Source organism: Ranitomeya imitator, chromosome 4 (genome assembly GCF_032444005.1).
Source record: "Ranitomeya imitator isolate aRanImi1 chromosome 4, aRanImi1.pri, whole genome shotgun sequence".
In the NCBI taxonomy this organism is placed as follows: Eukaryota; Metazoa; Chordata; class Amphibia; order Anura; family Dendrobatidae; genus Ranitomeya; species Ranitomeya imitator.
In genome coordinates this window covers 247270087-247558444 of record NC_091285.1, presented here as the reverse complement: position 1 = coordinate 247558444, position 288358 = coordinate 247270087, and the positions used below count along the sequence as shown (strand labels likewise).

General features: G+C 45.0%; 1 protein-coding gene across 4 annotated transcripts; it reads right to left on the bottom strand.

Annotated features, from left to right (window-relative positions):
* Positions 1-68466: 68466 nt before the first annotated feature.
* Positions 68467-232133, bottom strand: ARID2 (AT-rich interaction domain 2). 4 transcript variants are annotated; one of them, XM_069764477.1, is made up of 21 exons: positions 231427-232133; positions 228440-228536; positions 219148-219245; positions 154369-154502; positions 150453-150671; positions 145319-145386; positions 128577-128643; positions 125368-125618; positions 120188-120284; positions 119899-120108; positions 119539-119706; positions 118561-118639; positions 100670-100804; positions 98551-98717; positions 95449-98303; positions 79762-79919; positions 79362-79500; positions 77030-77115; positions 72953-73070; positions 71136-71227; positions 68467-70071 (listed from the first exon to the last, which is right to left on the bottom strand). In XM_069764477.1, exons 1-21 carry the CDS (start codon positions 231516-231518, stop codon positions 69927-69929), a joined length of 5475 nt encoding a protein of 1824 aa, XP_069620578.1. In that variant the 5' UTR covers positions 231519-232133; the 3' UTR covers positions 68467-69926. The 4 variants fall into 4 exon arrangements, with proteins under 4 accessions (XP_069620578.1, XP_069620580.1, XP_069620579.1 ...); XM_069764479.1 differs by having other exon boundaries at positions 95449-98300; XM_069764478.1 differs by having other exon boundaries at positions 228440-228533.
* Positions 232134-288358: the final 56225 nt, after the last annotated feature.

Here is a 288358-nt window from a genome sequence, read left to right as displayed (position 1 = left end):
ACGGTATGGAGCACCTATTTTTATTTTTGAAATTCACCGGTAGCTGCTGCATTTCCTACCCTAGGCTTATACTCGAGTCAATAAGTTTTCCCAGTTTTTTGTGGCAAAATTAGGGGGGTCGGCTTATACTCGGGTCGGCTTATACTCGAGTATATACGGTAATTTGGAAATCAAGGTAGAGAGAGGCACACAATCCAAGCAGTTTGAGGTCTAGTGTGAAGTTTCCACAATCAGTTAGGGTATGAGGAGCCAGGTCATCTGGTGGGGTAGGTCCACTGTGTTTTATCAAGACCAAAGTGAGCGCAGCTGTCTACCAAGAAATTTTAGAGCACTACATGCTTCCCTCTTCTAACAAGCTTTTTGGAGATTGAAATTTCATTCTCCAGAGGACTTGACACCTGTCCACACTGCCAAAAGTACCAATATCTGGTTTAAAATGGTCAAGAGGAAGATAAAAGACACCAGACCCAACAATGCAGATGAGCTAAAGGCTGCTATCAAGGCAACCTGGGCTTCCATAACACCTCAGCAGTGCCACAGCCTGATCACCTTAATGCGACTCCGCATTGATGCAGCAATTGACGCAAAGGGAGCCCCGACCAAGTATTGAGTGCATTTACTGAACATACATTTCCGTAGGCCAACACCTCGGACTTTAAAATCATTTTTTCAAGTTGGTGTTAAAAAGTATTCGAATTTATAATATCTTTTGTGTTTTCATTGGCTGTAAGCCATAATCATCATAATAAACAGAAATAAACACTTGAAATAGATAACTCTGTTTGTAATGACTCTATAACATTTGAGTTTCACTTAACGTATTGAAGAACTGAAATAAATTAACTTTTTGATGATATTCTAATTTAGTGAGAAGCACATATATACAGTTGTGCTTAAAAGTTTACATAACCCTAGCAGAATTTTTGCTTTCTTGGCCTTTTTTCAGAGAATATGATTGATAACACCAAAACTTTTTCTCCACTCATGGTTAGCGGTTGGGTGAAGCCATTTATTGTCAAACTACTGTTCTAGTTTCCTCTTTTTAAATCATAATGACAACCCAAAACATCTAAATGACCCTGATCAAAAGTTCACATACCCCATTTCTTAATACCGTGAATTGCCCCCTCTAACATCAATGACATCTTGAAGTCTTTTGTGGTAGTTGTGGATGAGGTTCTTTATTTTCTCAGATGGTAAAGCTGCCCACTCTTCATGGCAAAAGCCTCCAGCTCCTGTAAATTCCTGGGTTGTCTAGCATGAACTGCGCTCTTGAGATCTCCCCAGAGTGGCTCAATGATATTTAGGTCAGGAGACTGAGATGGCCACTCCAGATCCTTCACTTTGTTCTGCTGTAGCTAATGACTTGGCCTTGTGTTTTGTATCATTGTCATGTTGGAACATCCACGTACGTCCCATGTGAAGCTTCTGGGCTGATGAGTGCAAATTTGCCTCCAGTATTTGCTGATAACGTGCTGCATTCATATTTATTTCAACTTTGACCAAATTTCCTGTGCCTTTGTAGCTCACACATCCCCAAAACATCAACAATCCACCTCCGTGCTTTACAGTAAAATGGTGTTCCTTTCATAATAGGCCCTGTTGACCTCTTTCCAAATGTAACCTTTATAATTGTGGGCAAAAAGTTAAATTTTGGTCTCATCACTCCAAATTATCTTGTACCAGAAATTTTGAGGCTTGTCTCTGTGCTGTTTTGCGTATTGAAGGCAAGATACTTTGTGGCATTTGCGCAGTAATGCTTTCTTCTGGCGACTCGACCAAGCAGCCCATGTTTCTTCAAGTAGCTCCTTATTGTGCATCTTGAAACAGCCACACCGCTAGTTTTCATAGAGTCATGTATTTTAGCTGATGTTATTTGTGGGTTTTTCTTTGCATCCCGAACTATTTTCCTGGCAGTTGCGGATATTTTTGTTGGTCTACCTGACCATGGATTTGTTTTTACAGAGCCCCTGATATTCCATTTGTTAATCACAGTATGAATGCTGATGACCGGCATTAACAAACCTTGGATATCTTTTTGTATCCCTTTCCTGTTTTATACAGTTCAACTACCTTTTCCCATAGATCCGTTGACAATTCTTTTGCTTTCCACATGACTCACAATACAGAAATGTCAGTGGCCGGATGATAGATGCAAGAGTCTGTCTGGATCCCAGAAACTCACTCAGCTTTTATGTTCACACACTTATTACAAGCAAACTGGTCACAGGTGAGGATGTTATCTTTAGTAGCCATTCAAACCCATTTGTGTCAACTTCTGTGCATGTTATCAGGTGTTATGACCTGGTGGTCAGGACAATAATGGACCTGGTGGTTAAGAGCACACGGAATGACCTGATAGTTACTGATAATAAGGACGAGCTCTGGACCGTGGGAACTCTGCTGACCGCAATCCCTAAACCTATCAAACACACTAGAAATAGCCGTGGATTGCGCCTAACACTCCCTATGCAGAGAATCAAAAGACGTGGGCACAGCTACTTAGGTGCACGGGTGGGTTCCCAAGCCGTATACATATAGATAAATAGAACCCGGCACTCAACTTGAGTCAAACTGGTGGTATTTTATTTCGTAGTATGAAAAACGTTTCGGCCTGGTCTGGCCTTCGTCAGTTACGTACTAAGAAGACTTTAGGAGAACCGCTGAGGAAATGCTACTGTAAGCGAGGTAAATCGCAGGGAATTCCCTTAGGAGATGTCTGTCTCCGATCAATGCCGCGGCTGCGGGCTGTAGTAGAGGCGGGTCAGGACGCGGTGTCCACCGCTGTCAAGGAGGATGCCCGAGTCATCGGGCATCCTCCTTGACAGCGGTGGACACCGCGTCCTGACCCGCCTCTACTACAGCCCGCAGCCGCGGCATTGATCGGAGACAGACATCTCCTAAGGGAATTCCCTGCGATTTACCTCGCTTACAGTAGCATTTCCTCAGCGGTTCTCCTAAACTCTTCTTAGTACGTAACTGACGAAGGCCAGACCAGGCCGAAACGTTTTTCATACTACGAAATAAAATACCACCAGTTTGACTCAAGTTGAGTGCCGGGTTCTATTTATCTAACACTCCCTATGCAACTCGGCACAGCCTAAGAAACTAGCTAGCCCTGAAGATAGAAAAATAAAGCCTACCTTGCCTCAGAGAAATTCCCCAAAGGAAAAGGCAGCCCCCCACATATAATGACTGTGAGTAAAGATGAAAATACAAACACAGAGATGAAATAGATTTAGCAAAGTGAGGCCCGACTTACTGAACAGACCGAGGATAGGAAAGGTTACTTTGCGGTCAGCACAAAAACCTACAAAAAGACCACACAGAGGGCGCAAAAAGACCCTCCGCACCGACTCACGGTGCGGAGGCGCTCCCTCTGCGTCCCAGAGCTTCCAGCAAGCAAGACAACAAATTAAATAGCAAGCTGGACAGAAATATAGCAAACCAAAGAAATACAAGCTGGAACTTAGCTTCTGATGGGAAGACAGGTCACAAGAACGATCCAGGAGTGAACAGACCAATACTGGAACATTGACAGGTGGCATGGAGCAAAGATCTAAGTGGAGTTAAATAGAGCAGCAGCTAACGAATTAACCTCGTCACCTGTGAAACTCAGAAACACCCACCAGAGGAAGTCCATGGACAGAACCAGCCGAAGTACCATTCATGACCACAAGAGGGAGCCCGACAACAGAATTCACAACAGTACCCCCCCCTTGAGGAGGGGTCACCGAACCCTCACCAGAGCCCCCAGGCCGACCAGGATGAGCCAAATGAAAGGCACGAACCAGATCGGCAGCATGAACATCAGAGGCAAAAACCCAGGAATTATATTCCTGACCATAACCCTTCCACTTGACCAGGTACTGGCGTTTCCGTCTCGAAACACGAGAATCCAAAATCTTCTCCACCACATACTCCAACTCCCCCTCAACTAACACCGGGGCAGGAGGATCAACGGATGTAACCACAGGCGCCACATATCTCCGCAATAACGACCTATGGAACACATTATGGATGGCAAAAGAAGCAGGAAGGGCCAAACGAAATGACACAGGATTGATAACCTCAGAAATCTTATACGGACCAATGAAACGAGGCTTAAACTTAGGAGAGGAAACCTTCATAGGAACATAACGAGACGACAACCAAACCAAATCCCCAACACGAAGTCGGGGACCCACACAGCGCCGGCGGTTAGCGAAACGTTGAGCCTTCTCCTGGGACAATGTCAAATTGTCCACCACATGAGTCCAAATCAGCTGCAACCTATCCACCACAGTATCTAAACCAGGACAGTCTGAAGACTCAACCTGCCCTGAAGAGAAACGAAGATGGAAACCAGAATTGCAGAAAAACGGCGAAACCAAAGTAGCCGAGCTGGCCCGATTATTAAGGGCGAACTCAGCCAACGGCAAAAAGGACACCCAATCATCCTGATCAGCAGAAACAAAGCATCTCAGATATGTTTCCAAAGTTTGATTAGTTCGTTCGGTTTGGCCATTTGTCTGAGGATGGAAAGCCGAGGAAAAAGACAAATCAATGCCCATCCTAGCACAAAAGGATCGCCAAAACCTTGAAACAAACTGGGAACCTCTGTCAGAAATGATGTTCTCCGGGATACCATGTAAACGAACCACATGCTGGAAAAATAATGGCACCAAATCAGAGGAGGAAGGCAATTTAGACAAAGGTACCAAATGGACCATCTTAGAAAAGCGATCACAAACCACCCAAATGACCGACATCTTTTGAGAGACGGGGAGATCCGAAATAAAATCCATAGAAATATGCGTCCAGGGCCTCTTCGGGACCGGCAAGGGCAAAAGCAACCCACTGGCACGAGAACAGCAGTGCTTAGCCCGAGCACAAGTCCCACAGGACTGCACAAAAGAACGCACATCCCGCAACAAAGACGGCAACCAGAAGGATCTAGCCACCAAATCTCTGGTACCAAAGATTCCAGGATGCCCAGCCAACACTGAACAATGAATCTCAGAGATAACTCTACTAGTCCATCTATCAGGGACAAACAGTTTCTCCGCTGGGCAACGGTCAGGTCTATCAGCCTGAAATTTTTGCAGCACCCGCCGCAAATCAGGGGAGATGGCAGACAAAATTACCCCCTCTTTGAGAATACCCGCCGGCTCAGGAACACCCGGAGAGTCAGGCACAAAACTCCTTGACAGGGCATCAGCCTTCACATTCTTAGAGCCCGGAAGGTACGAAACCACAAAATCAAAACGGGAGAAAAATAATGACCATCGAGCCTGTCTCGGATTCAACCGTTTGGCAGACTCAAGATAAGTCAAATTCTTGTGATCTGTCAAGACCACCACGCGATGCTTGGCTCCTTCCAGCCAATGACGCCACTCCTCGAATGCCCACTTCATGGCCAACAATTCACGATTACCAACATCATAGTTACGCTCAGCAGGCGAAAACTTTCTAGAAAAGAAAGCACATGGCTTCATCACCGAGCCCTCAGAACTTCTTTGCGACAAAACAGCCCCTGCTCCAATCTCAGAAGCATCAACCTCAACCTGAAACGGAAGCGAAACATCTGGCTGGCACAACACAGGGGCAGAAGAAAAACGACGCTTCAACTCCTGAAAAGCCTCTACAGCCGCAGAAGACCAATTGACCACATCAGCACCCTTCTTGGTCAAATCAGTCAACGGTTTAGCAACAGTAGAAAAATTAGCGATGAAGCGCCGATAAAAATTAGCAAAGCCCAGGAACTTTTGCAGGCTCTTCACAGATGTCGGCTGAGTCCAATCGTAAATGGCCTTGACTTTAACAGGGTCCATCTCGATAGTAGAAGGGGAAAAAATGAACCCCAAAAATGAAACCTTCTGAACTCCAAAGAGACACTTTGACCCCTTCACAAACAAGGAATTCGCACAAAGGACCTGGAACACCATTCTGACCTGCTTCACATGAGACTCCCAATAATCCGAAAAGACCAAAATATCATCCAAATACACAATCAGGAATTTATCCAGGTACTCTCGGAAGATGTCATGCATAAAGGACTGAAATACTGATGGAGCATTGGAAAGCCCGAATGGCATAACCAGGTACTCAAAATGGCCCTCGGGCGTATTAAATGCTGTTTTCCATTCATCGCCTTGTTTAATACGCACAAGATTATACGCCCCTCGAAGATCTATCTTGGTGAACCAACTAGCCCCTTTAATACGAGCAAACAAATCAGACAGCAACGGCAAAGGATACTGAAATTTGACTGTAATTTTATTAAGAAGGCGGTAATCAATACAAGGTCTCAAAGAACCATCCTTCTTGGCCACAAAAAAGAACCCTGCTCCTAACGGTGATGACGACGGGCGAATATGGCCTTTCTCCAAGGATTCCTTTATATAACTCCGCATAGCGGCATGTTCTGGCACAGATAAATTGAACAATCGGCCCTTAGGAAACTTACTACCAGGAATCAAATTAATTGCACAATCGCAATCCCTATGAGGAGGTAGGGCACTGGCTTTGGGCTCATCAAATACATCCCGATAATCCGACAAAAACTCTGGAACTTCAGAAGGAGTGGAAGACGAAATAGACAAAAATGGAACATCACCATGTACCCCCTGGCAACCCCAGCTGGACACAGACATAGATTTCCAGTCCAATACTGGATTATGAACCTGTAGCCATGGCAACCCCAAAACGACCACATCATGCAGATTATGCAACACCAGAAAGCGGATATCCTCCTGATGTGCAGGAGCCATGCACATGGTCAATTGGGTCCAATACTGAGGCTTATTCTTGGCCAAAGGCGTAGCATCAATTCCTCTCAATTGAATAGGATACTGCAAGGGCTCCAAGAAAAATCCACAGCACCTAGCATACTCCAAGTCCATCAAATTCAGGGCAGCGCCTGAATCCACAAATGCCATAACAGAATAGGATGACAAAGAGCAAATCAGACAATAGAAATTTAGACTGTACCGTACCAATGGTGGCAGACCTAGCGAACAGCTTAGTGCGCTTAGGACAATCGGAGACAGCATGAGTGGAATCACCACAGTAAAAACATAGCCCATTCCGACGTCTGCGTTCTTGCCGTTCAGCTCTGGTCAAAGTCCTATCACATTGCATAGGCTCAGGCCCATGCTCAGATAGTACCGCCAAATGGTGCACAGCTTTACCCTCACGCAAGCGTCGATCGATCTGAATGGCCAAGGACATAGACTCATTCAGACCAGCAGGCATGGGAAACCCCACCATGACATCCTTAAGGGCTTCAGATAGACCCTTTCTGAAGATTGTTGCCAGGGCACATTCATTCCACTGAGTGAGCACAGACCACTTTCTAAACTTCTGACAATATATCTCCGCTTCATCCTGACCCTGACACAGAGCCAGCAAGATTTTATCTGCCTGATCCACTGAATTAGGTTAGTCATAAAGCAATCCAAGCGCCAGGAAAAACGCATCAACATCACGCAATGCCGGATCTCCTGGCGCAAGGGAAAATGCCCAGTCTTGAGGGTCACCACGTAACAAAGAAATAATGATCTTTACTTGTTGAACAGGGTCACCTGAGGAGCGAGGTTTCAAGGCAAGAAACAATTTACAATTATTTTGGAAATTAAAGAACTTAGATCTATCACCAAAAAACAAGAATGTTTTGTATCCTTGTAGTGAGATTATCCATCCAAGAGGACAGACCTTGAATGTCCATGTTTACACCAGTATCCTGAACCACCCAGAGGTAAAGGGGAAAAGAGAGACAAAACACACTGCAAAGAAAAAAAAATAGACAGCGACAGCACACCTGGAGGATGTTACCCCTTTCCTAATAGGGACAGGAAATGACAAGAGGTTAAATAACCCCTCCCTCATCCTCCCCTCAGTGTTATTATAAAGGACCACAGGAGAATGAATGCTTCAAATTATATTTATTCTTTTCAGAACGTATATTAAGCAAAGGGAGGGATTACTCCTGCCGTCGTGGTGGGTTACTAGAAACCGAATTAACGGTAAGAATAATTCTATTTTCTCTAGTAACCCCCCACGACAGCACACCTGGAGCAGTACCCAAGAGTAATTTTTAGGGAGGGACTACAGCACAAAGGACTTTTTCTCCGAAGGCTAAGTCTTCTTTTGACATCAGGTCAAGCCTGTAATGTTTGGAGAACGTATGGACTGAGGACCACGTAGCCAGCCTGCATATTTGCACGATGGAAGCACTGGCTTTCTCAGCCCAGGAGACAGCTGTTGCTCTAGTAGAATGGGCTGTGAGCTTTTCTGGTGGTGGAAGGCCTTGAATTTGATAAGCCTCCAGGATTGCTCTTTTGATCCAATTTGCAATTGTGGATCTGGAAGTCTTCTTCCCTTTATTCTGGCCGAGAAGATGAATAAACAGATTTTGATCCTTTCTAATCTTCTCTGATGCATGAAGACAATAGAGTACCATTCTTCGAACATCCAAAGTATGGAAATGTTCCTCTTCCTCATTCTTTGGTTCTTGATAGAATGATGGAAGAATTATCTCCTGCGATTTGTGGAAATCGGAGACGACCTTTGGGAGAAAGGATGGGTCTAATCGTAGGATAAGCCTGTCCTGAAGAATCTTCATGTAGGGCTCATTGATTGACAGGGCTTGTAGTTCACCCACTCTTCTGGCTGTTGTTATAGCTACCAGGAAGGTGGTTTTCCAAGCGAGTTTATCCATGGTTATGGAAGATAAGGGTTCAAATGGTGACAGTGTAAGTCCTTTCAGGACTATATTCAGGTCCCAGGATGGAACTATATTTATGGGTCTTGGAGATATGCGGGATGCCGCCGTCATGAATCTTCTTACCCATCTATGGTTGGCTAAAGACTGGTCAAAATAAGAGCTCAAGGCTGCCACTTGTACCTTGAGGGTGCTGGGTCTGAGACCCTTCTCCAGCCCATCTTGTAGAAAATCCAGGATCTTGGCTAGGTTTGGTTTATCTGGGTTAGGTTGCTCAGGAGCACACCACGTGATGAACGTCTTCCAGATCTTTTGGTAAATAGAATTAGTAACCGTTTTGCGACTTTTTTGTAATGTTTCAATTACCCTCTTTGATAGTCCTCTAGTTCTCAGAATTGAGAATTCAGAAGCCAGGCATTTAGGTGTAGCCTCTCGGGATCTTGATGCAGTATTGGCCCCTGGTAGAGAAGGTCTTTGACCGGTGGAAGTGCTATTGGCCCATCTATCTTTAGACTGATGAGGGCCCCAAACCAACCTCTTTTGGGCCAAAGTGGAGCCACTAGGATCACCTTGAGTTTTTCTGCCCTTATTTTCTGCAGGACTTTTGGTAGGACCGGCAATGGCGGGAAAGCGTATGCTAGCGAGAATGTCCATGGCTGGACCAATGCGTCCACAGCTAACCCCGGATTCATCGGATCTAGCGAGAAGAACTGGTCTACCTTTGCGTTCTGACTGTTCGCGAACAAGTCCACTTCTGGCTGTCCCCATCTTTTGGCTAGTATCTGAAAGACTTCTGGGTTTAGGCTCCATTCTCCTGGATGGACCTCTGTTCTGCTCAGGAAGTCGGCTTGTACGTTTATCTCCCCTTTTATGTGTAGGGCGGATATGGAGAGAACATGTTTTTCGGCCCACGAAAATATTCTTGCGGATATTCTTTTTAGATCTTCGTGTCTTGTACTTCCCTGGTGGCGAAGGTGGGCAACTGTTGTCATGTTGTCTGAGTATATTTTTAAATGGGAATTTTGTACAAGAGTTACCGCCGCTTTGAGAACTTCTTCTACTGCTTTTAGCTCTTTGAAATTCGAGGATTGTTGTGCTATTTCGGCTGACCAGAATCCCTGGAATATGTGCTGGTCTACCGTAGCTCCCCAACCTTTTCCACTGGCATCTACTGTTATGGTCATTGCTGGGACCTGCAACCAGGGAACTCCTCTCATTAAGTTCTCTTTTTGTAGCCACCATGTTAATGAGGACTTTACATGCGGTGGTATCCGGATCTTTTTGTCTAGAGAACCTGGGGATCCGTCCCAGCTTGACAGAATATGTGTCTGAAGTATCCTGGTGTGGGCTTGAGCCCATGCCACCATCTGGATGCAAGATGTCATGGTACCTAGAACCGACATGGCCCATCTTAGAGATACTCTCTTCTTGTCCCGCAATGTTCTTATCCTTGATGTAAGCAGGGACCGTTTTTGTTCGGGCAAGAAAGATGTTTGTCTGTGGGAGTCTAATAAGACCCCTAAAAGATCTTCGTTGTGGACGGAACCATATCCGATTATTTGGGGTTTATCACCCAACCCAGGGATGACAGGATCTGGACTGTTGTTTGAAGATGTTCCTGTAGAATTGGAACCGTGGGAGCCACTACCAAGAGGTCGTCGAGGTATGGGATTATGCATATCCGTCGACTTCTGATGTACGCCATCACCTCGGACATGACCTTTGTAAAGATCCTTGGAGCTGATGATAGTCCGAATGGGAGGACATTGAACTGGAAGTGGTCTATAACTTCTCCTCTGGTGACTGCAAACCTTAGAAATTTCCGATAGGTTGGATGGACTGGGACGTGATAATATGCGTCCTGTAAGTCGATGGTTGCCATGACGAAGTCTTGCCCTATTAAGGGTACTGTCGATCTGACGGACTCCATTCTGAATCTTCTGTAGGTTACATATTGATTCAGCGGTTTCAGATTGATTATCATCCGATGGGTTCCGTTTGGTTTCCTTATCAGAAATAGGCTGGAATAATGGCCCTTGTTTCTTTCGTCTTTTGGGACTGTGGAGATCACATTGTTGATTAAGAGATCTTCTATCCCAGTTATCAGGGTGGACTGTAGCTTCGGTGTTGATAACGTTGTAGTTTTCATTCTTTTTTGGGGATATGATGTAAACTCTATTTTCATCCCCTCTTTGACCAATCTTAAGGTCCACTGATCCACACCGATCTCTTGCCAGACTGGGAGGAAGTTCGAAATCCGACCCCCCACTATGACGGCGTCATTGCTTTCTCTGGTTTTGGGGTTGTGAAAGAAAAAGATTCCTGTCTTTCCCTCCTTTCGGATAGCTCCAGCGACCTGTTTTACCCTTTCCTCTATATTGAGGAGTATGCTCCTGCTGAGCGCGGAAGGGTCTTTTCCTAGGGTTTCTAGGTTCTGGTAAGGTCTTTTTCTTGTCTGAAGCCTTCTCCAAAAGGTCATCCAAGGCTGGTCCAAACATATACTTCCCTTTAAAAGGAATAGAACACAGCCTCATCTTGGAAGTCATATCCCCAGACCAGGATCTTAGCCAGAGTGCACGCCTTACCGAGTTTGACAGTGCGGATGATCTCGCCGTCACTCTCATGGATTCTGCGGAAGCATCTGCTAAAAAGCCTGTTGCTTTCTGGAAGATAGGCAAGGAGGCTAGAATATCTTCTCTCGGGGTACCTGAGGACAAGTGCTCCTCTAGCTGCCCCAGCCAGCGATGCATCGATCTAGCCACGCAGGTGGATACTGAATTGATGTTCAGTAAAGACGCTGACGTTTCCCACAACTTCCTTAGTAGTCCGTCCATTTTACGTTCCAGAGGGTCTCTCAGTTGGGAGGCATCCTCGAATGGTAGCGTGGTCTTTTTGGCTACTCTGGCAATCTGGACGTCCACTTTTGGAACTTCAGACCAGCATGACGCTGTCTCAGCATCCACAGGAAATCTGTCTTTGATTTCTGCTGGAGTAGTCAGCTTCTTTTCTGGGGATTCCCACTCGTCCAGAACTAAATCCCGGATGTTTTGGTGAATAGGAAACACCTGACGCTTCCTAGAACGAAGTCCTCCAAACATCTCTTCTTGCACTGACTGGGCCGTCTTCTCTTCCTCAACCTCCATAGTTTTCCTTACAGCCGTAAGGAGTTCTTCTATATCAGATGAAGAGAAGTAGTATCTCTCTTGCTGGACAGTTTCAGAGTCCAGGGATAATTCACCCTCCTCTGGGGGTTCGTCCGACGTCTCTCCTTGAGAGTCCTCCTGCTCTTCCTCCTGTGGATTAAGTTTCCTTTTCTTAGCCTCAGGAGGGGCACTAGGAGATGGTGTAGGCTGGGAAAGAGTGGCTAGAGATGTTTTAATCTCCTGCTGGATTAAGGTTTTAATCTCTTCTATCAGGGATGGCTGTTCCTCTCTGATTATTTTGTCTGTGCATTCTTTGCACAATGATTTCTTGTATGAAGAGGACAGCTTCTTCATACAAACTGCGCATTTGCGGGTAGTTTTTGTTTTACTTCCTGATGTGGGTTCCTTGTCCCCCTAAAAAGGAAGGGGAGAAGGAATGATAAGACTACAACCCACATCAGGGAATGGACACCCTGGGCCAGATTACTTACTGGGGCCGGGATGGTGCTGGGATCTGCAAGAGCAGAGCGCGAGGCAGACGTCTCCATGATTTCACCACACTGTGGTCTTACCTGAGACGTCTTCTTGTCCGGGGCTCTTAAATAGGCGACCGGACACAGCACCTGTCCTCCTGTGAGAGGACCTCCTCCTCCAATTTCCGGATGTGGGGGGAGAAACCGCCGATATCCACGCTAACTGTCATGCGTTCCAGCGTGGAACGCAAAAGGAGCCTCCTGAGTACTGAAGCCGGCCGGCGTCTGACGTCACTTCCTGCCGCCGGCTTCAGACCGGAAGCCCTCATCGCGCGCACAGCGCTGGAGGAGGAGAGGGGCTTGAGAGCTCAGGGAGGCCTCCAGCCGAAGAATGCCGCCCAGACCTTGCCTTATCGGTGCGGACTGGTGGTCCATGGACAGAACCAGCCGAAGTACCATTCATGACCACAGGAGGGAGCCCGACAACAGAATTCACAACAATCAGGCCAAAATCACAACAGTATGTGAACTTTTGATCAGGCTCATTTGGATGTTTTGGGTTGTCATAATGATTTAAAAAGAGGAAACAGCAGTTTGACAATAAATAGCTTCACCCAACCACTAACAATAAGTGGAGAAAAAGTTTTGGTGTTATCGATCATCTTCTCTGAATAGGCCAAGAAAGCAAAAATTTTTGTCGGGGCATGTAAACTTTAGAGCACAACTGTATGTATTTGTGTATATATATACGCCCCCGGAAGAAGCTCAGGGCGAAACGCGCGTCGGGGCGCACGAGGATGGCACTGACATCTCGCACCCTGCACCTCTGTTCGGTTTATCTGAAAACAGCTGCCCCAAGGTACTGGATTGTGCTTATAGATATATGATACACTAACCAAGGTTGGCACTGTCTTTTCTTGGGGACATACGATAGGGATTACAACATACTGGGATAAATCTAAGACCCAGTCATTCCACAATGGTGTTAATATCTGATACAATATGATCCCTATTGATGCTATAATTCCATAATACAGTATAAAATATCTTCTGTCGGGCTAAGCTGTTATGGCTATATAGCCTTCATTGGTGCAGGTACCAAAATTAAGGTTTGACATTATAAAATTTAAAAGTGATGGTATATTGATACCTGTACTTACCGTATTGACATTTTTGAGTGCAGTGTCCTTCAGTAACACTGTTTTTGTGATATCCTGTCTGTTTTGTAAGAATGTCTTAATTGTTAAATTGTGAAAATAAAGAACAACTTTTTATTTATTGTAAGCTCTCACGAGCAGGGTCGTCTTATTTTGCTTTAATTATTGTATTGTTAACGTTGTTACTTATGACTTTTGTGTTTGAAACTGTTAAACTGTAAAGCGCTGCGGAATATGTTGGCGCTATATAAATAAAGATTATTATTATTATTTATGGTTCTCTTCTTGCGGCCAAAACAATTTAAGTCCGCAGTGGTTGTAGAATATATATATATATATATATATATATATATACACACACAGTGGGGGAAATAGGTATTTGATGCCTTACTGATTTTGTAAGTTTGCCCACTGATAAAGACACAAAATTTCTACATTTGCTTTTTTTCAGTCAAGATGGGGTGCAGAGTGTACATTAATGATAAAAAAAATGAACCTTTTTGATTTTACCAAATGGCTGTAATGAAACAAAGAGTGAAAAATGTAAAGGGGTCTGAATACTTTCCGTACCACTGTATTATTCAGAAATGTAAAATCCATGGGACTGTAGCCAGCCTCCCTGGATGTGGCCGCAGGAGGAAAACTGATGACAAATCAAAGAGACGGTTAATATGAATGGTAACAAAAGAGCCCAGAAAAACTTCTAAACAGATTAAAAGTGAACTTCAAGCTCAAGGAACATCAGTGTCATATCGCACCATCCGTTGTTGTATGAGCCAAAGTGGACTTCATGGGAGACGACCAAGGAGGACACGATTGTTGATTGTTGAAAAAAAATCCTAACAAAAGCCTATTTGCTAAACTGCATGTTGACAAGCTACAAAGCTTTGGAGAGAATGTCCTATGGACAGATGAGACAAAAAATGGACTTTTTTGGCAAGGTACATCAGCTCTATGTTCACAGACCGAAAAATTGAGCATATCAAGAAAAGAACACTGTCCCTACTGTGAAACATGGTGGAGGCTCTGTTATCTTCTGGAACTGCTTTGCAGCATCTGGCACAGGGTGTCTAGAATCTGTGCAGGCTACAATGAAAGCTCAAGACTATCAAGGGATTCCAGAGAGAAATGTGCTGCCCAGTGCCAGACTGCTTGGTCTCAGTCGCAGGTCATGGGTCTTGCAACAGGATAATGATCCAGGACACACAGCTAAGGCTGGTTTCACATTAGCGTTTAAAAACGCAGCGTTTTAAATGCAAACGCATGTGGTGAAAAAAACGCGTTTAAACGCTGTGTTTTTTAGACGCATGCGTTTTTGCATGTGTTAAAACAAACACGGCGTTTTGACGCGTTTACATGCGTTTTTTTCCTGCGTTTTCGTTTTTGAAACGCATGATGAGAAGTGTGTGACAGCTGCCAATCATCAAAATCAACTAGAAAACCCACTATAAACAGAAATAGCTAGGGTTAGGATCCCTAGTAACCCTAGGGATCCTAACCCTAACCCTAGGGATCCTAACCCTAACCCTTAGGGTTAGAATCCTTTAGGGTTAGGGTTGGGGGGTTGCTTATCAGTGTTTATTCTTGTGTTTTTCTATTAAAACGCATGCAAACGCATGTGCTTAAAAACGCATGCGTTTACATAGACAGCAATACTTTTTTTGCCAGAAAAAACGCATGCGTTTTTTTGCCGCAAAAAAAGCCGCTAGAAATTACTACATGTTGCATTTCTGCAACAAAACGCATGCATAGAAACGACGCATGCGTCGTCAAAATGCGGCAAAACACATGAAAAAAAAGGCATGCGTTTTTAATGTTAAGTATAGGGAAAAAAACGCATGCGTTTTTTGCGCTAAAACGCAGCGGCAAAAAGCGCAAATGTGAAACCAGCCTTAAATACACAAGAATGGCTAAGAGGTAAACATTGGACCACTCTGAAGTGGTCTTCTATGAAACCTGACCTAAATCCTATTGAGCATCTTTGGAAAGAGCTGAAACCTGCCGTCTGGAAAAAGCAGCCTTCAAACACGAGACAACTGGAGCAGTTTGCTCTTGAGGAGTGGGCCAAAATACCTGTCAAATGGTTCTGATGCAGAAGTCTCATTGACAGTTACAGGAATTGTTTGATTGTAGTAATTGCCTCAAAAGGCTGTGCAACAAAATATTAACCCCTTAATCCCATATAATGTACTATCCCGTCTAGTTGACCTGGTACTTAATCAATCACGGCCGAGTGTCAGCTGACTATCGGAGCTGACACCCGGCACTATGCGCCAGGAGCAGTCACGGACCGCTCCTGGCACATTAACCCCCGGAACACTAAGATCAAAGATGATCACAGTGTTCCGGCGGTATAGGGAAGCATTGCGCAGGGACGGGGCTCCCTGCGTGCTTCCCTGAGACCCTCCTCCTACCTCCTCCTCCCTGCAGGCCCCGGATCCAATATGGCCATGGGACTGCTTCCGGGTCCTGCAGGGAGGTGGCTTGCAAGCGCCTGCTCAGAGCAAGCTCTTGCAAGCGTCCCTGCAGTGCCTGTCAGATCGCTGATCTGACACAGTGCTCTGCAAAGTGTCAGATCAGTAATCTGACCCTATAACATGATGCCCCCTTCGCGGGGCAATGTTATAAAGTAAAAAAAAAAATATTCACATATGTAAAATAAAAATAAAAATCCTAAATAAAGAAAAAAATATATATTGTTCCCATAAATAGATTTCTTTATCTAACCCCCCCAAAAACAATAAAAGTACACATATTTAGTATCGCCGCGTCCGTAATGACCCGATCTATAAAACTGTCCCACTAGCTAACCCCTACAGTGATCACCATAAAAAAAAAAAACGAGGCAAAAAATGCTTTATTATCATACCGACCGATCAAAAAGTGGAATAACACGCGATCAAAAAGATGGATATAAATAACCATGGTACCGCAAAAAACGTCATCTTGTCCCGCAAAAAAGACCTGCCATACAGTATCATCAGCGAAAAAATAAAAAAGTCCTCAGAATAAAGCGATGCAAAAATAATTATTTTTTCTATAAAAAAAGTTTTTATCATACAAAAGCGTCAAAACATAAAAAAAGATATAAATGAGGCGTCGCTGTAATCGTACTGACCCGAAGAATAAAACTGCTTTATCAATTTAACCAAACGTGGAACGGTAGAAGCGCGCACCCCCCCAAAAGAAATTCATGAATAGCTGGTTTATGGTCATTCTGCCTCACAAAAATCGCAATAAAAAGCGATCAAAAAATGTCACGTGCTTGAAAATGGTACCCATAAAAACGTCAACTCGTCCCGCAAAAAACCTCACATGACTCTGTGGACCAAAATATGGAAAAATTATAGCTCTCAAAATGTGGAGACGCAAAAACTATTTTTTGCAATAAAAAGCGTCTTTTAGTGTGTGACGGCTGCCAATCACAAAAATCCACTAAAAAAAAAAATGCTATAAAAGTAAATCAAACCCCCCTTCATCACCCCCTTAGTTAGGGAAAAATAATAAAATTTAAAAAATTTATTTATTTCCATTTTCCCATTAGGGTTAGGGTTGGGGCTAGGGCTACAGTTAGGATTGGGGCTAAAGTTAGGGTTAGGATTACATTTATGGTTAGGATTAGGGGTGTGTCAGGGTTAGGGGTGTGGTTAGGGTTATGGTTGGGATTAGGGTTAGGAATGTGTTAGAGCTAGGGGTGTGGTTTAGGGTTGGGATTAGGGTTAAGGGTTTGTTGGGGTTAGGGGTGTGTTGGGGTTAGGGGTGTGTTTGAGGTTAGGGGCATGTTCGGGTTAGGGGTGTGGTTAGGGTTATGGGTAGAGTTGGGACTAGGGTTAGGGGTGTGTTTGGGTTAGGGTTTCAGTTAGAATTGGGGGCTTTTAGGCACATCAAGGGCTCTCCAAACGCGACATGGCATCCGATCTCAATTCCAGCCAATTCTGCGTTGAAAAAGTAAAACAGTGCTCCTTCCCTTCCGAGCTCTGTCATGCGCCCAAAGTGGTTTACCCCCACATATGGGGTATCAGCGTACTCAGGACAAATTGCACAACAACTTTTTTGGTCCAATTTCTTCTCTTACCTTTGGGAAAATAAAAAATTTGGGGTGAAAAGATCATTTTTGTGAATTTTTTTTAATTATTTTTACGGCTCTGCATTATAAACTTCTGTGAAGCACTTAGTGGGTCAAAGTTCTCACCACACATCTAGATAAGTTCCTTAGGGGGTCTACTTCCCAAAATCGTGTCACTTGTGGGGGGGTTTCAATGTTTAGGCACATCAGGGACTCTCCAAATGCAACATGGCATCCCATCTCAATTCCAGTCAATTTTGCATTGAAGTCAAACGGCGCTCCTTCCCTTCCGAGCTCTGCCATGCGCCCAAACAGTGGTTTACCCCCACATATGGGGTATCGGCTTACTCAGGACAACTTTTACAACAACTTTTGGGGTCCATTTTCTCCTGTTACCCTTGGTAAAATAAAACAAATTGGAGCTGAAGTAAATTTTTTGTGAAAAAAAAGTTAAATGTTAGTTTTTTTTAAACATTCCAAAAATTCCTGTGAAACACCTGAAGAAGAAGTTAATAAACTTCTTGAATGTGGTTTTGAGCACCTTGAGGGGTGCAGTATTTAGAATGGTGTCACACTTGTTTATTTTCATATAGACCCCTCAAAATGACTTCCAATGTGATGTGGTCCCTAAGAAAAAATGGTGTTGTAAAAACGAGAAATTGCTGGTCAACTATTAACCCTTATAACTCCCTAACAAAAAAAAGATTTTAGTTCCAAAATTGTGCTGATGTAAAGTAGACATGTGGGAAATGTTACTTATTAAGTATTTTGTGTGACATATCTCTGTGATTTAAGGGCATAAAAATTCAAAGTTGGAAAATTGCGAAATTTTCAAAATTTTCACCAAATTTCCATTTTTTCACAAATAAACACAAGTAATATCACAGAAATTTTACCACTATCATGAAGTACAATATGTCATGAGAAAACAGTGTCAGAATCATCAGGATCCGTTGAAGCATTCCAGAGTTATAACCTCATAAAGGGACAGTGGTCAGAATTGTAAAAATTGGCCCAGTCATTAACGTGCAAACCACCCTTGGGGTTAAGTTAAGGGTACCATAATTTCTGTCCAGGCCTATTTCATGAGTTTTATTTTTTTTTTATTTCTGTGGAAGCATGGTTGAAAAGGTATATCTCACTTTCATTTGTTTATTTTCATAGATCTTTTATTCATTATTATTTTTGTCAGATTCATTGTGGGTTTTCCTGTCATTAAACGAGAGTTACCAACAATTTTGACCACGTGTATATTTAGGTGTTCTTCTTGATTCCTCCTATCAATTTTCTTTTTCTCTCCACAAACAAAACAGTGAGAGATCAGACAGAAAACTTTTTCGATAATGGAACAGATGTTCCTTAAGAAAGCAAATGTGTATCTTAGGTATGGTACAAGATCATTATCTTTTGGGAACCTGGGTCTTTATTATTTCCAAAAGATGTCCTCAAACTACAGAAAATAGAAATTGAGAACAATTTCAGGGAATGTAAAGAATCTTTAAGTGTCACATCACTTCTCCCACACTCACATTCATGATCCTTGGCTTCAGAAGTATTCTGCTGGGAAGAAAACTCTGTTTTATCCATTTCAGATGTTCACCAAAGGGGATCAGAAAATGAAGTGGTAAATTATGAGAGCTGTCAGGAATTATATCAAGGATAAAAGATTTCTCAACATCAAGATAATCTACCTCCCTTGCAAAAAAGGTAGTTCACCTCAAGTGGATTAATTACCTTCCGAGAAAAATACAGTTATGTGCAAAATAATTACACCTTTAAAAATTGGCTGCACTGCTGGAAAGAAGTCTCTTTCTGCAATATTATTAGAAGGTTTTTATTGTTCACTACGCGTTTCAATGCTGTACTGGCATCTTTATCAAGTGTAAAAAAAAAAGTATGGCATTGAATACACAGTTGACAATAAAGAACCTTCTAAGAATATCGCAGCAAGAGACTTCTTTCCAGCAGGACAGCCAATTTTTAAACCTGTTTTTATGCAGTTTTAGTCATTTCCATCTGGGGGATCATTCCCCTGCCACAGGGCATCAGGAGCTGGCTATCTAAACCTTTAGAGCAGTTGTATCTTCACACAACCACAAAAGGTGAGAAAACCTATTGTTTTATTATCTCCCATCTTAGGGTTTTACGGTACCGTCACACTTAGCGACGCTGCAGCGATACCGACAACGATCCGGATCGCTGCAGCGTCGCTGTTTGGTCGCTGGAGAGCTGTCACACAGACCGCTCTCCAGTGACCAACGATGCTGGTAACCAGGGTAAACATCGGGTAACTAAGCGCAGGGCCGCGCTTAGTAACCCGATGTTTACCCTGGTTACCATCCTAAAAGTAAAAAAAACAAACACTACATACTTACCTAACGCTGTCTGTCCTCCAGCGCTGTGCTCTGCACTCCTCCTGTACTGTCTGTGTGAGCACAGTGGCCGGAAAGCAGAGCGGTGACGTCACCGCTCTGCTTTCCGGCTGACCGACGCTCACAGCCAGTGCAGGAGGAGAGCAGAGCACAGCGCTGGAGGACAGACAGCTGTAGGTAAGTATGTAGTGTTTGTTTTTTTTACTTTTAGGATGGTAACCAGGGTAAACATCGGGTTACTAAGCGCGGCCCTGCGCTTAGTTACCCGATGTTTACCCTGGTTACCAGTGAAGACATCGCTGAATCGGTGTCACACACGCCGATCCAGCGATGTCAGCGGGAGAGCCAGCGACCAAAGAAAGGTCTGGCCCTCTAGCCCCGACCAACGACATCACAGCAGGATTCTGATCGCTGCTGTGTGTCAAACTAAACGATATCGCTAGCGAGGACGCTGCAACGTCATGGATTGCTAGCGATATCGTTTAGTGTGAAGGTACCTTTACTTCACACTCACAGTTTACTCATGATTAAGATAATGACAGTAAACATAAAAACATGTTTTAAACATAAAACATCTGAGAAAAAGCTCTATCCTCATAATAGCATTTATTTCCATATACACAAAGCCACTGGGAGCAATGCTCATTCAATTCCAAATGAAAATACTCAAATATTTTCAGTATAAACTTAAAGTTGTTTACAGATTAAGCTTTTCTGTTAATCACTGAATATTTAGTTGTGTAACTTTTATTTCTTTTAACTGCTTTACATCTGTGTGGCATGGAGTCAACTAACATCTGACCAAGCTAACTGGACTACATTCTACAGCTCTTTTGCATTTTTAGTTTTTGTATCAAAAACAGCATTTTTCATGTCACTCCCCAAATTCTCAATCGGATTGAGGTCTGAGGACTGGGCTGGCCACATCATGACATCAATCTTTTTGGTCTGAAACCAGGATATTGCCCGTTAGCTGGTGTGGTTGATGTTCTTGTCCATTTCAAGGGCATTTCTTCATCAGCATAAGGCAACACGGCTTCTTCCAGTATTTTGATGTATTGAAAAATGGTCCATGATATCCGGTATGCGATAAATGGGTCAAACTCCATAGTATGTGAAACATGCCTGCACCTCCATGTTTTACAGTCTTCACAGTGGCTTGAATGGGTCCTCACAAACTGTCTGCGGCCTTTAGTCCCAATAAGAACTATCTTGCTCTGATCTGTCCTAGAATGTTGTGCCACTTTTCTTCAGACCAGTCAGTATGTTCTTTGGCAAATTGTAACCTTTTCAACATGTATTTTCTTCTTCCCTCATGACAGCACCACATAGAAAGGGTATTTGCCCTTCAGGGACAGGAAACCTACAGATAAAAAGGGTGGTACCTCTCCCTTGCATCAGTTGGTTTCCTTCCCTGACGGGGAACCTTCGGTATGGCGTACCTGAAGTTTGAAGAAATGAAGATGATGTCCAGGCTTGGCCAATACAGGCAGCGGGGATCCTCTGCAACAGCTGGTGCAGGGTCCTGCTGCTACCGCCGCTGGGACCGACGTGTCTTGGAGGGTGAGCGGATGGGAGCGCAGCCGTCATACCATACTCCAGTGTCGGCTCTGGGAGTCCTGTCTGAGCATGAGCAGGAACGTGCCGGAGCACCCCTGATGACTCGGCAGTTACATGATCGGAGGAACTTCCAGTGAGCAGACAGGAAGGAGCACAAGGGAACGCTGGGTGGTCAACTTCAAAGGGGAGCAGTGTAAGATGCTCCCTGAGGCATAGGAATTCCCTTGTAGAAATGGAAGCACAGGACAGCAAACCACCGCACCAGCAGCAACAGCCAAGGAGACAGAGGAAGGAGATGCGGCATGATGCCTCATCTCGGAGGAGTGGACATTCCAGCAGCCATTCTACTACGTCACCGCTAGTCACTGAAGCTCCGCTCCCAGCATCTCCTCATTCACCAGTGGTTTTCAGCTGGGAATGTCGCATCTTGGCACCGTCCTGGTTGAAAACTGTATATTCCCCAGGTATGGATTACTGCGTGGGACACAACGACGGACAAGTATGGTATATTGTTGGTTTGTTATTTTTATTACTGGAGATCGAGGGCGTCACATGGATTAGGAGTAATAATAAAATAGGAAAACTGTGTTGTGTTTTATTTAATTAAAAATACTATTCTGTGTGTCTTTATTAAACACTAGATGGTGGCCCGATTGTAACGCATCGGGTATTCTAGAATATGTATAGTAGTATATATATCACAGCCCACGTAGTATATAACACAGCCCACGTAGTATATTGCACAGCCATGCACTACATAGCACAGCCCACGTAGTATATAGCAGACACGTAGTATATAACACAGCCCACACAGTATATAGCACCGTCCACGTACTATATAGCAATGTGGGCACCATATCCCTGTTTAAAAAAAAAAAAAAAAGACTTAAAATAAAATAGTTATATACTCACCTTCCGGTGGCCCCCAGATCCAGGCCAGGCGTTTAGTGATGCTCCTCGCGACGCTCCGGTCCCAAGAATGCATTGCGGCAATAACACTTAATGATGTAGCGGGAAAGGCGCCGGAAGGTGAGAATGTAATGATTTTTTTTTTACATTAACCCCTTCACAACCGGAGCTTTTTCATTTTCGTTTTTTGCTCCCCTCCTTCCCAGAGCCATAACTTTTTTATTTTTCTGTCAATATGGCCATGTGAGGGCTTATTTTTTGCGGGACGAGATGTACTTTTGAACGGTACCATTGGTTTTACCATGCCATGTAACAGAAAATGGGAAAAAAATTCAGAGTGTGATGAAATTGCAAAAAAAGTGCAATCTCACACTTGTTTTTTGTTTGGCTTTTTTGCTAGGTTCACCAAATGCTAAAACCTGCCATTATGATTCTCCAGGTCATTACGAGTTCATAGACACCTAACATGTCTAGGTTATTTTTTTTCTAAGTGGTGAAAAAAAATTCCAAAGTTTGCTTAAAAAAAAAAAAAAAAAATTTGAGCGATTTTCCGATACCTGTAGCGTCTCCAATTTTCGTGATCTGGGGTCAGGTGAGGGCTTATTTTTTGCGTGCCGAGCTGGCGTTTTTAATGATACCGTTTTGGTGTAGATACGTTCTTTTGATCGCCCTTTATTGCATTTTAATGCAATATCGCGGCGACCAAAAAAACGTAATTTTGGCGTTTTGATTTTTTTTCTCGCTACGCCATTTAGCGGTCAGGTTAATCCTTTGTTTTTATTGATAGATCGGGTGATTCTGAACACGGCGATACCAAATATGTGTATGTTTGATTTTTTTTTTTATTGTTTTATTTTGATTTGGGCGAAAGGGGGGTGATTTGAACTTTTATATATTTTTTTTAGATTTTTAATCACTTTTTTTTTTTTTTAATTTTGGCATGCTTCAATAGCCTCCATAGGAGGCTAGAAGCATGCACAACTCGATCGCCTCTGCTACATAGAGGTGATGCACAGATCACCTCTATGTAGCAGAAATGCAGGGTTGCTTTGAACGCCGACCACAGGGTGGCGCTCAAAGCAATCGGCCATCAACAACCATAGAGGTCTCAAGGAGTCCTCTGGTTGTTATGGCAATGCACTGCTGACCCCCGATCATGTGACGGGGGTCAGCAGTGTGAGCACTCCCGGCCGCGAGCGCTAGTTAAATGCCGCTGTCAGCACTTGACGGCGGCATTTAACTAGTTAATGGGCGCGTCGGATCGCGAATCCGCTCGCACTCATTGCGTGCACATGTCAGCTGTACAAAACAGCTGACATGTTGCGGCTTTGAGGTGGGCTCACCGCCGGAGCCCACCTCAAAGCAGGGGATCGGCCAGCTGACGTACTATTCCGTCAGCTGGCAGAAAGGGGTTAAAAAGTTTTTACTATTGATGCTGCATAGGCAGCATCAACCGTAAAAAGTTGGTCACACAGGGTTAATAGCATTAGCAGACTGCGTTACACCGCGTTATGCCACGGTGTTTAGCAGTCCGTTTAACGGACTGCTAAAACCCTATGTGGCCGCTGATTGGAGGGGAGTATGGACGGGGCACTGACTGGAAGGGAGTAGGGAGGGGCCAATTTCACGGCCTGACTGTGCCTGTCGCTGATTCAGCGACCTGGGATTTCTGCGACAGACAGACGGAAGTACCCCTTAGACAATTATATATATATAGATCAGTGGCGTAGGAAGGGGGGTGCGGGGGGGGCGGTCCGCCCCGGGCGGCACAATGCTGGGGGCGGCCGGCGCTGCAGGAGAAGAAGATAAAAAAAAAAAAAAAGACGCCCCTTTAAATCTTCGGGCGGCGCCGTCCGCCGCCACGACCAGGGCCAGCTCCCCCCACCCCCGGGTCCCGCCCCCGCCCCCCGCTCTAATACTCACCTCTCCTGGTTCCTGCGGCTTCAGCGTCCTCTGACTCTGCGACGTCTCAGAGCAGAGGGCGCGATGACGTCACTACTGTGCGCGCCGCTCTGCCTCTCTGTCCTGAGCGTCGCAGAGCCGGAGAGACGCTGACTGCACCGGACCTGCGCTGGGAACGGGAGAGGTGAGGATTTTACTTTTTTTTTTTTTTTCTTTATGTCTGACTGTCTGGGGCTGGGGCAATGCTGGAGACCATGGGGCAGATTGCTGGACACACTGGGGCAGTACTGGAGACCATGGGGCAGAATGCTGGACACACTGGGGCAATACAGGAGACCATGGGGCAGATTGCTGGACACACTGGGGCAATACAGGAGACTATGGGGCAGATTGCTGGACACACTGGGGCAATACAGGAGACCATGGGGCAGATTGCTGGACACACTGGGGCAATACAGGAGACCATGGGGCAGATTGCTGGACACACTGGGGCAATACTGGAGACCATGGGGCAGAATGCTGGACACACTGGGGCAATACTGGAGACCATGGGGCAGAATGCTGGACACACTGGGGCAATACTGGAGACCATGGGGCAGAATGCTGGACACACTGGGGCAATACTGGAGACCATGGGGCAGAATGCTGGACATACTGGGGCAATACTGGAGACCATGGGGCAGATTGCTGGACACACCGGGGCAATACTGGAGACCATGGGGCAGAATGCTGGACACACTGGGGCAATACAGGAGACCATGGGGCAGATTGCTGGACACACTGGGGCAATACTGGAGACCATGGGGCAGAATGCTGGACACACTGGGGCAGTACAGGAGACTATGGGGCAGAATGCTGGACACACTGAATACTGGAGACCATGGGGCAGATTTCAGGACACATTGAGGCAATGCTGGAGACCCTGGGGCAGACTTCTGGACATACTGGGGCAATACTGGAGACCATGGGGCAGAATGCTGGACACACTGGGGCAATACAGGAGACCATGGGGCAGATTGCTGGACACACTGGGGCAATACTGGAGACCCTGGGGCAGATTGCTGGACACACTGGGGCAATACTGGAGACCCTGGGGCAGATTTCTGGACACATTGAGGCAATGCTGGAGACCCTGGGGCAGACTTCTGGACACACTGGGGCAATGCTGGACACTGGGGCAGATTGCTGGACACACTGGGGGTAATATACTGGACACACTGGGGCAATGCTGGACACTGGGGGTAATATGCTGGACACACTGGGGCAGACTGCTGGACACACTGGGGAAAGGCTGGACACTGGGGCAGATTGCTGGACACACTGAGGGCAGATTGCTGGACATACTGGGGCAGATTGCTGGACACACTGGGGGTAATATGCTGGACACACTGGGGCAGATTGCTGGACAACATGGGGGTAATATGCTGGACACACTGGGGCAGATTGCTGGACAACATGGGGGTAATATGCTGGACACACTGGGGGCAGGACTTGAGGCATGGGCAGAATGTAGATACGGGGCATGATTGGAGACACGGGGCAGGATTGGATCATGGGGCAGGACGGATACGATGGAGGCTGGTGGGGCAGGATGGGGAGATCATATGGGGTAGAATGGATACTCATGAGGGCAGGATACGACAACATATGGCTGGAGCCAGGAATGAGATAAACGGGGCCAGGGTGGGGAATATTATTACCATAGGGGATAATTAAGGGATATTGTTACTGCAGTGATGTATTTATTTTATTTTTTGAGTATACTGTTTTAAATGGGGGGGCGGTCCTGTTACTGTGCAGAGTGACACTATATCACCTTTTTTTCTTCATGTGGTGTAATGTAGAAGTTGTGAAAAATTAAGTAATGTGTTCTGCAAGCGGAGCTCGAGATAACTGTGTTATTTCCTGCAGAAACGAGTCCTGGCTGGAAGGAATGATGGCGGTCTGTGCTGGATGAAAGATGAAGGACTTCACCTAGAGACGTCACTGGTGAGTCAGTGTTACCTATACACTGACACTATACACTGTATACTATATAGAGGTCCTGTGTATAATGTCACCAGTAGTGTTGAGCGATACCTTCCGATATCGGAAAGTATCGGTATCGGTTTGGATCGGCCGATATTCAAAAAATATCGGATATCGCCGATACCGATACCCGATCCCAATGCAAGTCAATGGGACCAAAATATCGGAATTAAAATAAACCCTTTCTTTCCTTGTAGGTTCATTCTACCTGAAGGAAAACAACTAAGAATAATGTAGGATGTATGGGGGAGGTGGCGGAGACATTAAAGGCAATGAGGATTAGTCCAATCAAATAGAATAGCATGTTTTTTTTTTTTTTTTAAAGAAGTTCGGATTGAAAAAGATATTGAGTATGTAAATTTTTTTTATTTTGTCAGATATTGATGTTTCACTATTCCACGCCCTTCCCCTTCTTTTTTTTCTTTTTTTTTTTTTTTTCTTTTCCCACACTTTCATCTTCATCATCATCAGCATCCTTGACATCAACTTCTTCACCTTATTCATCTTCTTCTTCATCTTCTACCTATTTTTTTTTTTATTACATTCTTCATATTCATTTTCTTCAACTATTATTATTCTTCCTATTCTACATATTCTTTTTATTCCACTGTTATTATTCTTCCTATTCTACTTCTTCATCATATTCTCATTTGTGACAGGCATTCCCGTAGTTGTTATCTATAAAAGTTGGAAGATTACACCTTCCGTTCTGCCAGTCACAAAAGTTACATTTGTCCGCGTTCAGTTTGGCCTGCAGCATCAGGCTTTATCCAGGGGCACCACGAGGAGGAACGGACTCACCCCCATACACTGCTTAGTCTTCTTCTGCATATAATTTAGATAATATCTTTTGCTCTGATATTAAGTCTTATGCTTAATGTTCTTCTGCTCTTTGTTCTGCAGCCTCTTGTTCTTCTGCTTCTCGGTCTTCCATGTTGTCGTCTCCAGGGTCTTCGTCTCCAGTGTCGTCATCTCCGCCGTCGTCGTCTCAGCCGTCGTCGTCTCCGCCGTCGTCGTCGTCGTCGTCATCGGGGTGGTCTTCCGGGTCGTCGTCATCGGGGTGGTCTTCCGGGTTGTCGACGTTAGGGTCTTCAACTTGGAAATGTAGCAGAAGGTACAAGAAGGCTGAGAAAATGCCAAGAACCAGCTGATGGAACTGGAACTCGGATGGCTACCCGAAGGTTCAAGAGCCTATGGAACTACCGAGGACCAGCTGACGTTACTGGAACCCGGTTACTAAGCAGGAGGTACCCGTGCTAAAAAGCACTACCAAGGACCGCCTGACGTTGGCGGAACTCGGATACCCAGAAGGAGGCACCTAAGCCAAAGGCTCTGCCCGGAACCAGATGACGTTACTGGAACCAGGATGGGGAGCAGAAGGTACAAGAGCAAAAGACACTGCCGAGAACCAGCTGACGGTACTGGAACCCGGATGGGTAGCCGAATGTCCAAGAGCCAATGGAACTACCAAGGACCAGCTGACGTTACTGGAACCCGGTTACTAAGCAGGAGGTACCCGTGCCTGAAAGCACTACCAAGGACCACCTGACATTGGTGGAACTTGGATACCCAGAAGGAGGCACCTAAGCCAAAGGCTCTGCCCGGAACCAGCTGACGGTACTGGAACCAGGATGGGGAGCAGAAGGTACAAGAGCAAAAGACACTGCCGAGAACCAGCTGACGGTGCTGGAACCAGGTGGTGGACCCCAAGGCCCACAGGAGAGGAGAGAACAGCTAGGCCGCGAGGCAGCCGCAGTTACCGAACCCCAACAGTCCTACAGGGGGAGCTGGGCCTACTGGCACTACAGAACCAGCCTTGACTACCAGTTCACGCAGCCCACATAGGAAGCTCCTAAACTGGAGGCACCCTGGAGTTGGCTAACTCGACCGCCCCACGACGGGGCAAGCATAGGCGTCTCAGTGAAGTTGACACAACCCGGAAACAGCTGACGGTGCTGAAACCAGGCTTGGCACGAGGGAGTACCTGTGACAAGAACACTGCCGAGAACCAGCTGGCGGTGCTGGAACCCGGATGCGTTGCCCCAGTGTGCAAGAGCCAATGGCACGACCGAGGACCAGCTGACGGTGCTGGAACCCGGTTACTAAGCTGTAGGTGCCCGCGCTTAAAAGCACTACCAAGGACCGCCTGGCGTTGGCGGAACTCGGCTACCCAGGAGGAGGCACCTAAGCCAAAGGCTCGGCCCGGAACCAGCTGACGGTGCTGGAACCAGGTGGTGGACCCCAAGGCCCACAGGAGAGGAGAGAACAGCTAGGCCGCGAGGCAGCCGCAGTTACCGAACCCCAACAGTCCTACAGGGGGAGCTGGGCCTACTGGCACTACAGAACCAGCCTTGACTACCAGTTCACGCAGCCCACATAGGAAGCTCCTAAACTGGAGGCACCCTGGAGTTGGCTAACTCGACCGCCCCACGACGGGGCAAGCATAGGCGTCTCAGTGAAGTTGACACAACCCGGAAACAGCTGACGGTGCTGAAACCAGGCTTGGCACGAGGGAGTACCTGTGACAAGAACACTGCCGAGAACCAGCTGGCGGTGCTGGAACCCGGATGCGTTGCCCCAGTGTGCAAGAGCCAATGGCACGACCGAGGACCAGCTGACGGTGCTGGAACCCGGTTACTAAGCTGTAGGTGCCCGCGCTTAAAAGCACTACCAAGGACCGCCTGGCGTTGGCGGAACTCGGCTACCCAGGAGGAGGCACCTAAGCCAAAGGCTCGGCCCGGAACCAGCTGACGGTGCTGGAACCAGGTGGTGGACCCCAAGGCCCACAGGAGAGGAGAGAACAGCTAGGCCGCGAGGCAGCCGCAGTTACCGAACCCCAACAGTCCTACAGGGGGAGCTGGGCCTACTGGCACTACAGAACCAGCCTTGACTACCAGTTCACGCAGCCCACATAGGAAGCTCCTAAACTGGAGGCACCCTGGAGTTGGCTAACTCGACCGCCCCACGACGGGGCAAGCATAGGCGTCTCAGTGAAGTTGACACAACCCGGAAACAGCTGACGGTGCTGAAACCAGGCTTGGCACGAGGGAGTACCTGTGACAAGAACACTGCCGAGAACCAGCTGGCGGTGCTGGAACCCGGATGCGTTGCCCCAGTGTGCAAGAGCCAATGGCACGACCGAGGACCAGCTGACGGTGCTGGAACCCGGTTACTAAGCTGTAGGTGCCCGCGCTTAAAAGCACTACCAAGGACCGCCTGGCGTTGGCGGAACTCGGCTACCCAGGAGGAGGCACCTAAGCCAAAGGCTCGGCCCGGAACCAGCTGACGGTGCTGGAACCAGGTGGTGGACCCCAAGGCCCACAGGAGAGGAGAGAACAGCTAGGCCGCGAGGCAGCCGCAGTTACCGAACCCCAACAGTCCTACAGGGGGAGCTGGGCCTACTGGCACTACAGAACCAGCCTTGACTACCAGTTCACGCAGCCCACATAGGAAGCTCCTAAACTGGAGGCACCCTGGAGTTGGCTAACTCGACCGCCCCACGACGGGGCAAGCATAGGCGTCTCAGTGAAGTTGACACAACCCGGAAACAGCTGACGGTGCTGAAACCAGGCTTGGCACGAGGGAGTACCTGTGACAAGAACACTGCCGAGAACCAGCTGGCGGTGCTGGAACCCGGATGCGTTGCCCCAGTGTGCAAGAGCCAATGGCACGACCGAGGACCAGCTGACGGTGCTGGAACCCGGTTACTAAGCTGTAGGTGCCCGCGCTTAAAAGCACTACCAAGGACCGCCTGGCGTTGGCGGAACTCGGCTACCCAGGAGGAGGCACCTAAGCCAAAGGCTCGGCCCGGAACCAGCTGACGGTGCTGGAACCAGGTGGTGGACCCCAAGGCCCACAGGAGAGGAGAGAACAGCTAGGCCGCGAGGCAGCCGCAGTTACCGAACCCCAACAGTCCTACAGGGGGAGCTGGGCCTACTGGCACTACAGAACCAGCCTTGACTACCAGTTCACGCAGCCCACATAGGAAGCTCCTAAACTGGAGGCACCCTGGAGTTGGCTAACTCGACCGCCCCACGACGGGGCAAGCATAGGCGTCTCAGTGAAGTTGACACAACCCGGAAACAGCTGACGGTGCTGAAACCAGGCTTGGCACGAGGGAGTACCTGTGACAAGAACACTGCCGAGAACCAGCTGGCGGTGCTGGAACCCGGATGCGTTGCCCCAGTGTGCAAGAGCCAATGGCACGACCGAGGACCAGCTGACGGTGCTGGAACCCGGTTACTAAGCTGTAGGTGCCCGCGCTTAAAAGCACTACCAAGGACCGCCTGGCGTTGGCGGAACTCGGCTACCCAGGAGGAGGCACCTAAGCCAAAGGCTCGGCCCGGAACCAGCTGACGGTGCTGGAACCAGGTGGTGGACCCCAAGGCCCACAGGAGAGGAGAGAACAGCTAGGCCGCGAGGCAGCCGCAGTTACCGAACCCCAACAGTCCTACAGGGGGAGCTGGGCCTACTGGCACTACAGAACCAGCCTTGACTACCAGTTCACGCAGCCCACATAGGAAGCTCCTAAACTGGAGGCACCCTGGAGTTGGCTAACTCGACCGCCCCACGACGGGGCAAGCATAGGCGTCTCAGTGAAGTTGACACAACCCGGAAACAGCTGACGGTGCTGAAACCAGGCTTGGCACGAGGGAGTACCTGTGACAAGAACACTGCCGAGAACCAGCTGGCGGTGCTGGAACCCGGATGCGTTGCCTTGCCTATTAAAGATTGTCTTCCTAGAGCCCCAACTAGCGGTGTTGGAGCAAAGGGTAAGCAGGGGGAGATGAGTGTAGGCCGAAGCCTGCACTGGAGGCAGCTTTGTGTCTGCGTTGCGTTTGCAGGACACTTTGCCGGCTACACACTGGGGGAACAGCTGGCGTTGCTGAACCCCACTAACACAATGGCGTGTGTTTTTATCTGTGCAGCTAGCACTTGCGGGCAAAAACTTGCGATGTTAGAGCCCGTGTTGAAGCAGGAGGAGGAGGAGAGGAGCAGAGTGTAGGCCGAAGCCTAGTTGAACCAATTTCAAAGGAAACCTTTAACCCCCCCCTCAGGTGTTACAAAGTACAAGAGACACACCTTGTGCAGTATTAATGCTGCACAAGTGAAAGGTTGCTCTATTAATTTGTCTACTTGCACACGCTGAATGAAAGACATACACAATTTACCCCATTCTACAGTCAAACTGTAGTGGATGCGTGACTTGGTTTTTTGATGAGACGCAGCACAGGTGTCCAAAATAACGCCTTGGTGCTTGGCGCAGCTTCCTGAGCGTTGTTATTTGCTGTACAGGAGTCTGCGCTCTTGTGTTATCCCTTGGCAATGCCCTGTTAGCGCTGCCCGTCTTATGACCTCATTTCATGTTGGCCGGTGCGGTTAACGATGGCCATTAATCCCAGACCCACAGTGCCTTTTCATAAAGCCACACTGCGGTGCTGGGATTCGTGGCCTTGAGCAGTAAATATTTTGGCCGCTCACACACGTCCTTACACCTGCTTCAGACTGGGCGGCCTCTGCTGATCCCTTCTCGCATGCCGCGGCCATGAGGCTGCACAGTCTGAAGAAGGCGGAAGGAGATGAGTTAAGACAGGCGAAGATATGCACTGCTCGTGCCCATCAATCACACCCTCGCAGTCAAAATAATTAAGACAACGAGGAGCATTTTATTCAGGCAGGGCGGACGAACAGGCGCAAGTAGCCAACCAATGATGTCAGAAGACGGGAAGCGCTACCAAGGGGGGTGCTGCGTATCATTAGAAAGGAAAGTCACACCTCAGGGACAGTGGAATGGTCTCAAAGAGACACATTTTGTACGTGTTGAGTTCCACGTGGGCAAGGAGAAAACGTCAGCCACCTTGTACAAATGCAGCAGTACTGCTGTACAAGGTGGCTGTTATACATAGAAACACCTGGGGGTGGTGGCCAGGCTCCCTTCAATTTCAGTTCATGTGCCTGCGTGGCGTTTGCAGGTCACATTGCAAGCTGCACAGCAGGGGAACAGCTGGCGGTGCTGAACCCCACTAACACATTGGCTGGTGTTTTTCTCTGTGCAGCTAGCATGTCCGGGCATAAACTGGCGTTGTTTGAGCCCAGGGTCAGCAGGAGGAGGAGAGGAGCAAAGTGTAGGCCGAAGCCTGCACTGGTGGCAGCTTTTGTTCTGTTGTGCCAGCGTGGCTTGTGCTGGACACGTTGCCGACTACACAGCAGGGGAACAGCTGGCGGTGCTGAACCCCACTAACACATTGGCTGGTGTTTTTCTCTGTGCAGCTAGCATTTCCGGGCAAAAACTAGCGGTGTTTGAGCCCAGGGTCAGCAGGAGGAGTAGAGGAGCAGAGTGTTGGCCAAAGCCTAGTTGAACCAATTTCAAAGGTTACCTTTAACCCCCCCCTCAGGTGTTGCAAGGTACAAGAGCCACACCTTGAACAGCATTATTGATGCACAAGTCAAAGGTTGCTCTATTTAATTTTGCTCCTTGCACACGCTGAATTAAACACGTACACTATTTAGCCCATTATACTGTCAAACAGTAGTGGAGGCGTGACTACTAGTCTTTTTAAGGAGACGCAGCACAGGTGTACAAATTTACACCTAGGTGCTGTGCGCAGATTCCTTACCGTTGTTATTTGCAGTACAGGAAACTGCGCTCTTGTGTTATCCCTTGGCAATACCCTGTTAGTGCAGGCCGTCTCATGACCTCATTTCATGTTGGCCGGTGCGGTTAACGATGGCCATAAATCCCAGACCCACAGTGGCTTTTCCTAAAGTCACACTGCGGTGCTGGGATTCGTGGCCTTGTGCAGTAAATATGTTCGCCGCTCACACATGTCCTTACACCTGCTTCAGACTGGGCGGCCTCAGCTGATCCCTTATCGCATGCCGCGGCCATGAGGCCGCACAGTCAGAAGAAGGCGGAAGGAGGGGAGTGAAAACAGGGGAACATATGCACTGCTCGTGCCCATCAATCACACCCTCGCAGTCAAAATATATGAGACAACGGGGGGCGTTGTGTCGGGCAGGGGGGACGCACAGGCACAGCCAGCCAACCAATGATGTCAGGAGACGGGCAGCGCTAACAATGGGGGTGCTGCGTGTCATTAAAAAGGAAAGTCACACCTCAGGGACATTGTAATGGTCTGTAATGAGACACATTTTGTACTTGTTGAGTTCCACGTGTGCAAGGAGAAAAAGTCAGCCACCTTGTACAAATGCAGCAGTACTGCTGTACAAGGTGGCTGTTATACATAGAAACACCTGGGGGGGTGGGGGGCAGGCTCCCTTCAATTTCAGTTCATGTGCCTGCGTGGCGTTTGCAGGTCACGTTGCAAGCTACACAGCAGGGGAACAGCTGGCGTTGCTGAACCCCACTGACACATTGACTGGTGTTTTTCTCTGTGCAGATTGCATGTCCGGGCAAAAACTAGCGGTGTTAGAGCCCAGGGTCAGCAGGAGGAGGAGGAGAGGAGCAAAGTGTAGGCCGAAGCCTGCACTGGTGGCAGCTTTTGGTCGGTTGTGCCAGCGTGGCTTGTGCTGGACACGATGCCGGCTACACAGCGGGGGAACAGCTGGCGGTGCTGAACCCCACTAACACATTGGCTGGTGTTTTTCTCTGTGCAGCTAGCATGTCCGGGCAGAAACTGGTGTTGTTTGAGCCCAGGGTCAGCAGGAGGAGGAGAGGAGCAAAGTGTAGGCCGAAGCCTGCACTGGTGGCAGCTTTTGTTCTGTTGTGCCAGCGTGGCTTGTGCTGGACACGTTGCCGACTACACAGCAGGGGAACAGCTGGCGGTGCTGAACCCCACTAACACATTGGCTGGTGTTTTTCTCTGTGCAGCTAGCATTTCCGGGCAAAAACTAGCGGTGTTTGAGCCCAGGGTCAGCAGGAGGAGTAGAGGAGCAGAGTGTAGGCCGAAGCCTAGTTGAACCAATTTCAAAGGTTACCTTTAACCCCCCCCTCAGGTGTTGCAAGGTACAAGAGCCACACCTTGAACAGCATTAATGATGCACAAGTCAAAGGTTGCTCTATTTAATTTTGCTCCTTGCACACGCTGAATTAAACACGTACACTATTTAGCCCATTATACTGTCAAACAGTTGTGGAGGCGTGACTTGTCTTTTTAACGAGACGCAGCACAGGTGTCAAAATTTGCACCTAGGTACTGGGCGCAGATTCCTGAGCGTTGTTATTTGCTGTACAGGAGTCTGCGCTCTTGTGTTATCCCTTGGCAATACCCTGTTAGTGCAGGCCGTCTCATGACCTCATTTCATGTTGGCCGGTGCGGTTAACGATGGCCATAAATCCCAGACCCACAGTGGCTTTTCCTAAAGTCACACTGCGGTGCTGGGATTCGTGGCCTTGTGCAGTAAATATGTTCGCCGCTCACACATGTCCTTACACCTGCTTCAGACTGGGCGGCCTCAGCTGATCCCTTATCGCATGCCGCGGCCATGAGGCCGCACAGTCAGAAGAAGGCGGAAGGAGGGGAGTGAAAACAGGGGAACATATGCACTGCTCGTGCCCATCAATCACACCCTCGCAGTCAAAATATATGAGACAACGGGGGGCGTTGTGTCGGGCAGGGGGGACGCACAGGCACAGCCAGCCAACCAATGATGTCAGGAGACAGGCAGCGCTAACAATGGGGGTGCTGCGTGTCATTAAAAAGGAAAGTCACACCTCAGGGACATTGTAATGGTCTGTAATGAGACACATTTTGTACGTGTTGAGTTCCACGTGGGCAAGGAGAAAAAGTCAGCCACCTCGTACAAATGCAGCAGTACTGCTGTACAAGGTGGCTGATATACATAGAAACACCTGTGGGTGGGGGGCAGGCTCCCTTCAATTTCAGTTCATGTGCCTGCGTGGCGTTTGCAGGTCACGTTGCAAGCTACACAGCAGGGGAACAGCTGGCGTTGCTGAACCCCACTGACACATTGACTGGTGTTTTTCTCTGTGCAGATTGCATGTCCGGGCAAAAACTAGCGGTGTTAGAGCCCAGGGTCAGCAGGAGGAGGAGGAGAGGAGCAAAGTGTAGGCCGAAGCCTGCACTGGTGGCAGCTTTTGGTCGGTTGTGCCAGCGTGGCTTGTGCTGGACACGATGCCGGCTACACAGCGGGGGAACAGCTGGCGGTGCTGAACCCCACTAACACATTGGCTGGTGTTTTTCTCTGTGCAGCTAGCATGTCCGGGCAGAAACTGGCGTTGTTTGAGCCCAGGGTCAGCAGGAGGAGGAGAGGAGCAAAGTGTAGGCCGAAGCCTGCACTGGTGGCAGCTTTTGTTCTGTTGTGCCAGCGTGGCTTGTGCTGGACACGTTGCCGACTACACAGCAGGGGAACAGCTGGCGGTGCTGAACCCCACTAACACATTGGCTGGTGTTTTTCTCTGTGCAGCTAGCATTTCCGGGCAAAAACTAGCGGTGTTTGAGCCCAGGGTCAGCAGGAGGAGTAGAGGAGCAGAGTGTAGGCCGAAGCCTAGTTGAACCAATTTCAAAGGTTACCTTTAACCCCCCCCTCAGGTGTTGCAAGGTACAAGAGCCACACCTTGAACAGCATTAATGATGCACAAGTCAAAGGTTGCTCTATTTAATTTTGCTCCTTGCACACGCTGAATTAAACACGTACACTATTTAGCCCATTATACTGTCAAACAGTTGTGGAGGCGTGACTTGTCTTTTTAACGAGACGCAGCACAGGTGTCAAAATTTGCACCTAGGTACTGGGCGCAGATTCCTGAGCGTTGTTATTTGCTGTACAGGAGTCTGCGCTATTGTGATCCCTTGGCCATGCGCTGTGAGCGCTTCCTGTCTTCTGACCTCATTTCATGTCGGCCGTTGCGGTTAGCGATGGACATGAATCCCAGACCCACAGTGTGTTTTCAAAAAATCACACTGCGTGGCTGGGATTCGTGGCCTTGTGCAGTAAATAGGTTTGCCGCTTACACATGTCCTTACACCTGCTCCAGACTGGGCGGCCTCAGCTGATCCCTTATCGCCTACCACGGCCAGGAGGCCGCACAGTCTGAAGAAGGCGGAAGGAGATGAGTTAAGACAGGCGAACATATGCACTGCTCGTGCCCATAAACCACACCCTCGCTGACAAAATAAATATGACAACGAGGGGCGTTGTTTCTAGCAGGGCGGATGCACAGGCGCAGCCAGCTAACCATGATGACAAAAGACGGGAAACGCTACCAAGGGGGGTGCTGCGTATCATTACAAAGGAAAGTCACACCTCAGGGACAGTGGAATGGTCTCAATGAGACACATTTTGTACGTGTTGAGTTCCACGTGGGCAAGGAGAAAAAGTCAGCCACCTTGTACAAATGCAGCAGTACTGCTGTACTAGGTGGCTGTTATACATAAAAACACCTGGGGGGGTGGGGCCAGGTTCCCTTTAATTTCAGTTCATGTGCCTGCGTGGCGTTTGCAGGTCACGTTGCCGGCTACACAGCAGGGGAACAGCTGGCGTTGCTGAACCCCACTAACACATTGGCTGGTGTTTTTCTCTGTGCAGCTAGCACTTCCGGGCAAAAACTAGCGGTGTTTGAGCCCAGGGTCAGCAGGAGGAGGAGAGGAGCAGAGTGTAGGCCGAAGCCTGCACTGGTGGCAGCTTTTGTTCTGTTGTGCCAGCGTGGCTTGTGCTGGACACGTTGCCGACTACACAGCAGGGGAACAGCTGGCGGTGCTGAACCCCACTGACACATCACCTAGTGTTTTTTTCTGTGTAGACAACACTTCCAGGTGGCAACTGACAGTGTTGAAACCCAGGGAATCAAAGAGGAGCAGAGTGTAGGCCGAAGCCTGCAGTGGAGCAAGTTGAAAGGGAACCTTTAACCCCCCCCCCCAGGCATTTGTTGCTGAAAGAGCCATCTTGTACAGCAGTAATACTGCACATGGAAAATGGTGGCTCCGAAAATTATGCTCCTTGCAAACGCTGAAGTACACACTCATATAATGTGTCCCCTCACACCGTCAAACCATCCCGGAAGTGGGACTTTCCTTTGTAATGTGACACAGCACAGCCGTCATTCCAACCCCCTTGGTGCCGGGCACCACCTCCTCAACGTTGTTTGGTTCTGTCACGGAGCCCGCACTGTAATGTTATCCCTTGGCCATGCACAGTTAGCGGTGCCCGTCTTCTGACATCATGTAGGTGTCAGGCTGGCAGTGCCTGTGCGTCCAAGCTGCCCGAGATCCAACCTTGCAGTGTCATCTAATGTAGTCCCACTGCGGGCCAGGGATCCATGGGCATGCGCAGTGCATATCATCGCCTCTCACTCACCTCCTTCCTGCTTCTTCAGACTGTGCGGCGTCACGGCCGTGGCATGCTATTAGGGATCAGCTGACGCCGCCTAGTCTGAAGAAGCGTGAAGAAGGGGAGTGAGAGGCTAGTATATGCACTGCGCATGGCCATGGATACCAGGCCCACTGTGGGATCACATTAGACGACACTGCGAGGTGTGATTTCGGGCAGCGTGGACGCACAGGCGCAGCCAGGACGACAACAAATGATGTCAGAGGACGGGCAGCGCAAACTATGCATGGCCAAGGGATAACATAACAGCGCAGGGTCCATGACGGAATCAAACAACGCTAAGGAGGCAGCGCACGGTGCCAAGGGGGTAGCAATGACGGCTGTGCTGCGTCACATTACAAAGGAAAGTCCCACCTCCGGGACGGTTGGACGGTGTGAGGGGACACATTACATGAGTGTGTAGTTCAGCGTTTGCAAGGAGCATAATTTCAAGAGCGACCTTTCCCTTGTGCAGTATTAGTGCTGCACATGGTGGCTCTTTCAGTAACAAACGCCTAGGGGGGGGGGGGACAGGTCCCCTTACATTTTAGTTGTGCCAGCGTGGCGGTCGCATGACACGTTGCCGGATACACAGCTGGGGATCAGCTGACGTTACTGAACCCCAATAACAGAGGAGCGACTGTTGACTGTGCACACAGCACTTCCAGGCACCAACTGGCGGTGTTAGAGCCCAGGGACAGCAGGAGGAGCAGATTGGAGGTATTGCCGCACACACAGCTGGGGATCAGCTGACGTTACTGAACCCCAATAACAGAGGAGCGACTGTTGACTGTGCACACAGCACTTCCAGGCACCAACTGGCGGTGTTAGAGCCCAGGGACAGCAGGAGGAGCAGATTGGAGGTATTGCCGCACACACAGCTGGGGATCAGCTGACGTTACTGAACCCCAATAACAGAGGAGCGACTGTTGACTGTGCACACAGCACTTCCAGGCACCAACTGGCGGTGTTAGAGCCCAGGGACAGCAGGAGGAGCAGATTGGAGGTATTGCCGCACACACAGCTGGGGATCAGCTGACGTTACTGAACCCCAATAACAGAGGAGCGACTGTTGACTGTGCACACAGCACTTCCAGGCACCAACTGGCGGTGTTAGAGCCCAGGGACAGCAGGAGGAGCAGAGGAACAGAGTGTAGGCCGAAGCCTGATTGGAGCAAGTTGAAAGGAAACCTTTAACCCCCCCCCCCAAGACGTTTGTAGCTGAAAGAGCCATGTTGTGCAGCACTAAGGATGCAAAAGGAAAAGGTTGCTCTTTTAATTATGCTCCTTGCAAACACCGAAGTAAACACTAAAAATGTGTCCCTTTATACCGTTAAACCGTTCCGGAGGTGCGAATTTCCTTCGTAATGGGACACAGCACAGCTGTCATTCCTATCCCCTTGATGCCGTGCGCTGCCTCCTCAGCGTTGTTTTAAGCTGCCACGGAGCCTGCGCTGTTCTGTTAGCCCTTGGCCATGCCCAATTAGCGCTGCCTGTCTTCTGACATAATTTGGTGTCAGGCTGTCAGTGCCTGTGCGTCCACGCTGCTCCAGATCCCACCTCGCAGTCTCATCTAACGTAATCCCACTGCGGGCCTTGGAACCATGGGCATGCACAGTGCATAACCTCGACTCTCACTCCCCTCCTTCCCTCTTCTTCAGACTGTGCGGTGTCACGGCCGTGGCATGCTAGGGATCAGCTGACGGCAGACAGTCTAAAGAAGGCGGAGGGAAATGAGCGAGAGCCCGAGGGGAAGATATGCACTGCGCATGCCCATGGATCCCAGGCCCGCAGTGTGACTCAATCAGAAGACACTGCGAGGCGGGATCTCGGGCACCGCGGCCGCACAGGCGCAGCCAGCCTGGCACCAAATTATGTCAGAAGACAGGCAGCGCAAATAGGGCATGCCCAAGGGATAACAGAACAGCGCAGGCTCCGTGACAGCTTAAAACAACGCTGAGGAGGCAGCGCATGGCACCAAGGGGGTAGGAATGACGGCTGTGCTGCGTCACATTACGAAGGAAAGTCCCAGCTCCGGGACGGTATAACGGTATCAGTGAACACATTTTATAAGTGTTAAGTTCTGCGTGTGCAAAGAGCTAAAAAAAAAAGAGCTACCTTTTCCTTGTGCAGCATTACTGCTGCACAAGATGGCTCTTTCAGTAACAAACGACGGGGGGGGGGGGGGGGGACAGGTTCCCTTACATTTAGGTTGTTGTGCCAGCGTGGCGGTCGCAGGACACATTGCCGGCTACACAGCTGGGGATCAGCTGACGTTACTGAAACCCAATAACACTGGGTCGTATGTTTTTACTGTGCAGCCTGCACTTCTGAGCCGCAACTGGCGGTGTTGGAGCCCAGGAATAGCAGTTCAGGTGGTAGAAAGATGAACACAGCAGGAGACCTGGATGACACCCAATTACTTAATCAGGCAGAGGAGTGGCAAATTCCTGCGAGATCCAGGCCTGGTTCATTTTCAGGAAAGTAAGCCGGTCAACGTTATCGGAGGATAGTCGCATGCGACGGTCTGTTAGTACACCACCTGCGGCACTAAAGACACGTTCCGATAAGACACTAGCCGCAGGGCAAGCCAGCACCTCCAATGCATACTGGCTTAGCTCTGGCCATGTATCCAGCTTAGAGACCCAAAACTTGAACGGGGAAGAGCCGTCTGGGAGTACAGTAAGAGGGCAAGCCATGTAGTCTGTCACCATCTGACGGAACCGTTGCCTCCTGCTGACTGGAGCCGCCGGTGATGGTGTAGACATTTGGGGCGGGCACACAAAAGTGTGCCAGAGTTGTGCCATACTGGGCTTGCCTTGGGCAGAGGCACTGCTTCTGCTCCCTCTTTGGGCAGAGCCTCCCCCACTGCCTCGACGCACTGAGCTGCTTTGTAAAGCACTAGCAGCACTCCTCTCAGTTGGACAGGAGAAGATGATGGAATTCACCAGTGTGTCGTGGTACTCCCGCAATTTACGCTCCCGGGTCAACGCAGGGATGAGGTTTTGGACGTTGTCCCGGTAGCGAGGATCGAGGAGGGTGAACACCCAATAATCAGGCATGTTGAGAATGTGGTCGATGCGGCGGTCGTTTCTCAGGCACTGCAGCATGAAATCCACCATGTGCTGCAGAGTGCCAACCGGCCCAGAAACGCTGTCCCCTGCTTGAGACATGATCTCTGCCCGCTCGTCATCACCCCACCCTCGCTGTACACACTGACCACTGGACAATTGTGTCGCTCCCTCCTCTGGACGGAGCTCTTCCTCCTCCATTGACTCCTCCTCATCCTCCTCACAAATTGGCCCCTGCGTACCCCTTTGTGAGGAACCACGTGGCGCTGACTCTCCAGAAGCTGATGGAAAAGGTGACTCCTCATCCTCCACCTCTTCCACCACATCATCCCTTAACCCTTGCAAAGTTTGCTGAAGCAGGCAGATAAGGGGGACAGTCATGCTGACTAGTGCATCATCTGCACTTGCCATCCGCGTGGAATAATCAAAAGGACGCAAAACCTGGCAGACGTCCTTCATAGTGGCCCACTCTGTGGTTGTGAAGTCTGATCGGCGCTGACTGCGACTTCTTTGCGCCTGATGCAGCTGGTACTCCATAACTGCTTGCTGCTGCTCACACAACCGCTCCAACATATGTAACGTGGAATTCCACCGGGTAGGTAGGTCACATATGATGCGGTGTTCCGGAAGGCGGAATCGGCGCTGCAGAGCAGCAATGCGGGATCTGGCCAAGCTGGAACGCCGCAAGTGAGCACACTCTAGGCGGACCTTGTGCAGCAGGGCATCAAGATCCGGATAGTCCCTCAGAAAACTCTGCACAACCAAATTGAGCACATGTGCCAGACATGGGATGTGAGTGAGGTTGCCAAGGGCCAAAGCTGCCACCAGATTTCGGCCATTGTCACACACTACCATGCCTGGCTGGAGATTCGCTGGCAGTAACCACACATCGCTCTCCTGCTTTATGGCATTCCAGAGCTCCTGCGCTGTGTGGCTTCGATGCCCCAATGAAACTAGTTTCAAGACGGCCTGCTGACGTTTGGCCACGGCTGTGCTCATGTCGGTCATAGGTAAACGTTCACGGGTCCATGTGGGGGTGGACTGTGACGGATCCTGCAGAGAGGAATCAGAGGAACTGGTGTAAGAGGAGGAGTCGATGCGTACAGACTGGATTCCTGCAATCCTTGGAGTGGGCAGGACACGTCCTGCGCCACTCGCACGATCTGTACCTGGCTCAACAACATTAACCCAATGGGCAGTGAGGGAAACATATCGCCCCTGTCCATGCTGACTGGTCCACGCATCGGTGGTGAGGTGGACCTTGCTACTGACGGCGTTCAGTAGCGCATGTTTTATGTTTGCCTCAACATGCCTGTGCAGGGCAGGGACAGCCTGCCTGCTGAAGTAAAAGCGGCTGGGCACCTTGTACTGTGGGACTGCCAATGCCATCAAGTCACGGAAGCTGTCAGTCTCCACCAGCCTGAACGAGAGCATTTCCAGGGACAACAGTTTGGCAATGCCTGCATTCAGAGCCTGTGCTCGGGGGTGGTTGGCCGAGAATGCCCGCCTTTTCTCCCATGCCTGTACTACCGATGGCTGTAGAGTAGACTGGGAGTGTGAGGATGACTGGGAAGGTGGTGCTGTGGGTGGAATTACACAAGGTCTCTGGGAGGAAGCCAAACCAGCTGTGCGTGAGCTGGAGGAAGAGGCAACACGAGCTGAAGAGGTGGTAGCTGCCGCTGTTGGTTGGCCTACATCTTCAGTGTGTTTCTGTAACTCCACCGCGTGCCTGGTCCGCACATGTTTCCACATATTTGTGGTATTGAGGTTGCTGACATTTTTCCCTCTTTTTACTTTATGATGACACAGCTTGCATTTGACAAAACAAATGTCATCTGCAACTGTGTCAAAAAAGGACCAGGCACTGCAAGTCTTGGGAGCGCCCTTTTTGGCTTTGGAAAGAGACAGGCTCCTAACGGGTGCCAAAGTGGAGGCTACAGGCTCCGCAGTCTTCCCCCTCCCTCTCCCTCTTTGGCCCGTAAGAGGAAGCTCTTCCTCTGAGCTGCTCCCACCACCTTCCTGTTCCTCACGCCACGATGGGTCAAGGACCTCATCATCTCCACTACCCTCTGCCACCAACTGCTCCTCCTGGGTAGTCTCAGCAGCACAGTACGCACGAGAAAGCGGCACCTGAGTTTCATCATCAGATGCGTACTGCGCTGTGGTCACCGGAGGCACTGGCCCACCTGCCTCTTCAGAGTCAGAGAGAAAAAGGTGTTGGGCATCACTGCACACTGCCTCTTCTTCCATTTCTCCAATGCTGCTTGGCTGGCCCCCTGTTTCCAAGCCAAGAGATTCAGAGAACAGAAGTAGAGACGGCTCCTGTCCTGGGCTCTCTGACTGCCTGGCCAATTTGGCAGGTGGTGAAGAGACAGATGGCTGCTCTCCAGTGCTCTGTGCCTGAGAGGATGTGGCACTAACTGAAGTCGATGCCGAGGCGTTAGCTGCCATCCACCCGACAACGGCTTCAATTTGGTCTTCACGCAGCAGCGGTGCACGGCGCTCTCCGACAAAGCTGCGCATGAAGGACTGTTCCCTGCTGAAACTGAGTGACGACGAGTCACCGGCGCCCGCAGCAGGCACAGAATCACCACGTCCTCTCCCTGCTCCTCTCCCTGCTCCGCGCCCACGCCCACGTGCCTTACTCCCTGCCCTCTTCATCTTGGTTGACAGATAAAGATAAGCAGAAAAGTACTAAGGCCTTAGTGTGCTTATTCCTGTAATGCTCCTCCTAACAGGTGTAAGAAACACTAATGTTGTAAATTGTGGACTAAACTTTATTATTTTTCAAATGTGGCCTACACAAGTGTAAGTTGTGTTTGGTGAACTTAAACTTTTTTTTGGTGCAGATCGGGCTACAGAGCTAGTTTAAATCACACGGAGACCGTGCAGACAGCCGTAAACGGCGCTGCAAGGCCAAGAAACCCTCCTCTAGGTTATCCTATATAGTGTTTTTCCACTATTTAGCTGGATACAAGTGGAAAGACACTAATAGGAATTTTTTTTTTCAAATTTTAAACTGGCTGCACTATTTGAAAAAAAGGAAATTGTTTTTCAAGGTATGAGGCAGTAACGCACCCTGAGCTGAATCCAACCGGCTATGGCTGCACACAGACTACAGGGCGAGCTGCGCTCACACAGAGACCGTGCAGACAGCCGTAAACGGCGCTGCAAGGCCCCCAAAAAAACCTCTAGGTTATCCTATGTAGTGTTTTTCCACAATTGAGCTGGAGACTGGTGGAAAGACACTAATAGGAATTTTTTTTTTTTCAAATTTTAAACAGGCTGCACTATTTGAAAAAAAGGAAAATTTTTCTCAAGGTATGAGCCAGTAACGAACCCTGAGCTGAATCCAACCGGCTATGGCTGCACACAGACTACAGGGCGAGCTGGGCTCACACGGAGACCGTGCAGACAGCCGTAAACGGCGCTGCAAGGCCAAAAAACCCTCCTCTAGGTTATCCTATATAGTGTTTTTCCACTATTTAGCTGGATACGAGTGGAAAGACACTAATAGGAATTTTTTTTTTCAAATTTTAAACAGGCTGCACTATTTGAAAAAAAGGAAAATTTTTCTCAAGGTATGAGCCAGTAACGAACCCTGAGCTGAATCCAACCGGCTATGGCTGCACACAGACTACAGGGCGAGCTGGGCTCACACGGAGACCGTGCAGACAGCCGTAAACGGCGCTGCAAGGCCCAAAAACCCCCCTCTAGGTTATCCTATGTAGTGTTTTTCCACAATAGAGCTGGAGACTGGTGGAAAAACACTAATAGGAAATTTGAGAAAAAATGTGCAGCAGGCTGCACTAAGAGCAAAAAAGAACAACTGTGTGAGGCAGTGTGAACCCCCCCTGAGCTGAATACAACCGGGTATATGGCTGCACACAGACTACAGAGTGAGCTGCACACACACACACACACAGAGACCTTGCAGAACGCTGTTAAAACAGCGCTGCAAGGCAAGAGCAAGGTGAACAGTGAAGAACACACAGCGTTTTGCTAAATTAGCCTTTGGAAAGGAAAATAAAGCAATTAGCAAGCTCAACTGGCCCTCAGTTAGAACACAGCGTCCTGTCCCTAACTGAAATCACAGCAGAGTGAGCGCAAAATGGCGGCAGCGCTTTTTTATAGTGCAGAGTGACATCATTTCAGCAGCCAATCCCAGCCTTGCCAGTACTTACATGCCCACCATGCTAAACAGGATGTGCCCACACTTTCATTCATTCCTCATTGGCTGCTGCGTTCAATTTGAATTCTGGGAACTTCCGATTCCGGTATCCGATACGCGGGAAGTATCGGAATTCAGTATCGGAATTCCGATACCGCAAATATCGGCCGATACCCGATACTTGCGGTATCGGAATGCTCAACACTAGTCACCAGTGATCTCTGTATTACCTCTACACAGACACTGCATACTAAGTACAGATCTCCTGTGAATACTGGCACTTATGGTGATAGTATTGTGGTTTTTTTTTTTATTACTGATCAGTATTGTAGTATTCAGTCACTATGTGGTGGTAATATGTGGTCTGGAAATGGTGCGGTGGTATTTGTCCCTTGTATGTAGTATTATTCGGTCACTATGTGGCCTGGTCATGGTGTGGTGGTATTAAGTCACAGGTGTGGCATGTGGGGGTGACACCATTAGGCCCAGTTTAAGTTCTACAAAACAGGAAAACCATTTTTGGTAACCTTTGTGTGTATTGAGCTGGGGGGGAGGGGATGGGGGGGGGGGGGGGGGCGCCAAACTCGGGATCAGCTCCGGGCGGCAAAAGCTCTAGCTACGCCTCTGATATAGATGTAACAACTATAGGATTAGTAATGGAGAGGTCTTATTGACTAATGCTAAGCCGTGGCCTTGATGTCACCTTACAATACAAAGGTGACATCAATCCTCACAACTAGTGAGGCTAAGTGCCCGAGTTGGCGCATCTTAGAGATGCACCTTTTCTGGGGCGGCTGGGAGCTGATGTTTTTAGCCAGTGGGGGCCAATAACCATGGTCCCTTCCTAGGTTATTAAAGGGACTCTGTCACCTGAATTTGGCGGGACTGGTTTTGGGTCATATGGGCGGAGTTTTCAGGTGTTTGATTCACCCTTTCCTTACCCGCTGGCTGCATGCTGGCTGCAATATTGGATTGAAGTTCATTCTCTATCCTCCATAGTACACGCCTGCGCAAAGCAATCTTGCCTTGTGCAGTCGTGTACTATGGAGGACAGAGAATGAACTTCAATCCAATATTGCAGCCTGCATGCAGCCAGCAGGTAAGGAAAGGGTGAATCAAACACCTGAAAACTCCGCCCATATCACCCAAAACCAGTCCCGCCAAATTCAGGTGACAGGTTCCCTTTAATATCAGCCCCCAGGCGCTGGCTTTCCCTCGGCTGTTTCTGAAATTTGGGCGGGAGCCCACTCCATTTTTTTCCCCAAAAAAGAAACTTTTAATTACATGCATGTCCCATAATTTGCACACACACTACTAATTGGATTGGTCACGGACATCTTTATATCCATTTATTCTGCATCTATTTACTGTATGTAAACCATCTCTTCTATCCTGTCGGCTCCTGCAGTGATTTTACAGAAGCCGGCAGATGAATTACTGGCTTTTCTTTTATCTTTCAGTGCAATATAAATACATATATATGTGTGTGTGTGTTACCGACATTATATATATATATATATATATATATATATACATACACATTTCTATTCTAACCTGTCACTGTGAATATACTGTACGCGACAGATCATTTGCTGGCTTTTAATCCATCTGTCTAATATGTGTGTGTGTGTGTGTGTGTGTGTGTGTGTGTGTGTGTGTGTGTGTGTTTTGAAAAATATTTTGTTTTAAAAAAATGTGTAAATGACTGAGAACTGTTGTATGTAAAAACTCATGTTAAAGTCGCATTGCATACTGATTGCATACGGATACATAGATGCGACGAAATCACATTGCAAACGGATTACACACGGATGACCATACGGAGAACATTCGTGCAACTCTCGGCCGAGAGAATCGGACCGATTTTTATTACATTAACCCCATTCTGACATTACACAGCGATCTGTCACTTTACTGTGATGTCCCCCCTGGGGCAAAGTAAAAAAAAACAAATATTTCCATGTGTAAAAAAAAAAAAAAAATCCTAAATAAATTAAAAAAAAAAAATCTACTATATAATTGTCTAAGGGTCACTTCCGTCTTTCTGTCCTTCTGTCTGTCACGGATATTCATTGGTCGCGGCCTCTGTCTGTCATGGAAATCCAAGTCGCTGATTGGTCGTGGCTGTTTTGCCGCCACCAATCAGCGACGGGCACAGTCCGGAAGAAAATGGCCGCTCCTTACTCCCCGCAGTCAGTGTCGAGCGCCCGCATACTCCCCACCACACAGGGTTAATGCCAGTGGTAACGGACCGCGTTATGCCTCGGGTAACACACTCCGTAACCGCTGCTATTAACCCTGTGTGACCAACTTTTTACTATTGATGCTGCGTATGCGGCATCAATAGTAAAAAGATCTAATGTTAAAAATAATAAAAAAAATAAAAAATCGTTATATACTCACTGTCCGTCGACCCCTCCTCGCGACGCTCCGGTGACCGTTCCATGCATTGCAATCTCACAAGAGGATGACGTAGCGATCTCACGAGACCGCTACGTCATCATCTCGCGAGACTGCAATGCACTCTTGAGACCGGAGCGCACAAGGAGCGTTGGTAACCGCTTCCTGGATCCAGGGGCCCACGGAGGGTGAGTATATAACTATTTTTTATTTTAATTATTTTTTTTAACAGGGATATGATGCCCACATTGCTATATACTACGTGGGCTGTGCAATATACTACATGGGCTGTGCAATGTACTCTGTGGGCCGCGCAATATACTACATGGCTGTGCTATATACTACGTGGGCTGTGCTATACACTACGTAGGCTGTTACACACTACGCATACATATTCTAGAATACCCGATGCGTTAGAATCGGGCTACCATCTAGTTGTTCCAATACATTCCTTTATCTAAATAAAAAACCCAAAACAATAAAAGTACACATATTTAGTATCGCCGCGACCTTAACGACCCCACCTATAAAACTAGTTAACCCCTTCAGTGAACACCGCAAAATAAAATTGGGATTTTTGTGTACTCACTGTAAAATCCTTTTCTCCTAGCCATTCATTGGGGGACACAGACCGTGGGTGTATGCTGCTGCCAATAGGAGGCTGACACTAAGTGATACAAAAAAAGTTAGCTCCTCCCCTGCAGTATACACCCTCCTGCTGGCTCTCAGCTAACCAGTTCGGTGCAAAAGCAGTAGGACATCAATAACAATATATGAGCGTATAGCATGTCATATTCTAAAAAACAAGCATAAGCTAATAACAGGGTGGGAGCTGTGTCCCCCAATGAATGGCTCGGAGAAAAGGATTTTACAGTGAGTACACAAAAATCCCTATTTCTCCTTCGCCTCATTGGGGGGACACAGACCGTGGGACGTCCCAAAGCAGTCCCTGGGTGGGGACAACAATAGATCAGGCCCTGTGTAACCGCTACTTACAAGTGCGCCACCGCGGCCTGCAGAGTCCGCCTGCCCAGACTCACATCTGTGGAAGTGTGGGAATTATAGTGCTTCAAGAATGCATGCGGACTGGACGAAGCCGCAAGCTTGCAGGCGTGCCTTGCTGACGCCTGGTGCCTAGAACCCTTGATAGACAGGGAGATCGGCTGACATCTAGCACGGAAGGACTCCTGGATGGTGAAAAGAATTCACCATGTTATCATGGTCGATGAAACGGCTAAACCCTTCCTGAAAATGTCAGGAAGCCTTCCTCTACCATCAGGAAGCCCAAATAAAACGTCCAACCTTCAGAAGGACGCCGTCCTCAAGACGTACCTACTCAGAGCACTCACTTTGCCCAGAATATGGGGGATCTTATTCCATTTTGTGGACTGGAGCCAAAAGAGATGAGGGAAGAACTATGCCCTCATAACAGTGGTAATACAGTACCACCTTGGTAACAAGGGATGGAGATGGCCTGAGGACAACCTTGCCTCGAAGGCAATAAGGGAAAAAAGTCTGAAAGAGCAGAGAAGCTAGCTCCGAAGACTCGTCAGAGTGAGAATATCGCAGAGGAGAACGGGACGACTTTCCCTGATAGTAAAGTCTGCCCGGATGAAAAAGGAGCCTACTGTAAGGCTCCTAGGAATAATAAGGTCCCAATGATCTAACGGTATGCGATAGGGAAGAACTACGTGTGAAAAGCTCCCTGTGAGAAAGTCCCTACTTGCAGTTGTGCTGCGATAAGGCGAGAAGATACTAGCTCCGCAAACAAAAACCGGACGTGGTCAGTGCGGATCTCTGAGGATCACTGGGGCCCCTTTCTGCTTCCGAAAGGCTTTCGGAAGCAGTGGAAGGGGAGTTATGGAAACTGGTACCACGGCAGAACCAGAGCATGGAGAGCGATGGCTCTTGGATCTAGAGGCTGAACCACAAACTCGAGTACATTGGCCTTCAGTCTGGATGTCATCCCACCTACAACTGGAGAGCTCCAGTAAGGACAGATCTGATGGAAGACTTCGGGGAGAAGTTCCCACTGACTTGAGGCGGAACCCTGACGGCTGAATTTGTTTGCCGTTCAGAGTTCTACTTCTGGGATATATACTGCCGAGATCACCGAATAATAGACTTCGGCCCATCAGAGAAAGTGAGGAACCTCGGTCATGGCGCCTGACCGTGGGTACCTGCTAGATGACTGACGTAAGGCACCGCCGTGGCATTATCCAATTGAATTTGGATAGGGTGATCCGCCAGAAGGCAGTGGACCTGCTGTAAGACTACCGTTCGGATCTCCAGAACAATGATGGGGAGAAGAAGACTGGCATTGGTAGTTACTAATAACCATTGAACCGGCAGAAAGGCCCTGGATGAAGAAGGAGCTCAGAGACTATTGTCTGAAAGTCTGTTTGACTTGCTGAAAACGAGCGGAGCGAAGGAAACCGTTTCCATTGTCGTCACCATTTTTCCTCAGAACTCTCTTAGCAAATCGAATGAAATGAGGGGGTGAGTAATCAAGTCCTCAGAACTCTCCTTGCGCGAGCTCCCTGTTGAAGGGCCATGACCTTGTCTCGAGGAAGAATTACCATCCTTCTAGAAGTGTGCAGGATCATCCTCAAAAAGGATATCTGCTGGGCTGGAAATGCGGAGAACTTGTCTAAGTGTAGCTGCCAGCCCAGGAGAGAAGGTATCTCAAGAGATATAGACGACTCAGCGTAGTCCTGGAAGGGTGGCTAGACAGACCAAACAGGGCAGGACGAGCACGCCTCTAGAGTGCAAGAGAAACAGGACATTCGCCATGACCCGAGCGAACACTCTGGGTGCGGAAGCAAGGCCGAAGGACAAGGTTGTGACTTGAAAATGCTGTTGACGAATGGAAAGGCGAAGGAATTTTTGCAGAGGGCAAGCAACCCGAATGTCGATGGATGCCGGAAACTGCACCTTTTTCTGTTGAAGTAATGGCTGAGCGGAGGAACTCCATCCAAAGAAGGAGGACCATGTCAAAGGTTGTTAGAAGTTTGAGGTCCAGGGTCGATCTTACTTTTCATTCCCGTTTGGAACCAAGATCCCTTAGATCTAGACTGTGCTGGACAATCCTTATACAATCCTTTGTCAGTCTCCCGCTCAAAGGATTTGATTGGCCAGTTGTTGCTGGTGTGAATCAAGGTAGTTAAGGTCTCCAGCCAGGAGACCATTGCTCTAGCAATCCATGCGGCCGCTAGGGAGGATAGAGCGCTGGACCCGAAGCCGCAACGAACCAGATTTGCTATCTGACAGTCCGTGGTATTTTTAATTGATGACCCATCAGGTAGGGATACTGGTAGGTATACCACAGGAGATTCTACCCGGTTAATCTGCCCCATGGCAGAATGTGCGGCTGCATCCAGCAGGTCATAGTCTCTTGCCATCTCCTCTTTTCACGGTGCAAAGATAAAAATTAGGAACACTCGATCCATCAACCTCTTAACAGGGAAGTGGAGAGGAATTGTCCGCCTTCTTGCATCATCCACTAAATAGTGGTGATGCAGAGGGGGGAGCTCATACACCAAAAAGGGTGCCTCTATATGTCCACAGAGTTCAGGTCTCCAGGTGGACAGGACAGGTTGTCTGGCGTTAGGCCTGGATGCAGAAGAGGAAACATGGAAACGACACTCCGTGTGCTCGTCTGTTGATGGTGTGGGGAGATCGGTGCCCTTTAAAGTACCAGTCGCCCTTAAAAAACAGGCCAGGCATGGCATCCCACGTAGAGGCTTCTGTCCAGTGAATCGCTTATCCGAATTGAAAGGCAAATGCTCTCAAGGGAGTTTAGTCTCTGAAGCTCTGGCAAGCTCAGGCAATATCCAATCCATATTCAGAGCCTTGTTGTCATCAAATCATTGGTGAGGGAGCAGGAAACGAAAAACTTCCGTTTTCTAGATGCCTGTATGTTTCTAGACGCCTGCACGTTTCTAGAATACTTGCGGCCCCTGCTAGCCGACGGCTCCCATGTAGGATAAGGACCATGTATATTGGTCCTGCGAGCACTCCAAACACAGAGGGTACACAGAGGGATTCAATCTCTTGGTCAGAGAACCATGGATTGGTCAGTGAAGAAGTCCACTGAGGGGAACTAGAGGATAAAGCTGGGGTCGGCGGCGGAGGGCTCCTCAGACTGATCAAGCGCCTTTAAGACCAGGGAATACTGGTCATGCGCCTTTAAGAACAGAGAATACTGGTCATGCGCCTTTAAGACCAGGGAATACTGGCCATGCGCCTTTAAGACCGGGGAATACTGGTCATGCGCCTTTAAGAATGGAGAATACTGGTCATGCGCCTTTAAGACCAGAGAATACTGGTCATGCGCCTTTAAGACCAGAGAATACTGGTCATGCGCCTTTAAGACCAGGGAATACTGGTCATGCGCCTTTAAGACCAGGGAATACTGGTCATGCACCTTTAAGACCAGGGAATACTGGTCATGCACCTTTAAGACCAGGGAATACTGGTCATGCACCTTTAAGACCAGAGAATACTGGTCATGCACCTTTAAGACCAGGGAATACTGGTCATGCACCTTTAAGACCAGGGAATACTGGTCATGCACCTTTAAGACCAGGGAATACTGGTCATGCACCTTTAAGACCAGGGAATACTGGTCATGCACCTTTAAGACCAGAGAATACTGGTCATGCACCTTTAAGACCAGGGAATACTGGTCATTCACCCTTAAGACCAGAGAATACTGGTCATGCACCTTTAAGACCAGAGAATACTGGTCGCACACCTTTAAGACCAGAGAATACTGGTCATGCACCTTTAAGACCAGGAAATACTGGTCATGCGCCTTTAAGACCAGAGAATACTGGTCGTGCACCTTTAAGACCAGGGAATACTGGTCATGCGCCTTTAAGACCAGGGAATACTGGCCATACACCTTTAAGACCAGGGAATACTGGTCATGCGCCTTTAAGACCAGGGAATACTGGTCATGCGCCTTTAAGACCAGGGAATACTGGTCGTGCACCTTTAAGACCACGAAATACTGGTCATGCGCCTTTAAGACTGGGAATACTGGCCATATGCCTTTAAGACCAGGGAATACTGGTCATGTGCTTTTAAGACCAGGAAATACTGGTCATGTGCCTTTAAGACCAGGTATATCCTTACCCGGGTACTGATGTAGAGTCGATGTGCCCCTTTAGTGCAAAAATACTGTCACCCCAGTGTGAGCTGGCCGGGTGGACCAAGATGGCCACCGGGAGCTGCAGAGTTGATAAAATCTCGCAGGGAGCGAGAAGCGCCAATTTGGGGGGCGGAGCCACAGACACGATGTTGAATAGGCCTAAGCTTCCAGCCAAATCGGCCGAAGCGGGGGACTAAATTTTTGCAGCCGGCCAGAGCACAGGGAAGTGGCTGAGGCTGCCTGTCAGCATGTGAATATCCCACTGAAGATGGATCCACTCACCATTGATGCGCGTCCCGGCATGGAGCCGCTGCGGACGTGGGTTTCAGCACTGTTCTGTGCAGCGTGGACGGTGCAGGGATAAGCCTCAATCCATCATCCGTTTGTTAGGGAGGTGGAGAGGAACCGTCCGCCTCCTTGTGCCATCCGCTTTCACAGTGGTGGGACAGTGGGGGCTGCTCGGACGCCATAGAGAGGGGCCTCTGTACAGCCACGGAGTTCAGTCCGGGCGGACAGGGCCAGTTGTCCGGCATTAGGCCTGGCTCCAGGAGAGGATACATGGGGGCGACACTCCATGTGCTCGCCTGCTGCTGGTGTGGGGAGATCGGTACCATGAAAGGAACCGTCGCCCCTGAAGTGAGCTCAGGCATGGCTTCCCACGTCGCAGGAAAGGGTACGGGGAGGTATACTCACCGTGCTCGCCTGTTGATGGTTCGGGGGAGATTGGAACCTTGAAAGGAACCGTCGCCCCCTTCACTCCGTTAATTAAAAAATAAAAATTTACAGAAAAGTAAACAATAAAATAAAAACGTTGGGGTCTGAACCAGACCCATGTGCCTCCTATAGACACTAAGCAAGAACTGGTTAGCTGAGAGCCAGCAGGAGGGTGTATACTGCAGGGGAGGAGCTAACTTTTTTTGTATCACTTAGTGTCAGCCTCCTATTGGCAGCAGCATACACCCATGGTCTGTGTGCCCCAATGAGGCGAAGGAGAAAAAAAACGAGGCAAAAAACAACGCTTTATTATCATACCACCGAACAAAAAGTGGAATAACACGCGATCAAAAAGGCAGATATAAATAACCATGGTACCGCTGAAAACGTCATTTTGTCCCGCAAAATGCCATACAGCATCATCAGTGAAAAAAAAAAAAAAGTTATAGTCCTCGGAATAAAGCGATGCAAAAATAATTATTTTTTCTATAAAATAGTTTTATCGTATAAAAGCGGCAAAACATTAAAAAAATGAAATAAATGAGGTATCGCTATAATCGTACTGACCCGAAGAATAAAAATGCTTTATTCATTTTCCCAAACGCGGAACGGTATAAACGCCCCTCCCTCCCCCCCCCCAAAAAAAGAAATTCAGGAATAGCTGGTTTTTGGTCATACTACCTCACAAAAATCGGAATAAAAAGCGATCAAAAATGTCACGTGCCCGAAAATGTTACCAATGAAAAAGGTCAAATCGTCCTGCAAAAAAGAAGACCTCACATGACTCTGTGGACCAAAATATGGAAAAATTATAGGTCTCGAAATGTGGCAACACGAAAATATATTTTTTGCAATAAAAAGCGTTTTTTAGGGTGTGACAGCTGCCAATCATAAAAATCCGCTAAGAAACCCGCTATAAAAGTAAATCAAACCCCCTTCATCACCCCCTTAGTTAGGGAAAAATAATAAAATTAAAAAAAATGTATTTATTTCCATTTTCCCATTAGGGTTAGGGCTAGGGTTAGGATTGCATTTTCGGTTGGGATTAGGGGTGTGTCAGGGCTGGGGTGTGGTTAGGGTTATGGTTGGAATTAGGGTTAGGGGTGTGGTTGGGATTAGGGGTGTGTTTGGGTTAGGGTTTCATTCAAAAAAGATTACCGCACACTCAAGACTGGTAAGATGCAAAAGGTGTATGCCAATTTTATTGAAGAAAACAAAACAAAAAAGAAGTGGTTGAAACATTCATATTCATTTGAAATAGACAAAAACCCGACGTTTCGACCCTCCCGGGTCTTACTCATGGGATTACTCAAGTCCTTTGACATAGATGCATAATAGTGGCAGTGGTAGGGGGTGTACGACCGATCCCTTGTTAAGGCACAACCTTATAAAGCCAGTCCGGGCAGAAGTGTCCGGGTCTCCCCCCAGGACATCGCAGCAAGGCGCGGGATGCGCCGCTAATCCTCCCAGGGACCCTTTCCAGACCCACTAGGTGTCTAACGGCCCTCACCACCCAGATTCTGTGATCCCGGGACACTTCTGCCCGGACTGGCTTTATTATAAGGTTGTGCCTTAACAAGGGATCGGTCGTACACCCCCTACCACTATTATGTGGCAACCACTTCTTTTTTGTTTTGTTTTCTTCAATAAAATTGGCATACACCTTTTGCATCTTACCAGTCTTGAGTGTGCGGTAATCTTTTTTGAATGATTGACTTGACCTCACGGTCAGTTTACCAGCACCTCCTTGTCCCTGACCTGAGTGCACACCATTTTCCTTGTCTACTGGGTTAGGGTTTCAGTTAGAATTTGGGGTTTCCACCGTTTAGGCACATCAGGGCTCTACAAATGCGACATGGCGTCCGATCTCAATTCCAGCCAATTCTGCGTTGAAAAAGTAAAACAGTGCTCCTTCCCTTCCGAGCTCTCCCGTGCGCCCAAACAGGGGTTTACACCAACATATGGGGTATCAGCATACTCAGGACAAATTGGATAACTTCTGGGGTCCAATTTTTCTTGTTACCCTTGGGAAAATAAAAATCTGGGGGGGGGGGGGGCAAAAAAAAAATTTCTGGGACAAAAATTATTTTTTATTTTCACGGCTCTGCGTTATAAACTGTAGTGAAATACTTGGGGGTTCAACGTTCTCACAACACATCTAGATAAGTTCCTTGGGGGGTCTAGTTTCCAATATGGGGGGTCACTTGGGGGTTTCTACTGTTTAGGTACATCAGGGGCTCTGCAAACGCAACGTGACGCCTGCAGACCAATCCATCTAAGTCTGCATTCCAAATGGCGCTCCTTCCCTTCCGAGCTCTGCCATGCGCTCAAACGGTGGTTACCCCCCACATAAGGGGTATCAGCGTACTCAGGACAAATTGCACAACAACTTTTGGGGTCCAATTTCTCCTGTTACCCTTGGGAAAATACAAAACTGGGGGCTAAAAAATAATTTTTGCGAAAATTTTTTTTTTTCATTTTCACGGCTCTGCGTTTTAAACTGTAGTGAAACACTTGGGGGTTCAAAGCTCTCACAACACATCTAGATAAGATCCTTAAGGGGTCTACTTTCCAAAATGGTGTCACTTGTGGGGGTTTCAACGTTTAGGCACATCAGGGGCTCTCCAAACGCAACATGGCGTCCCATCTCAATTCCAGCCAATTTTGCATTGAACAGTCAAACGGCGCTCCTTCCCTGCCGAGCTCTGCCATGCGCCCAAACAGTGGTTTACCCCCACACATGGGGTATCAGCATACTCAGGACAAAACGCACAACAACTTTTGGGGTACAATTTCTTCTGGTACCCTTGGGAAAATAAAAAATTGGGGGCGAAAATTTCATTTTTGTGAAAAAATATTTATTTTTACGGCTCTACATTATAAACTTCTGTGAAGCACTTGGTGGGTCAAAGTGCTCACCACACATCTAGATAAAATCCTTAGGGGTCTATTTTCCAAAATGGTGTCACTTGTGGGGGGTTTCAATGTTTAGGCACATTAGTGGCTCTCCAAGCGCAACATGGCACCCCATCTCAATTCCAGCCAATTTTGCATTGAAAAGTCAAATGGCGCTCCTTCCCTTCCGAGCTCTGCAATGCGCCCAAACAGTGGTTTACCCCCCAAATATGGGGGATCCGGGTACTCAGGACAAATTGTACAAAAACTTTTGGGGGCCATTTTCTCCTGTTATCCTTGGTAAAATAAAACATTGGAGCTGAATTACATTTTTGTGAAAAAAAAAATTAAATGTTCATTGCTTTTTAAACATTCCAGTGAAACACCTGAAGGGTTAATAAACTTCTTGAATGTGGTTTTGAGCACCTTGAGGGGTGCAGTTTTTAGAATGGTGTCACACTTGGGTATTTTCTATCATATAGATCCCTCAAAATGACTTCAAATGTGACGTGGTCCCTAAAAATATAGTGTTGTAAAAATGAGAAATTGCTGGTCAACTTTTAACCCTTATAACTCCCTAACCAAAAAAAAATTGTTTACAAAATTGTGCTGATGTAAAGTAAACATGTGGGAAATGTTACTTATTAAGTATTTTGTGTGACATATCTCTGTGACTTAAGGGCATAAAAATTAAAAGTTGGAAAATTGCGAAATTTCGCCAAATTTGTTTTTTTTCACAAATAAATGCAGGTAATATCAAAGAAATTTTACCATTATCATGAAGTACAATATGTCACGAGAAAACAAGGTCAGAATCACCGGGATCCGTTGAAGCGTTCCAGAGTTATAACCTCATAAAGGGACAGTGGTCAGAAATGTAAAAATTGGCCCGCTTATTAACGTGCAAACCACCCTTGGGGGTAAAGGGGTTAGGTGTGACGCCAGCCTCAGGCAATTTATACTTAACAGCGTGGAATTTGAAAGGTCACTTTTGAGGGACAGAGGATTTTCCCCAAACTTGGTTACCACCCTACTTAAAAGAAGGAAAGTTGTCACCACCAAAGCCTATGGTAAAACTTGAAGAAAATTACGATCTACCTCGGGGGGTCAGAGTCCAAGATGGGGTTCCAATTACAGCCATCCTGGAGTTTTTACAGAATGGATTAGAGGAGGGCCTTGCTACTAGCACCTCAAAAGGTTCAGGTGGCCGCAGTGGGAGCCCTGTATAATCATGAAGTAGCGGGCAATCCTTGGGTAGCAAGATTCATTAGCGCCTCTACGAGATCTAGGCCCATTACCAGCCAGAAATTACCACCATGGGATTTAAATTTGGTCCTATCAGCTCTAACGGGTCCCCCTTTGAGCCCTTAAATTCTGCTTCGCTCAAGATTCTATCCCTAAAAACGGTCCTTCTAGTGGCATTAACATGAGGCTGCAGGGTGAGCGACATTCAGGCTCTGCCTGCAGGCCTTCCTATCACTCAAATCTTAGAGGACAGTTATTTTTTTACTGTTTATTTGCCCAAGGAAGCATCTCGGTTCCATAGGTCCCAAGAGGTAGTCCTTCATTCCTTTTGCTCTAACCCCAAAAATGCAAGACAATTTACATTCATTGTACATTAAAAGGTATTTAGTTCAGTACCTAGCGTCCACCCAGGGGTGTAGGAAGGTCTCTGTTTGTGTGCTTTCAGGGGCCTAGGAAGGGGCTCAAGGCCTCAAAAAGTACCTTGGCAAGTTGGATAAGAGATGCAATCTTGTTGGCCTACTCACTTACTAGTCGCCTCAGAGGGTTTTAGAGCTCATTCCATGAGAGTAGTGGCACCCTCCTGGGTGGAAAGGCCAGAGGTATCAGAGCAGATCTGTAACGCTGTGGTCCCTCCCTAAGATACAATTCTCTGTAATTCTCTCCGTGGTGCACTCATGGTGGAAGAAGACATAGTTACTTACCATTAATGGGTTTTCTCAGAGTCCATGACAGCACCTTTATATTCCCTCCCGTCACATGTGTGTGAGCATGCTCGTTTGCGATTTATTTATAGGCACGGAGTGTTGCTTATAAGTATTATAGTTGAAATGTCTATTTTATTGCAATAACCTGAAGGTCCTCCTATGTTCTGCAAACCAACTGATATGAGGGAGAGGTACTGCCCTTTTTATCCGTAGGTGTCCTGCCCCTGAAGGAAGGATCCCCTCTCTGTGGGGCTGTCATGGGCTCTGATAAATCCCGTTACTGATAAGTAACTGTCTTTTTCAGCAATGGTACTTTACGAGGGTTTCTTGCAAATAGTTTAGCTTCACTTAGGAGTCTTATGATGGTGGCAGGACTCACAGATAACTGAAGATCTTCTTTGAGCCCCGTGGAGCTGATCACTGGATGTTTTATTGCCATTCTTGTGATTCTTTGATTGATGTGGACTGTATCATATCTTTCACTGCCACATGTTTCAAGTTTTGTTTGCTATTTTAAAGCATTGTAAATCTTTTTAGCTAAGCAGCCAATTTCTTTTCTGAACTTCTTTATATGTTTTCCCCTCTCCAATCAATCAACTTCTTGTTCCAAGTTCTTTCTCCTTCAGTACAATGTGTGGAGTGAGGCATTTTACTCACTAAGCAAGTGCTAAAACCAGCAGGTACATTTGCTGCCTTCCTTTATTTAAGGGCCATAATTGATACCAGTTTCATCACGAATTGAATTCCACACTATTAATTAGAACTCCTCACTTTCACTAAATGAGTCGGTTACACACCTACTTAGCTGGGTTCATGTATTGATGGTTGATGGTGTTGGTTGCTCATTACTCGCCTACACCTAGTCATGAATTTTTTTCCCCCATGTTGAACAATTTTCTGACAAAAACAGTAGTTAAACACATCAGTGACGGTAGCCTGCTATTATTTTGCACATAACTGTTCAAGTGAGAACTCCTATCTCAATCTTGGACTGGCAGTTAGCTTACACCTTGCATCCATTCCTCTTGATACATTGTGAGGGTGATCTCTTAAAGTGAGATCAATATGATTGCTTGTACCTGACCAGATATAAACTGAGTGCGCGCTTAGAGGCTAAGAATGTATCAGGTACACAGAGACTGTTACACACTCCTCTCTCAGTCAAGGTTTATGCCCAACTGAACTTTATTCTGAACAAAAGAAATACTAAAAACAGGAAATGGGAAGGTCGCACAACTTCTGAATAGTTAGTGTCACTCTGATTGGTTCATTCCAACTTCATTTTCAAATATGGTGTATTCCAGTATCTTCACTCCTGCATTCCAAAGATTCCTTCCAAAACAGTTTCAAGGATCTCCAATATACAGATCCTTCTCAAAAAATTAGCATATAGTGTTAAATTTCATTATTTACCATAATGTAATGATTACAATTAAACTTTCATATATTATAGATTCATTATCCACCAACTGAAATTTGTCAGGTCTTTTATTGTTTTAATACTGATGATTTTGGCATACAACTCCTGATAACCCAAAAAACCTGTCTCAATAAATTAGCATATTTCACCCATCCAATCAAATAAAAGTGTTTTTTAATAACAAACAAAAAAACCAACAAATAATAATGTTCAGTCATGCACTCAATACTTGGTCGGGAATCCTTTGGCAGAAATGACTGCTTCAATGCGGCGTGGCATGGAGGCAATCAGCCTGTGACACTGCTGAGATGTTATGGAGGCCCAGGATGCTTCAATAGCGGCCTTAAGCTCATCCAGAGTGTTGGGTCTTGCGTCTCTCAACTTTCTCTTCACAATATCCCACAGATTCTCTATGGGGTTCAGGTCAGGAGAGTTGGCAGGCCAATTGAGCACAGTAATACCATGGTCAGTAAACCATTTACCAGTGGTTTTGGCACTGTGAGCAGGTGCCAGGTTGTGCTGAAAAATGAAATCTTCATCTCCATAAAGCATTTCAGCCGATGGAAGCATGAAGTGCTCCAAAATCTCCTGATAGCTAGCTGCATTGACCCTGCCCTTGATGAAACACAGTGGACCAACACCAGCAGCTGACATGGCACCCCACACCATCACTGACTGTGGGTACTTGACACTGGACTTCAGGCATTTTGGCATTTCCTTCTCCCCAGTCTTCCTCCAGACTCTGGCACCTTGATTTCCGAACGACATGCAAAATTTGCTTTCATCAGAAAAAAGTACTTGGGACCACTTAGCAACAGTCCAGTGCTGCTTCTCTGTAGCCCAGGTCAGGCGCCTCTGCCGCTGTTTATGGTTCAAAAGTGGCTTTACCTGGGGAATGCGGCACCTGTAGCCCATTTCCTGCACACGCCTGTGCACGGTGGCTCTGGATGTTTCCACACCAGACTCAGTCCACTGCTTCCTCAGGTTCCCCAAGGTCTGGAATCGGTCCTTCTCCACAATCTTCCTCAGGGTCCGGTCTCCTCTTCTCGTTGTACAGCGTTTTCTGCCACATTGTTTCCTTCCAACAGACTTACCATTGAGGTGCCTTGATACAGCACTCTGGGAACATCCTATTTGTTGAGAAATTTCTTTCTGGGTCTTACCCTCTTGCTTGAGGGTGTCAATGATGGCCTTCTTGACATCTGTCAGGTCGCTAGTCTTACCCATGATGGGGGTTTTGAGTAATGAACCAGGCAGGGAGTTTATAAAAGCCTCAGGTATCTTTTTCATGTGTTTAGAGTTAATTAGTTGATTCAGAAGATTAGGGTAATAGGTCGTTTAGAGAACCTTTTCTTGATATGCTAATTTATTGAGACAGGTTTTTTGGGTTATCAGGAGTTGTATGCCAAAATCATCAGTATTAAAACAATAAAAGACCTGACAAATTTCAGTTGGTGGATAATGAATCTATAATATATGAAAGTTTAATTGTAATCATTACATTATGGTAAATAATGAAATTTAACACTATATGCTAATTTTTTGAGAAGGACCTGTATCTTCAGACACAATCGCCATCTTGCTACACCATATCTGAACTGACTTATATAAGGTTTAATAATTGATTTCATTAGCCATTTTCTCCTTCACAACATTAGCTGTGTTAAAGCACTACTCCAGCGTTTTATTTTTTCTCCAGTGCTGGAGTAGAACTTTAAATGTAAGTCCCGTGCCCCCAGTCATATACTGATGCACAGCACCATCTTGTGAGCGTAGCTTCTGACTGGCCGTTAGTCAGAAGCTATGTCACAAGCTCTCACTGCAAATCTAGCCAGAACGAGGCTTTCAGACTTGTATTGAAAAGTGACCTCAGAGCTGCTCCATGAAACACTGGAGCTCTGCAATTCAAGCCACCTAAAAGGGACGAATTCACTTTTTACTGTATTAAAAAAAATAAAGGTACCGTCACATTTAGCGACGCTGAAGCGATCCAGACAACGATCCCGATCGCTGCAGCGTCGCTGTTTGGTCGCTGGAGAGCTGTCACACAGACAGCTCTCCAGCGACCAACTATGCGAAGTCCCCTGGTAACCAGGGTAAACATCGGGTTACTAAGCGCAGGGCCGCGCTTAGTAACCCGATGTTTACCCTGGTTACCAGCGTAAACGTAAAAAAAAAAAACACTACATACTTACATTCCGGTGTCTGTCCCCAGGCGCTCTGTTTCTCTGCACTGTGAGCGCCGGCCGTCCGGAAAGCAGAGCACAGCGGTGACGTCACCGCTGTGCTTTCCGGCTGGCGCTCACAGTCAGTGCAGAGAAGCAGAACGCCGGGGGACAGAGACCGGAATGTAAGTATGTAGTGTTTGTTATTTTTTACGTTTACGCTGGTAACCAGGGTAAACATCGGGTTACTAAGCGCGGCCCTGCGCTTAGTAACCCGATGTTTACCCTGGTTACCAGTGAAGACATCGCTGAATCGGTGTCACACACGCCGATTCAGCGATGTCCAGCGACGAAAAAAAGTTCTGGACTTTCTGCGCCGACCAACGATGTCACAGCAGGATCCAGATCGCTGCTGCGTGTCAAACTGAACGATATCGCTAGCCAGGACGCTGCAACGTCACGGATCGCTAGCGATATCGTTCAGTGTGAAGGTACCTTTAGGTTCAAATCACGCACCTTTCCCCATTAAAAATTAAAAAAAATACACATTTAGTATTGCCATGTCCTTTAAAGTCAAACTTATCCAAAATATAAAATTGACCTCATCAGTACATGATGTAATGAGAGAAAAAAAAATCAAAACACCAGAATTATGGAATTATGACCACAGCAATAAAAGGCAATCAAAACATTGTATCTACCCCAAAATTGTATCAATAAAGATGTCAGCTCAGGCTGCAAAAATTGAGCTCACACATAGCCCCTATTTGTAAAAATAAATTTTTTTGCTCAATTTCTGATTTTTTCGTCCACCACTTAAAAAAAACAAAAAAATCCCAGAAACTATGAACATCGGTATTGACCTGGAGAATCAGATTGCCAGATCAGCTTTACCGTATTGTAAACATGGTAAATTAAAAAAAACAAAAAACAATTGTGTAATTGCACTTTTTTTCGTAACTTTGCCACAACTGGAATTTTTTCTCACTTTCCAATACATCACATGATAAAATTAATGGTGTAATTGAAAAGTAAAAACTGTCCAGCAAAAAACAAGCGCTCATAAGTCTATGTAGATGGAAAAAAAAAAAATTATGGTTCTTTGAAGAAAGGGAGGAAAAAACTGAAATTGGCCAGGGCGGGAAGGGGCTAAAGAGGTATTGTGTTTAAAAGATATTGCCAATGGGTCCAGGGTTGAGTATGAAAAAGAAAATCCTACACTTTCCCCCCCCTCACACAGACATCTATCCAGTGGCATTAACTACTGTGTTCTTCAACAGTCTCTAAGTAACAACAGCAAAAGGGATGTCATGTAATCGATACAACCAGCGGCCACTGACTTGATTTTTCACAGTACATCCGGAAGGAGAGCATGTTTTTTTTCTTTCCTTACCTCATCTTGGGTCACTGACAACTTTTGAAGTTTTAACCTTCAACAATAAAAATAACATGCTTCTCTGGTACTAATTTTTAATGTAAAATAATGTCACATTTAGAAATCTGCCGAATTCCTGGTAATACCAAGGGAAGGAAAAAACTCAAAAATTAACTTTTAATTATGGTCATTAAAATAACAACATACAATATCTTGTTATGGCGAGTGGAGCAGTCCAAGTCAGATGATTTTAAATAGTCAGTAACAATTGTGATGATTAAATCATTTAGAAAAAAAAAATTATAAAGGGAGACAGAAGCTATAATCAGAGCACCACATACACCAGCCCCACCATAGGGCACGAGAATCTCAGTAACACAAAACAGAAAATAAAAATTAAGAAACAACCACAAGACGGATTTCATCAACCAAGGTATCATTTTAATCAGTATAACGGCGCCAACCTGACACACTCTGTAGGTTACTGTGCACAGTCCTGCTGACAGGTTGACTTTAAGTGCATTACAACATCCAGATCTGACAAAGCCACTATAGGCACTCACTGCATAAAAAAGGAAATGCTCATAACAGTAGAAATAGCAGATGCACTCAGAAGTGTTCAATAAGAGAATCAATTCAGATAGGCTTCTGTATTCTATGTTGCTATCTGAACTGATTCTCCTATTGAACACATCTGAGTGCATCTGCTATTTCTACTCTATTAGGAGCATTTCCATTTTGATGCAGTGAGGACATTTCTTTCTCTAAAGGTACCGTCACACTTAGCGACGCTGCAGCGATACCGACAACGATCCGGATCGCTGCAGCGTCGCTGTTTGGTCGCTGGAGAGCTGTCACACAGACCGCTCTCCAGCGACCAACGATCCCGAGGTCCCCGGTAACCAGGGTAAACATCGGGTAACTAAGCGCAGGGCCGCGCTTAGTAACCCGATGTTTACCCTGGTTACCATCCTAAAAGTAAAAAAACAAACGCTACATACTTACCTACCGCTGTCTGTCCTCGGTGCTCTGCTTCTCTGGTCTGGCTGTGAGCACAGCGGCCGGAAAGCAGAGCGGTGACGTCACCGCTCTGCTTTCCGGCTGCCCGGCGCTCACAGCCAGACCAGAGAAGCAGAGCGCCGAGGACAGACAGCGGTAGGTAAGTATGTAGCGTTTGGTTTTTTTACTTTTAGGATGGTAACCAGGGTAAACATCGGGTTACTAAGCGCGGCCCTGCGCTTAGTTACCCGATGTTTACCCTGGTTACCAGTGAAGACATCGCTGAATCGGTGTCACACACGCCGATTCAGCGATGTCTGCGGGGAGTCCAGCGACGAAACAAAGTTCTGGACTTTCTTCCCCGACCAGCGACAGCACAGCAGGGGCCTGATCGCTGCTGCCTGTCACACTGGACGATATCGCTAGCGAGGACGCTGCAACGTCACGGATCGCTAGCGATATCGTCTAGTGTGACGGTACCTTTAGTTTTGTATAATCTTTTCACCCACTAAGAGATAGCCATACAATTTACGTGAGCGCCTATAGAGGCTTTGTTAGATCTGGACGTTGTAATGCACTTAAGTACTTTACTTGGGTGGAGGTGTTGGCTTTGGCGAGGGAGGTCATTCTAGGGTCAGGTAGGGACAGCCTACATAAAGCCGGGGCGCCACAACGAATCCCCTAGGGTGCCAACCTCCATTGTTAGATAGAGGGATGGAGGGATAGCTTCTGTCTCCCTTAGAATTTTTTTTCTAAATGATTTAATCATCTTTACAATTGTTACTATTTAAAATCAGGTGACCTGGACTGCTCCACTCGCCATAACAAGATATTAATAATATAATAATCTTTATTTTTATATAGCTAACATATTCCGCAGCGCTTTACAGGTTGCACACATCATCACTGTCCCCGTTAGGGAATCTAGATTGTGAGCCCCATCAGTATGTCTTTGAAATGTGGGAGGAAACCGGAGTGCCCAGAGGAAACCCACGCAAACACGGGGAGAACATACAAACTCCTTGCAGATGTTGTCCTTGGTGGGATTAAAACCCAGGACTCCAGCGCTGCAAGGCTACAGTGCTAACCACTGAGCCACCGTGCTGCCCTCTTGCATGTTGATTTTTTAATGACCAGGATTAAAAGTTAATTTTCATGTTTTTTTTTCCTTCTCTTGGTATTCCTTAAATTTAGACCCTTGCTTATCTTTTCGTTTTTTTTTCTGAATTCCTGGTACCACAGAGTATTGCATTAATGGAGCTCTGATGGCTATATCAAGTGACTTTCCGTATTCTACTGGTCATAATACTCACAGCATGATACAATCTACAGATTCAGAGACAGATCAACTGCTAAGACTATTCTACTGAGTAATAATAATACAATCAAAATAAAATTTCTGACAGGTACAGTGGCTTGCGAAAGAATTCACTCCCACCCCACCTTTTTGGGATTTTTCATGTTTTGCTACCTCATAGCCTGGAATGTAACTATTTTTGAGGGTTTGAGTCAGTTCATGTAAAGAACATGCCTACAACTTTGAGAATTTGGTTTTCTTTTTATTGTGAAGCAAACGACATAGGACAAAATAACTGAAAATTTCAGTGTGCATAACTATTCACCATTGTAAAGTCAATACTTTGTATATCCTCCTCTTGCAGCAATTACAGCTGCAAGTCGCTTTGCATAAGTCTCTGAGCTTTCCACAAGTCTTTATGAGCGTTCCACACCTTGCCACTGGGATTTTTGCCCATTCCTCAATGCAAAACTGATCCAGCTCCTTCCAAGTTAGATTGTTTCCTCTGGTGGACAACAATCAAAGTCGGACCACAAATTCTCAATTGGATTTAAGGTCTGGGCATGGACTAGGTCACTCAAAAAAATATTTACATGTTTCCCCTTAAACCAATCGTGTGATGCTTTAGCAGTCTGCTTTGGGTCATTTCTTATTAGAAGTTGAACCTCCGTTCCAGTCTCAAATCACTGAAACTAAGGCTATGTGCACACGTTGCAGATTCTCTGCGGATCCGCAGCGTTTTTTGCGGTGCAGAAATGCTGCAGATCCGCAATTGATTTACAGTACAATGTAAATGAATGAGAAAAAAAAAAAGCTGTGCACACTTTGCGGAAAATCCGCTGCGGTTTAAAAGAAGTAGCATGTCACTTATTTTTTGCGAATCTACAGCGTTATTGTACCCATTCCATTCTAGAAATCCGCAGGGGTAAAAAACGCAGCAAACCTGCAAAGAAAAAGCAGCAAAAATGCAAAAAAAACCCGCTGCGGATCCGCACAAAAACTGCGACAAATCCGCAGCTGCGTTTTCTGCCAGGAGAGGCAGAATCCGCACCAGAAATTCCTAAGGCTAATCCGCAACGTGTGCTCATAGCCTAAAACAGGTTTTGCACCATCCATCTTCCCCTCAATTCGGAACATTTTCCCTGTCTCTGCTGCCAAAAACCCTCCCCATTGAATGAGGCTGCCACCAAGTTTCTCTGTGGGGATGGTGTTCTTAGGGTAAAAAGCTGTGTTAGTTTGGTGCAGATATAGCGTTTACCTTGGTGGCCAGAGAGTTACATTTTTGTCTCATCTGACCACAGCACCTTGCCCCATACATTTGGGGAGTCTCCCACATGTATTTTGGCAACCTCAAAACAAGCCTTACAATTTTTGTGTGTAAGGCTTTCTCTCCTCATTCTTTCATAAATGCCACCTTTATGGAATGTACGGCTTAGGCTGGTTTCACACTTGCGTAGGGCAGAGCTGCGAAGGGCTGCATAGTTCCTCCATTAATCCCCGCCCACTGCAGCACCTCTTCCATTCAGCTCTTCAAACATCGGCATGAGTCCTGCGTACCTATCTTTAACATTGGGTACGCAGGCCATGCGAATGTATGCGGAGGCCTCCGCATGCGTCGTTTTGACACTGAGCTGACCGCAACAAAAGGCAACATGTTGCGTTTGGTGCTGCGTCAAAACTACGCATGCGGAGGCATCTGCATACAATTGCATAGCCTGCATACCCAATGTTAAAGATAGGTACGCAGGACTCATGCCAATGTTGGCAGAGCTAAATGGAAGAGGTGCTGCAGTGGGTGGGGTTTAATGGAGGAACTACGCAGGCCTACGCAGCTCTGCCCTATGCAAGTGTGAAACCAGCCTTATGTGGTCGTGTGGACAGGTACTTCAGTCTCTGCTAGGAACTCTGCAGCTCCTTCAGGGTGGGTTACAGTTGGCCTCTGTGCTGCCTCTCAGAATAATGCACTCCTTTCCCAGGCTGAGAGTTTTGGTGGGCAGCCCTCTCTTTGCAGGTTTGTTGTGGTACCCTGTTCTTTCCATATGATAATGGATTTGATGATGCTCCGGGGGATTATCAGAGATTGGGATTTTTTTTTTTAAATAACCCAACCCTGAACTGTACTTCAACTACTTTGTTCCTGACTTGTTTGGAGATCTCCTTGGTCTTCATGGTGTTTGGTTAGTGATGCCTCTAGCTTAATGGTGTTGCAGTCTTTGTGGTCTTTTAAAAAAAGGTGTGTATATACTGACAGACCATGTGACACTTAGATTGCACACAGGGGGACTTCCTTCCACTAAGCATGTGACTTATGAAGGGAACTGCTTGCACCAGAAATTGTTAATGGCTTAATCGCAAAAGGGGTGAATACACATGCACATTCCAATTTTTTGTTATTTGGTCCCATAAATTTAATTTATTCCTATATTTTTCTCACTTCACCAACTTATACTATTTAGTGCTGGTGCATCACACACAAGTCGGATTACAAAAATATTTAAAACACAGGTTGTAATGTAATAAAATAGGTAAAAACAAAGAAGGGTGAATACTTTTGCAAACCACTGTATGCTTTATTGCTACACAAAATATTTCTTCATGTTTAAACTATGAACGGATGAACAAATAAAACACAGTCAGAGCCTTTGGGCTACGTTCCCATGATGAGTATTTAGTGACTTTTTTCCACTGTATATTTTTGTATGCAAGAAACACAATGTATTACAATTCCAGCAATACAGATGGGATTTAGATAATATCTCATGACTACTGTGCTTTTTTTTTAAATTTCACTCTGCATAAACTTACTTGCAGAGCGAATTAGAAATCCCCAACTTTTTATTTTCTCTTGCGGTAAATATACGAGTTTTAATTACGGATTTCCCCATAGATTTGACTGAGATAAGGAAAATCTGCAGATAAAAATAAGCATGTAATCCACCCCCAACATCATCAACAAAGAGTTATGAAAATAACAGGAAGTTCAAAACAAAGCAGTTTTATTTAAAACATGACATACTAAAAGGAGACAAAATGCAGCTGAAAAAAAGACCAAGATAAACATTAAAATAAAAAATGCAATGAGAAAATGCTAGTAAGCTAATTTAGCAAATTGGTTCAGAAATTCTGCAGCTTCAAAAACGCACCAAATACTCATCATGTAAACTTTGGTATAAAAGGTACAGTATACAACTGTTCAGAGGTTTCTCTGGTTGCCACCAACATGATACATATCCTTAAAATAAGAGGCCAGGAAATGTTCAGTCTTTTATTTAAAAACTATAAACAGTCACCAAAGTAAATAAAGCCATTCTATAACATAAACTGTTAGGTCTATATCTTTACTGCACATCCTACGGACACAGCAGAAATGGTGGTTGGGAATTTTTCCACATTTTTGGATGCTAATACAACAGGCAATAGGCAGTTATAAATGGATACACTTCACGCCAATGTGAGAAGGTGGGAAAGGAAAGACAAATTTAAAGACGTGAGCAGAATCTGAGCAGGAATGTGGTACAGTATTAAGAATGGAAGAATAATACAATAAAATTCCACACTATATTAAGATAGAAAAAGTAGTGAAGAAAATATCATACCTGCACATAATGCAAATATAACACAGGAGAAAACCTGTATAAAAATCCATGTATTTAAACCAATTTACAAATACAAAAAATTCTGTACAAGCTCTGAGCCTGCACCATGACAAACGTTTACAGTGGATATATGGTAGAGGGGAAACCAAAATACCTTCAAATAGTTTTTCTTCTACAAAAAATGACATGTGATATATTATTCCATACTCTTTCAGCCAGCAAATGAGTTCTACAAGGTGTATAATACAAATAATAAAATAAAAAAACGTGTATGGGTGGGGGAGGAAGGAGGGAGATCACAGTTCCACAAAACTGTTTCGACTTTACAGCATCAGTACCTTTTCTGAAGTATTTACATAGATTTAATGAACATTCATCCACTGCGTAGAATATATCACAATTAGTTACAATTGACAGGAAAGTTTAGAAAACTTTAGAACCTAGTTATAATGCTTCTAGGACACCACAGAATGCGTCTCTTCCAGTGGCATGGTGCTCTATTCACAGATATTTACAGGATCTATTCAGACTGGTAATTTTTCTTTTTATGATAATAAATACGTGAAAATATATTGGCTCAAGTAAGAAAACCAAGCTACTGATTTCTAAACAAAAACACACAATCCATAGCAAGAAATTGGTGGCACCCACCAATATCAAGGGGTTACAGGTGTGCTGACATTTTTTTTTCTTTTTTTTTTTATTCAAACCAGCTCAAACAGTTTTGTAAATATAAAAATGTGCTCCTTTTTGGATAAAGATAAAAATATTTAATGCTTCTATTTCATCTGCTCATGTAGGTTTTACAACGCTTCCAAGTATACTCCAATGTGGATGGTACTGACTTTTGAATGCACCAGTTTCCTTCAGGACTGATCAGGTGTGAAACACGCCCCGCAGACCGCTGGTTGGAAATCCCAATGGCCGCTACTTTCCGTCTTCTTACACAGAACAAAGGGATTCCGCTAGTGATCTGAGTGCGAGGCGTCCTCCCTGCCAACGTGGGAGGCGGTAACGCCATCTAGGATCTCCATTAAGACTTAGTGCCTCCTTCAGTAACAGTACGTGAAATGTTATGTGATTCCAACAGTCCTAGCTGCACACCGGGCTCCTCGCTCACTGTAGCATTTCACAGTCTGTTTCTTGTTCTGTACTATGAGCTGTGTTATTGAGTTCATAAAGGCATTTGGCAAGTGTAGAGGAAGCTTCCATACTACTAAGGGCTAGAACCGATAAGTGATTTTCATGTCTCTTTAATGATCTATGCAGAAACAAAAAGCCAAGGTAAAGATCATATAGTAATGCACACCCAATAGGAAAATTGCTACTCGGGACATTCTCACGTTTGTCAGAGCACCGGTGATGTACAATTAATACCAAACCACTGTAAGGCTATGTTCACAAATTGTGGGTTTTTAAGGCAAATTTTAAACTGCATTTTACAGTAACAGCAAAAGCTATGAGATTTCAGAAATCTCATGTAAACACATTGGGTTTTTTCCTGACTGAGGCTTCTTTCACACTAGCGTCGGGCTCGGCCCGTCACAGTGCGTTAGGCCAAGGTTACCGACGCTAGCGTTGTAAGCGCCGCACAACGGGTGCAGCGGATGCAGATTTTCATCGCATCCGCTGCCCCATTGTGAGGTGCGGGGAGGTGGGGGAGGAGTTCCGGCCGCGCATGCGCAGTCGGAAAAAGCGGTCCGTCGGCAGCAAAAAACATTACATGTAGCGTTTTTTTGTGCCGATGGTCCGCCACCAAAGCACGACGCATCCGTCGCACGACGGATGCGACGTGTGGCAATCCGTCGCAATGCGTCGTCAATACAAGTCTATGGGGAAAAAACGCATCCTGCAAGCACTTTTGCAGGATGCGTTTTTTCTGCAAAACGACGCATTGTGATGGATTGCAGTTAACGCTAGTGTGAAAGTAGCCTGACTTGGAAAACTACTGCCTTTTTGCAAACTGCAGAATGTCACTTTTTTCACCTGTTGATAGCAATGAGTAAGTGCAAAAACACATAAAAAATGCAAGTATCAGGTTTGGATGCATTTTTTGGTGCAAAAACCTTAAAGAAGTTACATCATTATTGGCCACTAAACTTTATCAGCATGCATAAGAGACAACAAAAACACAGCAAAGCCTACTTTCCATAAGCAGCTTCTTTATTGCCAAGAGAGCAGGTTTTGCCTTGAGAAAAAAAAAAACACAGCAAACACGCAACGTGTGAACATAGCCCACGCAGACTGCACATTGTAGTCACAGGATTACAAATCCAAAAATGTTTGGTGAACATTAGATTAAGAAATCATTGGTTTTGCACTTACCTACGACCACATTCTGAGTGTTTTGCAACATTTTTTAATATTAAGGCAGCTGTTAAACGGATGTGTTTTGTGATTGGTCCCTCTTTTTCATCCTTTACAGAAGAAAAAACAAGAACATTTCACCACATGATTTACAATAGACACCAGCATATTTAGCTAATTTACGATTATACTGGCCAACAAAAAATGTTCTTCAGCAATATTTTATGTGTTATGACTGCCAGTATAGCTCCCTGCACACAAAGCCAGATCTCCTGCCGAAAGTTAATGGTCACCAGGAGATTCTGTATCTGATACATAGGAACTTTGCCATGTAGCTGAGTGCTAAAACTTTAGGGTTTTTTTTTTTATTATTAATCTCTTACCGCTGCAGCCAGTTTTCATTTTGTCACCCAGCCTTTCAAGAGACATAACTTGTTTTTTTCCCCCATTGACATATACCAGAGAGAGTAAGACTTTACTATGGCACCTATTCACACTTTCATGACCAGAGCTTTTTTCAGTTTTGCGTTTTTCACTCCCCTTCACAGAGCCAGAACTTTTTTATTTTTCTGTCAATATGGCCATGTGAAGGCTTATTTTTTTGTGGGACGAGTTGTACGTTTGAACGACATCATTGGTTTTACCATGTCTTGTACTAGAAAACAAGAAAAAAAATTCCAAGTGCGGTGAAATTGCAAAAAAATGCAATCCCACAATTGTTTTTTGTTTGCTTTTTTTTTTTTTTTGCTAGGTTCACTAAATGCTAAAACTGACCTGCCATTATGATTCTCCAAGTCATTACAAGTTCATGGACGCTAAACATGTATAGGTTTTTGTTTTAAATCTGAGTGGTGAAAAAAAATTCCAACGTTTGCTTTAAAAAAAATGGTGCCTTTTTCCGATACCCGTAGCGTCTCCATTTTTCATGATCTCGGGTTGGGTGAGAACTTTTTTAATGATACCATTTTGGTGCAGATCCGTTCTTTTGATCACCCGTTATTGCATTTTAATGCATTGTCGTGGCGGTCAAAAAAACCTAATTCTGGCGTTTTGACTTTATCGCTACGCCGTTTAGCGATCAGGTAAATCCTTTTTTTAAATTATTTTTTTAATTGATAGATTGGGCAATTCTGAATGCAGCGATACCAAATATGTGTAGGTTTGATTTTTTTATTGTTTTATTTTGAATGGGGTGAAAGGGGGGTGATTTAAACTTTTATATTTTTTTCATATTTTAAAAAATTTTTTTTTAAATTTTGTCATGCTTCAATAGCCTCCATGGGAGACTAGGAGCTGTCACAACTCTATCGGCTCAGCTACATAGAGGCAATGCTCAGATCGCCCCTATGTAGTAGAATTACAGCATTGCTATGAGCGCCAACCACAGGGTGGCGCTCATAGCAAGCAGGTGTCAACATCATAAAGGTCTCAAACTTATGACAACCTTTGACACACTTCGTGCAGGAATGAATATGTCGCATGGATTTATGTCTTTTTACATCAATTAAGGAATTTGCACTTCAGACCATGTGGAGTCATCATAACAGAACATGGCCACAACTGTTTATCACTTATCACTCTCCCATAATGACAGTTCTGTGCTGTGTTGTGTATAAATATGTGATTCTTTAGAATTAGCTTTAGTCTGTGCCTGATGAAGAAACCTGTGTAGTTTGGACAGCTGCTATTTGTTACCATCTTTTCAGTTAGCCATTAAAAGGTATCAACCACTGAGGACTCACAATTCTAAATATTTTAGTATCTAAATGCACATTTAGCAAGTATACGAATGATCCCATCTGGCAAACATCCTTTAAGATAACAATTAAACATACTGTAAAGTCTCTAAAAACCAGGTTCCTTGATCCCCGCCTCAGTGCCATGAGGGCAGCACTTGGATGGTTCACAATCGCTTTTTGAGTTCGAGGGTTGGATGTCCCTGATGGGGTTTGTCTAGAGGGGAGAAAATAAATACTCCTTAAAATGTCAGCTCCTTATCTAAGACATTAAAGGGCCACTGTCACCCCCCTCCAGCCGTTATAAACTAAAAGAGCCACCTTGTGCAGCAGTAATGCTGCATTCTAACAAGGTGGCTCTTTTAGTTTTGTGTTCATGTATTACTAAAATAAAGCGCTTTTAAACTTTTCAAAAATACCTGTCTTTGTCCACGGAGGCGGGTCTGAAGCCTCCTCTGTGAAGAGCCCAAGATGCCGTCACTCATCTCTTCTGGGGTGCTGGTCGCCGCCCCCTGCGCGCTGTTCTTCTTAAATCCGGCGCCTGCGCATAATGCATAACACAGTGCGGGGCTGGGATTCAGTAACAGGGTGGCTGCACTGCCCGCACAGGTGCAGTCAGGAACCCGGCATCTGAGCCATGACTGCCAATTCTCAATGCGCCTGCCCCAGGCAGGCACGCATAGCGCAGGCGCCGGATTTAAGAAGAACAGCGTGCAGGGGGCGGCGACCATCGCCGCAGAAGAAATGAGTGACGGCAGTTGGGCGCTTCACAGAGGAGGCTTCAGACCCGCCTCCGTGGACAAAGATAAGTATTTTTGAAAAGTTTCAAAGCGCTTTATTTTAGCAATACATCAACAGAAAACTAAAAGAGCCACCTTGTTAGAATGCAGCATTACTGCTGCACAAGGTGGCTCTTTTAGTTTATAACGGCTGGAGGGGGTGACAGTGGCCCTTTAAATATCTACATGTGGCTACACAATTCATCCTACACTCAGATTGTGTGCCATAGACCATCTACTAGAAAACAAAACAGCAGTATTGGCAAGTCTTAATGTAGCTTGTATGAAGGCAAGAGAATATCTAACTTATTTACTATTACAAGGATCATCAGGAAATTACATCTTTGGTCCATAGGTTTGGAGCTATAGAAAATAAACACCTCAATACTGGTTGCTATATCATTACTGAACAGGCATGAATGGACCTTAAAGGGGTTGCTCATTACCATACAACACCTGCGTGAACAAATCAGGGCCCCAGAGAAAATAAAAACAACATATAGTAACCAGCCACAACAGTGTTGTTCAGTGATTCTGAAATGGCTATTCCTGGGGAGTCACATGACTGCTAAAGAAAATCAGCAGCTACTGATCAGCAGCAGCTCATTCATTATTATCAGGGCTGATGACAAAACGGTAAAAGCTGCAACTGATCAGCAGTAGCCGAATGGCTGCAGCATCCACTTGACACAACAATATTACACGATAACCCAGAAATAGCAGCTCCAGCATCACTGGAATAGCACGTCACGCCAGTCCTAGGAGGGCCAGGGCTGACACCACTGGAACGTCACTGGGACCTAAGGTGCGTATAGGCGTTGTAATTTTACTAGGGGAAAACATCGGGATTCAGGAGAAATTGGATGAGTACTGGACAACCCCTTTAAGCAGGGATTGCCCAGTGGTCGTCCTTTTCCTGGAGAACTCCTGAAAGGCTTGTCTAAACAAGCATTTAGTATTGTGAACAGTCAAAAAAATGACATATGACGTATAAGTGACATATAAGCTCCGCACCTCATAGAGCCCTTATGTCACTGACTTGGTTTCCGATGAGCTAAGAGTGCTGGAGACATGGCAGAAACACTCACTTTAATAATAAAGGAAGGTAGGGAAATGTGTTACGTGAGAAAGTAGCAGAAACTTATGCTTCCTCCTCTTACCAGGAGCTGTCGTATGTGACAAACATGACACATACATACATATTACACCGCTCAAAAAAAGGGAACACTTAAACAACAGAATATAACTCCAAGTAAATCAAATTTCTGAGAAATCAAACTGTCCACTCAGGAAGCAACACAGTTTGACAATCAATTTCACATGCTGTTGTGCAAATGGAATAGAAAACAGATGGAAATTATTGGCAATTATCAAGACACCACAGACCACATCTCAGTACCAATGCTTTCTGGCTGATGATTTGGTCACTTTTGAATGTTGGTTATGCTTTCATACTCGTGGTAACATGAGACGGACTCTACATCCCACACAAGTGGCTCAGGTAGTGCAGCTCATCCAGGATGGGATATCTATGTGAGCTGTGGCAAGGTTTGCTGTGTCTGTCAGCGTAGTGTCCAGAGGCTGGAGGCACTACCAGGAGACAGGCCAGTACACCAGGAGACATGGAGGGAGCCGTAGGAGGGCAACAATCCAGCAGCAGGACCGCTACCTCAGCCTTTGTACAAGGAGGAACAGGAGGAGCACTGCCAGAGCCCTGCAAAATGACCTCCAGCAGGCCACAAATGTGCATGTGTCTGCACAAACGGTTAGAAACTGACTCCATGAGGATGGTCTGAGTGCCCGACGTCCACAGATGGGGGTTGTGCTCACAGCCCAACACCGTGCAGGACGCTTGGCATTTGCCACAGAACACCAGGATTGCCAAATTCGCCACTGGTGCCCTGTGCTCTTCACAGATGAAAGCAGGTTCACACTGAGCACATGTGACAGACGTGACAGTCTGGAGACGCCGTTGAGAGCGATCTGCTGCCTGCAACACCCTTCAGCATGACCGGTTTGGCAGTGGGTCAGTAATGGTGTGGGGTGGCAAATCTTTGGAGAGCCGCACAGCCCTCCATGTGCTCGCCAGAGGTAGCTTGACTGCCATTAGGTACCGAGATGAGATCCTCAGACCCCTTGTGAGACCATATGCTGGTGTGGTTGGCCCTGGGTTCCTCCTAATGCAGTACAATGCCAGACCTCATGTGGCTGGAGTGTGTCAGCAGTTCCTGCAAGATGAAGGCATTGAAGCTATGGACCATTTCTCAGACCTGAATCCGATTGAACACATCTGGGACATCATGTCTCGCACCATCCACCAATGTCACGTTGCACCACCACCGCCTCATCAGGAACATGCCCATTAATTGTAGGGAGGTCATACAGGCACGTGGAGGCCACACACACTTCTGAGCATCATTTCCTTGTCTTGAGGCAATTTCACTGAAGTTGGATCAGCCTGTAACTTCATTTTCCGCTTTGATTTTGAGCATCATTCCAACTCCAGACCTCAATGGGATGTAGTTGTGATTAACATTGAAAATTTTTAGGCTTTATTGTTCAACACATTCCACTATAATGAATAAAGATTTGCAACTGGAATATTATATCTAGGATGTGGGGTCTTAGTGTTCCTTTTATTTTCTTGAGCAGTGTGTGTGTGTGTGTGTGTGTGTGTGTGTGTGTGTGTGTGTGTGTGTGTGTGTGTGTATATATATATATATATATATATATATATATATATTCTTTATTTTTATATAGTGCTAACATTCCACAGCGCTTTACACACACACACACACACACAATTGCAAAACGTATTATTATTGTAGAAATTGTTATTAGACCAAGATCTATTGTTTAAAACATTACTTTGTGGGAAAACCCCTTTAGGCTATGTGCACACGTTGCGGATTAGGCTTAGGAATTTCTGGTGTGGATTCTGCCTCTCCTGGCAGAAAACGCACCTGCGGATTTGTTGCGTTTTTTGTGCGGTTCCGCAGCGTTTTTGGTGCGTTTTTCTTGCGGATTTGCTGCGTTTTTTACCCCTGCGGTTTTCTATAATGGAATGGGTACAAAAACGCTGCAGATTCTCAAAAAAGAAGTGACATGCTACTTCTTTTAAACTGCAGCGTCTCCACAGCGGATTTTCCGCAAAGTGTGACCAGCATTTTTTTTTCCTCATTGATTTACATTGTACTGTAAATAAATTGCGGATCTGCAGCGTTTCTGCACCTCAAAAAACGCTGCGGATCCGCAGAGAAACCGCAATGTGTGCACATACCCTTAAGCAATAAAACAGAGGTTCAGAACATAGGAGACCTATAAAGTGTGCTTTGGAATTGTATGGCCAATTTACAATATTTGTGCTTTGGGCATGCAAGATATTTATTGTTCTTACTTAGTGGAAGTTTTTTGATTTCCAGCATGGGTCTGCTCTTCTTGTTTCAATCCAGCAAGGAGAGCTTCTCTTGAGCAATGTTTGTCCTGTAAGCACATCAGAATTATACAACTAATTCAAACACATAAAACAAAGCTTTCTGTGCATAAATCATCATTTTATGTTAAAAAACAGCTCTTTGCCTGCAACCCTAACAAACTAAAATTAAAACACTACTTAAACAGGGTAAAAACAGACAATTTATTGTTTCATTATGCAGATTACACAGGTCTGTGACCGTTTGATTATTTTCATCTAATTTCCATGTATTTTGGTGTGCTGAAAACGAAAAAAATATTGAAAAAAATACTAGACGTCAGATTTGCCACAAAATGCAAAATTCGCTCCAAATTTAGTATATTTTTCTCAATTTTTGGTATTTTTTTTTTATCTTAGGGTTTTGAAAGTCAAAATTACTATTAATTAATTCACATCAATGCAATGAAGATATACAAGATCCTGACTACAAACAAATCGTCGGACGAATGCTGAAAGCATTTCAAGGTTGCCTGATTAGTTTGAAAGTGCATTTCCTCCATTCCCACCTTGACAACTTTCCTGAAAATTTGAGAGTTGTGAGTGAAGAGCAAGGTGAACGATTCCACCAGGACAGTAAAGAGATGGAAAGAAGATACCAGGGAAGAATGAGCATTACACTGATGGTAGACTACTGTTGGACGCTTCAGAGAGACATTCCAGATGCTACTCACAAGCGTAAATATACCAAGAGAAGCCTCACAGGGAAGAAGAATCGATTTTAGTGTGTGTTAGTGAGCTCATTGCAGTTAAAAAATGATTTTCATGAAACATTTGTAATAAAAAATTAATTTTATGAGTCTATTTTCATTTATTTTGAGGTATTGTCTTATTTAACATAGTTACTTAAATTGTCAGAAAACGTGATGTCCTATGACAAAACAGAGGTCATTTTCGGATTCAGCGCACTTAAAAACAAAGATTACGTGAAATAACCAAAACCGCTCTTGAAAAAAGTTTTTTTGCAGACCTGTGTAATCAGCATGAATGAAAAGTGACTTAAAGTGATCAAGCTGCCAAGTCTAATGAACTGCAGTATAGCTCATTGATTCAAGATTCAAGATTCAAAGAAGCTTTATTGGCAGGACCAAATACACATCAGTTTTGCCAAAGCAAGTGTATAGAGGCAATAGGGATAGGGACTGTGGGGATGTTGGGTAGGAGCTGTAGGGGAGGTGGATGGGGCAGATCTAGGGTGGGGGCTATAATCCATGGCATAGGGGAGATGGATGGGGCAGGTCCATTGTGGGGGCTACAGTCCATGGCATAGGGGAGGTGGATGGGGGCAGATCAAGGGTTGGGGCTATAGTCCATGGCATAGGGGAGGTGGATGGGGCAGATCTAAGGTGGGGGCTATAATCCATGGCATAGGGGAGGTGGATGGGGCAGGTCCATTGTGGGGGCTATAGTCCATGGCATAGGGGAGGTGGATGGGGCAGATCCAGGGTGGGGGCTATAGTCCATGGCATAGGGGAGGTGGATGGGGCAGGTCCAGTTTGGGGGCTATAGTCCATGGCATAGGGGAGGTGGATGGACTATAGCCCCCAAACTGGACCTGCTCATTGCTTGATTCTTTAAAGGCTACCCGTCACAAGGTGTGACCAATATGAGATACGGCCATCACCTTTCAGGCCTGATATACAGCATTCTATAATGCTATAATCTGTAAGAGAAGAAAAAGAGCTTTTATTATACTCACCTGCAGGACAGTCAGGTCAGATGGATGTTGCTGGTCTTGGTCCGATTCCTCCCTTTTTAGGATCACTGCCCTCTTTCTTGCTTTGTGTGGATGACACGCTCCTATGTCATCCATAGTCTCCCCCGTCCTCGTGCTCCTGCACAGGTGTACTTTTATGCCCTGTTGAGGGCAGAGTAAAGTATTGCAGTGCGCAGGTGTCGGGAAAGATGAAAGAGCTCCGGCGCTTGTGCACTGAAGTACTTTACTCTGCCCTAGGGAAGAGTCATCCACACGAAGCAAGGATGGTGGTGATCATAAGATGGGACGCGCCGGACCAACAAGAGCGACACCCCTCCGACCAGACCGCTTCTCAGATGAGTATAATAAAATTTATTTTACTTCACTTGCAGGTCGGATTGGGGGCAGATATACAGCATTATAGAATGCTGTATATCAGGCATGAAAGGTGGTGACTTACCTAATGCTAAGTAACCTGGTGACCGGTTCACTTTAAGCCAGGTGAGCTCAGGTGACAGCTGTCTATGGTGTATGGCCACCTTTAGCCATACAGTAACTTACCTGTAAGTGAGTAATAAAAGAAAACCTCTGTCTCTGAAAGGGTTCACAACCTTCCCACAGGCACTGCCCAGGATATGCATCTTTACTACCATGCTCTGTTGCAGCATGGTAGAACACTTGGGACGGAGTTTCAAACCACCTTATAAAAAGCAGGGGAAAAAATATTACTCAAAAATTACAAAAATGTTCAAAATATACTTGTAATCTGCTAGCTGTAAACAGTTGGTACATTATAGGCTGACTGAAGACTCTTTCTCAATATCTGACTTCTGGAAACCCCCGTATAAAATTACAATGTCCATAAGATGTGGAAGCATTTAATAGGTATATACGTGATAAATAAAAAAAAAGATTAAGAAGCACATTGCTGAATGTGAACCTCATTTCATAACCCTCATACCTTTTGCACGATTGCCACAGGCACATGAAGTTTTGTCCTGGTTTTTTCGTTTGTTCTGCAGGGTGACTTAATGTTGTGGTAGTAGGGTAAGGTGAGGGCTGAGAACCAACTATATGGCCGTGAACTTGTAATGCTGGTAGTGCCGTTACTGGAGTCGTCTGAAGATTTGAAAAATATTTATTGTTATGTATAATCAACATCATCAAATCTTTGCATGGCACAAAACATATCCAATTTATTCTACAAGCAAACCTAGTCAAACGCAATCCATTTTATTACACATGCGTAGAGAGTTAGGAATACTGACAGTATATCAGAAAAGAAAGTATGGCACTCACCCCTGGAGATGCTGTGATGAAGTCCTTTATTTGCTACGAACAGCAATCAGGTACTACGGCCGTTTCGCGCAGGGCGCTTCAACGGGTCCTGGACCCGTTGAAGCGCCCTGCGCGAAACGGCCGTAGTCCTTACCGGTTCCCCGCACCCTCTCCTGTTCACGTCCTGCCGCCTCTCCATATGTACCTGATTGCTGTTCGTAGCAAATAAAGGACTTCATCACAGCATCTCCAGGGGTGAGTGCCATACTTTCTTTTCTGATATACTGTCAGTGAAGCCTTGGGTCCTCTGTGGATTTTTCTGTGAGCACCACCCCGAGCTGTTTTTTCTGGACAGTGTTGCAGCCGCCGCTGCCGCCGCTTTTCCACACACCTGTGAAGAGTTGTGATTCTAGTGCCGCATGGCTACCATTCTTTGGTTTGGTTAGAGTTAGGAATACATTTCTACAGTTCAAAGAAGACGATCCATAATGTACAGTACATTGTCTCAGTTAAACGGCAATCCTACAATTGAAAGTTAGCCCTTATCCACAGTTCGAGAATAATTCTATGATCGCTGGGGTCTGACTGCATGGACACACACCGACAAATCCCAAAATCACACACTATCTGCAATTTTCTCTTACATATTTATCAAATTTCTAGCTTTAGGCTATATGCACACGTTCAGGTTTTTTCACGCTAAAAACGCTATAAAAACTCATTAAAAACGCATACATTATGCATCCTATCATTTAGAATGCATTCTGCATGTTTTGCGCACATGATGCGTTTTTTTTCCACGAAAAAAAATGCATCGCGATAAAAAAAAAAGCAGCATGTTCATTAATTTTGCAGATTTTCTGCGTTTTTCCCGCTATTCTATGCATTTGGGAAAAACGCACAAAAAATGCACCAAAAATGCATGAAATAAAGTGAAAAAACCGCATGCGGATTTCTGGCAGAAATGTCCGTTTTTTGTCAGGAAAATTTCTGCAAGAAATCCTGACGTGTGCACATACCCTTAAACTATGGACTGGTATACCCTTAAACCAGACAGACATATTAGACTAACGTTATTATACATTTCCCACATGTGTACTTTATGTCAGCATCATTTTTGAAATGTTATTTTATTTTGTAGGATGTTAGAAGAATTAACATTTTAGCAGCAATTTATTTTCTCAAGGAAATTGACAAAAAACAGACCTATTCAGTTTACAAAGAACTTTGAGGGACCTATATATTGGAAAATCCTCCAAAGGGTTAGCATTTTAAAAATTGAACCACTCAAGTCATTCAAAACTTCTGTCAGGAAGATTATTAGCCCTTCAAATATTTCACAAGAATTTAACAAAAAATTTTTTTTTTTTTTTTAAACTAAAATATTTACTTAGTCTTGGGTTGACATAGGATCCATAGGCAATCCATCAACAATCACAGGGTGTGGTAAGGAGGTTGAAGAGAGTGCCCGTTCGCTCTGTTAACCACTTAGATGACGCTATTGACAGAGGCATACAGTGATTTAAATGGCCATGATCCAAGCTATTACAGATAGCAGCCAATGCAACCGCGTGACAGCTATAATATAAAGTTGTTATCCGCTGTATTTTCACCTGTCAAGGGGTATGCTGTTTACTTATTTCTAAGCACCTTAAAAACAGGATTTTTGGTTACCATAAAATCTGTTTCTCTGAGCCTTCATTGGGGGACACAGGAAACCATGGGTGTGTGCTGCTGCCACTAGGAGGCTGACACTATGCACAAAAAAAGTTAGCTCCTCCTCTGCAGTGTACACTCCACTCCACTAGGTTAATCACATAGTGAGAAAGCAGTAGGAGAAGCAACATGTAAAAAAGAAAGAAAACAGACAAACTGTAACAATATAATACAGTAAGGTTACTTTCACACATCAGTTTTTTGCAGTCAGGCACAATCCGGCGAATTTTAGAAAAACGGATGCGGCGCAAATTGTGAAAAACTGATGCGACAGATCCCTTTTTTTTCACCCCAGGATAGAGTTTGGACTTCCTGTTCCGGGGAGAGGGGGAGAACTAGAACGGAAAATTCAGGATTTGTGTAAAAACAGAACAGATTCGGTCGCCGGATACGATCATTTCACCTCATGTTTTGTACCTTTTTTCGCTGGATCCATTGCTGGCCGTTTTTTCGCTGGCCAGAAAAACGTTCCTATGTTTGTTTTCTCCAGCCACCGGAAAACAAATTTTAGATGGATCCGGCAAAAAACAGATGAAACATGAGGTCATCTGTCTCAATCCGGTGCGAATACAAGTCTATGAGAAAAAAACGTATCCGGCGGCAACTTTTGCCGGATCCGTTTTTTTCAAAATTTGCCGGATTGTGCCTGACGGCAAAAAAACGATGTGTGAAAGTAGCCTAAGGGTATGTGTCCATGTTCAGGATTGCATCAGGATTTGGTCAGGATTTTATGCAGGTAAAATCCTGACCAAATCTGCACCTGAGGTCACTGGCAGGTCACCTGCGCTGTCCTTGCGTTTTTCTGCAATGTAAGGACATGCTGCGCTCCTAAAAGACGCGCCGCATGTGCGTTTTCGCGGGTCTGCCGCATGCGTCTTTTAAAGCATAGTGGAGACGGGATTTCATGAAATCCCCTCCACTATGCTGTAACATCTGGACGCTGAGGCTCAACGCAGCGTCAAAAACGCAGCGTTTCCTGAACGTGGAAACATACCCTAAGGGTGTTGTGTCCCTCAATGAAGGCTACGAGAAACAGATTTTACGGTGAGTAACCAAAAATTCTGTTTTCCCTATCGCTTCATTGAGGGACACGGGAAACCATGTGAAGTACTAAAGCAGTCCAAGGCGAGGGAACAGCAGAAAACTCCATTCAAGCAGGAGAACGCACCACTACCATCTGCAAGATCCTTCTACCTAGGTTGGCGTACTTCGAAGCGTAGGTATGGACCCTGAAAAAATTGTTTAACATGTGGATGGAGGACTGGTTGGTGCTCTGCAAAGATGTAGGGTGGAGGTCCTATGTGTACTGCCAGTAGGAACCCACTGCCAGGGTAGAGTGTGCCTTAAACCCAGGAGAAGGCGCTCTGCTCTGACCTCACACGCATCCCAATTGCCGTCTGGATCCAGTGAGCAATCGTTGACATGGAGGTCGGAAGGCCTCTATGCGCACCCTCAGGAAAGACAAAGAAAGAGTCTGTCTTCCAAAAGGGGGGCGGCCTGAGCCAGGTAGACGCACATCGCCCTGACCATGTCTATCCTGATGAGAGAATGCTACGGAGGACGAGTCAGAGCCAAATGAAAGGGAAGGGAGGATAATATCCTCATTTAGTTGAAAGTGGAACACCAGTGGGTAAGGAAAGAAGGCATTAGGTTGCAAGCCACCTTACCCTGGTAAAAAAAAAAGCTAGCAAAAAGGGAGGCGACAGAAAAGAGCCACCAACTCCGAGACACCTAATGGAGGTGATGGCCACAAGAAACATTACCATCCAAGACAGAGACTTCTCGAAGTAGCTCAAAATGCGAATTCCTAAGGGCCTCCAGGACTAGATGAGGTCAACGGAGTCCAGAGGAGTCTGATACAGGGGCATGGCATGCGTCACCAAGAATTCTGGTGACAGATCGGTCCTTGGGAAAAAAAGATTTGGTCTGACTGGGAGCCTACAGGGGGTGTCCGCAAAAAGACTGACGACTTTTGTGAAACAAGACCTCCTGGGCCAATCCGATGCTAAATGAGAAGCCGGCACCCCTTGAAAAACGAAATTCGAGAATGAAGGACGGAGCCATGATGAGAATGTTGGCGAGGTAAAGGGAAGGTGACAAACTGAAAATGGTCCTGCCAACCGCAAAACGCAGGAGTCTCTGATGCCCTGAAGAAATAAGGACATGGACAAAAGCTTCCATGGAGAACAATAAGTCCTGCGGTTCCAAGGAAGCAATTGCTGAAGGAAGAAACTTCATCCTGAAATGATAAAGATGGACTCCTTTGTTAAGTAATCTAAGATCTAGGATGAGTCATGCAGAGGAAACTCTAACAGGACTGGTCCGGGGGTGGGGGGTGGTTGATGTGGGGTCTACCCTGCGCGTCACGGAATCGCACGGAGGAGGGGAAACGCCCTGAGGATTTAAAGGAAACCTTTTCCCTAACCTGGAGAGCATGTGGCATGTACCAAAACTCACACATCAAAAGGAGACCGGCAAGGTTTGGCCTGAGAAAGGAGAGAGCTCGCCTCTCCAGTGGCCTCAATATTTTGGTCCAACTTGGAGCCCTGGAAAGGCAAGCTGGTCAGAGACTTCTTTGAAGATAAGTCCGCCTGCCACTCAAGCCAAATGGTCCTTCAGATGGCCACTATATTGCTGTACGCCTGAGCAGCACATGAAGCAGCATCCAGGGAGGTTGATACCATGTACTTTCCTGCATGAGCAATTCGGTCTGAGAGGTTGGCCAATTCCTCTGGTTAGGCTCCAGAAAGAATGCCCTGACCGAGCTGCTTAACCCATGCCGCTATAGACTTTGCCACCCAGGGGGAGGCAAAGGCAGAACATGATGTAGAGGCGGCCGCTTCAAAGGCTGACCTGGAAAAGGACTCTATGAGCCTGTCATTGGAGTCCTTGAGAGATGCTACATCCGGAAAAGGACCATATTGGTGGACAATCTATAAACCGGAAGGTCCACAGTCGGCGAAGTGGTCCAGTTCGCAGTGAGCTCAGGGGAGAAAGGATATAGGATGCAAAGGCGTTTCTCTCTTTAGCGCCCTGTTCCTTGGAAAGTACCTTCTCAAATTCTCTATGACGGGCAAAGACCTTAGGAGCTGGTCTCAACAAAACCGAATGTTCTGCAGGTTCAGTAGCAGTATCCTTAAAGGGAACCTGTCACCAGGTATGGCCGATACAAGTTACGGCCACCCCCTTTCAGGGCTTATTTACAGATTTCTATAATGCTGTATGTAAGCCCCCAATCCGACTTGTAAGAGAAGAAAAATAGGCTCCCTGGAATCGCGCTCCTGCGCAGGTGTACTTATCTGCCCTGTTGAGGGCAGAGCAAAGTACTGCAGAGCGCAGGGAAAGGTCAGAGAGGCCCAGCGCCTGTGCACTGCAGGACTTTGCTCTGCCCTCAACAGGGCAGATAAGGATGCCTGTGCAGGAGCGCGATTCCGGGGAGCCTGTGTGGAAGATGCAGGGATGCTTCATCCACATGAAGCAAGCAGGAGGACAGCATCGCAAGAAGGTGGGAGACGCTGGACCAAGACCAGCGACACCCATCAGACCAGACCGCCCCCAGGTGAGTATAATAAAAGCTATTTTTCTTCTCTTACAGGTCGGATCGGGTGCTTGTATACTGTTGCTTCAGTATTTCCACATAATCTTTCTTTTCTCATGAAGCCATGTATTTTATGAAGTGCACCACTCTCTCCTGCAGCAAAACTACCCCACAACATGATGCTGCCACCGTGTTTCACAGTTGGGATGGTGGTCTAAGGGTATGTTCCCGCGGTCAGTAAACGCAGCGAGTTGGACACTGGGTACATCCACAGCGTCCAACCAACAGCGGCCAGATGTTACAGTATAGTGGCTGGGATTTCAAGAAATCCCATGCTCACTATGCGTGCACTTTCACCAGCGGAGATGGACATGCGGCATGTCTTTCCAGACCACAGCATGTCTATTTATCATGCAGAGATGCTCAGTCTCAGATGTTGAAAAAAGCTTCCAAACACATGACATCATCATATGGGAAGTCTAGAAATGTTCTTAAAGCATAGTAATCTTAGTGTTTGTAAACTTTTGACTTTGCAGTAAGTAATAAAAATGCTTTAAAACATTCTCTCTCATTATTCTGGCATTTGTCAAATAACCTACAGACCGTGTCAGGCCGGAGCTGTTATACTGAATACAATGATACCCAGGTTGATGAAATCCGTCTTGTGGTTGTTGTTTAATCTTTTTAATTTAACTTAATGGGATTCTGGTGCTCTGGAGGCAGCCTGTGGGGGGTCTTTATGTGGTGCTCTGCTTACATATTCATCTGTATGGCTTATGACAGACAGGTCACTGATTCATCACTGACCTGCCCCCTATTTTACATACTGTATAGAATATGTTTAAAAAAAAATGCCCGAGTTGCAGCATGATCACATCCATTTAATTATATTAAATGGATGTCCATTTAATTATATTATTTGGTGATATACATTTCATTTAATTATATTAAATGGATGTCCATTTAATTATATTATTTGGTGATATACATTTCTTTCGAAAAAAAATATACATATCTCTCTCAAAATGGTGATACGATAGATGCTACCGGGGAGGCGTTACCAGCGCCATTTTGCTAGAAGAAAAAAATACATATATTTGTCTCCATCAAGATAGCACCGGCGACACCTGTGCAGTGACATCTATCGGATCTCACCAATAGATGCTACTGCGCAGGCGCGGCTGGGTCATTTTGAGAAAGATTTTTTTTTTCTGAATAAATGTATATGATTAAAGGGCCACTGTCACCCCCTCCAGCCGTTATAAACTAAAAGAGCCACCTTGTGCAGCAGTAAAGCTGCATTCTACCAAGGTGGCTCTTTTAGTTTTTGTTGCTGTTATTCCCGAAATAAAGGTATTTATAATTTTGCCCAAATACCTTTCTTTAGACCTGGAGGCAGGTCTGAACCCCCCCTCTTTAAAGCGCCCAACTGCAGTCACTCATATCTTCTGGGGCGCTGGTTGCTGCCCCCTCAGCGCTGTTTTTCTCTGAAATCCGGCGCCTGCGCTGTTCTCTTCTGCCTGGGGCAGGTGCAGTGAGCTCTGGCCGTCTGACCTCACCTGCTGGGTTGCAGACTGCGCCTGTGCGGGCAGTGAGGCCACCCAGCTACTGAATCCCAGCCCCGCAGTGTGTTATGCATTATGCACAGTGCGGGGCTGGGATTCATTACCAGCGCCCCTGAAGATATGACTGGAGGGGGTGACAGTGTCCCTTTAAATAAAACAAGTTAAAGCATATTATACATGTGATCATGCTGCAGTGCAGGCGCAGCCACCTGTCTGTTGAATGTGATATTTTTTTTCAATTCATATAATATTCAGTATGTAAAATAGGGGGAGGTCACTAAGGGATCAGAGACCTGTCCTAAGCCATCAGTATGAATATCCCAGCAGAGCACCACATGAAGACCCCCACTGCCCCCCCCCCCCCCCCCACCGTTGTCCACCCTGTAGCATGAGAATTTCATTAACTGAAAATAAAGATTACACAACAGGACGGATTTAATCACCCAGGTATCATTTTAATCAGTATAATGGCGCCGACCTGACACTCTCTGTAGGTTTCTCAGCACATTCGTGCTGACAGGTTCCCTTTGAATTCTGCAGTCCAATTAGAAAAGGGGAAAAAAAAATGCTGATACCAGCAATCCTGGCACTCGTGTGACACCGTTATGTCATGTGAATGCTGCTAGCAAAGTCACGCGAGCGCAGAGAGACTGGCACTGTGCGTATGAAAAGAGTAGAAGCATTCTTTATTTTACTAATTTGACTACAGCTATTTTTTCTTTTTAACAAGGGAATGTCCGGGTAGCCGACAACCCCTTTATTGAAAAACACATTTACGAGATGTAGTTCAACCATAAATATTGTGTGTAACCCTGCATATATTACAATGAGCTTCTCCAAGAATAGTGAAGATTAATTAAAGGAAAGATCATTATAAACTCTTAATACATCCAAGTATTTACTTGTAACATAAAGGTATTATGTATACCCCTTTTCACATGTACAGCGCCATGGAATAAATGGTGCTATAATAATAATAATAATAATAATAATAATAATAATAATAATAATGTAATACTGGAGCTACTGGGGTGCTGAGGTAAGAATAGGCTGCCCACACATTTGCCGACGGTCCTTCTGAACTAATACTGGAGTTGGCAAGTGTTGAAGAAGCTGCTCACACTCCTGTCCACCATGTCTTTGTGATCTAATACTGGAGTAACAAGGGGTACTGTGGTAAGAAGAAGCTGCTCACACTGTTGTCCACCATGTGTTTGTGATCTAATACTGGAGTAACAAGGGGTACTGTGGTAAGAAGAAGCTGCTCACACAGCTGTCCACCATGTCTTTGTGATCTAATACTGGAGTAACAAGGGGTACTGTGGTAAGAAGAGGCTGCTCACACTGCTGTCCAACATGTCTTTGTGATCTAATACTGCAGTAACAAGGGGTACTGTGGTAAGAAGCTGCTCACACTGCTGTCCACCATGTCTTTGTGATCTAACACTGGAGTAACAAGGGGTACTGTGGTAAGAAGAAGCTGCTCACACAGCTGTCCACCATGTCTTTGTGATCTAATACTGGAGTAACAAGGGGTACTGTGGTAAGAAGAGGCTGCTCACACTGCTGTCCAACATGTCTTTGTGATCTAATACTGCAGTAACAAGGGGTACTGTGGTAAGAAGCTGCTCACACTGCTGTCCACCATGTCTTTGTGATCTAACACTGGAGTAACAAGGGGTACTGTGGTAAGAAGAAGCTGCTCACACTGCTGTCCACCATGTCTTTGTGATCTAACACTGGAGTAACAAGGGGTACTGTGGTAAGAAGAAGCTGCTCACACTGCTGTCCACCATGTCTTTGTGATCTAATACTGGAGTAACAAGGGGTACTGTGGTAAAAAGAAGCTGCTCACACTGCTGTCCACCATGTCTTTGTGATCTAACACTGGAGTAACAAGGGGTACTGTGGTAAGAAGAAGCTGCTCACACTGCTGTCCACCCAGTCTTTCTGATCTAGTACTAACAATACCAGAAGTGCTGAAGGAAGAAAGTGCTCATTCTGCCTTAATGAATGAAGAGTGGTTGCTGTGACCTAGAGATAACTTGACAGTACGAAGTTTAGGTTAAAGGGATATTCCCATCTCCAAATCATACCCCAATAAGTAGATGTAATTATATTCGAAAATACCTTCAACTAAAAATGTAGCATAGCTCTTCTGATAAGCTATGTCACTTACCCCATGTACAGGACATTTCAGTAGAGTAACTATGGATATCTAATCTAATGCCCTGTACGTAGGTAAATTACATAGTGATTCAGAGGAACTAAACTAAATTTCTAATTGGAGTTACTTGTTAATATTTTTATTACTACACCTACTACATATTTTGGACTGGATCTTGGATTATCCCTTCAAGAGTCCAATCTACAGCAGCAGAATTTCCGACTGCACATGCTCACTGGTACCTGCCCTATTAACATTCTTAGACAGATTTCTGTTACTGTAACGCTACTTTCACACTTGTGTTTTTCAGCTTCCGTCACAATCCGTTGTTTTTTGAGAATGCAGGATCCTGCAAAAAAATTTGCAGGATTCTGCATTTTCCCATAGACTTGTATTAGCGACGGATTGCCATCCGTCATGCACTGGATGCGTCGTGTTTTGGCGGACCGTCGGCATGAAAAAACATTCAATGTAACATTTTTTTCGTACGTCGGAACTCCACCCCCTCCTCCCCGGGACTTTACAATGGGCAGCGGATGCATTGAAAAACTGCATCCACTGCCCACTTTGTGCCAAATTTGCACAACGTCCGTCGGTACGTTGTGCCGACGCTTTGCGACGGCCGCGTACCCACGCCAGTGTGAAAGTAGCCTTAGGCTATGTTCAAACGTTGCATTTTTGTATATTTCTAAAAAGTTTTTATGCAAATTTTGAGCTGTGTTTTATCACAGCAAAGTCTATGAGATTTCAAAAATCTCATGCACACACATTGTTTTTTTTTCCTGATTTGTCAAAGAGCTGCGATGTTGCAAAATGCAGCATGTCACTTCCAGCATTTTTTCAACATTTTTCATTAAAATGGGTAGAGCAAAAAATGCTGAACAAACGCTGTAAAAAAGCACAGGTATCCGGTTGAATCAGATTAATTTTTTATGCACTAAACTTGGATCAGCATGCACAAAAGATAAATGTACCCAGACAAAAATGCAGAATTAAAAAAAAAAAAAAAAACCCGCAGCAAACGCTCAGCTAAACCTGTTTTTTTTTTTTAACATTGCATCTTTACTCCCAAAACAGTAGGTTTTGCCTGTGGAAAAATGCATCAAAAACACATTGTGTGAACATAGTCTAACAAGAAGGCTGCCATTTTAAAGGGAACCGGTCACCCCCAAAATCAAAGGTGAGCTAAGCCCACCGGCATCAGGGGCTTATCTACAGCATTCTGTAATCCTGTAGATAAGCCCCCGATGTATCCTGAAATATGAGAAAAAGAGTTTAGATTATACTCACCCAGGGGCATTCCCGCTGCGGTGGGCGTCGCGGTCCGGGGCCTCCTATCTTCATAGGATGACGAACTTTGTCTGCCCTATTGAGGGGAGAGCAAAGTATTGCAGTGCGCAGGTGCCAGGAAAGGTCAGAGAGGCCTGGCACCTGCGCACTGCATTACTTTGCAGTACTTTGCTCTGCCCTCAACAGGTCAGACAAAGTACGCCTGCACCGCGGCAGGAAAACAAGAGGACGTCATCCTATGAAGATAGAAGGCCCCGGACCGGACCGCGACGCCCATCAGACCGGACTGCCCACGTGAGTATACCATAACCTCTTTTTCTTACCTTTCAGGATACATCGGGGGCTTATCTACAGCATTTTGTAGGGGCTTATCTACAGCATTACAAAATGCTGTAGATAAGCCCCTGATGCCGGTGGGCTTAGCTCACCTTTGATTTTGGGGGTGACAGGTTCCCTTTAACTCTAAAGCAAGTAATAACTAGTTAAATGCCGCTGTCAAACTCTGACTGCGGCATTTAACAAGCGCTTCCGGAAATCCAGCCGGAAATGCACTCATCGCTGACCCCCGTCTAGTGATCGGGGGTCAGCGGTGCATCAGCATTGACAACCAGAGATCTCTTTGAGACCTCTATGGTTATTGATGCCAGATTGCTCTGAGCGCCACCCTGTGGTCGGCGCTCATTGCAATGCTATAATTCAGCTACATAGGGGCGATCTGATTATCGCCCCTATGTAGCAGAGCCTATCAGGCTATGCCAGCTTCTAGCCTCCCATGGAGGCTATTGAAGCCTGGCAAAAGCAAAAAAAAAAAAAAAAAAAATGAATCCCTTCACGACATGCGTCGTACTAGTACTGCGCATGTTGTGTCTCCCCCTTTGATGCGGGCTCCGGCGCTGAGCCCACATCAAAGTCACGACATGTCAGCTGTTTTGTACAGCTCACATGTGTGCGCAATAGCGGCAGGTGGAATCGACATCCACCCACCGCTATTAACTAGTTCAATGCCGCAGTCAAACGCTGACAGCGGCATTTAACTACCGCTTCCGGCCATCGGGCCGGAAATGAGAGCATCGCCGACCCCCGTCACACGATCGGGGGTCCGCAATGCATTGGCAAAACAACTAGAGGTCTCCTTGAGACCTCTATGGTTGGTCATACCGGCTTGCTGTGAGCACCACCCTGTGGTCGGCGCTCATAGCAAGCCTGTAATTCTACTACATAGGGGCGATCTGATGATCGCTCCTATGTAGCAGAGCCGATCTGATGATCGCTCCTATGTAGCACAGCCGATCAGGCTATGCCAGCTTCTAGCCTCCCGTGGAGGTTATTGAAGCATGGCAAAAGTAAAAAAAAAAATGTTTTAAAAATTATGAAAAATATATATATATACACACACACATATATAAAAGTTTAAATCACCCCCCCCCTTCGCCCCATTCAAAATAAAACAATTTAGAAAAAAAAAAAATCAAACCTACACATATTTGGTATCGCCGCGTTCAGAATCGCCCGATCAATAAAAAAAAAGGATTAACCTGATCGCTAAACGGCGTAGTGAGAAAAAAAATCAAAACGGCAGAATTATGTTTTTTTTGGTCGCCGCTACATTGCATTAAATTGCAATAACAGGCGATCAAAAGATCGTATCAGCACCAAAGTGGTATCATTAAAAACGTCAGCTCGGCACGCAAAAAATAAGCCCTCACCCGATCCGAGATCACGAAAAATACGCTACAGGTAACAGAAAATTGCGCAATTTATTTTTTTTTAGCAAAGTTTGGAATTTTATTTCACCACTTTGATAAAAAATAATTTAGACATGTTTGGTGTCTATGAACTCATAATGACCTGGAGAATAAAAACGGCATGTCAGTTTTAGCATTTAGTGAACCTAGCAAAAAAGCCAAACAAAAAACAAATGTGGGATTGCACTTTTTTTGCAATTTCACCATAATTGGAATTTTTTCCCTGTTTTCTAGTACAAGACATGGTAAAACCAATGATGTCGTTCAAAAGTACAACTCGTCCCGCAAAAAATAAGCCCTCACATGGCCATATTGACGAAAAAATAAAAAAGTTAAGGCTCTGAGAAGGAGGGGAGCAAAAAACGAAAACGCCAAAACGATAAAGGGGTGCGTCTTGAAGGGGTTAAAAAAATATATATATATAAAAGTTCAAATCACCCCCCTTTCGCCCCATTCAAAATAAAATAATAATAATAAAAATCAAACCTACACATTTGGTATCGCCGCATTCAGAATCGCCCGATCTATCAATAAAAAGGATAATAATAATTTTCTTAGTTTTTTTTTATATTTCTGAAGAAACCCTTATAAAAAACCTTTCCACTCCAGGAACGCTATTTATCTGTAGATACAGTGGCAACCTACATGTAAATATCCTGCCTTGCCAGATTATTTCAGCAGCGACTACAGGGAAAAAATTAAATTATATTCTCCCTGCAGCCCCTCACTTCCAGTTATAGAGGAAGGGCAGGGATCAGTTACAGTCACACACACTGACAAGCGGGCAGTGAAGGTGCCAGGCAGCGTTTACAGCACACTCACCATAAACTGTGGGAGAAAGTGGCTAATCCAGTAAACTGGCCAGACAGGATTTAAACACCAGTTACCTGCAGATGACCTCCATCTGTAGGTAAATAGTATTGATGGAGGTGAAAGATTCTCTTCAAGTGTTTTCCTTCTCTCTCTGCGTAATTTTTTATAAGGTAGAAGCCATGCTTTCAGGAGAATCCCACTGATGTCAAAAGGCATAGCTGCATGGTCTTACAAGCACTGCCATTGTATATCTAGCATAGCTCAAAATTGTATCATATGCAGGAGCATCATTTTTGAGGCCCTCATCAATTACATCCTTCATTTGTATCCAGGCATAGCAATATGTATACACACGTTTTACTGCATCAGAGATTAGCCAACAATGAAAATTTTGGAAACCTCGGCAGGTGCATGAACTATATTACTGTAAATCGCATTGCACTCTAGCATTCTGATGATAAACACATTTAACACATCCCCTTGAGAAAGCCGTATAATGGCAGCGAAACGTGCGTCGGGGGTAGCGCCCAATCCAGGGGGCATCTTCATGTGGTAAGATCCTTGGTTTATGTGGGGTCCCAGGAGAGATTTCTACAGTGATTTTTGGTGTTAAGGTACCTTCACACATAACGATATCGTTAACGATATCGTTGCTTTTGGTGACGTTGCAACGATATCGTTAAGGAAATCGTTATGTGTGACAGCGACCAACGATCAGGCCCCTGCTGTGCCATCGTTGGTCGCTGAACAAAGTCCAGAACTTTATTTCGTCGCTGGATCTCCCGTGGACATCGCTGGATCGGCGTGTGTGACACCGATCCAGCGAGGTCTTCACTGGTAACCAGGGTAAACATCGGGTTACTAAGCGCAGGGCCGCGCTTAGTAACCCGATGTTTACCCTGGTTACCATCCTAAAAGTAAAAAAAACAAACAGTACATACTTACCTACCGCTGTCTGTCCCCGGCGCTGTGCTCTGCACTCCTCCTGTACTGGCTGTGAGCGTCGGTCAGCCGGAAAGCAGAGCGGTGACGTCACCGCTCTGCTTTCCGGCCGCTGTGCTCACAGCCAGTACAGGAGGAGTGCAGAGCACAGCGCTGGAGGACAGACAGCGTTAGGTAAGTATGTACTGTTTGTTTTTTTTACTTTTAGGATGGTAACCAGGGTAAACATCGGGTTACTAAGCGCAGCCCTGCGCTTAGTTACCCGATGTTTACCCTGGTTACCGGCATCGTTGGTCGCTGGAGAGCGGTCTGTGTGACAGCTCTCCAGCGACCAAACAGCGACGCTGCAGCGATCCGGATCGTTGTCGGTATCGCTGCAGCGTCGCTTAATGTGAAGGGGCCTTTAGACACATATGGTTCCCTGGGACACACTTTATCTCCACCCTTGTTTGCGGTAGGATGTGTCTCCCTTTATTGCATTCATTACCTTCCCACATGCACACAGCCACAGTGGCTATACTTGCAGGACGTGGGGTGTGTAGGTTGTTTTGCCATTAGGAGGTATTTTTCTCCGCTCCTGGGGGTCGCTTAGGAGATTTAGGATCTTATTTGTGTCATATTTTGAGTATGGTTACATTTGGTCCACACTTTATATATATCTACATGTATGTCCCTCTGGTATGTTTCATTGGTGTTTTTTAATTGTGTGTTAATTTTTTTTTTTTTTTTACTAGTTTTCTAATAAATATGTATCTTTTTCTAAAAACTCCCGTTGTCCTCCTATATGTATATCGTTATATGGGGAGTAGCTTGTGAAGTGAGCCGAGATATGTTCTCTGGCCACTGTTCTATTATGAGTCTGGGTTTATTTGGTGTGCTAAACACATTTAATGTAGAAGTACTCGGGGGTTTACAAGGCATTGCTTTAGTGTGTTAACAGGTTTCATGAGGGTGGAAAAAACATGAATGGTTATTAACAGCATGAAAAACAAAACCTCCACAAGCCTAACAAAGCAGTAATTAATGGCTCCAGTTTATAAAGGAAACCATAGCACTATGACAGGTACAATTTTAAACGGACCAAAACTCGCACTCCCTAATCCAACGGACTATAATGGGGAGAATCAGGCATACAGCAGGTTTGGCAGAAATAAAGTGTTGAACGCAGCAATAATCTTTCCATAAAGAGTAGCGGAAGGATTGATGGAATGCCCCCAATTATAATGGTGGAAAAAAGATGGAAATCAGAGTACACTTTCCCACAATACCAAAATGTCTTACCAGTGCTGCCAACATGTGTGTGATGTTCGGAAAACACTAGAAACACTACAAGATTTAATGCCGTTGGGCATTCCTAAAATTAAAATGGCAATTTACATGGAAATTAATTATTCCATTATTTTTTTTTTTTAATCAGAAGCAAAAATTCCAACGCAACTATGGACGCCAAGGATTACCATGACACAATGCAATCAAAATGGGATACAACAAGTCCAATGTTACTCAGCTATATATGCAGATGTATGCTTTAGAATGAACATCAATGATAAAACGACAAACACTTGCATTGACTGGGCTTTCTAGTGAGACTTACCTGTGCAACAACTGTCTGTACAAAGGTATGTGGATGCTGCTGCTTTTGCTGAACAGCACTTTCTATTGCTACTTTAGCTACAGTGCTTGGATCTACGCCTGCTGGCACAGCGACCATAGTAGCACTGCAGCCAGCATTATTAGGGTCACTGATTGTAACAATCCTTACTCCCACTTTATTGGGAATAATTGGGACAGATTCCCGGTCATTGTCCTCCACTGGTCGTTTAACAGCTTTGCATTCTGCTGTGCCATTGGTAGAACGGGTATCTGTCGGCAGAGCAGGTTGAGTAATCCTAGTTCCTATATGGGGCACTGCAATAACTTGATGACCTGGTAAAACAGAAGCCGCAGACTGGGTTGAGACAACTACAGTCGGACGTTGCTGAGGCACATCTGAATTCAAACTGGAAACTAAAGGTCCATTGGGCAAGTCTGTTACATTACCACACTGTATCTGGATTGCAAGGTTAGAAATGTCATTCGTACTACTCGCAAAATGCGACAAACTGTTGGGAAATATAGGTCCATTGGAAAGCTTCTCCACTTGATCACCTTTGGCAGTAACTTGAGCTGAATCCAGAAGGTCGTTTTGCTCTACTGGAGAGATTTCACCATTTCCTACATGTTTGGAAGCTTTGTGATTAGGAATGTTTTTGCTCAAATGAGAAGAGTCTCCCTTTTCAAAATCACAAACCCCATTAAGCTGTGGCTTTTTTAAGTCTGTTTTAGCATCCTGTGGATTGCTCTGTTCAGGGTTTTGTTTTAATGAAGCTCCATTTTCCCCCAGTTGCACAGATGTCCCATTAGTGACCACTTGACTGGTCTCATTCGGAGTTTTCCCTGAGTGTGAAGGAGGTAGACTGGAGTCAAACTTTTTACCATTCAACAGGTTTCCCACTTGAACTTCATTTTCATTAGCTTCCCCATTGCTGGTGCTAACAGAACCTTTCGGACAAGAAGGATTTTCCATTACTTCAATTTTACGTTCATGCACGTGTAAGCCGGTAGCTTCTTTTGCCTCTTCCTCCTTTTGGCAAATTATTTTATCACCCTTAAAAGGGGGAGAAGCAGCAGATGCGGGTAGTTGCCCACCTGGTTGTGTAAGAGCAGCTGGAAGGGTTTGTACCTGTAATCCAACTCCAGGTTGTGTCCCACTCATTGGTGAAAGAATCTGAGGTGTAGTTCCCTGGCTTACAGTTGCAGTAGCAAAACTGGTGTTTGGCACAACTGTTATTGTGACTTGGTTGCCAGAAGTTCCTTGAAATATTGTAGCTGGAGAGTTCGAGATCAATTGACCTGGCAAAATCTGTAAATTTGAGATTGGAACAGTCTGTACAGCAGTTTGATTCTGCACTGTACTCTGGACTAACTGCACATTTTGTTGCCCCACCAATATTTGTGAAGTCGCAGTTTGCCCTTGCACACCAAATGAAGGAGTCTGATTATTGGCCACTTGATATACCACCTGAGGGCTTGGTGCTCTTGTGTTGTTGGGAGGTGGTATCTGCGGAGCAGGAAGGATGAGTTTTCCTCCAGGCGTTGAAGGTCCTCGTTTGGGAAGCAACAACTGCTTAATGAGGCTGGACTCAGCAGGACTGGAGAGTCCAATACCTCCACTTTGGGTCTGCTGCTGCTGAACCTGTACTTGTACCTGTTGGGACGGCTGTGATTGCTGAGCCTGCACTTGTGCCTGCGGTTGTTGCTGCACTTGTGCCTGCTGTTGGTGAGGTGCTGGTGACAACTGTTGCCTTTTTACTGAAAGCATTTGGCTAACAGTAGGAGGGGGTCCTTGTGACAGTGCAGTGGTCTGAGGAGAAGTTATTACTGGGGGGAGCTGATTATTTTGAGTTGGGATCGGGGAAGATGAAGGTGTTATACTTGTCTGTCCAGTTAACTGAACAGTTTGACCAGCCTGAATTGCAGTGGGATTAGTAAGAACTATTTGGTGAATGGCTGGTGCGTACGCTTGTCCAGGCTGAGCTGGCTGACTGACAATGACTACACTCTGCTGGGGTTGCTGCTGCGATGGTTGTTGAACTACGGCTGTTGATGGGACTTGATGAGAAGAAAGAGGTTTCGGAGCAATGTTTTGAAACCCAATTCTAGAGGTCTGAGGGCTCTGAACACCAGCTATTGTCACCACTTGCCCTGTTGCGACGTGAAAACTTTGTACAGTTGTAGCAGACACAATGTTAGAAGATGAAGTAGTAACATATTGTTGTGGAGTTAGGATAACAGTGTCTTTCTGCTGGTTGGAAGCTGGGGATTGTTGGGATGGGACATGAACAGTTTGTGATGATGTGGTGATTAATTGTTGACCATGTGGAAGTCCAGATGTACCTGCTGGCATACTTTGCACCCTGCCAAATATATGTCCTTGAGGGACAGTTTGTTGTATAACAGCTACTGGAGTGCCCGATGCTAACTGGCCAGGTACCACAGTGTGTAAAGGTGATTGCTGCTGAATAACAGACGGATGGTGAAACAAGGCCTGAGAACCCACAACTGTAACAGATGCCTGATGCCCTGGATTGCTGCGATTCTGAACCAGAGAAGCTTGTGTCGATCCTCCCAAAGCAATACTGACAGGAACTGCTGAATGTTGTACAGAACCCTGTATTACTGCTGCCTTCACTACTTCACATGAAATTGGAGTTTTATTCTGTATAACAGTCACTGTGGTATTTTGCTGTTGCGGGGCCTGGCCGTGAAGATTATGTGGCATACGGCAAACTGTCTGAGCCACACTGTGGACACCTTGAATAGGGAAAGACATCTGCGTGGCAGTTAGATTAGGAGCCTGGTTAGCTGCTACAGTTCTCTGGAAGGGACTTCCTGCTCCTTGTGGCACTGCTGGGGACAAAAAATATAAATAAAAATCAACAAATCATTGATTACATGAAATAGACAAATATTTGTGCAAGTATCTGTATAATGTATCTATCTACATAAACACATTCTATCAATTCTGTTGTATTTATCAGATACTATTTAAATATATACAAGTATGTACAGGATATTTTTGTCTCTTAAACTATGTAGATTGCATATAACTGCTCACAAATAAAAAAAGTAGAAAAAAAAAGCCTTGTACACTTACCACCTGCATTTGTGTCCGAAGGTACATTAGAAGTTGGTTGCTGCTGATAGTACATCTGGATTGGAAGTGGTAAGGTCCTTCGTTTCACACCAGACACATGAATATGAGCTTGTCCATTATTGCTTGCATCTTCTACTTTCTTGATGTTGTGGTTTGGAAATACAGACCTGTAAAAAAAAAGTGTATACTATCAAGCACAATTCCTGCAATCTGTGTTTCCATGCCACATTCTGGGTAAGTCCTGGTCACTTCAGTATAACAATTCCAAACATTTAAAAAGGTGGGCAATCTGCTTACATAGTAGCAATAATCTGGGAAGGACAAGAGTACAAATAAGAAGTAATATTATATTCATGGAAAAGAAAATAAACAAAAACGGTTCCCTGAAAATTGCCCACAGGAAAATTCCCCACATGGAAAATTGCCAATTGCAGCATCACAAAGTTTCAGATCTATGATATTTCAGGTGCAAGGTGAGGATGTTCACATCATGTGTGATCAACTTGTGATTTACAGTTGACCTAGTGCAAAACTGCAAAAATGATGATCTGTGGTTTGCAGCAGTCTGTCATTATCAGCAATAGATAGATCTAGTCTGCTCTCATCTCTCACTGATTCTGCCTTACTCCTCCCACCAGCCCAAAACAGCAGCACATGCAGAACCAGCAGCAGTGTGATCCAGAGGAGCCATCACTGCTATCAGTGCTCACAAAAGTATCACTGCTGCTGGCAGAGATAGTTGGTCCTGGAAGCCCAGAAGGCACAGCAGAAAGGTGAGATTCTGTCACTTGTACCACTTTGTGTTCTTCCTGAGAATGTATGATATGCTTTTGCAGTGGAGTCCGATGGGCCCCAGTGCGAAATTTGGACCTTCCCCCCCCACACACACGTTGGTCAGATGTATGGGCCCCTGTAGTGTTCTAAATTCTATAAAGGCGTATGAATTGCCTCCCTCCCCCTTCATTATGTAGTAATGTCCCGCATACTTGGTATATATGCCCATCATCCTGGTGAATATGTCTGCATCCTGGTATATATGTCCTAATGCTGGTATATATGGTCCCCATCCTAGTATGTATGGTCCACATGATCTCCATCCTGGTATTTATGCCCCCTTTCTGGTATATATGTCCCTATCCTGATTTACATGGTCCCCAATCCTAGTGTATGTGTCCCCGTTCTGACCCTAATGCATAATTAAAAACATTAACATTCTACTCACCTTTCCTCTGCCCCCACGTCGCCCAGTGTCTTTTGTAGCCACCGCACAGCCCGGCAGCTGAAATCGGAGTGTGCGCCATTTCATGCACAGCTCCCTGTGGCTGCACCTCTGATGTCAGCTCACAGCCAACGCGCCGGCAGCATGTATCGCAGTGTACAATAATTGCTTAATACATTGAAGTTATTGTTATTAGACCTCCGTAATAAACTGTTTTTAATAAACTTGTCGGTAATTTTCTGTGTGGGCAATTTTTGCCGACATTCTTCTGTGCTGCAGAGCATCTCACCTATAATTCTATATTATTCTCCTGCCCTGCAGAGCATCACCTATAATTCTATATTCTCCTGCCCTGCAGAGCATCTCACCTATAATTCTATATTATTCTTCTGCCCTGCAGAGCATCTCACATATACTTGCATACTATCCCTCTGTTCTGCAGAACATATAGCCTATAGCTCTATGCTATTCTCTGTTCTGCAGAGCATCTCACCTATAAATCTCTACTGTTTTCCTGTGGGTATTCATGTCTGTGGGCACTTAACACATATCATGTTAACACCTTGCACCTGAAATATCATAGATCTGAAACTTTGATGCTGCAATTGGCAATTTTCCATGTGGGTAATTTTCCATGTGGGGAAATTTCTGTGTGGGCAATTTTCCTGTGGGCAATTTTCTGGTCACCCACAAAAACATACCCACTTCACTAAAAGGCTATTCCATCTATAGTTGGCATATTGATAGGCATTCACCTTTCGATGCAGGTGTTATTTATTTTAAACTCTGCTGCACATACACATTTTTATTTTATTTTGGACTCTGTGTTATTATTGTTTTGAGGAACAGTATCTGTGTCTTATAATATGACGCACAAAAATCAACAGCAAGTTGTAGTACCGTAGACATTTGTAGAATCCAGAAGAAGTTAGAATTCCACCTCTAGCCAATTTACTACAAGTAGATAGATATTCAGAATACATATCTGATCTTGCCATTGAAGAATCTGGATTCACTTCAAAATGCGCATTCAACCTGCAGGAAAGACAAAATACAACACATTTAAATCAAGATTAAATGGGAATGTATCAGACTGCTCACCACCCATTCCTGTAGTGTAGACTGCAATGGTCTACTGACACGTTTCGGAATAATAATGCTCATCCATTACTGTGGCCACAAAGCAAACACACTCTGCAGTGTTCTTAACATCCTAAAAACACCAATTCTTATTTTATTGATTTTTCTTTAGTTTATATGGTGCTTTACCAGTTTTCTTTTTTAAAATCCATCTTTCTAAATTTTGTAATATCTTTCCTTTACATGGAGTCAAAGTTTCAATTTTATTTACGGCAAAATATGTATAACTTTTGCTTAGATACATTCTGAAGTTCGAAAATGTGTTGTGGGTTGTTAGCGGCCACTATTATCTAATCCAGTAAGATCTCATTTAGACATCTGCTTTTCACTTGCGTGTTCTATCCATGAAAAACACAGAAAGAACACATTCATTATTATAAGGCTGTTTGTGTATTTAACAAAATATTTTTTTTTTTTTTTTTTTTACAGCAACCTGATACATTTTCTTCCCAAGTCACGGATCAAAATCAACCATTCAAGTCGATGAATGTGTGAAAGTCACTTACAGCACATAGTGCCATCTGTCTGATGTCCACTTTTAACATTGCGATGGGTAAGAGAAGCTTTGCAATTATTTATTTTTATTCTCTTTATACTGATGAAACATTCATTGTGAAAACTGAAACACTGACCAAACACTGCTGAAAATCAGACCCAAAACTGATGAAAAAAGTCACTTCTTTATTGCATACCAAAGAGATCATCAATGTCTGAATGAGGCTCCATGTGTTTTAGGAACTGCATTTTTCTTTTCCATAATAGCAGCAAAACAATTTAATGTCTTATTAGTTACACGATATCCTTAATAATCTCCATAACTTGGACAGAAAGTAACAGCACAGCATGCTGCAATATTTGTTGTAGCATACTTTATGCCATCTGCCACAGAGACCTGTAGCTGAGCAGCCAACGCAGATGTGAAAAAAAAGGGCTAGTATCCCAACAAGAGGGTCTAGCGGGTTCCTATGAAAATTGAACTCTTCTTTGTGTTTACCTTTGTGTTTTTACAAAAAAAAAAAAAAAAGGGGGGCTGATGAACTAACCCCATTGTTCAAAGCTTTCCTGCTGCTTAGTCCTCCCTATGAAAACTGTCCCCCAAATGTGAGCAGTGTCCTAGGCATTACCCTGAAATTCTGTGGCCCAGAAATCCCTACATATGGTAGACTATTTATTTAACGTTTCTACATAACTCTACTTGCTGTTCCTGAGAGATTAAGTAATTAAACAGGGTCGATAGGATAAGTCTCTGATCACCACTAGTGGTCCAACCAGTAGAGCTCACACCTTAGGACGGTGGGGGTGGTGTGCCCTATTTAAATGCAGCAATGATGTATGCGCACTGCTTCTCCATACATTGTCTGTGGAAGTGACAAAAATAAGTGAAGCACTGTACTAAATGCAGCAATGATGTATGCGCACTGCTTCTCCATACATTGTCTGTGGAAGTGACAAAAATAAGTGAAGCCCTGTACTAAATGCAGCAATGATGTATGCGCACTGCTTCTCCATACATTGTCTGTGGAAGTGACAAAAATAAGTGAAGCACTGTACTAAATGCAGCAATGATGTATGCGCACTGCTTCTCCATACATTGTCTGTGGAAGTGACAAAAATAAGTGAAGCACTGTACTAAATGCAGCAATGATGTATGCGCACTGCTTCTCCATACATTGTCTGTGGAAGTGACAAAAATAAGTGAAGCACTGTACTAAATGCAGCAATGATGTATGCACACTGCTTCTCCATACATTGTCTGTGGAAGTGACAAAAATAAGTGAAGCCCTGTACTAAATGCAGCAATGATGTATGCGCACTGCTTCTCCATACATTGTCTGTGGAAGTGACATAAATAAGTGAAGCCCTGTACTAAATGCAGCAATGATGTATGCGCACTGCTTCTCCATACATTGTCTGTGGAAGTGACATAAATAAGTGAGGCCATGTACTAAATGCAGCAATGATGTATGCGCACTGCTTCTCCATACATTGTCTGTGGAAGTGACATAAATAAGTGAGGCCATGTACTAAATGCAGCAATGGTGTATGCGCACTGCTTCTCCATACATTGTCTGTGGAAGTGACATAAATAAGTGAGGCCATGTACTAAATGCAGCAATGATGTATGCGCACTGCTTCTCCATACATTGTCTGTGGAAGTGACAAAAATAAGCGAAGCAGTGTACTAAATGCAGCAATGATGTATGCGCACTGCTTCTCCATACATTGTCTCTGGAAGTGACAAAAATAAGCGAAGCACTGTACTAAATGCAGCAATGATGTATGCGCACTGCTTCTCCATACATTGTCTGTGGAAGTGACAAAAATAAGTGAAGCACTGTACTAAATGCAGCAATGATGTATGCGCACTGCTTCTCCATACATTGTCTCTGGAAGTGACAAAAATAAGTGAAGCCCTGTACTAAATGCAGCAATGATGTATGCGCACTGCTTCTCCATACATTGTCTGTGGAAGTGACAAAAATAAGTGAAGCACTGTACTAAATGCAGCAATGATGTATGCGCACTGCTTCTCCATACATTGTCTGTGGAAGTGACAAAAATAAGTGAAGCACTGTACTAAATGCAGCAATGATGTATGCACACTGCTTCTCCATACATTGTCTGTGGAAGTGACAAAAATAAGTGAGGCCATGTACTAAATGCAGCAATGATGTATGCGCACTGCTTCTCCATACATTGTCTGTGGAAGTGACATAAATAAGTGAAGCCCTGTACTAAATGCAGCAATGATGTATGCGCACTGCTTCTCCATACATTGTCTGTGGAAGTGACAAAAATAAGTGAGGCCCTGTACTAAATGCAGCAATGATGTATGCGCACTGCTTCTCCATACATTGTCTGTGGAAGTGACAAAAATAAGTGAGGCCCTGTACTAAATGCAGCAATGATGTATGCACACTGCTTCTCCATACATTGTCTGTGGAAGTGACAAAAATAAGCGAAGCACTGTACTAAATGCAGCAATGATGTATGCACACTGCTTCTCCATACATTGTCTGTGGAAGTGACAAAAATAAGTGAAGCACTGTACTAAATGCAGCAATGGTGTATGCGCACTGCTTCTCCATACATTGTCTGTGGAAGTGACAAAAATAAGTGAGGCCATGTACTAAATGCAGCAATGATGTATGCGCACTGCTTCTCCATACATTGTCTGTGGAAGTGACATAAATAAGTGAAGCACTGTACTAAATGCAGCAATGATGTATGCGCACTGCTTCTCCACACATTGTCTGTGGAAGTGACAAAAATAAGTGAGGCCCTGTACTAAATGCAGCAATGATGTATGCGCACTGCTTCTCCATACATTGTCTGTGGAAGTGACATAAATAAGTGAAGCCCTGTACTAAATGCAGCAATGATGTATGCGCACTGCTTCTCCATACATTGTCTGTGGAAGTGACAAAAATAAGCGAAGCACTGTACTAAATGCAGCAATGATGTATGCACACTGCTTCTCCATACATTGTCTGTGGAAGTGACAAAAATAAGCGAAGCACTGTACTAAATGCAGCAATGATGTATGCGCACTGCTTCTCCATACATTGTCTGTGGAAGTGACAAAAATAAGCGAAGCACTGTACTAAATGCAGCAATGATGTATGCACACTGCTTCTCCATACATTGTCTGTGGAAGTGACAAAAATAAGTGAAGCACTGTACTAAATGCAGCAATGGTGTATGCGCACTGCTTCTCCATACATTGTCTGTGGAAGTGACAAAAATAAGTGAGGCCATGTACTAAATGCAGCAATGATGTATGCGCACTGCTTCTCCATACATTGTCTGTGGAAGTGACATAAATAAGTGAAGCCCTGTACTAAATGCAGCAATGATGTATGCGCACTGCTTCTCCATACATTGTCTGTGGAAGTGACAAAAATAAGTGAGGCCATGTACTAAATGCAGCAATGGTGTATGCGCACTGCTTCTCCATACATTGTCTGTGGAAGTGACATAAATAAGTGAGGCCATGTACTAAATGCAGCAATGATGTATGCGCACTGCTTCTCCACACATTGTCTGTGGAAGTGACAAAAATAAGTGAAGCACTGTACTAAATGCAGCAATGATGTATGCACACTGCTTCTCCATACATTGTCTGTGGAAGTGACAAAAATAAGTGAGGCCCTGTACTAAATGCAGCAATGATGTATGCGCACTGCTTCTCCATACATTGTCTGTGGAAGTGACAAAAATAAGTGAAGCACTGTACTAAATGCAGCAATGATGTATGCACACTGCTTCTCCATACATTGTCTGTGGAAGTGACAAAAATAAGCGAAGCACTGTACTAAATGCAGCAATGATGTATGCGCACTGCTTCTCCATACATTGTCTGTGGAAGTGACAAAAATAAGCGAAGCACTGTACTAAATGCAGCAATGATGTATGCGCACTGCTTCTCCATACATTGTCTGTGGAAGTGACAAAAATAAGCGAAGCACTGTACTAAATGCAGCAATGATGTATGCGCACTGCTTCTCCATACATTGTCTGTGGAAGTGACATAAATAAGCGAAGCACTGTACTAAATGCAGCAATGATGTATGCACACTGCTTCTCCATACATTGTCTGTGGAAGTGACAAAAATAAGTGAGGCCCTGTACTAAATGCAGCAATGATGTATGCACACTGCTTCTCCATACATTGTCTGTGGAAGTGACAAAAATAAGCGAAGCACTGTACTAAATGCAGCAATGATGTATGCACACTGCTTCTCCATACATTGTCTGTGGAAGTGACAAAAATAAGCGAAGCACTGTACTAAATGCAGCAATGATGTATGCGCACTGCTTCTCCATACATTGTCTGTGGAAGTGACAAAAATAAGTGAAGCACTGTACTAAATGCAGCAATGATGTATGCGCACTGCTTCTCCATACATTGTCTGTGGAAGTGACAAAAATAAGTGAAGCACTGTACTAAATGCAGCAATGATGTATGCACACTGCTTCTCCATACATTGTCTGTGGAAGTGACAAAAATAAGTGAAGCACTGTACTAAATGCAGCAATGATGTATGCGCACTGCTTCTCCATACATTGTCTGTGGAAGTGACAAAAATAAGTGAGGCCATGTACTAAATGCAGCAATGATGTATGCGCACTGCTTCTCCATACATTGTCTGTGGAAGTGACATAAATAAGTGAAGCCCTGTACTAAATGCAGCAATGATGTATGCGCACTGCTTCTCCATACATTGTCTGTGGAAGTGACAAAAATAAGTGAAGCACTGTACTAAATGCAGCAATGATGTATGCGCACTGCTTCTCCATACATTGTCTGTGGAAGTGACAAAAATAAGTGAAGCACTGTACTAAATGCAGCAATGATGTATGCACACTGCTTCTCCACACATTGTCTGTGGAAGTGACAAAAATAAGTGAAGCCCTGTACTAAATGCAGCAATGATGTATGCGCACTGCTTCTCTATACATTGTCTGTGGAAGTGACATAAATAAGTGAGGCCATGTACTAAATGCAGCAATGATGTATGCGCACTGCTTCTCCATACATTGTCTGTGGAAGTGACAAAAATAAGTGAAGCCCTGTACTAAATGCAGCAATGATGTATGCGCACTGCTTCTCTATACATTGTCTGTGGAAGTGACATAAATAAGTGAGGCCATGTACTAAATGCAGCAATGATGCATGCGCACTGCTTCTCCATACATTGTCTGTGGAAGTGACAAAAATAAGTGAAGCACTGTACTAAATGCAGCAATGATGTATGCGCACTGCTTCTCTATACATTGTCTGTGGAAGTGACATAAATAAGTGAGGCCATGTACTAAATGCAGCAATGATGCATGCGCACTGCTTCTCCATACATTGTCTGTGGAAGTGACAAAAATAAGCGAAGCAGTGTACTAAATGCAGCAATGATGTATGCGCACTGCTTCTCCATACATTGTCTGTGGAAGTGACAAAAATAAGTGAAGCACTGTACTAAATGCAGCAATGATGTATGCGCACTGCTTCTCTATACATTGTCTGTGGAAGTGACAAAAATAAGTGAAGCAGTGTACTAAATGCAGCAATGATGTATGCGCACTGCTTCTCCATACATTGTCTGTGGAACTGACAAAAATAAGCGAAGCACTGTACTAAATGCAGCAATGATGTATGCGCACTGCTTCTCCATACATTGTCTGTGGAAGTGACAAAAATAAGTGAAGCACTGTACTAAATGCAGCAATGATGTATGCGCACTGCTTCTCCATACATTGTCTGTGGAAGTGACAAAAATAAGTGAAGCACTGTACTAAATGCAGCAATGATGTATGCGCACTGCTTCTCCATACATTGTCTGTGGAAGTGACATAAATAAGTGAAGCACTGTACTAAATGCAGCAATGATGTATGCGCACTGCTTCTCCATACATTGTCTGTGGAAGTGACATAAATAAGTGAAGCACTGTACTAAATGCAGCAATGATGTATGCGCACTGCTTCTCCATACATTGTCTGTGGAAGTGACAAAAATAAGTGAGGCCATGTACTAAATGCAGCAATGATGTATGCGCACTGCTTCTCCACACATTGTCTGTGGAAGTGACATAAATAAGTGAAGCACTGTACTAAATGCAGCAATGATGTATGCGCACTGCTTCTCCATACATTGTCTGTGGAAGTGACAAAAATAAGTGAGGCCCTGTACTAAATGCAGCAATGATGTATGCGCACTGCTTCTCCATACATTGTCTGTGGAAGTGACAAAAATAAGTGAAGCACTGTACTAAATGCAGCAATGATGTATGCGCACTGCTTCTCCATACATTGTCTGTGGAAGTGACATAAATAAGTGAAGCACTGTACTAAATGCAGCAATGACGTATGCACACTGCTTCTCCATACATTGTCTGTGGAAGTGACAAAAATAAGTGAGGCCCTGTACTAAATGCAGCAATGATGTATGCGCACTGCTTCTCCATACATTGTCTGTGGAAGTGACAAAAATAAGTGAGGCCATGTACTAAATGCAGCAATGATGTATGCGCACTGCTTCTCCATACATTGTCTGTGGAAGTGACATAAATAAGTGAAGCACTGTACTAAATGCAGCAATGATGTATGCGCACTGCTTCTCCACACATTGTCTGTGGAAGTGACATAAATAAGTGAGGCCCTGTACTAAATGCAGCAATGATGTATGCGCACTGCTTCTCCATACATTGTCTGTGGAAGTGACAAAAATAAGTGAAGCACTGTACTAAATGCAGCAATGATGTATGCGCACTGCTTCTCCATACATTGTCTGTGGAAGTGACAAAAATAAGTGAAGCCCTGTACTAAATGCAGCAATGATGTATGCGCACTGCTTCTCCATACATTGTCTGTGGAAGTGACAAAAATAAGTGAGGCCATGTACTAAATGCAGCAATGATGCATGCGCACTGCTTCTCCATACATTGTCTGTGGAAGTGACAAAAATAAGTGAAGCCCTGTACTAAATGCAGCAATGGTGTATGCGCACTGCTTCTCCATACATTGTCTGTGGAAGTGACAAAAATAAGCGAAGCACTGTACTAAATGCAGCAATGATGTATGCGCACTGCTTCTCCACACATTGTCTGTGGAAGTGACAAAAATAAGCAAAGTACTGTACTAAATGCAGCAATGATGTATGCACACTGCTTCTCCATACATTGTCTGTGGAAGTGACAAAAATAAGCGAAGCACTGTACTAAATGCAGCAATGATGTATGCGCACTGCTTCTCCACACATTGTCTGTGGAAGTGACAAAAATAAGTGAAGCACTGTACTAAATGCAGCAATGATGTATGCGCACTGCTTCTCCATACATTGTCTGAGGAAGTGACAAAAATAAGCGAAGCACTGTACTAAATGCAGCAATGATGTATGCGCACTGCTTCTCCACACATTGTCTGTGGAAGTGACAAAAATAAGCGAAGCACTGTACTAAATGCAGCAATGATGTATGCGCACTGCTTCTCCACACATTGTCTGTGGAAGTGACAAAAATAAGCGAAGCACTGTACTAAATGCAGCAATGATGTATGCGCACTGCTTCTCCACACATTGTCTGTGGAAGTGACAAAAATAAGCGAAGCACTGTACTAAATGCAGCAATGATGTATGCGCACTGCTTCTCCATACATTGTCTGTGGAAGTGACATAAATAAGTGAAGCACTGTACTAAATGCAGCAATGATGTATGCGCACTGCTTCTCCATACATTGTCTGTGGAAGTGACAAAAATAAGTGAGGCCCTGTACTAAATGCAGCAATGATGCATGCGCACTGCTTCTCCATACATTGTCTGTGGAAGTGACAAAAATAAGTGAAGCACTGTACTAAATGCAGCAATGATGCATGCGCACTGCTTCTCCATACATTGTCTGTGGAACTGACAAAAATAAGTGAAGCACTGTACTAAATGCAGCAATGATGTATGCGCACTGCTTCTCCATACATTGTCTGTGGAAGTGACATAAATAAGTGAAGCACTGTACTAAATGCAGCAATGATGCATGCGCACTGCTTCTCCATACATTGTCTGTGGAACTGACAAAAATAAGTGAAGCACTGTACTAAATGCAGCAATGATGTATGCGCACTGCTTCTCCATACATTGTCTGTGGAAGTGACAAAAATAAGCAAAGTACTGTACTAAATGCAGCAATGATGTATGCGCACTGCTTCTCCATACATTGTCTGAGGAAGTGACAAAAATAAGCGAAGCACTGTACTAAATGCAGCAATGATGTATGCGCACTGCTTCTCCACACATTGTCTGTGGAAGTGACAAAAATAAGCGAAGCACTGTACTAAATGCAGCAATGATGTATGCGCACTGCTTCTCCACACATTGTCTGTGGAAGTGACAAAAATAAGTGAAGCACTGTACTAAATGCAGCAATGGTGTATGCGCACTGCTTCTCCATACATTGTCTGTGGAAGTGACAAAAATAAGTGAAGCACTGTACTAAATGCAGCAATGGTGTATGCGCACTGCTTCTCCATACATTGTCTGTGGAAGTGACAAAAATAAGTGAGGCCATGTACTAAATGCAGCAATGATGTATGCACACTGCTTCTCCATACATTGTCTGTGGAAGTGACATAAATAAGTGAAGCACTGTACTAAATGCAGCAATGATGTATGCGCACTGCTTCTCCATACATTGTCTGTGGAAGTGACAAAAATAAGTGAAGCACTGTACTAAATGCAGCAATGATGTATGCGCACTGCTTCTCCATACATTGTCTGTGGAAGTGACAAAAATAAGTGAAGCACTGTACTAAATGCAGCAATGATGTATGCGCACTGCTTCTCCATACATTGTCTGTGGAAGTGACAAAAATAAGCGAAGCACTGTACTAAATGCAGCAATGATGTATGCGCACTGCTTCTCCATACATTGTCTGTGGAAGTGACAAAAATAAGCGAAGCACTGTACTAAATGCAGCAATGATGTATGCGCACTGCTTCTCCACACATTGACTGTGGAAGTGACAAAAATAAGCGAAGCACTGTACTAAATGCAGCAATGATGTATGCGCACTGCTTCTCCATACATTGTCTGTGGAAGTGACATAAATAAGTGAAGCACTGTACTAAATGCAGCAATGATGTATGCGCACTGCTTCTCCATACATTGTCTGTGGAAGTGACAAAAATAAGTGAGGCCCTGTACTAAATGCAGCAATGATGCATGCGCACTGCTTCTCCATACATTGTCTGTGGAAGTGACAAAAATGAGTGAAGCACTGTACTAAATGCAGCAATGATGCATGCGCACTGCTTCTCCATACATTGTCTGTGGAACTGACAAAAATAAGTGAAGCACTGTACTAAATGCAGCAATGATGTATGCGCACTGCTTCTCCATACATTGTCTGTGGAAGTGACAAAAATAAGCAAAGCACTGTACTAAATGCAGCAATGATGTATGCGCACTGCTTCTCCATACATTGTCTGAGGAAGTGACAAAAATAAGCGAAGCACTGTACTAAATGCAGCAATGATGTATGCGCACTGCTTCTCCATACATTGTCTGTGGAAGTGACAAAAATAAGCGAAGCACTGTACTAAATGCAGCAATGATGTATGCGCACTGCTTCTCCACACATTGTCTGTGGAAGTGACAAAAATAAGTGAAGCACTGTACTAAATGCAGCAATGGTGTATGCGCACTGCTTCTCCATACATTGTCTGTGGAAGTGACAAAAATAAGCGAAGCACTGTACTAAATGCAGCAATGATGTATGCGCACTGCTTCTCCACACATTGTCTGTGGAAGTGACAAAAATAAGTGAAGCACTGTACTAAATGCAGCAATGATGTATGCGCACTGCTTCTCCACACATTGTCTGTGGAAGTGACAAAAATAAGTGAAGCACTGTACTAAATGCAGCAATGATGTATGCGCACTGCTTCTCCACACATTGTCTGTGGAAGTGACAAAAATAAGCGAAGCACTGTACTAAATGCAGCAATGATGTATGCGCACTGCTTCTCCACACATTGTCTGTGGAAGTGACAAAAATAAGTGAAGCACTGTACTAAATGCAGCAATGGTGTATGCGCACTGCTTCTCCATACATTGTCTGTGGAAGTGACAAAAATAAGCGAAGCACTGTACTAAATGCAGCAATGATGTATGCGCACTGCTTCTCCACACATTGTCTGTGGAAGTGACAAAAATAAGTGAAGCACTGTACTAAATGCAGCAATGATGTATGCGCACTGCTTCTCCACACATTGTCTGTGGAAGTGACAAAAATAAGTGAAGCACTGTACTAAATGCAGCAATGATGTATGCGCACTGCTTCTCCACACATTGTCTGTGGAAGTGACAAAAATAAGCGAAGCACTGTACTAAATGCAGCAATGATGTATGCGCACTGCTTCTCCATACATTGTCTGTGGAAGTGACAAAAATAAGCGAAGCACTGTACTAAATGCAGCAATGATGTATGCGCACTGCTTCTCCACACATTGTCTGTGGAAGTGACAAAAATAAGTGAAGCACTGTACTAAATGCAGCAATGATGTATGCGCACTGCTTCTCCACACATTGTCTGTGGAAGTGACAAAAATAAGTGAAGCACTGTACTAAATGCAGCAATGATGTATGCGCACTGCTTCTCCACACATTGTCTGTGGAAGTGACAAAAATAAGCGAAGCACTGTACTAAATGCAGCAATGATGTATGCGCACTGCTTCTCCATACATTGTCTGTGGAAGTGACAAAAATAAGCGAAGCACTGTACTAAATGCAGCAATGATGTATGCGCACTGCTTCTCCACACATTGTCTGTGGAAGTGACAAAAATAAGTGAAGCACTGTACTAAATGCAGCAATGATGTATGCGCACTGCTTCTCCACACATTGTCTGTGGAAGTGACAAAAATAAGTGAAGCACTGTACTAAATGCAGCAATGATGTATGCGCACTGCTTCTCCACACATTGTCTGTGGAAGTGACAAAAATAAGCGAAGCACTGTACTAAATGCAGCAATGATGTATGCGCACTGCTTCTCCACACATTGTCTGTGGAAGTGACAAAAATAAGTGAAGCACTGTACTAAATGCAGCAATGATGTATGCGCACTGCTTCTCCACACATTGTCTGTGGAAGTGACAAAAATAAGCGAAGCACTGTACTAAATGCAGCAATGATGTATGCGCACTGCTTCTCCATACATTGTCTGTGGAAGTGACAAAAATAAGCGAAGCACTGTACTAAATGCAGCAATGATGTATGCGCACTGCTTCTCCACACATTGTCTGTGGAAGTGACAAAAATAAGTGAAGCACTGTACTAAATGCAGCAATGATGTATGCGCACTGCTTCTCCACACATTGTCTGTGGAAGTGACAAAAATAAGTGAAGCACTGTACTAAATGCAGCAATGGTGTATGCGCACTGCTTCTCCATACATTGTCTGTGGAAGTGACAAAAATAAGTGAAGCACTGTACTAAATGCAGCAATGGTGTATGCGCACTGCTTCTCCATACATTGTCTGTGGAAGTGACATAAATAAGTGAAGCACTGTACTAAATGCAGCAATGATGTATGCGCACTGCTTCTCCATACATTGTCTGTGGAAGTGACAAAAATAAGTGAAGCACTGTACTAAATGCAGCAATGATGTATGCGCACTGCTTCTCCATACATTGTCTGTGGAAGTGACAAAAATAAGTGAAGCACTGTACTAAATGCAGCAATGATGTATGCGCACTGCTTCTCCATACATTGTCTGTGGAAGTGACAAAAATAAGTGAAGCACTGTACTAAATGCAGCAATGATGTATGCGCACTGCTTCTCCATACATTGTCTGTGGAAGTGACAAAAATAAGCGAAGCACTGTACTAAATGCAGCAATGATGTATGCGCACTGCTTCTCCATACATTGTCTGTGGAACTGACAAAAATAAGTGAAGCACTGTACTAAATGCAGCAATGATGCATGCGCACTGCTTCTCCATACATTGTCTGTGGAACTGACAAAAATAAGCAAAGCACTGTACTAAATGCAGCAATGATGTATGCGCACTGCTTCTCCATACATTGTCTGAGGAAGTGACAAAAATAAGCGAAGCACTGTACTAAATGCAGCAATGATGTATGCGCACTGCTTCTCCACACATTGTCTGTGGAAGTGACAAAAATAAGCGAAGCACTGTACTAAATGCAGCAATGATGTATGCGCACTGCTTCTCCATACATTGTCTGTGGAAGTGACATAAATAAGTGAAGCAGTGTACTAAATGCAGCAATGATGTATGCGCACTGCTTCTCCATACATTGTCTGTGGAAGTGACATAAATAAGTGAAGCACTGTACTAAATGCAGCAATGATGTATGCGCACTGCTTCTCCATACATTGTCTGTGGAAGTGACAAAAATAAGTGAAGCACTGTACTAAATGCAGCAATGATGTATGCGCACTGCTTCTCCATACATTGTCTGTGGAAGTGACAAAAATAAGTGAAGCACTGTTACTTTGCTGTCTCTGCCAGTCCACAGCAAGAGGAGTGATTTATGTGCACTTATTGATTTAGTTATATGAATGGGGCTTGTAGAAATCTATCGGCCTGCAGCCAAAATAATCCCACTCAGATGTGTGACATAGATTTTTAGCTGCATAGACTTCTGAAACAAAACTGCCAAAAGTAAAATTCACTCATAAGTCTGGGTTACCCTGCAATGTTTTTTGTGCTTTTGATTGGTTTTTAACTATTTAGTGGCAGCTACATTCCACCCAACTGCATACTACTCAATAGATTGCTTTGGACTGCAGCTGTAGGTAAATAGTTAAAATCATATCAGTAGTGCTCCAAAAGGTCTGTGTAGCAAAGGCCTAAGCTTACCATATTTATCCAAAACCCAACACTTTTGCAGCCATATAGACTGAGAACATTGGGAATGGTAGAAATAAAATGCCTGACTGATACATAAAAGGAATTGACCATCTTTGGGGGCAAATATTTTTTTAACTTTAAATGCCTGCATTTGGGGCTAAAATCATTTTTGAAAAATCATATTCCTTTAAAAATGTTGCAGCATTTTGCTTTTACAGGCTGGGTTTCCCTTTGATGTGGTCTGTGATTAGAGCTGAGAGGGGATCAGAAAAAAATAGAAAAAGTAATCTTCTTGTCCATAATAGCAGGCATTGATTCTCTGTTAACCCACTCTGCTGCCAGCAACAGACTGTACAACACAAAGGCTATAGAAGGCAAACTGCAACATTTTTAATTACTCCATTGCAAAAATGATTTTTAGCCCAAAATACATGGATTTAAGTAATTTAACCCCTTCACGACCTTGCCCTTTTCCGTTTTTGCGTTCTCGTTTTTTGCTCCCCTCCTTCCCAGAGCCATAACTTTTTTATTTTTCCGTCAATTTGGCCATGTGAGGGCTTGTTTTTTGCGGGACGAGTTGTACTTTTCAACAACATTATTGGTTTTAGCATGTTATGTACTAGAAATCGGGAAAGAAAATTCCAAGTGCGGTGAAATTGCAAAAAAAGTGCAATCCCACACTTGTTTTTTGTTTGTCTTTTTTGCTAGGTTCACTAAATGCTAAAACTGACCTGACATTATGATTCTCCAGGTCATTACGAGTTCATAGACACCAAACATGTCTAGGTTACGTTTTATCTAAGTGGTAAAAAAAAATTCCAAACTTTGCTAAAAAAAAAAAAAAAAAGAAGAAAAAAATGCACAATTTCCCAATACCCGTAGTGTCTCCATTTTTCGTGATCTGGGGTCAGGTGAGGGCTTACTTTTTGCGTTCCGAGCTGGCATTTTTAATGATACCGTTTTGGTGCAGATGCGTTCTTTTGATCACCTGTTATTACATTTTAATGCAATATCGCGGCGACCAAAAAACCGTAATTATGGAGTTTCAAATTTTTTTCTTGCTACGCCGTTTAGCGACCAGGTTAATCCTTTTTTTTATTGATATATCGGGCGATTCTGAACGCGGCAATACTAAACATGTAGGTTTGATTTTTTTTTTTTTTTTTTTAATTTTGAATGGGGCGAAAGGGGGTGATTTAAACTTTTATATTTTTTTTATTTTTTAAAACTTTTTTTTACTTTTGCCATGCTTTAATAGCCTCATGGGAGGCTAGAAGTTGGCACAACTGGATCGGCTCTGCTACATAGAAGCGATCATCAGATCGCTGCTATGTAGCTGAAATGCAGGCTTGCTATGAGGGCCGACCACAGGGTGGCACTCACAGCAGGCCGGCATCAGTAACCATAGAGGTCTCAAGGACCTCTATGGTTACCATTTTGACGCATCGCCGACCCCCGATCATGTGATGGGGGTCGGCGATGCGATCATTTCCGGCCGCACGCGCCGGTTAAACGCCGCTGTCAGCATTTGACAGAAGCATTTAACTGGTTAATAGCGGCTGGTTAATAGCGGCAGGTGAATCGCGATTTCACCCGCCACTATTGTGGACACATGTCAGCTGTTCAAAACAGCTGACATGTCCCAGCTTTGAGGTGGGCTCAGCGCCGGAGCCCACATCAAAGCAGGTGACCCGTTCTCCGCTGTAATAGTACGGCGGAGGTCGTGAAGGGGTTAAAACAAATTGAAAGATTTTTCAGCCCCACATTGCACTTAGGGTATGTGCACACGTATTCTTGGCCACTGCGGATTTTCCCGCAGCAGATTTGATAAATCTGCAGGGCAAAACGCTGCGTTTTTGCTGCAGATTTATCGCGGATTTACTGCGTTTTTATGCGGTTTTCACTGCGGTTTTCCATAGGGGCAGCTGTAAAACCGCTGCGGAATCCGCAGAAAGAAGAAGTGACATAGTAACATAGTTAGTAAGGCCGAAAAAAGACATTTGTCCATCCAGTTCAGCCTATATTCCATCATAATAAATCCCCAGATCTACGTCCTTCTACAGAACCTAATTGTATGATACAATATTGTTCTGCTCCAGGAAGACATCCAGGCCTCTCTTGAACCCCTCGACTGAGTTCGCCATCACCACCTCCTCAGGCAAGCAATTCCAGATTCTCACTGCCCTAACAGTAAAGAATCCTCTTCTATGTTGGTGGAAAAACCTTCTCTCCTCCAGACGCAGAGAATGCCCCCTTGTGCCCGTCACCTTCCTTGGTATAAACAGATCCTCAGCGAGATATTTGTATTGTCCCCTTATATACTTATACATGGCTATTAGATCGCCCCTCAGTCGTCTTTTTTCTAGACTAAATAATCCTAATTTCGCTAATCTATCTGGGTATTGTAGTTCTCCCATCCCCTTTATTAATTTTGTTGCCCTCCTTTGTACTCTCTCTAGTTCCATTATATCCTTCCTGAGCACCGGTGCCCAAAACTGGACACAGTACTCCATGTGCGGTCTAACTAGGGATTTGTACAGAGGCAGTATAATGCTCTCATCATGTGTATCCAGACCTCTTTTAATGCACCCCATGATCCTGTTTGCCTTGGCAGCTGCTGCCTGGCACTGGCTGCTCCAGGTAAGTTTATCATTAACTAGGATCCCCAAGTCCTTCTCCCTGTCAGATTTACCCAGTGGTTTCCCATTCAGTGTGTAATGGTGACATTGATTCCTTCTTCCCATGTGTATAACCTTACATTTATCATTGTTAAACCTCATCTGCCACCTTTCAGCCCAAGTTTCCAACTTATCCAGATCCATCTATAGCAGAATACTATCTTCTCTTGTATTAACTGCTTTACATAGTTTTGTATCATCTGCAAATATCGATATTTTACTGTGTAAACCTTCTACCAGATCATTAATGAATATGTTGAAGAGAACAGGTCCCAATACTGACCCCTGTGGTACCCCACTGGTCACAGCGACCCAGTTAGAGACTATACCATTTATAACCACCCTCTGCTTTCTATCACTAAGCCAGTTACTAACCCATTTACACACAATTTTCCCCAGACCAAGCATTCTCATTTTGTGTACCAACCTCTTGTGCGGCACGGTATCAAACGCTTTGGAAAAATCGAGATATACCACGTCCAATGACTCACCGTGGTCCAGCCTATAGCTTACCTCTTCATAAAAACTGATTAGATTGGTTTGACAGGAGCGATTTCTCATAAACCCATGCTGATATGGAGTTAAACAGTTATTCTCATTGAGATAATCCAGAATAACATCCCTCAGAAACCCTTCAAATATTTTACCAACAATAGAGGTTAGACTTACTGGCCTATAATTTCCAGGTTCACTTTTAGAGCCCTTTTTGAATATTGGCACCACATTTGCTATGCGCCAATCCTGCGAAACAGACCCTGTCGCTATAGAGTCCCTAAAAATAAGAAATAATGGTTTATCTATTACATTACTTAGTTCTCTTAGTACTCGTGGGTGTATGCCATCCGGACCCGGAGATTTATCTATTTTAATCTTATTTAGCCGGTTTTGCACCTCTTCTTGGGTTAGATTGGTGACTCTTAATATAGGGTTTTCATTGTTTCTTGGGATTTCACCTAGCATTTCATTTTCCACCGTGAATACCGTGGAGAAGAAGGTGTTTAATATGTTAGCTTTTTCCTCGTCATCTACAACCATTCTTTCCTCACTATTTTTTAAGGGGCCTACATTTTCAGTTTTTATTCTTTTACTATTGATATAGTTGAAGAACAGTTTGGGATTAGTTTTACTCTCCTTAGCAATGTGCTTCTCTGTTTCCTTTTTGGCAGCTTTAATTAGTTTTTTAGATAAAGTATTTTTCTCCCTATAGTTTTTTAGAGCTTCAATGGTGCCATCCTGCTTTAGTAGTGCAAATGCTTTCTTTTTACTGTTAATTGCCTGTCTTACTTCTTTGTTTAGCCACATTGGGTTTTTCCTATTTCTAGTCCTTTTATTCCCACAAGGTATAAACCGCTTACACTGCCTATTTAGGATGTTCTTAAACATGCGGAATGTAAACCGCTGCGTTTCCGCGTTTTTTTCCGCAGCATGTGCACAGCGTTTTTGGTTTCCCATAGGTTTACATTACACTGTAAACTCATGGGAAACTGCTGCGGACCCGCAGCTGTGGAAACGCTGCGGATCCGCAGCAAAATCCGCATCGTGTGCACATACGCTTAATGGTCTTCTCCAGTAACATCCCATTTTTACACAGGGCTTGAGCTACTTACCACTGACATCCAAACTTTTCACTGTCTATTTCCACAATTCCAGGAGGTGGCACAGCATGTGCATTAACTGGTCTGGAAGCTGAAGATATAACAAAATGATGCATTATCTGTATAAAGTGTCTACATACAGCATAGTAGTCTTACAAGTCCTGTACCCCAAAGTGTGATACCTTGGTAATAAGCAGATGTGATATGCTAGACAGGATGAGCTTATAGAACTCAATGGATGTCATATATCAGAACATATATGAGGACTTAACATAATTATGTGCTCAAGTTAGAAGTAAGAACTAAGACTTTTATTTAAAAAAAAAAAATCAAACAAATAACTATTTTGTGGATTAGAATAGGTTTATAATACATTTTGGAGTGCAAAATAATGAATTTTTTTAATATAATAGTTTTGGGTCTTATATTCCCTTTTAATGGTAGCCAACATGGGGGAGCGGCTGCAGTAGAGTGGGGTCACAGGAGGCAGGGTTGCTGCTAAAGGAGGCCAGCAGCGGCAGGGCGATGATGTGATACCTGGGAACTCAGAAGGTGTTGGCGCTGGTGAGCGGAGTCCATTTTCCCAATGATATCCCTGGGGTGGGCTTAAGGAAAATGGACGACGGAGGGGCGCATATGCAGATTGAGATCTTGAAAGATCTCAATCTGCCCATGTGCTGCCAGAGGAGGCCTTTTTCCCAATGCCAACTGCAGGGAGATCATTGGAAAAATGGACTCCGCTCTCCGGTGCCAACACTTTCTAAGATCCCAAGCACCGCAGCATTGCCCAGCTTCTGCCACCGGTCTCCTGAAGCAGCGACCCCACTTGCTGTGACCCAGCTCCACAGCCGCCGCCCCCCGTAAGCTCACTTCAGATTAAAAGACGTGCGCACCCGCATGTCCTCCCAAATATGAAGGGAAAAAGTGTGTCTTATAATTCAAAAAATACGATAATATCTTACATAAAAAGAGGAAATATTCAATTCTAACCTGGAGCAGGGTTAGCATTAGCAGAAGGGTTAACATGCTCTACTGCTTGAGGACGAATCTCAGAAACCACTTGATGACTGGAGCTCTGATGTTCAATAAGCTTCACTGCCGTTAGAGCATCAGGGCCAAACATTTGGATGTCCATAGAAATAAGACAAACCAAGGTATCTACAAAAAGTACAATATTGACATTTATGACCATACAAGCAGAATTTAACATCAAAACACAGTATTAGCTGCATAAAAACAAGCCACCACGGTACCAATTTGGATCTAGTGGAACACATTTCCTTTCTCAACATTGTTTTATATAAAGTAAGGCACACTAGCATAAACATATGAAATGTAGTCATATTTTACCTATGCTTCGCTCTACATTTGCTATCTTCACACAAGCTACTTCTCCCAGTTCTGTAAGCATGTAGAGCACCTCAAGAGTGGAGATTACAAGTAGTACATCCGGGAGAGTAAGGTGACATATGATTTCCTTGTAGCTGTCCTGATCCACATACTCACATATAAGAACTCCATTATCTTCTGCCTTACATAAATTACTTAAGATTTCCATGCCTTGCAAAGCAAGAAAAAATTGTCTTAGACACATCAGATAACATAAGTTATAACAAATAAGTATGCTTAAAAGATTTACCTCTCATTTTTAAAAATCTATCCTGTGACATTAGGCATTTTGTTATGGTGTGGAACATTAGGTGAGTGGTTTTGAAATCAACAGGATCTAATTGAAGCTGCAGAAGAAACACATAAAAGGGGTTATTCTGCTGCAAAAATCAAATAATAATGAATATCACAGCAGCTATTATCAATTACCGTATATACTCAAGTATAAGCCGAGAATTTCAGCCCATTTTTTTTAGGATGAATTTGCCCCTCCCGGCTTATACTCGAGTCATACCTAGGGGTCGGAAGGGGAGGTGAAGCAGCAGCTGTGTAATCATACTCACCTACTCCTGGCGTGGTCCCTGGTTCCCCGGCAGCTTCTTGTAGTGAGCGGTCACGTGGTACCGCTCATTACAGTAATGAATATGGACCCCACTCCACTCCCATAGGGGTGGAGCCGCATATTCATTACTGTAATGAGCGGTACCATGTGACTGCTCAATACAGGAATAAGCTGCCGACGACGGGGAACCAAGGACCGCGCCAGGAGCAGGCGAGTATAACGCAGTGCACGATATTCACCTGCTCCCTGTTCCACCACCGCTGCGCTTTCCCCGTCCTCTGCAGAGACGCTCAGGTCAGAGGGCGCGATGACACGATTAATGTGTGCACCGCCCTCTGTCTGAACAGTCAGTGCAGAGGACGGGGAAGACGCAGCGGCGGACGTGGAACTGGGAGCAGGTGAATATAGCAAGTGCCGGGGGCCTGAGCGACGAGAGGTGAGTATGTGTTTTTTTTTTTTTTTATCACAGCAACAGCATATGGGGCAAATGTCTACATGGAGCATCTTATGGGGCATAATCAATGTTTGTGCAGCTTTATATGGGGCAAATATCTTTATGGAGCATTTTATGGGGCCATAATCAATGTTTGTGCAGCTTTATATGGGGCAAATATCTTTATGGAGCATCTTATGGGGCCATTATCAACGTTTATGCAGCATTATATGGGGCAAATGTCTGTATGGAGCATCTTATGGGGCCATAATCCACATTTGTGCAGCATTATATGGGGCAAATGTCTGTATGGAGCATCTTATAGGGCCATAATCCATATTTGTGCAGCATTATATGGGGCAAATGTCTGTATGGAGCATCTTATGGGGCCATAATCCACATTTGTGCAGCATAATATGGGGCAAATGTCTGTATGGAGCATCTTATGGGGCCATAATCCGCATTTGTGCAGCATTATATGGGGCATATTTTAATATGGAGCATCTTATGGGGCCCATCATAAACGGTATGGAGCATTATATGGGGCGTATTTTGTATGGAGCATTATATGGGGCCCATTATAAACTTTATGGAACATTTTATGGGGCTCCTGATTCAATATGGATATTCAAAAACACTTATCCTACTGATGTCTCAATTAATTTTACTTTTATTGGTATGTATTTTTATTTTTGACATTTACCGGTAGCTGCTGCATTTTCCACCCTAGGCTTTTACTCGAGTCATTAAGTTTTCCCAGTTTTTTGTAGCGAAATTAGGGGTCTTAGCTTATACTCGGGTCGGCTTATACTCGAGTATATACGGTATAATGATTATAGACACACAAAAAGGTACACCATGCATCTTACAGGTGGGGCTGTTATTTCAGAATTCACCCTTATTTTCTGACGATTTTTACACTCAAATCATACACGTTTCTAGGATTAAATTACTGCCATTGAACTAAGAGTGGCCATACACTTCAGACAGCTGATGGTAGTTATTCCTCCTGACCCCATACACCTGGGCTATACTTGGCATCATATGTTCTCAATGGGGAGAGGGCAAAAATCCACTGCCAGACAACTTGGCCTGTGGCTTATATCCTGTGAGAACAACATATCAGGCATACAGATTAAATTGTCAGCTTTCTTTATGGCCACATATTTATATCAGCACTTCTCTCCTGTATGCACTTTGATCAAGCAAAACTATCTACTATATAATTGTCTAAGGGTCACTTCCATCTGTCTGTCTGTCTCTTTCTGTCTGTCATATTCATTGGTCGCGCCCTCTGTCTGTCATGGAAATCCAAGTCGCTGATTGGTCACGGCAAAACAGCCACGACCAATCAGCGACGGGCAGAGTCCGGAAGAAAATGGCCACTCCTTCCTCTCCGCAGTCAGTGCCTGGCGCCCGCATACTCCCCTCCGGTCAGCGTTCACACAGGGTTAATGGCAGCGTTGACCGCGGTGTAACGCACTCGGTTAACGCTGCTATTAACCTTGTGTGACCAACTTTTTACTATTCATGCTGCCTATGCAGCATGAATAGTAAAAAGATCTAATGTTAAAAATAATTAAAAAAATAAAAAATAGTTATACACTCACCCTCTGGTGGCCCCCCGGATCAGGAACCGGCCTTTCCCGCTCCTCGCGACGCCCCGGTGACCACTCCATGCATTGCGGTCTCGCAAGATGATGACGTGCGGTCTCGCGAAACCGCTACGTCATCATCTCGCGAGACCGCAATGCACTCTTCAGACCGGAGCGCGCGAGAAGCGTCGGTAAGCGCTTCGAACCAGGGGCCAACGGAGGGTGAGTATATAACTATTTTTTATTTTAATAGGGATATGGTGCCCTACGTGGGCTGTGCAATATACAACGTGGGCTGGGTAATATACTACGTGGGCTGGGCAAAATACTACGTGGGCTGGGCAATATACTACGTGGGCTGGGCAATACACTACGTGGGCTGGGCAATACACTACGTGGGCTGGGCAATACACTGCGTGGGCTGGGCAATACACTGCGTGGGCTGGGCAATATACTGCGTGGGCTGGGCAATATACTACGTGGGCTGGGCAATATACTACGTGGGCTGGGCAATATACTACGTGGGCTGGGCAATATACTACGTGGGCTGGGCAATATACTACGTGGGCTGGGCAATATACTGCGTGGGCTGGGCAATATACTACGTGGGCTGGGCAATATACTACGTGGGCTGGGCAATATACTACGTGGGCTGGGCAATATACTACGTGGGCTGGGCAATATACTACGTGGGCTGGGCAATATACTACGTGGGCTGGGCAATATACTACGTGGGCTGGGCAATATACTACGTGGGCTGGGCAATATACTACGTGGGCTGGGCAATATACTACGTGGGCTGCGCAATATACTACGTGGGCTGCGCAATATACTACGTGGGCTGCGCAATATACTACGTGGGATGCGCAATATAATACGTGGGCTGCGCAATATACTACGTGGGCTGCGCAATATACTACGTGGGCTGCGCAATATACTACGTGGGCTGCGCAATATACTACGTGGGCTGCCCAATATACTACGTGGGCTGCCCAATATACTACGTGGGCTGCCCAATATACTACGTGGGCTGCCCAATATACTACGTGGGCTGCCCAATATACTACGTGGGCTGCCCAATATACTACGTGGGCTGGGCAATATACTACGTGGGCTTCGCAATACAATATACTACGTGGGCTGGGCAATGTACTACGTGGGCTGGGCAATTTACTACGTGGGCTGCGCAATGTACTACGTGGGCTGCGCAATTTACTACGTGGGCTGCACAATTTACTACGTGGGCTGCGCAATGTACTACGTGGGCTGCGCAATGTACTGCATGGGCTGTGCAATATACTACGTGGGCTGTGCTATACACTACGCATACATATTCTAGAATACCCGATGCGTTAGAATTGGGCTACCATCTAGTACATCTATACCAGGCTTATAATGTTATTCTTGGGGGGGGGCGGGCAGCTTCATGTGGTGCTCTAATGAGGTATTCATAGTAATGGCTTATGACAGGTCACTAATCCCTCACTGACCTTCTCCCCCATTTTGCATACTGAATATTATAGGGCTTGAAAAAAAAATATCACATTTAACAGGCAGGAGGTGGCGCCTGCGCTGCAGCATTATCACATGTATAATATGTATTAAATTGTTTTATTTGCGGATATAAATTTAATCATAAAAAAAAATCTGTCTCAAAATGGCCCAGCCACGCGCCTGCGTAATAGCATTTTTTCTGAATAAATTTATATCAGGAAATAAAATTATTAAAATGCATATTATACATGTGATTATGCTGCAGCGCAGGCGCCACCTCCTGCCTGCCGAATGTGATTTTTTTTCAATCTGTAAATAATCTTCAGTATGCAAAATAGGGGGCAAGTCACTGAGGGATCAGTGACCTGTCATAAGCCATCAGTATGAGCACCTAACCAGAGCACCACATGAAGACCCCCCCACAGCACAAGAATCTCATTAACTCAAAACTGAAAATAAAGCTTAAACAACAACAATCACAAGACAGATTTCATCAACAACGATATCATTTTAATCAATATAACGGCACAGACCTGACACTGTAGGTTACTCAGCACAGTCCTGCTGACAGGTTCCATTTAAGGTTACACTTACGCAGAGTACTTTGCAATATGAATAAATAAAAAGCATGAAAATCCATCACGTTACACACAAGACAACCTAAAGTCGTGCAACCTCTTGGCTTTTGTTATTGCACAGAGCAATTCTAAAGGATAAGAAATGAACCACAGCCCTCACCAAAACCCTGAAGCACCGAGAATGCCAATATTCTAGGTAGAATAAGTAAAATCATTCTTTCACATTGAACCGGTAACAATTTTAGGTTATGTGCACACGTTCAGGATTTATTGCAGAAATTTCCTGAGAAAAACCTGAAATTTTCTGCAAGAAATCTGCATGCGTTTTTTTTGCGCCTTTTTGGTGCGTTTTTACCGCGTTTTTTTTTCTGGACATTTCCCAATGCATTTTGTAGTGGGAAATACGCCAAAAAACCCGCAAAAATTAATGAACATGCTGCATTTTTTACTGCGATGCATTTTTTTCGCGGAAAAAAAAACGCATCATGTGCACAAAAATTGCAGAATTCATTCTAAATGATGGGATGCATAATGTATGCTGTTTTTAGCGGTTTTATAGTGAAAAAAAAAACCACGAAAAATCAGCAACGTGTGCACACAGCCTAAAATGCCGATAGTCAAATCTAAATTACATTTAGAACTTGGACATAAACTTTTATGCGGAATCCATTAGGAACTCAATATTGGGTACAGATAAAGAAGAAACCGTATCAAAAGTATTATACTTATTACACATCATTACATATCTGCCACATGTACACATCTTACCTCTGCTGCTATATTCCCCAAAGTATCAAGTCCAAGTTGTCGGAGAGAAATAAAGTGACTATGAGCAGACAGTAACAAGAAGCGGAGACATGTCCGATTAGCTGCCAGAAGTTTAACGTTGCTTTCTTCAAAGGAAAGATTCCGCAAAATTACTGCTATCTGGAGAACACGTTGTCCTTCAATATCATTAATGCCCAGCTTTCTAGGAGGGTGAAATAAGGAGTCCCATAAGGACTCTGGAGATGTACCTTCTGCAAAACAAAATAGATAAACTAGTGTAGAATAAAAATACATGTACAAATGCAAAAGATGATAGGGCTGTCCTACAATTCCAAGTAGTAAAGAACCAGCTATGCTGCGTCAAAACATTTACATTAGAAAATATAACATATCTGTGAAACAGAATGCTAAGTAGTGGTTTTACTATTGCAATCGGCTTAAATTGTACAAAGCTTATCAATTTTGTGACAATTTTCAAGGAAATTTTTTTTTGGGGAAAAGAAAAACAGCAGAACATACGGTACCTCCCCAGTTTGATAATATCAACTCAAAGCTCTGTTTTATCTTTGCTGGTTACCAAAGATGAGGGGATTTCCACATCATTGTTTCATTTATTAGGTCAATTCATGTACAGCGAGGCACTGCAAGTGTAGCTTAAAACTGAAATCTGCCTTATTTGTATCTTTTTTTTGTTTGTTTATTAAACGACTTAAAAATTTATTTTAAATAGAAAAAAGGCACTAAACATATATCACATGGGTATCTATCCATTTACCCCACATCGATCTATATCTTTGCACATCTTCAACACCTAAAATCTTTAATTTCTATTTTGCATTCTATTTAGGCATGTGTCACACAGATGGCTCAGACTCCACCTGAGGTTGTAAAACAGTTAAAAGCCGCTATCAATCACACGCCAGACAGAAGTGCATCATTCATACCGCCCTTGTCACGTGATCACAAGGAGCAGAGAGGTTGACATGACAGCTGGGGTCTGCTGAAGATCCATGTGCTTTTCATTACAATACTCATAGTAGGTGTTCATAGAAGATTTTTATTTCAGCTATACATACAGGGTATAGAAGAAGCAATCGGATGATTGCAGCTTAGTTCTAAAAAAAAAAAGAAAAAATGGAAAAAGAAAAAAAAAATGGAAAAAAAAACAAACAAAACAAAAACAAAAGTTCAAATCACCTCCCTTTTGCTGCATTAAAAAATGAAACAAAAAAGCACACATTTGGTATTGCTGTTTTCAGAAATGTCCGATGTATCAAAATAGCAAATACATTATTCCAATCTGTAAATGGCGCAACAAGACAAAAATAAAAGCACCAGAATTATGTGGGGTTTTGGCAGCTGCAACATTCTAATAAAATGCAAAAAGAGGTGATCACAACATTGTATCTACCCCAAAATGGTATCGATAAAAACATCAGCTCAGTGAGCAAAAAATAAGCCTTCACCCAGCCCCAGATCCCAAAATATAAAAATATTAGGGGTCTCAGAAAATGGTGACAAGCAAAATAATATTTTCTTACAAATTTCTCATTTTTTCCCCCCAACATAAAACCTTTACATATTGGGGTGGAAAAAACGAAAGTGCAAAAACAGAAAATTGCCAGGTCATAAAGGGGTTAAAAAACTTCCCTAGCATCTTATTGTGTACATGCTTATTCACATCAAGTTTTTACATCCAGTTGGAAGGTACTGTTTTTCTTTTCCTATAAAAAAATTTACCTTGAAAATTGTCAAAAAAAATCAAAAGGTTTTTTGGATGGTAAGCGGAGTCAGGTGGTTATATAACCATTGATGCACAGGCGCTAATTAAGGCCATAGTTTTAGTTGACACAGGACAAAACCTTCCCTTTAAGCAATAGTATAACCACTCCTTAGCATGTTTCACAGGTATGTTTTTTTTTCTAATGTAAATATTTTCACACAATGCTTAATAGCTGGTATATATATATATATATATATATATATATATATATATATATATATATATATATATATATATATATATCGGGTTGGCTAGCTGTAAAGATGTTTGGTCCCGAGTTGGCTAGCTGTAAAGATGTTTGGTCCCGAGTTGGCTAGCTGTAAAGATGTTTGGTCCCGGGTTGGCTAGCTGTAAAGATGTTTGGTCCCGGGTTGGCTAGCTGTAAAGATGTTTGGTCCCGGGTTGGCTAGCTGTAAAGATGTTTGGTCCCGGGTTGGCTAGCTGTAAAGATGTTTGGTCCCGGGTTGGCTAGCTGTATGTCTCCGGTGTAGGAGACGGCAGTTTCCATTAAAATGGCCTTTGTGCGGTTTTGTGCAGTGAAAGTTTAAATCAAACAGGTTTGGCGCAATGCAGTAAGGCACTGCATCCCTCGACCTGCATGTATGTGACTTTGCATTTAGGGATTGTTCAACTTTGGTACCAATATTAGTTTACTTACATAATATATTTTGGACTAATTTGGGGTCATTTTGCTTTTACACGCTCTTTATTTCTCTGCATATTCAACTTTAATGTCTTCTGTGGCCATAAATCAGCTGAGATGAGCTCAGAAAAAGACAGATTTAAAAAAAAAAAAAGTGTTACAACCTACAATCTGTCAGAATGATAAAGAGGTCGGCTACTTTCTCTGGTTAGTGCAGATTTCCTCACACACGGACCAGCACTTCAGTCCATGTAATAACTACTGGACGAGGACATGTGACCACAACAGTGCATCAGCCTCCTCCAATAGAAAAACACTTCACAAGGGAAACTGTTTTTCTATTGGAAGACTGGTATGATCACATGCTCCTCCACCAACAGCCAATATATGGACACCTGAGAATCCATCAGTGCACTTGTTCTGACAGTCTAACAAGAAAATATAACGGTCTTTTTCTGAGCTCCTCACCCGATTAAGGGCACATAAACTAAACTAAAGTTGAATGTGCACAGGAAAAACCTGTAAAAGCAAAACGTGTAATGAAAACCAAATGCAAAAATGCTTTTAGCATAAAATACATGCATTTAAGTAAAAAATAAATAATAATGTATCCATAAAATGTGGAAAACCTTTTAATTTTATATTGCATTTAAAAGGCAAATGAGGAAGGATAAAAATCCAGTGTGACAGTATGCACATCTGGTCATTACAAAGAAAAACTATGCTGTAAATATGAATACATTTTGTTTATGTAGTTTTCTACAGATGAATAGAGAATCCCACCTTGAGATCTGCATTTGTCATATATGAGGTCACGTACTTCATTATCATCAACAATATCCTTCCAGAACTAAAAGGGGAATAAAAAAAAAGAAAAACATTAACTACGGTATATAGAAAGAACTAAAGTCAGAATTATCAGCACAAAAAACAACAACTTTGTTTTCAAATAATTGAGCATGTGGCTAATATGTTTCAGCACAAGCTTCCACCCCCTCTCATCTCATCACATTTTGATAGCCACAACTTTTACAGGAACTACTGAATGACAAGCCTGGGTGCCTAGATTAGGCATTTGGGTGCCCCGCCTCTCAAAAGGGAACCTGTCAGCATGATTGTGCACAGTAATCAGTGGTTGTCTAATCTTTATTTTCAGTTTTGAGTTAATGATATGCTCGTGCTCCGGGGCAGGCCTGGAGTCGAGGATGTGGGGGGCTACATGTGGTGCTCTGCTTAGGTATTCATCTGTATGGCTTCTGACAGGTTGCGGATCCCTCAGTAACTTGTCCCCTAGTAGTTTACATAATGATTATAATTATATATATATATATATATATATATATATATATATATATATATATATATATATATATATATATATATATATATATATATATATATATATATATACACATACACACACATATATATGTATACACATATATATGCACCATATATGCTCGAGTATAAGCCAGCCCGAGTATAAGCCGAGACCCCTAATTTTGCCACCAAAAAATTGGGAAAACTTAATGACTAGAGTATAAGCCTAGGGTGGGAAATGCAGCAACTACCAGTAAAAGTCAAAAATAAAAATAGATACCAATAAAAGTAAAATTAATTGAGACATCAGTAGGTTAAGTGTTTTTGAATATCCATATTGAATCAGGAGCCCCATATAATGCTCCATACAGTTCACGATGGGCCCCATAAGATGCTCCATACAAAATACGCCCCATATAATACTGCATAAATGCTGATTATGGCCCCATAAGATGCTCCATACAGACATTTGCCCCATATAATGCTCCACAAATGCGGATTATGACCCCATAAGATGCTCCATACAGACATTTGCCCTACACAATGCTCAATGAATGCTGATTATGGCCCCATAAGATGCTCCATACAGACATTTGCCCCATGTAATGCTCCATAAATGCTGATTATGGCCCCATAAGATGCTCCTTACAGTCATTTGCCCCATGTAATGCTTCATAAATGCTGATTATGCCCCATAAGTTACTCCATACAGACATTTGCCGCATGTAATGCTGATTATGCCCCATAATATGCTCCTTACAGTCATTTGCCCCATATGCTGTTGCTGCGATAAAAAAAAAAAATTCACATACTGACCTCTCGTCGGTCAGGCTCCCAGCACTTGCTATATTCACCTGCTCCGCGTTTCATCGCCGCCGCCGCTACGCTACCCTTCCCCTGCACTGACTGCTCAGGCACAGGGCGGCGCACACTAATCGTGTCACTGTGCCCTCTGACCTGAGCATCAGTACAGAGGATGCAGAAGACGCAGCGGCGGCCATGGAACAGGGAGCAGGTGAATATAGTGCACTGCTTATACTCACCACCTCCTGGCGCTGTCCCAGCTTCCCCGGCAGCTTCTTCCTGTAGTGAGCGGTCACATGGTACAGCTCATTACAGTAATCAATATGCGGCTCCACCCCTATGGGAGTGGGGTCCATATTCATTACTGTAATGAGCGGTACCATGTGACCGCTCACTACAGGCAGAAGCTGCCGGCGCCGAGGAACCAGGGACTACGCCAAGAGCAGGTGAGTATGCTTAGACAGCTGCCAGTCCACCTCCCCTGCCGACCCCTGGGTATGACTTGAGTATAAGCCGAGAGGGGTAATTTCATCCTAAAAAAATGGGTTGAAATTCTCGGCTTATACTCAAGTATATACGGTGTGTAAAATATATATATATATATTACACACCGTATATACTTGAGTATAAGCCGAGCATTTCAGCCCATTTATATATATTACACACCGTATATACTTGAGTATAAGCCGAGAATTTCAGCCCATTTTTTTAGGATGAAATTACCCCTCTCGGCTTATACTCAAGTATATACGGTGTGTAATATATATTGTAAGGATTTCACTCACTCAGCTGCGACGGCTGACACTCAGGAGACGTGTTCCTTTAAAGTTCACTGGGTTTATTGCTTCATAAACCACGTGGCAAATAACAGAAAGCAAAATGGGCCTTTGGTTCAGGCAAAGAAAAGCAAGTGTCCAGTTCATCCGGCTCAGTCCTGAAGCCGTAACACACTCAGGAGGGTTTCACCTCCACACATATCTGCTGTGTAAAGGATTAGCCAGTCTTATAAAGAGCTAACCCCACCCAGTAACCCATCACATGATTAGCCATGTGGTCTGACATTACCACAGGTCCTGAAACACATATACAAGATTATGTGCAAGAAAGGAATACTCCGGGCTACATTACAGCAACCAGGCACTTATGTGGCACATACCTCCCATCGACCACAAACCCTTTATACACACACACACACACACACACATACATACACTACGGTTCCGAAGTTTAGGGTCACCCAGACAATCTTGTGTTTTTGTTTGGGTCCGCTGCACCCTGCTTGTGCATTTGTATTGAGGCCTGTTTAGACAGGTAAGCATCTTTGCCTGTTTTTGGTGTTTTTTCTTGAATGTGTCCTTTTTTGGTGTTTTTCATGTTAGAGTAGGACTGGCAATACGTAAGGACCCTTGGCGTGGGTTGCCAGCTTCCATATTATGGCCCTAATATCAACTAAGACCTTACATATATTTATATGTTTTTTTGCACGTATATTTTTTGCAGGGTGCAGCTGGGCCCGAATTGTTCTGTACACTGTGGCCTCTGTTCGCACGGGATGCATTTTTAGCACTGGGCAGCCCGCCATATGGCGTCATTAATAGGCTGTAGCCAGACGCTTTGTATTCTTTGTGTGAACACGCCACATACAGAGTATTTTATCTTAGTGCATTGGTGTACCACACGGCCAAACCCTTATTGAAGGCTGGCTGTTTCATTAGGTATTGCACCTGTGCACTTGCTATTTTGTTTGGGTCCGCTGCACCCTGCTTGTGCATTTGTATTGAGGCCTGTTTAGACAGGTAAGCATCTTTGCCTGTTTTTGGTGTTTTTTCTTGAATGTGTCCTTTTTTGGTGTTTTTCATGTTAGAGTAGGACTGGCAATACGTAAGGACCCTTGGCGTGGGTTGCCAGCTTCCATATTATGGCCCTAATATCAACTAAGACCTTACATATATTTATATGTTTTTTTGCACGTATATTTTTTGCAGGGTGCAGCTGGGCCCGAATTGTTCTGTACACTGTGGCCTCTGTTCGCACGGGATGCATTTTTAGCACTGGGCAGCCCGCCATATGGCGTCATTAATAGGCTGTAGCCAGACGCTTTGTATTCTTTGTGTGAACACGCCACATACAGAGTATTTTATCTTAGTGCATTGGTGTACCACACGGCCAAACCCTTATTGAAGGCTGGCTGTTTCATTAGGTATTGCACCTGTGCACTTGCTATTTTGTTTGGGTCCGCTGCACCCTGCTTGTGCATTTGTATTGAGGCCTGTTTAGACAGGTAAGCATCTTTGCCTGTTTTTGGTGTTTTTTCTTGAATGTGTCCTTTTTTGGTGTTTTTCATGTTAGAGTAGGACTGGCAATACGTAAGGACCCTTGGCGTGGGTTGCCAGCTTCCATATTATGGCCCTAATATCAACTAAGACCTTACATATATTTATATGTTTTTTTGCACGTATATTTTTTGCAGGGTGCAGCTGGGCCCGAATTGTTCTGTACACTGTGGCCTCTGTTCGCACGGGATGCATTTTTAGCACTGGGCAGCCCGCCATATGGCGTCATTAATAGGCTGTAGCCAGACGCTTTGTATTCTTTGTGTGAACACGCCACATACAGAGTATTTTATCTTAGTGCATTGGTGTACCACACGGCCAAACCCTTATTGAAGGCTGGCTGTTTCATTAGGTATTGCACCTGTGCACTTGCTATTTTGTTTGGGTCCGCTGCACCCTGCTTGTGCATTTGTATTGAGGCCTGTTTAGACAGGTAAGCATCTTTGCCTGTTTTTGGTGTTTTTTCTTGAATGTGTCCTTTTTTGGTGTTTTTCATGTTAGAGTAGGACTGGCAATACGTAAGGACCCTTGGCGTGGGTTGCCAGCTTCCATATTATGGCCCTAATATCAACTAAGACCTTACATATATTTATATGTTTTTTTGCACGTATATTTTTTGCAGGGTGCAGCTGGGCCCGAATTGTTCTGTACACTGTGGCCTCTGTTCGCACGGGATGCATTTTTAGCACTGGGCAGCCCGCCATATGGCGTCATTAATAGGCTGTAGCCAGACGCTTTGTATTCTTTGTGTGAACACGCCACATACAGAGTATTTTATCTTAGTGCATTGGTGTACCACACGGCCAAACCCTTATTGAAGGCTGGCTGTTTCATTAGGTATTGCACCTGTGCACTTGCTATTTTGTTTGGGTCCGCTGCACCCTGCTTGTGCATTTGTATTGAGGCCTGTTTAGACAGGTAAGCATCTTTGCCTGTTTTTGGTGTTTTTTCTTGAATGTGTCCTTTTTTGGTGTTTTTCATGTTAGAGTAGGACTGGCAATACGTAAGGACCCTTGGCGTGGGTTGCCAGCTTCCATATTATGGCCCTAATATCAACTAAGACCTTACATATATTTATATGTTTTTTTGCACGTATATTTTTTGCAGGGTGCAGCTGGGCCCGAATTGTTCTGTACACTGTGGCCTCTGTTCGCACGGGATGCATTTTTAGCACTGGGCAGCCCGCCATATGGCGTCATTAATAGGCTGTAGCCAGACGCTTTGTATTCTTTGTGTGAACACGCCACATACAGAGTATTTTATCTTAGTGCATTGGTGTACCACACGGCCAAACCCTTATTGAAGGCTGGCTGTTTCATTAGGTATTGCACCTGTGCACTTGCTATTTTGTTTGGGTCCGCTGCACCCTGCTTGTGCATTTGTATTGAGGCCTGTTTAGACAGGTAAGCATCTTTGCCTGTTTTTGGTGTTTTTTCTTGAATGTGTCCTTTTTTGGTGTTTTTCATGTTAGAGTAGGACTGGCAATACGTAAGGACCCTTGGCGTGGGTTGCCAGCTTCCATATTATGGCCCTAATATCAACTAAGACCTTACATATATTTATATGTTTTTTTGCACGTATATTTTTTGCAGGGTGCAGCTGGGCCCGAATTGTTCTGTACACTGTGGCCTCTGTTCGCACGGGATGCATTTTTAGCACTGGGCAGCCCGCCATATGGCGTCATTAATAGGCTGTAGCCAGACGCTTTGTATTCTTTGTGTGAACACGCCACATACAGAGTATTTTATCTTAGTGCATTGGTGTACCACACGGCCAAACCCTTATTGAAGGCTGGCTGTTTCATTAGGTATTGCACCTGTGCACTTGCTATTTTGTTTGGGTCCGCTGCACCCTGCTTGTGCATTTGTATTGAGGCCTGTTTAGACAGGTAAGCATCTTTGCCTGTTTTTGGTGTTTTTTCTTGAATGTGTCCTTTTTTGGTGTTTTTCATGTTAGAGTAGGACTGGCAATACGTAAGGACCCTTGGCGTGGGTTGCCAGCTTCCATATTATGGCCCTAATATCAACTAAGACCTTACATATATTTATATGTTTTTTTGCACGTATATTTTTTGCAGGGTGCAGCTGGGCCCGAATTGTTCTGTACACTGTGGCCTCTGTTCGCACGGGATGCATTTTTAGCACTGGGCAGCCCGCCATATGGCGTCATTAATAGGCTGTAGCCAGACGCTTTGTATTCTTTGTGTGAACACGCCACATACAGAGTATTTTATCTTAGTGCATTGGTGTACCACACGGCCAAACCCTTATTGAAGGCTGGCTGTTTCATTAGGTATTGCACCTGTGCACTTGCTATTTTGTTTGGGTCCGCTGCACCCTGCTTGTGCATTTGTATTGAGGCCTGTTTAGACAGGTAAGCATCTTTGCCTGTTTTTGGTGTTTTTTCTTGAATGTGTCCTTTTTTGGTGTTTTTCATGTTAGAGTAGGACTGGCAATACGTAAGGACCCTTGGCGTGGGTTGCCAGCTTCCATATTATGGCCCTAATATCAACTAAGACCTTACATATATTTATATGTTTTTTTGCACGTATATTTTTTGCAGGGTGCAGCTGGGCCCGAATTGTTCTGTACACTGTGGCCTCTGTTCGCACGGGATGCATTTTTAGCACTGGGCAGCCCGCCATATGGCGTCATTAATAGGCTGTAGCCAGACGCTTTGTATTCTTTGTGTGAACACGCCACATACAGAGTATTTTATCTTAGTGCATTGGTGTACCACACGGCCAAACCCTTATTGAAGGCTGGCTGTTTCATTAGGTATTGCACCTGTGCACTTGCTATTTTGTTTGGGTCCGCTGCACCCTGCTTGTGCATTTGTATTGAGGCCTGTTTAGACAGGTAAGCATCTTTGCCTGTTTTTGGTGTTTTTTCTTGAATGTGTCCTTTTTTGGTGTTTTTCATGTTAGAGTAGGACTGGCAATACGTAAGGACCCTTGGCGTGGGTTGCCAGCTTCCATATTATGGCCCTAATATCAACTAAGACCTTACATATATTTATATGTTTTTTTGCACGTATATTTTTTGCAGGGTGCAGCTGGGCCCGAATTGTTCTGTACACTGTGGCCTCTGTTCGCACGGGATGCATTTTTAGCACTGGGCAGCCCGCCATATGGCGTCATTAATAGGCTGTAGCCAGACGCTTTGTATTCTTTGTGTGAACACGCCACATACAGAGTATTTTATCTTAGTGCATTGGTGTACCACACGGCCAAACCCTTATTGAAGGCTGGCTGTTTCATTAGGTATTGCACCTGTGCACTTGCTATTTTGTTTGGGTCCGCTGCACCCTGCTTGTGCATTTGTATTGAGGCCTGTTTAGACAGGTAAGCATCTTTGCCTGTTTTTGGTGTTTTTTCTTGAATGTGTCCTTTTTTGGTGTTTTTCATGTTAGAGTAGGACTGGCAATACGTAAGGACCCTTGGCGTGGGTTGCCAGCTTCCATATTATGGCCCTAATATCAACTAAGACCTTACATATATTTATATGTTTTTTTGCACGTATATTTTTTGCAGGGTGCAGCTGGGCCCGAATTGTTCTGTACACTGTGGCCTCTGTTCGCACGGGATGCATTTTTAGCACTGGGCAGCCCGCCATATGGCGTCATTAATAGGCTGTAGCCAGACGCTTTGTATTCTTTGTGTGAACACGCCACATACAGAGTATTTTATCTTAGTGCATTGGTGTACCACACGGCCAAACCCTTATTGAAGGCTGGCTGTTTCATTAGGTATTGCACCTGTGCACTTGCTATTGTGTTTGGGTCCGCTGCACCCTGCTTGTGCATTTGTATTGAGGCCTGTTTAGACAGGTAAGCATCTTTGCCTGTTTTTGGTGTTTTTTCTTGAATGTGTCCTTTTTTGGTGTTTTTCATGTTAGAGTAGGACTGGCAATACGTAAGGACCCTTGGCGTGGGTTGCCAGCTTCCATATTATGGCCCTAATATCAACTAAGACCTTACATATATTTATATGTTTTTTTGCACGTATATTTTTTGCAGGGTGCAGCTGGGCCCGAATTGTTCTGTACACTGTGGCCTCTGTTCGCACGGGATGCATTTTTAGCACTGGGCAGCCCGCCATATGGCGTCATTAATAGGCTGTAGCCAGACGCTTTGTATTCTTTGTGTGAACACGCCACATACAGAGTATTTTATCTTAGTGCATTGGTGTACCACACGGCCAAACCCTTATTGAAGGCTGGCTGTTTCATTAGGTATTGCACCTGTGCACTTGCTATTTTGTTTGGGTCCGCTGCACCCTGCTTGTGCATTTGTATTGAGGCCTGTTTAGACAGGTAAGCATCTTTGCCTGTTTTTGGTGTTTTTTCTTGAATGTGTCCTTTTTTGGTGTTTTTCATGTTAGAGTAGGACTGGCAATACGTAAGGACCCTTGGCGTGGGTTGCCAGCTTCCATATTATGGCCCTAATATCAACTAAGACCTTACATATATTTATATGTTTTTTTGCACGTATATTTTTTGCAGGGTGCAGCTGGGCCCGAATTGTTCTGTACACTGTGGCCTCTGTTCGCACGGGATGCATTTTTAGCACTGGGCAGCCCGCCATATGGCGTCATTAATAGGCTGTAGCCAGACGCTTTGTATTCTTTGTGTGAACACGCCACATACAGAGTATTTTATCTTAGTGCATTGGTGTACCACACGGCCAAACCCTTATTGAAGGCTGGCTGTTTCATTAGGTATTGCACCTGTGCACTTGCTATTTTGTTTGGGTCCGCTGCACCCTGCTTGTGCATTTGTATTGAGGCCTGTTTAGACAGGTAAGCATCTTTGCCTGTTTTTGGTGTTTTTTCTTGAATGTGTCCTTTTTTGGTGTTTTTCATGTTAGAGTAGGACTGGCAATACGTAAGGACCCTTGGCGTGGGTTGCCAGCTTCCATATTATGGCCCTAATATCAACTAAGACCTTACATATATTTATATGTTTTTTTGCACGTATATTTTTTGCAGGGTGCAGCTGGGCCCGAATTGTTCTGTACACTGTGGCCTCTGTTCGCACGGGATGCATTTTTAGCACTGGGCAGCCCGCCATATGGCGTCATTAATAGGCTGTAGCCAGACGCTTTGTATTCTTTGTGTGAACACGCCACATACAGAGTATTTTATCTTAGTGCATTGGTGTACCACACGGCCAAACCCTTATTGAAGGCTGGCTGTTTCATTAGGTATTGCACCTGTGCACTTGCTATTTTGTTTGGGTCCGCTGCACCCTGCTTGTGCATTTGTATTGAGGCCTGTTTAGACAGGTAAGCATCTTTGCCTGTTTTTGGTGTTTTTACTTATGTGGCACATACCTCCCATCGACTACAAACCCTTTAGCCATGCTACATACCTCCCCCCTCTGCCTAAAGCCGTGGGGCTTGGCACTTTCCCCCACTAAACAAGGGATTCTCGATAGGGCATCCGCATTACCGTGCAGCTTTCCGGCCCTATGTTCCACATGGAAACTGAAGTCCTGCAGGGCTAAGAACCAACGGGTGACTCTAGCATTTCTTCCTTTCGTTTCTCTCATCCACCTAAGCGGGGCATGGTCAGATACCAGTCTAAATTTACGTCCCAGCAGATAGTACCGCAATGTGTCCACTGCCCATTTTATGGCCAAGCACTCCTTCTCAACGACTGAGTAGTTCTTTTCAGATGAGGACAGCTTCCTACTCAGATAGAGAACAGGATGCTCCTCCCCATGTAGTTCTTGGGAAAGGACTGCTCCCACCCCAACATCTGAGGCATCTGTCTGAAGAATAAACTCTTTCTTGAAGTTTGGGGCCATCAGAACGGGTTGCTTACACAAAGCGTTTTTCATTTCTTGGAAGGCTGACTCTGTTTCTTCGGACCACTTAACCATTACTGATTTTGTCCCTTTTAGCAGGTCAGTCAGAGGCGCAGCCATCGTGGCGAAGTTTGGGATGAACCTCCTGTAATATCCCACGATTCCCAGGAAGGCTTTAACTTGTTTCTTGGAAACTGGTTTTGGCCATGTTTGGATTGCCTCCACTTTATTGATTTGGGGTTTTATTTCTCCATGACCCACTATGTATCCAAGGTACTTAGCTTCTTCTTTACCCAAGGCGCACTTCTTCGGGTTTATAGTAAATCCGGCCTCTCTTATAGCATCCAACACCGCTTGGACTTTCTCCAGATGACTCTCCCAGTCCGGGCTAAAGATGACGATATCATCTAGGTACGCAGCAGCGTAGGCCTTATGGGGTGCAAGGACTCTATCCATAGCCCTCTGGAAGGTCGCCGGAGCTCCCTGTAGGCCAAACGGCATCCGGGCATATTGGAAGCATCCATCAGGTGTCGAAAAGGCCGTCTTCTCCTTGGCTTCCTGTGCCATGGGGATCTGCCAATACCCCTTTGTCAAATCCAAGGTGGATATATATCTGGCGTGCCCAAGCCTTTCGATGAGCTCATCAATACGGGGCATGGGATAAGCGTCGAACTTGGAGACTTCATTCAACTTCCGATAGTCGTTGCAAAACCTCCACTCTCCATCAGGTTTTGGGACCAGGACAATTGGGCTCGACCAACCGCTCTTGGATTCCTCAATGACCCCAAGCCTCAACATACGCTCCACTTCCTTGGAGATAACTTCTCGACGAGCCTCAGGAATACGATAAGGTTTCACATTCACCCGCACATGTGGCTCTGTTAGGACCTCGTGCTCTATGACCTTCGTGTATCCTGGCAATTCTGAAAACAGGTCCCTGTTTTTCTGGAGTAACTCCCGGCACTGCTGTTTCTGGGTCTTTGACAGCGTCTCTGCTATAGTAACCGCTCCAACCTCACCTTCTGGGTTGCTTAACAATGATGGAGTTGCTGTCGGCTCTCTATCTTGCCATGGCTTGATGAGGTTGACATGGTAAACTTGGAATGGTTTCCGTCTTCCTGGTTGGTGAATTTTATAATTTACCTCACCAAGTTTCTCGACAACCTCATATGGCCCTTGCCATTTGGCCAAGAACTTGCTTTCCACCGTTGGAACTAACACAAGAACTCGGTCTCCCGGATTGAACTGCCTCACTCTTGCAGACCGGTTGTAGACCCTGGCTTGAGCTTCTTGTGCTTGGAGAAGGTGTTTTTTCACGATAGGCATCACCTTTGCAATCCTCTGCTGCATCAGGGCCACATGCTCAATGACGCTTCTGTGGGGTGTGACTTCGGCCTCCCAGGTTTCCTTGGCTATATCCAGGAGTCCTCGTGGATGTCGGCCATATAGAAGCTCAAACGGTGAGAACCTTGTGGAGGCCTGTGGAACTTCACGAATGGAAAACATCAGATAGGGTAAGAGACAATCCCAGTCTCTACCGTCTTTCTCTATAGCTTTTCTCAGCATGCTCTTTAGGGTCTTGTTAAACCTCTCAACAAGGCCATCTGACTGGGGATGGTACACCGAGGTCCTCAACTGGGAGATCTTCAGGGCTTTGCATAACTCCCTCATCACCTTGCTCATGAAAGGTGTACCCTGGTCAGTCAGGATCTCCTTTGGCAGACCTGTCCGGGAAAAGACATGGACCAACTCGCGGGCTATGCTTTTTGAGGAAGAATTTCTCAAGGGAATTGCCTCAGGATAGCTTGTGGCATAGTCCAGGATGACTAATATATACTGATGGCCCCGAGCTGATTTAACTAAGGGACCGACCAAGTCCATGGCAATTCTCTCGAACGGTACCTCAATAATGGGCAGTGGCACAAGGGGGTTCCGGAAATGAGGAGTAGGAGCAGTTAGCTGACATGTAGGGCAGGACCTGCAATAGTTCACTATTTCCCGGTGACACCCAGGCCAATAGAACCTCTGCACAACCCGTTCCTGCGTTTTTTCCACCCCCAGGTGTCCACCCAAGATGTGTGAATGGGCCATGTCCAACACTTTCCGTCTATACGGACCCGGCACTATCAACTGCTCTACCAACTCCTCCCGTATTTTCGTGACACGGTACAACAACTCCCCCCTCAACAGAAAATGGGGAAATCTTGTGTCTGCCCCCGGCTCCTGTACCACCCCGTCAATAACTGTGACATTATTAAAGGCTTCCCTCAGAGTGGGGTCCCTATGTTGGGCAGTCCCAAAATTTTCACCGGTAACCTCTAACTCCAGAATGTTAGATGTAGGGGATACTTCCTCCTCATCCCCAACCAGAACACAAAAAGGAAAACTGTCTGCCTCTGGGTGTGGCGATACCCTTCCAGGGTTCACTGGTTCCCTGCCAGGGAGCTCAGAACCATTTCCCCACAAACCCCAAAACAAACAGAAATCCCGGCCAATAATTATAGGGTGCAACAAGTCCTGAACCACGCCGACTATGTGGGACTCAGTTCCACATGCCGTTTCAATGTCCACCCTGGCCATAGGGTAGTCCTTTGCATCACCATGTATGCACCGCACTCCGACCTTCTTTCCTGGGAGCAGGTGGAGAGGAAAAGTGGCCCTCACCAGGGTCACTAGGCTCCCCGAGTCTAACAGTGCCGTTACTGCTCGACCGTTCACCTTTACGGGACACGCTTGAGGTCCCTCGTTGGATGGAGAGTTCACACTACAGGCTGGATACGCATAGTATGAACAACGGCGTCCCATGCTGCAGTCCATCTGCTCAGTGGTTTGGGAACAACGGGCAGCTATATGTCCTGGCTTGTGGCACCTCCAACAAATAATATCACCCGTGGGGAACTTGGGCACCACCTCCCCCGCCCTTTGTGACCTTGGACGCACCACCCCTTTTTGGGACTCAGCTGCCTTCTGGGACCCCCAGTACGGCATGGGCTGCCTCCCGAAGGAGCCTTCCAATCCTTGGTATCTCTCAACCAGTCCGATCAGCTCGTCGGCATTCTGGGGATCACCCTGGGCAACCCAAAACTGTATAGGCCTCGGGAGGGAATGGACAAACCGATCCATCATCACCCGTTCTACCATCTGTGCAGGCGCAGAGGATTCTGGCTGCAGCCATTTCTGGACCAGGTGCAACAGATCAAACATTTGGGAACGAGGTGGTTTGTCCCGGTTATAGCCCCAGGAGTGAACTCGCTGTGCCCTGACAGTCAGTGTCACCCCCAAACGTGCGAGAATCTCGGCTTTCAATTTGTGATACTCTTTGGCATCCTGCAAGGTCAAATCATAGTACGCCTTCTGGGGTTCTCCAGTCAGGTATGGCGCAAGTACCTCTGCCCACTGCTCTGGCGGAAGTTTTTCCCTCTCAGCGACCCTCTCAAACACCGTCAGGATGGCCTCAACATCATCCCCGGGAGTCATTTTCTGCAATGCGCGTCTTACCGTCTTCCGGACGTGGGTGTCATCAGCCAAACCTGGGGTTGGGGCGCTCGCCTTGCCCTGGATGGCGGTTGCCAGAAGCTGCATCTGCTGCTGATGCTCCTGCTGGCTCTGCTGCATCTGCTGCCGTTGCTCCTGCTGACTCTGCCGTTGCTCCTGCTGACTCTGCCGTGGCTCCTGCTGGCTCTGTTGTATCTGCTGCATCAACAGCCTGTTGGTCTCTTGCTGCCTTTGCTCCTGCTGGCTCTGCCTTTTCTCCTGCTGTGACTGCATCTGGACCAAGTGTTTCAGCAGGTCCTCAATTTTCTCCGGCAATGCTTGCTGGCTTGCAACAGCCTTGACCCAGGACATTCAAAAATAAACTCACGTCTCCGCTGGGAACGCTGCTCGCACGTCTACCACCAATTGTAAGGATTTCACTCACTCAGCTGCGACGGCTGACACTCAGGAGACGTGTTCCTTTAAAGTTCACTGGGTTTATTGCTTCATAAACCATGTGGCAAATAACAGAAAGCAAAATGGGCCTTTGGTTCAGGCAAAGAAAAGCAAGTGTCCAGTTCATCCGGCTCAGTCCTGAAGCCGTAACACACTCAGGAGGGTTTCACCTCCACACATATCTGCTGTGTAAAGGATTAGCCAGTCTTATAAAGAGCTAACCCCACCCAGTAACCCATCACATGATTAGCCATGTGGTCTGACATTACCACAGGTCCTGAAACACATATACAAGATTATGTGCAAGAAAGGAATACTCCGGGCTACATTACAGCAATCAGGCACTTATGTGGCACATACCTCCCATCGACCACAAACCCTTTATACACACACACACACACACATACATACACTACGGTTCCGAAGTTTAGGGTCACCCAGACAATCTTGTGTTTTCCATGAAAACTCATACTTTTTAATCAAATGAGTTGCTAAATGAATTGAAAACCTTGTCCAGATATTGACATGGCTCGAAAAAAAGATTTTTATTTGAAATACTAGTTTTCTCCTACAAACTTTGCTTTTGTCAAAGAATGCTCCTTTTGTGGCAAATACAGCATTGCAGACCTTCTAGCATTCTAGCAGTTAATTTGCTGAGGTAATCTGGAGAAATTTCACCCCATGCTTCCAGAAGCCCCTCCCACAAGTTGGTTTGGCTTGATGGGCACTTTTTGCAAATCTTACGGTCAAGCTGCTCCCACAACAGCTCAATGGGGTTGAATTCTGGTGACTGCGCTAGCCACTCCATTACAGATAGGATACCAGCTGTCTGCTTCTTAAGGAACTAAATAGTTCTTGCATAATTTTGGAGGTGTGCTTTGGGTCATTGTCCTGTTGTAGGATGAAATTGGCTCCAAATCAAGCACTGTCCACAGGGTATGGCGTTGCAAAATGGAGTGATAGCCTTCCTTATTCAAAATCCCTTTTACCTTGTACAAATCTCCCACTTTACCAGCACCAAAGCAACCCCAGACCATCACATAACCTCCACCATGCTTGACAGATGGCGTCACACAATTATTCTTCTGTGTGATCCAAACACCTCACACTTGGATTTGCCTGTCCATAACACTTTTTTTCCAATCTTCCTCTGTCCAATGTCTGTGTTCTTTTGCCCATATTAATCTTTTCCTTTTATTAGCCAGTCTCAGATATTGCTTTTTCTTTGCCACTCTGCCCTGAAGGCCAGCATCCCTGAGTCGCCTCATCACTGTAGACGTTGACACTGCGATTTTGCGTGTACTATTTAATGAAGCTGCCAGTTGAGGACCTGTGAGGAGTGAATTTCTCAAACTACAGACTCTAATGCACTTGTCTTGTTGCTCAGTCGTGCAATCTTCAGTTTCTTGGCAATTTCACGCAGGAAATAGCCTTCATTTCTAAAAACAAAAATAGACTGTCGAGTTTCATATGAAAGGTCTTTTTTTCTGGCCATTTTGAGTGTTTAATGGAACAAACAAATATAATGCTCCAGATTCTCAACTACCTCAAAGGAAGGTCAGGTTTATAGGTTCTCTAATCAGCCAAACTGTTTTCAGCTGTGCTAACATACTTGCACAAGGGCTTTCAAGGGTATTCTAACCATTCATTAGCATTCTTACACAGTTCGGAAACACAACAGGAATGTCAAACTGCATTCCTCGAGGGCTACAAACAGGTCATGTTTTCAGGATTTCCTTGTACTGCACAGGTGATAATTTAATCACCAACTCATTATTTGTGTAGGTGATTAAATTATCACCTGTGCAGTACAAGGAAATCCTGAAAACATGACCTGTTTGCAGCCCTCGAGGAATGCAGTTTGACACCCCTGAAACACAAAGTACATAACACTGGAGTGATGGTTGTTGGAAATGGGCCTCTACACACCTATGAAGACATTGCATTACAAACCAGACGTTTGTAACTAGAATAGTCATTTACCACATTAACAATGTATAGAGTGTATTTCTGAATCATTTAATGTTAGCTTAATTGGAAAAAACTGCTTTTCTTTCAAAAATAAGGAAATTTCTAAGTGACCCTAAACTTTGTAACGGTAGTGTAGCTTGGAGGGGAAAAAAACCCCTTCTGTTTGAAAATGGTGCTGGCCACGCCTGTGCAGTAGGAGCTATCAGCGACTGCCGATAGCTGCTACCGCACAGGTGCAGCCATCTTGGGGCAGGACATTTTTTTCTCTAGCAAGATCGCATCACCGATGCCTGCGCAGTAGCAGCTATTGGTGATCCGATAGCTGCTACTACGCAGGCACAACTGGCACCATTTTCAAACGGATTTTTTAAAATGATTATCAGGATTACATCAAATAAATGAATTATATGCACATATGTGATCATGCTGCAGCGCAAGCGCCACCACCGCCTGCCGAAGGTTTTTTTTTAAATGTTCATTATGACCTATCAGAAGCCATACACATGAATACCTAATCAGAGCACCATATGAAGGACCCTCATACCCCCCAAGCCCGCTCCGGAGCACGAGCATATCATTAACAGAAAACTGAAGAAAAAGGTTAAACAACCACAAGATGGATTTCATCAACCAAGGTATCATTTTAATCAGTATATCGGTGCCGACCTGACACTGTCTGTAGGTTACGGTGCACAATCCTGCTGACAAGTTCCCTTTAAATTCTGCAGCCTTTGTAATTGCTGGGGCTATCAGGGTAATTAAAATGGACCTTTCTATTCTGGATGAAGCGACCAGTTTTTAATTTTGGCATCTATCACCCATACAATCCACAAGTATTTCACAAAACATAATCCAAACATCTAGCCAAAATGTATAGGTTACTGAAGCAGTTACCTACCTCTATTACAGAGACACTACTAAATTCTATAGTAACGGCAAAAAAAATCTTTACACTTATGTGCAGAAAAAAAAAAGAACTTAACATATAATATTGGAGCCATGATTTCACTTCTTAAAAGTTAACACAATCTGGAAGATAATCAAAAACTGTCTAATAGCAAAACTGGCTCAGTAAAACATAAATAACTAAATATTAATTGTAACTCAATATTGACAATAAAACACTTGAATGATTTTGTTGAACTTGTAAAGATTTTTTTACCGGCATTGTATTATGTATAGAGAAATATTATATAGCAAAGAGGAACTTAAGAGCCAAGCAGCTAGTAATATTACACCACATTTGTTATTTCCGAAAACTCAATTTATCCAGTACTCTATTCTAATTGTGTTGTCCAACAACACTCTTGTTGCAAATCATAGAAACATTTTAGGATAGTAACTTAAAACTTGAGGTTACCTGTACAAAATCACGGTCCGTTTTTTCCTTCCATTCATCACCAAACACCGCAGAAAATGTTCCCAGGGCTATTGAATAATAAACAGAATTAGGCCACAATAAATAAGGACAAGAAATGTTTTTGTTTTTTTTTTATAATGGGTTAAAAAAAATGTTTTTCCAAAATTAACATTCTTTGATAGAGAATTTTGCTGTCGGAACTTAGAGAATTCAAATTAATTTGATTTAGTCCTTATCTTCACGCTCATCACTAGATATGAAATAGGTGACATCCAGGATGCCGCTATACTAAAAATGGTCGTAATTTAGCAGCTTTTGTGTGGCTATAAACCAAAGCTCCAAAGGGGTTATGCAGGACTTTAAAATTGATGGCCTATTGTTAAGGTACCGTCACACTTAGCGACGCTGCAGCGATACCGACAACGATCCGGATCGCTGCAGCGTCGCTGTTTGGTCGCTGGAGAGCTGTCACACAGACCGCTCTCCAGCGACCAACGATGCCGGTAACCAGGGTAAACATCGGGTAACTAAGCGCAGGGCCGCGCTTAGTAACCCGATGTTTACCCTGGTTACCATCCTAAAAGTAAAAAAAACAAACACTACATACTTACCTACCGCTGTCTGTCCTCCAGCGCTGTGCTCTGCACTCCTCCTGTACTGTCTGTGTGAGCACAGCGGCCGGAAAGCAGAGCGGTGACGTCACAGCTCTGCTTTCCGGCTGACCGACGCTCACAGCCAGTACAGGAGGAATGCAGAGCACAGCGCTGGAGGACAGACGGCTGTAGGTAAGTATGTAGTGTTTGTTTTTTTTTACTTTTAGGATGGTAACCATGGTAAACATCGGGTTACTAAGCGCGGCCCTGCGCTTAGTTACCCGATGTTTACCCTGGTTACCAGTGAAGACATCGCTGAATCGGTGTCACACACGCCGATTCAGCGATGTCTACGGGGAGTCCAGCGACCAAATAAAGTTCTGGACTTTCTTCCCCGACCAGCGACAGCACAGCAGGGGCCTGATCGCTGCTGCCTGTCACACTGGACGATATCGCTAGCGAGGACGCTGCAACGTCACGGATCGCTAGCGATATCGTCTAGTGTGACGGTACCTTTAGGCTAGTTCATCACTGTCTGACGGGGGTGCTTCACCCGGCACCCCTGCCAATCAGCTTTTCCGGTCTTGGTTGATAGGGGGAGTAATGCACATTCACCCTGCAACCACTATACAGTTAACAGAGCTGATCTGTGCAGCTCCTAAACTGTTCCCCTGACATCGGGAATAGCTGATCGACGAGGGTGCGAGGTAGAGAGGAGCGTATTTGCTTGGGCTCCCTCTTATTCGAATAAGCTGCAGAGGGAACCCGGCTTCCTGGATCACGCCAGCCGATAGGCGCCGCAGCTGCATGTGTTGCGGATGTGTCGCAGTCGCCACATGCATGGAGAGCTCAACAAACAGGTTCTCCATGCATGTGTTGTGATTTTGACACAACCACAACACATGCATCTGCGGCACCAATCGGCTGATCAGCCGGCGCGATGCAGGAACCAGAGAAAGTTCGCTCATCCCTATTCTAATAGACCATCAATGTTAAGTTCTGGAAAACCCCTTTAGAAATCTGTCAGCGTAAAATGACTGTTCAAACTAAATAATTAGACTCCTGCTGCACCACTGGCTTCGCCAAACAGTTCAGTGCACTCTCAACCTATAGTCTTGATTCATCAAAACCACCAATTTTCACACCGGTCATCAGGTTTGGAGTAAGATGTTCCAGATTCAATGAGAGGTGTATGCCTCTTAAAGAATCCTGAGTATCTGATAAATAGTTTGAACCTCCGTATTTCTTGCGTTAAGTACTCCAAAGCTCGTCATTTTGACGGAGCTGGATAAAATTGGCATGAAATTAACTTGTGCAAAAACTTACATTGCTTTGATGTAAAGGAGCCTATGTGTTTTGAATTTATATTCATCACATCTCTTCCTTGACTGACAGACTTGTCATCACAGGAGCCAAATAAGGCCAGAGATAGATGAAAAATAAGTAGGTGGACCTAACAAAGAGGCAATCCCTGCATGTGCTGCAGCTGTCGAACAGCCACGAGACATGTAACTGCGTGGACTTGAACATGTTTTTCAAGCACACCGAAGACACACTGATACTACACAAGCATGCTCGGATAACACCTTATCCAGGCACGTTTGCACTAATTAATAATCAGCCTACCGATCATCTCGGCTGCTCGATCCCCTTGTACAGTCCTCGGCACCACTTACCTCCACCGAGTGCTGAAACACCTGTTATTTTCATAAGCTAGGACTTTCAGCCACGATTAGGTCTGGGATGTCCCTCGCATTTGAGCTTTGACATTAGCAGGGACACTCTAGGCCAAGATATGTCTGTACATGCATGTTGTAGGGTTGTGACGTCACTGCAACCATACAGTGTGCCTGCATAGTGATGTCCCAGGCCTAGCCCTGAGGTGCGTACTCTAGGCCGGGAATTCTGGATGCAACTAGTCCCGGGGTGACACTAAAGTTGTGGCCAGAAATCTCGACCTAGTATGAAGAAGTCAAGAGTTTTCAGCATGTGGCAGCGGTAGCAATAGATGCAAAGGACCGTATGAGGGACAAAGTAGATGAGCGGTGAGGAATTACAGTTTTCAGCTTTTTTTTAATATATGTTGTGTTTAATATATCCTGGGATTTCTTCAAATCTCAGAACATATTAAGGAACATTCAATTTGTGGAGAATAATTTTGCCGCAAATCATATTTCTCTGTAAAATCAGTGTGATTTAAGTAATATATACCGTAGATGTGTGTTAGATGCCAAATAAAATGTCTTTTTTATTTCAGGATAACTCAATATCGCAGCCAGATATTTTTCCCTAAAAAGACACCCGTGATCTTCCTGCAGCTAGTTAACTAATAAACTAATACAGGATAAAGCCAGAATACTTGTAAAATTATCTACAAAACCTGCAACTATCCATTGAAGAATGTTGTCAGATCACAATTACAAAACATTTGCTCTTCAGTAGTGCACAGATTACATTATTCAAACATATGGAGTGTACGAAACTTTACATTTGCTGGGTAAGCGACATATAAAAATAAAACACGCACATAAAAAGACTACATTTTGTATTATCTACTATATAATTGTCTAAGGGGTACTTCCGTCTGTCTGTAACGGAAATCTCGCGTCGCTGATTGGTCTCACCAGCTGCCTGTCCTGGCTGCAGCGACCAATCAGCAACGGGCACAGTCAGGCCAACAATTAGTTCCCCCTACTTCCGTCCAGTCAGTGCCCGGCGCCCGCTCCATAATCCGCTCCGGTCACCGCTCACACAGGGTTAATGCCAGCGTTAACGGACCTCATTGTGCCGCATGTAACGCACTCCATTAACACTGCTATTAAACCTGTGTGTCCCCAAATTTTTACTATTGATGCTGCCTATGTAGCATCAATAGTAAAAAGATCTAATGTTAAAAATAATAATAAAAAAAAAAAAAACCTGCTATTCTCACCTTCCGTCGTCCGACGATGCGCTCGCGCCTGCCGCCAGCTTCCGTTCCCAGAGATGCATTGTGAAATTACCCAGAAGATTTAGCTGTCTCACGAGACCGCTAAGTCATCTGGGTAATTTCGCAATGCATCCTGGGAAGGAAAGATAGCGACAGCCGCGTGCGCATCGGCACAGCTTCGCTGGACCCTGGCGGGTGAGTATATCACTTTTTTATTTTAATTACACGGTGAGTGGCCGGGCCTGGGCGTAGTGATCTATGTGTACGGTGGACCCAGCTGTGCGGAGTAGTCGTGTATCATATGAAGCTGTGTGGGACTATTTACTTCTATGGCCAGTGTTAGATACTATGTGGGCTGTGCTATATACTGCGTGGCCTGTGTTATATACTGCGTGGCCTGTGTTATATACTGCGTGGCCTGTGTTATATACTGCGTGGCCGCTATATACTGCGTGGCCGCTATATACTGCGTGGCTGCTATATACTGCGTGGCTGCTATATACTGCGTGGCTGCTATATACTGCGTGGGCTGTGTTATATACAACATGGACTGTGTTATTTACTGCGTGGCCTGTATTAATGCATCGGGTATTCTACAATATGTATGTATGTATGTATATAGCAGCCACATAGTATATAGCACAGGCCACGTAGTACTCCTATATACTACGTGGCCTGTGCTATATATTATGTGGCTGCTATATACTTACATACATACATATTCTAGAATACCCCATGCGTTAGAATCGGGCCAACATCTAGTGTCAAATAAATGGCTTTACTGTTTAAATCTTCAAAAGGTAGTGACTGGAATACAAGCCTCCTGGAACAGGACACCAGATTTCCTAAATGCCTCAATTTCATAAAGAGATTTATCAACAGACTAAAGCCATAGTAAATAGGAGGGGGACACGTCTGCACTTCTATTAGCGACATAAAAAAGTTCCTTAGGCTTCTTTTACACTTACCGGGTTCTTTTGTGGCCCGTTATTGCGGGCCTTATCGCCGCTATTTTCACGGTCTGCCGCAATAACGGACGGCAAAAAAACTTGTGGATCGCTGTTTTACGGGTTCCCAATACTATAGCAAAAGTATTGGGGGAAAAAAAAACGACGGTCTGCAAAACCGGAAGTCACGGAGCACAGCAAAAACAACTTTCTGTTATTTTTGCGGCCCCATTGATTTTCAATGGGGCCCGTGTCTGTAAGCTGTGAAATATATAGAGCAAGCTCGGTGTTTTGTTTTTTTTTTTTCACGGCCGTAAATACGGCCCTCACGGCCTTACGGCGCTCCTATGAATTTTTGCGGCCTATTTTTGCAGCCCCATAGAAATCCATTGGGGCCGAAAAAACAAGGCAAATGTAAAACCAGCCTTACGGTTAAAAGCAATCTAACACTGGACATTTAACTATCCAACACAGTGATGAAGCACTCTTCCCACTGCACACAGCAGTGACTGACAGGTGGCTGCATATATCAGCACAAAAGCAGCTGATCTGTTATGGTCCTGAGGGTTGGTTTATGTACAAAGCAAAATCATACAGCTGTTCAGCACAAATGTATACAGATATTTGTGTGGAGTCAGATAAACAAAATTTCAACATATACTCACTATCATCAAATACACCAGCATTTGCAAGCAACAAAGTGACAATTTTGGGGTCCTTTTCAAGCTGCATAACATGCTTGCTTTCATTAGACAGTAGGGTGCAAACATTAATTGCAAAGTCCACTTCATTCGGGAGCCCGGATAATAGTGAAAGCACCAGTTTGTTGTAATCATTTGGTGTATTGAAGTCCATTGTAAGCCCATAACTTTGACGCAAATAATCTGTTGGAGAAAATAAATAAATAAATAAATAAAGCATAGCATAAAAAAAATGTACTTTATTAAATGCACAGAACTAATTGTAATGATTCACATAACATTACAAGACCACTATTATTTCTTTTATGGCACCAATGATTCCAGGGTGCTGTAGAAAGGAAGGGGTAACAAACAAAAGAATATAGATTACAATCCACAAACTAACAATGACAGACAGGTACAGAGGGGAAAGGGCCCTGCCCTTGTGGGCTTACAGTCTACAGAATAATGGGGAAGGAAACAGTAGGTTTCGGGTTGCGGCAGCGGGTCATTGCTGGTGGTAAGCTTTCTTGAAGACATGGGTTTTCAAGTTTTGTCCGAAACTTCCAAATATGGTGGAATCATACAAGATGGGGCACAGAATTTCAGAGGATGGGGGGTACTCGAGAGAAGTCCTTCAGGCAATTGGGTGAGGAGCGCACAAGTGTAGAGGAGAGAAGGAGGTCTGGGGAGGACTGGAGATTACGTGTGGGAAGATATCGGGAGGACCTAATAAGTTCCGAAAGCTTGATGTGTAACATCAGTTATTTTATTTTTTTAGCCATTAAAAGGTATCATAACGACAAGATTATCTTGTTTTTCACAGTGAGAGCATTATTCAGTCAATAAGGAGCACGGACGTCGGCGGCTCTGGCTTGCTGGACACGATTTTCTCTGGTGCCTGAGGGCCGCACTATGGAGCCTGAGGGGCTGCATGCAGCCTTGTGTGTTTTGAGGCCCCTGGCTTAGAGGAAAAAGGAAGATATGTCCGATAGACACTCTGGGATTCTGGACAGCAGAGAGGTGACGTCTGGGCAAGAAATATAGATCCGAGTGTTACCAGCAATATAGAGGAGGTGACGTCTGGGCAAGAAATATAGATCCGAGTGTTACCAGAAATATAGTGGAGGTGACGTCTGGGCAAGAAATATGGATCTGAGTGTTACCAGCAATATAGTGGAGGTGACGTCTGGGCAAGAAATATAGATCCGAGTGTTACCAGCAATATAGAGGAGGTGACGTCTGGGCAAGAAATATAGATCTGCGTGTTACCATCAATATAGTGGAGGGGACGTCTGGGCAAGAAATATAGATCTGCGTGTTACCAGCAATATAGAGGAGGTGACGTCTGGGCAAGAAATATAGATCCGAGTGTTACCAGAAATATAGTGGAGGTGACGTCTGGGCAAGAAATATAGATCTGCGTGTTACCATCAATATAGTGGAGGGGACGTCTGGGCAAGAAATATAGATCTGAGTGTTACCAGCAATATAGAGGAGGTGACGTCTGGGCAAGAAATATAGATCCGAGTGTTACCAGCAATATAGAGGAGGTGACGTCTGGGCAAGAAATATAGATCTGCGTGTTACCATCAATATAGTGGAGGGGACGTCTGGGCAAGAAATATAGATCTGCGTGTTACCAGCAATATAGAGGAGGTGACGTCTGGGCAAGAAATATAGATCCGAGTGTTACCAGAAATATAGTGGAGGTGACGTCTGGGCAAGAAATATAGATCCGAGTGTTACCATCAATATAGTGGAGGGGACGTCTGGGCAAGAAATACAGATCCAAGCGTTACCAGCAATATAGTGGAGGTGACGTCTGGGCAAGAAATATAGATCCGAGTGTTACCAGCAATATAGTGAATCTCCCTTCGAGAGTTCTGTCTGAGTTATGTACTTCAGAGACTTAGACGTTAGACGAAAACCTCGATGTAATTGTGCATTGTAGAGCCCAGGATAAATGTGAACTGAGCCTTGTTGCAATCTTTAGGAGGCAGAACGAATCACCAGCAGTTGAAGATTTTTTTTAAGACAATTATTTCTCAGGTCAGTATGAACACAGAGACTCAAATATCCAAGAGTTTAAAGAAAAAATATGTTTTTTGATGCATAACCATATTTTGCATTTTTTTTAAATCTTTTTGTCTGTCAACAGTATTGTGAGGGCTTGATTGGTACTATTTGAGGTTAATAATATTTTTCGGATTGCTTTGTATTCCAATTTGTTTAATTTTTTTTTTCTTAATTATGCCTTTCACCGTGCAGTAGAAAGGATGATATCGCTTTATACAATTATAACGATTCCACATTTAAATAGTTTTTATGTTTATAAAAATTAATAGAAAAAAAAAGTGCCACTTTTTTTTTTATAGTGGTCAGTGTAAGGGGTTAAAAAGGTGTGACATTTTCTGCATCAGGTTGTTCAGTACATGGTGATACAAAATACGTATACTTGTTCTGGTTTGTTTGTGAAATGTGCATTTATTGGCGTAATATTTTTCACTCATATTATGGGGTTCATTTTAATAGTTTCCGTTTTTTTTTTTTTTTTTTGCTTTTCTTTTTTTGAAACTTAGTTCCTCTATGGGGAATCTAACTGACTGATTGTTCTAATGCACTGCAATACACATGAATGCAATGCATTAGAGCTGTGAGTGACGCTAACAGAACGCCTTTCACACAATGCTTATGGCATGGTCTAATAGGCCACTGTAGCTGGCAGACCCGGAGGTCGTTATTTGATCTCTGGCTGCCATAATTAACCTCCCTGTGACCGTGTTGATGAGGTAAGAAAGGGAGCAACCACCCTCCCTCAACCTTCTAAATGCTGTGATCACTATTGAGAAAAAAAAAAAAAAAAACTATGCATGATTGTAATCCCCGTAAACATACTGACCTGAATTAATCATATTGACAGGTCATGTTTACTGTGTATTCAACATTATAGAAAAAAGTGCAATTCCACAGTGGATTGTCATTTTTTTACCATTTCGCCACACTTGGAATTTTTTCCTGCTTCCCAGTTTATCACTGAATAAAATGAATAGCGTAATTCAAAAGTACAACTTGCCCCACAAAAAAGTAGCAGTCATATGTCGACAAAAAAATAATAATTCATATCTCTTGGAAGAAGAGGAAAAAACGAAAACTCAAAAATGGAAAATAGCCATGTCAGGAAGGAGACAATACTCTGTGGAACATTATTATGATTTACGTATGGATTGTGCTCCGATTTTCCTGCTTTCTCCGTCCTGCAATGTCAATCCCGAGGAGGAATATTATTCTTTTTCCCAGGTCAAAACACTGGGTATGGTCATTGTGACTCACTCTCAGTGGGGCTGGCACTTAGCAGAACGTCCAACAGTGACTGAACGGAGGCGGGAGAGACAGGGTCAGTGTAAGGGTGCATACACACACCTGCGTTTCAAGGTACATGTACAAATTGCCTTTTCAGTAACAGCCAAGGGTCTCTTGACGTGAACTCTTCAGCCTCAAAAGCTGTGGAGTATGGATCAAAAGACCCACAGCCAATGCAGAAATCATAGTCCACACTCAAATGTGTGAAATCAGCAAGTAACTGCACTTTCAGAAAACGTAAGATATTTAAGATATGTCAGAAGGGTGTTAAGAAGCAAAACCGGTGAAATGAAGAGCTAGTAGGGGTCACCTCAGTGCTGCACTCTTCTTTTGAGACTTAAGATGGACTCTGTGACAGTCTTCTAAATCCGTGGAATACTGTACATTCTCAGTTTTGATAGACGATAGCAATCTCACACTGAGCGCTTCTGCCTCTTAATGTTAGCAATCAGTAAAAGTCTCATCATTCACACCCCACAGATAAAAAAACCAAAAACCCTTATGTGACTCTGCTACTCTATAGGACAACTTTGCGTACCTGGAACAACATGCTGCTGGTAGTTGTATGTGCATGGTATTGCACCAATGGGGAGCTGAGGTTTGGGATTGCCAGGCTGGACTTCCTCATCATCTTCACCAAAATGATGTACTTTTTCATATTTTTCCAAGTAGCTGAAAGCAAAATATGATATAACATGTTAATAAAAAGAAAATATGTGCACGCACTAGGATATCAGCACTTAAAATGCCCCAGCAAGTGAAGTGTGAAGTACAAATAATTATGACAGACACTGACGGAACTCCCTCTAAAGGCGTATACACAATGACAATTGGGACAAACTCGTAGAAATGTGGACCAACCACTTCCAGAAGCAAGCTCTTCAGACCATGTTACATACAGTATCCAGACAAACTAGAACATCTTACAGAACAGAGTATGCTAGAAATTGGAATATCTGCAGGTCGCCCTCAAATCTTGATTTTGTTTTACTCTACATAAGGCCACGTTCACACGTTCAGTATTTTACATCAGTATTTGTAAGCCAAAACCAGGAGTGGGTGATAAATACAGAAGTGGTAACGTGTTTTATTATAGTTTTCTTCTGACTGTTCAACTCCAGATTATGGATTACAAATATTGATGTAAAATACTGACCAAATACTGAACATGACCATCGATGTGAATACTTTTCTACCCAATGATGACAGAAGTATTCTAGGAGTGATACCTTTATTGGCTAACCAGAAAATAATATGTTTGCAAGCTTTCAGAGCACAGTGGCTCCTTCTTCAGGCTAAATTCATTTTTTTGTAATCCTGCCTGAAGAAGGAGCCACTGTGCTCTGAAAGCTTGCAAACATTTTCTGGTTAGCCAATAAAGGTATCACTCCTAGAATGGGCAGAAAAGTATTCACATCGATTTTTCTGGCTAACACGGTACCACAATACAATTTGTTATTGTACATCATGAACATGACCATAAAATTGGATTTTGTATCGTGTTATTTTATTGTAAAAGAATGTTCAAAAGCTAGTTTTCACCTTCTACATATTTGTATGGTATTTTTCACTACATACAACCTTTGGGAGGATGGTAGGTGTCTTTAACCTCATTTTACATATAGTATAAATAATGCAATTTTATTCCGGTAGCTCAGCGGTTAACACTGTTGCTTTGCAGTGCTGGGGTCCTGGGTTCAAATCCCACCAAGTACAACATCTGCAAGTAATTTGTATGTTCTCCCCGTGTTTGCGTGGGTTTCCTCTGGTTTTAGCCCACACTCCAAAGACATACTAGTAGAGAACTTAGATTGTTCGCACCAGTGGGGACAGTGATGACAATATCTGTAAAGCGCTACGGAATATGACGGCACTATATAAGTAGCCATAATAAATAACATTCCATAGGCTGTTAAAGGGGTTTTCATGATTTTACATTTCTTGACCCAAAAGACTTGCTCTAGATAAATTCAGCGTTCCTCACCTTCCTCTGGAGGAACAGCAGCGCTCTGCTGCTGCTCTCTACTGCAGTGATATCACGACTATAGCAGACGTTACCGCAGCAACCAATCATTGGGCTTAGCGGTACTGTAAATGTCTCTGCTGTAGCCTGTAAACAATCACGGGGAGCAATAGCGGAGTGCCATTGTGTAAACTTACGCTAGTTATTATTTTAGCTAGTGGAAGCTTATGTTTTTAAGAAACTTGAAAGTGGATTAAACCCTAAAGATTGTGAATAAAAAGGTAGGATATCAAAACCCCAAAGAGATGCATTTTTAAGTAAAAAATTTTTATCACCGGGGTGTGGCACGAAGATCACAGGGGGCACATAGCTGAGGGGCACAGATCACCACCAGAAAGGCACAGAGCTGTGGGCACAGAAACCACAGGCACAGAGCTCCCGGCACAGAGATCGCTCAGGACTCTCTGGGAGCAGCTACTTTTCCAGGACAGGAGGACGGGAACGCGTGCCCAGTGGCACGAGCGCTATAGGTTTGCCATCACCAGCCGAGGCCATCTTTATGTAGAGCAACAATTTTTTTTTTTTTTTTTTAAGATCCTCAGCATTCTTTGCATGATGAACTTCCAGTGACCAGTATGAGAGTGTGAGAGCAATAACACCAGGATTACCACACCTGCTCCCCATTCATACATGAGACCTTCTAACACTAATGAGTCACATGTTTTTTGCAGAGTTGAAGAGTGTGTGTGAATATATTTTGCAGAGGGTCAGTGTGTACTTGGTGGCGGGGAGAGTATTATGCAGTGAAGCAGTGTGTATGGGTATATGTATTTTGTAGAGAGGCAGTGTGTGTGCGAATGCGCAGAGGGCCTGTGTGTGTATTTGTACACTGCTCAGAAAAAAATAAAGGGAACACTTAAACAACAGAATATAACTCCAAGTAAATCAAACTTCTGTGAAATCAAACTGTCCACTTAGGAAGCAACACTGTTTGACAATTTCACATGCTGTTGGGCAAATGGAATAGAAAACAGATGGAAATTATTGGCAATTATCAAGACACACTCAATAAAGGAGTGGTTCTGCAGGTGGGGACCACAGACCACATCTCAGTACCAATGCTTTCTGGCTGATGATTTGGTCACTTTTGAAGGTTGGTTGTGCTTTCATACTCGTGGTACCATGAGACGGACTTTACAACCCACACAAAGGTCTCGGGTAGTGCAGCTCATCCAGGATGGCACATCAATGTGAGCTGTGGCAAGAAGGCTTGCTGTGCCTGTCAGCGTAGTGTCCAGAGGCTGGAGGCGCTAACAAGAGACAAGCCAGTACACAAGGAGACGTGGAGGGGGCTGTAGGAGGGCAACAACCCAGTAGCAGGACCACTACTTCAGCCTTTGTGCAAGGACAAACAGGAGAAGCACTGACAGAGCCCTGCAAAATGACCTCCAGCAGGCCACAAATGTGCATGTGTCTGCACAAACGGTTAGAAACCGACTCCACGAGGATGATCTGAGTGCCCGACGTCCACAGATGGGAGTTGTGCTCACAGCCCAACACCCTGCTGGACGATAGGCATTTGCCACAGAACACCAGGATTAGCAAATTCGCCACTGGCGCCCTGTGCTCTTCACAGATGAAAGCAGGTTCACACTGAGCACGTGACAGACGTGAGAGTCTGGAGACACCATGGAGAGCGATCTGCTGCCTGCAACATCCTTCAGCATGACCGGTTTGGCAGTGGGTCAGTAATGGTGTGGGCTGGCACTTGTTTGGAGGGCTGCACAGCCCTCCATGTGCTCGACAGAGGCAGCCTGACTGCCATTAGGTACCGAGATGAGATCCTCAGACCCCTTGTGAGACCATATGCTGGTGTGGTTAGCCCTGGGTTCCTCCTAATGCAGGACAATGCCAGACCTCATGTGGCTGGAGTGTTTCAGCAGTTGTTGACTGAACATCATTTACTTGTCTTGAGTCATTTCCATTGAAGTTGGATCAGCCTGTAATTTGATTTTCCACTTTTATTTTGAATATCATTCCAAATCCAGACTTCCATGGGATATTAATTTTGATTTACATTGACCATTTTTATGTTTTATTGTTCTCAACACATTCCACTGTGTAATGAATAAAGATTTGCAACTGAAATATTTCATTCAGTGATATCTAGGATGTGGTATTTTAGTGTTCCCTTTATTTTTTGAGCACTGTGTATTTTGCCGAGAGGTAGTGTGTGTGTGTGTGTGTATTTTGCCGAGAGGTAGTGTGTGTGTGTGTGTATTTTGCCGAGAGGTAGTGTGTGTGTATGTGTGTGTATTTTGCCGAGAGGTAGTGTGTGTGTGTGTGTGTATTTTGCCGAGAGGTAGTGTGTGTGTGTGTGTGTATTTTGCCGAGAGGTAGTGTGTGTGTGTGTGTGTGTGTGTGTGTATTTTGCCGAGAGGTAGTGTGTGTGTGTGTGTGTATTTTGCCGAGAGGTAGTGTGTGTGTGTGTGTATTTTGCCGAGAGGTAGTGTGTGTGTGTGTGTGTGTGTGTGTATTTTGCCGAGAGGTAGTGTGTGTGTGTGTGTGTGTGTGTGTGTGTGTGTGTATTTTGCCGAGAGGTAGTGTGTGTGTGTGTGTGTGTATTTTGCCGAGAGGTAGTGTGTGTGTGTGTGTGTGTGTGTGTGTATTTTGCCGAGAGGTAGTGTGTGTGTGTGTGTGTGTGTGTGTGTGTGTGTGTATTTTGCCGAGAGGTAGTGTGTGTGTGTGTGTGTGTATTTTGCCGAGAGGTAGTGTGTGTGTGTGTGTGTGTGTGTGTGTGTGTGTATTTTGCCGAGAGGTAGTGTGTGTGTGTGTGTGTGTGTGTGTGTGTGTGTGTGTGTGTGTGTGTATTTTGCCGAGAGGTAGTGTGTGTGTGTGTATTTTGCCGAGAGGTAGTGTGTGTGTGTGTGTGTGTGTATTTTTTGCCGAGAGGTAGTGTGTGTGTGTGTGTATTTTGCCGAGAGGTAGTGTGTGTGTGTATTTTGCCGAGAGGTAGTGTGTGTGTGTGTATTTTGCCGAGAGGTAGTGTAGGTGTGTATTTTGCCGAGAGGTAGTGTAGGTGTGTATTTTGCCGAGAGGTAGTGTAGGTGTGTATTTTGCAGAGGGGCTGTAGGTGTGTATTTTGCAGAGGGGCTGTAGGTGTGCATATTTTGCAGAGGGGCTGTAGGTGTGCATATTTTGCAGAAGGGCTGTGTGTGCATATTTTGCAGGGGGGCTGAGCGTGTGCATATATTTGTCAGAAGGGCTGTGTATTTATTTTGCAAAGGGGTAGTATGGGTGTGTAAATTTTGAAGAGGGTGTGTATATATTTTGAAGAGAGTGTATATTTTGAAGAGAGTGTGTATATTTTGAAGAGGGTGTGTGTGTGTGTGTGTGTGTGTGTGTGTATTTTGAAGAGGGTGTGTGTGTGTGTGTATTTTGAAGAGGGTGTGTGTGTGTGTGTATTTTGAAGAGGGTGTGTGTGTGTGTGTGTATTTTGAAGAGGGTGTGTGTGTGTATTTTGAAGAGGGTGTGTGTGTATTTTGAAGAGGGTGTGTGTGTATTTTGAAGAGGGTGTGTGTGTGTGTATTTTGAAGAGGGTGTGTGTGTGTGTATTTTGAAGAGGGTTGTGTGTGTATTTTGAAGAGGGTGTGTGTGTGTGTGTGTGTGTGTGTGTGTGTGTGTGTGTATTTTGAACAGGGTGTGTGTGTGTGTATTTTGAACAGGGTGTGTGTGTGTGTATTTTGAAGAGGGTGTGTGTGTGTGTGTTTTGAAGAGGGTGTGTGTGTATATTTTGAAGACGGTGTGTGTGTATTTTGAAGACGGTGTGTGTGTATTTTGAAGGGTGTGTGTGTATATTTTGAAGACGGTGTGTGTGTATTTTGAAGACTGTGTGTGTGTATTTTGAAGAGGGTGTGTGTGTGTATTTTGAAGAGGGTGTGTGTGTATTTTGAAGAGGGTGTGTGTGTGTGTATTTTGAAGAGGGTGTGTGTGTGTGTGTGTTTTGAAGAGGGTGTGTGTGTATATTTTGAAGACGGTGTGTGTGTATTTTAAAGACGGTGTGTGTGTATTTTGAAGACGGTGTGTGTGTATTTTGAAGAGGGTGTGTGTGTGTGTGTGTGTATATATATTTTGAAGAGGGTGTGTGTTTGTATATTTTGAAGAGGGTGTGTGCGTGTGTGTGTGTGTATTTTGAAGACGGTGTGTGTGTATTTTGAAGAGGGTGTGTGTTTGTATATTTTGAAGAGGGTGTGTGCGTGTGTGTGTGTGTGTATTTTGAAGAGGGTGTGTGTGTATTTTGAAGAGGGTGTGTGTGTGTATTTTGAAGAGGGTGTGTGTGTGTGTGTATTTTGAAGAGGGGATGTGTGTGTGTGTATTTTGAAGAGGGTGTGTGTGTGTATTTTGAAGAGGGTGTGTGTGTGTATTTTGAAGAGGGGATGTGTGTGTATTTTGAAGAGGGTGTGTGTGTATATATTTTGAAGAGGGTGTGTGTGTATATATTTTGAAGAGGGTGTGTGTGTGTATATTTTGAAGAGGGTGTGTGTGTATATTTTGAAGAGGGTGTGTGTGTATATTTTGAAGAGGGTGTGTGTGTATATTTTGAAGAGGGTGTGTGTATATTTTGAAGAGGGTGTGTGTATATTTTGAAGAGGGTGTCTGTATATTTTGAAGAGGGTGTGTGTATATTTTGAAGAGGGTGTGTGTATATTTTGAAGAGGGTGTGTGTGTATATTTTGAAGAGGCTGTGTGTATATTTTGAAGAGGCTGTGTGTGTATATTTTGAAGAGGGTGTGTGTGTATATTTTGAAGAGGCTGTGTGTGTATTTTGAAGAGGCTGTGTGTGTATATTTTGAAGAGGGTGTGTGTATATATTCTGAAGAGGGTGTGTGTGTGTGTGTGTACATATATTTTGAAGAGGGTGTGTGTATATATTTTAAAGAGGGTGTGTGTGTGTGTATATATATATATATATATATATATATATATATATATATATATATATATATATATATATATTTTAAAGAGGGTGTGTGTGTATATATATATATATATATATATATATATATATATATATTTTTTTTTTTTTTTTTTTGAAGAGGGTGTGTGTTTATATATTTTGTGTGTGTGTTGCATGCCTCCTGTAATGTTCGCACCAGCCCCAGGTTAAATTGCTGTGTGGGCACTAAGATAAATAAGTGGGTTTTGGGTTGCTGTTTGGGCACTCTTTCTCTAAAAGGTTCACCATCATTGCCCTATGATATCACAACTGCAACAAGTATGTAGATTGAATTATGATGCATTTGTTAGGTCAAGCTCAACTATGCCGTTTCCTGCGAAGTACCACCTACTTTTCAGAAATATGCCAGTTAAAGGGAACCTGTCACCCCCAAAATGGAAGTTGAGCTAAGCCCACCGGCATCAGGGGCTTATCTACAGCATTCTGTAATGCTCTAGATAAGCCCCCGATGTAACCTGAAAGATGAGATAAATAAAGAGGTTATATTATACTCACCCATGGGCGGTCCCCGCTGCGGTGGGGGTCGCGGTCCGATCCGTGGCCTCCCACTTTCTTACGATCACGTCCTCTTGTCTTCACGCCGCTGCTCCGGCGCAGGCGTACTTTGTCTGCCCTGTTGAAGGCAGAGCAAAGTACTGCAATGTGCAGGTGCCGGGAAAGGTCAGAGAGGCCCAGCGCCTGCGCACTGCAGTACTCTGCTCTGCCCTCAACAGAGCAAAGTACGCCTGCGACGGAGCCGTAGTGTGAAGACAAGAAGAGGATGCCATCCTATGAAGATGGGAGGTACCGGACCGGACCGCAAAGCCCATCGGACTGGACCGCAGCGGGAACGCCCCTGGGTGAGTATAATATAACCTCTTTTTCTCATCTTTCAGGATACATCGGGGGCTTATCTACAGCATTACAGAATGCTGTAGATAAGCCCCTGATGCCGGTGGGCTTACCTCAACTTCCATTTTGGGGGTGACAGGTTCCATTTAAGTAAAAACGACAAAAGATTAAAGCTGCAGTTACACTGCAATGTTAAACAACCGTTGATAGTCAATGGTGTGTGGTGGTTCATTGGACTGTTTAGATACACCAATTCGGTTTCAGATACGCACAGCTCGATCTATAATAGATGGTTCAGTGTTCATAGGCTGCCATTGTTCTCTGCAGCATATGTACTGTTTGCACAGGACTATGCACTCATGAAATGATGATCTTTTGTGCAGTCCAAAAGATAATTTCACCGCTCCTTAACAGGAAAGGAGTGCTCGTATTAATACCCATAAGGTTCTTTTACCCTGCACCTTTAAGGGGCCAATTCATCAAATAGTTTGCAACAGAATTCTGTCCTAAAACTGAAAGGTAGTACAATTTTTGCAGAACTTGTAATTGCACAGACATTTTGCAACATCAAGTGTACACCTGATAAAAGCTTTCTATGCACTCAGTATATGCCAAATAGTGTTCTCTTTGCACACTGTGTTCCAATGTTTATTTGCATAATTGTTATTCATTTTTAAATAAATAATCTTTATTTTTATATAGCGCTAACATATTCCGCAGCACTTTACAGTTTGCAGACATTATCATCGCTGTCCCCAATGGGGCTCACAATCTAAAGTCCATATCACTGTCTTTGGACATGCATACATATTTTTTCATATTAAAGAGGCTAATGTCTTAGGGTACCGTTACACTATACGATTTACCTACGATCACGACCAGCGATATGACCTGGCCGTGATCGTAGGTAAATCGTAGTGTGGTCGCTGGGGAGCTGTCACACAGACAGCTCTCCAGCGACCAACGATGCCGAGGTCCCTGGTTAACCAGGGTAAACATCGGGTAACTAAGCACAGGACCGCGCTTAGTTACCCGATGTTTACCCTGGTTACAAGCGTTAAACTAAAAAAAAAAAAAACAGCACATACTTACATCTGGTGTCCGTCAGGTCCCTTGCAGTCTGCTTCCCGCACTCAGTGACTGCCGGCCGTAAAGTGAAAGTGAAAGCACAGCCGCTGTGCTCTGCTTTCACTTTACGGCCGGCAGTCACTGAGTGCGGGAAGCAGACGGCAAGGGACCTGACGGACACTAGATGTAAGTATGTGCTGTTTGGTTTTTTTTAGTTTAACGCTTGTAACCAGGGTAAACATCGGGTAACTAAGCGCGGTCCTGCGCTTAGTTACCCGATGTTTACCCTGGTTACAAGCGAACGCATCGCTGGATCGCATCGCTAGATCGCTAGATCGGTGTCACACACACCGATCTAGCGATGACAGCGGGAGATCCAGCGATGAAAGAAAGTTCTAAACGATCTGCTACGACGTACGATTCTCAGCAGGATCCCTGATCGCTGCTGCGTGTCAGACACAGCGATATCGTAACGATATCGCTGGAACGTCACGAATCGTACCGTCGTAGCGATCGAAATGTTATAGTGTGACGGTACCCTTAAGTGTCGAGCTCCCGCCGCTGCACAGGGGGAATCTCGAACCACCTGCGGTCTCCCATTCTTCTCCAGCCGCAGTGGAGTCTGCTCAGCGGAGACGTCAGTCCCAGCGTCTGGCTCAGGCAGATACTCTGCGCTTGGTTGCTGCTGCTCTTCCAGGTTCAGCTATTGTAGCCAGTACTGGTCAGCAGCGAGCAGACGCCTCTGGGACTAAGTCCTGCTTTTCCCCTTCTGAGCATGCCCAAAGGAAGACTTCTCATTGGAGGTCGGGGGTCACACACTCAGGTCCTGTAGCAACTCCCACTGGTCCTCTAGGAAGGTCCTTGTCTGCTGCAGCTATAAAAGGGTGCGGCCATGCGCTAGTATCAACTTATGTTATGAGCTTTGCTATCTTGTGGTCATCTCTGCATGTGGTCAGGGTTGGCTGAAATAAGCCCCTAGAATTCCGGCTCCACCGGAGAGGAGGTGTTTGTGTGCTATGCTGACTGCATGACCACTCTTTGCTTTTGCTCTGTTAGGTAGCTGTGTTCCTCTGTGAGGTTAACAAGGCACAGCGTTTTCATATATTTGCGATTCTGTGAAGTAACAGAGTTCGCTTATACCACCATATAGCGCCGCCATTTGCTAGCAGCAAGTTCTCTCCTGCACGGTGGACCCCAGGTTGCGAACGCACCTATTTAACATATATCCGCCACTTATTTCCTTTTTACATGTCTTCATACACACTATAACAGTTATTTTCACAACATGCTAATTATAGTTGACATGATCAGCAAGCAGCTTGGATGGTAAACATATCATTCATTCTCTGAGCTGAAATATCCTGCATGTCTATTGCTCCAGTCCCTGACAGCAAGCAGCTTGGATGGTAAACATATCATTCATTCTCTGAGCTGAAATATCCTGCATGTCTATTGCTCCAGTCCCTGACAGCAAGCAGCTTGGATGGTATCTGAGTCATTCTATCTTCGGCATTGAATCCTGCATGTATCTATATATGTAAACATATCATTCATTCTCTGAGCTGAAATATCCTGCATGTCTATTGCTCCAGTCCCTGACAGCAAGCAGCTTGGATGGTAAACATATCATTCATTCTCTGAGCTGAAATATCCTGCATGTCTATTGCTCCAGTCCCTGACAGCAAGCAGCTTGGATGGTAAACATATCATTCATTCTCTGAGCTGAAATATCCTGCATGTCTATTGCTCCAGTCCCTGACAGCAAGCAGCTTGGATGGTAAACATATCATTCATTCTCTGAGCTGAAATATCCTGCATGTCTATTGCTCCAATCCCTGACAGCAAGCAGCTTGGATGGTAAACATATCATTCATTCTCTGAGCTGAAATACCCTGCATGTCTATTGCTCCAGTCCCTGACAGCAAGCAGCTTGGATGGTAAACATATCATTCATTCTCTGAGCTGAAATATCCTGCATGTCTATTGCTCCAGTCCCTGACAGCAAGCAGCTTGGATGGTAAACATATCATTCATTCTCTGAGCTGAAATATCCTGCATGTCTATTGCTCCAGTCCCTGACAGCAAGCAGCTTGGATGGTAAACATATCATTCATTCTCTGAGCTGAAATATCCTGCATGTCTATTGCTCCAGTCCCTGACAGCAAGCAGCTTGGATGGTAAACATATCATTCATTCTCTGAGCTGAAATATCCTGCATGTCTATTGCTCCAGTCCCTGACAGCAAGCAGCTTGGATGGTATCTGAGTCATTCTATTTTCGGCATTGAATCCTGCATGTATCTATATATGTTAGTCATACTATTATGCCTTTGTGTTTATAGATATTTAACTCACTTTTGCATGTCCTTACTCAGAGAGATCACATAACTGTTTCAAAGTGCTTTATGATCCATGTAGACCTGGACATTTGTTTATCTGATCACTACATTTATTGTGTCCTGTTGTCTCAACTGAGTTAGATTGATTGCTAACGAGCTTTAACACAAAAAAAAAAAAAAAAAAAAAAAAAAAAAGATCTAAGGGCTAGCCTTCTATAAATGTAGATGTAGCTTGGGGATGCATTCGTGCAGGGGTGCATTCGTGTATTTTTTATTCAAAGTACTTTTTTTTCTAAGTACTCGGCAGTTATAACATGGCAGTTTTTTTCTAAGTACTCGGCAGTTATAACATGGCAGTTTTTTTTCTAAGTACTCGGCAGTTATAACATGGCAGTTTTTTTTCTAAGTACTCGGCAGTTATAACATGGCAGTTTTTTTTCTAAGTACTCGGCAGTTATAACATGGCAGTTTTTTTTCTAAGTACTCGGCGGTTATAACATGGCAGTTAGACAGGGCAGGAGACAGGTAAGAAAAACTAAATCTAATCCATATTCACTTGAAACAGCACAAATACTCACCATATTTATTTGTATAATCTATATTCTGGCTGCTGCATTCACTCACATTCACCGCCCTTGCATTAACTCTCTACACTCCATCCATATCGGCCCCTCTGTCCTTGCCTCTCCTATGTATAGCACTCATGCTCTATTCACATTGCTTAACAGCACAGATCCATTCAGTCCCAACATCCAACACAAGAGACGCTCTCACAAATCACTTAACCATCTGCTCACTCTTTCGATCCTCCTTCTCCTAGTCGCTGGAGACATATCTCCAAACCCCGGCCCCCCATGTTATAGCCAGTCAAACCTCCCAATTGCTACACCCAGAAACCCCTCTAACCTTATTAATATTCCCTGCATGCCTGCTGTCTCTTTCAATTGTGCCCTTTGGAATTCTCGCTCTGTGTGTAATAAACTCTCCTTCATTCATGACTTCTTCCTTTCTAATTCTCTTAATCTCCTGGCTCTTACTGAAACCTGGATCCAGCAGTCAGACACCACCGCTGCTGCTGCTCTTTCATATGGTGGACTGCACTTTTCTCATACCCCAAGATCAGACAACAGAGCAGGTGGAGGCGTTGGTCTGCTCCTTTCACCCAAATGTACTTTCCAAGTTATCCCCCAAGTACCCTCACTTGTCTTCCCTTCCTTTGAGGTCCATGTGGTCAGACTCTACGTCCCCTTCTCCATGCGAGTGGCGGTGGTGTATCGTCCTCCCGGCCCCTCTCATCAGTTCCTGGATCACTTTGCCACCTGGCTTCCACACTTTCTCTCCTGTGACACCCCTACCCTTATCATGGGTGATTTCAACATCCCCATTGCCTCTCCCCTCTCCCCATCTGCTTCTCACCTTTTATCTCTATCCTCCTCTTTTGGCCTCTCGCAGCATACTAACTCTCCAACACATGAAGATGGAAACTCCCTTGACTTGGTCTTCTCCCGACTTTGCTCAGTGGATGACTTCACAAACTCCCCTCTCCCGCTCTCTGACCACAACCTTCTTTCATTCTCTATCAAGAACTGCCATCCCGCTCAGGTCACCCCCACTTTCCACACCTATAGAAACATACAGGCCATTAACACCCAGAAACTTATGATGAACTTGCAGTCCTCATTGGCCCCTATTTCCTCCATCTTATGTCCTGATTCTGCATTGAAGCATTACAATGAAACCCTGCAAAGTGCTCTGGATGAAGCTGCTCCTCCTATACATAAAACAACTCGGCACAGACGGCAACAACCGTGGCACACGCTGCAAACACGTTTCCTGCAGCGGTGCTCCAGGTGCGCAGAACGTCTGTGGAGAAAATCTAATCTACCCGAAGATTTCATCCATTATAAGTTCATGCTAAAGACATACAATTCTGCCCTTCACCTCTCCAAACAAACCTACTTCAACACCCTCATCACCTCCCTGTCCAATAACCCTAAACGTCTCTTTGACACGTTCCAGTCCCTACTCAACCCAAGAGAGCAGGCCCCAACCACGGATCTCCGTGCTGACGATCTGGCCAATTACTTCAAAGAAAAAATTGACCACATTCGACAGGAAATCATCTCCCAATCTCTTCATACCATGCACTGTCCTCCCTCCCCCACTGCATCTAGTTCACTCTCTGACTTTGAAGCAGTTACAGAAGAAGAAGTAAGCAGGCTCCTTGCATCTTCGCGCCCGACCACTTGCACCAGTGACCCCATTCCGTCACATCTCCTCCAGTCCCTTTCCCCGGCTATCACCTCTCACCTAACAAAAATATTCAACCTTTCCCTCACTTCCGGTATTTTTCCCTCCTCATTTAAGCATGCCATCATACATCCATTACTTAAAAAACCATCCCTCGATCAAAACTGTGCCGCTAATTATAGACCTGTCTCTAATCTTCCCTTCATCTCTAAACTCCTCGAACGCCTGGTCCACTCCCGTCTTACCCGCTATCTCTCAGATAACTCTCTTCTCGACCCTCTTCAATCTGGCTTCCGCTCTTTACACTCTACTGAAACTGCCCTCATTAAAGTCTCTAATGACCTACTAACAGCTAAATCTAATGGTCACTACTCCATGCTAATTCTCTTGGATCTCTCTGCAGCATTTGACACTGTGGATCATCAGCTCCTCCTCACTATGCTCCGCTCCATCGGCCTCAAGGACACCGTTCTCTCCTGGTTCTCCTCCTATCTCTCTGACCGATCCTTCACTGTATGTTTTGCTGGTTCCTCCTCCTCTCACCTTCCCCTTACTGTTGGGGTTCCTCAAGGATCAGTCCTAGGCCCCCTACTCTTCTCGTTGTATACTGCCCCTATTGGACAAACAATCAGTAGATTTGGTTTCCAGTACCATCTCTATGCTGACGACACCCAATTATACACTTCTGCTCCCGATATCACACCGACCTTTTTAGAAAACACCAGTGATTGTCTTACCGCTGTCTCTAACATCATGTCCTCCCTCTATCTGAAACTAAACCTGTCAAAAACTGAACTCCTCGTGTTCTCTCCCTCTACTAACCTACCTTTGCCTGACATTGCCATCTCCGTGTGCGGTTCCACCATTACTCCAAAGCAACATGCCCGCTGCCTTGGGGTCATCCTTGATTCTGACCTTTCATTCACCCCCTACATCCGATCACTGGCTCGCTCTTCTTACCTGCATCTCAAAAACATTTCTAGAATTCGCCCTTTTCTTACTTTCGACTCTGCAAAAACTCTGACTGTTTCACTTATTCATTCTCGTCTGGACTATTGTAACTCTCTACTAATCGGTCTCCCTCTTGCAAAACTCTCCCCGCTCCAATCTGTCCTGAATGCTGCAGCCAGGATCATATTCCTCACCAACCGTTACACCGATGCCTCTACCCTGTGCCAGTCATTACACTGGCTACCCATCCACTCCAGAATCCAGTACAAAACTACTACCCTCATCCACAAAGCACTCCATGGCTCAGCACCACCCTACATCTCCTCCCTGGTATCAGTCTACCACCCTACCCGTGCCCTCCGCTCCGCTAATGACCTCAGGTTAGCATCCTCAATAATCAGAACCTCCCACTCCCGTCTCCAAGACTTTACACGTGCTGCGCCGATTCTTTGGAATGCACTACCTAGGTTAATACGATTAATCCCCAATCCCCACAGTTTCAAGCGTGCCCTAAAAACTCATTTGTTCAGACTGGCCTACCGCCTCAATGCATTAACCTAACGATCCCTGTGTGGCCTATTTATAATAAAAAAAAAAAAAAAAAGGTTCCTCGCATCATGTTCTCATACACTTTGTGCAGTATTAGCCCTCTGTGTCTGTACTGCTACATACTTAGGCAGATAACTGGTTCATGCAGCTTTACATGAACACCTGAGCTTACACTATAGCTGGTCCGAATAACTAAAGCAATTGTTACCATCCACCTCTCGTGTCTCCCCTTTTCCTCATAGTTTGTAAGCTTGCGAGCAGGGCCCTCACTCCTCCTGGTATCTGTTTTGAACTGTATTTCTGTTATGCTGTAATGTTTATTGTCTGTACAAGTCCCCTCTATAATTTGTAAAGCGCTGCGGAATATGTTGGCGCTATATAAATAAAATTATTATTATTATTATTATTATTATGATCGCATTATTAACCCTTTTCTCAAATTTGCGGTTACATGCGGGGTGTGGGTGTATGGAGCCCATACCATACTCAGCAGAAGCTGGCTGTGTTTTACAGCTAAGCTCCGATTGCTGCTGTTAACACCTTTAAGTGCCACTGATAAGTCCCCTGACTGCGGGGCGATTACAGGGCTCCAACTGACAATCAGGTTGCTACCCGAGATACCTAGCCACAGGCTAAGCTTTATAAGAGATTGCGATTTTACCTACCTACTATAATACTATGGTACTGCAGCATATAGATCAAGCAGTCACACTATGCAAATTAAAGTCCACTACGGCTTCTTTCACACTTGCAGATATAAAGAACCCGGCACTCAACTTAAGTCAAACTGAAGGTTTTTTATTCCGTAGTACGAAAAACGTTTCGGCCTGATCTGGCCTTCGTCAGTTACTACAATATTGCAAAAACGATAAATAAATAATAAATACATCTGTAAATACATCTGTAAATACATACGGTGTGGAACAAATCAATAACAGAAAAAGAAAAACAGAAAAACAAAGGTATATACAGTGTGTCATATGGTCATGATATATCGGTAGTAGAAAAACAATATGAGGAGCCGCCTAGTCTGCCCCAGCCCCCCTGGTGGTGAATAGAGTACAGGAAACCTACCTGTGCACCTAAGTAGCTGTGCTCACGTCTTTTGATTCACATTCTTTCACACTTGCGTCAAAAATAGTCTTGTCCGTTTTTACCATCAGAGATGGTAGGAGTTCTTGTGAAGATTGCGACCAAATGTTCTGATGTTATTTTTGAGACCAATAGGCTGGCAATAATAGTTCGGGAAAAGGAGGCAGCAGCCTGGCACATTTGGGGGTGACGCCCCAGGCCAGGTTTATATAGATTTGGGGCTGTCTGGTGAATTGGCTACAAAATCCTGATTCTGAGCATGCTCAGTGTAAAAAGACGTATTCCAGTGCTGGATTCCATCATACGACGTGTCATGACGGATCCTGCGTCCATAGGCTTCCATTCTAGCCAACAACGTCTGCCGCAGGATCCGTCGCGACACGTTTTTCCGGCACAGACAAAAAAGTTACATTGAACGTTTTTTCCAGACGGTCCGCCAAATTCCGACGGATCCAGTGCACGACGGACGAAACGTGTGGCCATAAGTCGTGATCCGTCGCTACTACAAGTCTATGGGAAAAAAACTGCATCCTGCGGGAACATTTGCAGGATGCATTTTTCTCCCAAAACGACACATTGCGACAGAGGCCAAACGACGCAACTGTGAAAGTAGCCTTAGAGGACTAAAGAAACTATCAAAAAGGTTTACAAAATATTAGAAAAAAAAAAAATCACTCCCCTTTTTCCACCTCTACAAAATAACATTCAGTATTGCAGTGTTCAAAAGTCAGATAAAAACTTACTTAACCGTACGATAAATACCGTGAAGAAAACAATTTTAAACAGAACTCCCTCACAAGACATAATGCAATAAAATGAAAACAAAATATGTCCCAAAAATGGTACTAATAAAAACATCAACTTGCCATGCAAAAACAAACCACCAGATAGATCTGTTAACATAGTGATTAAGGTTGAAGGAAGACTTTAACCCCTCTGTGACCTTAGACGTACTATCCCGTCGAGGTGCCCTGGGCTTATCTGACCCTGGACGGGATAGTACATCATAGCCGATCGGCCGCGCTCACGGGGGGAGCGCGGCCGATCGCTGCCGGGTGTCAGCTGCTTATCGCAGCTGACATCCGGCACTATGTGCCAGGAGCGGTCACGGACCGCCCCCGGCACATTAACCCCTGGCACACCGCGATCAAAGATGATCGCGATGTGCCGGCGGTGCAGGGAAGCACCGCGCAGGGAGGGGGCTCCCTGCGGGCTTCCCTGAGACCCCCGGAGCAACGCGATGTGATCGCGTTGCTGCGAGGGTCTCACCTCCCTCCCTGCTCAGTCCAGCCCCGGATCCAAGATGGCCGCGGATCCGGGTCCTGCAGGGAGGGAGGTGGCTTCACAGAGCCTGCTCAGAGCAGGCACTGTGAAGGCTGCAGCGCTGCATGTCAGATCAGTGATCTGACAGAGTGCTGTGCAAACTGTCAGATCACTGATCTGTGATGTCCCCCCCTGGGACAAAGTAAAAAAGTAAAAAAAAAATTTTCCAAATGTGTAAAAAAAATAAAAATATTCCAAAATAATGAAAAAAAAAAAAAATATTATTCCCATAAATACATTTCTTCATCTAAATAAAAAAAAAAAAAAACAATAAAAGTACACATATTTAGTATCGCCGCGTCCGTAACGACCCGACCTATAAAACTGTCCCACTAGTTAACCCCTTCAGTAAACACCGTAAGGAAAAAAAAAAAAAAAACGAGGCAAAAAACAAGGCTTTATTATCATACCGCCGAACAAAAAGTGGAATAACACGCGATCAAAAGGACAGATATAAATAACCATGGTACCGCTGAAAGCGTCGTATTGTCCCGCAAAAAACGAGCCGCCATACAGCATCATCAGCAAAAAAATAAAAAAGTTATAGTCCTGAGAATAAAGCGATGCAAAAATAATTATTTTTTCTGTAAAATAGTTTTTATCGTATAAAAGCGCCAAACCATAAAAAAATGATATAAATGAGGTGTCGCTGTAATCGTACTGACCCGAAGAATAAAACTGATTTATCAATTTTACCAAACGCGGAACGGTATAAACGCCTCCCCCAATAGAAATTCATGAATAGCTGGTTTTTGGTCATTCTTCCTCACAAAAATCGGAATAAAAAGCGATCAAAAAACGTCACGTGCCCGAAAATGTTTTCAATAAAAACGTCAACTCGTCCCGCAAAAAACAAGACCTCACATGACTCTGTGGACCAAAATATGGAAAAATTATAGCTCTCAAAATGTGGTATTGCAAAAAATATTTTTTGCAATAAAAAGCGTCTTTCAGTGTGTGACGGCTGCCAATCATAAAAATCCGCTAAAAAACTCGCTATAAAAGTAAATCAAACCCCCCTTCATCACCCCCTTAGTTAGGGAAAAATAAGAAAAATGTATTTATTTCCATTTTCCCATTAGGGCTAGGGTTAGGGCTAGGGTTAGGGCTAGGGTTAGGGTTAGGGCTAGGGTTAGGGCTAGGGTTAGGGTTAGGGCTAGGGTTAGGGTTGGGGCTACAGTTAGGGTTGGGGCTAAAGTTAGGGTTAGGGTTTAGATTACATTTACAGTTGGGAATAGGGTTGGGATTAGGGTTAGGGGTGTGTCAGGGTTAGAGGTGTGGTTAGGGTTACCGTTGGAATTAGGGTTAGGGGTGTGTTTAGATTAGGGTTTCAGTTATAATTGGGGGGTTTCCACTGTTTCGGCACATCAGGGGCTCTCCAAACACGACATGGCGTCCGATCTCAATTCCAGCCAATTCTGCGTTGAAAAAGTAAAACAGTGCTCCTTCCCTTCCGAGCTCTCCTGTGTGCCCAAACAGGGGTTTACCCCAACATATGGGGTATCAGCGTACTCAGGACAAATTGGACAACAACTTTTGTGGACCAATTTCTCCTGTTACCCTTGGGAAAATACAAAACTGGGGGCTAAAAAATAATTTTTGTGGGAAAACAAAAAGATTTTTTATTTTCACGGCTCTGCGTTATAAACTGTAGTGAAACACTTGGGGGTTCAAAGTTCTCACAACACATCTAGATAAGTTCATTGAGGGGTCTAGTTTCCAATATGGGGTCACTTGTGGGGGGTTTCTACTGTTTAGGTACATTAGGGGCTCTGCAAACGCAATGTGACGCCTGCAGACCATTCCATCTAAGTCTGCATTCCAAATGGCGCTCCTTCCCTTCCGAGCCCTCCCATGCGCCCAAACGGTGGTTCCCCCCCACATATGGGGTATCAGCGTACTCAGGACAAATTGGACAACAACTTTTGGGGTCCAATTTCTCCTGTTACCCTACGGAAAATACAAAACTGGGGGCTAAAAAATAATTTTTGTGGGAAAAAAAATTTGTTTTATTTTTACGGTTCTGCATTATAAACTTCTGTGAAGCACTTGGTGGGTCAAAGTGCTCACCACACCTCTAGATAAGTTCCTTAGGGGGTCTACTTTCCAAAATGGTGTCACTTGTGGGGGGTTTCAATGTTTAGGCACATCAGTGGCTCTCCAAACGCAACAAGGCGTCCCATCTCAATTTCTGTCAATTTTGCATTGAAAAGTCAAACGGCGCTCCTTCCCTTCCGAGCTCTCCCATGCGCCCAAACAGTGGTTTACTGCCACATATGGGGTATCAGCGTACTCAGGACAAATTGGACAACAACTTTTGAGGTCCAATTTCTTCTCTTACCCTTGGAAAAATAAAAAATTGGGGGCAAAAATATAATTTTTGTGAAAAAATATGATTTTTTATTTTTACGGTTCTGCATTATAAACTTCTGTGAAGCACTTGGTGGGTCAAAGTGCTCACCACACATCCAGATAAGTTCCTTAGGGGGTCTACTTTCCAAAATGGTGTCACTTGTGGGGGGTTTCAATGTTTAGGCACATCAGGGGCTCTCCAAATGCAACATGGCGTCCCATCTCAATTCCTGTCAATTTTGCATTGAAAAGTCAAACGGCGCTCCTTCCCTTCCGAGCTCTCCCATGCACCCAAACAGTGGTTTACTGCCACATATGGGGTATCAGCGTACTCAGGACAAATTGGACAACAACTTTTGGGGTCCATTTTCTCCTGTTACCCTTGGTAAAATAAAACAAATTGGAGCTGAAGTAAATTTTTTGTGTAAAAAAGTTAAATGTTCATTTTTATTTAAACATTCCAAAAATTCCTATTAAACACCTGAAGGGTTAATAAACTTCTTGAATGTGGTTTTGAGCACCTTGAGGGGTGCAGTTTTTAGAATGGTGTCACACTTGGGCATTTTCTATCATATAGACCCCTCAAAATGACTTCAAATGAGACGTGGTCCCTAAAAAAAAATGGTGTTGTAAAAATGAGAAATTGCTGGTCAACTTTTAACCCTTATAACTCCCTAACAAAAAAAAAAATTGGTTCCAAAATTATGCTGATGTAAAGGAGACATGTGGGAAATGTTACTTATTAAGTATTTTGTGTGACATATCTCTGTGATTTAATTGCATAAAAATTCAAAGTTTGAAAATTGCAAAATTTTCAAAATTTTCGCCAAATTTCCGTTTTTTTCACAAATAAACGCAGGTACTATCAAAGAAATTTTACCACTATCTTGAAGTACAATATGTCACGAGAAAACAATGTCAGAATCACCAGGATCCGTTGAAGCGTTTCGGAGTTATAACCTCATAAAGGGACAGTGGTCAGAATTGTAAAAATTGGCCTGGTCATTGACGTGCAAACCACCCTTGGGGGTAAAGGGGTTAAGGCTATGTGCAGACGTACAGGTTTTTTCACTTTTTTTCATGCTAAAAACGCTATAAGAACTCATTAAAAACGCATACATTTTGCATTCTATCATTTAGAATGCATTCTGCATGTTTTGTGCACATGGATGCATTTTTTTCCGCGAAAAAAACGCATTGCGGTAAAAAAAAATCAGCAAGTTCATTATTTTTGCGGATTTTCTGCGTTTTTCCCGCAATTCTATGCATTTGGGAAAAAACGCACCAAAAACACGTCAAAATCACGGTAAAAACGCATGCGGATTTCTGGCAGAAATGTCCGGTTTTTGTCAGGAAAATTTCTGCAAAAAATCCTGACGTGTGCACATACCCTAAGTCCATCTAGTTCAACCCATAGCCTAACCTAACAAGCCCTAACATGTTGATCGAGAGGAAAGCAAAAAAAAAAAACCCGTGTGGCAAAGAGTAAGCTCCACTTGACTGAAGATAACAAACAAAACTATAATTATATTATATATATATATATATATATATATATATATATATACATACATACATACATACACACAGAGTAGGTGAGGGTAGAGCTGGTCGTGCAGTGGTTTGGTCAATCGGTGGTTACTGCAGGTTGTAGGCTTGTCGGAAGAGGTGGGTCTTCAGGTTCTTTTTGAAGGTTTCGATGGTAGGCGAGAGTCTGATATGTTGTGGTAGAGAGTTCCAGAGTAGGGGGGATGCACGAGAGAAATCTTGTATACGATTGTGGGAAGAGGAGATAAGAGGGGAGTAGAGAAGGAGATCTTGTGAGGATCGGAGGTTGCGTGCAGGAAAGTACCGGGAGACGAGGTCGCAGATGTATGGAGGAGACAGGTTGTGGATGGCTTTGTATGTCATGGTTATGGTTATGTCATGGAGTCTCTGGGCAATGGGGAGCCAGTGAAGGGATTGAAAGAGGGGAGAGGCCGGGGAATAGCGGGGGGACAGGTGGATTAGTCGGGCAGCAGAGTTTAGAATAGATTGGAGGGGTGCAAGAGTGTTAGAGGGGAGGCCACAGAGCAGGAGATTACAGTAGTCGAGGCGGGAGATGATGAGGGCATGGACTAGGGTTTTTGCAGATTCTTGGTTTAGGAATGTACGGATCCGTGAAATATTATTGAGTTGGAGGCGGCAGGAAGTGGAAAGGGTTTGGATATGTGGTTTGAAGGGTTAGATCAGTGTCAAGGATTACCCCAAGACAGCGGGCTTGTGGGACTGGGGAGAGTGGGCAGCCGTTTACTGTAATGGATAGGTTTGTTGGGGAGGTTGTGTGAGATGGGGGAAAGATGATGAATTCTGTTTTGTCCATGTTAAGTTTTAGAAATCTAGCGGAGAAAAAGGATGAAATAGCGGGTAGACATTGAGGGATTCTGGTTAGTAGGGTGGTGATATCTGGTCCAGAGATGTAGATCTGTGTGTCGTAAGCATAGAGATGATACTGAAAGCCGTGAGATTCTATGAGCTGTCCCAGGCCAAAAGTGTAAATGGAGAAGAGCAGGGGCCCTAGGACTGAACCTTGCGGGACTCCGACAGATAGGGGGCGAGGTGAGGAGGTGGTGTGTGAGATGCTGAATGTCCGGTCAGTTAGGTATGACGAGATCCAGGATAGGGCCAAGTCTGTGATGCCAAGGGATGAGAGGGTCTGCAGCAGCAGGGAATGGTCCACTGTGTCAAAAGCAGAGGACAGGTCCAGGAGGAGGAGGAAAGAGTAGTGTCGCTTGCTCTTGGCGGTTAATAGGTCATTGGTGACCTTAGTTAGGGCAGTTTCAGTGGAGTGGTGTGACCGGAAGCCTGATTGAAAGCGGTCGAAGAAGGAGCAGGAAGATAGATGGGAGGACAGTTCAAGATGGACATGTTGTTCCAGTAGTTTTGAGTCAAAGGGGAGAAGTGATATACGGTGATAGCTAGATACAGAGGATGGGTCAAGAGAGGGCTTTTTGAGGATAGGTGTTATTGAGGCATGTTTAAAGCTTGAGGGGAAATCACCAGTTGTTAGTGATAGGTTGAAGAGATGGGTTAGGGTTGGGATGAAGACTGTGGTGAGGTTTGGGATGAAGTGGATATGTATACACACACACACGCGCACATAACCTCACACGCACTCTCTCTAATCTGTTGGGGAATCATTTACTTATGCTGGCCGCTGTATATAAAATACACACACTCGTGTATGTATGCGTGTAGCGTATGGAGGTATAGCTATATAATATATACATACGAGTGTGTAATGCCTCTGGGTATATACTCACACATATACCTGTGTATAATTTGTATATTTATATATAGATATATCTATATGATACATATATATGTGATAAATACACACAAGTGTATACCTGTATGTGCAGCTAGGTCTAGAATTAATTGGTCAGCTACACATGTTTTTGACATTTTAGCGGTTTGCCAAAATTATCAAGATACAGTTATGTAATCAATATGGGCTTAAAGTACAGATTGTTCGCTTTAATTTGAGGGCAGTCACATCCTAATTGGAGCAGGAGTTTAGGAATTACAGCTTTTTATCATATGTAGCTGCCTCTTTTTCACGTGACAAAAAGTACTATGATAGGTATCTCAAAAGCTCTTTAATGGGTTGCATGGGCTATTCCGTCATTAATCCATCATTTCCATCAATTAAGCAGGTAAAAGGTCAGCAGCTGATTTCAGGTGTGGCATTTGCGTGGCATTGGATGGTGTTGCTGTGAACCCACAACATGCGGTCAGGGAAACACTCAATGGAAGATAAAAAGACCCCGATGAGGCTGAAAAGAGAAGAAATTTATCTACCGTATATACTCGTGTATAAGACAAGTTTTTCAGCACATTTTTTGTGCTGAAAAGCCCCCTCGGCTTATACACTAGTGAATTGTCCCAGAGGGCCGGCGGCGGAGCAACAGGTCACAGGAGGCAGGAGCAGGCGGCTGCTGTGCCCGCTGCTAAAGAGAAATGAATATTCATTTATCTTATAGCGTGCACAGTAACATCCACAGCCGCCGGCTTCCAGAAGACATCCTACTCGCCTTCCTGTGCGCCCTCGCTGCATCTCGCTGGTTCCAGCGTCAGCAGAATTCCTGGCCAAGCGATCACATGGCCCCACTCATTAAGGTAATGAATTTGCACACCTCTCCACTCCCATAGGTGTGGAATGAATATTCATTACCTTAATGAGGGGAGCCATGGATACAAGGATAGGGGGATAAGGAGCCATGCATCCAAGGACAAGGGACGGGGGAGCCATGCATCCAAAGACAAGGGACCGGGGATCCATGCATCCAAGGACAAGGGACCGGGGAGCCATGCATACAAGGTACCGGGGAGCCATGCATACAAAGACAAGGTACCGGGGAGCCATGCATACAAAGACAAGGTACCGGGGAGCCATGCATACAAAGACAAGGTACCGGGGAGCCATGCATACAAAGACAAGGTACCGGGGAGCCATGCATACAAAGACAAGGTACCGGGGAGCCATGCATACAAAGACAAGGTACCGGGGAGCCATGCATACAAAGACAAGGTACCGGGGAGCCATGCATACAAAGACAAGGTACCGGGGAGCCATGCATACAAAGACAAGGTACCGGGGAGCCATGCATACAAAGACAAGGTACCGGGGAGCCATGCATACAAAGACAAGGTACCGGGGAGCCATGCATACAAAGACAAGGTACCGGGGAGCCATGCATACAAAGACAAGGTACCGGGGAGCCATGCATACAAAGACAAGGTACCGGGGAGCCATGCATACAAAGACAAGGTACCGGGGAGCCATGCATACAAAGACAAGGTACCGGGGAGCCATGCATACAAAGTGAAAGGACCGGGGGAGCCATGCATACAAGGATAGGCGTTAAGGAGCCATGCATACCAGAACAGGGATGGGGAGCCATGCATACAAGGACAGCGATGGGGGAGCCATGCATCCAAGGACAAGGGACGGGGGAGCCATGCATCCAAGGACAAGGGACCGGGGAGCCATGCATACAAGGACAAGGGACTGGGGAGCCATGCATACATGGATAGGCGATAAGGAGCCATGAATATGAGGACAGGGATGGGGAGCCATGCATACAAGGATAGGGATGGGAAGCCATGTATACTGGGATAGGGATGAGGGGACAATGCACACCCGGCTTACACCAGAGTCAATAAGCTTACCCAGTTTTTCATGCCAAAATTAGGTGACTCAGCTTATACTCTAGTATACACGGATAGTCTACCATAAAGAGAAATCTTCATTGGATCAAATACAGAGGGGGCTCAGTGCAAGGTGAAAATCAGTCTTAAAAAATAGAAAGGCAGAAAGGCCAGATTAGACTTTTCCAAAAAAACATCTAAATAGAGCCCAATTCTGGAAAGTATTCTTTGGACAGATGAAACAAAGAATGGTGGGAAAAGTATAGAAGTATAGAGAAGGCTTGAAACAGCTTATACTCCAAAGCACACCACATCCTCTGGAAAAAGTGGTGGCGACAGTGTGATGACATGGGCATCATTGGCTTCCAATGGCACTGGGTCACTAGTGTTTATTCATGATGTGACAGAAGACAGAAGCAGCCAGATGAATTCTGCAGTGTACGTTCTGCTCAGATTCAACCAAAGCTAATAAGGTTGATTGGACGGTGCTTCACAGTACAGATGAACAATAACTCAGAACATACTGCAAAAGCACCCAGGAGATTTTCAAGGCAAAATAAGAGCAATATTCTGCAATGGCCAAGTCAATCATATCTCAACCACAGCGAGCATGTATTTCACATGCATAAGGCAGAAAGAACCACAATCAACAAGTGAAGTCAGCGGCAGTAAAGGCCTGACAGAGAAACACCAAGGAGCGTTTGGTGACATACGTGGCTTCCACTCAGTCATTCCTCTCAGTCACTCAGCAAAGGATTCTCTAAAAAATATTAAAAATGAACATTTTATTTATGGTAAAGTTAATGTTTCCAATTACTTTTGAGCCCTTGAAATGAGGCTTTATAGAAAAACAGTTGCAATTCCTAAACGTTTTACAGGATATTTTTGTTCAACTCCATTAAATTAAACCTGAAAGTGTACACTTCAATTACATCTCGGTTGTTTAATTTGAAATAAAAAAAATAGTGCCATGCAGAGGCCAAATCATGAAGACTCAGTCAGTCACTGTCCAAACATTTCTCGACCTAACTGCATACGCTGCATAACTTATTCCCAGTCTAGTGTTACCAACTGAAGAGTGCAGGGCTAGGTGGACAGCCTAATGTGTGTAGAGGCCTCCCGACTCTACCCAAATAAATGACGTTGAGGGAAATAAGGATTAAGAAAGTCGGATTTCGCACTGCCAATTCTTTTGTTTGCAGCGAGATAAGTCACCGCCAGGTGTCGTTCTCTCAAAGAAAACACATTACACTTTAGTGCAGTGAGTGCTCTTTTGACAGGAGGAGTTGGGAAAGATGGGTGACCTCAGAATAAGAGGAGCAATCATCTTTCGACTGCTAGCTATTGTATTTGGGGTCCAAAACTTTTCAGAAGAGACTTCTAGTCATCTGATCTCCACTCTTAAGGCCCCTTCACATTAAGCGACGCTGCAGCGTCCGGAAAGCAGAGCGGTGACGTCACCGCTCTGCTTTCCGGCTGACCGACGCTCACAGCCAGTACAGGAGGAGTGCAGAGCACAGCGCCAGGGACAGACAGCGGTAGGCAAGTATGTAGTGTTTGTTTTTTTTACTTTTAGGATGGTAACCAGGGTAAACATCGGGTTACTAAGCGCGGCCCTGCGCTTAGTTACCCGATGTTTACCCTGGTTACCAGTGAAGACATCGCTGGATCGGTGTCACACACGCCGATCCAGCGATGTCCACGGGAGATCCAGCAACGAAATAAAGTTCTGGACTTTGTTCAGCGACCAACGATGGCACAGCAGGGGCCTGATCGTTGGTCGCTGTCACACATAGCGATTTCTTTAACGATATCGTTGCAACGTCACCAAAAGCAACGATATCGTTAACGATATCGTTATGTGTGAAGGTACCTTTAGGCTGCTTTCACACATCAGTTTTTTGCTGTCAGGCACAATCTGGCGAATTTTCAAAAAAACGGATCCGTCGCAAATTGTGGAAAACTGATGCGACGGATCCATTTTTTGGCCGGATCCTAGTAGCTGATCTGGGGAGAAAATCCGACTAGCTGATCCGGGGAGAGGAGAGGAGAGGAGAAGAAAGACCAGAATGGAAAATGCAAAAGTTGGTGCATGCTCAGTTTAAAAAAAACGGAATCCGTCGCTGGATTCCATCATATGACGGATCCGGCACCATAAGGTTCCATTCTAGCAAAAACCGGAAGCCCAGGATCTGTCGCTGTCTGTTATTTTGATGGACACAAAAAACTTTACTATGTCTGTTTTCACCGGCCGCCGAAAAATAAATTTTTCATGGATCCGGCGAAAAAAGGATGAAACGTGAGGCCATCAGGCACAATCAGTCGTTGATACAAGTCTATGAGAAAAAAAAACGATCCGGCTGCAACTTTTGTTAGATCTGTTTTTTGGTGTGTTTTTTTTCAAAATTCGCCGGATTGTGCCTGACGGCAAAAAACTGATGTGTGAGAGCAGCCTTATGAACGAGTTCTTACACATGAAGATTGTGACGGAGATTCGACAGGTTGTCTATGAACCAAAGTCTTCTCAAGCTGACATCTTAACCAAAAAGTATATTACAGAAAGATTTTATACTCCATTAGCAAATAATGGGCCTCATAGTGCTTGGGGACAAAGACTGTTCAAGGGTTAGCTCAGATTGCAACTACTGCACGATTCCTCTCCGTACAGCCTCATACTCGTAGCAAAACTAAAACAAAAAGATTGCTGCTTCCATCTTTCTAGTTATCCAATTTTTTGCTATGAACCAACGCTGGTTATTCCACTAGTCAGTGTAAAGTGTTTTGCATACTTTTCAATATCACAAAAAACTGACCAGCACCTCTAACAGAACAAACCAAGTGTGACCAGGTAAAAGCAGCTATGACTGCAGCACTCTGTAAGGCTATGTTCACACGTTACGTTTTTGATGCTCTTTCTTCATAAGGCAAAACTTGTTCTCTTGCCAATAAGAAACTTGCTGCAAAAAAAAGTATGTTTTGCTTAGCTTTTGTCAGGGTAAATTTGCCTCTTGTGCATGCTGATAATGTTTAGTGCATAAAAAAAAAATCAGATTCTACTTCAGGTTTTGGCACGAAAAACACAGCCATAAGCTGATACCTGAGTTTTTGTAGCATTTTTTGCACCACACATTGCTTTCAATTGGTGAAAAATGCTGAAAAAAATGCTAAGAGAATTGAAAGGCTGCATTTGGCAGAAACCAAGTATTGCACAGTCCTGAGAACAAAAACACCAAGCTGTGTGCATGAGATTTCTGAAATCTCAAATTTTGCTGGTACTGTAAAACACTGAAAATTTGCATAAAAATAAACACGTTGGAAAAAACGTGAACATAGCTTAAGCACTCTATTCCCACACAACTAGACGAATATTATAAATGACTTGGATAAAACGTCACTTTATTAATACTAATCAGGGGATTGAAAACCTGCAGCGTTCATACCCCTATGAACTTCAGTCACATTGCAATTCTCTGTTAACATGCAGTGACAGAAGGCGGCTGTACTGCCCTCAGTTGTGCATCACCTCCCAGTTTATCAGGGCATAACACCAGGGAAATCCACAGCAGCAAATTTGAAAAAGGTTTCAATTTTGTTGTGGTTTTGCCAGAGGATTTTAAAGGTCGTTAGTTTACAACAGAGCAGGGCAAACTCCAGCGTTGTTCTGTGCGGCTGTTCCAAACGCCGGCAAGGATACCTGTATATTCCGGCAACGCTGAAAGGCGGGGGACCTGGGGAGCGTCTGAGAAGCGCAGTGCGCATGCCCAGGAATCCCAGCCCCGCACTGTGCATAATGCATAACACAGTGCGGGGCGGGGATTCAGTAACAGGGTGGCCGCACTGCCCACACAGGCGCAGAACGGAACCCGGCACCAGCGCTAGGACGGCAAATGCTCTATTCGCCTGCGCAAGGCAGAAGAGCAGAGCGCAGGCGCCGGAATTCACACAATAACAGCGCTGAGGGGGCGGCGAAAATCTACACAAGAGATGACTGACGGCAGTTGGGCGCTTCTAAGAGGAGGCTTCAGTCCCGCCTCCATGGACAAAGATAGGTATTTCAGCAGAATTATAAATACATTTATTGTGGGAATAACAGAAACAAAAACTAAAAGAGCCACCTTGTTAGAATGCAGCATTACTGCTGCACAAGGTGGCTCTTTTAGTTTATAACGGCTGGAGGGGGGTGACAGTGGCCCTTTAACATGCAACCAAAACAGCAGACAACAATCTCTGTAAATAAACCTCCAAGCTCCTAATACCACGCTCCTTCCCACTTCAAGCTAGGCAGCAGAACTGATCACTGACAACAGTTGTAGTCAAAGCTGAGTCTATAGAGGAGCGGAGATTACCAAAACCAAATCATCTGAGAGACCAAGCTCTCAGTAACTTCAGTAACAAGATTTAACTCCTGCCCTGCTGGCACAAGACAGCCAGGTCAGAATTCAGGAGAAGAGCTTCTGTTCATCGTGTGTGAACGAGGCCCAGAGCGCTGCCGTTCTCTGGGACCGCTCTGTCGCAGTAGCCCCGTGACACATACCTTGCCTTAGCTCCTGAATCTGCCCTCAGTCTGTAACCTTCCCTCACCGAGGCAAGAGGGGAATAGAAGTCTAGTGGGTGCATTACTATACACCAAGGTAATACGAACAGGGATAATGGAAAATACTAATCATACAAATATGCACACAAACAACAGGGGAGTGGGGGATGGGGTTAAACCAATGTAGGAGAAGAAAAGGAATTATCCCACAACAAGCAAAAGTCACAGATCCACCAAACACTTTCTCCAATAACAACCACCAGCCATGCAGCATAATCTAGCTCTGACAATGAGTGCTAGTCAGAACCTAGTTTATATAGGATATGGGAGATGCTATTAACCCCTGCACTGCTAAAAGAAACCTGCTCAGTGCAATATGAAGGTGAAGTGGATTCTAATCAGTGCAGCAAGAGAAATCACACACTGCATTCTTCTGGCTCCTCTCTGTCGCAGTAAAGCCATGACAATACCCCCCCTTTCCACGAGGGACCTCCGGAACCTCAGAACCGGGTTTATCAGGATGTATCACGTGAAAAGACTGGATCTGTCTGGCTGCATGGATGTAAGGTGCTGGTACTTACTTCCTCTCTTCAGGTCCGTATCCCTTCTAGTGTACCAGATACTGAAGCAACAAACTAAGAGAATCAATGATCTTAGCTATTTGAAATTCCAAAATTCCATCTGCAATGACTGGAGATGGCAGTAGCAGTGATGGTACAGAGGACACAACATATTTTTTGAGTAGAGATCAATGAAACACATTATGGATCCTAAAAGTGGACCGCAAAACAAGGAGGAATGCTACAGGATTGAAGACTGTCACAGAATCTTATAAACCTGGGCCCAGTTTCCAAGAGGGAATCTTCAACTTAATGTTCCTTGAGGACAACCACACCAAGTAACCAACAGTCAGGTCCGGACCAACCAAACTTTTATATTTGGACCCCATCTTCATCAAATTATCAAAAACACCTTGCCACATAGATGTAATTAATAATGAAAATTGTTCTTAGGTATTCCAGAAGAACGCTTCCTATTAAATGCGTTGAACTGAGGATGAAACCCGTATGCACCCAAAAACAGGTACTTACCAGTACACTCATGACAACGCTTATACACCGCATATTCAGCTTGAGGTAAGTAGGTAACCCAATCTCCTGATTCTCAGACACAAAACACCTAAGATAAGTCTCAAGATACTGGTCAACCCGTTCAACTTGCCCATTAGAATGCAGGTGAAATGATCAAAAGAACGACAGATGGATCCCTAAAAGAGTGAAAAACGACCTCTAAACGGTAGGCATCCATGTAATTTTACAATCTCTCTGATGAAAATTTACCCCAAGATCTTGGAGTTAGATAAAGCGGGTAGCATAATAAAATGTGACATTTTACTGAATAGGTCCACCACCAAAATTACAGTATTACTTGCGGACACGGGTAGATCAGTGATAAATTCAACTGATATGAGGAGTCCAATGTCTACTAGGAATCATCAATGGTTGGAGAATCCCCAAAGGATGAGTATGAGAGGTTTTAGAACATGTAAAGACACTGGAGGCGGCTACATACTGATGTATTCCTGACCACCAAAACCGCCAAGTAAGAAGATCTGTGGTGGCTTTATTACCCGATGTCCAGCCAAGGCCGAATCATGATGTTCACTAAGAACTCTCAGATGGAGATTCACAGGTACAAACCGTTTCCCTAATGGACAGGCAGCAAGACCGTCCCCCCTGAGCCTCAACAATCTCCTTCTCAAGATCGGAGCATGTAGATGCAATAACCATCCCTTTTTGCAGTATAGGAAGCAGTCCACAATTATCTCCACCCACAAGAAAACAAAGGGATAAGGCATCTGCCTTAAAGCGACTGTCATCCCCATCCAAATAAAGAAAAAAAGAAGAGCAGCATCCATACCAGGTGAATCGTGCCCAAAAAACGGTCTTTATTCAGCCATATAAAAGATGCAACGTTTCGGCCACAATGGCCTTTGTCGATGCTTGACAAAGGCCATTGTGGCCGAAACGTTGCATCTTTTATATGGCTGAATAAAGACCGTTTTTTGGACACGATTCACCTGGTATGGATGCTGCTCTTTTTTTCTTTATTTGTGACTTTGGGCCCGATTGGATCCTGGGACTCTTGAGCGTGCATCCTGCATCCGAGTGCTGGTGGTTGATTTTTTCTATGTGGCTGTCATCCCCATCCAGCCGTTAGAAACTAAAAGAGCCACCTTGTGCAGCAGTAATGCTGCATTCTGACAAGGTGGCTCTTTTAGTTATTTGTGCAGTCAAAGCAGAAATAAAGAGTTTTATAATTTCGCAAAAATACCTGTCTTTAGTAGTCCCGGAGGCAGGTCTTAACCCCCCTGCTGCACAAGCCACACTGCCGTCACTCAAGGCTTCTTCGGCGCCGGGCACCGCCCCCCTCCGCGCTGTTTTCAAGTCAAATCTCCGGCGCCTGCGCGGTTTTGTTCTGCCTGGGGCAGGCGCAGTGAGCGCTGCCCGTCAGACCTCAGATGCAGTCTCGCCGAAGAAGCCTTGAGTGACGTCAGTGTGGCGTGTGCAGCAGGGGGGTTAAGACCTGCCTCCGGGACTAAAGACAGGTATTTTTGCGAAATTATAAAACGCTTTATTTCTGCTTTGACTGCACCAATAACTAAAAGAGCCACCTTGTCAGAATCCAGCATTACTGCTGCACAAGGTGGCTATTTTAGTTTCTAACGGCTGGAGGGGGCGACAGTCGCTTTAATGTTCTTGTTCCCCTGCCTATATGTAACAAAAAAGTTAAATGTGGTGAAAAATAATGTCCATCTTGCCTGTCGAGGCGTTAATACATTTCACAGACTCTAGATATACAAAATTCTTATGATCCGTGATTACCATAACCTGATGAACTGCCCCTACAAAAAAATGACGCCATTCTTCAAAGACCCACTTGATTGCCAAGAGTTTCCTGTTACCAATCTCATAATTTCTCTCCACAAATCGCCGTTTTTTTTTCCAGAAAAGTATGCACATGGATGCCATTTACCAGGAGACGCATCCTGCGACAATACAGCCCCCACCCCCACTTCAGACGAGTCAACTTTTACAATAAAAGGCTGAGTGACGTCAGGCTGTATGATAATCGGCACAGATGCAAAATACTCCTTCAAGGTACAGAATGCTTCCCTGGTCAGACTGGACCACTTGGATAAGTCTGTCCCTTTCCTGGTCATAACTGTCAAAGGTTTGGCCACTAACGAAAAGTTTTTGATGAACTTACAGTAGTAGTTGGCGAAATCCAAAAACCGTTGTAACTTCTTCAAATCCTCAGAACGATCCCAATCCATTACCACCCGGACTTTCGTCAGATCCATGCTAAAACCAGTGGATGATATAACATATCCTAGAAAAGCGATCTCCTCAACCGAGAAAACACATTTTTCTAGTTTGACAAAATTTATAGTCTTGGAGTATCTGTAAGACTTGACTGACATGCACCTGATGTGACTCAAGGTCAGGTGAATAAATTAATGTGAATAAATTAATACAAATTTACCTACCAGATGACTAAAAATGTAATTTAGAAAGTGCTAAAAGATGACGTGAGCATTAGTCAACCCAAATGGCATCACAAGGTTCTCATAGTGTCCCTCAAGAGCATAGAAAGCAGTTTTCCACTCACCCCCCCCTCTTTAATACGAATGTGATGATATGCCCATTAGTGATGAGTGAGCATACTCGTTGCTCGGGTGAACTCCGAGTATTTATGACTGCTCAGAGATTTACTTTTCCTTGCAAATGACTTGCGGCTACTAGACAGCTTGATTACATGTGAGGATTCCCTAGCAACCAGGCAACCCCCACATGTACTCAGGCTGGCTAACAGCCATAAATCACACAGCTGAGGCAAGGAAAACTAAATCTCAGAGCAGTCATAAATACTCGGCGATCACCCCAGTATATTCGCTCATCACTAATCCCCACTGAGATCCAGTTTAGAAAACCATTTTGTTCCTACAATCTGATTAAAGAGGTCCAGGAGGAGAGGGAAAAGATACTTATCCCGGACCGTAATCACATTGAGTTTGCAGAAATCTAGGCAGGGGCGTTACACACCCCCCCCCCCCCCCTTCCCCCCAGCCATCTTTCTTCTTTACAAAGAAATTCTCTGCTGCAATGGGGGATGAGAATGGTCTGATATGACCCTTTGGGCTCATACTCACATGCGAGAAACTCAGATGAGTCACGCACGTCAATACCCAGCACTCAGGAGTGGAGCGTGCTGCTGAATGTATTGCTACGCGGCCGCACGCTCTGCTCCTGAGTGCTGGGTATTGACGTGTGAGACTCATCCGAGTTTCTCGCATGTGAATATTAGCCCTTTGTCAAGCTTTACGCAATATAGTCCTTCATGGCCTGCCTCTCTGGACCAAAGATATTAGGCTATGTGCCCACGTTCAGGAAAGTGTGCAGAATTTTCCTGAGCAAATCCGGACTATTTTCGCAGGAAATCCGCACATGTATTTTTCGCATTTTTCTCGTGTTTTTTGCCGATTTTTGGCGTTTTTTCTCGAAGATTCCCAATGCAATAATCTACTATATAATTGTCTAAGGGTCACTTCCGTCTTTCTGTCCTTCTGTCTGTCTGTCACGGTTATTCATTCGCTGATTGGTCTCGGCAGCTGCCTGTCATGGCTGCCGCGACCAATCAGCGACGGCCACAGTCCGGAAAAAAATGGTCGCTCCTTACTCCCCGCAGTCTGTGCCTGTCGCCCGCATACTCCTCTCCGGTCACCGCTAACACAGGGTTAATGCCGGCGGTAACGGACCGCGTTATGCCGCGGTTAACACACTCCATTACCGCTGCTATTAACCCTGTATGTCCCCAACTTTTTACTATTGACGCTGCCTATGCGGCATCAATAGTAAAAAATGTAATGTTAAAAATAATAATAAAAAAAACCTGCTATACTCACCTTCCGTTGCCGCTCGCGCCGGCCGCCATCCTCCATTGCAGGTTCCGGTGGCAGAATTTCCTGCCATGACGTCACGGTCATGTGACCGCGACGTCATCACAGGCCCTGCGCGCCAAGGACCTGCCATGACGTCACCGTCATGTGACCGCGACATCATCACAGGTCCTGCGCTGATACCAACCCTGGGACCGGAATCTGCCGTGGACTACAAGGGCTCCCTCGGAAAGGCGAGTATGTTTATTTTTTATTTTTTCACCTGTGACAAACCTGGCTGGGCAATATACTACGTGGCTCTGTGCTGTATACTACTTCGCTGTGCAATATACTACGTCACTGGGCAATATACTACATGGCTGCGCAATATACTACGTAACTGGGCAATATACTACGTGGCTCTGTGCTGTATACTACGTCACTGGGCAATATACTACATCACTGGGCAATATACTACGTGGCTGCGCAATATACTACGTACCTTATATACTCGAGTATAAGCCGAGATTTTCAGCCCATTTTTTGGGGCTGAAAGTCCCCCTCTCGGCTTATACTCGAGTCATACCCGGGGGTCGGCAAGTGAGGGGGGGGCGGGGGCTGTCTAGTTATACTTGCCTACTCCCGGCGCGGTCCCTGAGGTCCCTGCTTCTTCCAGTACTGCAGATTCTTCCTGTACTGAGCGGTCACATGGTGCCGCTCATTACAGTCATGAATATGCGGCTCCACCTCCCACAGAGATGGAGCCGCATATTCATTACTGTAATGATCGGTAACTGTGACCGCTCAATGCAGGAAGAAGATGCAGCGGTGGAAGAAGCAGGGACTGCAGGGACCGCGCCGGGAGCAAGCAAGTATACGGGGAGGGGAGCGCTGCGTGATATTTACCTGCTCCTCGTTCCGGTGCGGCTCCGTCATCAGCATCCTCTGGCTGTGACGCTAGGGTCAGAGGGCGCGGTGACGTGGTCAGTGCGCGCCCTCTGCTGAGCGTCAGTGCTGGAGATGGAGCCGCACGAGGAGCAGGTAAATATTGAAAGCGCTGGCGTCCTGAGCGAAGAGAGGCGAGTATGTGATTTATATGGAGCATCTATGGGGCCATAATCAACGGTGCAGAGCATTATATGTGGGGCACAGCTTTATATGGAGCATCTATGGGGCCATAATGAACGGGGCAGAGCATTATATGTGGGGCACAGCTTTATATGGAGCATCTATGGGGCCATAATGAACGGTGCAGAGCATTATATGTAGGGCACAGCTTTATATGGAGCATCTATAGGGCAATAATGAACAGTATGGAGCATTATATGTGGCACAGCTTTATATGGGGCCATAATGAACGGTGCAGAGTTTTATATGTGGCACAGCTTTATATGGAGCATCTATGGGGCAATAACGAACAGTATGCAGCATTATATGTGGCACAGCTTTATATGGAGCATCTTATGGGGCAATAATGAACGGTATGGAGCATCTATTTTTATTTTTGAAATTCACCGGTAGCTGCTGCATTTCCTACCTTAGGCTTATACTCGAGTCAATAAGTTTTCCCAGTTTTTTTGTGGCAAAATTAGGGGGGTCGGCTTATACTCGGGTCGGCTTATACTCGAGTATATACGGTAACTGGGCAATATACTATGTGGCTTGGCAATATACTACGTGGCTGCGCAATATACTACATGGCTCTGTGCTGTACCCTACGTGACTGGGCAATATACTACGTGGCTGCGCAATATACTACATGGCTGGGCAATATACTACGTGGACATGCATATTCTAGAATACCCGATGCGTTAGAATCGGGCCACCATCTAGTGTGTGTGTGTGTGTGTGTGCGTGTGTGTGCGTGTGCATATATATATGCAGGTAGTATATAGCACAGGCTACATACTATATTGCACAGGCACGTAGCATATTGCACAGGCACGTAGCATATTGCACAGGCACGTAGCATATTGCACAGGCACGTAGCATATTGCACAGGCACGTAGCATATTGCACAGGCACGTAGCATATTGCACAGGCACGTAGCATATTGCACAGGCACGTAGCATATTGCACAGGCACGTAGCATATTGCACAGGCACGTAGCATATTGCACAGGCACGTAGCATATTGCACAGGCACGTAGCATATTGCACAGGCACGTAGCATATTGCACAGGCACGTAGCATATTGCACAGGCACGTAGTACATTGCACAGGCACGTAGTATATTGCACAGCATAACAGAGCCCACGTAGTATATAGCAATGTAGGCACTATATGCGTGGTTAAAAAAGACTTAAAATAAAAAATAAACATATACTCACCTTCCGAAGGCTCCTTGAAGTCCTGGCGCCTGTGTGCGGTGCACGCGGCAGCTTCCGGTCCCAGGGTTAGTATGAGCGCAGGACCTGTGAGGACGTCGCGGTCACATGACAAGGTCCTTCTCGCATAGCATCCTTAGCACCGGAACCTGCCGCTTGCACTGCCGAAGACAGCACGCCACGTCGGAGGGTGAGAATAACCTTATTATTATTATTATGTCACATTAGATCTTTTTACTATTGATGCTGCATACGCAGCATTATATTATATTATATATATATTTATACACATATCTATATATCTATCTATCTATCTATCTCTCTATATCTACACATACATAGATATACACATACAGGGGTTGGACAAAATAATGGAAACACCTGGAAACATCCACAAAAGTTAGTTCAATATGGTGTAGGTCCACCTTTTCCGGCGATTACAGCCTCAATTCTCCGAGGTATGGATTCATACGAGGTGTGAATTGTTTCCAAAGGAATTTTAGCCCATTCTGCACTTAAAACACCCTCCAGATCTTTGAGCGACGATGGCGGCGGAAATCGACGTCTAACTTGAATCTCTAAAATCGACCATAAATGCTCAATAATGTTGAGGTCTGAGGATTGTGGGGGTCAGATGAGATGCTCAACTTCATTAGAATGTTCCTCGTGCCATGCTTTAACGATTCTAGCTGTATGAATTGGTGCATTATCATCCTGAAAGATGGCGGTCCCCTCCGGGAACAGTGCTTGAACCATTGGATGCACTTGGTCGCACAAAATGGCTAAATAATCTCGGTTGTTAATTCTTCCATGAAGGGATATCATTGGCCCAGCGGATCTCCACGAAATAGCACCCCAGATCATCACAGAACCTCTGCCATGCTTTACGGTTGGGAGAAGGCAGTCTTTCGGCTGGAATGCTTCTTTCAGCTTTCTCCAAGCGTACACTCGGCCGGAGGTCAGAAATAGGGTAAACGATGATTCATCTGAGAATATGACATGTTTCCACTGCTCGAGGGACCAATTCTGGAGGTTTCTACACCACTCTAAATGCTTAGAAACATTTGTCATTGAGAGCAGCGGTTTTCTAATTGCAGCTCTTCCGTGGAATCCAGATTTGTGCAGCTCCCGACAAACAGTTTTCATGGAAACTGGGTTCTGTTGTTGTTCATTGAGCTCAGCAGTGAGTTTCGGAGCCGTGGTCTTGCGATCCTCTCTCACAATTTGCTTTAGAGTCCGACAGTCTCTCTCAGTCAACTTTGACTTTTGGCCGGACCCATGCTTTGCTGCGGACGTTTTTCCTTCTCTTTCAAATGCAGTCATTACTTTGGAGACAGTACCTCTTGACACGCCAAGCATTCGGGCACTTTCTGTTACACTAGAGCCTGCCATACAAGCACCAACAATTTGGCCTCTTTGAAAATCCAAGAGGTCTGCTATTGGTATCAGGTTCTCATCAATGTTCTTACAATTATGCAAAACAAACAGTTAATTTACATACACACCACATAACACAAATAATCACCTACAAAACATTACCATATGTCACGGTTTGCATGTTTATCACATGTTCAAAGAATATGATGCCAAAATGTTAGGCGTTTCCATTATTTTGTCCAACCCCTGTATATATAATTGATAGATAGAAAAGCCAGCAATTCCTGTGCACATACAGTAAAATCACACTGACAGGTTAGAAAAGGAGCTGCGCTGAACTCTGCAGCTTGGGAAAATGAACTGGCAAGGGGGAAGTGCGAGGCTAAAGGCCCCTTCACATTAAGCGACGCTGCAGCGATACCGACAACGATCCGGATCGCTGCAGCGTCGCTGTTTGGTCGCTGGAGAGCTGTCACACACACCGCTCTCCAGCGACCAACGATCCCGAGGTCCCCGGTAACCAGGGTAAACATCGGGTAACTAAGCGCAGGGCCGCGCTTAGTAACCCGATGTTTACCCTGGTTACCAGCGTAAAAGAAAAAAAAAAACAAACACTACATACTTACCTACCGCTGTCTGTCCCCGGCGCTCAGCTTCTCTGCACTCCTCCTGTACTGGCTGTGAGCACAGCGGCCGGAAAGCAGAGCGGTGACGTCACCGCTCTGCTTTCCGGCTGACCGACGCTCACAGCCAGTACAGGAGGAGTGCAGAGCACAGCGCCGGGGACAGACAGCGGTAGGTAAGTATGTAGTGTTTGTTTTTTTTTACTTTTAGGATGGTAACCAGGGTAAACATCGGGTTACTAAGCGCGGCCCTGCGCTTAGTTACCCGATGTTTACCCTGGTTACCAGTGAAGACATCGCTGGATCGGTGTCACACACGCCGATCCAGCGATGGCCACGGGAGATCCAGCGACGAAATAAAGTTCTGGACTTTGTTCAGCGACCAACGATCTCCCAGCAGGGGCCTGATCGTTCGTCGCTGTCACACATAACGATTTCCTTAACGATATCGTTGCTACGTCACAAAAAGCAACGATATCGTTAACGATATCGTTATGTGTGAAGGTACCTTAAGTGCCAGAATTGGCACATCCTAGAGATGAGCCTTTTCTGGGGCGGCTGAGTGCTGATGTTTTTAGCTGGGATGGGGGTGGGGGGGAGCCCAAGCCATTTTTTTCCGTAAAATAATCTTTTATTAATTAAATACATGTCCAGTAATTTGCACACACACTGTACTAATTGTATTTGTCACTGACATCTATATATCTAACTATTCTGCATCTATGTACTGTATTGTAAACCATCTCTTCCATCCTGTCTGCTCCTGCAGAGATTTACAGAAGCCGACAAATTAATTAACGGCTATTCTTCTATCGCTCTATGAAATATATATATATATATATATATATATATGTATATATATATAGATATAGATAGATAGATATATATATCTATCTATAGATAGAGATATATATATCTATCTATAGATAGAGATATATATATATATATATATATATATATATATATATATATATATATACACATATCTATATATACACACACAAACATATATAATGTAACGATGGGGGCAGGCCTTGCAGCGTTGAGAATCCCCCCCCATGTGCTCATCCACTCTCTCTTTCCCCATTTCTCTCATTTGCCCTTTGTTGTCTTCGACATTGTGCCTTTGCTGCTTTCCTTTCATTGTCATTGGCATACTTTTTAGGAGGAGCCATGTTGGCGTTGATATTTGCTTTTTAACCCCTGGTTTGCACGTCAATGACCCGGCCAATTTTTACAATTCTGACCACTGTCCCTTTATGAGGTTATAACTCTGGAACGCTTCAACGGATCCCAGTGATTCTGACATTGTTTTCTCGTGACATATTGTACTTCATGATAGTGGTAAAATTTCTTTGATATTACCTGCGTTTATTTGTGAAAAAAGCGGAAATTTGGCAAAAATTTGGAAAACTTCGCAATTTTCCAACTTTGAATTTTTATGCAATTAAATCACAGAGATATGTCACACAAAATACTTAATAAGGAACATTTCCCACATGTCTACTTTACATCAGCACAATTTTGGAACCCAAATTTTTTTTTTGTTAGGGAGTTATAAGGGTTAAAAGTTGACCAGCAATTTCTCATTTTTACAACACCATTTTTTTTTTTTTTAGGGACCACGTCACATTTGAAGTCATTTTGAGGGGTCTATATGATAGAAAATACCCAAGTGTGACAACATTCTAAAAACTGCACGCCTTAAGGTGCTCAAAACCACATTCAAGAAGTTTATTAACCCTTCTGGTGCTTCACAGGAATTTTTGGAATGTTTAAATAAAAATGAGCATTTAACTTTTTTTCACAAAAAATTTACTTCAACTCCAATTTGTTTTATTTTACCAAGGGTGACAGGAGAAAATGGACCCCAAAAGTTGTTGTACAATTTGTCCTGAGTACACCGATACCCCATATGTGGGGATAAACCACTGTTTGGGCGCATGGGAGAGCTCGGAAGCGAAGGAGGGCAATTTGACTTTTCAATGCAAAATTGACAGGAACTGAGATGGGATGCCGTGTTGCGTTAGGAGAGCCACTGATGTGCCTAAACATTGAAACCCCCCCACAAGTGACACCATTTTGGAAAGTAGACCCCCTAAGGAACTTATCTAGAGGTGTGGTGAGCACTTTGACCCACCAAGGGCTTCACAGAAGTTTATAATGCAGAACCGTAAAAAAAAAAAAAATCATTTTTTCACAAAAATCATCTTTTTGCCCCCAATTTTTTATTTTCCCAATGGTAAGAGAAGAAATTGGACCCCAAAAGTTGTTGTGCAATTTGTCCTGAGTACGCTGATACCCCATATGTGGCGGTAAACCACTGTTTGGGCGCATGGGAGAGCTCGGAAGGGAAGGAGCACCGTTTGACTTTTCAATGCAAAATTGACAGGAATTGAGATGGGACGTCATGTTGCATTTGGAGAGCCACTGATGTGCCTAAACATTGAAACCCCCCCCACAAGTGACACCATTTTGGAAAGTAGACCCCCCTAAGGAACTTATCTGGATGTGTGGTGAGCACTTTGACCCACCAAGGGCTTCACAGAAGTTTATAATGCAGAGCCGTAAAAATAAAACAAAAATTGTTTCCCACGAAAAATTTTTAGCCCCCAGTTTTGTATTTTCCCGAGGGTAACAGGTGAAATTGGACCCCAAAAGTTGTTGTCCAATTTGTTCTGAGTACGCTGATACCCCATATGTGGGGGGGAACCACCGTCTGAGCGCATGGCAGAGCTCGGAAGGGAAGGAGCATCATTTGGAATGCAGACTTAGATGGACTGGTCTGCAGGCGTCACATTGCGTTTGCAGAGCCCCTAATGTACCTAAACAGTAGAAACCCCCAAGTGACCCCATATTGGAAACTAGACCCCCCCAAGGAACTTATGTAGATGTGTTGTGAGAACTTTGAACTCCCAAGTGTTTCACTACAGTTTATAACGCAGAGCCGAGAAAATAAAAAATCCTTTTTTCCCCCCACAAAAATTATTTTTTAGCCCCCAGTTTTGTATTTTCCCAAGGGTAACAGGAGAAATTGGACCCCAAAAGTTGTTGTCCAATTTGTCCTGAGTACGCTGATACCCCATATGTTGAGGTAAACCCCTGTTTGGGCACACGGGAGAGCTCGGAAGGGAAGGAGCACTGTTTTACTTTTTCAACGCAGAATTACCGTAGCTGGAATTGAGATCGGACGCCATGTCGCGTTTGGAGAGCCCCTGATGTGCCTCAACAGTGGAAACCCCCCAATTATAACTGAAACCCTAATCCAAACACACCCCTAACCACACCTCTAACCCAGACACACCTCTAACCCTAATCCCAACCCTATTCCCAACCGTAAATGTAATTCTAACCCTAACTTTAGCCCCAACCCTAACTGTAGCCTTAACCCTAGCCCTAACCCTAATGGAAAAATGGAAATAAATACATTTTTTTAATTTTTAAATTTTTCCCTAACTAAGGGGGTGATGAAGGGGGTTTGATTTACTTTTATAGCGGGGTTTTTAGCGGATTTGTATGATTGGCAGCCGTCACACACTGAAAGACGCTTTTTATTGCAAAAAATATTTTTTGCGTTACCACATTTTGAGAGCCATAATTTTTCCATATTTGAGTCCACAGAGTCATGTGAGGTCTTGTTTTTTCCGGGACGAGTTGACGTTTTTATTGGTAACATTTTCGGGCACGTGACATTTTTTGATTGCTTTTTATTCCGATTTTTGTGAGGCAAAATGACCGAAAACCAGCTATTTATGAACTTCTTTTGGGGGAGGCGTTTATACCGTTCCGCGTGTGGTAAAATGGATAAAGCAGTTTTATTCTTCGGGTCAGTACGATTACAGCGATACCTCATTTATATCATTTTTTTATGTTTTGGCGCTTTTATACGATAAATATTTAACAGAAAAAATAATTATTTTTGCATCCCTTTATTCTGAGGACTATAACTTTTTTATTTTTTCGCTTATGATGCTGTGTGGCAGCTCGTTTTTTGCGGGACAAGATGACGTTTTCAGCGGTACCATGGTTATTTATATCTGTCTTTATGATCGCGTGTTATTCCACTTTTTGTTCGGTGGTAACCAGTTAACCCCTTCAGCGAACACCATTTAACCCTTGTCAGGCTGCATAATTTTACAACCTTAACAGGCTGCATAGGTACAATTGTACCTTCACATATACCTCCACTGTGGGAAGACTTTACTTGGTTTCAGAAACTAAAGTTCATTCAGCTACAAATGTTATGCTGATATCTATTGTTCAGTGTTGTTACTGGTCACTTATGTTGCTGTCAATTAAGTTAATTCAAACTGGGAGTGGCTTCTACTTGTCTTCCTGCCTCCCTCCTCTCATTAGCCATTTTGCTGTTCATCTCATTGCTGTGAGCACACATTTCTAGGCTTGTGAAGTCTTCAATTTCTTGGAAACGAAGGTAGGAAAGTCTCACAGCATCTAACAGCCAGTTATACCTTTATTCTCATTATGTGGGGACAGAACAGTCAAATTGTCTTTCAGCCTGGACTTGGCTTACATATATTTTGTATGAAACTTATCACTATAGGTATAATTTTTATACGAAAAATGGATAATAATTAGTATCTACATATTGTTTTACGATGTTTTATTTATATTCAGCACAAAATACGAAGCCAAAATTCATCTAGCAAGTCATCATGAGTGATAGTAATGCTGGATCTAGTTTCCGCCATAATCCAAGAAAACGTGTTTGCAGGTTAGTATAATTTTGTGAAAAGCCAATAATGTAGTATTTCGGAAAATTATTTATTTTACATTTTTTCATATTTACAGATTTACGTCTGACGAAATAATGCGAATGCTAGAAGAATCTGATTCTGAGCATGAGGATGAACCATATGTTCCATCTGATGATGAAAACTATGTACCACAAGTGGATGTTACTGAAGAAGATTCAGACATTGAACAAGAAATGGTCATAGAGCATGAAAATGAATACGAATCAGACGAAAGTGTTGAGGATGATTCTGTGCCTCAAAGTGCAGGCGACATTTGGACTGCTAAGGATGAAACTCAATGGTGCAGTAATCCACTGCCAAATGCACAAACAAAATCTCGTAATGTCCTACGACAAAGAGGTGGCCCTGCAGCAATCAGCAACCTATATACAGCAAAAGAGCTATTCAAGTCCATCATGACTCCCGAGATGTGTGACATCATATTACGGGAAACGAATCGAAAGGCCAAGAGAGTTTGTGATGCTTACAACAACGAACTGGTACAACGTTTTCCTGATTCTTCCAAACGGCCACCACAAAAAACATTCAAGCAATTTACTGAAACTGAACTTCATGCATTTTTGGGCATACTGATTGCTGCTGGTGTGCACAGAGCCAACAAAGAGAATCTGGAGGAAATGTGGAATGTTGCTGCTCTGCCTCTTATACGTGCAGCCATGTCTCGTGACCGCTTCAAGATGATACTCAGATTTATCAGGTTTGACAACGAAAATACACGTGCAGAACGTGTGCAAACAGATAAAGCTGCACCAATACGGGACATCTGGACAATGCTGAACAGTAATCTGGAGAGAGCCTACAAGCCATATCATTGTATCACCGTCGACGAGCAATTATTTCCATTTAGAGGTCATACTAAATTTACCCAGTATATACCTTCAAAACCAGCTAAATATGGCATAAAGATTTTCTGGGCTTGTGACTCATTAAATGCCTACCCTTTACAAGGTCAGCTCTACACTGGGAAACCAACTGATGGTCCTCGACAAGTAAACATTGGAGAACGAACAGTATTGGACCTAGTGAGCTCGTATAAAGGCTCTGGAAGAAATGTCACCACCGATAACTTCTTTACAACCATGGAACTAGCTAAGGTATTGAACTCCTGGAACATGACACTAGTTGGTACAGTGAGAAAAAACAAAAGGTTCCTACCTAACAACATGCAGCCTGCCAAAGAAAGGCCTGTATACTCGACAAATTTTGCCTACAATCATGATGCAACAGTCTGTTCATATGTACCAAAGAAGAACAAATCAGTCGTGCTTCTATCATCTATGCACATGACGGGAGAAGTTGAAGAGACACTAGCAGCCAAGCCAGAGATAATAAAATACTACAACATAACAAAAGGTGGCGTTGATGTTATGGATAAAATGTTGGGAGAGTACACTGTGAAACGACGAACATCACGTTGGACTTTGGCATTTTTCTACAATATGATTGATGTCAGTGGGTTAGCATCCTACATCATCTACAGAGAACACAATCCAAGCTTCAGGGCAAAGGATCAACGAAGAAAGTTCCTGAAAGATCTCGCAAATCAGCTGTGTATGATTGCAATTGAAGATCGTAGTACAAACAAAATGATAATGAGAAACCATTTTCTTCGAGGTGCAGTAGAAATGGTGCTTGGACGATGCATTGTGGTAGCATCGCAGCCAGCAGCTGGCCCCAAAATACCTCATGGTAGTCGTGGACCCTCCCCTGTTGTTGGTAGTTGCTATGTCTGCAGAGACCTGAGGCGAAAACAACGCAAGACTAGAAAGTCTTGTGTGGTTTGTGTGAAACCCATTTGCGATGAACACTCTGTAGCAAAGCCAACATGCATTACTTGCAAAGAAAATCAATAAAAAAAAAGTTTCTTACATTTTCTTTTATAATGTAAATGAACAGTTTTTTACTTGTTTATAATAGTTAAATAGCATTATCATTAAAAAAAAATTTATGCTTTTTCCCTTGCATTATCTTCATTCAAAATATATGAGGTACATTTGTACCTATGCAGCTTGTTATGGATGCAAAAAGATCTCGACCCCTTATCTCGGAAGCGGGTGGAGATATTTTATTGAAATTTGGCCAATATATTCTGGACCAAAAATGTAGAGATGTCACGAAATTTCAGCCCTCTACGTCTTTTCAAAAAAAAGTTATTGCAATTTTAAAACGGAATAGTTACAATTGTACCTATTCAGCCGGATAAGGGTTAAAAAAAAAAAAAACGAGGCAAAAAAACAACGCTTTAACGGTGATCACAGAAGGGGTTAACTAGTGATATAGTTTTATAGGTGGGGTCGTTACGGATGCGGCGATGCTAAATGTGTGTACTTTTATTGTTTTTTATTATTATTTAGATAAAGAAATGTATTTATGGGAAAAAATTTTTTTTTTTTTTTTTTTTTTTTTTTTTTTTTACACATTTGGAAATTTTTATTTTTTTTTTAACTTTTTTACTTTGTCCCGGGGGGACATCACAGATCGGTGATCTGACAGTTTGCACAGCACTCTGTCAGATCACCGATCTGACTTACAGCACTGCAGGCTTCACAGTGCCTGCTCTGAGCAGGCACTTGGTAAGCCACCTCCCTCCCTGCAGGACCCGGATGCCGCAGCCATCTTGGATCCGGGCCTGGAGCAGGGAAGGAGGTAGGGAGACCCTCGCAGCAACGTGATCACGTCGCGTTGCTGCAGGGGGCTCAGGGAAGCCCGCAGGGAGCCTCCTCCCTGCGCGACGCTTCCCTATGCCGCCGGCACACCGCGATCATGTTTGATCGCGGTGTGCCGGGGGTTAATGTGCCGGTGGCGGTCCGAGACCGCTCCTGGCACATTGTGCCGGATGTCAGCTACGATAGGCAGCTGACACCCGGCCGTGAGCGTGGCCGATCGCTATGACGTACTATCCCGTCGAGGGTCAGATAGGCCCAGGGCACCTCGACGGGATAGTACGTCTAAGGTCAGAGAGGGGTTAAAGGGGTTTTCCCACGAACGAAAGTTAATTTAAAAAATTGTTCTGTGTCTGACCGTGTACAAAACATACCACAGATCCTGGGCAGGGGAGGAAGCAGAAGACAATACTGACATTACAGCAGGAGATTGCAGAGGATACATTTTGTGAGGCAAAATATTGTTTAAAAACAGTCACTGAAATATTTTCCCTCACATGTAATGTCAGTATTGTCTTTTGCTTCCTCCCCTGCCAAGGAGCTGTGGTATGCTCTGTACACGGTCAGACACAGACAATTTTTAAAATGAACTTTCGTTCGTAGGAAAACCCCTTTAATGTGACCGGCTTCCTCTGACTGTAGACATGTCGGGCATCTGCCGCCGGGATCAGCCGAATGATTCACTGCGCCTGCACGGAATTCGCGCAGGCGCTGTAAATCAGACCGCCGTCATCTTTGTGCGGATAGCGGCGGTCACATTAAAAATGCGCATGCGCTCCTCCTGTACAAAGATGACGGCGGTCAGTGAATCATTCGGCTGATCCCAGCGACGGCATGTTAGCGACGGTGGTCCGCTGGTGGTACCGCGCAAGAGGCTGCGTACGGGTATACAGTCTGTGTGTATATATACAGTGGGGCAAAAGTATTTAGTCAGTCAGCAATAGTGTAAGTTCCACCACTTAAAAAGATGAGAGGCGTCTGTAATTTACATCATAGGTAGACCTCAACTATGGGAGACAAACTGAGAAAAAAAAAATCCAGAAAATCACATTGTCTGTTTTTTTTAACAATTTATTTGCATATTATGGTGGAAAATAAGTATTTGGTCAGAAACAAAATTTCATCTCAATACTTTGTAATATATCCTTTGTTGGCAATGACAGAGGTCAAACGTTTTCTGTAAGTCTTCACAAGGTTGCCACACACTGTTGTTGGTATGTTGGCCCATTCCTCCATGCAGATCTCCTCTAGAGCAGTGATGTTTTTGGCTTTTCGCTTGGCAACACGGACTTTCAACTCCCTCCAAAGGTTTTCTATAGGGTTGAGATCTGGAGACTGGCTAGGCCACTCCAGGACCTTGAAATGCTTCTTACGAAGCCACTCCTTCGTTGCCCTGGCGGTGTGCTTTCGATCACTGTCATGTTGAAAGACCCAGCCACGTTTCATCTTCAATGCCCTTGCTGATGGAAGGAGGTTTGCACTCAAAATCTCACGATACATGGCCCCATTCATTCTTTCATGTACCCGGATCAGTCGTCCTGGCCCCTTTGCAGAGAAACAGCCCCAAAGCATGATGTTTCCACCACCATGCTTTACAGTAGGTATGGTGTTTGATGGATGCAACTCAGTATTCTTTTTCCTCCAAACACGACAAGTTGTGTTTCTACCAAACAGTTCCAGTTTGGTTTCATCAGACCATAGGACATTCTCCCAAAACTCCTCTGGATCATCCAAATGCTCTCTAGCAAACTTCAGACGGGCCCGGACATGTACTGGCTTAAGCAGTGGGACACGTCTGGCACTGCAGGATCTGAGTCCATGGTGGCGTAGTGTGTTACTTATGGCAGGCCTTGTTACATTGGTCCCAGCTCTCTGCAGTTCATTCACTAGGTCCCCCCGTGTGGTTCTGGGATTTTTGCTCACCGTTCTTGTGATCATTCTGACCCCACGGGGTGGGATTTTGCGTGGAGCCCCAGATCGAGGGAGATTATCAGTGGTCTTGTATGTCTTCCATTTTCTAATTATTGCTCCCACTGTTGATTTCTTCACTCCAAGCTGGTTGGCTATTGCAGATTCAGTCTTCCCAGCCTGGTGCAGGGCTACAATTTTGTTTCTGGTGTCCTTTGACAGCTCTTTGGTCTTCACCATAGTGGAGTTTGGAGTCAGACTGTTTGAGGGTGTGCACAGGTGTCTTTTTATACTGATAACAAGTTTAAACAGGTGCCATTACTACAGGTAATGAGTGGAGGAAAGAGGAGACTCTTAAAGAAGAAGTTACAGGTCTGTGAGAGCCTGAAATCTTGATTGTTTGTTTCTGACCAAATACTTATTTTCCACCATAATATGCAAATAAATTGTTAAAAAAACAGACAATGTGATTTTCTGGATTTTTTTTTCTCAGTTTGTCTCCCATAGTTGAGGTCTACCTATGATGTAAATTACAGACGCCTCTCATCTTTTTAAGTGGTGGAACTTACACTATTGCTGACTGACTAAATACTTTTTTGCCCCACTGTATACACACACACACAGACACACACATCCCTTCAGATATTTGTAGACAGCTATTAAGTCTCCTATTAGCCTTCTTTTTTAAAAGCAAGCTAAACATTCCCAGATCCTTTAACCGTTCCTCATAGGACATACCGTATATGCTCGTGTATAAGCCAAGATTTTTAGCACTTTTTTTGTGCTGAAAATGCCCCCTAGAGCTTATACACGAGTCATTGTCCAGAAAGACAGCGGGGGAGGGGAGTGGCGGAGCAGCGGCAGGAGTCGGTGGTTGTGACATCATACTCATCCTCCTCTCGCCGTCGCTGAACGTCCCTGCATCTCCGTTATCCAGTTGCGGAAGCTTTTCCTGTGCTGAGCGGTCACGTGGTACCGCTCATTAAGGTAATGAAAATGCACGCGTGTCCACTCCCATAGGCATGGTGCACATAATCATTACCTTAATGAGCGGTACCACGTGACGTCTCAGCACAGGAGAGGAGAACTGCCGGCGCCGGGAAAACGGAGATGCAGCGACCGCGCGAGGAGGGCGAGTATGACAAGCGAGGACGGGGGAAGCCCAGCCATGCATACAAGGACAGGGAAGCCCAGCCACGCATACAGGGTAGGGGGAGGGCGGGGTGAGCTCAGCCATGCATACAAGGACAGGGAAGCCCAGCCATGCATACAAGGAAGGGGGAGGACGGGATGAGCCCAGCATATACTATGGAGCATCTTATGGGGGCCATAAACCTTTATGGAGCAGTGTACGGGGCATATACTATGGAGCATCTTATGAGGCCATAAACCTTTATGGAGCAGTGTACGGGGGCATATATCATGGAGCATCTTATGGGGGCCATCAACCACAATGCAGAAGCCATAAACCTTTATGGAGCAGTATACGGGGCATATACTATGGAGCATCTTATGGGGGCCATAAACCTTTATGGAGCAGTATACGGGGCATATACTATGGAGCATCTTATGGGGGCCATAAACCTTTATGGAGCTGTATACGGGGCATATACTATGGAGCATCTTATGGGGGCCATCAACCATACTGCAGCAGCATACGGGGCATATACTATGGAGCATCTTATGGGGGCAATCAACCATAATGGAGCAGCATACGGGGCATATACTATGGAGCATCTTATGGGGGCCATCCACCATAATGGAGCAGCATACGGGGCATATACTATGGAGCATCTTATGGGGGCCATCAACCATAATGCAGCAGCATATGAGGCATATACAGGTCCTTCTCAAAAAATTAGCATATAGTGTTAAATTTCATTATTTACCATAATGTAATGATTACAATTAAACTTTCATATATTATAGATTCATTATCCACCAACTGAAATTTGTCAGGTCTTTTATTGTTTTAATACTGATGATTTTGGCATACAACTCCTGATAACCCAAAAAACCTGTCTCAATAAATTAGCATATTTCACCCATCCAATCAAATAAAAGTGTTTTTTAATAACAAACAAAAAACCAACAAATAATAATGTTCAGTTATGCACTCAATACTTGGTCGGGAATCCTTTGGCAGAAATGACTGCTTCAATGCGGCGTGGCATGGAGGCAATCCGCCTGTGACACTGCTGAGATGTTATGGAGGCCCAGGATGCTTCAATAGCGGCCTTAAGCTCATCCAGAGTGTTGGGTCTTGCGTCTCTCAACTTTCTCTTCACAATATCCCACAGATTCTCTATGGGGTTCAGGTCAGGAGAGTTGGCAGGCCAATTGAGCACAGTAATACCATGGTCAGTAAACCATTTACCAGTGGTTTTGGCACTGTGAGCAGGTGCCAGGTCGTGCTGAAAAATGAAATCTTCATCTCCATAAAGCATTTTAGCCGATGGAAGCATGAAGTGCTCCAAAATCTCCTGATAGCTAGCTGCATTGACCCTGCCCTTGATGAAACACAGTGGACCAACACCAGCAGCTGACATGGCACCCCACACCATCACTGACTGTGGGTACTTGACACTGGACTTCAGGCATTTTGGCATTTCCTTCTCCCCAGTCTTCCTCCAGACTCTGGCACCTTGATTTCCGAATGACATGCAAAATTTGCTTTCATCAGAAAAAAGTACTTGGGACCACTTAGCAACAGTCCAGTGCTGCTTCTCTGTAGCCCAGGTCAGGCGCCTCTGCCGCTGTTTATGGTTCAAAAGTGGCTTTACCTGGGGAATGCGGCACCTGTAGCCCATTTCCTGCACACGCCTGTGCACGGTGGCTCTGGATGTTTCCACACCAGACTCAGTCCACTGCTTCCTCAGGTTCCCCAAGGTCTGGAATCGGTCCTTCTCCACAATCTTCCTCAGGGTCCGGTCTCCTCTTCTCGTTGTACAGCGTTTTCTGCCACATTGTTTCCTTCCAACAGACTTACCATTGAGGTGCCTTGATACAGCACTCTGGGAACATCCTATTTGTTGAGAAATTTCTTTCTGGGTCTTACCCTCTTGCTTGAGGGTGTCAATGATGGCCTTCTTGACATCTGTCAGGTCGCTAGTCTTACCCATGATGGGGGTTTTGAGTAATGAACCAGGCAGGGAGTTTATAAAAGCCTCAGGTATCTTTTGCATGTGTTTAGAGTTAATTAGTTGATTCAGAAGATTAGGGTAATAGGTCGTTTAGAGAACCTTTTCTTGATATGCTAATTTATTGAGACAGGTTTTTTGGGTTATCAGGAGTTGTATGCCAAAATCATCAGTATTAAAACAATAAAAGACCTGACAAATTTCAGTTGGTGGATAATGAATCTATAATATATGAAAGTTTAATTGTAATCATTACATTATGGTAAATAATGAAATTTAACACTATATGCTAATTTTTTGAGAAGGACCTGTACTATGGAGCATCTTATGGGGCCATCAACCTTTATGGAGCAGCGTATGGGGCATATGGATGGGAGCAGCAAATTACAGAACGGTGGCGCAGGATGGGAGCAACACATGACAGAACGGGGGTGCAGGATGGCAGCAGCACATGACAGAACGGGGGTGCAGGATGGAAGCAGCACATGTCAGAATGGGGGTGAAGGATGGGAGCAGCACATGACAGAATAGGGGCGCAGGATGGGTGCAGCACATGACAGGATGGGGGCGCAGGATGGAGCGGCACATGACAGGATGGAGACCATATACCAATATAAATGCTCGCCACCCGGGCGTAGAACGGGTTCAATAGCATATATATATATACATATATACATATACACACACACACACAGTATATATTCGAGTATAAGCTGACCCGAGTATAAGCCGACCCCCCTAATTTTGCCACAAAAAACTGGGACAACTTAATGACTCGAGTATAAGCCTAGGGTGGGAGATGCAGCAGCTACCAGTAAATGTCAAACGTAAAAATAGATAAAAGTAATATTAATTGAGACATCAGTAGGTTAAGTGTTTTTGAATATCCATATTGAATCAGGAGCCCCATATAATGCTCCATAAAGTTTATGATGGGCCCCATAAGATGCTCCATATTAAAATATGTCCCATATAATCCTGCATAAAGGTTAATAATGGCCCCATAAGATGCTCCATAGACGCATTTGCCCAATATAATGCTGCACAAATGCTGATTATGGCCCCATATGATGCTCCATAAAGATATTTGCCCCATATAGTGCTGCGCAAACCTTGATTATGGCCCTATAAGATGCTCCATACAGACACTTGCCCCATATACCGTAATGCTCCACAAACGTTAATTATGGCCCCATACAGACACTTGCCCCATATAGTGCTGCACAAACGTTATGGCCCCATAGATGCTCCATAAACACTTGCCCCATTTGGTGTTGCTGCGATAAAAAAAAAAAAATCACATACTCACCTCTTTGTCGCTCAGGCCCCTGGCACTTTCAATATTCACCTGCTCCTTGTTCCAGCGCCACTCCATCTTCAGCGTTTTCAGTACTGACGTTCAGGCAGAGGGCGCGCACTAACCACGTCACCGCGCCCTATGACCTGAGCGTTACTGCTGAAGACGGAGCGGCGCCCGAAATGAGGAGCAGGTGACTATCGCGCAGCGCTACCCCTCCCCGTTATACTCACCTGCTCCTGGTGCTGTGCAGTCCCTGCTTCCCTGACGCCGCAGCTTCATCCTGTACTGAGCGGTCACTGTTACCGCTCATTACAGTAATGAATATGTGGCTCCACCCCTATGGGAGGTGGAGCCGCATATTCATTACTGTAATGAGCGGTACCATGTGACCGCTCAGTACAGGAAGAAGCTGCCGGCGTCGGGGAAGCCATTTTTTTCCCCATTTGCCCTGTAGCAGTGGCAAGTGGGGTTCATGTCACCTTTGTATTGTCAGGTGACATCAAACCCACAGGTTAGTAATAGAGAGGCATCTATAAGACACCTCTCCATTACTAACCCCATAGTGATATTGTATAAAACACAGATACCCAGAATAAAGTCTTTATTTGAAATAATCAAAGACTCCTTTATTGAATATTAATTTACCATACTTACTGAACACCTAATCCCGACGCCCTCGTCTCCTGCAACCAATCAAAAAATAATAAACCAACATATAATACTATCCTGTCCGACAGTCCATATAAAACCGAGTAATATCGAGTGTCCCACGGCGATCTCACGTGTAGAACAGTCACATCGGGAGATGCGACCGCTCTACCCGGCCTCCGGCGATAAACTGCAGAAGCGATTACCTTCTGCCAGTGTATCACTAAGCTGCCGTGAGAGTTCACTGGAGTTCATCAGCTCCGGTGCTCTGACTTACGGCACTATCGCTGTGTGAGAACTTTCTCACACAGCAGTGCCGTAAGTGAGAGCCCCAGAGATGATCAGCTGATGAACTCAGGTGAACTCACACGGAGCCTCAGTGATACACTGCTGGAGCTAACACCTCCTGTCAGTGTATCGCCGCCGGCCGGGTGAGATCGCCGTGGGACCCTCGGTATTAAATGGACTGTGGCAGAAAGGTGAGTATATGTTGGTTTATTATTTTTTATTGTTTGCAGGAGACACGGGCATCGGGGATTAGGCGATCGGTGAGTATGTATTTTGTATGTGAGTATGTATGTAATTAAGTAAAGGTTTTGATTTTTTTTTTTTTTTACAATTGAACACAGGTGCCGGATGATGAGACTATTCTCCCATCATCGGCTCATGCTGTCTATGTGACAAAAATGTAGCCGGATGGGAGTACTAGTCCCATCAGACGATGCCTGGGTACACACACACACACATTCTCCGCCCACATAAGACACACAGGTACATATTCTCCGGCCACACACACATTCTCCGCCCACCCACACCCTTCCTCATTCTGACATCATTTCCTTTGACAAATTGCAGCGTTTTTGGCAGTAAATCTGCACCAAATAAGCAGATATACGCAAGCTTTTTTACACCTGCGTCTTTGAGTCAAAAATGCTGCAGAAATGCAAAGAGAATTGTCATGCTGCAGAAAATAAAATGCTGCAAATACGGACGGAAATTTACTGATCATGTGAACAACGCTTCAGGATTGTCATTGCATTACCTTGCAAAGTATTCCATTGCGTTTTTGGACCATTTACGTGTGTAAAAAAAAAAAACGCATCAAAAACGCATCGTGAGCACATAGCCCAAAACTTAAAATAACATCCTCACCAAATGTTTTATTTTTTTAGTAATACTTACCAATCACCTTCTCTGCCCATGAACTATAGCATTCTGGTCACTTTTTGTACCATGTGACCACAATTCAAATTGAGAGCGACTTGCAGTCCACAAATATGATATGTGAGCTGACAAGTATGAATTGTAGACACACAGTGCAGAAGGGGACAGGTACAGAATAAATCATGGAGAAAGCATTGATCAGTAAGTATGCTAAAGCTAACCCGTCAGCTGATACAAGCTGCCCAAAACGTGTCATTTGTAGGAGAGTGTTCCAAGCATGCTCTGACAGGTGTTGAGATCACCATGTAGAGAGGTAGGGACTTTAGAGCTTAACAGTATGTTGCAAGACCGTGACAGGCTATATACCATTACTTGACAATATGTTATAGGGGTTTTCCTTTTTCAGAAAACCCCTGCTCTGAGGTTTAGAGTACACATCAGTGTTTCCAATCAGTAATTCAGAAACCAGAAGAACCTAGGTTGTCTGTATTTGATCATCTAGAAAAAAAGTGTCACCTCTACATCACCATTTTCAGACTGAAGATTACTCTTTCTATTAGCATGATATTTCCTGAACCTTTTCCACATTATTTTCAATGTTTATCATAACTTCCAAAGCTTTAGGGTACAGAAGGTACATTATGTACTGTAAATTGTGTGATACTACACCCAGCAAGTCTAGGCTCCCAGCCCTTGGGAATGGTGTGACAGGTAGTAGGTATGAAGCAAAACAACTATGTGCCAGTCATCGTCGACCACTTGGAGTTACACAAATTAAGGTCCAAGGGGAAACGTTTCTCCTTGTGGAGAGTGACATGCCTTGCCTGGCATGCCAATGTGAGTAGACTTAAGCCTTGCAATGCTCCTCTTCAAAATTAAATATGCATATTGCCTCTTCAGAGAGGAAGAGGACTAGAACTCTAGTGCCACCTATAGGAAGTACCAATCCTAAAAGTCAATACTAACCCTTTAACGAGCACCATTCTCATCCATGCAATTATTCACATGGCGCATAATTAAACCACATGGCCAAAAATGTAAAACAAATTATCAGGGTAAAGTAAATCTGTAGCACAAAGGTGTGCATTTTTGCCCCAAGGTTCTACAATGTGTTTTACACTAACTATTTGTGCAAGCACTTTAAGAAACATCTCAAAACATACTGGTTAGTCATTTTTTTATACTGTCAACCAATTCACTTTTTTTTACTTTATGGAATGAAAACACTAGGTGAAGCAGGTGAAGCAGATGATGAAATTTGAAACCTGGTGTACTGCTTGTTCGCAGTAGAGCAGGTGTTAAGGTACCTTCACACATAACGATTTCGTTAACGATATTGTTGCAACGTCACGCTTTTGGTGACGTAGCAACGATCCCGCTAACGATCTTGTTATGTGTGACAGCGACCAACGATCAGGCCCCTGCTGGGAGATCGTTGGTCGCTGGGGAATGATCAGGACCTTTTTTTGGTCGCTGATCACCCGCTGTCATCGCTGGATCGGCGTGTGTGACGCCCATCCAGCGATGTGTTCACTTGTAACCAGGGTAAATATCGGGTTACTAAGCGCAGGGCCGTGCTTAGTAACCCGATATTTACCCTGGTTACCATTGTAAAAGTAAAAAAAAAAAAAAAAAAAAAAACAGTACATACATTCCGATGTCTGTCACGTCCCCCGCCGTCAGCTTCCCTGCACTGACTGTCAGCGCCGGCCATAAAGCAGAGCGGTGATGTCACCGCTGTGCTCTGCTTTGCGGCCGGAGCTGACACAGTCAGTGCGGGAAGCTGACAGCGGGGGACGTGACCGACATCGGAATGTGAGTATGTAGTGTGTTGTTTTTTTTTTTTTTTTTTTACTTTTACAATGGTAACCAGGGTAAATATCGGGTTACTAAGCGCGGCCCTGCACTTAGTAACCCGATGTTTATACTGGTTACCCGGGGACTTCGGCATCGTTGAAGACAGTTTCCCCAGCGACCACACAACGACTTACCAACGATCACGGCCAGGTCGTATCGCTGGTCGTGATAGTTGGTAAGTCGTTTAGTTTAACGGTACCTTTAGGGGCAGGAAAACTAGGCATTTGGCCTAGGGCCCCCACTTCCCCAGCGGCACACCACCCGGCCCCCCTTCTCATTCAACTTTGTCAGCATCATAGATGTAGATACAATGGAAACGCTCAACCTCGCATCATTCCCCCTCAGCTTTTGACGCAGAGGACGTGATAACGTCACTTCAACGGGCACCATGCTGTGCCGAGCAGCAGAGCTGCTGAGTAGACGAGCTGTGAAGATTGAAGCAGCGGGGGAACGAGGAGAGCATGTGTTTATTTATTTTTAACTCAGTGAGTATGTGATGGCCATAATACTGGAGGACTACAGGGAGCGCAATACACTATATATGGAGGACTACGGGGAGCGCATTACACTATATATGGAGGACTACGGGGAGCGCATTATACTATATATGGAGGACTACGGGGAGTGCATTACACTATATATGGAGGACTACGGGGGACGCATTATACTATACATGGAGGACTACGGGGAGCGCATTATACTATATATGGAGGACTACGGGGAGCGCATTATACTATATATGGAGGACTACGGGGAGCGCATTATACTATATATGGAGGACTACGGGGAGCGCATTATACGTATATATGGAGGACTACGGGGAGCGAATTATACTATATACGGAGGACTACGGGGAGCGCATTATACTATATATGGAGGACTACGGGGAGCGCATTATACTATATATGGAGGACTACGGGGAGCGTATTATACTATATATGGAGGACTACGGGGAGCGCATTATACTATATATGGAGGACTACGGGGAGCGCATTATACTATATATGGAGGACTACGGGGGGACGCATTATACTATATATGGAGGACTACGGGGAGCGCATTATACTATATATGGAGGACTACGGGGAGCGCATTATACTATATATGGAGGACTACGGGGAGCGCATTATACTATATATGGAGGACTACGGGGGAGCGCATTATACTATATATGGAGGACTACGGGGGAGCGCATTATACTATATATGGAGGACTACGGGGAGCGCATTATACTATATATGGAGGACTACGGGGAGCGCATTATACTATATATGGAGGACTACGGGGGAGCGCATTATACTATATATGGAGGACTACGGGGGAGCGCATTATACTATATATGGAGGACTACGGGGAGCGCATTATACTATATATGGAGGACTACGGGGAGCGCATTATACTATATATGGAGGACTACGGGGAGCGCATTATACGTATATATGGAGGACTACGGGGAGCGAATTATACTATATATGGAGGACTACGGGGAGCGCATTATACTATATATGGAGGACTACGGGGAGCGCATTATACTATATATGGAGGACTACGGGGAGCGCATTATACTATATATGGAGGACTACGGGGGAGCGCATTATACTATATATGGAGGACTACGGGGAGCGCATTATACTATATATGGAGGACTACAAAGAGCACATTATACTAGATATGGAGGATACGGGGAGTGCATTATACTAGATATGGAGGATACGGGGAGTGCATTATACTATATAGAGGACTATGGGGAGTGCATTATACTATATGGATGACTTTGGTGAGTGCACTATACTACATGGGGAACTATGGGGAGTGCATTATACTATATGGAGGCCAAAATTCAGTGCATGCAAATACAACCAAAATGTTTGTGTGATGGGGCCCCACTTTGTCTAAAACCAGCCCTGGTCTGCAGTAAATGTTGGTGAGGGAAAATTACATTTAGGAAGAAAGTCAGACACAATTTTTTGGTAACTGAAATCTGATAGCTAGATCTGAACAGTGTCACCTTCCACACAGTGCACTAGGAAAATACAGCGAATAAATTAAAATCCTTCTTCCATTTTTTTATTTATTTATTTTTTTTTGGGGGGGGGGGGGCAGATGGGGGGCTATTTATGGTGTCCATTGCATGACAAAAAAAAATTGCCTGTCATTTATTGATACTATTTGAAGGTATGTACAATGTTTTCATTGCTAATTATGACATTTCTTTAAGGTCTGGTAAGTGAAAAATTGCAATTGAGGATTTCAAATATTTTTCTGTTTATGGCATTTACCATAAAGGCTCATTTTAAACTTTTATAGCCTGGACTTTTGCCGATAGGTTTATAGCATTTTTTCATTTATTTTTAACCCCTTCAATACGTGGCAAGTTTCTATTTTTTTCAATTTACTTTTTTTTCTCCATTCTTCCAAGAGCCATAACTTTTATATTTTTTCATCAATATAGTCGTATGAGGGCTCATTTTTTGCAGGAAAAGTTGTACTTGACAATGACACTATTCATTTTATCATGTAATGCACTGAAAACCAGGGGGGGAAAAAATGTAATTTGGAAAAAAAACAAAATTTGTCTCACTATCTTCCGACACACACACAAAGTTTTTATTTAACAGGATCTGGGGCTGCGTGAGGGCTTATTTTTAGAGCCCTGAACAGACGTTTTTACTGATACGTTTTTTAAACTTTGACAGACTGTATTTTTACTAATGCAGAGATACCAAATATATGGGTTTTTTAAATAGTTTTATTTGCAATGGGGCAAAAGGGGTCGATTAGACATTATTTAAAAAATTTTTTTTTACTGTATTAAATAAGCTGCAACCGTCTGATTGCTTGTGCCATCATGATCTCCTACGAATGCCAGTTAACAGCTTCAGCAGACCATTGGCTGTCATGACAACCCATTGGCGCTCTGCGATCACGTCATGGACGCACCGAGAGACTGACCGTGGGATTTAACAGATTAACAGCTGATGGTGAAGCTCCGCTACACCTGTGGCTGCTAGAGGCATAATACAGCTGATTAAACGGTCTGGGAAAAATGCGTGCTCGGTGTGCAAGCCGGCGTATGACATACCGATACGTCATATGTCATTAGGGGGGCTAAAGAAGCACACCTGTTCATTTTTTGTATTCCTCAGACCTGTGTAACGAAGTACAAGTGTATTGATAATACTCACGTATCACCATCTTCACTCTTTGCAATTCTAAACAGCCGGATCACACAGAGCTCTATGTGCAAGTCGCTATTACAATATGAAGCATCAGAACGAAGCTCAGAATGACCCTCCATACACTTCCATAGTACAAGATACGGTACTTGCAGCTCACACATATAATAACGTGTGAGCCGGCTGTTCAGAATAGTCATCACGTGACTGAGAAGAACACTAGAGCGGTACTGAGAAACAGGTTCAGGGTAAGTTCACACTAGGCGGTTTTTCAGTTTTTTTTTCCTGCAACAAAACAGGAGTTCTTGGCAGGACAGAAGCTGCAGACAAAAACAGGTTTTCCTTGGTTTTTCTTGCTGTGATTTTGGAAAGCTAGATTTGTTTCTTGTGCGTGCTGATAAAGTTTAGTGTTGGAAAAGAAAAGTCCTATTCTATAGAATCAGGTTTTGGCACAAAAAAAAGAGCAGCAAAACCTGATACCTGCGTTTTTAGTGCGTTTTTTTAGCACCCACTCATTTCAATGGGTGAAAAACGCTGAAAAACAACGCTGAAAGAATTGACATGCTAAATTGTGCAAAAACCATGCAAAGAACAAAATTCTTATGCCAAAAAAAACAAGCTATGTGCATGAGATTTCTGAAATCGCAGACTTTGCTGGTACTGTAAAACACAGCTGAAAATTTCCAGGAAAAAAAAAACGCAGAGAAAAAAACACTGCCAAAACGCCTGGTGTGAACTTAGCAGTTGGCGAGTATATCAACACTTACAGTATACACCATTTTAGACAGGTTTAGGGAATAAAAATTAAACAAGAGTGCTTCATTAATGAGGGAGAAAAAGGGCGATTTTAAAGTTTTGGGTTTTTTTTTTTACTTTATTTTTTCTCTGAACAATGCACTATGTCCATTGAAGATGATTGATAGCAGTAAAGCCCCATTCAGCATCAACACATCTGAATGAGGACTTCCACTGACTGAGCAGAGAGGAGTCAGTGTTCAGAGCGGGGTGATTACACTTCTGTGCTCTCAACACTGCTTTGGTGAAGACAAGTCGGGCAGTCTGGTATTGTCCTACTTATGCGGCTACCAACCTGGAAGAAGTCACCCCCACAGTCCTGCTCAGAGAAGATTTGTAGAAGCAAGGTGTTCCAGTAGTGAGAACAGCTCACTGGCCTGGCATAAGCTGGACAAAGCCACCGTCGCTGCCCTCAACCTCCTGCCAGCTCTTGCCATTGAACACTGTAGCACTGGGCCATACTTTGGGCAGCCATAAGTATAGTAGATGCAACCATAGTCTCCTATGCCCTGTATCTGCCATATTCGTGGTGTCGTGCTGAGACACATACCAGCAAATAAAAATAGCAGCCCCCAGTGGCTGCAGAAATTAAATTACAAAATAAACATTAAAAACATTACATTTTATTATGGTTTTAAAAATAAATGCTAATATAGTTAATAATTACCGTAATAAGAAAAAAATAAAAATCGTGACACATTCACCTTAGGTCACAAAGCAAGACAGTATTTTTGGTCAATGTATCAAAATTTGCAAGCAAACACCAGGAGCAGAATCAAAACACAGAAGTGGTGCTAGTAAAGTTTCCATTACAGATTTGCTTTGTTTTTGTCCCACTTACAAATACTAATGCAAAACCCTCACTAGCATACTGCCATCTGGGGGTGAATGGAGGGTTTCACAGTCAGTGTCTGTTGCTAAGCAGTGGACAGAATCTATAATCAGGCCACTGCTCAAAGATGACAAGTCACAGAGCTCAAGGAATGTTAGTCTTGATACATACATAATACAGGAAAACTGGATCCTCCACATTTGCCCATAAAAGCCAGGATAAGAAGCAACCATTCTTTGAGACTTATATTACATTTTTTTGCAATTTTGCCCATCTCAGTGACCGGCAAGTATATTTCTTTCATTGTAACTAAACATATCATTGCGTATGTCTGCATTGCATATTTATTTTCTAAAGTATGTAGAACACGGGACGTGATTAGAGCCTTAGCAGCACATTTATAAAACTAGCAATGCAATGTAATTTGTTTTTTCTTTTAAAATAATTCATACAGTTATTCGGGCCTCGCTTTTAAGGTTCAGTACCATTTAGGGGGCAAAAAAAAACCTGTGCAAATTGATTTTTATGCCAAATATTGAATCCTACCAATTAATAAACCTAGGGAACATTACATAGTGGAAATATAGTTCAAAATACCATGTAGCAAAGTATTAGCCAAGTTATATGCACATATAGCAAAAAACCCCAAATATTCTTCTGCTCCTTTTTGTGAATAGTGTATAGTAGCTGACCCGTGCACCCAAATTCTAACTTTCTACTGGAATAAGCAATTGACAAAAGACAAGAAACAGGCAGCTACTCCAAGATTTCAGAGTAGACCTACGAAACGCAGACTGGCTTCTCTGTGTGGAGTCAATCTAGGACAGCCAGTAGGAAGGCAGCCTGAGCAGCGAGAGCTCCTGGAGCCATGTGTAGGATGCGTGTGATGACAGCCCGAGTATACACATCGCCTCTCTCAGCTAGAAGGACGCTACATGCAGACTACCCGAAGCTCGTACAACAGATCTCAAAGTGACAAAGTACTGGGCGAAACGAAAAGCAAAAAAAGACAATACTATCATATAGCAAAGCAATCAACATGCCTAGCACTCTGTAAATATGGTGTTAGAAGACCAGCAGAATTCCAAAACTAACATGTCACAGTGCTCTATCATGGGAAGATTAGGAAAACTAACCTGTGTAACGGTATGGGTATGTGCACACGTTGCGGTTTTTGCAGCGGTTTTGACGTGGCGGATCCGCAGCAGTTTTCCATGTGGTGTACAGTACAATCTTAACCTATGGAAAACAAAAACCGCTGTGCACATGCTGCGGAAAAAAACGCGCGGAAACACTGCGGTTTATTTTCCGCAGCATGTCAATTCTTTGTGCGGAATCCGCAGCGGTTTGGCACCTGCTCCATATTAAAAATCCGCAGGTGTCTAAAACCGCAGTGGAAACCGCACAAAAAAACCGCGATAAATCCGCAGTCCTTTTTGCACTGCGGATTTAATCAAATCTGCTGCGGAAAATTCTGCAACGGAATCTGCAGCGTATGCACATGGCCTAAAAGTAATATGACTGAATCCAAGTACTAGAGAGAGCCAAAATAAAATGTCCAGCACAAACTACGTCAAGTTGGAAGTGATCTCCCTAAAGCAGAAGATTGCTCTACAGGCAGGACACATGTTATATGATGCTTTAATGCAACTGTGTTCTCAAATCAGTTTAGCGGTAGAAGGCTGAAATCTGGCTGCTATAGGCCACAAGGTCAGGCTTTATTTTCTCTCAGATGGTTTTAGTAATAAAAATAAAAAAAATTAACAGAAAAAAAAAGCGTGTATGTTATATGCGTATAACTAAAAGGGTCTGTCAGCACAGAATGAGGGTACTTTCCCACGACACCGAAGAAGCAGCACTTTGGATGCAGGGTATTTTCGCAGCGTCCAAAATGCCAAGCTCTAATCAAGTCTGCATGTGTTCAGTGACCCTCGCGGATTTACAGCTTCCAAATACATTCTACTGTTGAAATTTCTCTTGTGTAGACTAGCATCTCTGCAAGACAAGTTGACATGCTGCGGCTCGTAAACCCGAGCCGCATGTCAGTCTCCGCGGGTGATCAGCAGGTGCACATTCATACATAGTGGACATGGGAATTCTAGATATCTCCTCCACTATGCTGTAACATCTGGACACTGCGGTTTTGACGCTGCATAAATACGGAGCGTTAAAACCACAGCAATTGTTGACCATGGGCACGCACCGTGATGTTCAAACTAAGTCCTGCTGAACGGTGAACAAAAGTGGGGCCAATCATTTATATATACCCTTCCACAGGCTTGCCCTGCCTCAATCTCCAGCACCTCACCCCCTCTCCCATGATTACAGCTTTGGCTTCAGAGCCAGAGAAGGACGGAGAGATAGGGAAAACAGATGGGAGGGTTTATTTGAGTCACTGGCCACGCCGTAATGCACCAAGCACCTGTACTTGCTTCTGTTTGAACAGTCGTTCTGTCCTGAGAGAGTCACTTTAAAACCAATACATGCGCTCGGAGCTACACGGCGGGGCCAGTCACTTAAATTCACCTTCCCACCTGCTTGGTTTTTCATCTATCTCCTCCCTTCTCTACCTCTATGGAGCCAGGTCTGTCAACTAAAGAAGAGTTGGGGCGGAGATTGAGGGAAAGGTGTATATAAACGATTAGCCCCGCTGGGGAGCTCCGAGACGTAGTTTGAACAGTCATTCTGTACTTACAGATTTCCTTTGAAGGGGTCGCCAAGCACTCTAATTTACTAAAGATTCGTGACACCATGTGGTATGCCCGCAGGCACGCTTCACCAGTATTCTGTGCACACCGCACAGTTACAGTTTGGCAGTCTCCAGTCACATAGCGACTGCCTTTAGACGCTTGGCCCAAGCCTGGACAACCCCTTTAAGATATTCATAAGACTGCCTATGTTAGGCTACTTTCACACTTCCGTCTTTTAGAATCAGTCACAATCCGTCAAAGTGTTGAAAAGACGGATCCTATGCAGATTGTAAGAAACGGATGCACTGGATCCTGTTTTTTGACGGATCGGTCGATGCAGCAGCTGCAGGAAAAATGGGTTAAATTAAAGGAATAGAAATCCTTCCAGGCATGCTCAGTGTAAAAAAAAACGGAATCTGTTGCTGGATTCCGTCATTTGACGGACAGCAACGGATTCTGCACCCATAGGCTTCCATTCTAGCCAACGACGGACGCCGCAGGATCTGTCGCTGTACGTTTTTTCGACGCAGACAAAAAAAGTTACATTGAACTTTTTTCCAGACGACGGTCCGCCAAAACACGACGGATTCGTCGCACGACGGATGTGACGTGTGGCGATCCGTCGCTAATACAAGTCTATGGGGAAAAAAAACGGATCCTGCGGGCACATTTGCAGGATCCGTTTTTTTCCCAAAATGATGCATTGCAACGGATCTGAAAAGACAGAAGTGTGAAAGTAGCCTTAACCAGTAGAACGAAACTCTCAAAAATTACAGATTGTTGCACTTTTGTCGTTATGAAATGCTTCTTCAGCATCCAGCACAGGTAGCCAAGTACAAAATGCAGCGTTTCTTTCTGGCGATTATTATCCAATAACAAAACAGAGGGGTAGAAGGAAAAGTCAGCTCATCACATGAAGCTGCACCTTGGTTGTATGCAGATCATCGCGCGGAACCGTTTTAGTCTGGGATGTGGAAATTCAACAGGCAGAAAAAAAAAAAAAAGAGAAAGCTGTCCTCCAGGGATGATTGGTTCAGTTAAAAGCATAAAAAAATATTTATTGAGATATTGTTAAAATGAAAAAATACACTGGTCACCATAGAAATCCAGGGTCCGAGGCTTCTCAGCTACAAGCCTTAATCACTATTATCTAAATAAAGATGGTGGTTACTGATGTCACTGAACCAAGCATCGCTGGAGCACAATTTTCTCTTTTCTTCCGCCTGTTGCTTATTTTCCAATGGGTCACCATTTTTAATACAAAGAATGAATTTAGTCCCTTCTGCTTGTAAACATTTCCTTACGGTTTTTATGGAAGTGATGGTGAGGCGAGAGGAAAAGCCCAAATGTTGCAGAAACAAGCGATGCCTTCTGACCACAGCCGGATTACTGACCTGCGACACCAAGCAGCAATTCCATGAGAAGAAGTGAATATTGTGCCATAAAGAACCAGAGAGGACAACCCAGATGGAGACATTTCCCAGAGCGGCAGACATATCAACGCCAATATGTGATCAAAATGTACGAAAAACAACGCACAAATCAGCAGCAGCACAAACGGAGGAGTCCAAAGGCAAATGCATGAGGTAACAGGGCGATAGCCCACTGGGCACATACTGTACCTGGCTGGCCAGCACACAACTCACCGCAAGTAATACTGTTTGAGAGCAAAGGCAGCATTGGCGCAGGCCCGGGGGAAGCCGAACTCCTCCGCGATCTCTCCCCACTGGTTCTTCTCCGAGATCTAGGACAGAAGCAGAGCACAGCTGTGACAGAGGGCGGGGCCGCAGTGTCTGAGCACACCGGCAGGGGGCGGGCGGGACGAGGCGCCGTGCTCTGGGGACGATTGGCGATGTGGAAGGCTTTGCCCGCTAATTTTGACTTGCGCGGAAAGTAGTGAGTGAGGGAAGCCGCACACATGGAGCCGCGGCCGGCCGAGGGCAAGCTGGCATGTACGCCGCGGCCTGGATTTCCTGCGTACACGGAAGGCCTGCTAGGCCCACAAATGCCTCCTCATACAGCTGGCCTGGAGCCCCGGGGGACGCTCCAACGACCCACGGGGCTGACATAGGCACAATTACGGGAAGCCGCCCTGATTACACTGCAGTCATGTGTTACCTCTCCAGAAACAGTCATATCAGCTGGGCACACGTACACAGCATAGAAATGGGTAGATACATCAGCTGGGCACATGTATACAGCATAGAAATGGGTAGATACATCAGCTGGGCACATGTATACAGCATAGAAATGGGTAGATACATCAGCTGGGCACATGTATACAGCATAGAAATGGGTAGATACATCAGCTGGGCACATGTATACAGCATAGAAATGGGTATATATCAGCTGGGCACACGTATACAGCATAGAAATGGGTATATACATCAGCTGGGCACATGTATACAGCATAGAAATGGGTAGATACATCAGCTGGGCACATGTATACAGCATAGAAATGGGTATATATCTCAGCTGGGCACGGGTATACAGCATAGAAATGGGTAGATACATCAGCTGGGCACATGTATACAGCATAGAAATGGGTATATACATCAGCTGGGCACATGTATACAGCATAGAAATGGGTATCTCTCTCAGCTGGGCACGGGTATACAGCATAGAAATGGGTATATACATCAGCTGGGCACATGTATACAGCATAGAAATGGGTATCTCTCTCAGCTGGGCACGGGTATACAGCATAGAAATGGGTATATACATCAGCTGGGCACATGTATACAGCATAGAAATGGGTATCTCTCTCAGCTGGGCCCATGTATACAGCATAGAAATGGGTATATACATCAGCTGGGCACATGTATACAGCATAGAAATGGGTATATACATCAGCTGGGCACGGGTATACAGCATAGAAATGGGTAGATACATCAGCTGGGCACATGTATACAGCATAGAAATGGGTATATACATCAGCTGGGCACATGTATACAGCATAGAAATGGGTATCTCTCTCAGCTGGGCACGGGTATACAGCATAGAAATGGGTATATACATCAGCTGGGCACATGTATACAGCATAGAAATGGGTATCTCTCTCAGCTGGGCACGGGTATACAGCATAGAAATGGGTATATACATCAGCTGGGCACATGTATACAGCATAGAAATGGGTATCTCTCTCAGCTGGGCCCATGTATACAGCATAGAAATGGGTATATACATCAGCTGGGCACATGTATACAGCATAGAAATGGGTATATACATCAGCTGGGCACACGTACACAGCATAGAAATGGGTATATACATCAGCTGGGCACATGTATACAGCATAGAAATGGGTATATACATCAGCTGGGCACGGGTATACAGCATAGAAATGGGTATATACATCAGCTGGGCACATGTATACAGCATAGAAATGGGTAGATACATCAGCTGGGCACATGTATACAGCATAGAAATGGGTATATACATCAGCTGGGCACACGTACACAGCATAGAAATGGGTATATACATCAGCTGGGCACATGTATACAGCATAGAAATGGGTAGATACATCAGCTGGGCACATGTATACAGCATAGAAATGGGTATATACATCAGCTGGGCACGGGTATACAGCATAGAAATGGGTATATACATCAGCTGGGCACATGTATACAGCATAGAAATGGGTAGATACATCAGCTGGGCCCATGTATACAGCATAGAAATGGGTATATATCTCAGCTGGGCACGGGTATACAGCATAGAAATGGGTAGATACATCAGCTGGGCACATGTATACAGCATAGAAATGGGTATATACATCAGCTGGGCACATGTATACAGCATAGAAATGGGTATCTCTCTCAGCTGGGCACGGGTATACAGCATAGAAATGGGTATATACATCAGCTGGGCACATGTATACAGCATAGAAATGGGTATCTCTCTCAGCTGGGCACGGGTATACAGCATAGAAATGGGTATATACATCAGCTGGGCACATGTATACAGCATAGAAATGGGTATCTCTCTCAGCTGGGCCCATGTATACAGCATAGAAATGGGTATATACATCAGCTGGGCACATGTATACAGCATAGAAATGGGTATATACATCAGCTGGGCACGGGTATACAGCATAGAAATGGGTAGATACATCAGCTGGGCACATGTATACAGCATAGAAATGGGTATATACATCAGCTGGGCACATGTATACAGCATAGAAATGGGTATCTCTCTCAGCTGGGCACGGGTATACAGCATAGAAATGGGTATATACATCAGCTGGGCACATGTATACAGCATAGAAATGGGTATCTCTCTCAGCTGGGCACGGGTATACAGCATAGAAATGGGTATATACATCAGCTGGGCACATGTATACAGCATAGAAATGGGTATCTCTCTCAGCTGGGCCCATGTATACAGCATAGAAATGGGTATATACATCAGCTGGGCACATGTATACAGCATAGAAATGGGTATATACATCAGCTGGGCACACGTACACAGCATAGAAATGGGTATATACATCAGCTGGGCACATGTATACAGCATAGAAATGGGTATATACATCAGCTGGGCACGGATATACAGCATAGAAATTGGGATATATCAGCTGGACACATGTATACTAAAGATAAGAATAGTGGCAGGTGCACCACTAGAATATAAGCAAGTATATAATGAGGTTACAGGGTGCTACATTAGGCATAAAAACAGCAAATATAATCAAAGAAGAAAAAGAGCCAAAAAGAACATGCACACCTGCTACAAAATATATAGCAAAATATAGAATACATTTTATTACAAGCAAAGACACCATACAAATATAAAATCAATTAAAAAACTGTACCAAAGTACACAACACCCCCATATAACAGCCTATGCAGGAAATACGAAATCTGCAAAAAACACGCTAAATATACTGTACTAATAAACACCTTGTTCACAAGAAATACAATATGAGGTATACCAACATGAATGTATATAACAAAAGATACACAGACCAAGCCCTCTAAAAAACACACACTATAGGCATCCCTATATGTGTCCAAAATGAAAACAAATGAAAGGGCATATAGCGTGTACACATATATAATATGCTGGTGGCCCTGAAAGGGTGAAAGGAATGCTGCAAATGAGTTAAATCTCGCAAAGTACGAGCCTGCAAATAAACCTTGGGAACCACAGAGAGTAGAGAGAAGCTCAAGTAAATCAGGCAATGAATACAACCTGGAGCCCGGTCATGTATCTGGCAAAAAATGTGGACCACAGAGAGAGCAGGAAACACTGTGCAATGCTGAAAAGTGAAAGCAGCAAGGAAAATAGTCCACAAAACACCCAGGCATATCAGGGCCAAAATGTGGGGTGTGGGAAGATCCCACGCGTATCGCTGCTAAAGAGCAGCTTCGTCAGGGAAAGCTATTTTCCTTGCTGCTTTCACTTTTCAGCATTGCACAGTGTTTCCTGCTCTCTCTGTGGTCCACATTTTTTGCCAGATACATGACCGGGCTCCAGGTTGTATTCATTGCCTGATTTACTTGAGCTTCTCTCTACTCTCTGTGGTTCCCAAGGTTTATTTGCAGGCTCGTACTTTGCGAGATTTAACTCATTTGCAGCATTCCTTTCACCCTTTCAGGGCCACCAGCATATTATATATGTGTACACGCTATATGCCCTTTCATTTGTTTTCATTTTGGACACATATAGGGACCCCTATAGTGTGTGTGTTTTTTAGAGGGCTTGGTCTGTGTATCTTTTGTTATATACATTCATGTTGGTATACCTCATATTGTATTTCTTGTGAACAAGGTGTTTATTAGTACAGTATATTTAGCGTGTTTTTTGCAGATTTCGTATTTCCTGCATAGGCTGTTATATGGGGGTGTTGTGTACTTTGGTACAGTTTTTTAATTGATTTTATATTTGTATGGTGTCTTTGCTTGTAATAAAATTTATTCTATATTTTGCTATATATTTTGTAGCAGGTGTGCACGTTCTTTTTGGCTCTTTTTCTTCTTTGGGCACATGTATACAGCACAGAAATGGGTATATACATCAGCTGGGCACGGGTATACAGCACAGAAATGGGTATATACATCAGCTGGGCACGGGTATACAGCATAGAAATGGGTATATACATCAGCTGTGCACATGTATACAGGATAGAAATGGGTATATACATCAGCTGGGCACAGGTATACAGCATAGAAATGGGTATATACATCAGCTGTGCACATGTATACAGCACAGAAATGGGTATATCTCAGCTGGGCCCATGTATACAGCATAGAAATGGGTATATCTCAGCTGGGCCCATGTATACAGCATAGAAATGGGTATATCTCTCAGCTGGGCCCATGTATACAGCATAGAAATGGGTATATATCTCAGCTGGGCCCATGTATACAGCATAGAAATGGGTATATATCTCAGCTGGGCCCATGTATACAGCATAGAAATTGATATATATCTCAGCTGGGCCCATGTATACAGCATAGAAATGGGTATGTATCAACTGGGCACATGTATACAGCATAGAAATGGGTATGTATCAACTGGGCACATGTATACAGCATAGAAATGGGTATATATCAGCTGGGCACATGTATACAGCATAGAAATGGGTATATATCAGCTGGGCACATGTATACAGCATAGAAATGGGTATATCTCTCAGCTGGGCCCATGTATACAGCATAGAAAAGGGTATATATCTCAGCTGGGCCCATATATACAGCATAGAAATGGGTATATATCAACTGGGCACATGTATACAGCATAGAAATGGGTATATATCAGCTGGGCACATGTATACAGCATAGAAATGGGTATATATATCAGCTGGACATGGGTATACAGCATAGAAATGGGTATATATCAGCTGGGCACGGGTGTATATTTAATATACCGTATATACTCGAGTATAAGCCGACCCGAGTATAAGCCGACCCCCCCTAATTTTGCCACAAAAAACTGGGAAAACTTATTGACTCGAGTATAAGCCTAGGGTGGAAATGCAGCATTTACCGGTGAATTTCAATAATAAAAATAGATCATTATTTCCCCATAGCTGTGCCATATAGTGCTCTGCACCATTCCCCATAGCTGTGCCATATAGTGCTCTGCACCGTTCATTATTTCCCCATAGCTGTGCCATATAGTGCTCTGCGCCGTTCATTATTGCCCTATAGCTGTGCCCCATATAGTGCTCTGCACCGTTCATTATTGCCCTATAGCTGTGCCCCATATAGTGCTCTGTACCGTTCATTATTTCCCCATAGCTGTGCCATATAGTGCTCTGCGCCATTCATTATTGCTCTATAGCTGTGCCCCATATAGTGCTCTGCACCGTTCATTATTGCCCTATAGCCGTGCCCCATATAGTGCTCTGTACCGTTCATTATTGCCCCATAGCTGTGCCCCATATAGTGCTCTGCGCTGTTCATTATTGCCCTATAGCTGTGCCCCATATAGTGCTCTGCACCGTTCATTATTGCCCCATATAGTGCTCTGCACCGTTCATATTTCCCCATAGAAAGCTCTGCCATTGTCGCTGCTGCTGCTGCAGTAAAAAAAAAAAAAAAAAAAAACACATACTCACCTCTCTTGCTTGCAGCTCCCGGCGTCCGGTGTCTCTGCGCACTGACTGATCAGGCAGAGGGCGCCGCGCACACGATATGCGTCATCGCGCCCTCTGACCTGAACAGTCAGAGCGCAGAGACGTCGGGAAGATGGAGCGGCGCCCGGCAGCTGGAACGTGGAGAGGTGACTATGCGATACTTACCTGGTCCTGGCGTCCGGCTCCTTCTCCCGGACAGCTGTCTTCGGTGCCGCAGCTTCTTTTTCTATCAGCGGTCCCCGCACCGCTTATTAGAGAAATGAATAGGCGGCTCCACCCCTATGGGAGGTGGAGCCGCCTATTCATTTCTCTAATGAGCGGTCCCACGTGACCGCTGATAGAGGAAGAACTGCAGCACCGAAGACCGTGGGACGGCAGGGGGAGCGTCAGGATCGCTGGACTCAGGTAAGTATGCCTCAGCGCCCTCACCCCCTCACCCGCCGACCCTGCCACCCACCTTGACTCGAGTATAAGCCGAGAGGGGCACTTTCAGCCCAAAAATTTGGGCTGAAAATCTCGGCTTATACTCGAGTATATACGGTATATATATCTCAGCTGGGTATGGGTATATATCAGCTAGGCATGGGTGTGTATATATATATATATATATGTATACACACATACACATCAGCTGGGCAAGTGTAGACAGCATAGAAATGGGCATACATCAGCTGGGCATGTATACAGCATAGAGGTGGGTATATATCAGCTGGGCATGTATACAGCATAGAAATGGGTATATATCAGCTGGGCATGGGTATACATCAGCTTTGAACGGGTATACAGCATAGAAATGGATGTATGTGTCAGCTGGGCACATGTATACAGCATAGAAATGGGCATACATCAGCTGGGCATGTATACAGCATAGAGATGGGTATATATCAGCTGGGCACCCGTATACAGCATAGAAATGGGTATATATCAGCTGGGCACGGGTGTATTTTTAATATATATATATATATATATATATATATATATATATATATATATATATATATATATATATGTATCTCAGCTGGGTATGGGTATATATCAGCTAGGCATGGGTGTGTATATACATGTATACACACACACACACATCTCGTGTCTGCGAATTGAGATAATAATTTGGCTTTTATCCTAAGTCATATTGCACGACTCGTTAAAGGGTTGATTGTGACTTGTAGGATCACTACTTCCAACAGGTGGCGCTATAGAGTTTAAGTCCTCTTTTTCTCAGAAGAGGCAATTTACATATTATATTTCCCAGAGGAGCATTGTACGGCAAATAAGCCTCCTTACCTTGACAAGCCAGAGATGGTATGTCACTCTCCATAAGGAGAAACTATACCCCTTAGACCCCAGTCCAGAGCCTCTCACCTAGCCAAATTAGTTCTCATGCTTCGCACTGACGAGGGCCAACAGCCCGAAACACCGTGTCTGCGAATTGAGATACTAATTTGGCTTTTATCCTAAGTCATATTGCACGACTCGTTAAAGAGTTGATTGTGACTTGTAGGATCGCTACTTCCAACAGGTGGCGCTATAGAGTTTAAGTCCTCTTTTTCTCAGAAGAGGCAATTTACACACACACATACATACATACACATCAGCTGGGCAAGTGTAGACAGCATGGAAATGGGCATATATCTCAGCTGGGCCCATGTATACAGCATAGAAGTGGGTATATATCTCAGCTGGGCCCATGTATACAGCATAGAAATGGGTATATATCTCAGCTGGGCCCATGTATACAGCATAGAAATGGGTATATCTCTCAGCTGGGCCCATGTATACAGCATAGAAATGGATATATATCTCAGCTGGGCCCATGTATACAGCATAGAAATGGGTATATATCAACTGGGCACATGTATACAGCATAGAAATGGGTATATATCAGCTGGGCACACGTATACAGCATAGAAATGGGTATATACATCAGCTGGGCACACGTATACAGCATAGAAATGGGTATATATCAACTGGGCACATGTATACAGCATAGAAATGGGTATATATCAACTGGGCACATGTATACAGCATAGAAATGGGTATATATCAGCTGGGCACATGTATACAGCATAGAAATGGGTATATACATCAGCTGGGCACATGTATACAGCATAGAAATGGGTATATATCAACTGGGCACATGTATACAGCATAGAAATGGGTATATATCTCAGCTGGGCACATGTATACAGCATAGAAATGGGTATATATCAACTGGGCACATGTATACAGCATAGAAATGGGTATATATCAGCTGGGCACATGTATACAGCCTAGAAATGGGTATATATCAGCTGGACATGGGTCTACATCAGCTGGGCACATGTATACAGCATAGAAATGGGTATATATCAGCTGGGCATGGGTATACATCAGCTTTGAATGGGTATACAGCATAGAAATGGATGTATGTGTCAGCTGGGCACATGTATACAGCATAGAAATGGGCATACATCAGCTGGGCATGTATACAGCATAGAGATGGTTATATCAGCTGGGCATGTATACAGCATAGAAATGGGTATATATCAGCTGGGCATGGGTATACATCAGCTTAGAGTGGGTGTACAGCATAGAAATAGGTATATATCAGCTGGGCATGTACATATCATAGAACTGGGTATATATCATGTATACAGAATAGAACTGGGTATATATCACATATACAGCATAGAAATGGGTACATTAGTGTGTAATATAAATATAATGTGTACATGTACAATATATATAATACAGTATATATCTATGTAATTAGGCATACACATATACATTTTCCAAATGGAAATGTAACATAACATAGTTAGTAAGGCCGAAAAAAGACATTTGTCCATCCAGTTCAGCCTATATTCCATCATAATAAATACCCAGATCTACGTCCTTCTACAGAACCTAATAATTGTATGATACAATATTGTTCTGCTCCAGGAAGACATATTGTTCTGCTCCAGGAAGACAATGTATGTGTGTATATATAATATACACTATGCTGTGTACACATGCCCCGCTGATCTATACAGAATCTGGACATGTTGTGCTAATACGGAATGTTCAGTGTGTATACGGATACACATAGCATAATCTATTGTATACAAACACACAGGTTCCGCCTAAGGATCAGATGGTGTCATGTATACTGGGCTTGGTAAAGGCCAGACTGTGTGCGTTATGTATACCAACAGCCTGCTGTGGTAGAAAGTCGGGCCGAAAAGACCATAGACATGTGGCAAGTTCCTACTGACTGTGCGGAGGGATAGTAAGAACACAAACAACATGTGGAGTGTATACAGAGATACATCTTGGTTAGGATACAATATATGCCTTAGGGTCAGCAGACATCTGCACCACATGGAAAGTTTCCTTACCTTTGCAAAGCCTCCCAAAGTAATGACCCTGGTGTAGAGAGTGTGCAGGTCCAGCTCTCTGCCCCCAACCGCAGGGATCTTCCGGAACCGGGACCTGCTAAGACATGGAAAGGAGCGCAATGTGAAAGCCAGTGTATGGGCTATCCGCATTCAGTATATCCTAAATATTGCTGTACAACCTGCAATAGGTGAGGCCTAAGCTTACTGGGGGGGTTCCATTATTGTAACATTTCGATAAAATATAATTGCTTTAAGAAAAAAAAGGAACCCATACCCAGCCTGGAACTAATTTCCCTAGGTAGACGATGCAGCCATGGGTGATTATTCTTTAGGCTCTGATCAGCTCATGCTACAGTGATACATCGGAGGCAACAGCAGTCGCAACTCTCAATACTCAGCGCTAGCGTTACAGGTACTTTTAGACCCGTGGAGTTTGATAAAGGTCATTATTTACACATTATATATTGGACCACACAAAGAATTCTTGTATCATCTACCCAAGACTGCAGGATTCTGTTCTACATGTATATTTATGGGATGGGGCCCTATCTGAGCACCTATACACCTCAGGAGTAGTGGTGGACATACCATGGGTGGCAACTGTGCAGCTGTATAGGGGCCCAAGAGGCTATGGGGCCCACTTTCACCTCGAAAGCTGCTTCTGTCAGAGACATTGACATGCAAAGGGCCCATATACTGCTCTTGTACAGGGGCCCTCTTCTGTCTGTGTCCATCCCTGGGTGTACATCAGTATTCCTGAACACGTAACTCCAAAGTACGTCACTGCAAAGCCATACAGTGGTATTTGTTGACCACAGGCCTTATTTTTTTTTCTACTAGTTTTATTTATTTTTTTACTTTAATTACATGTGCATTTTGCTGTTCCTTTCTACACATGATGTGAAAAAAAACTTGCTGAATATAAAAAACATTGAAGGCCAAACGTCACTTTTGGCCTAAACTAAGTCAATGGGAGCCAATAGTTAAAGTTGGTGTAATTGGCAGTTTTCCCAGATGTATATGCTGAATAGGTTCACAAAGCATACGCAGTGTGAACTCAGGCTTATCTGTCATTCCAGTGGTCACAAACTCACCATCAATTAGATCTGGCACAAGTAAACAGTGGCAAGTGCAAAAATGTCCTGGATAACACCTTGCATATGCAGTATGCCAACATTCATTGCAAACAGCTGGTTTCAGAAAGCCTGTGCGTATTTTATTTCTATGGTAATCAGTGTGGCAGCATATAAGCATGTGTATGGACTACTGAAGCAAAGTATATACTCCTGGAAGCTGTACGGCATCTATATACATGAATGCCAGGTTCTGAAATTTGGGCGATCCCTGCTGCACAGATGAGCTGTTATTTATGAGTCAGGAGCTGAATGCATACAGGTGGAGCTGTACATGTGCTCATTAACAGGAGCACAACAAAGAACCTTTATATCTCCTGTCGATAACCAGGGACAAGTTAGTGTCATGTCTGGCCTTCTCCATCCAGCTATGTGACAACACAATGTACATTATATACCCTAAAAGACATTACAATATAAAGACATAATTCAGAACAATATAACCCATGGCCTCCTAAGACCCAGACCAGACTATGAGTTCTAGACTTCTGGGAATTGTAGTGTCTAGGATATTGGGATAGTTTTCCAGTCAGCTGTCTCTTCTGAAATCCATGTCTATGATGAGATGTATCTCATACATGATGAGGAGTATGATGTATGTATGACAGTATGATGTATGTATGATTATGTATGTCACACCTGATGAGTGTATGAAGATGTATGTCACACCTGATGATCCGAGTATGATGATGTATGTCACACCTGATGAGTGTATGAAGATGTATGTCATACCTGATGATGAGAGTATGATGTATGTATGAGTGTATGATGTATGTCATACCTGATGATGAGAATATGATGATGTATGTGGCACCTGATGATCAGACTATGATGATGTATGTGGCACCTGATGATCAGAGTATGATGATGTATGTGGCACCTGATGATCAGAGTATGATGATGTATGTGGCACCTGATGATCAGAGTATGATGATGTATGTGGCACCTGATGATCAGACTATGATGATGTATGTGGCACCTGATGATCAGAGTATGATGATGTATGTGGCACCTGATGATCAGAGTATGATGATGTATGTGGCACCTGATGATCAGACTATGATGATGTATGTGGCACCTGATGATCAGACTATGATGATGTATGTGGCACCTGATGATCAGAGTATGATGATGTATGTGGCACCTGATGATCAGACTATGATGATGTATGTGGCACCTGATGATCAGACTATGATGATGTATCTCATACGTGATGATGAGACTGATGTATGTATGAGTGTATGATGATGTATGTATGAGTGTATGATGATGTATGTATGAGTATGATGATGTATGTATGAGTATGATGATGTATGTATGAGTGTATGATGATGTATGTATGAGTGTATGATGATGTATGTATGAGTATGATGATGTATGTATGAGTATGATGATGTATCTCATATGGACATAGCAGAGCCAAATCTTGCGCCACCTCATTTTCCAGCTCCTACAAACTCATTGTAGGGCACAATACACATGTAAAGTGAATCAAGTGCAGCTCAGTATTTTCCCAAAGCAAGGTAATAGTCTGCAGATGGGCGGCTAGTACCCTGTAATGTAAGGATCACCAGTGAGGAGTCAGACAGCGCCTGAGCACTTGCAGTAGAGGAGGCCACAGGTTGTATTGATCCGGGGTTCGCACACTCTGCTGAGAGTTGTAGTTTCCCAGAAAGTTCCCAGCATGGCAGCCAGTGGCCGTAGTAAATAACATTCCGGCGTGACCCCACAGTCAGGGCCCCTCCGCACACACAGGCAGTACACACAGGCATGTGCACGGTCTCCCTCCATACATCCCCCCGGTAGCTCCCCTCCCCCCGGTGATCAGTCCCGCTGCATGTGCAGCACTCTCACCCTCGGCTCTCATGGAACTGCCGCAGCTCGTCCAGGAAAGCCTGCCCCTTCCTCCGGTGATCGGGCTCCGCTTTTACCGTCGAGTTCGACATCGTGCGAGCTGGCTGCAGAGACCGGGCAGTGTCCTCAGATAACCGATTAGTGGTGTGGAGGTGCGGGGAGCGCGGTGACTGCGGGAGGCGAGCGGCTCCGGGGCGAGGGGTGGCGGCCTCCCGCTCCTCGGCTCTCAGCAGAGGAGGGAGCCAGCGGCCGGCCCGAGCCCGCTCATGGACCGCACAGGAGGCGCTGGCAGGAGCGGGGGAGCCGGTCCGGGAGAGGGGGGCACACGGAAAAGTTCAGGCCGCGGCCAGAGCGGGGGGCTTCACGTAGATAAGTGTTCGGCGGAGGCTCGGCCCGCCGCTGACCGGACACCTCGGTCGCACGGTCTCCCTTCTTCAGCACGGACACCCGGCTGACTGCTGCCTGACACGGGGCATGTTTTGCCGGGCCGCTGCGGGCTCCAGGTCTCCCTTTGTGTTAACGGCTGGGCTGCGTGTGCGCTGCCGTCCGCGGCCTCCTGCGCCCTCCGCTCGGCGGCTTCTCTCTCATGTACCCGCGCTACGGCGGCTGAGCTGAGCTGCCGCGGAATCGAGCGCTCCTCACTCTGCCTCACAGACAAAAAGACCTAAGGCCGCGGCGGCCACTGCTGCTCCTGCTGCTGGTGGTGGAGAGGGGGCAAAAAGCGCAGAACAGCGACCCCTTAGCGTCGGCCGCTGGTACTACAAGCAGGGCCTGCACCTCGCACAGAGAGAGCGCGACCCCGCGTCATGCTCGCGTACGTACCGGTGAAGAGGGAGGACGTGACCGAGCACGAGGGGGAACCACTGAGGGCACACGTGAGCGCGCGTCTATCGGGGACTGTGGCGCGGCCGCGGCGGGAAACAATAGGAAGGAAAAGCAAAGCTTGTGTGCTGCCTTAGGGGAGGGGAATAAAGTGACGAGAGCGGTAGAGGACGAACCAAACTCTCACAACATGAAAGCGACCGTTGGGACCGCCAAGGGACTGTGGTGAAAGAGTCTTTTTTTTTTCAAACTAGACGTCACGCTCAACTCTGCTGTTTGCTTTGGCTGAGAAGTGATGTCCATGTGGAGCCCGGAGCCGTGATGTCACGGTGTGGCCGAGGCTCTCCTCACCCGTCAGTGGGCATAATCTACATACATGTCTGTGTGCATGGAGAGCTGACAGGAAAGTCATGTCCCTCACACATTGTGAAAAACTGTTGCGATGGATCCGTTTTTTCACCGGATCTGGCTAAGGCTACGTTCACATTTGCGGCTTTGGACACAGCGGCGTCACCGCAAAACAACGCACGCGTCATGTTTCCCTATCTTTAACATTGGGAATGCATGTGCGTTAGTTTTCATGCGTTTCGGTGCGTTTTGCGACGCGTCCTTTCGACGCACCTGGCAGTGCATTGCAAACGCAACATGTTGCATTTTTTTCTGCGTCCAAAATTTTTAAAAAACGCTTGCGTCGCACTTGCGTTGTATTTGCGTCGTCGAAACTTCAAATCCTCCATTGAAGTGTATTGGCAACGCAGAAGACGCAAGTACTTGCGTTGTTGTGCGTTGTATGACGCATGCGTTCTATACTTTAACCCCTTAAGCCCCGAGGGTGGTTTGCACGTTAATGACCGGGCCAATTTTTACAATTCTGACCACTGTCCCTTTATGAGGTTATAACTCTGGAACGCTTCAACGGATCTTGGCGATTCTGACATTGTTTTCTCGTGACATATTGTACTTCATTTTAGTGGTAACATTTATTCGATATAACTTGCGTTTATTTGTGAAAAAAACGGAAATTAGGCGAAAATTTAGAAAATTTCGCAATTTTCCAACTTTAAATTTTTATGCCCTTAAATCACAGAGATATGTCACGCAAAATACTTAATAAGTAACATTTCCCACATGTCTACTTTACATCAGCACAATTTTGGAACCAAAATTTTTTTTTGTTAGGGAGTTATAAGGGTTAAAAGTTGACCAGCAATTTCTCATTTTTACAACACCATTTTTTTTTAGGGACCACATCTCATTTGATGTCATTTTGAGGAGTCTATATGATAGAAAATACCCAAGTGTGACACATTCTAAAAACTGCACCCCTCAAGGTGCTCAAAACCTCATTCAAGAAGTTTATTAACCCTTCAGGGGTTTCACAGGAATTTTTGGAATGTTTAAATAAAAATGAATAACTTTTTTTCACACACAATTTATTTCAGCTCCAATTTGTTTTATTTTACCAAGGGTAACAGGATAAAATGGATCCCAAACGTTGTTGTACAATCTGTACTGAGTACGCTGATACCCCATATGTGGGGGTAAACCACTGTTTGGGCGCATGGCAGAGCTCGGAAGGAAAGGAGCGCCATTTGACTTTTCAATGCAAAATTGACTGGAATTGAGATGGGACGCCATGTTGCGTTTGGAGAGCCCCTGATGTGCCTAAACATTGGAACCCCTCACAAGTGACACCATTTTGAAAAGTAGACCCCTTAAGGAACTTATCTAGATGTGTGGCGAGCACTTTGACTCAACAAGTGCTTCACAGAAGTTTATAATGCAGAGCCGTAAAAATAAAAAATCTTATTTTTTCACAAAAATGATCTTTTCGCCCCCAATTTTTTATTTTCCCAAGGGTAAGAGAAGAAATTAGACCACAAAAGTTGTTGTGCAATTTGTCCTGAGTGCGACGATACCCCATATGTGGGGGTAAACCACTTTTTGGGCGCATAGCAGAGCTCGGAAGGGAAGGAGCGCCATTTGACTTTTCAATGCAAAATTGACTGGACTTAAGATGGGACGCCATGTTGGTTTGGAGAGCCCCTGATGTGCCTAAACATTAAAACCCCCCACAAGTGACACCATTTTGGAAACTAGACCCCCGAAGGAACTTACCTAGATGTGTTTTGAGAGCTTTGAACCCCCAAGTGTTTCACTACAGTTTATAATGCAGAGCCGTTCAAATAATTTTTTTTTTTTTCGCAAAAATTATTTTTTAGCCCCCAGTTTTGTATTTTCACAAGGGTAACAGAATAAATTGGACCCCAAAAGTTGTTGTCCAATTTGTCCTGAGTACGCTGATACCCAATATGTGGGGGGGAACCACTGTTTGGGCGCATGGCAGAGCTCGGAAGGGAAGGAGCGCCATTTGGAATGCAGACTTAGATGGATTGGTCTGCAGGAGTCACGTTGCATTTGCAGAGCCCCTGATGTACCCAAACAGTACAAACCCCCCACACGTGACCCCATATTAGAAACTAGGCCTCCCAAGGAACTTATCTAGATGTGTTGTGAGAACTTTGAACCCCTAAGTGTTTCACTACAGTTTATAACGCAGAGCCTTGAAAATAAAAATTCTTTTTTTTTTTTCACAAAAATGATTTTTTAGCCCCCAGCTTTGTATTTTTACAAGGGTAACAGAATAAATTGGACCCCAAAAGTTGTTGTCCAATTTGTCCTGAGTACGATGATACCCCATATGTGGGGGGGAACCACTGTTTGGGCGCATGGCAGAGCTCGGAAGGGAAGGAGCGCCATTTGGAATGCAGACTTAGATGGATTGGTCTGCAGGAGTCACGTTGCATTTGCAGAGCCCCTGATGCACCCAAACAGTACAAACCCCCCACACGTGACCCCATATTAGAAACTAGACCTCCCAAGGAACTTATCTAGATGTGTTGTGAGAACTTTGTAAATGTAATCCAAACCCTAGCCCTAACCCTAACCCTAGCCCTAACCCTAATGGGAAAATGGAAATATATACATTTTTTTTAATTTTATTATTTTTCCCTAAGGCTAGGTTCACATTGCGTTAGGGAAATCCGTTTAGCGCTAGCGAATTGCGCTAACGCAATGTCTTTTTAGGTGTCGTGTTTAGTGGTCGCGTTAACGTCCCCGCTCTGGAAGATCGGGGATCGGACCTCGGGCGCGCCGCGGACGCTGCAAGCAGCGTCCGAGGCGCGCCACAAAAGAACGGCACCTTGCTAGCGCGAGCCGAAAATGGCACGCTCTAGCGATGCGCTACACCCGAAAATCACATTGCTGTCAATGGGTGTGCTAACGGACCCGTTGCACGGCGTTAATTGTGACATTTTCGCCGTGCAACGCTGTCCGTTAGCGTTAACCCATTAACGCAATGTGAACCTAGCCTAACTAAGGGGGTGATGAAGGGGGGTTTGATTTACTTTTATAGCGTTTTTTATATCGGATTTTTATGATTGGCAGCTGTCACACACTAAAAGACGCTTTTTATAGCAAAAAAGTTTTTGCGTCTCCACATTTTGAGACCTATAATTTTTCCATATTTTGGTCCACAGAGTCATGTGAGGTCTTGTTTTTTGCGGGACGAGTTGACGTTTTTATCGGTTACATTTTCGGACACGTGACAGTTTTTGATCGCTTTTTATTCCGATTTTTTGTGAGGCAGAATGACCAAAAACCAGCTATTCATGAATTTCTTTTGGGGGAGGCGTTTATACCGTTCCGCGTTTGGTAAAATTGATGAAGCAGTTTTATTCTTCGGGTCAGTACGTTTACAGCGACACCTCATTTATATCTTTTTTTTATGTTTTGGCGCTTTTATACAATAAAAGCTATTTTATAGAAAAAATAATTATTTTGGCATCGCTTTATTCTGAGGACTATAACTTTTTTATTTTTTTGGTTATGATGCTATATGGCGGCTCGTTTTTTGCGGGACAAGATGACGTTTTCAGAGGTACCATGGTTATTTATATCCGTCTTTTTGATCGCGTGTTATTCCACTTTTTGTTCAGCGTTATGATAATAAAGCGTTTTTTTGTCTCGTTTTTTTTTTTTTTTTCTTACGGTGTTCACTGAAGGGGTTAACTAGTGGGCCAGTTTTATAGGTTGGGTCGTTACGGACGCGGCGATACTAAATATGTGTACTTTTATTGTTTTTTTGGTTTTTTTTTAGATAAAGAAATGTATTTATGGGAATAATATTTTTTTTTTTCTTCTTTATTTAGGAATTTTTTTTTTTTTTTACACGTGTGGACATTTTTTTTTTTTACTTTTTCACTTTGTCCCAGGGGGGGACATCACAGATCACCGATCTGATAGTGTGCACAGCACTCTATCAGATCGGTGATCTGACATACAGCCGGGCAGGATTAGAGCTGCAGCTGCAGCCTGATCCTGACCCGGAAGTGCTCCCTGCAGGACCCGGATGCAGCCCGGCGGCCATTTTGGATCCGGGGACTGCAGGGAGAAGACGCTCGGTACACGGTGAGCACATCACCATGTACCGATCGTCTCAGGGAAGCACGCAGGGAGCCCTCTCCCTGCGCGATGCTTCCCTGCACCGCCGGCACACCACGATCATCTTTGATCGCGGTGTGCCGGGGGTTAATGTGCCGGGAGCGCTCCGTGACCGCTCCTGGCACATAGTGCTGGATGTCAGCTGCGATAGGCAGCTGACACCCGGCCGCGATCGGCCGCGCTCCCCCCGTGAGCGCTGCCGATCGCATATGACGTACTATCCCGTCACTGGGAATTAAGTCCCAGGTCACCTGGACGGGATAGTACGTCATATGGGATTAAGGGGTTAAAAATAGAGAAACTGAAAAGACCCTATATATTAAAAAAGGGTTGAACGCATGCGTAAAAAATGCATGCGTTCTACTTGCGTCTTTCGTGCGTCGTGCGTTGCGTCCACGACGCTGCGTCCAAAGCCGCAAATGTGAACGTAGCCTTAGGCTACTTTCACACTGGCGTTTTTTGCCAGACATCGCAATGCGTCGTTTATGGCAAAAAACGCATCCTGCAAAGTTGTTTGCAGGATGCGTTTTTGCCCCATAGATTAACATTAGCGACGTTTTGCCACACGTCGCAACCGTCGTTACATGTAACGTTTTTTGCTCCTGACGGACCGCTTTTTCCGACCGCGCATGTGCGGCCGGAACTCCGCCCCCATCTCCCCGCACCTCACAATGGGGCAGCGGATGCGCCGGAGAAATGCATCCGCTGCACCCGTTGTGCAGTGCGTTAAACGCTAGCGTCGGAATCTCTGCCCGACGCATTGCGACGGGGAGATTCCGACGCTAGTGTGAAAGTAGCCTAATTGAATCCTAAAAAAAATCGGAGCATGCTCAGTTTAAAAAATGGAATCCATCAACGGATCCGTCGCTGTTTGTTTTTTTGACGTACACAAAAAACGTTACTATGTCCATTGTCTCCGGCCGCCGGACAAACAATTTTCGACGGATGCGGCGAAAGACGGCTGAAACGTGAGGCCATCCGTCGCTGATACAAGTCTATGAGAAAAAAAATTGATCCGGCGGCATCAGTCTCCGGATACGTTCTTTTCAAAATTTGACAGATTGCGAATGATAGCAAAAAACTTGTGTGAAAGGGGCCTTAGGTCACCGCAACAAGCAAGACCAAAAACAGCAGAGCCAATGATTTGTAACTTGGTGGTCGTGTGGCGTTTACAGTGACCTATTCACTTGCATCGCACTGAGATGTGGCAGCGACACCTGGAAACCTTTGGCCCGAACAGGTCACTGAGCGAAAGAAATCATATCTGATGTGTGTAGGCCATAATTCTTGTGAGGACATCCACTCTGTTCACTTTATAAAAGGATGATCACTTCAGTCACAATACTAGTTTCAAAAAAGTCACAGACTCATCAACTTTCCTATTTCAATGGAAATAGGTGCGCCATTTTTATTGATTGGGAATTTCTGGAGAATTAGCATCCCTGGACTTTATTCAAATAGTTACCATATGGAAGTTTGTCAATCATTGAAGAGTAAAGGTACCTTCACACTCAGAAACTTTACAACGAGAACTATAGCGATCTGTGACGTTGCAGCGTCCTGGATAGCGATCTCGTTGTGTTTGACACGCAGCAGCGATCTGGATCCCGCTGTGCCATCGCTGGTCGGAGCTAGAAGTCCAGAACTTTATTTGGTCGTCAGGTCGGCGTGTATCGTCATGCTTGACAGCAAAAGCAACTATGCCAGCAATGTTTTTACATGGAGCTAACAACCAGCGAGAACGATAAGTGAGTCGCTGTTACGTCACTGGATCGATCCTGCATCATTCTGGAGTTGCCGTGTTTGACGTCTCTACAGCGACCTAAACAGCGACGCTCCAGCGATCAGCTCGTCTATATCGCTGCAGCGTCGCTGAGTGTGACGGTACCTTTACTGTCAAAAACTGAAGTTATTCCCCATGCACTGGATAGTATTGGGGGTAACGTTAGCCCCATCGTAAATGGGCAGAGGTGTGTACGAGCAGCCTCCTCTCCATTTCATGGTCTAAGGCTATGTGCACACGTATTCTAGGTCCACTGCGGATTTTTCTGCAGCGGATTTGATAAATCCGCAGTGGAAAACCACTGCGGATTTATCGCGGATTTACCGCGTTTTTTCTGCGGATTTCACTGCGGTTTTACAACTACGGATTTCTATTACAGCAGTTGAAAAACCACTGCGGATTCCACAGAAAGAAGTTACATGCTGCGGAATGTAAACCGCTGCGTTTCCGCGCGTTTTTTTTCTGCAGCATGTGCACAGCGTTTTTGGTTTCCCATAGGTTTACATTGAACTGTAAACTCATGGGAAACTGCTGCGGATCCTCAGCAAAATCCGCATCGTGTGCACATACCCTAAAGGACTGCTTGGTTATGTTATTTCTTTATGCTATTGATTTCTTCCAGGTTCCGGGGCGTGTGGTACCTGGAAGAAATCTTTGTCTCCTGTTTAAAGTTTTGTACCAACTCTCTCCCACCAGCACTACAGTGCCCTGTGACGTGTAATGGTGGCCCCGGAATCCCGCACCCCTGTCATGCACAAGTGTGATTATTATGCATGCCTATTCTGCCCGTCTTTGGGCATTGGCTTCAGCTTTCTTCAGCGCAGGCTTGCGTGGCTGTAAGGTGCTCTCTCCACTTCTTTTCTCCCTGCATAGGTAGGAACCATGAAAACCCACAAATACGAGCAAGTATATTAAGGAAAAAACATACTCTAGAGCAGAGGTCTCAAACTCGGCAGAGTAAATGGGCCGCACATAAAAAAAATATTTAAGCTGGCTTTCAAACTTAATACAGTACACGTAGTATATAAAAGCCCACGTAGTATATAACACAGCCCACATAGTGTATAACACAGTTCACGTAGTATATAACAGCCCACGTAGTATATAACAGCCACGTAGTATATAACAGCCCACGTAGTATATAACACAGCCCACGTAGTATATAACAGCCCACGTAGTATATAACAGCTCATGTAGTATATAACAGCTCACATAGTATATAACACAGCCCATGTATATAACACAGCCAACGTAGTATATAACACAGCCCACGTAGTATGTAACAGCTCATGTAGTATATAACAGCCCATGTAGTATATAACAGCCCATGTAGTATATAACAGCCCACGCAATATATAACAGCCCATGTAGTATATAAAAGCCCACGTAGAATATAACACAGCCCACATAGTATATAACAACCCATGTAGTATATAACACAGCCCACGTACTATATAACAGCCCATATCTTGTCCTCCCAGCCAAGCTCTCCATCCCCCCGCAATGCTTTGCTCCAGGCTAGTGCACCCTAGAAGAGAGGAGGTGGCACAGAGCTCTGGGGGTTTCGCAGCTGCCCACAATGCATGACGCGTCGCCATGGATATGCAGAGTGACTTCCAACCGTCAAAGGTGCTGCACACTGCTGTACATCTTCCTGCTTGGCAACACACGGCTTCATTATCCATGGCGACGCGTCATGCTTTGTGGGCAGCTGCGAAACTCCCAGAGCTCTGTGCCGCCTCCTCTCTTCTAGCGTGCACCGCAGGCCGCAGATGCCTGCCTCAGGGGCCGCGTGTTTGAGACCCCTGCTCTAGAGTGTTATGGACCTGGTAGTTAGGAGCACCCGGCACGACCTGATAGTTAAACTCACACAGGACAAGCTCTGGGATGTGGGAGCTCTGCTGACCGCAGGCCCTAATCTGTTATGAATAGGTAATTCAGAACCACAATGGACCTTGAAGTTCAGAGCACACAAAGTGACCTGACAATAACCAAAAAACATAGGACGAGCTCTGAGACGTGGGAACTCTGCTGACCGCAATCCCTAAACCTATCACACCACACTAGAGGTAGCCGTGGATTGCGCCTAACGCTCCCTATGCAACTCGGCACAGCCTGAGAAACTAGCTAGCCCTGAAGATAGAAAAATAAGCCTACCTTGCCTCAGAGAAATTCCCCAAAGGAAAAGGCAGCCCCCCACATATAATGACTGTGAGTTAAGATGAAAATACAAACACAGAGATGAAATAGATTTAGCAAAGTGAGGCCCGACTTACTGAATAGACCGAGGATAGGAAAGATAGCTTTGCGGTCAACACAAAAACCTACAAACAACCACGCAAAGGGGCAAAAAGACCCTCCCCACCGACGGTACGGAGGTGCTCCCTCTGCGTCTCAGAGCTTCCAGCAAGCAAGAAAAACCAATATAGCAAGCTGGACAGAAAAAATAGCAAACAAAAGTAACACAAGCAGAACTTAGCTTATGCTGAGCAGACAAGCCACAGGAACGATCCAGGAGGAAGCAAGACCAATACTAGAACATTGACTGGAGGCCAGGATCAAAGCACTAGGTGGAGTTAAATAGAGCAGTACCTAACGACTTAACCTCATCACCTGAGGAAGGAAACTCAGAAGCCGCAGTACCACTCACATCCACCAACGGAAGCCCATAGACAGAATCAGCCGAAGTACCACTTGTGACCACAGGAGGGAGCTCGACCACAGAATTCACAACACTAATCCTATCACAACAACTAGAAATAGCCGTGGAGCGTTCCTGACACTCCCTAGACGCCTCTTCACAGCCTAAGAGCTAGCTAGCCCTAGAGATAGAAAATAAAGCCTACCTTGCCTCAGAGAAATTCCCCAAAGGAAAAGGCAGCCCCCCACATATATTGACTGTGAGTAAAGATGAAAGTCACAAACGCAGAAATGAAACAGGTTTCAGCAAAGGGAGGCCAGACTTACTAAACAGACAGAGGATAGGAAAGGTATCTTTGCGGTCAGCACAAAAAACTACAAAAGACCACGCAGAGTGTGCAAAAAGACCTCCGCACCGACTAACGGTGCGGAGATGCCACTCTGCATCCCAGAGCTTCCAGCTAGCAAGACAAAATCATGATAACCAGCTGGACAAGGAAACAATGAACAAATAATAACTATCAGGAACTTAGCTTCTGCTGGAGAAGACAGGTCACCAGAAAGATCCAAGAGCGAACTGAATCAATGCAGGAACATTGACAGCTGGCATGGAGTAACGATCTGAGTGGAGTTAAATAGAGCAGCCAACCAAAGGATAAACCACGTCACCTGTGTAAGGAACCTCAGAAGCAGCAGCTTCACTCACAGCCACCAGAGGGAGTCCATGGACAGAACTCGCCGAAGTACCATTCACGACCACAGGAGGGAGTTCGACAACAGAATTCACAACACTAGAGGCACACTCCAAGGTAAACTATACAACCAACAGGAAAGAATGAGTGCAAAAAGTCTCATAAAATTAAAGTATTTATTAATAATAAAGTTAAAATGAACAACATACAAAAAAAAGATCAGGGTCTTCCTAATGTATTGGTCCAGTACACCCTTGAAGTGTGTATCAATACATAAGGTTTAAAAAGGTGTGAGTTTCCAGAGTGTAATGAATCTCCTAGTCTAGAGGCTTATGCTGAGACTTGTCCATAGAGGACCTGGTAATACTAAATAGGTAAGTAGTACTTACATCTTAGTGATGTGTCCAGAGGGGAAAGGTATATGTGACAAGAACCAATGGCCCCAACGCGCGTTTTACCTGCATCTTCGTCAGGGGGCTTGCTAGGAACCATACAGTTTCTGATGTCCCGGTCATCCATGTATGCATGGTGGAGAGAGCACCTTGTCGCCGTGCACGCCGGAGGTCACTGCAATGAAAGTAGCAGTGACTCACCTGCTCAGAAGAATGCTGCAGCCAATGCCTATTGAAGGGAGGAATAGGTACGTATATTCATTATCTCAGTAAATTAGAATACTTTATAACATCTGCTTGAAAAAATTATTTTAAAATCCAAAATGTTGGCCTACTGATATGTATATTCAGTAAATGCACTCAATTCTTGGTCGGGGCTTCTTTTGCATTAATTACTGCATCAATGCGGCGTAGCATGGAGGCGGTCAGTGTGTGGCACTGCTGGGGTGTTATGGAAGCTCAGGTTGCTTTGATAGCAGCTTTCTGCTCATCTGCATCATTGGGTCTGGTGTCTCTCATCTTCCTCTTGACAATACTCCATAGATTCTCTATGGGATTAAGGTCAGGCGAGTTTGCTGGCCAATCAAGCACAGTGATACTGTTGTTTTTAAACCATGAATTGGTACTTTTGGCAGTGTGGACAGGTGCCACGTCCTGCTGTAGAATTAAATTTCCATCTCCAATAAACTTGTCGGCAGAGGGAAACATGAAGTGCTCTAAAATTTCCTGGTAGACGGCTGCGCTGACTTTGGTCTTGATAACACACAGTGGACCTATACCAGCAGATGACATGGCTCCCCAAACCATCATTGATTGTTGATACTTCACACTAGACCTTGGTAATCAATGTCACAGAGTCTGAAGGAAGAGTGGAGATGCACACAATCCAAGCAGCTGGAGGTCTAGTGTGAAGTTATCACAATCAGTGATGGCTTGGCATGTCATCTGGTATAGGTACAGGTATTGAAGAACTGAAATACTGTAAATTAACTTTCTGATGATATTTTAATTTTGTGAGATGCACCTGTATGTCCCAGGGGTGCTGTACCAGGTGGAACTAGCAAAGTAATGGCTAGATTGCTGTTAAAGTGAACTTGTCATAAAGATTTCGTAATGTAAAGTACACATAGCTGTAATACAGAATAATTTGATACCTTTAGTGAAGAAATCCACGTTGTTGTTCATTTTTATGCACTATTTGAAGTTTTCTGCAAATTAGACGTCAGTATACAGGGTCGGACTGTACTCTGGGAGAAGACCTTGTCTGTGATTCCCAGACTCCTATACCTGCTTCTAGTCTTTGAATAACAGGTCACTGCCTTTCCAGTGACCTGTCTCCTATGTTTGAAAGTGTTATGCACAATTGGAGAGAGACACAGCAAAACTGGCACACAACCAGAAAAGAAGCAGCCACAGACGAACTTTGCACAAGCTGCCCCAGCTAAGCGAACCATAAAGGGTCGGGATTCTCTTCACCTAGCTTCCTGTAATTGGGAGGGGGATGTTAGCAGAACCCTTTCCAGGCCCACTGTCTCCAGGCAACTGACATCTGTTGATGTGGTCGGAGCATAGTCAAGAAGGTAAATTCATCTGTGAGAAACCCTGGGAGTGTAGCACAAAGAGAAAGGGAAACAAACCCGAAGACCAACCCTGAAAGAAAGCAACCAGTACCGCAAGCACTGCTCACCACCACAACACCTAGGAACTGCAATAAACAGCAAATACTTGTGCTGAGAACAGGGTTAAATAGCCTGCCTGATGCTGAAGGAAATGATCAGGTGTTGAATACCTCCCAATCATCCCCAGACAACCATTTCCTGCTAACTAGCACAGCAGAATGTACACAATCTCACCACTCCCTACTACCAGACACAGCAGCTTCCTGCGTTGCCTGGCAACCAGGGAATACAATGTCTCATGTTCCTAGGGCAGTGAAATCTGTGGGAGATATGGCATCGCATGTCCACACACATCCTACTACTCCAGAATGCAATGCTCCATAATGTTGGGACTTTGTCCCTGCTCACATTGTAGCTCCACCTCCAGGGTCAGGACAGTTCCAGCACATGTGATGAGAGTAGTTTAGCAGCGGACCTTATCCATTCGAAGGTGGGAGCACAGAACCACAATTCCTAACGGTACCCCATTCCCTAGGAGAGGCTTTCCCTAGGAGATTTTTCTGTATTTTCATGACTATGGAAATTGTAAATTGACACTGAAGACATCAAAACTATGAATTAACACATGTGGAATTATATACTTAACAAAAGAGTGAGAAACAACTGAAAATATGTCTTATATTCTAGGTTCTTCAAAGTAGCCACCTTTTGCTTTGATGACTGCTTTGCACACTCTTGGTATTCTCTTGATGAGCTTCAAGAGGTAGTCACCGGAAATGGTCTTCCAACAATCTTGAAGGAGTTCCCAGAGATGCTTAGCACTTGTTGGCCCTTTTGCCTCCACTCTGCGGTCCAACTCACCCCAAACCATCTCGATTGGGTTCAGGTATGGTGACTGTGGAGGCCAGGTCATCTGGCGTAGCACTCCATCACTCTCCTTCTTGGTCAAATAGCCCTTGCACAGCCTGGAGGTGTGTTTGGGCTTATTGACCTGTTGAAAAATAAATGATGGTCCATGGTTCCACTTCACAGGTGTTCCCTGTCAGGTTTAACCCCTTCCTGACCTATGACGCATACGCTGCGTCATGAAAGTCGGTGCCAATCCGACCCGTGACGCAGCGTATGCGTCATGGAGGGATCGCGTCCCTGCAGATCGGGTGAAAGGGTTAACTCCAATTTCACCCGATCTGCAGGAACAGGGGGAGTGGTTCCCCTCCTCCCCCCCGTAGCTATGATCGCTCTGATTGGCTGTTGAAAGCGAAGCAGCCAATCAGAGCGATTTGTAATATTTCACCTATGAAAACTGGTGAAATATTACAATCCAGCCATGGCCGATGCTGCAATATCATCGGCCATGGCTGGAAACCCTGATCTGCCGCCCCCACGACCACCGATCTCCCCATTCCTCCGTCCTGCGCTCCTCTCCCCTTCGTCGTCCTGTCCGCTCCCCCCGTGCTCCGATCTCCCCCCCTCATACTTACCGAGCCTCCCGATGTCCGTCCATCTTCTCCATGGGCGCCGCCATCTTACAAAATGGCGGGCGCATGCGCAGTGCGCCCGCCGAATCTGCCGGACGGCAGATTCGTTCCAGGTACATTTTGATCACTGTGATAAAACCTATCACAGTGATCAAAATAAAAAAAATAGTAAATTAACCCCCCCCCCTTTATCACCCCCATAGGTAGGGACAATAATAAAATAAAGAAAATATATATATTTTTTCCCCTAGGGTTAGGGTTAGAACTAGGGTTAGGGTTAGAACTAGGGTTAGGGTTAGAATTAGGCTATGTGCACAAGGTGCGGATTTGGCTGCGGATCCGCAGCGGATTGGCCGCTGAGAATTCGTAGCAGTGTTCCATCAGGTTTACAGTACCATGTAAACCTATGGAAAACCAAATCCGCTGTGCCCATGGTGCGGAAAATACCGGTGCGGAAACGTATTGTATTTTCCGCAGCATGTCAATACTTTGTGCGGATTCCGCAGCGTTTTACACCTGTTCCTCAATAGGAATCCGCAGGTGAAATCCGCACAAAAAACACTGGAAATCCACGGTAAATCCGCAGGTAAAACGCAATGCCTTTTACCTGCGGATTTTTCAAAAATGGTGCAGAAAAATCTCACACAAATCCGCAACGTGGGCACATAGCCTTAGGGTTAGGGTTGGAATTAGAGTTAGGGTTGGAATTAGGGCTAGGGTTGGAAATAGGGTTAAGATTAGGCTTGTGGTTAGGGTTAGGGGTGTGTTGGGGTTAGGGTTGTGGTTATGGGTGTGTTGGGGTTAGGGTTGTGATTAGGGTTATGGCTAGAGTTGGGATTAGGGTTAGGGGTGTGTTGGGGTTAGGGTTGTGATTAGGGTTATGGCTAGAGTTGGGATTAGGATTAGGGGTGTGTTGGGGTTAGTGTTGGAGTTAGAATTGAGGGGTTTCCACTGTTTAGGCACATCAGGGGTCTCCAAACGCAACATGGAGTCACCATTGATTCCAGCCAATCTTGCATTCAAAAAGTCAAATGGTGCTCCCTCCCTTCCGAGCCCTGATGTGCGCCCAAACAGTGGTTTACCCCCACATATGGGGTATCAGCGTACTCAGGACAAACTGTGCAACAAATATTGGGGTCCACTTCTCCTGTTACCCTTGTGAAAATAAAAAATTGCTTACTAAAACATAATTGCATTGTAAACTTCTGTGAAGCACTTGGGGGTTCCAAGTGCTCACCACATATCTATATAAGTTCCTTGGGGGGTCTAGTTTCCAAAATGGGGTCACTTGGGGGTTTCTACTGTTTAGGCACATCAGGGGCTCTGCAAACATAACATGATGACCGCAGACCACTCCATCGAAGTCTGCATTCCAAAACGTCACTACTTCCCCTCCGAGCCCCAACGTGTGCCCAAACAGTGGTCTCCCCCCCCCCACTTATGGAGTATCAGCGTACTCAGGACAAACTGGACAACAACTTTTGGGGTCCAAATTGTCCTGTTACTCTTGTGAAAATAAAAAAAGGCAGGCTAAAAAATAATTTTTGAGGAAAGAAAAATGATTTTTTATTTTCACGGCTCTGCGTTATAAACTTCTGTGAAGTACTTGGGGGTTTAAAGTGGTCACCGCACATCTAGATTAGTTCCATGGGAGGTCTAGTTTCCAAAATGGTGTCACATGTGGGGGAGCTCCAATGTTTAGGCACACAGGGGCTCTCCAAACGCGACATGGTGTCCGCTAACGATTGGAGCTAATTTTTAATTCAAAAAGTCAAATGGCGCTCCTTCCCTTCCGAACCCTGCCGTGTGCCCAAACAGTGGTTTACCCCCACATGTGAGGTATCAGTATACTCAATAATAAAAGAATACATTTTAGGATCCATTTTATCTTGCTGCCCATGTGGAAATGAACAAATTGAGGCTAAAAGAAATTTTTTGTGAAAAAAAGTACTTTTTCATATTTACGGATCAATTTGTTAAGCCCCTTGGGGTTCAAAGTGCTCACTATGCATCTAGATAAGCTCCTTGGGGGGTCTAGTTTCCAAAATGGGGTCACTTGTGGGGGAGATCCAATCTTAGGTAAACAGGGGCTCTCCAAACGCGATATGGTGTCCGCTAACTATTGGAGCTAATTTTTCATTCAAAAGTCAAATGGCGCTCCTTTCCTTCCGAGCCTTGCCGTGTGCACAAACAGTGGTTTGTGACCACATATGAGGTATCGGTGTACTCAGGAGAAATTGCCCAACACATTTTAGGATTCATTTTATCCTGTTGCCCATGTGAAAATGAAAAAATTGAGGCTAAAAGACATTTTTTGTGAAAAAAAATAATTTTTCCATTTTTACGGATCAATTTCTGAAGCACCTGGGGGTTCAAAGTGCTCACTATGCATCTAGATAAGCTCCTTGGGGTGTCTAGTTTCCAAAATGGAGTCACTTGTGGGGGAGCTCCAATGTTTAGGCACACAGGGGCTCCTCTCCAAACGCGACATGGTGTCCGCTAAAGATTGGAGCCAATTTTTCATTGAAAAAGTCAAATGGCGCTCCTTCCCTTCCGAGCCCTGTCGTGCGCCCAAACAGTGGTTTCCCCCACATATGAGGTATCTGCGTACTCAAGACAAATTGTACAATAACTTTTGGGGTCCAGTTTCTGTTTTTACCCTTGAGAAAATAAAAAAATTGTTGCTTAAAGATCATTTTTGTGACTAAAAAGTTAAATGTTCATTTTTTCCTTTCATGTTGCTTCTGCTGCTGTGAAGAACCTGAAGGGTTAATAAACGTTTTGAATGTGGTTTTGAGCACCTTGAGGGGTGCAGTTTTTAGAATAGTGTCACTTTTGGGTATTTTCAGCCATATAGGCACCTAAAACTGACTTCAAATGTGAGGTGGTGCCTAAAAAAAATGGTTTTGTAAATTTCGTTGTAAAAATGAGAAATCGCTGGTCAAATTTTAACCCTTATAACTTCCTAGCAAAAAATTTTTTTTCCCAAAATTGTGCTGATGTAAAGTAGACATGTGGGTAATGTTATTTTTTAACTATTTTGTGTCATATAACTCTCTCGTTTAACAGAATAAAAATTAAAATTTGAAAATTGCATTTTATTCACAAATAAACGCAAAAATTATCAACCTAAATTATCAACCTAAAGTTACCACTAACATGAAGCCCAATATGTCACGAAAAAACAGTCTCAGAACCGCTAAGATGCGTTGAAGCGTTCCTGAGTTATTACCTCATAAAGGGAAACTTGGTCAGAATTGCAAAAAACTGCCAGATCATTATGGTCAAAATAGGTTGGGTCATGAAGGGGTTAATAAGTGGGATTTCTTGCTTTATAAATGGGGTTGGGACCATCAGTTGTGTTGAGCAGAAGTCTGGTGGATACATAGCTGATAGTCCTACTGAATAGATTGTTAGCATTTGAATTATGGCAAGAAAAAAGCAGCTAAGTAAAGAAAAACGAGTGGCCATCATTACTTTAAGAAATGAAGGTCAGTCAGTCCGAAAAATTGGGAAAACTTTGAAAGTGTCCCCAAGTGCAGTTGCAAAAACCATCAAGCGCTACAAAGAAACTGGCTCACATGAGGACAGGAAAGGAAGACCAAGAGTCACCTCTGCTTCTGAGGATAAGTTTATATGAGTCACCAGCCTCAGAAATCAAGTTAAAAGCATCTCAGATTAGAGACCAGGTCAATGCCACGCAGAGTTCTAGCAGCAGACACATCTCTACAACAACTGTTAAGAGGAGACTTTGTGCAGCAGGCCTTCATGGTAAAATTGCTGCTATGAAACCAGGTCTAAGGACAGGCAACAAGCAGAAGAGTCTTGTTTGGGCTAAAGAACACAAAGAATGGACAGTAGACCAGTGGAAATCTGTGCTTTGGTCTGATGAGTCCAAATTTGAGATCTTTGATTCCAACCACCGTGTCTTTGTGCGACGCAGAAAAGGTGAACGGATGGACTCTACATGCCTGGTTCCCACCGTGAAGCATGGAGGAGGTGTGGGGGTGCTTAGCAGGTGACACTGTTGAGGATTTATTCAAAATTGAAGGCATACTGAACCAGCATGGCTACCACAGCATCTTGCAGCGGCATGCTATTCCATCCGCTTTGCGTTTAGTTGGACCATCATTTATTTTTCAACAGGACAATGACCCTAAACACACCTCCAGGCTGTGTAAGGGCTATTTGACCAAGAAGGAGAGTGATGGAGTGCTACGCCAGATGACCTGGCTTCCACAGTCACCAGACCTGAACCCAATCGAGATGGTTTGAGGTGAGCTGGACCGCAGAGTGGAGGCAAAAGGGCCAACAAGTGCTAAGCATCTCTGGGAACTCCTTCAAGATTGTTGGAAGACCATTTCTGGTGACTACCTCTTGAAGCTCATCAAGAGAATGCCAAGTGTGTGCAAAGCAGTCATCAAAGCAAAAGGTGGCTACTTTGAAGAACCTAGAATATAAGACATATTTTCAGTTGTTTCACACTTTTTTGTTAAGTATATAATTCCACATGTGTTAATTCATAGTTTTGATGCCTTCAGTGTGAATTTACAATTTCCATAGTCATGAAAATGCAGAAAAATCTTTAAATGAGAAGGTGTGTCCAAACTTTTGGTCTGTACTGTATATTACCTCCCGAGACACAGGAATGTTCCCCCTTCCAATGAATCAAATACTGAATGGGGTTCTGAACTTTACTGGAGTCCGCAAAACTTTATATCTCAAATTCTTCAGTATTTTCTACCAGAATAGGAGGAGGAGGATCCTGGTCACAAGCGGAGTAACCACCTTCTTTAATAATGTCTTGTGAAAAACATTGGGAACCCGCATAGAGGAAGGCAGACCTACCCAAAAAGCGACCTTATTGACAACCTCGTTAATGGGAAATTGTCCTTAAACCTTGTGAGCTTAAGAGATGGTATCTTAATCTTGAGATTCTTACTAGCCTCCCAAACTCTTTCCCCCTCTCTAAGTTAGCAACCTTGCTGCCGATGCCTATTGGCCTTCCTGTTCATGTTTTCCCCTGCTTTCTTGAGATGGGTACAGGCCTCCTCCCAGACCTTCTGGAGGCGGTGGATAGTTACAGAGGCCGCCGGACGTACATAGTACCCTTTCTCAAAACATAGAGACCTACAATGATATCCTTGATTACAGAAGAAGTGGGTCATTTCCAAGCCCTTGTGGTGTCTATTGTTTACGGCAAACTCTGCCAAGGCCAAGTATGATCCCAAATCATGCTGAGTATGGGAGCAAAAGTATCTTACATAGGACTCAAGACACTGGTTGGTTCACTCAGCTTGCCAATTAGATTAAGGATGGTAAACGGATGAAAATGAGAGTTTCAAGGCTTTTAACCCCTCTGTGACCTTGGACGTACTATCCCGTCGAGGTGCCCTGGGCCTATCTGACCCTTGACGGGATAGTACGTCCTGCCCTTTAATGCGATACCGCGACTTAAGTCGCGGTGATCGCATTAAAATTCCGACGCCATCTCACCTGGGGGGAGATGGCCTCGGCATCCAGGGCATTGTCGCCGCCCACCCGCCCTCTCGATCGCTGTGATTGGCTGTTCAATTCTGAACAGCCAATCACAGCCATTCTCATTGTTTCAGCCAATCGGAGCGGCTGAAACAATGAGGTCACAGGCTAGGATCGAGTACCGATGTACTCGATCCTAGGTCCGGTGCCTGGCAACGCCAGGCACCGGCAAGAACAGCCCGGATTGGCGCGATCGCATCGATCGCGCCAATCGCAGGGCACCGCGCGGTATTACCGCGCTGTGCCCTGCCGGAACCTGCGTGGATCGGTGCTCTAATAGCACCGATCCTAGGATAGGACACAGTGCAGGCCCAGCAGGGCCTGCAGGAGCCGATTGGCGCGATCGATGTCATCGTCGATCGCGCCAATCACAGGGCGCAGCGGCGATCACTCTGTGACCGCTCTGTGCCCTGCAGGTGACCTGGCTGTGACCTGCCTAGGATGGCGCGAACAGATCCGATCCTAGGCAGGTCACAGCCAGGTCACCAGGAAAGCTCTGATTGGTGGGATCGATGTTATGGTCGATCCCACCAATGACAGGTCACAGCAGCAGCATGACCGCTCTGTGACCTGTCTGTGTCACCTGCCTGACCTGTGTATGACCGCTCTGCAGGGTCCTCATTCTAGCTGAGGATTCCTACAGAGCGGTCATACTGCTGGATCTCCCTGCTGGATTTTGTGCCTGGATCTCCCTGCCGTGCTGGGTATTGTGGTGCCACAGCAGCCTGTAGCACCACAATCCCTGCTAAAGAAAGAAGACAACTAAACGTAAGTTTTATCCCTGATCCCTGCCCAATCCCCGTTCATCCACCCCAATCCCCGTTCATCCACCCCAATCCCCGTTCATCCACCCCAATCCCCCCTTCCCCCTCTTTTTACCCCCTCCACCCCCATTTGTGCCGCCTCCGTGCGCACATTTAGTAGCCGCCGAGCGTTGATTGGTGACGCAGTTCACCGATCAACGCTCGCGCTCGCTTTTTTTCCCTCGCCCCCGTTGCGCCAACTCCGTACACACATTCCGCAGCCGCCAAAGTTTGATAAGTGACGCAGTTCACTTATCAGAGTTTGTGCCTGCCGTTTTCCTTTTTTTTTTTTCACCCCCCTTTTGCGCCACCTGACTACAACCGTACGTTTTGATCACTGATCCCTGCCCAATCCCCACTTCCACCCCCATCTCCCTTCCCCCTCTTTTTACCCCCCTTTGCACCTCCTTCCGTGCGCCCATTTAACAGCCGCCGAACGTTGATTGGTGACGTAGTTCACCGATCAACGCTCGCGCTCGCTTTTTTCCCTCACCCCCGTTGCGCCAACTCCGTACACACATTCCGCAGCCGCCGAAGTTTGATAAGTGACGCAGTTCACTTATCAGAGTTTGTGCCTGCCGTTTTCCCTTTTTTTTTTTTTCACCCCCCTTTTGCGCCACCTGACTACAACCGTACGTTTTGATCACTGATCCCTGCCCAATCCCCACTTCCACCCCCATCTCCCTTCCCCCTCTTTTTACCCCCCTTTGCACCTCCTTCCGTGCGCCCATTTAACAGCCGCCGAACGTTGATTGGTGACGCAGTTCACCGATCAACGCTCGCGCTCGCTTTTTTTCCCTCACCCCCGTTGCGCCAACTCCGTACACACATTCCGCAGCCGCCAAAGTTTGATAAGTGACGCAGTTCACTTATCAGAGTTTGTGCCTGCCGTTTTCCTTTTTTTTTTTTCACCCCCCTTTTGCGCCACCTGACTACAACCGTACGTTTTGATCACTGATCCCTGCCCAATCCCCACTTCCACCCCCATCTCCCTTCCCCCTCTTTTTACCCCCCTTTGCACCTCCTTCCGTGCGCCCATTTAACAGCCGCCGAACGTTGATTGGTGACGTAGTTCACCGATCAACGCTCGCGCTCGCTTTTTTCCCTCACCCCCGTTGCGCCAACTCCGTACACACATTCCGCAGCCGCCGAAGTTTGATAAGTGACGCAGTTCACTTATCAGAGTTTGTGCCTGCCGTTTTCCCTTTTTTTTTTTTTCACCCCCCTTTTGCGCCACCTGACTACAACCGTACGTTTTGATCACTGATCCCTGCCCAATCCCCACTTCCACCCCCATCTCCCTTCCCCCTCTTTTTACCCCCCTTTGCACCTCCTTCCGTGCGCCCATTTAACAGCCGCCGAACGTTGATTGGTGACGCAGTTCACCGATCAACGCTCGCGCTCGCTTTTTTTCCCTCACCCCCGTTGCGCCAACTCCGTACACACATTCCGCAGCCGCCAAAGTTTGATAAGTGACGCAGTTCACTTATCAGAGTTTGTGCCTGCCGTTTTCCTTTTTTTTTTTTCACCCCCCTTTTGCGCCACCTGACTACAACCGTACGTTTTGATCACTGATCCCTGCCCAATCCCCACTTCCACCCCCATCTCCCTTCCCCCTCTTTTTACCCCCCTTTGCACCTCCTTCCGTGCGCCCATTTAACAGCCGCCGAGCGTTGATTGGTGACGCAGTTCACCGATCAACTCTCGCGCTCGCTTTTTTCCCTTCAGCCTTTTTGCGCAACCTCCGTACACACATCCCGCAGCCGCCAAACTTTGATAAGTGACGCAGTTCTCTTATCAGAGTTTGTGCCTGCCTTTTTTTTTTTTTTTACAGGTTTTTCTTCTCCTTTTAGCATTTTCTTTTCAGATAAGTTTGCACAAATCACTATCCCCCCACACATACACATACAGTTATCAATAAAGTGCACCCAATCACCATATTCACACAAAAATGTCCCGCTCGTCCCGTTCGTCCCAACAGCGCTATTCATTGGAGGAGGCATATGCTTTCCTTGCCTCCGACACTGATAGCGAGGGAGAGGATCCCACTTTTCTTCACTTTTCTGATTCTTCATCCTCTTCCTCCTCCTCCTCCTCTTCCTCCTCCTCCTCCTCTTCCTCCTCGGGTCCTGCGGAACCACCACGCAGACGCCCCAGGACAGAAGATGAGGCAGCCCCCACCACTCCTGAACCAGCGCTCCCCACTGCGGAACCCACATGGACCTCGCCCCCCGAAAATTACGAGCCACTGATTCCTGATTTTGTGGCAGAATCAGGAATCAAGTTTGACACCACGGGCCTCACAGAAACAGACTTTTTCAAAGTCTTTTTCTCTGAGGATTTTATTAACCTCATGGTGGAGCAAACTAATTTGTATGCTCGTCAATTTTTGGAGCAAAACCCCGGTACATCATTTTCCAACTGGTCTCCTGTAGACGCAGTTGAAATGATGCAGTTTTGGGGCCTGGTCCTCCACATGGGGATCGTGAAGAAGCCAGAAATGCGGCAATATTGGAGTGTAGATGTTTTATATAACACTCCAGTATTCCGAATGGCCATGGTTCGGAGACGTTTTGAGGCCATCCATAAATTCCTGCATTATTCCGATAATGCACAGTGTCCCGCACGAGATGACCCCAACTTTGACCGTCTGTTCAAAGTTCGGCCGGTCATCGAACACTTCAACAAAAAGTTTTCTGAAGTGTACGTGCCCAAAAGGGACATCTGCGTGGATGAGTCCTTGGTCCATTTTAAGGGGCGGCTCGGATTCCGTCAATACCTGCCCAACAAAAGGGCCAGGTACGGAATCAAACTCTACAAGCTGTGTGAGAGTGCCTCAGGGTACATCCACAGGTTTAGAGTGTATGAAGGGAAGGACAGCAGGATTGAACCCCCTGAGTGTCCTCCTGTCCTGGGAGTGAGTGGGAAGATCGTGTGGGATTTGGTGCACCCACTGCTGGATAAAGGTTATCACCTCTATACTGATAACTTTTATACCAGCATCCCACTCTACAAATCCCTCTCTGCGCGAGGTACCGCAGCCTGCGGTACTGTGCGCAAAAATCAGAGAGGCCTCCCAAAGACGCTACTTCGGCAGATGCTCAGAAAAGGTGAGAGCAAGGCCCAATGTAGCGACCACCTGCTGGTGGTCAAGTACAAGGACAAGAGGGATGTCCTTCTCTTGACCACCATACATGGTGATGGCAGAGCCCTCAGCACTGTACGGGGTACCTCTACACAGGTCTGCAAACCGGACTGTGTACTGGGCTACAACAAAAGCATGGGGGGGGTTGATCTCTCTGATCAACTCCTCCAACCATACAGTGCTTTGAGAAAGGCCAAGGTGTGGTACAAAAAGTTGGCCGTCCACATCGTACAAATGGCAATGCTCAACGCTTTCCTGCTGTTACGATGTGCACGCCACACCGATACGTCGTACCTTCAGTTCCAGGAGGTAGTGGTTAAGGCCCTGATATTTGGTACTCCGGAAGGAGAGGGCCCCAGTACTTCCGGAACTGAAGGTGCTCGTATCGTACCAGGCCAGCATTTTCCGGGGGTGGTCCCGCCAACCGGCAGAAAAGGTAAGCCGCAAAAAAGGTGCCGAGTGTGTTACAAAAGGGGAATACGCAAGGACACCATTTATCAATGCGACACCTGCCCCGAAAAACCTGGCCTGTGTATGAAGGATTGCTTCAGATTGTACCACACCTCCATGCACTACTAATTTACTTTACAAGAAAGCGTACATTAGTTCCAAAAAGGGGGCACATCTAGATAAGTTCCTTGGGGGGGGTCTAGGTTCCAAAATGATGTCACTTGTGGGTTTTTTTTACTGTTTAGGCACATCAGGGGCTCTGCAAACGGAACATGACGACCGCAGACAATTTCTGCATTCCAAAACGTCACAACTTCCCTTTCGAGCCCCAACGTGTGCCTAAACAGTTTTTTCCCACATATGGCGTACCAGCGTAATCAGGACAATTTGGACAACAACTTTTGATGTCCAATTTCTCCTGTTACCTTTGGGAAAATTAAAAATTGGGGACTAAAATATCATTTTTGTGGGAAAAAATAGGATTTTTTATTTTCACGCCTGGGCATTATAAACTTTAGTGAAGCACGTGGGGGTTCAAATTTCTCACCACACAACTAGATAAGTTCCTTAGGGGGTACAGTTTCCAAAATGGGGTCACTTGTGGGGGGTTTCTACTGTTTAGTCACATCAGGGGCTCTGCAAATGGAACATGATGCCAGCAGAACATTCCATCAAAGTCTGCATTCCAAAACGTCACTACTTCCCTTTCGAGCCCCAACGTGTGCCCAAACAGTAGTTCCTCCCCACATATGGGGTATCAGCGTACTCAGGACAAATTGGACAACAACTTTTGGGGTCCAATTTCTCCTGGTACCCTTGGGAAAATTAAAAATTGGGGACTAAAATATCATTTTTGTGGGAAAAAATAGGATTTTTTATTTTCACACCTGGGCATTATAAAGTTTAGTGAAGCACGTGGGGGTTCAAAATTCTCACCACACAACTAGATAAGTTCCTTAGGGGGTACAGTTTCCAAAATGGGGTCACTTGTGGGGGGTTTCTACTGTTTAGTCACATCAGGGGCTCTGCAAATGGAACATGATGCCAGCAGAACATTCCATCAAAGTCTGCATTCCAAAACGTCACTACTTCCCTTTCGAGCCCCAACGTGTGCCCAAACAGTAGTTCCTCCCCACATATGGGGTATCAGCGTACTCAGGACAAATTGGACAACAACTTTTGGGGTCCAATTTCTCCTGGTACCCTTGGGAAAATTAAAAATTGGGGACTAAAATATCATTTTTGTAGGAAAAAATAGGATTTTTTATTTTCACGCCTGGGCATTATATACTTTAGTGAAGCACGTGGGGGTTCAAAATTCTCACCACACAACTAGATAAGTTCCTTAGAGGGTCTAGTTTCCAAAATGGGGTCACTTGTGGGGGGTTTCCACTGTTTAGGCACATCATGGGCTCTCCAAACGCGACATGGCGTCCGATCTCAATTCCAGCCAAAGTTAGCTTGAAAAAGTCAAACGGCGCTCCTTTCCTTCTGAGCCCTGCCATGCGCCCAAACAGTGGTTCCCCCCAAATATGGGGTATCAGCGTACTCAGGACAAATTGGACAACAACTTTTGGGGTCCAATTTCTCCTTTTACCCTTGAGAAAATAAAAAATTGGGGACTAAACGATCATGTTTGTGGAAAAAAATAGGAATTTTTTTTTTCACGCCAGGGCGTTATAAACTTTCGTGAAGCACTTGGGGGATAAAAGTGCTCATGACACATCTAGATAAGTTCCTTAGGGGGTCTAGTTTCCAAAATGGGGTCACTTGTGGGGGGTTTCCACTGTTTAGGCACATCAGGGGGTCGCCAAACGCGACATGGCGTCCGATCTCAATTCCAGCCAAAGTTAGCTTGAAAAAGTCAAACGGCGCTCCTTTCCTTCTGAGCCCTGCCATGCGCCCAAACAGTGGTCCCCCCCCACATATGGGGTATCAGCGTACTCAGGACAAATTGGACAACAACTTTTGGGGTCCAATTTCTCCTTTTACCCTTGAGAAAATAAAAAATTGGGGACTAAACGATCATGTTTGTGGAAAAAAATAGGAATTTTTTTTTTCACGCCAGGGCGTTATAAACTTTCGTGAAGCACTTGGGGGATAAAAGTGCTCATGACACATCTAGATAAGTTCCTTAGGGGGTCTAGTTTCCAAAATGGGGTCACTTGTGGGGGGTTTCCACTGTTTAGGCACATCAGGGGGTCGCCAAACGCGACATGGCGTCCGATCTCAATTCCAGCCAAAGTTAGCTTGAAAAAGTCAAACGGCGCTCCTTTCCTTCTGAGCCCTGCCATGCGCCCAAACAGTGGTCCCCCCCACATATGGGGTATCAGCGTACTCAGGACAAATTGGACAACAACTTTTGGGGTCCAATTTCTCCTTTTACCCTTGAGAAAATAAAAAATTGGGGACTAAACGATCATGTTTGTGGAAAAAATAGGAATTTTTTTTTTCACGCCCGGGCGTTATAAACTTTCGTGAAGCACTTGGGGGATAAAAGTGCTCATGACACATCTAGATAAGTTCCTTAGGGGGTCTAGTTTCCAAAATGGGGTCATTTGTGGGGGGTTTCCACTGTTTAGGCACATCAGGGGGTCGCCAAACGCGACATGGCGTCCGATCTCAATTCCAGCCAAATTTAGCTTGAAAAAGTCAAACGGCGCTCCTTTCCTTCTGAGCCCTGCCATGCGCCCAAACAGTGGTCCCCCCCCACATATGGGGTATCAGCGTACTCAGGACAAATTGGACAACAACTTTTGGGGTCCAATTTCTCCTTTTACCCTTGAGAAAATAAAAAATTGGGGACTAAACGATCATGTTTGTGGAAAAAATAGGATTTTTTTTTTTCACGCCCGGGCGTTATAAACTTTCGTGAAGCACTTGGGGCATAAAAGTGCTCATGACACATCTAGATAAGTTCCTTAGGGGGTCTAGTTTCCAAAATGGGGTCATTTGTGGGGGGTTTCCACTGTTTAGGCACATCAGGGGGTCGCCAAACGCGACATGGCGTCCGATCTCAATTCCAGCCAAATTTAGCTTGAAAAAGTCAAACGGCGCTCCTTTCCTTCTGAGCCCTGCCATGCGCCCACACAGTGGTCCCCCCCCACATATGGGGTATCAGCGTACTCAGGACAAATTGGACAACAACTTTTGGGGTCCAATTTCTCCTTTTACCCTTGAGAAAATAAAAAATTGGGGACTAAACGATCATGTTTGTGGAAAAAATAGGAATTTTTTTTTTCACGCCCGGGCGTTATAAACTTTCGTGAAGCACTTGGGGGATAAAAGTGCTCATGACACATCTAGATAAGTTCCTTAGGGGGTCTAGTTTCCAAAATGGGGTCATTTGTGGGGGGTTTCCACTGTTTAGGCACATCAGGGGGTCTCCAAACGCGACATGGCGTCCGATCTCAATTCCAGCCAAATTTAGCTTGAAAAAGTCAAACGGCGCTCCTTTCCTTCTGAGCCCTGCCATGCGCCCAAACAGTGGTCCCCCCCCACATATGGGGTATCAGCGTACTCAGGACAAATTGGACAACAACTTTTGGGGTCCAATTTCTCCTTTTACCCTTGAGAAAATAAAAAATTGGGGACTAAACGATCATGTTTGTGGAAAAAATAGGATTTTTTTTTTTCACGCCCGGGCGTTATAAACTTTCGTGAAGCACTTGGGGGATAAAAGTGCTCATGACACATCTAGATAAGTTCCTTAGGGGGTCTAGTTTCCAAAATGGGGTCATTTGTGGGGGGTTTCCACTGTTTAGGCACATCAGGGGGTCGCCAAACGCGACATGGCGTCCGATCTCAATTCCAGCCAAATTTAGCTTGAAAAAGTCAAACGGCGCTCCTTTCCTTCTGAGCCCTGCCATGCGCCCAAAAAGTGGTTCCCCCTCACATGTGGGGTATCAGCGTACTCAGGATAAATTGGACAACAACTTTTGAGGTCCATTTTCTCTTTTTACCCTTGGGAAATTAAAAAGATTATTGCTGAAAGATCATTTTTGTGACTAAAAAGTAAAATGTTAATTTTTTCCTTCCATGTTGCTTCTGCTGCTGTGAATCACCTGAAGGGTTAATAAACTTCTTGAATGTGGTTTTGAGCACCTTGAGGGGTGCAGTTTTTAGAATGGTGTCGCTTTTGGGTATTTTCTGCCATACAGACCCTTCAAAATGACTTCAAATGTGAGGTGGTCCCTAAAAAAAATGGTTTTGTAAATTTGGTTGTAAAAATGAGAAATTGCTGGTCAAATTTTAACCCTTATAACTTCCTTGAAAAAAAAAAGTTTGTTTCAAAAATTGTGCTGATGTAAAGTAGACATGTGGGAAATGTTATTTATTAACTATATTGTGTCACATAACTCTCTGGTTTAACAGAATAAAAATTCAAAGTTGGAAAATTGTGAAATTTTCAAAATTTTCGCCAAATTTCCGTTTTTTTCACAAATAAACGCAAGTTATATCGAAGAAATTTTAGCACTATCATGAAGTACAATATGTTACAAGAAAACAATCTCAGAATCGCTAAGATCCGTTGAAGCGTTTCGGAGTTATAACCTCATAAAGGGACAGTGGTCAGAATTGTAAAAATTGGCCTGGTCATTAACGTGCAAACCACCCTTGGGGGTAAAGGGGTTAAAGAAAGCCATAAATTCACTGAATTATTATAAACTAAATATCTCCAAGGAATATCACCAATAATTCACTGTCTAATCTAACTGGAGTAAAATGTAGAATTATAAAACCTAACTTTAAATATTTAATTTTAAAATGGATAAACATACATTACAACATTTATACAAAAGTTCCAAATTCTTTCAGTACACAGACTATGTATAATTTTATTTCTGTAACAACGTATTTGGGCCTGAGTATATTAAATGGTTAGTATATTAATATTCTGACCTCAATCACCCTGGTCAAACATAACCACTTATTCACATTAAAGGACACCACTACTAGAATATACTATCCTTAATTTAGCTTTAGATATCAGCTGTTCACTATAATCAATAGTATCTCGATCAATAACTAGACCCATAACATGGGTGTCCAACTAATTTTTTACCAAATAGCAGCCATTGCTATTTTGATATACAAAGGTACTCACAAACCCTTAAAGGAACACTGTCACCTGGATTTGGAGGGAACAATCTTCAGCCATGGAGGCGGGGTTTTGGGGTTTTTGATTCACCCTTTCCTTACCCGCTGGCTGCATGCTGGCTGCAATATTGGATTGAAGTTCATTCTCTGACCTCCATAGTACACGCCTGCGCAAGGCAAGATTACCTTGTGCAGGCATGTACTACGGAGGACAGAGAATGAACTTCAATCCAATATTGCAGCCAGCATGCAGCCAGCAGGTAGGGAAAATGTGAATCAAAAACCCCAAAACCCCGCCTCCATGGCTGAAGATTGTTCCCTCCAAATCCAGGTGACAGTGTCCCTTTAACAGCACTAATCGCTTTTACAGAATCATAGCCTTAAGGCCGGAGTCACACTAGCGAGTTTTACGGACGTATGAGAGGTGCAGAAAATACGGATTGCACACGGTACAATGATTCTCTATGGCCCAGCTCTTATCTGCCGTATTTTACTGATGCGTATTATACGGTCTTCTACGGCCGTAGAAAATCGCAGCATGCTGCGTTTGTCAGCGTATTGTGCAAAAAAATTGCCAATGAAAGTCTATGGGGGCAAGAAAAATACGGATTACACACAGACCAACAGTGTGACTTACGAGAAATACGCAGCGGTGTTCTATAGAAAAGCTGGCAATTCAGTGTGGTGTACAGTAAAATCACACTGACAGGTTAGAATGGAATAGCTTAAATAAATGTCTACACATAGTATAGGGATATATATATATATATATATATATATATATATATATATATATATATATATATTACAGTCATAGCCAAAAGTATTGACACCCCTGCCATTCTGTCAGATAATACTCATTTTCTTCCTGAAAATGGTTACAAACACAAATTATTTGGTATTATTATCTTCATTTAATTTATCTTAAATGAAAAAACACAAAAGAGAATGAAGCAAAAAGCAAAACATTGATCATTTCACACAAAACTCCAAAAATGGGCCAGGCAAAAGTATTGGCACCCTCAGCCTAATACTTGGTTGCACAACCTTTAACCAAAATAACTGCGACCAACCACTTCCGGTAACCATCAATGAGTTTCTTTCAATGCTCTGCTGCAATTTTAATTCTTCTTTGGCAAACTGCTCCAGGTTCCTGATATTTGAAGGGTGCCTTCTCCAAACTGCCATTTTTAGATCTCTCCACAGGTGTTCTATGGGATTCAGGTCTGGACTCATTGCTGGCCACCTTAGAAGTCTCCAGTGCTTTCTCTCAAACCATTTTCTAGTGCTTTTTGAAGTGTGTTTTGGGTCATTGTCCTGCTGGAAGACCCATGACCTCTGAGGGAGACCCAGCTTTCTCACACTGGGCCCTACATTATGCTGCAAAATTTGTTGGTAGTCTTCAGACTTCATAATGCCATGCACACGGTCAAGCAGTCCAATGCCAGAGGCAGCAAAGCAACCCCAAAACATCAGAGAACCTCCGCCATGTTTGACTGTAGGGACCGTGTTCTTTTCTTTGAATGCATCTTTTTTTCTCCTGTAAACTCTATGTTGATGCCTTTGCCCAAAAAGCTCTACTTTTGTCTCATCTGACCAGAGAACATTCTTCCAAAACGTTTTAGGCTTTTTCAGGTAAATTTTGGCAAACTCCAGCCTGGCTTTTTTATGTCTCGGGGTAAGAAATGGGGTCTTCCTTGGTCTCCTACCATACAGTCCCTTTTCATTCAGACGCCGATGGATAGTACGGGTTGACGCTGTTGTACCCTTGGACTGCAGGGCAGCATGAACTTGTTTGGATGTTAGTCGAGGTTCGTTATCCAAAATCCGCACAATCTTGCGTTGAAATCTCTTCTCAATTTTTCTTTTCTGTCCACATCTAGGGAGATTAGCCACAGTGCCATGGGCTTTAAACTTCTTGATGACACTGCGCATGGTAGACACAGGAACATTCAGGTCTTTGGAGATGGACTTGTAGCGTTGAGATTGCTCATGCTTCCTCACAATTTGGTTTTTCAAGTCCTCAGACAGTTCTTTGGTCTTCTTTCTTTTCTCCTTGCTCAATGTGGTATACACAAGGATACAGGACAGAAATTGAGTCAACTTTATTCCATGTCAACTGGCTGCAAGTGTGATTTAGTTATTGCCAATACCTGTTAGGTGCCACAGGTAAGTTACAGGTGCTGTTAATTACACAAATTAGAGAAGCATCACATGATTTTTCGAACGGTGCCAATACTTTTATCCACCCCCTTTTTTATGTTTGGTGTGGAATTATATCCAATTTGGCTTTAGGACAATTCTTTTTGTGTTTTTTTCATTTAAGACAAATTAAATGAAGATAATAATACCAAATAATTTGTGTTTGCAATCATTTTCAGGAAGAAAATGAGTATTATCTGACAGAATTGCAGGGGTGTCAATACTTTTGGCCATGACTGTATATGAACTCGAGCGTGGGACAATATTCTGAAAAGTTCCCAGTCTCGAGTTCATATGAGGACATCCAGCAATGGGCGCATCACCGCGACTCGAGGTAACTACAGGTCATTCCCCAGCATTCCATTCATTCCCCGGGTTTTTACAGCCACGAGCACAGCAGCATTAGCAGAGCTCCTGGGTGTAAAATGATTTAACCCCTTCAGATGGATTTACAGTGTGGGACAAGACTGCAATGCTTCTCTGGGAAATTTAATATGCAAATTGCCTCTTCAGAGAAAAAGAGGACTTGAACTCAATAGCGCCACCTGTTGGAAGTAGCGAGTCTTGTAATATGACTTAGGATAAAAGCCAAATCAGTATCTCAATTCACAGACACGGTGTTTCGAGTTATTGGCCCTTGTCAGTGCGAAGCATGGGAACTATGTTGGCTAGGTGAGAGGCTCTGGACTGGGGTCTAAGGGGTAAGATTTCTCCTTGTGGAAAGTGACATACCAGCTCTGGCTTGTCAAAGTAAGGAGGCTTTTTCGTCGTGCAATGCTCCTCTGGGAAATTTAAAGGGAATCTGTCACCCCAAAAATCGTATATGAGATAAGGCCACCGGCATCAGGGGCTTATCTACAGCAGTCTTTAATGCTGTAGATAAGCCTCCGATGCAACGTGAAAGGTAAGAAAAACAAGTTAGATTATACTCACCCAGGGGCGATCCTGTCCGATGGGTGTCGCGGTCCGGGTCCAGCGCCTCCTATCTTCATACAATGATGTCCTCTTGTCTTCCTGCTGCAGCTTAAGGGCAGAGCAAAGTACTGCAGTGCGCAGGCGCCGGGCCTCTCTGACCTTTCCCGACACCTGCACACTGCAGTACTTTGCTCTGCCCTCAACAGGGCAGACAAAGTACGCCTGCGCAGGAGCCGCGGCAGGAAGACAAGAAGAGGACGTGATCGTATGAAGATAGCAGGGCCCGGACTGTGATGCCCATTAGACCGGACCGCAGCGGGACTGACCCTGGGTGAGTATAATATAACCTGTTTTTCTTACCTTTCAGGTTACATAGGGGGCTTATCTACAGCATTACAGAATGCTGTAGATAAGCCCCTGATGCCGGTGGCCTTATCTCATATATGATTTTTGGGGTGACGGATTCCCTTTAATATGCCTGAAACACTGTGTCTGCGAATTGAGATACTGATTTTGCTTTTATCCTAAGTCATATTGCACAACTCCATAAAAGGTTTGATTGTGACTTGTAGGATCGCTACTTCCAACAAGTGGCGCTATTGAGTTTAGAGTCCTCTTTTACTCTGAAGAGGCAATTTGCATATTACATTTCCCAGAGGAGCATTGCACGGCGAATAAGCCTCCTTACCTTGACAAGCCAGAGCTGGTATGTCACTCTCCACAAGGAGAAATCTTACCCCTTAGGGTATGTGCACACGTTGCGGATTTTGATGCGGTCCACAGTGGATTGGCCGCTGTGGATTCACAGCAGTTTTCCCTGAGTTTACAGTACCATGTAGACCTATGGAAAACAAAATCCGCAGTGCACATTCTGCGGAAAAAAACACGCGGAAACGTAGCGCTGTTTATTCCGCAGCATGTCAATTCTTTGTGTGGATTCCGCAGCGGTTTACACCTGCCCCATAATAGGAATCCGCAGGAGTAAAACCGCAGGTGGAATCCGCACAAAATCTGCAAAAAACCCCCAATAAATCCAATAAATCCGCGGTAATTCTGCAGGTAATCCGCAGTGCGGTTTACCGGCGGATTTACCAAAATCAGTCCGGAAAAATCCGCACCACTTTCCACAAGTGTGCACGTGGCCTCAGACTATAATACTGATAAGTGATGAAATATCATATTGGCAAGATTGCTTTAAAAGAAAGCCCTCCAGAAACCGGAGATAAACTGGGACCCACAGTCGGAGACAATATTCATGGGAACCCCTTGTTAGCTTACCACCTGAAAAAATCTACGAAGTCTTATGCTAAAAAAAAAATAGATTTTTATGGTCAGTAAGCACTGTGAATGGGTGCTTAGGTCCCTCAAGGAGGTGCCTCCACTACTTCAAAGCTAATTTGATGGCAAAAAGTTTACGACTGCCGATGTCATAATCAAGCTCTGGTGGTGATTTTTTGAGAAAAAAAAGCGTGAGGCCTCAAATGTGTTCGATTGTGGAACGTTGGGAGAGCATCGCTCCCACCCCTACCTCAGAGGCATCCACTTCCACCACAAAAGGCTTATTGACATCAGACTGGAGCAGAGAAATTTTTCAAATATTCCCAAATATATTCCTTCATGGCTTGCCTTTCGGGTTCTGACAGGTTAAAAATGCTGCGCTTTAGCCCCGCCCACAACTCCGCCCACATCTAGCGGCGGTACTGCTCCCGAAGGGGAGAGGTCTGCCGCAGCTGCAAATGGAAAGTCAGGTGAGCTCTTAAAGCGAGCGTCACCCACTCTGAAGCCCTTTAGACCCTCGGCCCCAGCCCCCCAAACCGGCACAACACCTAGGATCACAGCGGCAGTTGCATCTATGTCAGCAGGGAGGGGGAGCAGGGGAAGGGAGGAAACCCCGCCCACTAATCTGCACACAGCTCGCAACATGAATACTTCATCCAGGGACGCAGGGAATAAAGCTGTCAGCCGAGTACTAAACTATGATGCCCCAGAATTTGTGCCCCATTCCAATACCCAGATGATGGAGGGGCTTAAAACTAAAACTGACAGTCCAAAAGCAATCACAGCCAAACCGGAAGGTGCACTATATTCAAGCTACAATGCACATATTGCACAAGTGCAGAGTCCTAATGACTGTTCCAACAATGGGGGGGGAGATCCCACCTCTGGGTCATCATGCTCTTCCCCTGTTATGGAGGAGAAGATAGCTCTCACTATAGGGTCTATAGACAATATGATGAGCGATTTCTGCGACAACTTTAACAAAAAATTGAAGGAACTATACCGATTACCAGATTCAGTGTTTTTTATTCCACCAAATTCGGGATCTTCCTATTCGGATACAACATCTGAGTCATACATAAAAGATGCGCTGACCTCTATTGCGGAAAGCTTGGGTTCCTCCTCATCCTTATCTTCCTCAAGATCTTCTCTTTGTGATCATTACTCTTCATTTGCACATGACTCATATGAACCCTCTGTAATCTCTTCGGACAGTAGTGCGGATGACTCTTCCCCTGAGGGCAGTGATCTTTCCCACTCAAATATCTTTCCTACTCTTAACACGTCCTCAGCCTTACTAGACAGTATGCAAAGAGACATAGACTCACTCAAATGTAACCTGGCGACTCTCGAGGATCATAGACGTAGAAATAACGTGAAGATTAGGGGCGTCCCGGAATCCGTTGAACCCCCTCATTTGAAAAACTACGTTTACAAAATGATCTCTAAATTCTTTCCTGACCTCAATGATCCCAATATTATAGAAAGAGTCTACAGAATTAAAAGACCTGTCTACCTCCCTTCAGATGTGCCAAGAGACATCATTGTCTCCTTTTTTCCAGCCTGGGTCAGGGGTAAACTGTTTGATCTCTCCTCCGAAAAAAGTTTTCTGCTCTCCCCATATGGCCACCTAACATTTTTCAGAGACTTGTCTAAGGATACCTTGAAAAAGCGACGTGATTTTTCATCCATCACACGGGAGCTCCGGAGGTCCCATCTTGCGTATTCATGGTCGCCCTCCTCTACTATTTTGGTGAAATTTTTGTCTGGAACTGAACACTTTGCAACTATGGAGGAGGGCATGATCTTTCTGCAGCGACATGGTCTGAATCCTCCTAGTTCCCCCACTGGTCCTACTTGACTTGGAGTCCTGTCCCATATATAAAATCATTTACCATTACTACGCTTATAAGTCACAATTATTTTTCTTCCCAACAATTAGCCTTGATACTGAGCCAGACTTTAAGCCCACAATGTCACGGGATCATCAGGAGATGCTCCCGCACACGACAAGCTACTATTTACCATGTATCAAGCTTAGAGTTCACGACAGGCATTCATATTCATATTCTAATTGTCTACTTAGCGACTCTATACTAAGCTCTATATATGTCATCTTTATAGCATACCTACAAACGTTTAGTCAGCGAATTTGTACATAGCACTAATCTGTTTATTTAGCGACCTCCTAAAAATGTTACTCATTGTTCACTACGTTATGCTACTTAATTTTAACCTATTATGCTACACTAACCGACTACCTGATTGATTGCCTGTCTCCCCTATTGCTATAGAGGTTTATTTTTCCCTACCCTCATATCCCATCCTTCCTTTCCTTCCCTTCCTAATTTATCCCTCCTTGTTAAAAGTTAAAATTCCCAATAAAAATTATTGGAAAAAAAATGCTGCCCTTTGGCAACTTTGCTCCCTCAATGAGCAGCCATAAGTTCTATATGAAGGTAATTTCTAGTAGGCCTCCTCAGAGAACACCTGTGGGAACTCTGCCATATACTCTGCCAGAGCCTGGGAGGTGGAACCTACTACCTTTTGGGGGCCTGATAATACAAAAGGATTGGCAATTGGAGGACCACTTAACAATATCCCCCTTCTAGTCAATAATAGAGTTATGGCTGTGAAGCCAAGGGAGACCTAACACCACAGCGGGAGAAGGATCCTGTAAAATATAAAAGTATGCCTCTTCCTTGTGCAGACAACCTGTGGTGATAGACACTTGTTCTGCATTACCGCCATAGAAAATGGGAAAAATTGCTATAAAATTACAGTAAAAAAGAAGGTGATTAGTGAATAGATTGACCAATATATGTGTGCCCAACTGCCAACGTCAAGGTGTCCTTCAAAATTGGGTCCATGTCCTGATATGTCACCTCTCCTGGGCTAAAAAACTACAATTTATGGGGCAGGAAGTTCATTCTCTGTCCTCCATAGTACACACCTGCACAAGGCAAGATTGCTTTGCACAGGCGTGTACTATGGAGGACAGAGAATGAACTTCAATCCAATATTGCAGCCAGCATGCAGCCAGCGGGTAAGGAAAGGGTGAATCAAACACCTGAAAACTCCGCCCATATGACCCAAAACCAGTCCCGCCAAATTCAGGTGACAGAGTCCCTTTAACATCACCTGTAGCTGATGGGAGTAGGTGTGCACATGTCTAAAAAGGGTAGAAAAATAGAGAAAAGGACCAGGACACCTAAGCTGGTCCTTTTCTTAGTATTTCATGGTGCAACCTTATAGTTTTTCACAATAGACACTGGTTTGGCTGTCGGATACTCACTACTCTCGACAAGGGGAGAATTATCAAGAAAAGACAATCTTATATATGCATCCAAGGAGATAAGAGAATTTTCAACTCCATGGCCATGGCAGCATTAAAAAAAATGTACATCAGCCCCGCAATGAACAAAAAAATCACCCTCCACACTCTTACCGTTAAAAGTGACAACAATAGGTAAAAGTCATATTTTTGTTAGGGATACTTGAGTTCCTAGATGGAGATCTCTGAACCCAGTTATGCGCCGTCATTTCCCTCTGGCTCCAGATGTGGACACTGATAAACTAGGTGATGTGAGGAACTGCATAGAAGACACTGTCGCTGACGCTATCTTCACTGCTTTATCTCCTGAAAAGTACCAACTCCACCAAGCTGCATGGGTTCTCCCTCAGCCACAAGGCTGGCAGAGGGTATGGATGAACTCTGTCCAGAGAACAGTTTCTCCCGAAATCTCTCTCATCTTCTCCGATAAAGTCACACTGCTAATGTCATGGCGGCCTCCAAAGACCAGGGAGGAGAGTGGTGCACTAGCATATGTTTAATATGGTAATTAAGCCCAGACAGGAAGGTACTGTGAAGAATAGCATTGTTCCTCCCTATGCCCACCTACGAAACTGTGAGCAGTAGTCCTTCACTGTGAGGTCCCACTGATAAAACACCTAAAGGTTGGATTCAGCCAAGGTCAAACGGTCTGATTTGTCATAAATCTGCCTCATAGCCTCAAAAAATGAATCCACAGATGAGAATATGATTGGTCCTGAGGGTAATGAAAATGCCCAGAACTGGGGATTCGTTTGAAGAAGTGAAATAACAAGACCAAGCCGAGTACCTTCGTTACCGGAGGAAACAAGGCGAAGTAGTAAGTATAATTTGCACCCCTCCTTGAAATGATTATATTGCTTACAATGTCCCACCAAAAAATCAGGAAGGGGCACCTTAGGTTCTATGGGAATGACCCTGCTGCAGGACTGGGGTTAGAATTTCCCTGTGTCTGGGGAACACCCTGAGCCAGGGTCTGGTTGTTCTGGTTCACAGTGCCCGCCAAATCCTGAAACATTCCCAGAAGACCCTGCATCTGGTCCTTAAGGTGCTTGACTGTATCCATTTTTTTTTTTAAATGTCTGTTTATTCTGTTATTCACAATTGCAAAGTAACCCAGACTGGCACCAAACCAGCAAAAGCACAGCCACAGATGCGCTGGCACAAGCTGCCCCAGCTTAGCGAGCCTGCTCCCAGTAATTTAGGAAAGGGACTTAAGCTGGAGTCACACATAACGATATCGTTAACGATATCGTTGCAACGTCACGCTTTTGGTGACGTAGCAATGATCCCGCTAACGATCTCGTTATGTGTGACAGCGACCAACGATCAGGCCCCTGCTGGGAGATCGTTGGTAGCAGGGGCGGATTATCAGAGGGTCAATATGGGCGGTAGCCCAGGGCCCAGTGGTCTGGGGGGGCCCTGGGCTACCGCACAGATTGGCCCTCCGCTAATCGTCTGTGACTGCCCGCCGGGTGGCGTTTGTGTGCCCCCGGACCCGGTGGGCAGAGAGAGGGGGCCCGCATCGGGCCCCTTCTCATCTGCTCACCGGGCCCCTTCCGGCGCTGCGGCGGTTTCCTATTGACGTGCGGGCGCGCGCCCGCACGTCAATAGTTAACAACAACAGCCGCCAGCCAATTGGAGACTGGCAGCTGAAGTCGGCCGCAGCGCACACGTCGCCGGCGTCTGACGTCATTGTCAGTCGCCGGCGAGTGTGCGCTGCTGCAGGGAGCTCGCCGCCTGGAGCGCGGACAGGTAAGGAGACTGCTTGTTTTGTTTTTTTTGTTTGTTTTTTTTTTTTTGGATCAGTTATCGGTGGACACACTGGGGGGCAATGCTGGAGGACACACTGGGGGGCAATGCTGGAGGACACACTGAAGGGCAATGCTGGAGACACTGGGGCAGATTGGAGGACACACTGGGGGGCAATGCTGGAGACAGTGGGGCAGATTGGAGGACACACTAAGGGAAATGCTGGAGACACTGGGGGGCAATGGTGGAGGACACACTGGGGGGCAATGCTGGAGGACACACTGGGGGGCAATGCTGGAGGACACACTGGGGGGCAATGCTGGAGGACACACTGGGGGGCAATGCTGGAGGACACACTGGGGTGCAATGCTGGAGGACACACTGGGGGGCAATGCTGGAGGACACACTGGGGGGCAATGCTGGAGGACACTAGGGGGCAATGCTGGAGGACACACTGGGGCAATGCTGGAGGACACACTGGGGGGCAATGCTGGAGGACACACTGGGGGGCAATGCTGGAGGACACACTGGGGGGCAATGCTGGAGGACACTGGGGGGCAATGCTGGAGGACACACTGGGGGGCAATGCTGGAGGACACCCTGGGGGGGCAATGCTGGAGGACACACCGGGGGGCAATGATGGAGGACACTAGGGGGCAATGCTGGAGGACACACTGGGGGGCAATGCTGGAGGACACACTGGGGCAGATTGGAGGACACACTGGGGGCAATGCTGGAGACAGTGGGGCAGATTGGAGGACACTGGGGGGCAATGCTGGAGACACTGGGGCAGATTGGAGGACACACTGGGGGCAATGCTGGAGACAGTGGGGCAGATTGGAGGACACACTGGGGGCAATGCTGGAGACACTGGGGCAGATTGGAGGACACACTAAGGGCAATGCTGGAGACACTGGGGCAGATTGGAGGACACACTGGGGGCAATGCTGGAGACAGTGGGGCAGATTGGGGGACACACTGGGGGGCAATGCTGGACACACAGGGGCAGATTGGAGGACACACTGGGGGCAATGCTGGAGACAGTGGGGCAGATTGGAGGACACACTGGGGGCAATGCTGGAGACAGTGGGGCAGATTGGAGGACACATTGGGGGCAATGCTGGAGACAGTGGGGCAGATTGGAGGACACACTAAGGGCAATGCTGGAGACACTGGGGCAGATTGGAGGACACACTGGGGGCAATGCTGGAGACACTGGGGCAGATTGGAGGACACACTAAGGGCAATGCTGGAGACACTGGGGCAGATTGGAGGACACACTGGGGGCAATGCTGGAGACACTGGGGCAGATTGGAGGACACACTGGGGGGCAATGCTGGAGACACTGGGGCAGATTGGAGGACACACTGGGGGCAATGCTGGAGACAGTGGGGCAATGCTGGAGACAGTGGGGCAGATTGCTGGAGGACACACTGGGGGCAATGCTGGAGACAGTGGGGCAGATTGCTGGAGACAGTGGGGCAGATTGCTGGAGACACTGGGGCAGATGATTGCTGGACACACAGGGGCAATGCTGGAGACACTGGGGCAGATGATTGCTGGACACACTGGGGCAATGCTGGAGACACTGGGCCAGATTGCTGGACACACTGGGGCAGATTGCTGGACACATTGTCTGGGGGCAATATGCTGGACATACTGGGGCAGATTGCTGGAGACACTGGGGGTAATATGCTGGACACACTGGGGGTAATATGCTGGACACACTGGGGCAGGACTGGAGGCATGGGCAGAATGTAGACACGGGGCATGATTGGAGACATGAGGCAGGATTGGATCATGGGGCAGGATGAATACGATGGAGACAGATGGGGCAGGATGGGGAGATCATATGGTGTAGAATGGATACTCATGAGTGCAGGATGGGAGAACATATGGCTGGAGCCAGGAATGAGATAAACGGGGCCAGGGTGGGGAATATTATTACCATAGGGGCTAATTAAGGGATATTATTACTGCAGTGATGTATTTATTTTATTTTTTGAGTATACTGTTCTAAATGGGGGGCGGTCCTGTTACTGTGCAGAGTGACACTATATCGCCTTTTTATCTTCATGTGGTGTAATGTAGAAGTTGTGAAAAATTAAGTAATGTGTTCTGCAAGCGGAGCTCGAGATAACTGTGTTATTTCCTGTTGTGAATTCTGTGGCAGACCTCCCTCCTGTGGTCACAAGTGGTACTTCGGCTGGTTCTCTCTGTGAGCTTCCGTTGGTGGAGGAAAGTGATACTGCGGCTTCTGAGTTTCCTTCCTCAGGTGATATGGTGAAGTCGTTAGGTGCTGCTCTATTTAACTCCACCTAGTGCTTTGATCCTGGCCTCCAGCCTATGTTCTAGTATTGGACCTGTTTCCTCCTGGATCGTTCCTGTGGCCTGCTGCTCTGCATAGCTAAGTTCTTCTTTGCTATTTGTTTGCTGTTTTTTTCTGTCCAGCTTGTCAATTTGTTTTTTACTGCTTGCTGGAAGCTCTGGGACGCAGAGGGTGTACCTCCGTGCCGTTAGTTCGGTACGGAGGGTCTTTTTGCCCCCTTTGCGTGGTTTTTGTAGGGTTTTGTGTTGACCGCAAAGTTACCTTTCCTATCCTCGCTCTGTTCAGAAAGTTGGGCCTCACTTTGCTAAATCTATTTCATCTCTACGTTTGTCTTTTCATCTTAACTCACAGTCATTATATGTGGGGGCTGCCTTTTCCTTTGGGGTATTTCTCTGAGGCAGGGTAGGCTTATTTTCTATCTTCAGGCTAGCTAGTTTCTCAGGCCGTGCCGAGTTGCATAGGGAGCGTTAGGCGCAATCCACGGCTGCCTTTAGTGTGGTTGGAGAGGATTAGGGATTGCGGTCAACAGAGTTCCCACGTCTCAGAGCTCGTTCTTGTTTTTTGGGTTATTGCCAGGTCACTGTATGTGCACTGACCTCTATGTCCATTGTGGTACTGAATTACCTTTCATAACAGTACTGGAGGCCCAAAGTACTAATGATTCCCAATAGAGGGAAAAAAGAAGTTCTCAGACCATTTTTTTTTCTTTGCACTGTGTTTTGCCTTTTTTTCCCCTAGACATTTGGGTGGTTCAGGACACAGGTGTAGCAATGGACATTAAAGGTCTGTCTGCATGTGTGGATCAGCTCACGGCAAGAGTACAAAGTATTCAAGACTTTGTGGTTCAGAATTCTATGTTAGAACCGAGAATTCCTATTCCTGATTTGTTTTTTGGAGATAGAACTAAATTTCTGAGTTTCAAAAATAATTGTAAACTATTTCTGGCTTTGAAACCTCGCTCCTCTGGTGACCCAGTTCAACAAGTTAGGATCGTTATTTCTTTTTTGCGTGGCGACCCTCAGGACTGGGCATTTTCTCTTGCGTCAGGAGATCCTGCATTAAGTAATATCGATGCATTTTTCCTGGCGCTCGGATTGCTGTACGATGAGCCTAATTCTGTGGATCAGGCAGAGAAGAATTTGCTGGCTCTGTGTCAGGGTCAGGATGAGATAGAGGTATATTGTCAGAAATTTAGAAAGTGGTCCGTACTCACTCAGTGGAATGAAGGTGCGCTCGCAGCTATTTTCAGAAAAGGTCTCTCTGAAGCCCTTAAGGATGTCATGGTGGGATTTCCTATGCCTGCTGGTCTGAATGAGTCTATGTCTTTGGCCATTCAGATCGGTCGACGCTTGCGCGAGCGTAAATCTGTGCACCATTTGGCGGTATTACCTGAGCTTAAACCTGAGCCTATGCAGTGCGATAGGACTTTGACCAGAGTTGAACGGCAAGAACACAGACGTCTGAATGGGCTGTGTTTCTACTGTGGTGATTCCACTCATGCTATCTCTGATTGTCCTAAGCGCACTAAGCGGTTCGCTAGGTCTGCCACCATTGGTACGATACAGTCAAAATTTCTTCTGTCTGTTACCTTGATCTGCTCTTTGTCATCGTATCCTGTCATGGCATTTGTGGACTCAGGCGCTGCTCTGAATTTGATGGACTTGGAGTATGCTAGGCGTTGTGGGTTTTTCTTGGAGCCCTTGCAGTGTCCTATTCCATTGAGAGGAATTGATGCTACGCCTTTGGCCAAGAATAAGCCTCAGTACTGGACCCAGCTGATCATGTGCATGGCTCCTGCACATCAGGAGGTTATTCGCTTTCTGGTGTTGCATAATCTGCATGATGTGGTCGTGTTGGGGTTGCCATGGCTACAAGTCCATAATCCAGTATTAGATTGGAAATCCATGTCTGTGTCCAGGTGGGGTTGTCAGGGGGTACATGGTGATGTCCCATTTCTGACTATTTCGTCATCCACCCCTTCTGAGGTTCCTGAGTTCTTGTCTGATTACCGGGATTTATTTGATGAGCCCAAGTCCGATACCCTACCTCCGCATAGGGATTGTGATTGTGCTATCGATTTGATTCCTGGTAGTAAATTTCCAAAAGGTCGACTGTTTAATTTATCTGTGCCTGAGCACGCCGCTATGCGGAGTTATGTGAAGGAGTCTTTGGAGAAGGGGCATATTCGCCCGTCATCGTCGCCATTAGGAGCAGGGTTCTTTTTTGTAGCCAAGAAGGATGGTTCACTGAGACCTTGTATAGATTACCGCCTTCTAAATAAGATCACGGTTAAATTTCAGTACCCCTTGCCATTGTTATCTGATTTGTTTGCTCGGATTAAGGGGGCTAGTTGGTTCACCAAGATAGATCTTCGTGGTGCGTATAATCTTGTGCGTATTAAGCGAGGCGATGAGTGGAAAACTGCATTTAATACGCCCGAGGGCCATTTTGAGTATCTAGTAATGCCATTCGGACTTGCCAATGCTCCATCAGTGTTTCAGTCCTTTATGCATGACATCTTCCGAGAGTACCTGGATAAATTCCTGATTGTGTACTTAGATGACATTTTGATCTTCTCGGATGATTGGGAGTCTCATGTGAAGCAGGTCAGAACGGTGTTTCAGGTCCTGCGTGCTAATTCTTTGTTTGTGAAGGGATCAAAGTGTCTCTTTGGTGTTCAGAAGGTTTCATTTTTGGGGTTCATCTTTTCCCCTTCTACTATCGAGATGGACCCTGTTAAGGTCCAAGCCATCCATAATTGGACTCAGCCGACATCTCTGAAAAGTCTGCAAAAGTTCCTGGGCTTTGCTAATTTTTATCGTCGCTTCATCTGCAATTTTTCTAGTATTGCTAAACCATTGACCGATTTCACCAAGAAAGGTGCTGATTTGGTCAATTGGTCTTCTGCTGCGGTGGAAGCTTTTCAAGAGTTGAAGCGTCGTTTTTCTTCTGCCCCTGTGTTGTGTCAACCAGATGTTTCTCTTCCGTTCCAGGTCGAGGTTGATGCTTCTGAGATTGGAGCAGGGGCTGTTTTGTCGCAGGGAAGTTTTGATTGCTCAGTGATGAAACCATGCCCCTTCTTTTCCAGGAAATTTTCGCCTGCTGAGCGAAATTATGATGTGGGCAATCGAGAGTTGCTGGCCATGAAGTGGGCATTCGAGGAGTGGCGTTATTGGCTTGAAGGAGCTAAGCATCGCGTGGTGGTCTTGACTGATCATAAGAACTTGACTTATCTCGAGTCCACCAAGCGGTTGAATCCTAGACAAGCTCGTTGGTCGTTGTTTTTTGCCCGTTTTGACTTTGTGATTTCATACCTTCCGGGCTCTAAAAATGTGAAGGCGGATGCTCTGTCTAGGAGTTTTGTGCCCGACTCTCCGGGTGTATCTGAGCCGGCGGGTATCCTCAAAGAGGGAGTAATTGTGTCTGCCATCTCCCCTGATTTGCGGCGGGTGCTGCAAAAATTTCAGGCTAATAAACCTGATCGTTGCCCAGCGGAGAAACTGTTTGTCCCTGATAGGTGGACGAATAAAGTTATCTCTGAGGTTCATTGTTCGGTGTTGGCTGGTCATCCTGGAATCTTTGGTACCAGAGAGTTAGTGGCTAGATCCTTTTGGTGGCCATCTCTGTCGCGGGATGTGCGTACTTTTGTGCAGTCCTGTGGGATTTGTGCTCGGGCTAAGCCCTGCTGTTCTCGTGCCAGTGGGTTGCTTTTGCCCTTGCCAGTCCCGAAGAGGCCTTGGACACATATCTCTATGGATTTTATTTCAGATCTTCCCGTCTCTCAAAAGATGTCAGTCATTTGGGTGGTCTGTGATCGCTTCTCTAAGATGGTCCATTTGGTACCCTTGTCTAAATTGCCTTCCTCCTCTGATTTGGTGCCATTGTTCTTCCAGCATGTGGTTCGTTTACATGGCATTCCAGAGAATATCATTTCTGACAGAGGTTCCCAGTTTGTTTCGAGGTTTTGGCGAGCCTTTTGTGGTAGGATGGGCATTGACTTGTCTTTTTCCTCGGCTTTCGATCCTCAGACTAATGGCCAGACCGAACGAACCAATCAGACCTTGGAAACATATCTGAGATGCTTTGTTTCTGCTGATCAGGATGACTGGGTGTCCTTTTTGCCTTTGGCTGAGTTCGCCCTTAATAATCGGGCCAGCTCGGCTACCTTGGTTTCACCGTTTTTCTGCAACTCTGGGTTCCATCCTCGTTTCTCTTCAGGGCAGGTTGAGTCTTCGGACTGTCCTGGTGTGGATACTGTGGTGGACAGGTTGCAGCAGATTTGGACTCATGTAGTGGACAATTTGACTTTGTCCCAGGAGAAGGCTCAACGTTTCGCTAATCGCAGACGCTGTGTGGGTCCCTGACTTCGGGTTGGGGACTTGGTTTGGTTATCTTCTCGTCATATTCCTATGAAGGTTTCCTCTCCTAAGTTTAAGCCTCGTTTCATTGGTCCGTATAGGATTTCTGAGGTTCTTAATCCTGTGTCTTTTCGTGTGACCCTTCCAGATTCTTTTTCCATACATAACGTATTCCATAGGTCATTGTTGCGGAGATACGTGGCACCTATGGTTCCATCTGTTGATCCTCCTGCCCCGGTTTTGGTGGAGGAGGAGTTGGAGTATATTGTGGAGAAGATTTTGGATTCTCGTGTTTCAAGGCGGAAACTCCAGTATCTGGTTAAGTGGAAGGGTGTAACAACTCTGCTGGCATCACGTCATGGTCTCACATCTCTCACACTATCTTACCCACTGCTCCAGGTCATGATGTGGTTTCTGTTTCTTGCCAGCTCCATAGTCTGTTCCTCTGCTCTGTGCATGCCTCATGGCTATGTGTATAGGGGGCCGGCGCCTGAACTCTCTGGTTCTTATAGGAATCAGGTGCATCTGTTTAATCAGTTCCTGACCAATTATCAAGAGGCCTCCTGTATATAGTGCAGCTCCACCCTGTGGTCTGGGCCTGTGCAATGTGTTTGCTCAGTTAGTGTTTTGCTTCTGAGTTTGCCAGGTCTAGCTCTGTGTTGCTCCCTCTCTGGAGGCTTTTCTCTGTGCATTTGCCTTTATCTTTGTCCGCCCTCCAGGAGGCAGAATATCCTGGTCTCTGTGTCTTTGTCCCTGTGTCTTGCTCCATTGCCTAGTCTGTACTTAAGGTACTGTCACACTAGACGATATCGCTAGCGATCCGTGACGTTGCAGCGTCCTGGCTAGCGATATCGTCCAGTGTGACAGGCAGCAGCGATCAGGCCCCTGCTGTGCTGTCGCTGGTCGGGGAAGAAAGTCCAGAACTTTATTTGGTCGCTGGACTCCCCGTAGACATCGCTGAATCGGCGTGTGTGACACCGGTTCAGCGATGTCTTTGCTGGTAACCAGGGTAAACATCGGGTAACTAAGCGCAGGGCCGCGCTTAGTAACCCGATGTTTACCCTGGTTACCATCCTAAAAGTAAAAAAACAAACACTACATACTTACCTACCGCTGTCTGTCCTCCAGCGCTGTGCTCTGCACTCCTCCTGCTCTGGCTGTGAGCGTCGGTCAGCCGGAAAGCAGAGCGGTGACGTCACCGCTCTGCTTTCTGGCTGCCCGGCGCTCACAGCCAGACCAGAGAAGCAGAGCGCCGAGGACAGACAGCGGAAGGTAAGTATGTAGCGTTTGTTTTTTTACTTTTTAGGATGGTAACCAGGGTAAACATCGGGTTACTAAGCGCGGCCCTGCGCTTAGTTACCCGATGTTTACCCTGGTTACCGGGGACCTCGGGATCGTTGGTCGCTGGAGAGCTGTCTGTGTGACAGCTCTCCAGCAACCAAACAGCGACGCTGCAGCGATCCGGATCGTTGTCGGTATCGCTGCAGCGTCGCTATGTGTGACGGTACCTTTAGTCTTGTCTCGGTCTCCTTGTGTGTGCCTTCCTTCCCTGCTGTGTCTTTCCTTGTGTTCTCGGTCTGCTTGCACTCCGCACTCTTGCGGCTCTGCCTGCTCTGCATCTTGGTGGCTTTGCCGCTGCTCCGCACTTCTGCGGGTCTGCTCCGTCTTGCTCTGCTCCGCTCCCGTTGCTGCAGAAACCTCTTGCTGCAGTTCCCCTCTGCAATCCTTGCGGTTCCACTTTGCTTAGCTTCTGCAGTATCTCTTGCTGCAGCTTCTCTCCACATTCTTTGTGGCTCTGCTCAGCTTTTGTCGCTACGCTACCGCTTGCTGCTTTTCCATTCCTATCTGCAGTCTTTCACTCCTCTCCTGTGTGAACAGGTCCCTACCTGTTCCTCCAAACTATATATCCCTACCTGTTCCTTCATCTCACTCACAATTGGACTGCACTCGGGTGTCATCTGAGTGCAGCCTGATTCTAATATCTCATCAGCTAGTCCTGTTTCCTGCCGTCCTAGCCAGTCCTGTCTCCTGCCGTCCTAAGTCAGTTCTGTGTCTCCTGCCGTCCTAGCAAGCCCTGTGTTCTCTGCCGTGTCTCTGCCAGCCCTGTGTTCCAAACTACAAATCTGTACCTGCACGTCCAGTGTGAACAGGCCCTTACCTGTTCCTTCATATACCACATCAACCAGTCCTGTGTTCTCTGCCGTGCCTCCCAATCCTGTGTTCCTGCCAGTCCTGCCGTTCCTGCCCTGCCTTCCAGTCCTGTGTTCCTGCTGTCCTAGCCAGTCCTGTTTCCTGCTGTGTCTCTGCCAGCCCTGTGTTCTCTGCCGTGTCTCTGCCAGCCCTGTCTCAGCCGTGCCAGCCTACTCGTCTGTGTTCCAGCCGTGCTCTTCTGCCAGTCCTGCCTAATGCCCGCACCAATCCTGGTGTTCCTGTCTCCCAAGTGGGATCAGCAGCCACAGCCAGACACCACCCTGGAGTAGCACCTGGCAGCTGCCTGCTGCACAAGCCTGTCCTCACCATCAGAGGCTCAAGTGAAAACCCAAGCAGCTGTTATAGTCACGCCCCTTCCAGGGTAGTCTGGTTTGTGGCACAGTGGGGCCACAAAACCCCCGAGCTCACGCCCATCAGTCAGGGCGCGAGCGTAACAGTTTGCACAGGCCATGGCCTCCGCTGTATCCCATGTCCTACCGCTCTCAGAGCATGATGAACTTTCTGTCTACCGGTATGAGCAAGCTGAAGAATTTGTTCCGCCCTGTGTCGTTCCAATTGAGGAGACCTCGGGCCCAATCATAATTTCTAACGCTCTCTACGATCAACTCCGGGCCTATGAGGAAGAGCACAACCCAGCAGACCCACCTAGGTTCTATGGGAATCCTGAGGAATGCCAAAGCTTCCTGGAACAGTGCTTGCGCTACATCCTGCAGAATGCAGCTTGTTTTCCCTCTGACCGGATTAAGGTGGCCTACATCATGTCCTACCTAGCAGGAGATGCTTTATTATGGATTTGTCACCTCTGGGAAGCAGGGGATCCTATCGTCATGAGTCTTGGGGCCTTCCTGGTGGCCTTCCGTAAAGTCTTTGACAAGCCTCATCCTGCTGCTCCTGTGAAGTCTTCCCCATCTAGATCCGAGAGGCGCTCCAGACGGGCGAAACCTGTGAAGAAACCTCCACGTCAAGCCATGACCGTCTGTGATCCTCCAGTTCCTCTACCCGTTAAAGCAGCTACTCTAATAGAACCCAAAAAGACTGTCAAGAGTGGACTGGCAAAGCATCAGTCTAAGAGCAGTCGTAAGAAGGGCTTATTATGTCGCTGCTGTTGTGAGGAACACCTGGAAGACCTCTGTCCAGGGGATCTAAAGCTCCAAAACCTCGGGCCAGTAGGAGAGACTGCCCTTGGTGAGAATAACTCCCTTCCGCTAAGGTCTGAGTCTGTTCCAGTGCCTTGTGGGAGCTTCGGTCCTGCAGGTGTGTTAAAGCTGCTAACCAGACGGAGTCTAAAGGTACCTTCACACATAACGATATTGTTAACGATATCGTTGCTATTTGTGACGTAGCAACGATATCGTTAATGAAATCGTTATGTGTGACAGCGACCAACGATCAGGCCCCTGCTGGGAGATCGTTGGTCGCTGAATAAAGTCCAGAACTTTATTTCGTCGCTGGACTCCTGCTGACATCGCTGGATCGGCGTGTGTGACACCGATCCAGCGATGTCTTCACTGGTAACCAGGGTAAACATCGGGTAACTAAGCGCAGGGCCGCGCTTAGTAACCCGATGTTTACCCTGGTTACCATGCTAAAAGTAAAAAAAAAAAAAACAGTACATACTTACCTACAGCCATCTGTCCTCCAGCGCTGCGCTCTGCACTCCTCCTGTACTGTCTGTGAGCCGGAAAGCAGAGCGGTGACGTCACCGCTCTGCTTTCCGGCTCCCAGACAGTACAGGAGGAGAGCAGAGAAGCAGAGCGCAGCGCTGGAGGACAGACAGCGGTAGGTAAGTATGTACTGTTTGTTTTTTTTCACTTTTAGGATGGTAACCAGGGTAAACATCGGGTTACTAAGCGCGGCCCTGCGCTTAGTTACCCGATGTTTACCCTGGTTACCGGCATCGTTGGTCGCTGGAGAGCGGTCTGTGTGACAGCTCTCCAGCGACCAAACAGCGACGCTGCAGCGATCCGGATCGTTGTCGGTATCGCTGCAGTGTCGCTTAATGTGAAGGGGCCTTAAGTGTGATTCCTGTTTCACTGCTCCAGAATCCTGTGAAGGTGTTTGGTGATTGCCGAATCCTACTTATGAACAGTCCAGTGTTGAAGGGACAACTACAGCTCCAAATCGGAGCATTGTATGCGGAGAGATTTGTTTTCCACTGGTTGACCAGTCCGCCCGTCGGTCGTTCTGAACCGGATACTCTGCTGCCCGTTCCGGTCCAAAGACCCAGCGTGGTTCTGCGTTTGGAACTATCAAGTCTCCAGAAGTTTCTTGTTCCTAAACTGCTAGGTCAATCTACAGTGTTGATATCTTCTCCACCTAATCAGCTGGCTATTGAGTCACAGTGTGCTGACCTCACTGAAGTAAAGGAAACAGTGGCGTCCTCTCCGCACACCTCCAGTGTCAATACCTGTGACCAGTTCCCAGGAACATCTCTGTCACTTAAAAAATTTTCCCTGAACTTTGGGAAGAAGATGCTTCCTGTAATGATGCCTTCAGATTTCATGTGGCAGGTGGATGAAGAAGTTGAAGCTGAAGCTCTTGCATCTCTGTTCTTCACCAGTCCGGAGGAAGAGATGGTCCAGTTTTGTCTGAGTAACAAGCTGATGGGGCTTCCTGAATGTATGCCTTCTGCTTCCAAGTGGCTACTTGATACTAAGACAGAGACTTACTCATCCTCTAATCTAGAAGAGGAGGTCCAGTTTTTTCAGGGTACCAGGCTGAAGATGTTTCCTGTATGTATGCCTCCAGTTTCCATCTGGCTATTTGGTGAAGATCCCAAGACAGAAGTATTCTCATCTCTGCTTCCCACCGGTCTAAAGGAGAAGGTCCAATTTTCTTGTAATGATGAGCTTAAGTTGGATCCAGTGAACGTGTCTTCAGTTTCCAAGGAATCACATTATGTTGTGGTCAAATCGCAAGCTTCCAAGTCCCTGCTTTCAATTAACCAGGTGAAAGAAGTCCTGGCCCTTGCATCTTCTGTGTGGGAAGCTGATCGTACTGGACTCAAAGAGACTGAGCATCCTGAGATCTCTAATGTCTCAAATACCTCATTCTACAAGAGGAATGTTGTGATGGCTATGACTATGTGTGCTCCTATCCTTCTTCTACAGGTTGTTCTGGCGGGCTTGAAGAGGAGGGGCCGTAAAGGGGGGGGTACTGTAACAGCTCTGCTGGCATCACGTCATGGCCTCACATCTCTCACACTATCTTACCCACTGCTCCAAGCCATGATGTGGTTTCTGTTTCTTGCCAGCTCCATAGTCTGTTCCTCTGGTCTGTGCATGCCTCATGGCTATGTGTATAGGGGGCCGGCGCCTGAACTCTCTGGTTCTTATAGGAATCAGGTGCATCTGTTTAATCAGTTCCTGACCAATTATCAAGAGGCCTCCTGTATATAGTGCAGCTCCACCCTGTGCTCTGGGCCTGTGCAATGTGTTTGCTCAGTTAGTGTTTTGCTTCTGAGTTTGCCAGGTCTAGCTCTGTGTTGCTCCCTCTCTGGAGGCTTTTCTCTGTGCATTTGCCTTTATCTTTGTCCGCCCTCCAGGAGGCAGAATATCCTGGTCTCTGTCTTTGACCCTGTGTCTTTGTCCTTGTGTCTTGTTCCATTGCCTTGTCTGTACTTAGTCTTGTCTCGGTCTCCTTGTGTGTGCCTTCCTTCCCTGCTGTGTCTTTCCTTGTGTTCTCGGTCTGCTTGCACTCCGCACTCTTGCGGCTCTGCCTGCTCTGCATCTTGGTGGCTTTGCCGCTGCTCCGCACTTCTGCGGTTCTGCTCCGTCTTGCTCTGCTCCGCTCCCGTTGCTGCAGAAACCTCTTGCTGCAGTTCCCCTCTGCAATCCTTGCGGTTCCACTTTGCTTAGCTTCTGCAGTATCTCTTGCTGCAGCTTCTCTCCACATTCTTTGTGGCTCTGCTCAGCTTTTGTCGCTACGCTACCGCTTGCTGCTTTTCCATTCCTATCTGCAGTCTTTCACTCCTCTCCTGTGTGAACAGGTCCCTACCTGTTCCTCCAAACTATATATCCCTACCTGTTCCTTCATCTCACTCACAATTGGACTGCACTCGGGTGTCATCTGAGTGCAGCCTGATTCTAATATCTCATCAGCTAGTCCTGTGTTTCCTGCCGTCCTAGCCAGTCCTGTCTCCTGCCGTCCTAAGTCAGTTCTGTGTCTCCTGCCGTCCTAGCAAGCCCTGTGTTCTCTGCCGTGTCTCTGCCAGCCCTGTGTTCCAAACTACAAATCTGTACCTGCACGTCCAGTGTGAACAGGCCCTTACCTGTTCCTTCATATACCACATCAACCAGTCCTGTGTTCTCTGCCGTGCCTCCCAATCCTGTGTTCCTGCCAGTCCTGCCGTTCCTGCCCTGCCTTCCAGTCCTGTGTTCCTGCTGTCCTAGCCAGTCCTGTTTCCTGCCATGTCTCTGCCAGCCCTGTGTTCTCTGCCGTGTCTCTGCCAGCCCTGTCTCAGCCGTGCCAGCCTACTCGTCTGTGTTCCAGCCGTGCTCTTCTGCCAGTCCTGCCTAATGCCCGCACCAATCCTGGTGTTCCTGTCTCCCAAGTGGGATCAGCAGCCACAGCCAGACACCACCCTGGAGTAGCACCTGGCAGCTGCCTGCTGCACAAGCCTGTCCTCACCATCAGAGGCTCCAGTGAAAACCCAGGCAGCTGTTATAGTCACGCCCCTTCCAGGGTAGTCTGGTTTGTGGCACAGTGGGGCCACAAAACCCCCGAGCTCACGCCCACCAGTCAGGGCGCGAGCGTAACAAAGGGTTATGCTCAGGAAGATAATTCCTGGGTCTTTGCCTCTGATGTCCATGCTCCCGATCTTGTTCGTGCCTTTCATATGGCTCATCCTGGTCGTCCTGGGAGCTCTGGTGAGGGTTCGGTGACCCCTCCTCAAGGGGGGGGGGGGTACTGTTGTGAATTCTGTGGCAGAGCTCCCTCCTGTGGTCACAAGTGGTACTTCGGCTGGTTCTCTCTGTGAGCTTCCGTTGGTGGAGGAAAGTGGTACTGCGGCTTCTGAGTTTCCTTCCTCAGGTGATGTGGTGAAGTCGTTAGGTGCTGCTCTATTTAACTCCACCTAGTGCTTTGATCCTGGCCTCCAGCCTATGTTCTAGTATTGGACCTGTTTCCTACTGGATCGTTCCTGTGGCCTGCTGCTCTGCATAGCTAAGTTCTTCTTTGCTATTTGTTTGCTGTTTTTTTCTGTCCAGCTTGTCAATTTGTTTTTTACTGCTTGCTGGAAGCTCTGGGACGCAGAAGGTGTACCTCCGTGCCGTTAGTTCGGTATGGAGGGTCTTTTTGCCCCCTTTGCGTGGTTTTTGTAGGGTTTTGTGTTGACCGCAAAGTTACCTTTCCTATCCTCGCTCTGTTCAGAAAGTTGGGCCTCACTTTGCTAAATCTATTTCATCTCTACGTTTGTCTTTTCATCTTAACTCACAGTCATTATATGTGGGGGCTGCCTTTTCCTTTGGGGTATTTCTCTGAGGCAGGGTAGGCTTATTTTCTATCTTCAGGCTAGCTAGTTTCTCATGCCGTGCCGAGTTGCATAGGGAGCATTAGGCGCAATCCACGGCTGCCTTTAGTGTGGTTGGAGAGGATTAGGGATTGCGGTCAACAGAGTTCCCATGTCTCAGAGCTCGTTCTTGTTTTTTGGGTTATTGCCAGGTCACTGTATGTGCGCTGACCTCTATGTCCATTGTGGTACTGAATTACCTTTCATAACAATTTCCTGCAGAAACGAGTCCTGGCTGGAAGAAATGATGGCGGTCTGTGCTGGATGAAAGATGAAGGACTTCACCTAGAGACGTCACTGGTGAGTCAGTGTTACCTATACACTGACACTATACACTGTATACTATATACAAAGGTCCTGTGTACAATGTCACCAGTGATCACTGTATTACCTATACATTATATACAGAGCTCCTGTGTATAATACCACCAGTGATCTCTGTATTACCTCTACACAGACACTGCATACTAATTACAGATCTCCTGTGAATACTGGCACTTATGGTGATAGTATTGTGTTTTGTTTTTTTTTTTTCATTACTGATCAGTATTGTAGTATTCAGTCACTATGTGGTGGTAATATGTGGTCTGGAAATGGTGTTGTGGTATTTGTCCCTTGTATGTGCTATTTGGTCACCAAGTGGTAATATGTGGTCTTGACATGGTGCGGTGGTATTTGTTCCTTGTATGTGATATTATTGGTCAAGATATACCTAAATTGTATTGCAGATTTTAACAAATATTTAATAGGTTACAGTAGAGTAGGGCCCGGCCATTTTTCTGGAATAATCTGGTTCGGGTATATCATGACCCCCGTCTCATGACCCCCGTCACATGACCGGGGGGCCCACAGTGTGTGAACAGCCCGTGGCCCTGGCTACCCTTAATCCACCCCTGGTTGGTAGTTGGGGAATGATCAGGACCATTTTTTGGTCGCTGATCACCCACTGTCATCGCTGGATCGGCGTGTGTGATGCCGATCCAGCGATGTGTTCACTTGTGACCAGGGTAAATATCGGGTTACTAAGCGCAGGGCCGCGCTTAGTAACCCGATATTTACCCTGGTTACCATTGTAAAAGTAAAAAAAAAAAAAAAACAGTACATACTCACATTCTGATGTCTGTCACGTCCCCCGGCGTCCACAGGGTTAAAACTGCTTTCGGCAGGAGCGCTGCTAATGCACACGCTCCGGCCGAGAGCTTCCCTGCACTGACTGTGTCAGCGCCAGCCGTAAAGCAGAGCACACGCTGTTACTGCCGGCACTGACATTAGCAGCGCTCTTGCCGAAAGCAGTTTTAACCCTGGCGGGGGACGTGACAGACATCAGAATGTGAGTATGTAGTGTTTTTTTTTTACTTTTACAATGGTAACCAGGGAAAATATTGGGTTACTAAGCGTGGCCCTGCACTTATTAACCCGATGTTTACCCTGGTTACCCGGGTGCTGCAGGGGGACTTCGGCACCGTGGATGACAGTTTCAACGATACCGAAGTCGTTCCCCTGATCGTTGGTCGCTGGAGAGAGCTGTCTGTGTGACAGCTCCCCAGCGACCACACAACGGCTTACCAACGATCATGGCCAGGTCGTATCGCTGGTCGTGATCGTTGGTAAGTCGTTTAGTGTGACTAAAGCTTTAAGCAGAGCCCTTCCCAGGCCCACTGTCACTAGGCAGCTGGCGTCTGGTGACGTGAGCCTAGTCGAGAAGGTAGATTCCTCTGCAACAAACCCTGGGAGTATAGCACAAAGAGAAAGGGAAACAAACCCGAAGACCAACCCTGAAAGAAAGCAACCAGTACTGCAAGCACCACTCACCACCACAGCATATAGGAACTGCAATACACCATGTTCCAAATTATTATGCAAATTGGATTTAAGTGTCATAAAGATTTAACCCCTTTAGCCCCAAGGGTGGTTTGCACGTTAATGACCTGGCCAATTTTTACAATTCTGACCACTGTCCCTTTATGAGGTTATAACTCTGGAACGCTTCAACGGATCCCAGTGATTCTGACATTGTTTTCTCATGACATATTGTACTTCATGATAGTGGTAAAAATTCTTTGATAGTACCTGCGTTTATCTGTGAAAAAAAACGGACATTTGGCGAAAATTATGAAAATTTCGCAATTTTACAACTTTGAATTTTTATGCAATTAAATCACAGAGATATGTCACACAAAATACTTAATAAGTAACATTTCCCACATGTCTACTTTACATCAGCACAATTTTGGAACCAACATTTTTTTTTGTTAGGGAGTTATAAGGGTTAAAAGTTGACCAGCAGTTTCTCGTTTTTACAACACCATTTTTTTTTTTAGGGACCACATCTCATTTGAAGTCATTTTGAGGGGTCTATATGATAGAAAATACCCAAGTGTGACACCATTCTAAAAACTGCACCCCTCAAGGTACTCAAAACCATATTCAAGAAGTTTATTAACCCTTCTGGTGCTTCACAGGAATTTTTGGAATGTTTAAATAAAAATGAACATTTAACTTTTTTTCACAAAAAATTTACTTCAGCTCCAATTTGTTTTATTTTACCAAGGGTAACAGGAGAAAATGGACCGCAAAAGTTGTTGTACAATTTGTCCTGAGTACACCGATACCCCATATGTGGGGGTAAACCACTGTTTGGGCACATGACAGAGCTCGGAAGCGAAGGAGCGCCATTTGACTTTTCAATGCAAAATTGACTGGAATCGAGATGGGACACCATGTTGCGTTTGGAGAGCCCCTGATGTGCCTAAACATTGAAACCCCCCACAAGTGACACCATTTTGGAAAGTAGACCCCCTAAGGAACTTATCTAGAGGTGTGGTGAGCACTTTGACCCACCAAGTGCTTCACAGAAGTTTATAATGCAGAACCGTAAAAATAAAATATCATATTTTTTCACAAAAATTATGTTTTCGCCCCCAATTTTTTATTTTCCCAAGAGTAAGAGAAGAAATTGGACCCCAAAAGTTGTTGTACAATTTTTCCTGAGTACGCTGATACCCCATATGTGGGGGTAAACCACTGTTTGGGCGCATGGGAGAGCTCAGAAGGGAAGGAGCGCCGTTTGACTTTTCAATGCAAAATTAACAGGAATTGAGATGGGACGCCATGTTGCGTTTGGAGAGCCACTGATGTGCCTAAACATTGAAACCCCCCACAAGTGACACCATTTTGGAAAGTAGACCCTCTACGGAACTTATCTAGATGTGTTTTGAGCGCTTTGACCCACCAAGGGCTTCACAGAAGTTTATAATGCAGAGCCGTAAAAATAAAACAAAAATTTTTTCCCACAAAAATATTATTTTTTTAGCCCCCAGTTTTGCATTTTCCCGAGGGTAACAGGAGAAATTGGACCCCAAAATTTGTTGCCCAATTTGTCCTGAGTGCCATTTGGAATGCAGACTTAGATGGAATGGTCTGCAGGTGTCACATTGCGTTTGCAGAGCCTCTAATGTACCTAAACAGTAGAAACCCCACACAAGTGACACCATTTTGGAAACTAGACCCCCTAAGGAACTTATCTAGATGTGTTGTGAGAGCTTTGAACCCTCATGTGTTTCACTACAGTTTATAACACGGAGCCGTGAAAATAAAAAAATAAAAACTTTCCCCCAAAAACTATTTTTTAGCCCCCAGTTTTGTATTTTCCCGGGGGTAAGAGGAGAAATTCGACCCCAAAAGTTGTTGTCCTATTTGTCCTGAGTACGCTGATACTGCATATGTTGGGGTAAACCCCTGTTTGGGCGCACGGGAGAGCTCGGAAGGGAAGAAGCACTGTTTTACTTTTTCAACGCAGAATTGGCTGGAATTGAGATCGGACGCCATGTCGCGTTTTGTACCTAAACAGTGGAAACCGCCCAATTATAACTGAAACCCTAATCCAAACACACCCCTAACCCTAATCCCAACAGTAACCCTAACCACACCCCTAACCCTAATCCCAACCCTATTCCCAACTGTAAATGTAATCTAAACCCTAACTTTAGCCCCAACCCTAACCCTAACTTTAGCCCCAACCCTAACTGTAGCCCTAACCCTAGCCCTTACCCTAGCCCTAACCCTAGTCCTAACCCTAGCCC

Excerpts from the sequence above, each read along its gene's own strand:
- ARID2 (XM_069764477.1), bottom strand. The coding sequence starts at position 231,518 with ATGTCGAACTCGACGGTAAAAGCGGAGCCCGATCACCGGAGGAAGGGG. Across the intron at positions 120,285-125,367 it reads TGGGGAATATAGCAGCAGAG|CTTCAATTAGATCCTGTTGA; the intron begins GTAAGATGTGTA and ends TTTCTTCTGCAG. Across the intron at positions 73,071-77,029 it reads AATCAAAAAACTTCCACTAA|ACAAACCCCATCAGGGACAT; the intron begins GTAAGAACAATA and ends TCTCCCCTCTAG.